This window comes from Mustela lutreola, chromosome 2 (assembly GCF_030435805.1).
Source record: "Mustela lutreola isolate mMusLut2 chromosome 2, mMusLut2.pri, whole genome shotgun sequence".
NCBI classification, from domain to species: Eukaryota; Metazoa; Chordata; class Mammalia; order Carnivora; family Mustelidae; genus Mustela; species Mustela lutreola.
The window spans coordinates 91,149,512-91,383,188 of record NC_081291.1 but is presented as its reverse complement, the minus strand read 5'-3'; the positions used below and the strand labels follow the sequence as shown (position 1 = coordinate 91,383,188).

General features: G+C 36.5%; 1 protein-coding gene and 1 long non-coding RNA gene across 14 annotated transcripts; one reads left to right on the top strand and one right to left on the bottom strand.

Moving 5' to 3' along the window:
* Positions 1-3,275: 3,275 nt before the first annotated feature.
* Positions 3,276-206,075, bottom strand: ANKRD28 (ankyrin repeat domain 28). 11 transcript variants are annotated; one of them, XM_059162552.1, is made up of 30 exons: positions 205,658-206,075; positions 194,658-194,765; positions 148,081-148,153; positions 122,231-122,314; positions 86,372-86,450; positions 66,877-66,947; positions 59,269-59,469; positions 57,858-57,945; positions 53,539-53,681; positions 50,013-50,225; positions 45,174-45,252; positions 43,911-44,025; positions 42,596-42,678; positions 40,640-40,703; positions 38,921-38,989; positions 36,524-36,664; positions 30,909-31,020; positions 29,724-29,750; positions 29,239-29,313; positions 26,232-26,433; positions 22,461-22,548; positions 21,886-22,003; positions 21,122-21,341; positions 15,220-15,307; positions 15,047-15,130; positions 14,220-14,365; positions 13,503-13,585; positions 12,972-13,054; positions 12,133-12,224; positions 3,276-6,550 (listed from the first exon to the last, which is right to left on the bottom strand). In XM_059162552.1, coding segments are annotated over exons 2-30 (3,210 nt in total). In that variant the 5' UTR covers positions 194,660-194,765; positions 205,658-206,075; the 3' UTR covers positions 3,276-6,263. The 11 variants fall into 11 exon arrangements, with proteins under 11 accessions (XP_059018535.1, XP_059018537.1, XP_059018538.1 ...); XM_059162554.1 differs by lacking the exon at positions 194,658-194,765; XM_059162555.1 differs by lacking the exons at positions 194,658-194,765; positions 205,658-206,075 and adding an exon at positions 205,330-205,528.
* A 250-nt stretch (positions 206,076-206,325) lies between these two features.
* Positions 206,326-226,929, top strand: LOC131824520 (uncharacterized). Of its 3 annotated transcripts, none has more exons than XR_009350889.1 (6): positions 206,326-206,424; positions 210,307-210,690; positions 217,499-217,616; positions 225,240-225,349; positions 225,910-225,995; positions 226,086-226,929. It is a non-coding gene; the product is annotated as an uncharacterized LOC131824520 (long non-coding RNA). The 3 variants fall into 3 exon arrangements; XR_009350888.1 differs by having other exon boundaries at positions 225,572-225,995; XR_009350887.1 differs by having other exon boundaries at positions 225,240-225,995.
* Positions 226,930-233,677: the final 6,748 nt, after the last annotated feature.

The window sequence follows — 233,677 nt, the reverse complement described above, 5'->3', positions numbered from 1 at the left end:
CTTGAATTCTCTTCATTCATTTTCTTGATTTTGGCATTTCTTAAAATGAGTATCATAACCACAGGCAACTCTTCTCTCATGTGTGCTAGGGCCTGACATCTTTGTGGTATACATAAGGGCTCAAAAGCAGGTTAACAAGAAGCAGGTCATCAAGTAAAAACTGCATTTTTATTATTTCTACTAGGTCTCAAACGTTACTCACAGCACTGCTGTTATTTTGGGTACCAGGAATGAACCAACTTCCTATTTTTGAGGGAGAGGAGCTTGGCCAGCTATTACATTGGCATGAAGCTCAAGTCTTGGAGCTTAGTGCTAAACTGTCCAATCCTAAGCATTGTACCACCTTCATTCCTAGTTGAAGGTGAAGAGATACATGCCATGGACTGGGGATGGCTGACCCAGCAGGCATCTAATAAACACTTTCAATCAATCCAGATCAAATGACAACCTCTCTCTATTCAAATGACAATCGATCCCTAGGTTGGCCCATGCCATGCTTTTGGGTTAGGTAACCTCAGCAGAATCCTAAGGTTTGCTTTTGTGGATTAGCTCACCCTCTCAATCTACTTTTTCCTCTTTTATTAGTTTGTTACTTTAACATTCCTCCACTTCTCAGCAAAATCTGTATTTCATGTCAGGATTTTTGTGTAATTCCCTAGTGTACAAACAGGCAAGGCAGTCTTTATCCTCAAGGATCTCCCCCAAATACCAATATCTCGAATAGTTATCCAGTTATTCTCACAAATCTTTCTTTGCAGAGTAATTACCATTATCTTTCTTGTCTGTCTCCTCAACTAAGACATAAGCTTCCTGATGGCAGGTACCTTACCAAGTTCACTGCTCTATCCCTGGTGTAGTTCCAGTATTTATATGGAACTTATCACAGGATATGTACTCAAGAAGTGTTTGCTAAAGGGCTAAATAGGTCTTACAAGTGAAAATGCAACTTTTCTTAAAGTTTAGAGAAGGATAAAAGAGGAAAAAATATGTTAAGATTAAATTACTGGCTTTTCTAATTAAGGAAATACTATTTCAGCCTGTACTTAGTCCTAAGTTAAGAAGAAGACCAATAAAAATCCTGTGAAGGGCAAGAGGAGAAAAAAACCACAAAGAAAATGAGGACATAAAAATGAGGAATGAAGCAGAGAAATGGAGACTTCTACAGATGCTGGAGCGGGAGCGCCTGGCTGGCTCAGTCAGTGGAGTGTGCAACTCTTGATTTTGATTGTGGTTTGAGTCCCACGTTAGAGAGATTACTTAAAAATAAGATATTAAAAAAAAAAAACAAAACAAAAAATAAGCGCTGGAGATGGGGAGATGGAGAAATGATCTAGACCAAGTGGAGTGCTTTATGGACCAGTGTTTTTTTTGTTTGTTTAGAAGTAGTCACTAGTCAAGCTTTACTTTCTATCTTACATTAGACTGGGCTCTGGTTTGGAACGGATGTCACAGTAAGACATAAGAGGACTGGTGCTACATGGTGCTACATTCTTGTGGAATTTTAGGTAAGGGAAAGGGTAGATTCTTCACCTTTGGAAAAGAGTAAATCCAATACCTTCTAATCAGTTCTGCACTGTCAAAGAACTTTCCAAGTCAAGATATATTTTTGCTACCCAGTTTCATATCTTAACTACCTACATGAGAAGGGATCCACAAGAAAGAATGAACTGGCAAAAAGCAAAGACTATCAAGAATGCCTACGGACAAACTAAAAACAATGACTGGTTGGCTCATCATTTCAGGGCTAAGTGAAATGTGGAAACTGAGCTCAAACTATCCTTCCCCAACATGCAGTGTCAAAATGGCCCCATCCAATTGAGGTTGGGCTTGGCCATAGGATTTGCTCTGGCCAGGGGAGTATTAGCAGATGTGATGCATGCAGAAGGATAAACTGTGTTTGTGTGATAAGGCTTGCCTTCTTGTGCTTTTGTCATCATCACGTAGAAGTTCTGGACAACTTCTGCAGTCTAGTCCAAGTCTGAAGAACAACACAGAGGGAGCAGACCCAAGCCTACCAGCCAACCTGCAAAAGCATGAGTGAGAATAAAGTTGAGATTTGGGGCAGCAATAGCAACTGAAACGTAAGTACACATTTTTCTCTTAGACTCATCCTAAGGGCAAATCTTGTTACCTCTTCCTTTACTGCTACATGTCCAGAATCTAGCACACTTTCTGGTAATTAGCAGATATGCAATAAACATCTGTTGTAGTCACATTTACGTTTCTTCTAATATTAGTGACTTAGGAGATCAAAACAGAAAGGAACTTACATAGTTTAGTTGTAAAGCAACTTCAAACTTCAAAAGTATCAATTTCAAAAAGGACCAGAAAACATGTTAGAGGTTGTTAGGTGGTTAAGAGTGTGGACTATGGAAATGACTGCCCAGATTTAAATCCAGGCTTTACAATTACTGGCCAAGTGATCTTGGGCAAATTACTTCACCTTTCTGCCTCATTCCTTATCTGTTAAATGGTACTATTAATAGTACCTATCTTCCCAGATAGTTGTGTGGATTAAGAGATGTATTTCAATTACTTACAACCTCACCCAGTACATGATAAACACTTAGAGGCATTCTGAGTTATTACCAGCATAAGATGATTTTGAGCAAGGTTATTAAAGTCCTCTTTGCCTGCTCTTCCAGTCACCTATTTATATCTTTTTGTTCTCACTTTTGTTATCTCATCTCTGTACATGTGTATAATTAGCTCTTTTGTAGGTTGGCATGGTCTTTTTGTGCTCTGAAGTGTTAAATGCTGACACCTATTCCATCCTCTCTCTTCCACCAACCCATTTTGCAAACTACTGATTTTGTTCTTTTCACCTAAGATGGTATTTGCCCCTTTCTCCACCTGCTCAAAGCATAGCTGACATTCCTCAGTGCCCAGCCTAAATGTCATCTTTTCCAGGAAGGCCATTCTGATCTTTTCCAAAGTCATCTTTCTCTGATCTTCCTTAGCAGTTCATCTCTACCTCAATTACAATTTTATACTTTAAATTTTCAGGTGTATGTCTTTCCATGAGAAGACTATAACTCCTAGAGGACACCACAATTTCTAGGCTCACTTTCTGCCCACTCCCACCCTCTAGTATATGGCAGGCAAGCAATAAGTATTTGTTGAATGAATGTATTTGAGAAGCCCACGTAGATTCATCTAAATTTTAAGTTTTTTATTGAGAAGCCATCAAGTTTTCAAAGAAAGGTTAAAAACTCATTGGAATACTACACATTAAAAGAGAAAGAAGTTTACATATAAAAAAGAAAGACACTTGATTTATTGCATTAAAAAACTTTATTTCATTTAAAAGGTCCAATATAAGCCAAATTAAACCCCAAATTGACGGCTATACTTAGAGCTCCTGAACTAAATGGCACTGTTTGAGTTGAGTGTCTTGTTAAAGGAGGTCATTTGCTATTACCACCATTTCCCCCAAAGTAGTTCTAGAACAGAAGCTGGTATTATTATAATACACATCAGATATTTCAGATGTCATCTTTCATGCAGAGGTTAAAAAAGCAAACAGGCTTTTCTGTTCTGTTTGAGTATAAAAACCACTATAGAGCAGGGCCTGAATGCTTTTGACATACAAGGTGTAACTATAAAGGAACTTACTGTGCTGCTGTGTTCATTCACTGAAGTTGTCCAAGTACGTACTCCAACAATATTAGGGCTGTTCAAATACTATTTGGACCAGTAGCTTGGGATTTCCCTTCATTAGGTGCAGACCAAAGGAAGTGGCTGATCAAGCTGGGGATAGACTATCACAAAATGCGATCACAAAGCAAAGAAACAGACTTCCTAGTGGGCAAGCGATTGAAAGAGCCACCTCACAAATATTTTCAGTAATAGCATCATTTACATAAAGTGATGCAAGATTTAAGTTCTGCCATGTGTGAGGACAAGTTAAAAACAGCTTATTACTTTATAGCTACACCTTGGATTTTATTAGATGGGTAAATCTGTGTTTAATGAGTCCTTCTGGAAATCACTTCAGCAGGTAAGTCAAACAGCCTATAAAAGAGAAGACATGGCAGAAGGCGTGAGATTCATCCTTCCAACATTTTCGTGTTCTCTTGGAGGACAGAGACCCGGGCCCAAGGACAGAAGTTACCAGGAGGGAGGCTTCAACTCCATCTAAGGAAGACCTTTCTAACAGTTAGAGCTGCTCAACAACTGAATGGACTGCTTGGTGAGGTAGAGTCACTGGAAGTGTTCAAGGTGGAAAAATCACCCTTGTAGAAGGGACTCCTGCATTTGTTAAGAGGTTAGACTGGATGAACCTCAGGTCTCTTTCAATTCTGAGATTCTAGAAAATTCCCTCAGGGAATTCAGAAGAGAATTCCTAAAAGGAAAGAGAAAGCACACATATGTATACTTTTAGAATCCTCGAGTTTTTTTTGTTTTTTTGTTTTTGTTTTTTTTTCAAAAGGTACAATAGAAAATGTAGTCCACTGTCTTTAAAATGCAAATTCACCTTCCTACCACTAATAATTAGGAAGGGTCCATTATGACTTCTTTATATTATAAAGAAAAGATGGAGGATTACATTTATAATTTCTGTAAATATTTTAGAAAAAATGCTTAAAATCTAGTAGTCAATGCCCTAGAAACTTTATAGATTTTTAGGTAATATGCACAGATACAAATACATTATTCATTAAATACAACTCACATCTGTGTTTTATTATACTCTAAAATATACAGGAATCTTGATGTACTGAAAGAGTGCAAGTAAATACAGTATTCAAGCAGTCACTATTTCTATGTACATGCTCATTAATTCTTCAAAAACCCCACAAAATTATCAAATAGATCAAAATACTGTTCTGTGTTTTCACACTTTATATTCAGAAAAACCAGCTGAAATTTACAATGTCATAAGGTTTCCAGTTTCACAATACAAAAAGGATAAAATGAAATTGGGTATCATTTTGTGAAAATTTATGGAACTTTATCCAGATCTGTAAGACCCCCTAAATATGTGAAATCATTCTTACTGGGAAAGTGACAGTTACAGTAAAAGCAGAACCTTATCAATTGTCATTTAAAAGCCTAAATGTCAGCCTTTCTCTATTATTTGAAAGGCAATTTTCCAATTCAGCAGGCAATTGCTTCTTTCCCCAAGTAGTAGCTTGTTTAAATCTGAATAGGACCCAATACAGAAATGCCTTCCAAGAGACTGATAATGTTAACTTATCAATAACAAGGGATTTTTTTTTCCTTTTTGATTATTCACTAATCAATGAAAACAAAAATCCCCCAATCCATTGTGGAGGCACAAAAGTTAACATAAGTGATGAAGGTGTACCATCCAAAGTAGCAAGGTCAAAAACTCCATTCCCAGGACCACTTAAGCTGCAACAGGGTGAAAATAATCTATTTTTTGATTTCATGAAATTTTCTTCTAGGAAATTCTTTACATTTTCAAACAAAAATAGTTCAATTTTAAATCTAAACCATTCAAAACTGGGCAACGATGGCCTGACCTCAATATATCTCATGCCTACATCACAAGTATTTTCACCCTGACTGCACTCAGTCAGCTGGTTTTTAATTCTAATATTATAAAAGTTGGAATTTTTAAATTTTTATGTAAAAGAAAAAATGTAAAAATACATCTGCTTTCTCTCATGGTTTAATACAGTATTCGAAGGCTTTCAGATGTTTTCTTTAAAAAAAAAATCAAAATTTAAAACCAAATCTCAGCTTCATTTTTCAGAAATATTAAAGTTTGGTTTAGATAATGTCTCATTTCACCTATTCTGGTTTCCACAAAATGGCATTCTATTAAAAACTTTTAAGTTACTTGGTCCTTTGGCAATTTGCTGTGCACATAATGCCTACTGTATCAAACTTTTATTGCCCTTAAATTTAGTTGTAGTTTTACTGGTAAAATTTAAATCTAGTGTTCTTATCTCTTCTTTAACAATAGTGTTGCTTGTGTAAGCAGGTTAGGGTGCACAGTGTCCCAAATTATTCCTGGCACTGCAAAACCAAATTAAACAATTCCACAAAGTAACTTGACATCAAAGTGTTTTCCTCTGGTCAAGTCTATTTCAAGATTCTAGAAGTTCCTTTTGCAAAACTTGCCTTTAAAATTCTTCTTCCTAATGTCATCACATTTCTCTTATTTGCTCACTCTGCGATCTTCCCTCTTAGGTTGCATTTATAACTTGAATCAGAAAGTGCCTTTTTCCTGAAAAAGCACAGTCTGAAGCGTTAGTGTCCGAACTCCTCACTCAAACCTCTGGCTCGGCCTCTTAGTAGGTCTCGGAATCAGAGTCATTGAGCTCGTCCACATCGGTGTATAAGTACTCCTGTTCCCCACCAATGTTGTTGAAACTGCAATAGGAGCTAGGTTCATTCCTCATGATGGGCAAGGCTTCAAAGCTGACTGTTTTTGAGGTGTTGGTGTAACGATTAATGGCGTTGAAAGTCAGGGATGATAAAGGGCTACTTGATGAGACAGGCATCATGGTGGCCAAAATGAGAGCGAGGCAATCAGCCACATCCTTGTTGGGGGCACAGGCCAAAGCTGGGGTATAGCCTAGAATTAGAGATAAATTTCAGTAATTAAAAATCAGGAGATAAGATAATAAGCCCAATGGCCTGTAGTTCTAGACAGTTTAAATTACTTGGCTTATGATAAATTGGTTTAATAGAATGATTCAGAAATTTCCAATCAGTAGAAAAGAGTAAAGTCCTAGAAATTTAGGGTGGGAGGAGGATATGTGTGTGTGTGTGTGTGTGTGTGTGTGTGTGTGATGTTACAGAAAAGGAAACTGAGGCCCAGAGATGGATGATTTCTCCAAGATCTCAAAACTTATCCATAACCACCTAAATTCACAGAAGATACAGAACTAAAATTAAAACAAACAAACAAACAAACAAATAAAAACCCTTAGATTGATCAAGCTTGCTTCAGAGTGGTGAAAGAGTCTTAGCAATTTGTAGTTATATTTAGTGCTACATACTGAGAAACCTAAATGTGTACAGATTCATGAAGAAGCACTGAACAGGTGCTCAAAGATGTGTGTTCAATGAATAGAATGACACTTGGCCATTGATCAACTTTTCTCTTAGGGACACAGAACACTGAAGAAAAACAGGAGATAAACAGGTAAACTTTAAAAACTCCTAAGTCAAGGGGCGCCTGGGTGGCTCAGTGGGTTAAGCCTCTGCCTTCAGCTCAGGTCATGATCCCAGGGTCCTGGGATCGAGCCCCTCATCGGGCTCTCTGCTCAGCAGGGAGTCTGCTTCTGCCTCTCTCTCTCTGCCTGCCTTTCTGCCTACTTGTGATCTCTATCAAATACATAAAATCTTAAAAAAATAAATAAATAAACATGAATGTAACCACTATCCAGATTAAGAAAGAGAGTATTTCCAGCAAACCAGGAGCTCCACATGTCCCTTCACTATCCCTTTTCTCTTCCATAAAGGTAACTACTATCCTCAATTATATGGTAATCTTGGCTGTCCTTTTTGTTTTAGTTATATTCAAAAATGCTATAGTTTAGTTCTGACTTTTCCTGAACTGAATATAAATGGAATCCTATAGTATATATTATTTTATATCTGACCTCTCTCACTTAACATTATGTCTGTGAGATTTATCCATGTTGTTGTATATAACTATAGTCAATTCATTTTCATTGTTTATACATTCCATTGTTGTGATTATACCATAGTTTAGTTATCCATTCTAGCTACTGGACATTTGGCTGTTTCCTGTTCTCTTATATATTTTTATCCATGCTTTATTAGCCTTGAGAAGGAAGAAATATTTTTTTCCCTTCAAAACTCTCCCCCTTTTTAAGGGTCAAAGGGAACAACTGATGTTCCTGCAAACTTGGCAGGAGTGACTGAAGGGTGTGCATTTATTTTATTTTTTTTAATTTTTTAAACATTTTATTTATTTGACAGACAGAGATCACAAGTAGGCAGAGAGGCAGGCAGAGAGAGGGAGGAAGCAGGATCCCCGCCCAGCAGAGAGGCCAATGCGGAGCTTGATCCCAGGACCCCGGGATCATGACCCGAGCGGAAGGCCGAGGCCCAACCCACTGAGCCCCCCAGGCGCCGCGGGTGTGCATTTTTAAATTAAACCCTGTTTACTCAAAATGGAAGAGCTCTTTCAAGAGTTCTTCTCTAAGTCTGAGGGTGCCTGCTGGACTACAGAACAGGCAGGCAGAACAACCCTTTAGATACGCCATGATGCCTTGGATCAGAGTTAAGGGTGGAGGGGGAGAAGAGTATCTCAGAAGTGTTCTACAGTTGGAATATGACAAAAAGCAGGCTCCTCTCCTCTGCATGGAGTTGACAGGGTCAGCTAAAGAGAAAAGTAAGAGAAGCAAATTGCCTCAGGATGAGGGTCTAATCTATCCCATGCAGGTATAAAATATTTTGTTCCTCCAGAAAATCCATGGAAATATATTGCTATGACTTGTCAACTCTGGGTCCTGATTACTATTTCACATTGCGAAGTGTGTTAGAAGATACCCAGGTGGTCACAGATGACCTTCATTATCATGTTATATTATCCCTTTTATTTATAAGGAAAAAATATAAAAAATATTGAAAATTATCAACAAAGATCTGAATACTAGCTAATGATTCCGAGTCTCATTATGTGGCCAAATATATAAAGTTAGCATTTTAGGCTGCTCATTTTACTCTCTATATAGAGAGTATTTCCAGAGTAGCTGTATTTCCAGAAATTGATTTACTGAAAATGAAAATTTCTTTTAAAACTCTGTAGTCTGAACTTACAGATGTTATCATTCACTTCTTTGGATCTCATGACTATACATACTTATGATTCCCAAATCTTTATGTCCAACCTAGATTTTGCTTTTGGTTTCTAGATCCGTATGTCCCATTATCCACTTGGGAGCTTCCAGTGAAATTTTCTCGTGCCCCTGTATGAATCTAGCTCTTACTCCTACTTTCCAGTCTTAAACAATGGCACTCCCATCCACACAGCACTCCAAGCCAGGAGGTATTAGACTTCTTCTCTCACAAAGTACCAATGATTCCCTCCATAAGATCTCTAGAAACATTTATATCTTTTCATCTCCAGTGTCTCTACCTTAATTCTGGTTACCACCTTCTCTCACCTGCAAACATTAATTTGTTTTCCCATTCTAATCTTGCTCTCTCCTTCAGACTAACTGCTAACTTCCCAGTGCACAGATCCTTTGCCACTTAATCTAAGAGGCTCTGGCACAACTCCAATTTTTACTGGTCCTGTGCTCTATCTCTAAATATGCCACTCTCTCTGCTTAGAAAGCTCTCTCCCCACTCTCTTACTTGTCCTTTAAATTTCGGCTTACAGGCCCCCCTTTTTTGGGGTTGGGGGATGCCTTCCCTGATCCTGTAAGAAAGACTTCAAACACTCTCTTACTTGTTCTCACAGCATTTTAAGTTTACTCCAAATGAACCACTTTCAGTGCATTGTAACAGCCTGTTTATACTCTGCATTTAAAGAAGTAGCCAGTCTTACTCTATACATCCTATCTTCAAACGGAGCATAGTGCCTGGCACAATCACTCACCCAGTAAATAATCACTCATCATGTCCAGGAACTCTCCTAAGCACTTAGAATATAACAGTAATGCAACTGATACAGACTCCCTGGCACTGTGGAGCTTCTATTCATTCTAGTGGGGGAGACACACAATTGACATAATAAAAAATTAAATTATATATAAATAGATATATAAATGATATAAAATGTATATATATATTATATATAAAATATATAAATTATATATAATTATATAGATATATAAATATATCTATTTGAAGATAAGCTTTATGGAAAAAAAGAAAGCAGAAAAGAGCAGGATGATAAGGACTGAGAATGCTGTGGCAGAGGTCTATAACAGGTGTAGTATAAATCGGTTCACCACAGGCTTTACTAAGAAGATAAAACTTGAGTAAAGATTTGAAACAGTTAAGGAATTTACTCAAAGACTTGCTTGAGGACAGAGTGTTCCAGGCAGAGAAAGTAGCCAGGATAAAGATCACAACGCACATAGATCCCTGGTGTGTAGGGGCTGGCATGACAGAATGGAGAGAAGAAAGAGTAGGAGATGAGGTTAGAGAGGAAATAGGGCAGTGGACTAATCATGAAGGGCCTTGAAGATTACTGTGAGTCAAGTGAGATTCAAATGAGTAGTATCTTGTCACATATTTTGAAAGGATCCAGGCCAGGGTGGTAAGCATAGAAAAGGTGGAACTACTGGAGGTAGATCAGTAGTATATGAAGGATTGTACACTGGATATGAGAAAGAAAAGTCAAGAACTCCAGGTTTTTGTCCTGAACAATTACAAGGATGGGATCATTACAACTGAGATCAGGAAGCTGTGGGGAGAACAGGGTTGGCAGGGAAAGAAGAGTCAGTTCAATTCTGGAGGAGTTAGGTTTGAGCTGTTTATTAGATACCCACATAGTACTGTCAATTAGGCAGCTGGATCTGCAAAGATCACATCTCTATAGAGACTGAGAGGTCTGGGCGGGAGATATAAATCCAGAAATTCTCAGCATGTACATTGTATCAAAGAACCAAAGGACTGGATATAGATAGGGGAAGCAAAAAGAACCAAGGACCAAGTCCCAGAGCCCTCAAATATTAAGAAGTTAGGAAGAAATTTCACAAAAGAAACTGAGAAGGAATAATGAGTAACACCGGGTGAAAAACAAAAAAAAGTGTTAAATCCTAAAAGCCAAGTAAACAAAGTTTAACAAAGAAAAAAGTATATACCTGAAACTCTAATGTTGCATGTTAATTATGCCTCAATTAAAAAATTATAAAAAAAAAATTTCAGTCCCAGGGAATCTGGCTACTTAATCCAACCATCAAAACAGCAAAGTTACAAACCCTCACCCAGTTATCAATTGAAGGAACCAGGCATTTATGAATGAAGGCAGACTGTGTTCACCTACAGAAGGATACCGTAATCAAACCAAATGACTCTCCCTCTTACCCCAACCTAAAGTGATCTGTACCTATTTATCCATGTAATAGTGTGCAGTATAAAAGAAAATATGGAGATTATTTGGGAGAAATATTAGACACTTGCTATGGCAGACTGCAACCTGCACATCCCTAGGTACTCCCTTATATCCTGTATATTTTAAATTCTATATTAAAACCCTTATTCATGTAAAAAAAAAAAAAAGAAAAAAAAAAAAAGAAAAAGGAATAATCAATTGTGCCAAATTCTGAAAAGTCAGGTACAACGAGAATTTAAGAAATGACTCAATATTGTGGAGATTACTGGTGATCTTAAGGACAGTGTACCAGTGTGGTGGGGGCAAAGAAGTGGTGGCAGCAAAGATCTGACTTGGTGAGGGGTCTCAGAAGAGAGTAAGAGAGGGGAAGGTGGCAGCACAGCCACCTCAAGTCAACACTTGAGTAACTGTGCTGCAAAGGGGTACAGTTTTGCACACTTGAGTAACTGTACTGCAAAGGGGTACAGTTTTGCAGTACTTGTACTTGTGGAATAGTTAGATTAATGGGATTTTTTTTTTTTTTTAAAGATTTTAAGAGAGAGTGCATAAGCCAAAGGGAGGGGCAGAAGGAGAAGCAGACTCCCCAATGAACAGGAAACTTGATCCCAGGTCCCCAAGAACATGACCTGAGCCGACAGCCCCTGACTGAGCCATCCAGGTGCCCCTTATATAGAAGATATTTTAAGATGAGGGAAATAATGTTTATACACATGGGAATAATCTAGGAAGGATCCTACAAAAAGTCCTGACCTGAATCCAAGGCAGATGCTTAACCAACTGAGCCACACAGGCATCCTTGAAGATTAACTTTAGATAAGAACCTGGCTCTTAAGGGCCTTGATAAGTATTTGCTGACCGAACAAATTATCTGAATACTAAGATGAATGAAGGTGGTAACATTAAACCAGGTAGTAAAATTCAGAAGTTTATCTCTTATACAGACTCTTCTTATTTTTCTTGCCCTATTCCCTTTGCCACATGGTATTATTCAATATTAATTTCAGCTCTCCTCTTTAACCAACACAAAATATCCACATTTATTTCACTTCAAATATGAATAGGAAAATAAAACCTTCAGTAAAATATAGGTTAAGGAAAAATACATAACTACTTACCATTTTCATCTACTGCAAGCACACTTGCTCCTTTCCCCAAAAGTTCCTGAACCACCATTGTCAGCCCATTTCGGGCAGCAACATGCAGAGGTCTGTGAGAAAAAAAAATACATGTGTACACACACACACACACACACACACACACACACACACTTTCTTTTGCAACTCTGGTTGTTGAAGGGCATTTTTGCTAAGTTGTGATGACCCAGAAATATAAAATTGAGGAACCCAATCCTAACAGCAATATAGATGGGAATGGGGGATAAAATCAAAGTGCAGAGTGCGCTGCCAAACCCTCCAACGTGCATAAACATAGCAATATCCCCTGACCCCAGAGCCATCTATCTTTACCAATACCTTTTGTTTGCTTCCTTCTAAGACTCAATGGTTAAAAAGGTTTTACTAAATAAACTGCATTCTTAAGTTGTTTTAAAAAATAATGTTGGCAAATACATAGAATATACAATAAAACACACTAATTGAAATAGTACAAATTTCAATAGGCTTTGAAAAAATTTACAGGTTCTGTGGCTAGTTTTTGGACCCTCAAGAGATCTGACATGTGAATGGGAACCAGTACTATAATTTATTTATTTTTAAACCAAGACTTAACATAAAACAGCAAATGGAAAATGCAAGAGAAAAATGGGAGACTCTGATCTAAGATCTAAGGGGTCACTTGAAAGACAGCTGTTCACATTAAGAACTTCATTCTTTCTGAAATCTCTCTAGTTTATAGATACATGTCAAGTTTTTTACCTCATTTATTGCTGGGATCAAATAACATTATTCTAGTCGACTTTCATAAAACAGGTTTACACCAGACTGAAAATACTCACGTTTGCAAGGCTGCATTGGTTGCATTGATGAGGTTTCTATCTGTTATCTTTTCCAGTATTAACAAGGCACTAGTTTCATGACCCTAAAATTATGGCAAATAACTCTTAAAAACTTAATTATCATTAAAGATAAATATACAAAATCAATAAACCTCAACTGTTGTTCATACAATATGTACATGACCATATACATGCCACAGATATTTTTGGCTAACAATGCCTTGAATATTTGTCTGAATGTGTTGGTGGAATAGGGTTGGGGAGAGGACAGGAATATTTAAGTTTGGAGAGATTACATTTAGACTTACACTCCAAAACTTACTTGGCCCACTGGAGACTTTGATATATCATGGTGCCTAACAGGACAGTTAATTTTTCCCCCCCTCAAGAAATCTGATGCCAGTGATCAGTAGAGAGGTTTCAATCTCTAGCTTTGTTCACTTCAGTGCAGTAGGAAAGCTTTACTAAGTTTGGGGGAAAGGCCACTATTAATATAAACAATGAAAACATACCCTTAAAATGTGTACCTACCTTGCTGCAAGCCAAATGGAGGGCGGTGTTTTTACTGTTATCTTGTAAAGTCAGATCTGCACTAGCACTGCTAACCAGCATCTCTGGCAGGAAAAATTACATCAAGTCTTATATTTACGAACACATATCTTAGATTACTAATAAACTCACTGTAGAGAAATATAAAGATACAAAACAACAATATCCCTCTAGTGAAAGTTTAAGAAAAATACTGTAACCTAAAATATACACACTGTATCATCAGGTTATCCTGTAAGTCACAGACACAATGGCAACATTTATGCTGCGAGAGTTTACTAAATTTCAAATAATGCCTTAAACACTCTGGATTCATACTCTCACAATAACCCCACAAAGTAGGCACTGTTACTTTCCTAAACTTCAAAAATGAAAAAATTGAGTCATAAGGTCACTTAATTGGTAGAACTAGGACTCATATGCTGTCCATCTAACTCCAGAGACAGGGTCTTTACCATTATCCTACACTGCCTTGCTATAGTAAGACTGTTTAATCAGCAAGGGCAAATGAAAACATTTTGGCTCTAGATAAAAATGTGGGTTGAAAGCATGCTAGAGGTTTTAAATCTCAGGAGATAACTGTGGCAAATTTGACAGAGTCAGAAGGCTTGGGATCTAAGTTTTCCATAAGTTAAACACATATAAGCAATATAGTATTTATAGCATTAGAATAATACAAGCCTTAACCAGTGTCTTTACCAACTGTATTTGTCTGTCCATTTTCTGCTGCCATCATGAGAGGGGTTTTCCCAGAAGAGTCTATAGAATTAACTTGAGCATTATGGCTGAGAAGCAGCTGTAAACACTCTACATGGTCTGTGAAGGCGGCTGCATGGAGAGGGGTTCTGTAATACAAAGAAAAAGGGAGATTTCACTAAATCTGTTGGTCTCATAGTCTAGAAAAAATTATTCCTGAATTTATGACAAGTAATTTCCAAGGGTTTACATATTAGGCTATAAAATCATTGCCTCGATACAAATAGGCTTAATGGAGCTTAATAATTTCTGCCAGAGTAATTGGTATTTGATAATATAAAAGGCCCTTAATTAAACTAGTACAACATAAAATTGCTAAACAAAATTACATCACCAAGGAAATTTGAGAAGAAATAAATCCTGACCCAATATTGCCACCTGTTACAACTGGTGGACTCTTTTCCAGCTTTGTTTATATTTAGAAAACTATTAAATTTATTAATAATCATCTTCGGTAACAAACATACCTTTAAGGAGAGGGAATCTTACATTTTACAAATTTTAAAGAGGAAGACTGGCTAAAAATCGTAATAAAAAAGCCTTTTATAATGAGAATTATATATATTGCATATCAATATTAATTACATATATAATTATGTAATTTATAATACATTATAAACATTAAGATTTTATGACAATTTATACTTCCAAATATAAAAATCAACTTTTACTTAATAATGGGTTCTCTGTTAATTCTTCCACATAATCTAGTAGTTAAATTTTTTTTCCTATTGCAAGTCAAGCTATTTCCTAGGTAGTTGAATTCCTACCTTCCTTTTGAATCTGTGGCGTTCACGATGCTGGCACCTAAAGTATCAATTAACATTTCAGCAGCACCTTCGTTGTCATTTATCCTGTGTAAGGTAACAAAGTGATCACTCTCACAGCAATGGTGTATTTCTTATATGGTCAAAGCAAATCTGATTCACCTGCCTTTACTTACACAGCACAATGCAAAGGACTGAAAGCATTTCCTTCCATTTTTTGGAAAACTTCCTGTTCTAAAAGAAGTTCTACACATGTCTCATGACCTAAACAAGTAAATGAGAATCAGATATTAAAATCCAAAAAAGGTAATTGCCCAAATGTACCCACATATCCCTAACACAAATAAGAAAAAACTTCACGTGGATTAAAACTAACTGAGCTCACTGAACGCACTAAACAACACATCTCTAGCAGTTTTAAAATCCAAATTACTACCTCAAGACCTGAAATTCAGAAGCTTCTTGTAATTTTATAGCAGTTTATTACTGATACAACAAATATTCGTTTTGTGGGGAAAAAATTTACTCTCACTATTCTTTTTATGATGACCAGTTAAAGATATTCAGTCATTTTTTAAAAAAGATTTTATTTATTTATTTGACAGACAGTGATCCCAAGTAGGCAGAGAAGCACGCAGAGAGAGAGGAGGAAGCAGGCTCCTTGCTGATCAGAGACCCTGATGTGGGGCTCGATCCCAGGACTCTGGGATCATGACCTGAGCTGAAAGCAGAGGCTTTAACCCACTGAGCCACCCAGACGCCCCTATTTAGTCATTTTTTAAAAATGTCCTATATAGCCTAATATAACTTTAAAATTAATATATATTTATATAGCATAATTAACTTCAAAATGTAAGTATTTTGATTTTAGTAATGAGCTAATGATAAAATCTCAAATACTAGAGTAGTGTCTAGAGGGAAGAAGTACAAGTCTCTGTCCCCACCGCCATCTCCAGTTCCACTTTGTAGATTGTAACCACTATTACCTAAACAGTTTCAAGAAATTTCTAGGCATATAAAACTGCATGTACATACACATGTACTACTTGCTTTTAAAATTTTTATGAAAAATTTTAATTCTGCAACTTGCTTTTCACTTAATAAATAGTACATATCCTTCTATAGTAACATATAGAAATCTTATTTTTGAATCTTTGGAAAAACTTCACAGCATTAAAGTATATCATAAATTATTTTAATTTCTAATTATGTATTTTGAGGTGATTGCTAGTTTGCATCTGTTATATAACCAAACAAGCTGTAATGAAATCTTCCAGTACTTTATTTAAAAAAGTTTTTTTAGATTTTACTTATTTATTTTTGTGAGTGTACCCAAGCGGTAGGGGGAGCCCGAGGGACAGACAGACCCCCCTCCCCACTCTGAGCCTGCTGGGATCATGACCTGAAGGTAGGCACTTAACCCACTGAACCACCCAGGCTCCCTGCAGTATTTTTTTTTTTTTTTTAATATTTTTGTAGGATAATTTCCTAGAAATGGTATTACTGGGTTGAAGGACAAGTACAGATTACTGATAGATAGGCCCATAGTTTTTATTTATTTATTTTTAAAGATTTTATTTATCTGGCGGGGGCAGTGTGGGGGGGGGGGCGGGGAGGAGAGCACTCGTGCACATGCGAATAACTCAGGTGGAGAAGCAGAGGGAGAGGGGAAGAAAGATCTCAAGCAAACTCCGGACTGAGCATGGAGCCGGATACAGGGCTGATCCCACAGCCTTGACACCATGACCTGAGTCGAAATCAAGAGTCACTCAACCAACTGAACCAGTCAGATTCCCTGGCCCACAGTTTTTGAAGACAGGGAAAAACCTAAACCTCAGATTTTCTTTACTTAATTTTTAAAGCAAGGATTTTAGTTAAAATCCAACTGCTATAATAATTGTTGCAAATGAAATGTTGCATCATTTACTTCATTAGTAACTTGGAACCTGTTTTAGGAATAGCCCTTCAACGGACGAGTAGATAAGGAAGATGTGTTCCATATACACTATGGAGTATTATGCCTCCATCAGAAAGGATGCATACCCAACTTTTGTAGCACCATGGACCGGACTGGAAGAGATTATGCTGAGTGAAATAAGTCAAGCAGAGAGAGTCAAACTATCATTATGGTTTCACTTATTTGTGGAGCATAACAAATATCATGGAGGACAAGGGGTGTTAGAGAGGAGAAGGGAGTTGGGGTAAATTGGAAGGGGAGGTGAATCATGAGAAACTATGGACTCTGAAAAACAATCTGAGGGGTTTGAAGTGGCTGGGGGGTGGGAGGTTGGGGTACCAGGTGGTGGGTATTATAGAGGGCACGGATTGCATAGAGCACTGGGTGTGGTGAAAAAATAATGAATACTGTTTTTCTGAAAATAAATAAATTAATTAAAAAAAGGAATAAATTAGATTCTTATACAGGCTATTTATTTATTTCTATGACTCAGTATTTGTCTAACAAAGTGATGCTAGATTTATTTTCTTTTTAGTTACTCTATCATTCTCAAATAATAGCTCAACTTAATTTTTATCCTATAATTGTTTTTACCAGGAAAAAAGTAAGTTTTAGGTAACCTATAACTGTTTCATCTTATGTTAGTTATTTTCTCTAATTCAATGGTTCCCAACTGGAGCAATTTTGCCTTTCAGAAGACATTCAGCCATGTCTGGAGGAATGTTTGCTCATCACAACTGGGCATGGGGTAAGAGGGTGCTACTCTCATTTAGTGGGTTCGAGGTTAGCGAAGTTGCTAAACATCTTCCATCCATCGGCAGTCCCTCACAACAAAGAATTTTTGCCAAAATGGCAATAGTGCTGAGGTTGAGAAGACTTGCTTTAACTCTTTCTCCAAATATCAACTCATTATAAAGAAGGAACCATGGAAAGTTTCCATGATTTAAGAGTTTCCTATCACCCTAGAATAGCAGTTCTCAAGGTGTGAGTCTGGGGAACCCCGGGGTATGGTTGCAAACTAGTCTTTTCTTAAACTAGGCAGTAAAGAAATTTACCACCCTTCTCACTAAAATTGTTTTTTGTTTTGAAAAGAAGTTATTTTTTATAAAAATGTTATTTATATTAATTAATGAATTTATTATTTTAAAGTAAATTAATAAATATCCTCAAATTTTTCATTTCTCATTTCCAATATAGTAAGTATTGATGCCTCTAACTCCCAGATCATGAGACTGAAAGGTCTGAGAATTACGGAGTAGACTGTATACTGCAAAAAGAGAGTTCTGGGCTACTGATTACCTCCAGCAATCATATCAAGCTGAAAACTTTGTGTTCTCATTTATGAAAGGATGACACAACTGGTCTCTTCATGTTTCAGAGGGATATTCCAAGGACATTTAGAGCTTCAAAAACATTTATCAATTTTTACTAGACAGGCGCTTTAACCAGCTAAGCCACGGAGCCAGCACCATTTATCAATTTTTAAAATTGATAATACAAGTACTCTTTAAGTTCTGTGATTGAATGACTATATAAACTGAAAATCTGGACTTTAAATGTAGTATGTATAACCAATTCTTTTCTAAAACTTTGTCATCATTTCATTTTAATTTTGAGACAAAGGTTGTTTTCTGGTTTGTGAGAGTGCTTCCAATTTTGTTTTTAGCCATGGAATAATTACTAGTGGAAGTAAAACCATTTTACATTTTCTACTCTCAGAATGCCAAATTACGAAACAGACTTCTGACTATAAATATGGTATTAATTTTAGACCGCTTGTATAGCCAACACACATCTAATTCCTTTCAGCTCAATTCAGAATGCACAAATTTGCTACAGTCTGAAAATTAAGACACATCTGCTATCATCTTTAAATGGCAACCAAGCATGTAGTTCATGCAAAATTTTGTCTGTTTTGTCTCTTGTACACAAGGTGCTTAGAGAATCTAAATTTAGCAGTAATGGAGTAGGAATTCACTTTAGGGAAACAGTGCTCTCCATAAAGACCTGAAAAGAAATGTCATAATAGTAACTCTCCAAAGGGCAGTTACAAGAGCAGTTTATTTACAATTAAATGCCCTGCCCGAGTAAAGACCGCTTGTTTTGTGATTTTTCCAATGGTTAATTCTCATTGATATATTAAAAAAGAAAAAAAGAACCAAGCAATAAAAATCTGCTTCAAAAAAGTTTCATTTCTTGGGATGCCTGGGTGGCTTAGTCAGCTAAGCATCCAACTCTTGATTTCAGCTCAGGTCATGATCTGAGGGTTGTGAGACTGAGCCCCACAAAGGCTCTGCGATGGGCATAGAGCCAGCTCAAGATTCTCTCTCCCTCTGCTACTCTCCAGCCCTCTCTAAAAACAAAACCAAAAAACCGAAACAAAAAAAACCTAGTTTCATTTCTTAAATAAAACTCACATCTGTAGTATGGTAAAACTCACATCTGTATTGTTTCCTTATAATATTAGATGGTTTTGGTTTTCCTCATACTTGCAAAATATCGTTATATTATTAAAAAAATCAAACTCCAATGGCAAAATATAGTTATCTTTTTAAGTTCAGGACTAGTCTTTGGCCATTTCACTATATTCATTAAATACCAATTTTACTGAGTATAAAAGAAAAAAGAGAAGTTGAAATCCAAAGGTTTTAATCTTCAAAACTGTTCTGGCTTGGGATCTAAGGCAGTAAAAATGAAACAGACTAAACTGAGCTTGTGAATTAGCAATACATTTAACTATTCAAGTTTTGATGATACCAACAAATGGTGCCAGAGAAGGTACTCAGAGATGATGGATGCCCAATAGTCATCACAGAACAAAACTCAAGAAGAGACAAAAACTTTCTAACAGCAAAAGATTAGAACTCTCAATTCTGGCACAAGGATTAATACGAAAATTCAAATACTGCATTTTAGAAAATACTTATAAAATATTTAACTATAATTTTGCAAGATTCAGGTTTCTCCCCTTTCACTGTGACTCAACATTATCTGTCAAGATTTCTCTAGTAAAAGAACCATGAAGGAGCACATTACAGAAAGGGAGAAACCTCAACTCTCTGGTGAGGCAGTCAGCTGGATTTTAAAACAGATACTATACTTATTTTTTAAGTAAGTCAATATTTATATCAAGAGGTAATTCATATTTTCTTAATATTTTGAGGGAAAGTTATTAGAATTGTGAATTAGTCTTTCAGGTATGCTCTCAAAACTAAGAGTTATCTAAACGCTACAATGAAATTCAAAACAAATTAAAAATCCCCTCTTATCCCTGCTAAAGCCCTAAGCCCAAACTTTTGATAGAGTTGATGTTTACAATGTACATAATGTACCCTAGCATTTTCTAACATGATCAAATCTGTGGCCCTATGCAAGGAAAAAAAATCATTATTTCTCAACATGCCTCTTCACTTATATTACCTTAATTAGTGACATTTCATAAGCCAAACTTCACTTTGAACATTTAAACCTTAAACAGCTTTATACTTCTGAGTGATTGTCAGTGAGCCCACCTATAAAAGGACTGACTGGCTGTGAGCTTCTAGGAAGCCAAAGGTCAGTATGTTCCGATCGTGTAGCAAAGTTAACTTAACCATAAAAGCTTCTAAGTTTCTAGGTCTGTGATCTGCTAAGATTTTAGTCCCTTAAAATGTGGAACATACATGTTACTGTTGCTAGAAGGATCTATCTTGCAATGTACTCAGAAAACATATACAGATTTCAGTTTAGAATGTGATAATTTTTATTTTTTGCTACCTTTTCCCCCCAATACAAGTACACTTAGAAAGAAAAAGAACAAAATCAAACTATGAACATATTATATATATAAAGGACATTGTAAATATTAATAGAAGTATGTTAAAAATGCAAAAATACCTGTTGAAGCAAAGATCTAAGAAAAATTTCAAACTTAATGATGAGTTTATATCAAAAGATCTTTGGCTTTACCGTGACAAGTGGTAGGAGTAAGCTTACAACTACATAGGTATAGTATTTCTATGTTCCTACTGATCTCACAGTTGCCTAATAAATATTCATAATATCATAGTGTGTTATAGTTTGTTGTCTCTGTTTGGTACATTAACAGGCATTTAATGTAGATTTATAACTGTATACTCAACCATTGTAGCAGGCCCAGTGAAGTGCTGTATATCCATGATTGTCTGCTATGGCTGGGTTTGCATCTACAGATGCTGCTGACTGCAAAAGGGCTCCGAGAACACCAATGTGTCCACAGGCAGCTGACAAGTGTATAGGTGTCCGGCCCCTGCTATCTCGAAATAAGCACTTAGCACCATGTTGAAGTAATGCATCTACACATTCTTCATGGCCTGTAACTGCCTGAAAGAAAAAGTATTTGTAGGTATTTGAATATATTATCTTGGGTACTATGTGCCAACTTAAAAAAATTTTTAAAGTCTGTATTCCCCATATTTGTCCATCAATTAAAGCATTTATCTTTTTTTTTAGTAATTAAGTGTTTTTATTGGAAAAGGCTTAAAAATTCATGTAAAGCAGTAACTTTGTCAAAACACAAGTATTATGAGAAACAGGAATAAAGGAACTTATAAATCAGTAAAAACAATGAAGGCAAAAAAGGTGAATGGTTGCAAAGGGAAAAAGACAAAAATGTCTAAGAAAATAGTTGTAATAATGAGAAAAAGTAAAATGGACATTAAGTCTACTCAAGGTTTTGGGGTTTTAAAATTTTCTTCCAACACTGTTTCCTAAATTAAGTTGTGTTTTGTAGCTATTTAAAATTAGTGATCCAAAACTACTTAGTAAAAATCTGATGAAGAAAAATAAACACAGCCAAGTTTAGTTTTAGGGAAAATGAGATCCTAAGAAATTTTTGATTAAAGGCAATGGGAACATTTTTGCTTACCCCTCTATGCAATGCTGTCCTTCCCCATTTATCTTTGGCATCTACATTTGCTCCTTTGTTCAGCAGTGAGTAAACACAGTCCGTGTGCCCATTGAGAACAGACAGCATCAGAGGAGTCCTGGGCAACAACAGGAATAGGTTCAGTGTTAAGAACCTAAGACTCCACTCCATGAAAAACAATTAAACAGTGTGTTGGCCTGTTTTCTAAACATGTCTTTTTGTGATGCAAATTTAAAGTATACTTAGATGAGAAAACTACACTTGATGCTATTCAGTTAACATATTATGATAGATTTACTAAAATAGGGGCAAAAGCATGAAGATCAACACACATATTATTATTATTTTTTAAAGATTTTATTTATTTATTTGACAGGCAGAGATTACAAGCAGGCAGGGTGGGGGGGATGGGGGAGAAGCAGGCTCCCTGCTGAGCAGAGAGTCTGATGCGGGGGCTCAATCCCAGGACTCTGAGACCATGACCTGAGCCAAAGGCAGAGGCTTTAACCAACTGAGCCACCCAGGCGCCCCTCAACACACATCTTAAAAATAATTTAAAAATCATTAGAACTTACTGTCCATTTCCATCTTGAATGTCTACTGCATTCTGTGGTTCTGCATTTCCTATTAGTAGCCGCAAGCACTCTGAATGACCATTTGTTGCTGTAGAGTGATATTTTAAAATTTCAGTAATTACAATGGTAAAACAGAGAATTTCCATCTTAGGGCATATTTTCTAGATGTACCTGTGAGATCCTATCACTGAATTTACTAGTCAAAGTATAGATACAAAGAAGGTTTCTATTGCCTTTCTTGGTGAAACTGAATAGATTTAAATCCCCCATGGTAAAATGCGGCCATAGCCATCCCTCACCAACTGTCCTGCCAACAAAATACTCATTTTATTTGGTGCTTTGATGGTAGCAACTGTGATCAAGGGGAGGCACCCTACCTTTAGCCAAGGGATGAAACTGTGATTAGATCAAGTTCATTGCAACTACATTTTTTGCCAATGACTGGCTTCAAGATGAGTCTTGGTCTAGTCTGACCACTGAGATTCTAAGAAGTCTGAGGGCTTCTGGGATTTTTATCTTGATAATGACAAGTTCTTCTTTTCCTGATTTTTTATGTGAATCCTGTAAAGAAGCAGTAGCTATTCTGTGCCATGACTGCAAAGGCAAGAGAATAGAGAGCTCTGACACCACTGCTGAATCAATCAATTCTGGAGCTGACTCTACCTCTGAACATTTTGTGAGAGGATAAACACTTGTCACTTAAGCCACCTTTTAGTTGGGTACTATGAAAGTATGCCAATGGATACATATATAATCAAAGAAGAAACCATCTATTTAAAGACTGTATTTAAATGTCTAAACATAAAATGGGCAATGGTATAAAACAGAAGTAGCCTAGAGAAAACAGCAATCTTTTTGGGGGGGAGTGGGTTTATTTATTTATTTGAGAGAAGAGAGACAAACAGAGATAGTGAGAGATAGCCCGAGTGGAGAGAGGGAGAAGCAGGCTCCCCAGTGAGCAGGGAGCCCAATGCAAGGCTCAATCCTAGGACCCTGGGATCATGCCTGGAGCTGAAGGCAGATGTTTAACCAACTGAGCCATCCAGGCACTCCAAAACAGTAAGCTTTTAAGGTAAGCAAAATTCAGGTCCTTCCCATAATACAGTAAAATTTGAAGTTTAAATATGTAAGTCACATAATGTTGCAAAAAGGAATATCTATCACTGTTCTTCCTAATTAAAAGACAAATTAATGAAAGAAAGCTAGGTGCCCTAATATTCTACAGTACCTTCTAATAGCTATATTAAATTCTAATAGTTATTAATTAAGACTTATGGTACAAAATCATTCCATATCTATATGCTACACTCTGCCAGCAGCTCTCAATGTAATCAATAACAGCTGACACTAAAGGATCTCACTTGGGGATGCATCAAGGAAATTGTTTGGCCTGCCACTTCTTTAATGGACTCACTTACACTCAGTTCACAGTAGCTCCTGAGGGTTTGTTTTTTAAGTTCAATACTTAAAACATCAAGCATAACATCACTGTAGGAGAAAACTGGTTCCCTTTTGGAAAAAAAATTGCAATGTCCTCCTCATTACTTATGACTAAGGTGCTCTTTAACAATCTCCACATTTGAAAGGTATCTACAGAACTAGGTGTGCATTTATTAATTAGGCAGGCACAAACAATAGCCTGTAGCTTTTTCAGGGGATAGGATATATAGACTATCTGACATTGGTTAGCCACTTCTAAGGGACTGGCTAGTGTCTTGTTTCAATATTTTTCAATTAAGAGTGCAAACCACTCCATGAAAGCTTTAAATCAGCTCTGCAAATGATCTGCGCTTACAACACAAAAATTATTAAGTTGTAGAATGGTATATAAACTTCATTTTTTTTCCCAGAATAAGATAATAGAAAAGGATGGCATTTTGACTTAATTCTTACCATTTAGCAGTTTATAGATACATGTTTATTTTTTTTAAATTTTTTTTAAAGATTTTATTTATTTATTTGACAGACAGAGATTACAAGTAGGCAGAGAGGCAGGCAGAGAGAGAGGGGCAAGCAGGCTCCCCGCTGAAGGGCTCGATCCCAGGACCCTGAGATCATGACCTGAGCTGAAAGCAGAGTCCTAACCCACTGAGTCACCCAGGCACCCCATATATACACATGTATTAGGAATTTTAATCCACTTAAAAATTTTTCCATTTTTGAGCCCTGCTTGAATATCTGATAATTTCTGAAAGACTGCTATGGAGCACTAGTGGGTTTTACTGAGAGTCTTCAAAAATGCAAGTGTCCTAAAGGACTAGAAGTAAAGTCCAAGACCCATGTTAAAATGTGTCCTTAAAAATCACTCTGTAGGGGTGCCTGGGTGGCTCAGTGGGTTAAGCCTCTGCCTTCAGCTCAGGTCATGATTCCAAGGTCCTGGGATTGAGCCCTGCATCGGGCTCTGTGCTTAGCAGGGAGCCTGCTTCCCTTCCTCTCTCTCTGCCTGCCTCTCTGCCTACTTGTGATCTCTGTCAAATAAACAAAATCTTAAAAAAAAGTCACTCTGTAAAAACAGACTAACTGAAATGAATCTAATCATATAAAGGAGGCCTAATGGGGGTGAAAAAAAAACTTGGTTAGGATTTCTTTCAGTGTACCAGTCTTAGCTATTTAAAATGAATACAGGGGTGCCTGGGTGGCTCAGTCATTACATGTCCACCTTTGGCTCAGGTCATGATCCCAGTGTTCTGGGATTGAGCCCTACGTAAGGAAGCTTCTACTTCTCCCACTCCCCCTGCTTGTGTTCCCTCTCTTGCTGTCTCTCTGTCAAATAAATAAATAAAATCTTAAACATAAAATATAATATAATATAATATAATAAATAATAACTTGTAGTAATTCTTGTAGAGAGCTGTGAATTTAAATCTGCTAGTGGTATACAGCAGTACCAAGTCACAGAACAACAAAATTACATAATTTTGCAATTTCACACATTTGTAACATCACAAAATCACACCATGGAGTAGATCTTGCATGAAGTAGGTGCTCTATAACTCCTGCCTTTGTATGTATTTAATGCATCACTCTGGTACAAGAATCCAAAATGTTCACCAACTGTTAAATGAAAGCATGTACCAATCCAAAATAACTTCCATCAAAAAGAAGTAAAAAATATTTCACTGTTTTACTGAAGAAGTACTTCCGAAGTTAGACTACTACATAAATCCAATTTCTTCTTTTTTTTTTTTTTAAAGATTTTATTTATTTATTTGACAGAGAAATCACAAGTAGGCAGAGAGGCACAGGCAGAGAGACAGAGAGGGAAGCAGGCTCCCCGCTGAGCAGAGAGCCCGTTGCAGAGCTCGATCCCAGGACCCTGAGATCATGACCTGAGCCCAAAGCAGAGAGGCTTAACCCACTGAGCCACCCAGGCGCCCCTAAATCCAATTTCTAAGGTAGATAATGTTTTAAAGCAATCATAATCTTGCTTCTGGCTTTTCCTTGAAAGAATCACCTGACCTTTTATTTTTTTAAGATTTATTTATTTGAGAGAGCAGGCGAGTGCATGTGCACAAGAGGAGGGAGGAGCAGAGGAAGAAGGACAAGCAGAGTCCATGCAGAGCAGAGCCTGACATACGGCTTGATCCCAGGATTCTGAGATTATGACCTGAGCCAAAGTCAAGAGTCAGATGCTTAACCAGGCACATTCCTCATTCAACTGTTTAAAGTCAACGTTATTAAAATAATTACCAGTAGTATAACACACAAAAAATTTAAAAAGAGTATTAGACACAAAGTGGTAACTAAAATCATGCATAATTTTTAACATACCTGCAGCATGTATAGGTGTTCTCTTCAAAATATAATCTTTTACTAAAATTGAGGCTCCCTGATTAATGAGTACATCCACACATTCAACATGGCCCTTAAATGCTGCAAGATCTAAGGGTGTTCTTCCACTACTATTTCTCACATCAAGATCTAATAAAGACTGTACCAACACTTCTAGTGCTTGATGGTGACCATGATAGGCCTAGGAATAAATAAAAAAATATAAATTAAAAAAGAATATACTTCGACCTTAGAAAACAAAGTAACAAGCAAACTTGTTTTCACATTATTACACCTGAGATAATCTAAAACGTGCATACTGAGAGTTGAGAAAAGTTAAGTATAAATTTTTCTAATAACCAAATAGTAAACTACAGTGTTAGAGAATGGGTATTAAGCAGAGAATAAATGTTCAAATGACAGGTGATTTTATCACTAACATACAATGGTCTGGTTCCTGGCATTCAATGAGTGTATAATACAGATTCAGTTAAACCTTTCATTCTAAGTCCATGATTGCAAAGCCTATGCTATTAATCACAGTTTAGTGCTCCACTTAACTCTGATAAAATTTTACTATATTTAAATTATAGAGATAGCCAGCAACTGAAGTTAATTAGTATTCGAGTATTCTGATTTCTTAAACTGAAATGACTATCCTCACACTTCATAACATGCTGTATATGAAAAACAAACACTTCTTTTAGTGCAAAAATACTTAACACTGAGCCCCGCTTGAAATAACCGCCATGTGCCAGGTACTAGCTATATAATTAAGAGGATAAAAATGTAAAGGTTTGTCAGACTGAAGTCCCTTTCTTTACCACAGTCTGATGAAGAGGCTTTCCATGTAATTCATATCAAAACCAACATGTCAACTGAACATCTATTACTTTCGTTGGGATAGATGCTGAGCAAGACATAAAGCAATTAACAAGACCTAGTTGTGGCACGCAAACAATGTTTTCTTTAGTTCACTCGTATTACCATTTTGTAGCTAAAGGACTTTCATATGCCAGTGCTAATGCCATTCAGAACTAAAGCTTAGTAGTTTGTTAATCACATGTGAATATTTCACTGGAAATTGAAATATGTAAAATTCTACCATACTTGAACTAAATCTGAAAAAAGATATATAGCTAGAAGAAAGCCCCAAACAGCAACAAAGGACTGCAAAGTTATTTCTTGCAGAAAATGTCAGAAAGTACCAGGAAGACGTATAGTTGCTCTGGGCCTTACTGATCTCTTTGCTGTTTCTGACTACCTACAGAGATTCTCAACCACCTCAAAGATTTAAATAATTCTATTTTAGGAACTCTACTGCCCTAGGATTATATTTAATCTTGTTCTTCAATACTGGGTCAATGAAACTTGCTACTAGCAGAAAGAACTTTTGAGAAACACCATATATGCAGAAGACAGTATACAACAACAAGAGACAAATAAGGATGATAAGAAGCCATGATGGATTTGCCAGAGGGGCGTTCCCCTCAAGATGTCCCTGTATAAGATGGAAACAAGGAATCTGAACAGGTACTATATGCAAAGACAAGAACCAAGACCTCAATCTAGTGTGTTTTCACAGCATCAAGGTGTCCTGGATTGGGAAAGTTTGGAAGGGAAAGAAAAATCACTTCAAGTTAATTTCTGAAAACCTCCTGGGAACAGATACAAAATGTGAAAAGTGGTGGTATCATCACAGTTCACTGAGTCTAATTACTAAATTAAAAATTGTTTCCATTTCAGCTTAAAAACACTACTGAGCACAAATAGCCATGTTCATATATAACACTACTACACATAACAGCCACGAAGTAAACAAAAACTAGTTAAAAAAAAGAAAAAGTTTCAGATAACATATTCAAAAACTTGGCAAAGTGCTTGGTCTGGCATCTAGTAAGTGCTTAGGAAATGGCAGTGCTAGTTTAAGAATGATGATGATGATGTAAGAACTGCCTAGTCATCTGCTCAGACTTCATTTCTTGCCATCAACAGTAAAATAGCTATCTTCTCCATGCTGGCTTTGCCCTTCGGGATGACTTATTTACTCTGCAAGTCTGGGAGAGCAGACAGTATTTCTAAAGACCCAAAGGGCAAGGAAGCAAGACATTGCAGCATACCTCCTTAGTCATTCAGAAAATGGTAGGAAGTACTAAGCAGGGAGAAAGGGGTAGAAAATTCAATGCAGATGCACTGGTGTTAGAAAATATGCAGGAGAATCTTATAAAAAAAAAAAAACCCCAGCATATGTGAGAAGAAAACAAAGGGATCAGTGAACTTGTAGTGATCCTCATTAGCGTAGGTATAAACCCTTATAAACACTTTACCTACATGTAAATCCAGCAATCTCCCAAATAGCTAGTGACTATATCCAAATCTCCTGATTCTCAATCTTCATCTCACCCCAAACAACTGCTAACATTCTGTTTCAAAAACAGATTCTTCTTTCAGCACAAAACGAACAAGATTGGCCCTTGCTTGAAATTTCCTAAAGTAATTTATTCCCACATCTGAGTTAAAGAACTGTTTTATTTCACTAACCTTCTCCTCGTAGTGACTGACATTATGAGAAAAAAATCAAAGGCATCTCAAGCTAAAACAGAAATTACAAATCATAGAGCCAAATTCTATGGTATGAGCAAATGAAGGACCAGTGAACACACACTTAGTGCTCCAAAATCAAAAAAGTTGTAGAAATGCAGCAGAAAATACAGTTCTGCTCAGCTAGTTAGAAGTCATTCCATTAGGGCAGTGCATTTTAAAATTCACATCACAGGTATATTCTCTCCCTTAGAGTGGGCTTTGGGAGAAACCCAAAGATCACTGTTTATTTTTTAAATAAATCATAACAGGTACACTCAAGAAGCCTCTGACTTTAAAAAGTTGTTGAAGATTTAATTTCATGATCATCATACATGGCCCAAAAGTACTAGTTTGAGTCAAACAACCAGATGGGAGATATTTTCAATAAACCAGGCATCAAGTTGGCTGTAAAGGCAGTACTCACGGCCAAATGTAAAGGGCTTATTGTTGCTCTGTTGTCTGAATCATTCAGCATGTCTGTCCCAGAGGTTTCCATTAACTGAAAGAAAAAGTATTTGAAATGTCAGAAATGGTACTTTTAGATATATTGCAGCAGTTATTCCTGCCTCCTTCCTCAAGTTTAAATACATTTTAGAGTAAAAATTGATACTTAAATATGAATTTTAAAATCTCAGACCATTATACTGTGAAGATTCCACTCAGCAAGCTTATACAATAGATCATCATAAAAGGGTGGTGAGGACCACAGAATAAGAGCTCTAAGGTAGGGCTATATACTAGCTTGAGGGAAATGCTATTTACTCACCACCAAGTAAGAACCACCTCCCCCAGCCCCATACCCTAAATGTACTTGTCTTTTTGTTCCCAGGAATGTGTAGAATGGGCTTCAGCTCTAGTGAGAGCAAATAAACTAATTACAACACTCCAAATGGGGGGCGGATTACTTACAACATCTAAAGGAGTTTCACTTGCAATCTGAAATAAAATTCAAAATAAGAATATTTAGCTTAGAAAATATTCATATATATTAGAGCTATATGTTACAGGTCTCTATTTACACAAAGCTTTGTTAAATCCTATTCTGAGCTTGTGTTCCCTTTGCCTCAAACAAATTAAATTTCTTTTTCTTTAAAAGATTTTATTTATTTATTTGACAGAGAGAGATCACAAGTAGACAGAGAGGCAGGCAGAGAGAGAGAGAGAGAGGGAAGCAGGCTCCCTGCTGAGCAGAGAGCCCGATGCGGGACTCGATCCCAGGACCCTGAGATCATGACCCGAGCCGAAGGCAGCAGCTTAACCCACTGAGCCACCCAGGCGCCCCCAAAATTAAATTTTTTAAATAAATAAGTATGCAGTATAATATACCACATATCTCTATTCATGGGTCTAAGACTTTAGTGTACAAGATACCATAATAACCCAAGGAAATATTTGTTATTTCTGATAGCAGGGTTTTAAGTACTGCATTAAACAGACAACCTGTTTCTATCTTTAATATCCACTCTCTGTTGAAGAGAAGCAAAGTTTAATATAATTTATAAGTCAGTCTAAATAAAGAAACTTTTAACTTGAAGTATCTGTTACACACTTGATAATCTTTTAAATTGTCTCTTGCTTTCTCTTTGGTTTGGCAAAGTATGGTGAATGGCGTATATATTCAAGAATGAGATCACAGTTGAAATAAAAAGCTCCTTTGCAGATGTACTGTCTCCCCTATCAGGAGGGACTGTAAAAAGAATGGGCCTTTCAGAAATCTCTAAATAATTTATATGGGAAAAAACCCTCCTCTTACAGGGACATTTCTCACACAACACATAGTTACAGTTCTTTAGAAATTTCTGGAAAACATTTATTTAAAGGAAAAGGGAAAAGAAATGCTACATCAACACAGGGTAGTAAGGGAAGGACACAAGAAGCCCTTTCCAGAGATCTAATTTTCTCCGTTCTCTTCTTTTTGAAAGGCAAAGGGAATGAGAGATATCTTACTGAGGCAAGCAAGTATGAATTTTAGAGGTATATAATGGATCTAAAAATATTAAAAAGAGAGTTTGTTTGGTTCATTTATTCTCATTCTCATTATGTTATTAGAATATAAATCACATTAGTCTTTCCACAACAATTCACAAATCTTACCAGCTGAAGACAAAGACGGTGACCATAAGCAGCTGAATAATGAACTGCATTGTATCCTTGCTTGTCACGGATCCCTGGATTTGCATCATTTCGCAATAAGTATTCCAGGCACCTATATATAGTAATGTTCAAAATTCTAAATTTTGCATTTTAACCAATGATAAAGACAATCTGAAACTAAAAACTGACAATTTTTCTTATAATTTCTTGCAATTTTTCTTTTTCTTGAGAAAAGTAAAAATTACAAATACATCTACACCATATAAATGTCATTTAAATGACATTAACTGTAACTATCCTAAGAATACAAACGAAATGTTCATTAGAGAATATCCTTCATTCAAAATGAGTATCTCCAAATTCTGTCAACAAGCTCAGTATACCTGAGGGCTGGCTGTCTTTTACACAGTCACTATGTATGGCACCACCTATTCCACTCAAACAATATCTGACAGGATTAAACTTAGTGGTGGTGAGCATCCAATGTTGGCAATATTACTGTTGACGTATCTGGAACACATAGTGGGTGTAGTATCTCATTAGGAAGCTGAAGAAAGGATATAAAAAAAATCTCAGGATAACAAGGTCAGAATTCAATGATCTTGAATCAGAGGACTGAGAAGACTGTAAATGGTGTAAAGTCATATGCAGGTAACAAGAAAGATTCTCCCATGGCAGATTTATCTGATTCCTGTGCTATCAAAGCATTAGAAAAATAATTTTAAAAGGTACAATTCACGATCTGTTATAATTTTAGTACATTTTATTGTTAATGTAGCAAAAAAGGAGCACTGAATTAGAAATTAGAAGATTGTATATAGAACTAGTCTCTTACCAATGATCTTGAGCAAATCAAATCATTTCACCTTTGTGGTAAAATGGCCTCTGTTCCTTTTATACATGGGGTGGGGAGCAGAAATCCAACTAAGAATGCTAAACTCCATTTATGCTCAAATTTCACATCCATAATTATTTGTTGATAATTTGTCTAATATTATAGTATGTCTAACTAAATATTAATTCAAATACCGAGGGAAAATTCATAATCAAATTACTTGTTAAAAATTCAAGTTTCCTTAAGGAGTGCACTTGCTAAGATGAGCACTGGGTGATGTATGGAATTGCTGAATCACTATATTGTATACCTAAACTAATATCACACTGTATGATTAACTATACTAGAATTAAAAAAAAAAAGTGTAAAAAATTTCAAGTTTCTAATAGCATACTTAAATTATATAAAAACAAAAAAGAACTCCAAAGCAATGTAACTTGATCTTTTAGTAACTGTATCACATATAGATATATATAGAATGTATTACACATATACATAACTATCATTATGTATTACACATATATGTATTATGTATATGTATTACACATATACAGAACTATCATATATGTTATCTATGCATCAATCATCTATCTACCCATAAGGGCCTTTCTTTTCAGTGCCAACACATTTCTTTAATACTGAATTGCTTAAAATCCTTTAGATCTCTTAGTAATTACTTGCAGACTCTATATTTACTATCCTCAATAGTAGCAAATGTCTATCCATTCAAGTGGAATTTTAACATTTATGTATAGTTAAAATTATTAGTCAAATATGGTGAACTGGGTATCATCATGATCAAAAAAACCCAAATCTGAATCTAAAGTAACAAGATTGGTGTTTTTTGGTGTTCATAAACTAGCTTCGAGGGTTTGGCAGAAAGTGTTCCAGACAGTGTATAAACTGTGTCTAGTTTTCTTTCCTAGGTGTCCAAGTCAGAGGTCAGTGCTCACTGGAATGGATAAAAGACCTGCAGGCCTGGAGGACAGTCCTATTGCTTTGTAGGCACAAACATTTCACCCAAGGGCATATCTTTTTATCTTTAACCAAATTCTCTAGATGAGAGAGATGAAACAGAAATAGTTCTCCAACTGAGACCTGAGTACAAAGCAGATTCTATCAGTGGAAAAAACTATTTTAAGATAACTTCCTGATACATGAGTACTGAAAAAAAAAATTTATTTAAGGAAAGCAAAACAAGTAGGTAAGTTCGTGTTTAGGTTCTAAAGTAAGAGAGCACATCTCAATATATTTACAATGACTGGTCCATGGATACAGCATTAAATGGCTTCAAATAATTTGTTATACATTAATTCTTATCAAATCATATGATTTATTTTTTTTACATTCATATTATTCATTTAATTGGTTTCCTATAACAAAACAATGACTAAGTTACTTTGAAATAAAATTCCTTCTACTGGCCTGCCTTTTACATTTTGCTAAGCAGTATCAACTTTCATTAACTACTTTGTGAGATAAAGCATTATCTTCAACAAATGGAAAAAATTACTGACACTCAGGAAAATCAAATCATATTCAAGATCTTTTGGCTAGCATATAGCAAAGCAAGGACCAGACCTCAGGTCTTCTCTTCATCCAGTGTCCTCTTCATGCTACCAAATACTTCAGCACAGGGGTTAATGAGTTAGAGTGGCACTTTAACCTGGGTGCTTATAAAATACTGAACCACAAAATTCCTTGGTCTTGAATATGTGGACCTCACATCTAATTTGCAAATAAGATGGAGGGGAGAGAGTGTATTCTTTTTTCCTGATTGTAAGTTAACACACTGATTTTATCAAAGCCAGAAAATCAAGATATAAACAACCTTCCCTGGGGATGCTGACAGGGGATTAGCAAAGGATCATAAAAAAAAAAACACAAATACACATTACTGAATAGTAGTAATTTGAGGTTATGGGGATTTTGTGTCCTTTTTAAGAAAATATTTCACACTTGTAAGTATGAATTAATTGTTCCAGATTATTTTATGAGAAATAAAAAAATAAAAATAAAATTCTTTTATTCCTTTATTCCCAGTTTATATACCTGGGAAAAATAAGACAACATTTGATTTAGAAAAATAAGACAACATTTCTGTTTTTGGTTTTTTTGGGACGGGGAGAGGGCAGAGGGACAGGAGAGACTATCTTAAGCGGGCTCCATGCCCAGGCTGAAGCCCCACACAAAGTTTGGGTATCACAACCCTGAGATCATGACCTGAACTGAAATCAAGAGTTAGATGCTTAACCACTGAGCCACCCAGGTGCCCCAATATTTTATCAATGTTACAGTGCTACTAATTGAGTCTCCAAAACAATCATTTATTGAAAGGATGCCTCTGGTATCCTAAAATGGTTACTGTAGCTTATAGCTTCCAGAAAGTCCTCAAGACCAAATCACTGAGATAATAAATGATGGCATTAGACAGGACCTCTAGGATTCTGATACTTTAAAGAAACAGAGGCTCTAAGAAATGGTGTGAGAGGGGCACCTGGGTGGCTCAGTCAGTTAAGAGACCAACTCCTGGTTTAGACTCTGGTCATGATCTCATGAGATTCAGCCCTGTGTTGGACTCCATGTTCAGTGGGGAATCTGCTTGAAGATTATCTCCCTTTGTCCCTCCCCCATTCTCTCAAGTAAATCTTAAAGAAAAAAAAAACCCAAAAAACAAAAAAACAAAAAAACAGTGCTAGATGATTTTATATACATAATCTCAGTTTTCCCCACAATTCTAAGTAAGTTTCTTTTCAATTTTACAGATAAAGATTTTGCTTGGCAATTACCTGCTCAGGCTCAAAGGGGTATAATATAGAAACCCCAAGATTTAAACTGGGTCTTTTGGATCCCAAAGTTCATGTTCATGTTCTTTCTAGCACATTAGGCTGCTTTGTGTAGATACTGAGAATTAAATGTTTAAGTAGTAAGTATCACTAGGCTGTTGCTCAAGACAGTTTATATTAGGTGAAAGAACTGATTTATATCACTTTAGTACTGATACACTTCTACAAAAAAAAGTAGATTGGTTTAAAACAAAACCACAAATCCCAAACAGTATGGGTTGAACATTGTTATTCTCTTGGTTTCTGAATAAGAATTCAGGTTTAAGGTAACTGTCTAAGGGCAAGAGGACCTTGGGTAATCTCTACGTGTGTGTGTGTGTGTGTGTGAGAGAGAGAGAGAGAGAGAGAGAGAAAGAGAAAGAGAGAGAGACATCTCAGTGGAATTTATGTACATCCCATTGAGTGACACCTAATAACTAGTGTGTGGGAACAGTGGTAAAGGATCATTGGTGGTGATATGCTCATTTTAGGTAAAATCTATTTTAAGAAAATCTAGAAATTAAAACCTGAAGTTACAGAATTTATACATCAGAGGATGATCTACTTACCCAAGTTTACCAACATTTTTTTAAAGTAAGATTTTACTTATTTATTTGACACAGGGGGGTGGGGCAGAGAGAGAGAGAGCGCGCACAGGCAGAGGGAGTGGCAGGCAGAGAAGGGAGACTGATGCAATGCAGGGCTTGATCCCAGGACTCTGGGATCATGACTTGAGCCAAAGGCCAATGCTTAATTGACTGTGCCACCCAAGTGCCCCATCAAAATATTTTCTTATTTACAAAGTCTTTACCACAGATTTTCTTTAAAGAGCTACTATCTATAAAAACATACTTCAACTAATTTAACTTCTTCCAAAATCTATCTACACCTAACTACTCTAGGTTTATGTGAAATTATACAAATTATTTACATTCTTGTAAACAAAAGTAAGATTTTACTAGTGCTTTTGAGATTACAGAGCTTCAGCTTCGAATCCAAGATAACAAAGTGCTACTGATAGAAATGGCTTTGATATTAGTTACAGAATTTATAATAAACATTTGTGAATAATATCTTCAAGTTATGCTTTTTATTTTAAGGGTAAAAAGCAAATATTAAAAACCACAGAAATAGTTCTATGTTAATTAAAACTTCCTTGAAGTATATTTTATAAAATCCCCTTTACAAATCACTCTTTGTTTTTCCCTTTGGGTATTTTTACTCTTAATTGATCCACACACAATTGTGAATACCACAAACTGAAGATCCTCTCTCTCCAATGAATTTATTTTCTTCCAAGAAGGCAATATATATTAAGGTACTATGAACGGTTCTGATCAGCTTTAGGTGAATATTAATTATAAAAAATAATTTACACATCTCTTGTTCTTTGGTTATTCAGGCATTCTTGGCCAATATTTGGTTATTCCGTTATCTCATTTACTTATTTAAGCAATATTTAGAACCAACAAGTGCCAGATTTTGCCATACTGGCTACTCCCTTTTTGGATAGATACCCATTTCTAAGGATTTCTTAAAAATACAAACTCTCTACCTCTGACTGATACTGGTGTTCCAATCTCTGCCCCATCTTCCGCTGGCATTGTCCACATCTCTTCTCTGTCCCTTTCCCTATGATAAACTCAAAACCGCTGCCTCTGAGAAGTCAGAGGGAAAAAACATGGAGATGATATTAAGATGTGCTTTGGCAGGGAGGACAAGAAGAGGCCTTTATCTTTCTTCTACCAGATGAGTCAATAAAGCAGGTTGCTGAGTAGAAACAGGTAATAAACTATGATTCAGGAATAATTATGAAACCAATTTATTTCCACACAAGAGACTCAAGAATATACCACAAAAAGTATAAAAATATGAACCTGCAATATAAACAGCCATCCACATGGAAAATGTTTGTTTACAGAAATAATCCTTCATTCTCACCACATGATACTTACTTGCCATCTGTGTCTGACGTGGCTGCATAGTGCAGGGGTGTGCATCCTCTTTCATCAAGGTCATTCACACTTGCTCCTGATCCCACAAGAGCAAACAGGCACTGGTAATTGCAGTTGGCAGCAGCATAGTGCAGCGGAGATCTTTTGTGCCCAAGTTAATATAAGAAAAATAAAAGCCAGGGACATATACCAGTAAATAAGTGCACAGCTGACTCTTACTCGACCCAGTTACAAATGCTGAATTTATAGTGAGTCTGAGATTGATTTCTACCATATACTAAGTCTTTTGGAGGTCGGGACAAAAGAAGCTAGTATGAGAAAGTAAGGTAGCAAAGAACCTCTAAGAATAGGAAATTACGACAGAAACACAGTAAAATTATTTCATGGTCCCCACAGTAACGATTCTAGTTTTTTGAGTGAATTACAGACACCTTCATATTCTGCTCAGAAACTTTTGAACACTTTCATTTTAACAAAACTTCCCTTATACTAACAAAAATGTTTCACAGTACAGGAGTAGAAGCTATTGTTCATGTCTCAGGAGGAATAAAGAATAAGAGAAATATAGAAGCATTAAATAGAATGCCCTACTCTACCAACCATACAGTAAAGCTGTACAGTAGTATCAGGTTTCTCAAGCAAGAACTGCATAGTTTTGAAGACTCTTTTTTATTCAGAACAGTTAGAGTACGGTTTTTAATTTCTTAAGACTGAGTATTTGTAGCCGGTTTCCTCCCAGTTACTGAAATGCAACAGAATGTTACTAAAATTCCCTGTCTTTGAATTGCAACTCTATAATGATTCCATGACTTTTCATTAAAAAAAAAAAAAAAAAGGACAGAAGAAAAAAACAAAAAATGAAGGTTAACAGTAGTAAAACAGTACTACTAAACAGTAGTAAAACATTATTTTACTTTATTGGATAACAACATAGTATAGTAATAGCATTTTTTTTTCGGTCTTGGTGGCTCCCCCCTTTATTTTTATTTATTTATTTTAAAAATTATTTTTATTAACGTATAATGTATTGTTTCAGGAGTACAGGTCTGTGAATCATCAGTCTTACACATTTCACAGCATTCACCATAGCACATACCCTCCCCAGTGTCCATAACCCAGCCACTCTATCCCTACCTCCCCCAACCCCCAGCAACCTTCAGTTTGTTTTATGAGATTAAAAGAGTCTCTTATGGTTTGTTTCCCTCTTAATTAAGAAATACAATTAACCCTGAATTACTTCCAAGGTTCTAAACTCAGAATATGCTTCAGTAGCCCTTGCTGCCATTTGTAATAAAAAAATGCTTCAAGTGCTACAAATTAACTAATGTAAGATGGATTAAAGTAGAATTGTAAAAGTCAATTTACTGTAAAAATATTGCATTGCAAAGCCAAACAAAATGATTTTGGTTTCATAGGTCATTAGTTCCTTTTATTAGTTAGGCTTATGAAGCTGTCTATTCCTCAAAGTAATTATGGGGTCAAACAGTTTTTTTTTTTTAAATATGCATTTCTGATTCCCTACCATACATAATTATTTACTTCTGCACTGACCGCATGCCATACACTGAATGTACATCCACACATTTCCTTCTGGCACACACACCCTTTCTAGTCATACGCTTTGATATAATTCTCAAACTCATGACCCACAATTTTGCTCACACTGCCTGCCACCTCTTTTTTTTAACCAATTCAAACCACCTTCAATCCTTTCCTGGATGGTTTTAGCACATGCTAGGTCAACTCCTACTCTAAGTAACTTAGTAGATACTGGTGACTTTAAGTACCGTTACCATCAATGCTAGTCACAGTAAGAATGAGGACTGGCTAAAAAACTACAAAGGGGTTCTGTTACTTCAGTTATTTTCCTACCAGTCATATGAAGGATGTGCTATTATGTGTATAGGTAATGTGGGGAGTTATATGAGGGGAGAACAAAAGTTTCATATATATTTATTACCTATTTCATTCCGGTTTCTAGTGGTCTGTAACCAAATATGGGCACCAAAGTCTCTGACAATGAAATGACTTAGGGGTAAGGAGAATTGTACTACTAAGTTCTAGGTCTTGTGAATTCCTTGAAGGAACACAGGCACCATGGGGTTTTACATTTCTAAGTATAATTATGGGAGGAGGAAGAATGATATCGAGAGATTCAGAGGTGCTTATAAGGTAAAGCTGAGGCTGACAGCCTGGGGCTGTGGCAGGGGGCCAAGTGGAAGAAGACTGTGGGTAAAAATGAATTATTTCAAAGCTACTGACTTATTCGGGCCTCTCAGTGAATCATGATCACAATGCAAAAGATGCTCAACTGTTAATTCTCAGAAGACAGAAGGTCATGCAAGTCATTTAGTAAACATTAATTAGGTTCTACAGAGGAATGTCATCCCAGCCTACCTCCCAAATTTGTCCTTTTTGTTGAAGTCTGCACCAGTATTCAGCAGAAGGTTTAGGCACTCCAAATTCCTATTAGGGAAAATACAGTTAGAAGACTTAACTGTCAGTAATTTCATAACAAAATTGGTAGTTTAAGTACCAAAACATGTTTTCAAATGAAGACAAAGTGAAAAAAATGACACGATATATATTTAATAAAAAATAAAACATTGAAAAATAAAATAAAATAAAACATTAAAATTCATTGTATCTAGAATTTTAAGAAGTTATATATATATATATACATATTGGCATGTTGATAGGAAATAACAGTGAGTCATGTTGTCACTGTTTAAAAGAAAGCTCACATTTAAGTTCCTGAGAGTTGGTTAAGTGGCTGCCTTAGGTTCAGGTCATGAGCTCATTGGTCCTGGGATGCAGCCCGAGTCCTTGGACTCCCTGCTCAGTGGGGAGTCTGCTTTTTCTTCTGCCTTCCCACTCCTTGGCACCCCTGGTACCTCACACTCTATCTAAATAAAATCTTAAAAACTTCCTGAGAGTTTTTAGGAACCTTTAAAACAAACTTCAAACAACATGCTTTTAACAGAATGGTTTAAATTTAAATGGTTTTTAATACTAAATTAAAAGAAAATGGGTTAAAAAAAAAAATCAAACCTGAAAATGCTCCAATTTGTTTTCCCTTATCTTCTCCTATATTATAATTGCTTAAATGTATCTTTAATTAAAATTGTAGGAGCATATGGTACATGCATGGGTCTTTCTGTAGTTTAACTTTCAAAACCCTGAACATCATTACTATGTTACACTAGAAACTGAGATTAGCACCTAATCAGACAGTCGTGTTGTCTTTTGTCCCTCCCTTTGGAGGCCAGTAATATGGAAGCTAGGTTTTAACTGGAAAGTCCTTTGGTGACCTTGGAAGAACAAGAGGACCCAGTCATATGTTCACAATCCATCTTTGCATCTGTGACTGGCCTAGTAGTAGTCTTGGTTCAGTATACTTGTCCTCTGAAACCTCTGGGAACTTTTAAAGAATGATTATTAGTAATAAAATTCTTGTAAATAATGTTTTTGATAAGTCACCATGAATTAAATGTCTTACTGCAGATTTAGGATCTAACTGATCAGAAACAATAGATTAGAGCATGCTTCAAAGATGATGAGTTTTAATTGAAGGTGGTTGTTCATTCAAACCAAGAGCCTAGTTACCCCTAGCAGCAATATTTAAAACTTTGTCAAACATTTTTTAATCTCAAAAATTTTCTTTTTCCTATTAGGGTAGAGGAAAGACATAAACAAGCCACAGACATTTTTTTCTCCTAAAATTATGATTAAAAAAACCCTACACAGCTTTTAGTATTACTCAGAACATCTCTAATGTTTCATTGCTCTCTATTCCTTTCATTTACCCACAAATAATTTTCTCTCACAAAAAGCAATACTTCCTTTTACAGTTTTGCTCCACCTCCCCCACATTACTGTATCCTTTTACAGTTTTGTTCCAACTTTCTTCCCACTCATAATTTAGGACTTAGATGGAAGAGGATTTAGAAAAAGTAATTTCTACTACTCTGGACTTTCTTCTTCCAAACCATTCCTTTTATGGTTTGTTTTCCATTTTGACACAGCCCATAACTATTAAAGAGAAACAAAGATAAGAGAAAAACTGACATGACCAGCTACCTTCTTCTTAAAAAAGTAAAAATTTTGTTAACATACCCTCCAGCTGCAGCTGCGTGTAGACAGGTCCTGCCAAAATCATCTGGGGTATCTATATCAAATCCTGTTAAGAATGAATACATCTTACATAGTATCATAGATAAGTTATTTCATATTAAAGTACTATGTCAAGAAATGTCATGTATCATATGACCCCCAATCTCAAACAAAACTAAATTACAAATAGGCACAAAATTATTGAAAGTAGATAATAATATATAATATTACCCAAAAAAACTGCCTCTAAGGACTGAGACTACTTTTAGGATAAGTGCTGGAGAACTTGTTTAAAAACCACAGGATATAACGGAATATTATTCAACAATAAAAAGAAGTGAAGTACTGATACATGTTATAATATGAATAATCCTTGAGAACACTTGGCTAAGTGAAAGAAAAGACCACATCTTGGGTGATTCCATTTCTATGAACTGTCCAGAACAGGCAAATTTAGAGACAGAAAGCAGAGTAATGGTTGCTTAGAGAGGTGAGGGAGGAAATGAGGACTGACTGCTAATAGGAGGATGAGAATGTTCTAAAACTGACTATAGGGGTGCATGGATGGTTCAGTTGGGTTAAGCATCTGACTTCAGCTCAGGTCATGATCTCGGGGTCCTAGGATCAAACTCCGTGTGTGGCTCCCCGCTGAGCAGGGAGTCTGCTTGTCCCTCTGCCACCCCCCCCGCCCCCACGCTGCGCACGCTCTCTCTCTCAAATACGTAAGATCTTAAAAAAAAAACAAAAACTAACTGTAATGATGGACACATACCTCTGAATATACTAACAGACACTGAACTATATGCTTTAAATGGGTGAATTGCATGTTATGTGAATTATGTTTTTAGGGGTGCCCAGGTGGCTCAGTTGGTTAAGCATCTGCCTTCAGCTTAGGTCATGATCTTGGGGTCCTGGGATGGAACCTGTGTCAGGCTCCCTACTTAGCAGGGAGTCTGTTTCTCCCTCTGCCACTTGTGCTCTCTTCCTCTCTCAAATAAATAAAAATCTTAAAAAACAAACAAACAAACAAAAAACTGTTTTTAAAAGAAGCCATAGATGCTTTGCTACCTGTGGATTATTACTAACACTGAGGAGAAATTTTAGACTTCTCTTTCATAGACAAATGGGTTTGTGAATACTTGTGGGCATACACATACTTTTAAAAACTTAAAGCATACTTTTAAAAACTTTATGTTTTTATGTATGTGGGCATACACATACTTTTAAAAACTTTAAAACTTAAAAAAAAACTTGAGTTTTTTTTTAAAAAACTTAAAAAAAAATCACTAAGAAAAACTCAGAAGTGTCTGTCTCACAGAGTATGTTAATTTTCACCAAAACTTTCCTATAATTCTTTCAGCAATCGTATTAATATGTAAAATGTGCTCAACTTTTTTTAACACTGAGAAACAGATTATCATTTAAAATCAACTGAATTATATATACTCAGTAATTCTATGCATTTAATAAGGACCACAGTTTTAGAATATTTGTAGAAAGCTATAGATCCTGTTTTGTTTCAAACAGACTATTATTATGGTATTATAAGACAGTAATTAGATATGGTATAAATAATTTCACAAACCTGGAAGATACTATAGCATGGCTATCAGCTCCTAAAAAGGAAGCATGCAAATGATATTCTGTTTCTAGACATATGGAGATGATCCAAGAAAACTACCATTCAATGAATAGAAACTACTCTAGAAATACTCCATATCCCATTCCCCAGCTAACAGAAGGAAATCCTGGAAAAATAAAACTTTTCCCAGATTTGAAGATAAAACTGAATTTTAAAGTTAAAAAAGACCCAACATCTTCTAAGAGAGTTTAATAAATGATTCACACTTGTATATATCTACAAGTAATTTTGGAAAAGCAGGATAAAGAGACTGTATTGAAATATGAAGGGCTTTGGGGGGGGAAAAAAAAGACTCAGTTTACAATGGTTCCACTTACCAGAAGAAAGAAGTTTTCTGCAGCAATCTGAAAAACCACTTAAGGCTGCCAAATGGAGGGGGAACATTCCATGTATGCCACGCCTGAAGTATAAGTAGGATAGTAACCTCATTACAATCAAGAATAACACAATCATTTAAATAAATTACAAAGAAACTAGTTAAAGTGGAAAGATAATTAGATGAGTCCAAACCTTTAATATTTTAAATAGCAATTTGGCAAAAGGCTGAAGGTGGGCATAGCTTATTTATTATCCAGCAATTTTCCTCCAGAAGTAGAATTTTTCAACCTTAGTACTATTGCCATGATGGACTTTGTTGGGGGGCTGTGGAGGGGCAGCTTCCCTGTGCATACAGGATGTTCAGAGGTGCCCCAGAGCTCTATCCAAACAAGATGCGAGTAACACCCTCCTCCCAAAGTATGACAACCAAAATTGTCTTTGGACATTTGCCTAGGGTATGAAATTCACTCCTTCCGCCTTGCCAATGAGAATCATTACCACGACACAAAATGTTCAAGAATGCTCACTGTAGTAATTTTTGTAAAACTGGAAGCAATTTAAATTTGCAAATAAGTAGAATGAATAAACTATGAAATCTTTATATAATAATTACATTTTATAAAATGGATGACTATAGGTTATTTGTAGAGATTATGAAAGAAGTCCAAATTTTCTACATGGCTAAATAAGAGACTGCAAAAATGTGTAGAGTTCCATCACATTTACAGAAAGCTTAAAAGAAGGTTTAAAACATGTTAATGAATATATGTAATAAATGTAATAAGATGTAATAAAAACATAAAGACACACCTAAGAATGATAAACATCAATTTAAGTAGGGTGTTTACTTCTACATAGCATGCAAGAGAATCCATCTTTTCAAAAAAAACCTTTAAAGAGAAACTTCAATATATAAAATTGACCAAAGTGGAGGGGGGAGGGGGCAAAAAATCTACAGATAGTATTATCTGAATGAAAAAGAAAAGCATTCAGTACATAAATACTTTCAGGTCTTTTATTTACTTTTAGATTAAAAATAAATAGATCACAACAATGAAAAGCTCTGACTAAAACTGAGCATTATTCATAATCTAGAATTCACTGGGGTAAAAAAAAAATGCACTATGCTGGCTTACCAAAGAAATCACATTAAATATTCTAGCACAACATCCTAGAACTTAAAAGCTCAAGCAATTATTACCATATTGGGTACAGAAATCCATACTTCTACTTGAAATCTCTAGAAAACTGCAATTCACTTCCATCTGTGTTTCCCTTTCAGCACAGCTATCAACACTGTGGTTAAGTACTTACTTTGCAGTGTCAGCACCACTTGTAATAAGAGTGTTGATTAGCAGCTCATGGCCGTACCTTGCTGCTATGTGCAAAGGGGTGTTTCCATTCTTATCCTCACAGTCAATTACAGCTCCTGCAATAAATAATGTACAATCAGATGCTGGACTATATTAAGATCAAGTCAAAATTATTACACAGAAAGTAACATAAAAACTCTATTCAGGCATAAACTAATGGATATAGTGATTTGACTAGGTTTCACTCATAGGACAATAATGGACCAGGCACTGAGGTTACAGATTTTTACATTTAAAAACAATTTTGTGAACTAAGCATAAGCTTTTAATATATTTTATTTGTTAAGATTTTATTTATTTATTTGACACACAGAGAGAGAAAGAGAGAGAGAGAGAGATCACAAGGAGGCAGAGAGGCAGGCAGAGAGGGGGAAGCAGGCTCCCAGATAAGCAGAGAGCCCAAAGCAGGGCTTGATCTCAGGACCCTGAGATCATGACCTGAGCTGAAGGCAGAGGCTTTAACCCACTGAGCCAGGTGCTCAGCTTTTAATATATTTTAAAATGATGAAAGGGTTCTGGGGTCCTATAAGTTTGGAAACCACTATATTAAAACAAAGTTAAATACATTTCTTTAGAGCAAGATTTCAGAGCTTTAATGCACACATGCTAAGTATCATCAAAATTGCAGGCAATGCTTCAGGAATTATTTGATCACAAAACTACTACTTTTTCCTTGCAAAACTGTAACAACTATTATCTTGAGGACTATTAACAAACAGTTCCTTGGAATATGGCTTGGGAAACACTAAAGTAATGTACCTAAGAACTTTTATTTAAAGGTTTAGCCTGCTTAGTACTAATTCAAATGCAAAAGAATACAAGTTCTGAAAGTAAAGTCCTAAAAATAGTTCAGAATACCCAAAAGGGGAAAAAAGATAAATGCAACAGAATTTTGTTAATGTATAATACAAATACCAACTGCGGTGGAAAGGCAAAGTTTTCTATTTAGCAATGCTTTAAAAAAGCCCATACCAACTGCTAGAGAAACTGTACTTCTAATTCAGGTGAAACAAAAAATAAATGAAAAACAAATTATGAAAGATACATATATATGGCATTTTATACTCTTTATTATTTGATTTTCATAAGATCTGAAATCAAATATTAAAAATATATAGACAGCTACAATAATTTCTCAATACCATTCATTTTGTGGATGTTTTTACTACATTTAAGAAAAAAAACAAACAGAAATACTTTTTACCACTCTGGATAATGGTTTGTGATCTGGAGAATCTACCGTGGAGGGCAGTCATGTGCAGTGGAGTTTTCCCATCCTTGCTCTGAAATAATCAAATATGAAAGATTTAAAATTATTGTTATATCTGTCATATGTAACCCTTAGTTTTATTTTGAATATCCTCCTGCATCTTTATCTTGTAAAACTACTATTCAAGCATTAAGTTTAGCTCAAACTTACGGAGGTAAAAGAGCTGTTCAGAATTAGGAACTTTTTTTTTTTAAGTACAGATATTATAAAGCACAAATATACAAAACAAAACAAAACAACCAACCCTCAATGCCTACAGTTTACCAAAAGCTCTGCACGGTAGTGTAATCCTAGTATCATTCCTATTACAAAGGTGGAAAAACTGGAGCACAAGGATATTAATGATTCAACCAAGGTCACATAGTCAGTAGTGGTACAACTGGGATGTTTCCCACCTTTCCAAAATTTGACCTTGCTACAGATCTTTCATTCTAAGAAATGCTGAATCCCTCCCTCAACCAAGGAAAAGTGAAAGTCAGAATTAACTTCAACCACTATAATTCACTTTAAAAACTTAATACATTAATTTGTTTACAATTATTTGTAATCAATACTGTTAGCTTTTTTCTCAAATTACTTAAAAAAATAATCATACTGGCTGGGTATGTGCATTTTAATGTACAAACTCTGAAATTCTAGAGGACTTTATCAGAACATACAATGTGACCATTACAAAGAAAGAATCTATTTTGCAATTTCTAATCCCTCAGCAATATTCAGCCTATCTTCTGTGTGTATATATACTTAAAAACGAAATGCAACAAGTGTCCTAAGTTCACACTAAAACTGTATAATGCAGATCTCAAGAAATTCTGTCATTATACTAGAATGTTAGATGAACATAATTACCTAATCAATGTGTTTGATTCCATAATTTTACATTAATTTTTTCAAGCAAACTACCCAATAGGCAATTTATCTCAAGGAATTCTCAAACCTTTGGAAGCAGTGTGTACACAAGAGGGAAAACAAAGCAAAGCAAACCAAAACAAACCCAAGCAAACAAATAAGGTAGGCTCTGGAGTCAGAAAGACCTGAGCTGAATCCTGGTTCTGCCAGTTACCAGAGCAAGAATTAGGAGAAGCTGTCTATCTTCTTGGGCCTTCACTTCTCAACTGGAAATGGATATACTACCTGGACCTCACAGTCCTGCTATACAGAATATACTATCTTCTGTAAACCAACCATATGATATATGGGTGTTTTCATCTATGTACCAGTTATTCTTTCAACCAGAAAACAAAACAAAACAAAACAAAAAGCACAAAAACATTTTAATAATGGGATTCCAGTTTGGAATGTTTTTTCAAAATGTTCCCTATCATATCTTGATTCTTTAATCTTTTACCTTACAGACATAAAAAAAGTAAAAATAAAAATTAAACGGTAATATAAATTTAAGTTCATAAAATGATGAAATGTGAAATATAATTATAGCTAACATTTATATACATAGTAAGCACTATGTTCCAAGCAGTTTTACAACACTTTACATATATATATATCAGTCATCTGTGTCTTAAAACCCTATGACTTATATGTTATTGACCGTATCTTACAGGCCAAGGTGTTAAGAAATGTAACCAGATCTCACAGCTAATCCAGGTGGCACTGGATTAACACTTTTACTTTCTACTACATACTTACTGATCACAAAAGTATTCCAAATATACTAAAACAAACAAACAAAAAACCCCCAAAAGATTCAGGTTACCAACTGCAAAGTCCACCTTAAAGATATGTTATATGGAGGAGAGCGCATTTATTTCTCTTTGAATTGGGGAGACAATGGGTAGATTTTTTTTTTAAAGTCACCTTAATTAATTTTAGAACAAATTAGAAGTTTAAACAGGAAATAAAGATCCACCAAAATTCTAAGAGTTGAGTTCACAAGTGACCATAAATAGCAACAAAAAATAAGCCACACACATTACTTTTTATGTTTAAATTTTAAATCAAATTATTTGAGGTACTTTACCTGACCAAAATTTATTCTTAAGAATAAGGTGAAGTGGGAAAAATGTGCATTTAAGGGATGCAATCAATGCAGTAGGGCTCAAGTCAGTAAGAAAGGTTATAAAAATCCAGACCTGGATTGTTCTTTAAACTTCACTCATTTTATTTCTATGTAGTACTTTGTGAAACAGCCAATTAATAAACCTATAAACAAATAATTGAGTAATTTCAAGCTTAAATTCATAATTCAATTTCTAGTCATCCACAACTTGATCAGGGACAGAAACACCAAAATGGAGAATGGCGTAAAAGAAAAAAGATGAAGCAGGGAGTAAGAGGTGACATGATAAGGAGAAAACAAGGGTTACAATTTTTTTTTACAATGTAAGGCAAATGTCAAAGCCTTATTAGCTCCTTAATAAAACAACAATTTGATAGGCACTGATTTGATAATACAGGAAATACAGGTGTCAGGAATGAAGATATATTCTTGAGTGAATATATATTCTTACTGGTTGAAAATACATAGTTATTAATAATTTTTATATAATTTCAGAGCTGGAAGGTACCTTAGAAGTCATTAACATCATGACCTGTGTTCCAAAGGAACATGGCTATATGAAAACTGGACAGCTGCATATAAATGGGATGTCATACATCCCCAAGCAAGATTCAGGCAACTTTTTAGGAAATCGATTTCTAAACCAGTATCATTGGCTTGCTCCCTTCAAATCTATTTAGCTACTAGAGTCAGCTGTGTAGGCACTCACATATGAATCAAATGATCTACCAGCAAGTTATATTAAATATTCATGTCTAAATGGCACTGTATAAAATACATAAAAAGGCTAATTTTTACCCCTTAAAGACAGCACTACAGAAACTAAAAGGTGTGTCACAGCTAATGATATAGGTAAGCCATGATACTTAATATTTAATACTCAACAATGATTTAACTGTAGTCACCTGATCATAAACAGGTCTCAGAGGCTAAAAAAACTGGTTATGATATTTTGAAAAATGTTAAAATCTAATCTTCATTAAAAAATATTACTAGGCCTTTAAGGAAACAAGTAACAAATGTCTCTCCTTCACAAGAGTTTAGATACTGCTCTACTCCCCGATTATTCAAACAGCAGGAATTCTTCAAATTTAACTAAGGAGTTCAACTTTATTATCAGTAAATTTTTAGTAATTATTTAAACTATTAAAAAAACTTTAGTAGGTGACTTGACTGGGAACTGGAAGCTTTAAATGTATATTCTTAGAAAAGGCATTTTAAACATAATCATAACAGGAGTTCTTTATAATACCTCATGCCCATTCCTTCCTTGGGTGTGATGACTATAAATTCTTCCTATAGCTGAGAGAGGAAAATTTAGAGCAATGATTATTATAGATGGATTTGCTGCTACTGTAGCTATCAGACAGGGTCAGCAGTGTCACTAAAGGTCTCTCTAAAGTGAAGAAATATAAGAAAATGTACTCCTTTCTTTACCAATCTGAAGACTGGCTCATGATACCCACAAAAGCAGCTGAAATCTTAAGTAATTAAAGTTCTGAAAAACACATTTTAAGGTTAAATGTTTTTACTAATCCTAAACAGTTCAATTTTATTTGTAGTTTTCTTTTCTATATAACACAAGATATAGACTGGCGAATACTCTAAGAATGAACTGATGTATAAATATAGAAACAATCAGTGAAAGCATCTTGGAGAAATCAAAACAATGATTACACATTATAAACTAGTGTTCAAAACTGTGGCTGCATGTGCTTTTTCACAGAATTATACAGAGAAAGTACATTTATTTTGGTTCCAGAATTTTCACGTCATTTCTAAAATTCAAATGCCCATTCCTAAAAGTGAATGCAACAACAAAAAAACCCCACAACTATTCCTTATATGTAACACATTGTGGTCTTTTAATTTTTATAAAATTGAAAAGAGCTTCGAAACAAAAGTTAAAAGATTACCATGAACACCCATATATATACCAGCTGGATTCTATCACTAACATTTTACTATACACACATCATCATATATCAATCTCTCCAACCAGCCATCCACCTAATTATTTGATGTTTTTCAAAAGTTGAAGATATGACTACATATTATCTCTAAGCACTTTGGTATGCTTATCATTAACAAGGGTTCAACATCACTTTGGTTTGTTACCTCCTAAGCGAAAATTTACATGCAATGAAGTGTACAAACCTTAAATGTACCACTTTATGAGTTTTGTTAAATGTTTATTTACATTAAAAAAAGCCTGTCAAAATACAAAATATTATCATCACCCCAAAAAGTTCTCCTAGACCTATTTTTCATCAATCCCTCCCCACAGAGGCAACTTTTTTTTTTTTCAACTACAGAATCTAGAACCCCAAATAAGTGGAATTTCATCTTTTCTAGAACCTTATACAAATGGGACTAATACGTATATTCTTGTGTAAGACTTTTTTGTGTGTGTAAGACTTTTTAAAGATTCACCTGTGTTCTTGTCTATAAATAATTTGTTCCTTTTTATTCCTGAATGGTATTTGTTACTGATACTATTTTATTTTTTTTTTTAATATTTAATTTATTTGACAGAGAGAGATCACAAGTAGGCAGAGAGGCAGAGAGAGAGAGAGGAGGAAGCAGGCTCTCCGTGGAACAGAGAGCCTGATGTGGGGCTCCAACCCAGGACCCTGGGATCATGACCTGAGCCAAAGGTGGAGGCTTTAACCCACTGAGCCACCCAGGCACCCTGATACTATTTTAAACAGCAAAGTCCTAAATACTACAGTATGGATTCTGATTTTATTTCATACCTTCATATTGACGTCAGCCCCATTGCCCACTAGAAGCTCTAAACACAACGCTCCATGTGTTGATGCAGCAGCAAAGTGCAAAGGGGTAAATCCTTTCTCATTCTTTTGATTTACATTAGCACCACAGTCTATAAGTTCATTTACTACAACATCTTGTCCATTATAGCAGGCTACATGAAGAGGTGTATTTCCATAGGCATTTGGTTCATTCATCTATTGGAAGAAAAAAAAAATCTCAGTGTTAAAGTAGTCTTATTACTACAAGAATGAGAGCTCTTTTAGAGATGTTATGGTTGTAAGCATGTTAATGGAGTCAGAAACGGGTAAATACACAGGTAAGACTTTGAATTCTAAAGTTCTTTTAAAATAATGAACATTAACAATAGCATTTTGGTGTCAAATAGACTTTTCACATTCAGGGAATATAATTTACACTTGCAATGTCTACTTCAGACAAAACTGAATGATTGCAAGAGTGAAATTTTAGGAAAATGAAAACAACATTTTTTTTTTCAAAGATTGTATTTAATTATTTGATAGACAAAGATCACAAGTAGGCAGAAAGGCAGGCGGGGGGTGGGGGGGGAAGCAGGCTCCCAGCCGAGCAGGGAGCCTGATGCAGAACTCGATCCCAGGACCCCGAGATCATGACCTGAGCCAAAGGTAGAGGCTTCAACCACTGAGCCACCCAGGTACCCTGAAAACAACATATTTTTAAAGGTCTTTAAAGTAAGGTACAGTCATAAGAATTAACTCTAAGAATCATGATAAATGAACACAAACTAAAAATTCTGAGAGACATTGAATAACATGCTTATTTTCAGCCTTTACACTTGCAGTGACAAAAGATTGAAGTTGGTAACGAAGTAAAGGTCAGGATTTAAAAAACTGAGTGGTACCTTTTTCTATCTATTTCATTTTTCCAACAAAGTTGAGCTCTAGATATTTTCCAGCCTTAACATGTTAACATTTTACCAGAATGAATGTGCTCTCCATGCTGAGAAATAATTCTTGAGCCAAGTTTCTCTTTTAGTTCTGTTTCTAATAAATAAAATGGGTGAATACTTTAAAGCTTACATAATAAATGTGACCTTTGCCCAAAGAGATGTCTAGCCCTCACCCTTGTCTTCTGGGCGGTAATCTACGGTATATCCAATAGGAGTGTCCTCGTTTAGGGTGGGAGCTGGCTACACTGGATCTCAGAGTAGGACTGGCCATAGTCAATGTTCTGAGGATAGGATATGCCAATGCCACCTAAACCAACCATGTGATTTAGGATGCAGGATTTGGAGCCCTCAGTTATCAATGGACTTGGAAACTGAAATCAACCATGGGGGCAAGTGGTCAATCAATCATACCTATAGGGCGCCTGGGTGGTTCAGTTAGTTAAGCATCTTTCCTTGGCTCAGACCATGATCCCAGGGTCCTGGGACTGAAACCCATAACAGGCTCCCTGCTCAGTGGGGAGTCTGCTTCTCCTTTTCCCTCTGCCCCTGCTCATGTGCTCTCTCTCTCGTTCACTTTCTCAAATAAATAAAATTTAAAAAAAAAATTTTTTTTTTAAATAAAAATGTAAAGGAACCCCAATAAAAACTCTGAAAACAAAGCTCAGATGAGCTTTCCAGTTTGGCAATACTATGTGTATACTTTCACACGCTGATGCTAGGGGAGTAAGGAGTCCTAACACCATGGGGAAAGAATGAATGCTTTCTGTTTAGAATACTTCTGGACACTGCCCTATGTGTCTCTTCCTTTGGCTGATCTTAATTCACATCTTTTTTTGTATAATAAACTATGAATATAATAGTTGTCAGTGAGGTTTTTTGTTTTTTGTTTTTGTTTTCTTTTAAGTAGGCTCCATGCCCTGCATGGGGACAATATGGGGCTTGAACTCACAACCCTGAGATCAAGACCTGAGCCAAAATAAAGAGCTGGAGACTTAACTGAATGAACCACCCAGTGCTCCTTCAGTGAATTTTTTTTAATCCTTCTAGTGACTTAATGCCCCAATCCTGTAATTCATCAGAAGTAAGAGGAGCCTTATTTGGAAGTGCTCTCTTACTCTGAAGTTGGCCTCAACTTATCACAACTGTATATAACACTTTCTCTTCTGAAATCCCTGATAACAGAAATTGAAGAAAGTGAAAAAATAACACTTAACTTTAGTCAAAGTACCTACATTTCATCACTAAAAAGTAGGAGACACGGAACAGACTCTCCCTCAGAGTCTTCAGAACTTTGAAAGATTAAATTTGTTGTTTTAAGTCACTCACTTTATAGTAATTTGTTATGGAAGCCCTGGGAAACTAATAAATCACGCAATTAGAGGCCACATGTCAGTAAACAGCTCTAAGTCTCATCATTTATTCCAAAGAACTCTCTGTCACTAGAGTTTACAAATGTTTATTTTACTGTCAATAACACAAATTTAAAAAACTGCATCAGAATGGACATGAAACAGCAGTCAGAAATAAGATGCTCATTTATCTAGATCAAGGGTACTGTAAGACATTATGCTACTCTGATGAAATAGAGCTAGAAGAGCTGCTGAAAAATAAAACTTCTATCTATTTGCAATCTACAAGACCCTACCTAACAGTATGTTTAGATTTCTGCAACATCTCACAATCCTGACATTTTCAGTTCCTACTTGTTTGCTTTAGGCAAAGAGCTTCATATTATCCTTAAAGCTTCAGCTCTACAATTCTGCCTTGTGTTCTTTATCAAACTAGACTAGTACATTTTTTGGTTTGTTTTTGCAGTTGATCTAAAGTCTTCCCTCTAGCAGAGCCTAACCCTCTCTCCTAATTTGTTCTTTTTAATCCGTTCTGAAGAACCAGACAAGTCTGTCAGAACGTACCTAAAATAAGAGTAAATATACAAAGAGGGGCATAAAAGTCAAGTGCTTAAAGGATGGCCTGTGAAAGTGACAGGTATTGTTAGCTATCGTTGCAGGAATCAAATATAAAGCAGCAATTCTCCTAACTAAAAATATTTATTTTTAGGTATTGTTAGCTATTGTTGCAAGAATCAAATATAAAGCAGCAATTCTCCTAACTAAAAATATTTATACAGTAAGGAACACTTACAGTTTATGGGCAAGAAGCCTCTGGTTTTCCTGCCTAGCTCTTGCCAATATCCTGTAATGTGAACTGCTACAGTCAATTAAAGGGATTATTAGACTGAGCAAATAAGACTAACAGTAAACTAGCCACTTAGAAAAAATAATCCAAGTGTGTCTGATCAGCTAGTATGGAGCTATTAATCCTGGATAGTGATGAAGAAGAAAAACCTGTATCATTCATTCACCTTTGAAATATCCTTTACCTCTTAATATACTTTGACTAATTACATGATCAGATATTAACATACTATATATTATGTAAAGGACGACAAATATCTAATTAAAAGACAAAAATATTATTCTATAAAATTATCTTAAAATTTGAAATAACTTCTGCCAGCAATGAAATCATAAACACATAAATTGCCTCCTTCATTTATACTGTTCAATCTATACACCTACATCAACTCCAAGATCCAGAAGGTACTTGACTACGCTGATCATTCCACTAGAGGCTGCTGCATGAAGAGGTGTGTAAGACTTCTTATCCTTGCATGTCACTTCAGCTCCATGTGCCACAAGTAATTTCACTACTTCAATGTGACCTGAAAATGTGTTTATGAGAGGGAAAAAAAAAAAAGATGAGTATAGGAAAATATAAAATATAATCCTGGATATCTTTTTTTAAAAAAAGTAAAAATGCAAATTAACTAAATAATGCATAAGTCACCAATAAATCAAGGGTAAATTTTTTTTAAAAGATTTTATTTATTTGACAGAGAGAGATACACAGAGAGAGAGAGCACAAGTGCATAGAGTGGTAGGCAGAGGGAGAGGGAAAAGCAGGCTCCCAGCCAAGCAGGGAGCCTGATGTGGGGCTTGATTCCAGAACTCTGGGATCATGACCTGAGCCAAAGGCAGACATTAAAACCCACTGATGCACCCAGGTGCCCCAGAACTCAGGTAATTTTAATAAATGTTGACAGAGGTAACTAATTGAAAACATCATATTTGCTTATTTTATCCAGTGACAACCTTTTCTCTAGATAACCCTCTTTTTGTCTAGATCTTACTGTTTTCAAGATTGTTTAATACATTCTCAAGTTCTGAAATTTGCATTTTATGTCAGTGTAACACATTAGTTTACTTTTCTCTGCCTTAGTGGAATCTTCTACTTGAAAACCTGGGAGTGACTCTGTCTTGTTTCTTAAAAACGTTCAGCTTTTAGAACATGTGGTTAAAAACTTCTCTTCCCCTATTATTTCTACCAGATGTCCTTAACGAACTTCAGTTTGCTACTCACCTTTATATCAATCAGGACAGGGTTATATATGTTGTGGTTAACAATCAATTACTAGCATTTTATTTCTCATCAACACTATGATAGTTTGGCAAGAGGGGTCTGCTAAGTCATTCAAAGACACAGACTCATACAGCTGACATCATCTTGAATGTGGCCAGTCACTGTGCCAAATAGAGAACAGACTTTCTGTATACAAATACAGAACAGACTGTAGAATCTCAAATCAGCAATTAAATGCTTAAATTACTGCTCTGGCTGAGAGGTGATGTTGCTTTTAATTCACTAGTCAGAACTAGTCCCAGGCCCCAATATACCATACAAGGAGGCCAGGAAGGGAGACAGATATCCAGAAGGTGGGAGAACCACTATGCTCCTTTTATTAATCTCCCCGGTCTTTATCAGATTAGATTATACACTGCTTTCTTCCTCTATGAGTGATAATGCTTCCTACCTCTGTGCCTTTGTTAATGAGATTCCTTTACTGCATGGAATGTTTTGCTTGGATGCCTCTTTGCAAGCACTGTACTGATTGATCCCTGAAGGCCCACATGAGTACTCATTTTCCCTGATCAACTCTGTCATTTCTCTTTCCTAGAAGTCTTAAAAGCCAAAAGCACCATATACCTGTAAATACTATCTAATAAGTATGTAATACCTTCTGATAGTTCCTTAACTTGAGTCATTACTTAATTGCCCCAAATTACTTTTATGCACTGCTTTAAGAGCATGAGTTAACATGAGGTGGTAATCAAGGTAAACAGTATTTATTCAGCACCTTCTATGTCAAAATCATCACCTTAAGGTGACTGGAGGTAGAACTTGGCTGAATACTGCTAGAAGTACTGAAAGTGAGAGGAAAGATGAATGTGTAAAAAGGATCTTACAGAGGTTCATGGTAAGAGCAAACAAGGGGTAGGGAGGAGAAAATGATCAATTCTTTGGGGAAAGAGATGTCGCTCTGACCTAATAACAGATAATTCAGTAATAGCATAAGGATAAAGTATACAGCCTAACAGAAAAGGGGAACTTCAACCAGGGGACAGAGGGCCAGGGCAAATAACGAAGTCTGTGAGAAATACAGTATAAGACCACATGTAATTTTAATGTCTCTTGCACTAATATTGACCAACTCCCTGAATATAACACCTAGAGAGAACAATGACTTGGACTTCTGGTCTATGAGACCAGTCAATTGCTCCCTACTTTTACTTGTTTAGTTCTCTTTAATCCTGAATGCTTCGGATAGCTGAACAATTTTAGAAGCTATGTGTCAATACTCCTCTTTTTCCATGCTGAAAGAGGTAGGGAAAGAATTATAAATCCCTCAATGTTTATGCTCAAAAATTAAATAAGACCCAAGAAACAGGGAACATCTTTTTAAATCTACTACTGGCCTGAAAAGCAACACCTAGTGCATCAAGGAAAACAAAGCCATCTGAGGAGGGCTCCTGATATATACACACCCAGCTATTCTGAGAGCTCAATTAGAGGCAACCCACAAAATCTTCTGGGCTTCAATTTCATGAAAATAGCTGTTTAGTTAAGTCTTAATTCTTTGGAGGTAAAAGGCCTGATGCATTCTGCTTTGAGTTTAAACCCCTTAATATAAGGTATGCAGTTTTAAATGATGCAGATCAGCTGCTCCCAGAAGGATAAGGTACACTAGAATATTCAGAAAAGTCCCCAAAGACTTAAAATATGAAAAATGTACAGGCTGTGAGGAGGGGACTTTAGGATGCTATAGGAGACTTGTTTCTGGATGTTTACCTCCAAGTAACAGAAGAAAGTTGCCCATGATGTAACCAGAGGCACGAATCTTTGGTGTGAGAGAAACATCAGATGCCCAAAATGTTCAGCTTTTGGCTTTCAAAAGAGGGACATCTGATAAGGATGTTAACTTCCAGGAACTTTCATTTTTGATACTCCTTTACACTCATGCTAAAGGACAGACTTGCAATTCAATATGGATTCTGCTCTTTTTGTTTTTCTACTATAGGCAAAAAATTTTCCTGGACCTTGGGTTATCTACATAATAGGTTTGAGTGCATTTATTTTCTTCCACTATAATATTTTACAATTTTATATAGTTTTAAAAATTAACAGTCTTCCATCAAATTTTCCTTTAATCTTTTATTTTTAATGTGAGAGACAGGAAAAGACAAAACCAAGACCAGGAAGTACTGAGGTTAAGTTATGCCTATAAGAAGGGTAGCTGGCTAAATGTGTTTGTAATCAGGCAGTATGAGTGGTAAATCAAGGAATAACTCCAGTATTACACAGGTCAGTCCATATGCAGTTTTTCTTAAGCCACAGGAGCCAGAAGAGCAGAAGCAGAATTACACCTTTGTCAGGGAAGAGAAAAAAACTCTGAGACTCCATGGCTGCAAAAAGGAGGAGCTGTTTTTTCAGTTTTATTTTGGAAAACTTGAAAAATTAATGTCTATATTCATATCTTTCAGAGGTACAACGCTGGACCTGTAGGACTTGCAAGGTTCATGGCAGGTTATACTTCCTCCATGCTTAGAGATGTACTTCTATATGCATGGTCTTGGCGCCCACGAGTCAGTATTTCTACTCTGCTCTTTTTCTGCACTTAAAAATATATTGAGGTAAGCTCAAGATCTGCCTGCTCTCTGGCTGTCCAAGTTACCTCCAGAACCAGCTAATGTTTTTGGTAGTGCCCTGGACACAATGTTGCATGATTTGGGGTGGTCTACCGCAAGTCTGTTTTCCCATGAGCTTTGCTAGTTTTAGAGTGCAATTTTGCAAATCCTGAGATTTTTGAAGAACATATATATCATGTTACTACAGAAAAACCTATATACTCTAAGCCTTAGTTCCCTTCTATGAAATTACTGTTGTAGAAATCAAACACAATGATGCCTATTCAACACAGTGGTAGCCCAAAATAATAGGATTCCTAAAGCATCTTCCTAACTTCTACCTTAATATTCCCATAAAAACAAGGATGGATGTAAGAATGGGCTTTCAGTAAACACCAACTTAGAAAAATTATGTTTCCCAGACCTGTGTCTAGTGTCTCTCCCTTTAAAGGTAAAAATTATTACTATTATTTTTAAAAATTTCATTTATTTATTTGACAGAGATCACAAGTAGTCAGAGAGGCAGGCAGAGAGGCGGAAGCTGGCTCTCTGCTGAGCAGAGAGTCCGATGTGGGGCTTGATCCCAAGACCCTGAGATCATGACCTGAGCCGAAGACAGAGGCTTAACCCACTGAGCCACCCAGGTGCCCCAACAGAATTATTTTTAATCAGCTTTTAGGAGAAGAGGACCCAATACATTCTTGTTCTGGCAAACCCCTCCCACTACCAGGCTGGTTCCACTTGGGCAGCAAATTTAGATATGGTGTAACTTCCCACTATCCTAAAAAACAGATGTCATACCAAATGCAGGAACTAAAACGTACAAATTTTCCTGAGTACATAATGTCAGAAAATGAAATTCAAAATGTACATACCCATATATGCTGCCCAATGAATAGCCCGTCTATCTTTCTTGTCAAAAGCATTAATATTGGCACCTCTAGACAAGAGTAGTTTGACCATCTGTAATAAAAATAAATTTTCATTAAATTCAGAAGTAGAATTATTCATGAATGTCCCTCATGATGACTACTCATCTCAATCTCTCTGAATTTCTGCATTTGTAGAAAGGAAGAAGCTAGACTAAATATTAAAGATTCTTTAACGTAATTTAATAAATAGTAAAACAAAATATGAAAAAAAGGATTTGCAATGGGTGTTATTGAGCAGGTATCAGTATCTTTTAAAGATGCTACTTTGTGTCCTGATATTTTATGAACAATGAAGTACAAATCTGGAAGGTCTAAAGGCGGAATAGTTAACAACAGGTTTATTTCTTTTAAAAGCCCAAGGTGTTTTTAAAATATAAAGTGTATTCTTATCCCAGAAATGTCTTGAATTCAAACACAAATGCACTATATATAATATGATTAGACCTGAGGGTCACTCCACACAGTCTGCTTACCTCATAATGTTTCAAGAACAGTATTTCTATTCCATCTAACCATATTTACAATGGATTCCCCCATGGAAAAGGGCACTCCATGTTTCAAAAAAGGGACACAACTGTGACCTAAATTGCAGTGAAGGCAAGGATTCTTTATGTTGCAAAAAACAGAGAAACAGTGAAAACAACACTGTAGCCACTAGCTCTCAACCATGGAATCTTGGCAATGTCACTTTACCTCTTTGAGTCTCTGTGTCTACAACAAAAACAAAGGACTGGACAAGCTGTCCTCCAAGGTTCTTGTAATTCTGGTGTTTTCTTCTTTCCTAAGCCTTCTATGGACACATAAACCCCACTCTTTGCCACTGTCAACACCTAACATTAGGCAATGTTTGTTGTGTAAGATAACTAAATACTAATTTTCTTAATTTTTTTCTTTTGAGGGTCTGTTATCAAAAAATTTCTGACTAAATGTTGATAATAAACTACAAGAACATCTTTTCCAAACTCTTTTTTCCTTTGCTACTATCCTTCTGGGAACCCTATGAAACTGCTCTTCCTTTATTATTTTTTCCACAACAGGACATACTTTTCACATTGTGTATTCTTGACAGTGTTCTCTGTTGTCTTTTCAGGTTGACCAGGAAATTCAAAAGCATGGGTTCTATCTGAGAAGTAAACTTCTCAATTTGAGAAATTTATATCATGAACAGAAGTCTGAGGATTTACTGAAGGCAAAATTAGATAAAAACAAACAAGAAAGTTTGTTTTTTTGTTTTTGTTTTTTTTTGCTATTCCCATGGACTGAATCACTAAAAAGGGTAAGTTCATTAACTATTGGGGTGGGGAGTGGCAGGATGAAAGGAGAGAGAATGACTGTCTAATCGAACACCACCTACCTCACCATGTCCACTAAAAGCTGCATGATGTAATGCAGTCCTCCCCGCTCTATCAGACACGTTTACATTACTCAGAAGAGGTACCAAAGCTTCAGCACACTTTACAGCTTTATTAGCAGCAGCTATGTGTAAAGGGGTTTGCCAATTTTTGTCTCGAGCATTAACATCTGCAGAATGCTTCAAAAGTACCTGCACTGCTTCCTGAAACATAAGAAGATAAAAGTTACAAAACACAAATGATTTAATAGTTTTATTTTATTTTTAAGATTTTATTTATTTGTGAGAGAGAGAGAGAGAAAGAATACAAGCAAGGAGGGTGGCAGGCAGAGGGAGAAGCAGGCTCCCTGGCTGAGCCAAGGAGCCCAATGGGGGACTCAATTCCACGACCCTGGGATCATGACCTAAGCTGAAGGCAGACACTTAACTGACTTGAGCTACCCAGGTGCGCCGAGTTAACAATTTTAGAAACTGTATATATATTAAGTAACTAATATTTCCAGAGGAAATAAAAAGTCTGGTAGAACCTGCTATAAAAAGTAGGAATTTACCCAAGAAAACAAAATATTTTGGACTAAAGGCAGTACTACTCAGAGCTGTTAAAAGATGCACTGAGATAAAACATTCCCCTTTTCTGTCCTCCTATAAAAGGCATAACAATATCAAAATGTGCAAAAACAGATACTGATAAATATTCTTTAAAAATATTCATTATAGGGGTGCCTGGGTAGGTCAGTTGGTTAAATGTCCCAACTCTTGATTTTGGCTCAGGTCATGATCTCAGGGTTGGGAGATAGAGTCCCATGTCAGGCTCTGTGCTCAGCAGGGAGTCTGCATGAGTATTTTCTCTCTCCCCCCACTTTTGCCCATGCTCTCAAAAAAAAAAAAAAAAAGGAAAAAGAAAAAATGTTCATTACTTCTCTTGTTTTTCTAGATAATAAGATACAATTAATTTATACTTTCAACAGTTTTAAGGAATTGTTTGTTTTGCAATAAAATATATAAAAATTTAAAGCATACTATCTCCCAAATTAGTATACATTATATTTTACAAATGGAAAAATCACTAGTATCTAGTTTATTAGAGACAGAGGGAGAGAGAAAGATAGAGAAATAGATGCTGTGATAAAGTTATTGTTAAGAAGTTTATTTAGGGCGCCTGGATGGCTCAGTTGGTTAAGCAACTGCCTTCGGCTCAGGTCATGGTCCCGGAGTCCCTGGATCGAGTCCTGCATCGGGCTCCCAGCTCCATGGGGAGTCCGCTTCTCCCTCTGACCTTCTCGCCTCTCATGCTCTCTCTCAAATAAATACATAAAAATCTTTTTAAAAAAAAAAAGAAGAAGAAGTCTATTTAAAAGCTTAGTATCCAAAGGGATTTATCTCCCAGAAGCACAAGGAAAACTTCACAATACATCTATAAATTGGGACTCATGGCTAGATACTAAGGAATCCAGTATGCTATCTACATTAAGCACTACAGTCAGAACTAAACTTAGCAATAATTTCTCCTTGCAGTGATAATCCTATCTTTGGCAGATGAATGACAAAGTACACATGAACTGAAAAAGACCAGAATCAGAGCTAAGCCCACTAATACTGACTTTTGGTTTTCTTTCTTGTCCTTTTTTCTTTTTTCCCCCAAGATTTTTTTAATTTATGGATGCCTGGGTGGCTCAGTGTGTTAAGCCTCTGCCTTTGGCTCAGGTCATGATCTCAGGGTCCTGGAATCGAGCCCCACATTGGGCTCTCTGCTCAGCAGGGAGTCTTCCCCCGCTCCCAACCTGCCTCTCTGCCTACTAGCGATCTCTCTCTCTCTGTCAAATAAATAAATAAAATATTTTTTAAAAGTTTTTGTTTATTTATTTGACAGACAGAGATCACAATTAGGCAGAGAGGCAGGCAGAGAGAGAGGGAGGGAAGCAGGCTCCCTGCTGAGCAGAGAGCCCGATGCGGGGCTTGATCCCAGAACCCTGGGATCATGACTTGAGCCGAAGGCAGGGGCTTTAACCCACTGAGCTGCCCAGGCGCCCCAATAAATAAAATATTTTTTAAAAAAGATTTTTTATTTATTTGAGAGAGAGAGACAGACAGAGAGAACATGTGCAAGCTAGCAGGAGAAGGGGTAAAGGGAGAGGGAGAGAGAATCCCCAAGCCAACTTGGGGCTCCATCCCAGGACCCTGAGATCATAACCTAAGCTGAAACCAAGAGATGGGCTCTTAACCAACTGAGCCACCCAGGCCCCCCGCTGACCACTGATTTTTCTTAAAAAAACAAAATAAACAAAATTAAAAAGTGTTCCCAAGCATTAAGCAACTATCAGTATGTCAAGTAGGAAGGAAGACAACTAAAAATACTATTATCTGTGATTCACAAATAGTTTTTTGCACCTTTCAAATAAAAAGTAATCAGAACTATTTGAAATATGGGAAAGAGTGTAAGTATTTAACAAGACTGATAAAAGATTAGAGAGATCCCTAGTAGTCTATCAATCTCCTAAGGAAATCAGCCAGCAAAGAAAGATATATATGGAGACATACTCTAGGCCCCCAAATTCTACTCTAGCTATCTGCTCCAGAGAAATTTTCTTTTTTAAAGATTTTATTTATTTATTTGACAGGCGGAGATTACAAGCAGGTGGAGGGGGTGGGGGCAGGGAAGCAGGCTTCATGCTGAGCAGAGAGCCCGATGTGGGGCTTGATCCCATGACTCTGGGATCATGACCTGAGCCGAAGGCAGAAGCTTTAACCCACTGAGCCACCCACCCAGGCGCCCCTGGCCCAGAGAAATTTAAAAAGACCCACCCACTCAAGAATAGCCACAGCAGGTTTATTCATAAGAACCAAAAAGCAGATATGCAAACTGTTGTGTATCATATAATAAAATACTCCTCAGCAACAAATGTATACAATATGAAGGAGTCTCAAAAATATTAAGTAGAACAAAAAATTCACAGCACAAGAATACATAGTGTATGATTACATTTTTATAAAGTTCTAGAATAAGTCAAATTATCCTATGGTAGAAGATATCAGAACAGTGGTTGCCTCTGGGGACAAGGAAGACTGACTGGAAATGGACATGAGGTAACTTGCTGGACTGAAGGAAATTTTCCATATTTTATTGGGAAAAAACTTACAAGAGTGGGTACATGGATGGATACCTGTGTCAAAACTCAACACTATATACAGCATCTCTGCATTTACTTTAAGTTATACTGCAATTAAAAAAAAGGAATATGGAAAAAATGATACAGAAAGGAAATGGTACAAACACACCATCAGGATTCTCCATCTCAAGAAGGGCATCCTGTGACTTAGAGGATTAAAACTAACACTATACTGGAAAATGTTAGTTAGTGTGCTAATGGATATACCAGAAAATAATTAAAAACAAAACGAACAATTTGTAATTGGATAAATTAGGCAAACAGCATACTACAGATGCCAGGCTTGCCTTATTCATTCCCACTCTGGAATTCACAGTGCATACATTAAATCCTCTGAAAAGTTTGGAGAATACTTATGTTCCATTAGCAAGAAATAGAAAAATCAAAACTATTCTTCTGTTTCACTGAAAAGCAGAAATAAATACAGTAGGTAAAGGAAGGTAGATGGTACCTAAGAAAGGCTATAAACACAATTACTAAGATCCTAGAATCAACAGAGAGCAAAGTTTGAACCATGGGTTCACTGCTATAGACCAATGGCGGTGTTCTCCTGCCACTCATATGCTGAAGCCCTAAACTCCCAGTGTAACTGTATTTGGATATAGGGTCTTTAGGAACTAATTAAACATAAATGAGATGGAATGGAGGCAACCTAATCTGATAAGACTGGCCGCTTTTTAAGAGGAGGAAGAGAAAGATACCCCCAAACACACAGTAAGAAGTAGCAGTTTGCAAGCCCAGAAGATAGCCCTCATCAGAAATGGACTCTGTTGGATCTTGATCTAGGACTTCTAGCCTCCAGGCTATGAGAAAATCAGTTTCTGTTGTTTAAGCCAGCCAGTCTGTAATATTTTGTTATGGCAACCAAAACTATTATCACTCAGAATAGTATGTCAGATCACAGTAACAGTGATCTTTGAAAATTCAGAAAAATCATATCTACAGATGGGATGGGAGACATTAAACCAAATCAAACAGGCAAATTTCTTTATCTCTCTCTTTTTAGAGAGAGCATGCAAGAGTCAGGGGAGGGGGAGGTGGAGAGGATCTTATGCTGCTCCATGCCCAATGTGGAGCCCAATCCACAGCTCAATCTCACAACCCTGAGGATCATGACCTGAGCCAAAATCAAGAGCGGACACCAACAGACTGAGCCTTCTAAAAGGGCAAATTTCTGGAAATTACAAATCAATGAGCCTGATGTCATAACCTAATTTCTAGATCACATTATTACATTATAAGCTTTTAGAAAATGATATAGGGATAATAAAGGGTACACTTGGTTTTACGAATGGCAAATACCATAGTAACCTCAATCCCAATTTTTCCATTATCAGACACTGTCTATGTGTAAGAAATGCTGCACATGTGCCTTGACTTTGGAAAAACATCTAAGAAAAGATCCTAGGATACTTCTAATAAGATTATGAAATACGGGGTGATGACCTAGGTTTAAATAATTTTACCTAAAGAGTATTTATTCATCACTTGGGTCAATCTAGAAGAGTCTATGGAGCACTAGCCATCTGTGGCTCCTTTTAGGAATTCTTCCCATTGATTTGAAGTCATGCACAGGAAAAAGGGCTAACACATTTGCAAATAAACTTTAATAGCTGGATGGGCTGTTAATATCTCATGTGATAATATAAACTCAGTTTCTTGATAAAACTAAGATGTAATTTCTCGAGCTAAGTTAAAAAAAGTGTATGTGTGTATATCTTCCAGAGGATCTAGCAGTGTAATGGGCTTCTTAAAAAACAAGCAAACAAAACCCAAACACAGACACATACACAAAATCCTAATACTCAGAAATCAATTTATTCAGAAGAATACTCTGCATTTACAGAGAGCAGAACTGTACAGTCCACTAGAAGAGTGGAAGCCACAAACCACTGGTGGAGATGAAACAAATCAGCTAGCCAATAAGAAGTGTGTGGAAGCCATGTCACTGAGGGAGAGTGAGGAGCTCAGGATATAAAACCAGAAGCAGCCATTCTCAACCTAGGTACCATGAGGGGATTAGCCCTAAGGCATCCTCTGTGTGATGAATTAATTTCTCCACTATGCTCTATAATGGTGTTAGCTTCCAGAGGCGTTGGAGGATTGAGAAAATAGTCACTGATAACCCTGTCGTAGGGTTTACTTCTCTCGTGGTATCTCAAAAACATAAACCAAAGCTGTCTAAAATTTGTCTTTTCCATACCCCTCTGTGGCTATACTTATTATTAAATGAAACTAATCAAATTATTGATCTATTATAATTTAATTAATTAATCAATTAATAAATTTATTAATAATCACCAATATTATTAACAAATATATAGTATGTATTATATAATTATAAAATATATAAATATATAATGTAATACATATAAAATATTAATAATTGATATAACTATTAATAATTATCAAATTATTAAAGTAAATAAACTCTCTTGGGTGCCTGGGTGGCTCATGACCTCTGGCTCAGGTCATGATCTCTGGGTCAGGGGATCAAGCCCCGCATCGGGCTCTCTGATCAGCAGGGAGCTTGCTTCCCCTACCCTCTCTGCCTACCTCTGCCTACTTTGTGATCTCTGTCAAACAAATAAATAAAATCTAAAAAAAAAAAAAAAAGTATAACTCTGTTTTGCACCCAGGATGTAACTGAAGAAATTAAAAGAAGCTGGGTGAAACTGATAATCTTGACTAGGTTTCCTGCAAAAGAGCAATATACTGCAAAGCCCAGTAAGTTTTAGGCTGAAAGCAGACTTAAGAAACTTCTTAGGATCACTGCTTTCCGGCCTATAGCCTGCCTTCAAGCTCAGGCTAAGCACACAGTTTTAAAAAATCAGCTGTCAAGTCTTTGGGAAGAACCTGTCATCTTCCTCTAATATTATTTTCTTTAAGAATTTTTGGCCTGTTTTACAATCTCTACAAATATACCAAAGTGTTCCTTCTTATGACTTAAGTTGGCAAAACACCAATTTTAGAAATCATATTTCCAAGAGTCATACTAAAAAATGGATAGGTCTAACTTATTAATAGGTTCCAAAGATAGTATGTTTATCTTCCTTAACTGCCCTTGTTTACAGAAACTCTTTACAAGAGGGGTAACCACAAACTTAATTAACATTCCCATGGAATTTCATTGTTCAAAGTATTTTGGTTAATGTCTTAGATTTCATGATAATCCCCAGTTCTGCCCAAGATCCCACAGCTAGTACAGCCAGTTTCTCCAGATGCAAGTTCCACATTTCAACAGCTCCCAGATCCACAGTAAGATGTGTGCTACAGCATACCACTTACTACTATTCCCTCTCTCCTCCTTCCAACTAGGAGGCTACATCTAACACTGCCTCTGTCACATCGCAGGGTTTGAAATCCTTCCAAGCCACTGTGCCCCTACTTCTCTTCACTTGTTCTGGGCTCAACACATAGTTCCCAATGAGGAATACAAAGAAGAATGAAGAGATACGAGTTCTCTGGGAACAATGCTTTTTAAAAATGCACCTAATATAAAATGCATCTAATAATTTTAGAAAGAGAGTAAGATGACAGAAAAAAGAGGGTCCAGGTTTTCATCCCATCTCTGCTACTGAAAAGTTGAGTGGTTTCTGGCAAACCATTAGCTACAATCCCCTCAAAACACCTATCCTATATGGATATCAAGAGGACTAGAAGATATGAAAAACATAAAAATGAACGTTCTCCAAAATGTCAGTTATCTTGAAGAACAAATCATACACAGTGTTATAAATAAGAAGAAACTGTTCTTCCCCATAAGATACCTAACATTTTTAGGTTGTATATTTAGAACTGGTAAAATGTGAGACCATGTCATGTTTTTGACGCTAATTTTGGTGTTTAAACAGTATTTCTTTCCTTTTTTAAAGACTTATTTATTTATTTATTTATTTTGACAGAGAGAGAGATCACAAGTAGGCAGAGAGGCAGGCAGAGAGAGGAGAAGCAGGCTCCCCACAGAGCAGAGAGCCTGATGCAGGGCTCGATTCCAGGACCCTGAGACCATGACCCGAGCTGAAGGCAGAGGCTTTAAGCCACTGAGCCATGCAGGTGCCCCCCGTGTTAAAACAATATTTCAATGAACTGTTATATACTGCTGAGATTACTTCTTGATCATGGTGAGGAGAACCCTTGTAGCATGTTCAGGAGAGAAAAGACTGAGGAGGATTTTATAGGTATAGAAAGTAATCTCTCTTGTAGGACATATATGACAGAGAGTTTTCTACTCTCTGCAGTTCAGACTCTCCAAGAGAACTTGTCACAAAAGAGATGGGAGAACAGTTAACTTGGTCTGTACAAATTCTAAAGTAAAATAACCAGTCTAGGTATTTTTAGTTGCTTTTTCCTTTTTTTGAAAACAATGAACTTGAATATGGGCTCAAAGGCAAGCCTACTTAATGCTTTTATTACAATATATTTACTAAGAGAAATTTCATACCTCACTACAAGATGCAACTGCTCTGTGTAAAGGTGTCAACCATTTGCTGTCTTTGGCATTAACTCTAGCTCCTGCAACAAGAAGAAAAAAATAAATTGAAATATTTTGCATAAATATTTTAAATAAATCTCCTGAAATATTAGTTATATATTATAGTCCAAATTGGATAAGTAACAACTGAAAAAGTGGTACTTTATTTTTTATACTTTCTGCAAATAAATTACTAAGTTATAAAAACAAAACTAGCCAAAAAAGTATTCTTTTTATTAAAAATAAAAGAAACATCACTTTATATATAAACTAGAAAAGCACCTTTATACAGAGCATATTAAAGTAAAATAAGTCCCCATTTTAGAATGTGTCTTAAAAACTCAAAATAAGAATATTCCTATGTAAAAGGCAGACCATTACAAAGTCTTCATTACATTTCTTTACTAATGAATGTATCATGTTATAAAGCAATATAATATCAAAATATTTCTCCAATGAGGATTAAAAATGCATTCGTACTATAAAGTTATTTTGTAAAATGGATACAGTAGCTATATAGACTTAGGAAAAAAACTGAGAAAGAACTGAACAAACCCACACGTCTTTCTGGGTTATACCTAAAGCTTTAAAGAATTTTTAAAAAATCAACTACATACAGTTATTTAAAAATCATTGAGTCAATAGACAAAAATTATCCTTTACAGAATATAAATGCACTTCGTAAGACAAAAAAATGTATTATGTAATTGGGGTGGGGAGGTGGAATCTATTGCTTATATAAAATCCACTGATTTGGTACCTATACCCCAAACAGAAGGAGCAAGCAAACTATAGGACAGGTATATATCGAACTAGACAGAAATAGCCCTGGCTCTTAAAAGTATAGAGAAACTGGTGACAGGTCCTACACTGTAAGCAACCTTAGATTTATATCCAGGATCACAGCTAGCAAGTAAGAAAGGGCTTTAGAAATCTACCTCCTCATTTTCTAGATAACAAAACACAGGTACAGAGAATAGTTTAACATCAAAGTCCAGTACAGTAGAATCAAGGCTAGAATTCAGATGTCCTAATGTTTGCATTCCATGTTTTGAGAGTGAGGTTCCAGGGAATAATCAAATGCAGTGACTCTGAGTCATAGCTCTAATTACTACCTATGGGTTCCTAACTAGTTGTGTGATCCCTCTGAACAAAAGTTTCTTCATCTATAGAGCAGATCCTCTAATGCCTTGTAACTAAAGTTTGACATAATAAACACAAATTCATTAGATGCATTAGATACAGATGTTAAAAATAGATTTAAAAGTCCTGAAAATAAGAGAAAAAAAGAAATGAAATACAAGTGTATAAAATCATTCACAAATGAAACAGTTGAAATTCTGAGAGTAACTGAACTCCTGAGTAGAGACAAGTGAGGACACTGGAAGAATTAAGAACCAATATGATAGCTTTCGCGACTGCTCAACTAGGCTTTAGAAGAAAGGGACTCAGCAGAATAAAGAAACAGCTAGAGCGAATGGTATATTTATGTAATAAATGTGAACAACTATCTGCTATGCTTTTAGGAGACCAAGATGGTTAAAACATAGACTGTGAGACCACAACGAAGTCAGCATTTGTTCTGGATAAAAGGCAGAATGTAGATATTGCAAACATTTAAAATGCACATAGGTTAAAAGGTTGGAGTCTGCAGAGATGGTAAAGGGGTAATATAGAAGCTAGGCTCTGGCTCTTTCATTCTCCCATTTATCTGGTTGGAACTTCAAAGATTCTCCATAATCCTTGTACCTCTTTCTACAATTTTCTGTTATGTGCATAGTAAAAGGGCAAATCCTGGCATTAAGGCCTGAAAGGTAGTGACTCGCTCAGAAAAGATAGGTACTCTGGAAAGACAAGGGTAGAAAAGAATGAGGCCTGATAATGGGTCTTCAGCAAATGGGAAGGATCATTAAGTCTGATTCTAGGCATTAATTAACAAGGAAATTGAATGTGGCTATCACAAAAAATGGGAAGAATCTCCATGTACTCATAAAGAGCTGAGAAATAAAAAGTGAACAAAACAGTGAGAACTGGATGAGTAATGTTCTTTAATTTTATGTAGAAAATAGAATACGTAAGTATAAATATCTATACTCATATTTACTTTATATACATAAGGAAAGCGTGAAGGAACACTAAGACATTAATAACAGTGGCTGCCTATGCATTTGTATAGGTAGTGAGGTACAATGAGAACTGGGTGATAGGGGACTGAGGTAGAAAGGCAACTTTACTGTATACCACATAACTTTATATAAATTTCAAAATTTTAGAATAAAACTGAAATACTATTTATTAAAAAAAAAAGAAAGAAGAGAAAAATGTATTTGAGAAGGAATAAAAGAGAGGCCATAAAAAAATTCCAAGAATTTGGCTTCAAGTGCAAAGAAAAAAATTAGGAAGTAACTAGGTAGAGGGTAAAGATAGTTCTTTCTTTTGAACATGGGTTATAAGATACACAGTTAAAGAAAGAAAATCTAATTTTGATGCCCACTTAGCAGCCCAAAGTAAAAGACACTGCTGGTTTCATTCTTCCATTTTAAGTTATGATAATTAATTAATTAGTCTTCACTTTTCATAACAACTTTAGTAACAAATTCAAAGTTAATTTATCAAAAAACCTAAGTGACTACAACAAAGAATCTACTAATGGTTTACTGAGGATACAAAATACTACTAGTTGGTACTAATATAACAGATGATGTGACCAAAAAATGTGACTTGTCCTTTTTAAATTCTAAAAACACTTATCCCCAGGAAGATCAGCACCATAGCATTCTAGACCTCTGATCATAATCTTTCCAGAAGGCACTCATTTTGTTAAGTCATGTGTTTCTTTTAATAGCACTAATCAAATGTTTTAATTCCTTGTAGATTAAAGGTCAAGTATACAAGAAATGGTTAACTATTTCTAAGGACACCAAAAGAACAAATATCTCCCCTGCACACATCCACTAATTAGTATACACTTTACATATTAACAAACAAATATGGCATAGCAATATACATTACAAAGTGGCAACTATCTGTAAAATGAAAAATGGAGTAAGAAAAACAAACATGATGGCTCACTTCAGATGTCCAGGTTCCTAGAGCTCATCTCATGTGAATTCTGAAGGTAACCAGGCTTTTGTTCTACACAGACAGCTCCAAAATTAACCAAATATTCATAAACACAAGCTACAAAGTCATTCCAGTAATGAAAAATACTTCCAGAGTAAAGTTTCTCAGTCTAAAAGCTGAAAACCAGCCACAAAGGCTAACAATGAAGATGGAGAAAGGGGAAAAAAAAAATCATACTGACTCAAAACATAAAAGTCTTTGATAATCAAATGTAACAGCTCTGGTGGAAACATCACATACTCTGAACATGGCAGAGTATAATGTTTGTAGTTTATAAGGATAATCTTGAGTCACCAAGGAAAGATTAATTACTTTACTATTTCCTAGTCATTAAAAATGAAGAGCATATAAAATAGCAGCCCCATCCCAAATGTTGAAGTTAGATTACTGGGAGACCCTCAGATAAGAGGAAGCACTGTTAAGAAACTGAAGACAGTAAAGATAGCAATTTAAAGATGATAACTGATAACTACTGCAAACCAACATTTCCAGAAAACCTCCCAAGTGCTAGGAGCACATCTCATTAAATCCAAGGTAGTTATGCCCAATTGTGTATCAAATACTTTCTTTACCAGTCTTCCATTCCCCCCCGCCCCACAAAATTCACATATAAGGGAAATCCATGAGCTCTCCCTTAAGATGATAAATAAGCAGCCAGGACGTATGCCACATCAAGTATCTGAATTTAGAATCATCTTCCAGAGTAGAGATGTGATTAGATTTCTGTAATGTTAAAAGCAAAAAGAAAAAAAAAGCAAGCAAAAAACTGTAGGGTAGGGGCGCCTGGGTGGCTCAGTGGGTTAAAGCCTCTGCCTTCCGCTCGGGTCATGATCACAGGGTCCTGGGATGGAGCCCCACATCAGGCTCTCTGCTCAGCAGGCAACCTGCTTCCCTCTCTCTCTCTGCCTGCCTCTCTGCTTGCTTGTGATCTCTGTCAAATAAATAAATAAAATCTTTAAAAAACAAAAACAAAAACTGTAGGGTAACCCAAACAGGTTGTATCCATTTGATACCACCATTAGATTATATAGAAAAATTCAGATAACCAATTTCCTCTCACCCAGTCTTTTCACTTAATAATTCATACATATAAAAATGTACTGACAGTTTTTGAAAGAAAAAAATTAAGATTTTCCAGAATTGGGTCAATGTCTAGTTCATCTGAAGATAAAAAATCTGGGGCATCCAGGTGGCACAGTCAGTTAAGCATCTGACTCCTGGTTTCAGCTCAGGTAGTGATCTCAGGGTTGTGAGATCAAGCCCCACGTCCAGCTCCATGCTCAAGGCAGAGTCTGCTTACAACTCTTTCTCCTGTGTTCTCTCCCTCTCTCAAATAAATAAATAAATAAATAATCTGATTTACTTACATCAGTCTATTCTGAGCTCTAGACAACAATGCAGCTGAAGAGAAGTCTGGACTTGTGAGGACATACTCAGGCATTAGAGGAAGGAGCCCAGAGGCAGGACCTATGATCTAATAATGGCTCTGTAACAACATGTCGTGTGACCTGGGGCTGTTCCCCAGAGCCTAGACCTTCATGTTGTTAATCATAATCTCTGCCTCCTCTGCCTTCTGTGTATATTGGTAGTGACGGCGGAGGGTGAGGGAGGATGGACCCCAGGTTGAAACAACATAGGGAACTCCTGTTTCTGCAAAGTGGGTTCCACAAGTCAGGAATTGAAATCAGGAGCATCTCATTTAACTCTAGGTCTCAACTCATCTGTTTTTTTCTTAATCTAAACAATGAATAAGATCTGCCAATTCTTCGAGTTTTGAAACTAAGTTATCAGTAAAATAAGGTTGTGCTAAGTGATCTCTATGATCCATTTCCTATTATAACGTTCTATCCTATTTTGAAATAGGGACCCAGAATAAATTATTTCATACTTATTAAATACCCTGCCCTTCCTTAAAATTAAGTAGATAAGGTAGCAACTTTTATAATCTATACCAAGGTGTCTTCAATCACAGTCCGCAGACTGCCAGCCACCTATTTTGTAAATAAAGTTTTAGTGTAATACGGCACACCTATTCACTGAAAGTGTTAACTATATAGCTTTTACATTACAGAAGGAGAATTAAGTAGTTGCCAGATGTTTGTCTGGCCCTTTACATAAAATGTCTTTTGACCTCTGATCTAGGCTAAGTACTTGATACTAGATACTATTAAAGCTATTTCTACTTCCACAGGTGTTTATAATAATTATTAGTCCCACTAATAATTTTCTAAAACTTCTCCTTGCAAAGAATAGTTCTCTTTTTTAATATTAAGATTTTATTTATTTATATGACAGAGAGATCACAAGTAGGCAGAGCAGCAGGCAGAGAGAGAGGAGAAACAGGCTTCCTGCTGAGCAAAGAGCCCCATGCAGGGCTCGATCCCAGAACCCCGAGATCATGACCTGAGGCGAAGACAGAGGCTTAACCCACTGAACCACCCAGGTGCCCCTAGTTCTCTACTTCTAAACCTTGGAGGAGACAGTCTATGTCCAGTGAGCTGGGCTAGGAGCCAAATACTTTGAATACTCTTCTCAAACTGGAAATAATGCTTTCCTTTGGCTGTCTACCAAAAGTAATGGCAAAGGGCGCCTGGGTGGCTCAGTCGTTGGGCGTCTGCCTTCGGCTCAGGTCATAACCCCAGGGTCCTGGGATAGAGCGCCACATTAGGCTCCCTGCTCTGTGGGAAGCCTGCTTCTCTTTCTTCCACTCCCCCTGCTTGCGTTCCCTCTCTCTCTCTATCTCTTTGTCAAATAAACAAATAATATCTTTAAAAAAAAAAAAAAAGGCAAAAGCTTCAGATTTTGTTTTCAGGTCGGAGTGGAATAAGCAAAAAAGCAACTACATTTCCACTTTTCCACCTGCAATGCCGGGGGGTAACAGCTGCTGCACTGTATCATTTAAGATAGTGTTATGGACCCCAGATATAGTGGGTTGAAGAGTGTCCCCCACCACCCTTCCCCAATCCTAACTCTAAAAACTCAGAATGCTATCTTACTTGGAAATTGGGTCTTTACAGAGGTAATTAAGTTAAAAGGAGGTAATTAAGGTGGACCTTAATCCAATATGACTGATATCCTTGTAAGCATAAGAAATTTGGACACAGACAAGTACAGATAAAACACAAAAAGAATGCAGTCTCTATAAGGCAAGGAGAGAGGCCTAGAACAGATCCTTCCCTAACAGCCCTCAGGAGCTGATGCGGCAACACCTTGATCTCACACTTCCAACCTCCAAATTGTGAAAAAATAAATTCCTGTTGTTATAGTCACTCAAGTTGTGATACTTTGTTATGGCTGCCCTAGCAAACCAATATACCAGCACTGCAGGCTTTCAAGGGTCACATACTTAAGATTTAATTCCTAATACATAACATTCATATTTCCTTATTAACAGTCTATTATTTTCTATAATAAACTGATCAGATGAATTTTTGACTAATGCCTTAAACTACAAAGCCAAAGCCATTTAACCACTTAACCACATGTTGCAACAGTCTGAGATACTGCTAAAACCTATGATTTTTAAATACAAACATTAAATGAATAGCTCCCTGAAAGTATCTATACTTATGTAGCCAGAAAATTCAGTCTTTAAAACAGAAGTTCTTCAATAAAAGTAATTGTCTACCCAAATCTTGATAAGGAAGAACCACTGAGGAATCTTTACTGTTTTTGACCCAGCTGAAGATAGAGGGAAAGGGCCAAACACCAGCAGATCATTACTAAGACTGTGATCTAAAGAGCTGCCACATGACTCCAACAACATATAGTACACAAAGAACTTAAAAAACAAAACAAAACAAAAAAAACACCTCTTGTAGACTGAGAGAAAGCCCATTTAGTTTGAGAGCTACTGGAACAGACAAACCTAACTGACGCTCACTTTTTAGCCCCTCCCTACTCTATTCATTAGCAAATAACTATTCTGGAAGGATTCGGCATAACAGAAAAAATATATGGGAGCAGAGTAAACTGAGTAAAATACAATTAATAGGTGTATCTGAGAGAAATTACCCCAGGAAAGGAGAGGATGAACTTGCAAACTACTCTTTATACACAAATTCAGAGAGAGTTAAGTGCTGAAGAGAGCTCTCAAAGGGTTCCAAGACAGAGGCAGGACAGACAAGGCAAAGAGATGAGAGCTAGCAGAGATAGGAAAGAAAAAAAGAAAAAGAAAACAATTACAGATAAAAGCCCAGAAGTAACAAAAACAAAATAAACACAATTTAGAACACAGCTAAGAATTTGAACCACAGCCAGCGTGAATCTTTAAAAACCCAAGTCAGACCATGTCACTCCACTCAAAACTCACCTTTGGTCTTCCACATCATTTTAAGGGCCAAGACAAGTCTTTGTCAAAGCCTACAAGGCCACACATGATTTGCAACCTTGCTACCTCCTCTACTTCATCTCCTACTGTTCTTTTCACTTGCCTCCAAACATACTACCATCTCATGGTGTTTGTTATTCTCTCAGTTTGCAAGGCTTGCTTCAGTTATCTGCTCAAATGTCATGTATCACTGAACCCTTTCCTGATAATCTAACATAAAACCGCAACTGACCCCCACCCAACATTTATTCCTTTAATGTTCCCACAGCAATTATCACAAGATAAACTATGTATATTAACTTGTTACTATCTCCCCCACCAAAACATAAACTCCACTAAGGCAGGAACCTGCATCTGTTTTATTCGTTGTTTTACCTGCAGCACCTAGAATAGTGCCTGATACAGACAGAAAAACATGGAAATAAAATATTCAAAGGCTTAACAGAAAATATACATGAAATAAAAATCTAAATTTCAGAACTAAAAATGCACACTCACATTATGTCCCAGCAAGAATAATCAATAAATTTAGCCTAAGTTAGTAGTGAATTTTAAGGATAAAGAATTGAATCCTACAGGCATCCAGGCAGAAAAAAAGTGACCATGGTGGTAGAAGGTGGTATAGGGGACGGAAATGGTGAGGAGAGAAAAGCCTGATCCAAGACTTCCACTCAATGCTAGAAGAATTCCTCACATCTATTAAGTTGTGAGGAAAGAGCATGAATCAAGAATTTTAAGAGTAATCAATCTACCCTTCATTTAAATAAAAAAGGCAAGTCTCAAATACATAAGACTATGACATCCATGAGGTCTTACTAAACATTAAAAGAAAAAAAACCTAACCCTCCAAAAACTTGAGGATGATGATGTCTATTCAACCAAGAGATAAATAAAAATAAAAAACTTGGAGCTAGAGAAGCTATGAATTAGGATTAGGGTATGTGTGAAAACAGTGAGAATTCTGATTACAAAATATAATGTGAAATCATAATTTTTAAGAATGAAAACACAGACTGGAACAAATTAGGGAACACGGTTTCCTAATTTCTCATCAACAATAAAAATCTGAAATGTGAACATGGAAGAACATGGCTCTATAGGCTGGTATCAACCTTTTTATCTTCTTCGTTTTTCATTTTAGAGAAATACTGTAGCAACAAATAACCTTGCCACTGATACCAAAATAGTTTTTATAATACAAAACTAGAATATTTATTGCGTTTTTTTTTTTTTTTTTTGAAGCATATCATGACTTTGGTATAATGCAAGAGCTCAATGGAGATTATTTCATATTGCTTAATTTTCTTAAGATGATAGCAGTTAAGGTTAACCTAATTACTATTGTAAAATGTCACTAATAATTAATATAAAAGGCAGGAGCAATCTATCCTGAACTTTCTACACCACCAATTTTTGCTGATAGCACAAACAAATTAGCCTAATTTTGTTGCCTACTTTCCTCTCAATGTATTTCATTCTCTTCTCGATCTAGAGACTCGATCAGATCAAAAACCTAGATGAAATTCTAATTTCCAACCAAACTTATTTAAAAATTCATTCAATATGATTATAAGGTTGGTGGTGGAGGCAGAATTTGCAATAAGTCTCAAACCTGGGCCTCAACAACCACAGCATTTACACCAAATTTAAGGACAGCCCTTGAAGCACCACTACCCAAACTTAAAGTCTACTTTTGTAAACTTCAAGTACACTGCAAGAAGACTACTGTTCTGAGTAATATTTATTCTTTTTCTTACAGTTTGAGATATAATTGACATAACACTATTAGTTTAAAAGGCACATGATTCGATGCGTATATATTATGAAAAGTTATGTTTAGTTAATATCCAACACCTCACAGAGTTAAAATTTTTTTGTGTGAGAAGAACTTTGATGATCTACTCTCCTAGTAACTTTCAAATACACAATATTGTTTACTATAGCTACCATGCTGCACATTACATCCCCAGAATTTCCTTATCTTATAAACTAGAAGTCTGTACCTTTTGATTGCCTTTACGCATTTCCCCCACTCCTGGCAACCACTAACCTCTTTTGTTTTTAGGAGTTCAGGTTTTTTTTAGATTCCACCATAAATGTGAGATCATGGATTACTTATCTTTTCCTAACTTATTTCACTCAGCATAGTGTTCTCGAGGTCCAGACTGACAAGATATTGTTTTTATGGCTGAATAATATTCCATTATACGTATATATGTGTGTGGATGTGCACGCATACACACACACACACACACACACACACACACACACACACACACACACACATATATATATATATATATAAATAAAATAAAACTTCTTTTTCCATTCATTGACAGACACTTAGGTTGTTTCCATGCCTTGGCTACTGTGAATAATGCTACCACTAATATGGGAGTGCAGATATCTCTTTGAGGAAGTGATTTCATCTCCTTTGGATACAAAGTCAGAATTAGAGTTGCTGGATTCCACGGTAGTTCTGTTTTTAATTTTCTGAGGAACTTTATCCATTGGTAGCTATACCAATTTACATTCTTTCCAACAGTATACAAGGGTTCCCTTTTCTTCACATACTCTCTAGTACTTTTTATCCTTGTATTTTTCATAAAAACCATTCTACCAAGGGTGAGATGGTATTTCATTGTGGTTTTGCTTTGCATTTCCCTGATGAATGGTGATCCTGAGCATCTTTGTATACCTGTTGGCCATATGTATGTCTCCTTTGAAAAAATGTCTCTTCAGTTCCTTTGCCCAAGTTTTAATTAGATTGTTTGTTATTGATTTGTATGAGTTTTCTATATTTTGGATATCAATCTCTTATCAGCTATATGATTTGCATATATTTTCTCCCATTCTGTAGGTTGCTCTTTCATTTTGTTAGTTTCCTTTGCTGTACTGAAGAAGCCTTTTAGTTCAATGTAGTCCTGCTTATTATTTCTGCTTCTGTTGTCAAATGCAAAAAAAAAAAAGAAAAGAAAAGAAAAAAAGAAAAAGAAAAAGAAAGAGAAAGGAAAAAGAGAAAAATGGCAAAAGAAAAAAAGAAATCACTGTAAAGACTGATATTAAGGAACTTATCCCTTTTGTTTTCTTCTAGAAATTTTATGGTTTCAGGTCTTTTATTTTTTTATTTCTTTACTTATTTGACAGAGACATAGCAAGAGAGGGAGCACAAGCAGGGGAAGTGGGAGAGGGAGAGCAGGCTTCCCATGGAGCAGGAAGTCTGATGCGGGGCTCAATCCCAAGACCCTGTGATCATAACCTGAGCTGAAGGTAGCTGCTTAACCGACTGAGCTATCCAGGCGCCCCTGGTTTCAGGTCTTACATTCAAGTCTTTAATCCATTCCGAGTTGATTTTTGTGTATGGTGTAAGACTGGTGTGGTTTCATTTTCCACATGTGACTGTTCAGTGTTCCCAACACCAATGATGAAAGAGAATGTCCTTAACCCATTGCATATTTTTGGCTTCATCACAAATGAACATATATACATAGGTTTATTTCTGGGGTCTCTTTTTGTTCCACTAATGTGTCTATTTTTATATCAATACTATGCTGGTGTGATTATTACAGCTTTGTGATTTAGTTTGAAATCTGCTGTTTCTAGCCTTGTTCTTTTTCAAGACTGTTTGGATTGTTTGGGGTCTTTGTGGTCCCATACAAATTTCAGGACTGTTTTTTCTACTTCTGTTAAAATGCCATTGGAATTTTGATAAGGACTGCACTGAATCTGTAGACTACTTTGGGTAGTACAGACATTTAACAATATCAATTCTTCCAATCCATGAGCATGGAGTATCTTCCCATTTATTTTTATCTTCTTCAATTTCTTTCATTATGTCTTACAAGTTTTCAGTGTACAGACCTTTTACCTGCTTAACTACATCTGTTGCTAGCTATTTTACCTTTTCTGATGCAACTATAAATAGGATTTTCTTAATTTCTCTTTCGGATAGTGCATTATCAATGTATAGAAAGAAATGCAACACACTTATGTATATCAATTCTGTATCCTGAAACTTTACTCAATTTATTTATTAGTTCTAAGAGTTTTTTGGTGAAGACTACAGTTTCTGTATGTAATATTATATCATCTAGAAGTAGAGACAGTTTCACTTCTTTTCAATTTGGATTGCCTTTAATTTCTTTTTCTTGCCAAATTGCTGGCTAGAGTAAAAGCGATGAGAATGGTATCTACATCTTGCTCCTGATTTTAGCGGAAAAGTTTTCAGCTCTTCACCACTGAGTATGGTGATAGCTGTGGACTTGTCATATATGGCATTATTCTATTGAGGTATGTTCCCTCTATGTGCAGTTTATTAAGTGTTTTTATCGTGAATGGATGTTGAATTTTGTCAAATGTTTTTTCTGCATCTGAGATGACCATATAATTTTTAGCCTTTATTTTGTAAATTGGTACATCTCACTGATTCACAGATGTTGAACCATTCCTGCATCCCTGCAGTAAATACCACTTGAAAATGGTATATAATCCTTTTAATGTACTGTTGAATTTGGTTTGCTAATACTGTGTTGAGGATTTCTGCATCTCTGTTCATCCAGAATACTGACCTATAATTTTCATTTCTTACAGTATTCTTGTCTGGTTTTGTTATCTGGACAATATTTGCCTCATAAAAAAAAAGTTTGGAAGTGTTCTTTCCTCTTTAAAATTTGGTAGAATTAACCAGTGAAGACATCTGTCCTAACTTGTCTTTGTTGGGAGGTTTTTAATTACAGACTCTATCACCTTACTAGTAATCGGTCTGTTCAGATTTCCTATTCATGATGCAATCTTGGTAGTTTGCAGGCTTCTACAAATTTATCCATTTTCCTTGACTGTCCAATTTGTTGGTATATAACTATTCATTGTCTCTTAAAATATTTTATATTTCTATGGTATCAGCTGGAATGTCTCCTGATCTTATTTAACTTGAGTACTCTCCTTTTTCTTGGTAAGTCTAGTTAAAGGTTTGTCTGTTTTTTTAAAGATTTTTTTTATCTTTATATTTTTTAAAGATTTTATTTATCTATCTGACAGAGAGAGTGAGCAATCACAAATAGGCAGAGAGAGAGGGGAAGCAGGCTCCCTGCTGAGCAGAGAGCCTGACGCGGGCCTTGATCCCTGGACCCTGAGATCATGACCCGAGCGGAGGGCAAAGGCTTAACCCACTGAGCCACACAGGCACCCCTTGTTTATTTTTGTTTTTAAATAAGCTCTTAGTTTCACTGATTTTTCTTTTGTTTCAAAAATTTCACTTATTTCCTCAGAAAACTATAGGATACTCATGAAGGAAATTGAGGAAGACACAAAGAAATGAAAAAATTTTTCATGTTCATGAACTAGAAGAACAGATACTGTGAAAATGTCTATGCTACCTAGAGCAATCCACACATTTAATGCAATCCATATCAAAATACCATCAATTTTTTTCACAGAATGAAACAAATAATACTAAAATTTGTATGGAACCAGAAAAGACCCCAAATAGCCAGAGGAACATTGAAAAAGAAAACCAAAGCTAATGGTATTACAATTCCAGACTTCAAGCTCTAATCATCAAGACAGTATGGCACTGGCACAAAAACAGACGCACAAATCAATGGAAAAGAATAGAGAACCCAGAAATGGGACTCTCAACTCTACAGTCAACTAATCTTCGACAGAGTAGAAAGAACTGTCCAGTGGAAAAAAGACCGTCTCCTCTTCAACAAATGGTGTTGGGAAAATTGGACAGCCACATGCAGAAGAATGAAACTGGACCATTTCCTTACACCACACATAAAAATAGACTCAAAGTGGATGAAAGACCTCAATATGAGACAGGAATCCATCAAAATCCTTGAGGAGAACACAGGCACCAACCTCTGTGACCTCAGCCACAGCAACTTCTTGCTAGACATGTCTCCAAAGGCAAGGGAAACAAAGGCAAAAATGAACTACTGGGACTTCATCAAGATTAAAAGATTCTGCTCAGCAAAGGAAACGGTCAACAAAACCGAAGACATTTGACAGAATGGGAGAAGATATTTGCAAATGACATATCAGATAAAGGGCTAATATCCAAAATCTATAAAGAACTTATCAAACTCAACACCCAAAGAACAAATAATCCAATCAAGAAATGGGCAGAAGATATGAACAGACATTTCTACAAAGGAGACATCCAAATGGACAAGAGACACATAAAAAGCTCAACATCACTCAGCATCAGGGAAATACAAATCAAAACCCTAGTGAGATACCACCTCACACCAGTCAGAATGGCTAAAATGAACAAGTCAGGAAACGACAGGTGCTAGCAAGGATACAGAGAAAGGGGAGCCCTCCCCTACACTGCTGGTGGGAATGCAAGCTGATACAGCCACTCTGGAAAACAGTATGGAGATTCCTCAAAAAGTTGAAAACAGAGTTACCCTATGACCCAACAACTGTACTATGGTTTTTGCCCCAAAGACACAAATGCAGTGACCTGAAGGGGTACCTGCACTCCAATGTTTATAGCAGCAATGTCCACAATAGCCAAACTATGGGAAGAGCCTAGATGTCCACTGACAGATGAATGGATAAAGAAGATGTGGTCTATATATCTATTATCTATCTATCTACCTATCTATCCATCCATACATAAATACAATGGACTATTATGCAGCCATCAGAGAAAAAAATGAAATCTTGCCATTTGCAATGATGATGGAACTAGAGGGTATTATGCTATGTGAAGTAAGTCAATCAGAGAAAGACAATTATCACATGATCTCATTGATATGAAGAATCTGAGAAATAAGACAGAGGATCACTGATATGAGGAATCTGAGAAATAAGACAAAGGGGAAGGGAGGGAAAAATGAAACGAGATTAAGAGACTCCTAATCTCAGGAAAGAAACTGAGGGTTGTTGGAGGGGAGAAGGGTAAGAGGGATTGGGTGGCTGGGTGATGGACATTGGTGAGGGTTATGTGCTATGGTGAACATTGTGAATTGTGTAAGACTGATGAATCACAGACCTGTACCTCTGGAACAAATAATACATTATATGTTAATTTAAAAAAAAACATTATATAGGAAAAAAATTGTTCACTTATTTCTACTCTGATCTTTGTTATTCTCTTCTTTCCAGTAACTTTGGGCTTGTTTTTTTCTTATTCCTTGAGGTGAAAAGCCAGGCTGAGTTCTTTCTTTTTTCTATTAATGCAGGCATTTATTGCTATGAACTTCTCTCATAGAATTGCTTTTGCCATATCCCATTATGTTTTAAGTATGCTGTACTTTCATTTTCATTGGTCTCAAGATATTTTTTGCTCTTTCTTTTTTGACCTACTGGTTGTTCAGAAATGTTTAACCCCCCACATATTTGTGAATTTTCAGCTTCATTCTTTTGATTTCTAGTTTCAGATCACTATGGTTGAAAAAATGCTAGATGGAATTTCAGTCTTAATTATGAAAGGCTGTTTTGTGGCCTAACATGATCCTGGAGAATCTTCCACATATGCTTGAGAAGAATGTATATTCTGATGCTTTTGGATGGAATATTCTGTAAACACCTGCTAAATCCACTTGCTCTCATGTGTACTTTAAGCCCAATGTCTTATTTATTTACTATCTGAAAATTCTTTGAATATAATTAGGTTTTTATTTAATGAATATTTATTTAATGAATATCTAATGAATACTTAGAATTCAGTAGCTAGCTTACACATTTTGATTTCTAAGTTATCTACTACATCCTCCATAAAACTATTCTAATCAACTGTCAAAGAGTTAATGGGAATTTTAAATTGATATAACATGAAAGAATAATTATTTTAAAAGTTATTAATTTTATACATATTAGCATGAACCTTCAAATACATAAAATTATGGCAAATGTTAAAACCCATCAAACTAAAATTTCTTCTGACTCAGATTTCAGTCTTCAACTATGTAAAAAAGTATATATTTTTTAAGATTTTATTTATTTATTTGACAGACAGAGATCACGGTAAGCAGAGAGGCAGGCAGAGAGAGGAGGAAGCAGGCTCCCTGCTGAGCAGAGAGCCCGATGTGGGGCTCGATCCCAGGACCCTGGTATCATGACCTGAGCCGAAGGCAGAGGCTTTAACCTGCTGAGCCACCTAGGCGCCCCTGTAAAAAGGTATTTTTTTTTTTAAAGATTTTATTTATTTATTTGACAGAAAGAAATTACAAGTACACTGAGAGGCAGGCAGAGAGAGAGAGAAGGAAGCAGGCTCCCTGCTGAGCAGAGAGCCCGATGCGGGACTCGATCCCAGGACCCTGAGATCATGACCTGAGCCGAAGGCAGCGGCTTAACCCACTGAGCCACCCAGGCGCCCCTAAAAAGATATTTTTATAGAAGGTCATGACAGTCAGTCTATACAGCACGAACTTTAAAAGTTAGAAACACATTTCTAATTACTTCCTAATCTTTTGACTTGTTAGAGCTCTATCTTCTACAAATTATAAGAGCCTTTTCACTCATTATTTGCTGAGCTACTGGGGCTGAGTTCAGTAAGACACTTACGTACTTACCTATAGTTTTAAAGGCCTTTTTTAAATTCTAGAATTTGTTGAGTAAGAATATTCTATACAGAGTCTATTTTGTTTCATTGTCTCTCTGGACTGTGGAAATAAACTCTCATCCGTACTTCCCTCACAGTTAAATAACTCTTTCCAGTTTATCATTTCAGACTGTGACTGGATTTCACAATGGGGAGGAGAGAATTTTTAAGAGACTATATCTAAAAATCACTAAAAAAAAAAAAAAAAAAAAAAAAAAAAAAAAAAAAAAAAAAAGGTAATTCCTGACACCAGGAATTTACTTATTTGGCAGGACCAAATAAAGTTGAGTAAAGAAAGAAGGGCTGCTAAAAAAAAAAAAAAAATATTAATAACCAAATTTTGAGTATCTATGATGTACCAGCGGCTTTTCTAGGTATCTTAACTGCAACATCTCATTTGCTTTAAACCTATAAAATCTGTATTATTTCCACTTTTTGGAAAAGGAAGTTGAGCCTGAGAGATTAAATAACTTCCCAAAGATCACAGAGGTGCTACTAGGTGGGACCAAGATTTGCACCTAAATCTGTCTGGACACTATCTGCAGGGCCTCTCATGGCAACATATGGACATATTTATTGATTTTTCATCTGTAAGTTGAAAATGAAGGTTCTGGTTTAGTAGATACTTGGCCTTAGATTTCATTCCAGATCCAAGTAAGTTTTTATTTATTTATTTTTTCTTAGAGCCTAGGTGGCAGTCTGAAGAAAAACAAATCATTTGTTTTCTTTCCTTTTCACCTACCTGAACCCTGCAACCCCACATTCCCACATTTCCACCTCTCCCATTCTCACTTCAACTAAAGACTTAAGAAACTGAGATCAAAATGTAAAGCCTAAACTTGTATTACTGGGGAGTCTGAGTGGCTCTGTCAGTTAAGCATCTGACTCTTGATTTGGGCTCAGGTCATGACCTCAGGGTCATGAGATGGAGTGTCCTGGCCCCGCAACCCACCCACCCCTTGTGCTGGGTGAGGAGCCTGCTTAAGATTCTCTCTCTCCCTCTCCTTTTGCCCCTCCCCTCCCTACCCCACCATGGGAGTTTACATTCTAGTAAGGAGAGAATGATAGGAAATGACTAAGTAAAATTTTAGAAGGATATCAGATAATAATAAGTACTAGAAAAAAATAGATAACATGGAGAGGAAAAGGATGGTGGCAGTGGTGGCAGTGATCAGGGACAACTTCATCCCAAAGGTAACATTTCAGGAAGGACATTAAAAAGGCAAGTAAAGGAACAAGTCATGTAGTTACCTGATAAAAGAGAATTTGAGACTAAAGAAGGAACATTTCAAATACCCAGAGATGGTAAGCCAGTGCCATTAGAGTAGAATGTGCAAAAGGGAGAGCAGTAGAAATTGAAGTCAAAAGAAATTTGGAGCAAGGAAAATACAGTATGAGACCAATGCAAAAACTTAGTTTTATTCTGAAAACTATAAATTAATTAGTGACTTTATTTTTCCAGCCAAAAACAGCTACATGAGCTATTACCTCATGAAACTGGTAAAACACAATATAATACTAAAAGTAGTTTTCCAAGACAAGTTGAAAAAGCATTTATACATATATAGTGGTTAATTTTATATATTATTTCTCTTTGAATTATTTAAAAGAAATTAGGCATTCTTTCAAATGCTTATTTCAAAGCTGATATCTGATATTACCATATTCATAAAGCTGATCTGACTACTGTACTTACAAATATCAAGAAGTCAACCTTCTGTAAGTAGTTCAAAATCCCTGATGCAAAAATTTACTTTAAAAGCCAGGTAGTGAGTCAAATGGAACATCTGAAGTTTCTCCTAGGTTATAAACTAAAAATTGGAAGAAGAACCCTTTACTTTAAGTCATAAAATTTTTGTTAAAATGGAAGTAAATGAACAGAAATCTGTGTTAAAATAAAAAATGAAGTAGAGTTCTTATCCAAAGTCCAAGACATTAAACTAACTAGAATGTACTGTTTCTAACATAGCTATGTCTTAAAGAAAAAAGAAACTGTTTCTTAGACAATGTTTATAAAGAAAACTGCATATATAAACCTATATCCCATCAATTCATATTATTATAATAGAAGCCTCAATTAAGAGGAAATACGATTTTTTTCTTATATCTCCTCAGTTCTCATTTCTAGTAAATTTAAGCTGCTAACTAGTGAGCTAGCATCCATAGAGGAACAGATACTTTCAAGAAAGTGCTTCTATGATGAAGTTACTCATGAAGAAGCTAACAGAAGAATACCAGCTGGGGAGCACTAAGTAATGTATATGTTGTACCCCTGAAACTAACAGTTCAACAAAAAAAAGTACTAGCTGCGTCAATATTCAGCTATATCTAATTCTATATGATCACGCAATCTGTTATAAAACCCAGATTTTAAAATTTTTATATATTTATGAAATGACAAAATTCTGTTTAGGTGGGTTTTTTTTGTTTTTTTTTTTTGTTTGTTTGTTTTCCCCCAGAGAGAGAGAAGAGAGCACAAGCAGAGGGAGAGAGAGAAGCTCAAACAGGTTCCATGTCTAGAACGATGCCTGATGCAGGGTTCAATCTCATGATCCTGAGATCAGAACTGAGCCTAAATCAAGAGTAAGACATGTAAGTGACCAAGCTACCCAGGCACCCCTCTATTTAGGCTACCGAATGAGATCTTCATTCAAAACTTCTCTCAGTGCTCCTACTCCCAAATATGAAATGAGAGGATACTATTTCTCCAATTGCATTATGTGTCAATCTATAATCTGGCAACATAAGCACAATACAAAAATGTGCCTCCTCTTCCAATAAATAAAATAATCTGGCTACAACAAAAATATTTCTAAGCTCTGTCTGACTGCAGGCAGTCTGATCACAATAGGAGCTATTCCGTAAGAAACAGTTCCACCATTACTGCATACTGCAAAGTCTTAAAAAGTTTAGGAGAAATTAAAAGATAAAGTACAGGTTTCTATTTTACAGGCCCTCAAAAAGAGTCAGATAAAAGCTATTTAAAGACAGGCACCTTGCTGGCATCGCTTTCAAAATATATCCCAATCACCCCATTCCTCACTCCTTCCACTCCTGCACTTGGTCCAAGCCATATCACCTCCTTCTAGCAGAACTGTAATTGTCTCCCAGTCACTCTGTGGTTAATCAGGCCTACTATGAATATTCTATATAACGCCTGAGCTTAGATATTGTTCATCTCACTTTATTATCCTGACCTACTTTTTCATTTTTCTATAGCACTTAATCATCTTCTAACATGCTCTAACATTTACTTGTATTTACAGCCTGTTTTCCTTATTGGAGTATATACCTGCCAAAGGCAGTCATCTTTGTTTTGCTCTTCGACATACTCGAAGCACGAGAACAGTACCTGGCACTTTGAAACAAATATACAGAAACAGTCAACCAGGTTTCATAAATATTAATTTGACAAAAATATGCATGATGTGCTCTTATTAACCAGAGCTTTACCATACCAGATAAAATAAGCAGTTCAATGATTTCTGCATCTCCAAGATAGGCAGCAGCGTGCAGTGGAGTTCTCTTTTCATTGTCCTATAAGAAGAGGAAAGGTGAAATATAAGTTTTAATCTAAAATCAATTTCATTTGAAAACCATTAACTACCAACTTACTGATTCCATAACCCTAGTCTAAGCAACATTAACAGATTTTTTCTGTGCTAGGAGAAGAAAGGCAAAAAAAAAAAAAAAAAAAAAAAAACTGGTCTTAAAGGAACGGCTTTATTAAGTAGAGCAAAAATAATATCTAAGGTGATAGAAAAATAGCTTCTTAGGCTTTCTTTGAATAAAAATGCCTATGCAGCTGAGATACAAAGGCAAATTTCCTTTATTTCATCCTATTTTTCCCCTCAATATACTTCCACAGTTTTACACAGGTTGGAACTGTTGACCTAACTAAATAAAACAAACTTTAAGAAAAGGTTTGAGTATCAAAAAATGTTTCCACAGGTACCCCAAAATTTTTCTCTGAGGATATGAAACTATCCCTTAAAACAATCTTAAGGATTTCTTAAAATCCCTGCCAATTTTATTTGTGGCTTTAAAATATATTCCTATCTTTGGAAATATGAAAAATACATAGTCTTCTATTTTGCCCAGTGAAGGAAACCATCAACAAAACAAAAAGGCAATCTACTGAACGGGAATGATAAATCCCACAAGAGGTTAATGCCCAAAATACATCAAGAATCTAACTGACTCAAGACCAAAAAAACAAGCAATCCAATTTAAAAATGGGCAGAAGACCTGAATAGACATTTTTCCGAAGACATACATATAGTCAACAGACACATTAAACTAACGACCATCACTCATCATCAGTAAATCAAATTAAAACCATAATGAGATATCATTTTACACCTGTCAGAATGGCTGAAGTCAAAAGGACAAGAAATAACAAGAGTTGGCAAGGATATGGAGAGAAAGGAATCCTGTGCACTGTTGGTGGGCATGCAGCGTAGCCACTGTGCAAAACACTATGAAGCTTCCGTGAAAAATTAAATATAGAATTACCATAGGACCCAGTAATTCCACAACTGGCTATTTACCCAAAGGAAACAAAAGCACTAATTCGAAGGGATACACGTGCACCCCTATGTTTACTGTAGCATTGTATATAATAGCTAAACTATGAAAGCAGCTCAAATGTCCACCCACAGATAACTGGATAAAGAAGACGTGTATACATACACAATGGACTATTATTTAGCCATAAAAAAGAACAAAATCTTGCCATTTCCAACAATATGGATGGACTTAAGGGGTACCTAAGTGAAATAAGTCATTTGGAGAAAGACAAATACCATATGAATTTATGACGAACTTATGAAACAAAACAAATGAAAAAGAAAAAAAGAGACAAAAAAAAAAAAAAAAACCCCCACACACAAAAAAACCAAACCCACTCTAAAATACAGAGAATAAATTGGTAGTTGCCAGAGGGGAGATGAGTTGAGGGAATCGGTAAAATATATAAAGGGGTTTCAGAGTACACCTATCTCGACAAGCACTGAGAAATGTATGAAACTGTTCAATCATTACACCGTACACCTGAAACTAATATAATAATAATGTATTTAATTATATTCAATTTAAAAAAAAACAACACTTAAAAAAAAAAAAAGATTTCATTTATTTATTTATTTGAAGAGAGAAATCACAAGTGGGCAGAGAAGGCAGCCAGAGAGAGAGGGGGAAGCAGGCTCCCCACTGAGCAGAGAGCCCAATGCGGGGCTCGATCCCAGGACCCCGAGATCATAACCCAAGCCGAAGGCAGAGGCCCAACCCACTGAGCCACCCAGGTGCCCCATTAAAAAAAAACATACTCTTTCAAATCTTCCTTCAAGAAAGAAGATACACCCAATCCAAGTCTTGATGTACCTCCTTTCCCCTCCCCCGCAAACATCAATGATATCCAGTTTGAGAAGCAAAATCTTGAGGCAGAATCACATTCAGGGATTTTTAATTCATATTTACACTTCATGTAAAGTTACAAAAATGTTGTTTCTTTTTCTTTTTTTAAAGATTTAATTTATTTGAGAGAGAGAGAGAATGAGAGGAAGAGCAAATGCCAGGGGAGAGGGAGAAGCTGACTCTCCACCGAGCAGAAAGCCCAATATGGGGCTCAATCCCAGGAGCCTGGGATCATGACCTGGGCCGAATGAACCACCCCAGAGCCCCAAAAGTGCTATTTCTGAGAAAGCTATTTATTTAGATTTATGTTGAAATTTACACCTATTTTTTGGATAGAGAATTTGAGATAGACTGTTAATTGTTTTCCATTATTTATTTTCTGTTTGTCCATAGGAATAAAGTTGCATCTGGTAATTCACCCACGCAGTGAGAGAATATACTCCTAAGCCTGCCTTTAAATTTTGTTATTTAATGTGGACCAGTATGGTATGTGAAATGGAAGTAAAGACACAACTTTCAGGTCATCCTTAAGTTAAAAGACAGTTCACATTACATCTGGTTTAATACTTTCCCACTTCCCACAGGCTGGAAGGCAAATGTGAAACTGAGCTGGCTTTTAACCCTACAGAGGTAGGCCAATATCCTGGAAGACGGTCATGACTTTGAATGATCTTATAGAACAGACTTGCTCCACAAACCTGAACCACTAACTCCTATAACAACTAGGAGAAATAAATTTCTCTTTTTAAAATATATTTGTGTGTGAGAGCCCAGAGAGAGCGAGCAGAGGGAGAGGGAGGCAGAGAAGCAGTTTCCCTGCTGAGCAAGGAGTCTGATACGGGACTTGATCCCAGAACCCTGGGATCATGACCTGAGCTGAAGGCAGATGCTTAACAGACTGACCCACCTAGGCATCCCTAAATTTCTCATTTAAATAGGTATCGTATTGGGTGCTATTTTACCATATTAGCTTTCAAAATTTAAGAAAATGAGTAAGTTTATTTCACATCATAATAATTTTCTAGTTTGGTAATACCCCACTTACTCTAAAAAAGAATAGTCAGAAAATTGAGAATAAATTAGGGGGAAAAAAGCTGCTAGTCAAAAGAGGGGTTAAAAAATATTAATAGGCAATCCAAAAAAGGTTTAACAGTAGCATATAAAGGTATTATAAATATGTGTATAAAACAATTATTACTGGCTCTTCACTGGCTTCTTTATATAATTTTAATATATTTGTAACATTGTTTTTGTCCTTATAATAGTAACAGGTATCAGTAAAAGGAGGTTGGCATAGTGACCATCAATGTTATTTAACAAGCTAAAAGCTTGTCTCTCTAACCGCAATTAATTTCCATAAGAGCATGTTTTTTTATTCCAATATATACTTAGGCAAACAGAATGCTTTGCACAAAAAAATCACTGAATAGTTGTTGAAAAGGCTAACATAGAACCACCAAACTCTCAGGCTTTATTCAAAGCTGAACCCTAATTTAGTCATTTTAATAAAAGATCCTTGGTTTAAGGCTTTTCAATGTTAATCATTAAGACAGTAAACTTCTCTAGAATGTTTAAGTATGATCACTTACTCAAATTGAGAAACATATCTATTACAAAGGATAAACCACACACACAGTGCACACACAAAGTGAGTCATTTATGTGTAAGAGATGTCTGCAATTCTATGACTCAATGCCTTGAATACTACTCATGTTTTTTTATGACTCATGAGCATAGTTTTCCTCTCTACAAATCAAATTGAAGGAAAAAAAGAACACGGTCAATTTAAAAAAAAATAAATTTATGAATCATATTTAATTTACAATTAAATACTGAAAATTACACAATAAAATATTTAAGGTCTCTTCAGCAAAATTTATTAAAATAAAACAATGACTATCCCCTTGTATATACTAATTTTATTTCAAAGAATCTTTTTAAGATAAAGATAATCTAATGTATATGCAAACAAAATAATTAAGTATATTTATAGATTATTGCAGGAAGGAAAATAATGGAAACAACTTAAATGCCCACCAAAGGGGAATGATTAAAATGAAACACAAGAAGTTCCTGATCAACCTTCATTTAACCAATTCATAGGATTAATCAATAGTCTCTGTTTCCTGAGTAAAACTAAAGGTGGCTTTGGCACACCATGTATTTTGACTATTAGGGTACCACTAGTAAGCCCTTACACTTTCGTTCCCACCACTGGGTATCTATTTATCAAGGGTAGGATATGTTTGTTACCACAACAGTTTGTGCAAATTGCGCCTGCAATTCTAACTATGTGATTTAATTAAATATTATTTAAACTGATAAAACAGGAATGAAAAAAGCAAATTGTTTCTATGATCATTAGGTTGAACATCGCATGAAGACTCAATAAAGGTAGGCTACTACAAAAGGGGCTACTGAATTGGGTGTGGTTGAAAATTGAATCACTAAGGCAAATAGCAAACAAATGAAGATATTTGATTCTTCAAATCTAAATTCTCCCAGCACTTAGAGAAACCCAAAATGGGTTAAAGATAACGCACTGGGGGTAGATCTGTACAAGGAAGATAGAAATGAACAATGGTGTCAACAAAATGCCCTGGCTCAATTATAAAACAAATGGCTGGCAAATACACATTTTTGCAGTAAAATGCTTAAAGATCACTTTTTATTGCTCCCTCTGTTAGACTGATTTAACTTCTTAACTCCCAATTATGAAATTTACCAGGTAAGAAAACTTCTAGATGAATGTCCATAACATGAGACACTATGTAAGCATTGTACATCCAATCCCGTTGTGTGGGTTATTTTCCCTCCACACATCCAGGCAGTGCTCTAATACCAGGTGGTCTTGCCATTCAACTCAATTCTGATACTATCAACTAGGAGAGCATCAGGTCCCACAGGCTATAGGTTCTGTCCTATAAAACTCTGCTTCCCCTGGCCCCCACTTCAAATGCTGATAGCAAGTCCAGCCTGCGTACACCTGTGCTTCTAACCCAACAGCTATTAATCAGAGGTTCCCCTGGCTCCCACCTTGCTGTGGTGTTCACAATGTTCAGGAAAACAGTTTTCTCACTAGATTTCCAGTTTATTACAAGGATATTAGAAGATACAAATCAGCCAGATGTCAGAGAAACAGAGTGAGATGCTGAACAAAGAACTTCCATCCTGGTTATACCAGGTGTCCAGCACAGTGGTAAGTATTAAGTGTTTCTGGTTAACCAACTCAGAAGCTCTCCAAACTCCCTCCTTCAGGGTTTTTATGGAGGTTTCATTCATTACATAGGCACAACTGATTAAATTGCCATCCACTGGCAAATGAGCTTAGTTCCTCCACTCCCTAAAGGTAATGGCAGGCGGGTGGGAGAGAAAAGTCCCCATTCTCTAACCACAAGGTTGGCTCCACAGGCAACTAGCTTCCATTCTAAGCTTTCTAAAAGTCACATCATTAACACAAAAAAGACATCTTTCATTGCTCTCTCACAGGAAATTCCAAGGTTTTTTAGGACCCGAGTGCCAGAAATAGGATTATAAATCACAGCATCACACTATGCTCTCAATTTAAAATAACAAGCAGGCCCCAATGTTCCTTATCAATGGAAAAGTCTCTAAAGCACAGTGATAAATGAAAAAATGCAGGCTCAGAAAAACTGTTATGATAAAAGCATTTAATATACCCACTTAGGCCTTAATATGGGTAAAATAAGTATCCTTTGGTAGGAAGGATACTCTAGACACTAATATAGTGATTACTTGTGGGTGAACTGGCGGACTAGGGTTTAAAGTGTGAGAAAGAGTTATTTTTCACTATTTGTGGCCTTTGGTATTGTTTGGAGGTATTACCATGTGCAGGTTTCAAAAGTAAATGAAAAAAGAAAAAAAAATTAAAAATAACATTAAAAACAACTGAAAAGCTACTTGCTACAAATTCTTAAAAATAATTTACCATGCCAGACATTTCACAAGTATCAGGTACCCATTTGAAAAAAAAAAAAAAAAAAAAAGTTTCTTAGATATCAAGTCAGTTTTTTTTTAAAGAAACTATTGCATCTCAATGTAGTATTCCTAAAAAAAATCTCAACTAGAATTATTCAAAACACATACTGGACTCAAACAACAAAGGTTAACCCATTCAATCACATGGTTTTCATCATTTGATCATCTGAACTACACATTTCTTAAAGTTCTTATGTAAGTAATCAGAAAAGATATTTTGTGCATATGATTAGCACAACAAAAAAATTAAATCCCCACCCTCCCCAAATAAAAACATAGCTGTAACTTTTATAAGCAATTATCCTGAAAGAAGATGATATACATTAGATAGGTTAGGAAGATCAGTGATTGCTAACCACCTGGGGGTTTGGGCCACAGGCATATGCTGGTCTGGTACTTCACAGAAGAGCTACACAAGTGATTAGAACATGAAGGAGCTCTTTACGGTGATACAACAGTTCTGTAGCTTAAACATGTTGGTAGTTACATGAATCTACACATGTGACAAAATGTCATAAAATTACTTACACGGACATTACTACCACATCTAATCCTCCTCCAAATGGGTGAATGCAAAAAAACCTAGTAAATTCCAAAAGAAGTCTCCACTTTAATTAGTTGTATGTGCCAATATCAGTTTCCTGGTTTTGGTAATGTACAGTATGATGTCACCATTTGAAGAACCTAGTTGATGGAAACAAAGGATCTCTCTGTACCACTTCTGCAATTTCTGGCATATCTATAATTCCTTCAAAATAAAGTTTTTAAAGAAGTATTCAGAAAAATCATGAACTATATTTTGATTTATATGTTGTGTTACAGTGAGCTCCAGAGGCAGTTTACGAAACACACGTCAACAAGGTGGGGTAACGTATGGAACGAGGTTGTGAGAAAAAAGGGAATTCATGGTGGGTCCCAAGCACAGGCCAGGAAAAGGGTTAGATGCAAGGGAGGTAGCTTAAGTAAAACCTAGGAACTGGGGTGCCTGGGTGGCTCAGTGGGTTAAAGCCTCTGCCTTCTGCTCAGGTCATGATCCCAGGGTCCTGGGATCAAGCTCCACATCGAGCTCTCTGCGCAGCGGGGAGCCTGCTTCCCTTCCTCTCTCTCTGCCTACGTGTGATCTCTGTCAGATAAATAAATAAAATCCTAAAACAAACAAACAACCCCCCCAAAAAAAAACCCCAAGCAAACTAGGAACTAAAAACTCCACTTGTATACTCTCAATATTTTGTATAGAAGCTTTTTTTTTCTTTTTTTAAGATTTTTTATTTATTTGAAGGAGAGAGAAATCACAAGCAGGCAGAAGTAGGCAGAGAGGCAGGCAGATAGAGAGGGAGAAGCAGGCTTCCCACTGAGCACGGAGCCTGATGTGGGGCTCCATCCCAGGACCCTGGGATCATGACCAGAGCCACAGGCAGAGGCTTAACCCACTGAGCCACCCAGGCACCCCTGTGTAGAAGCTTTAATGTAAAGCAAATTTCAGGATCAGGCTAGAATAAGAGGAAACTATACAGGATGGGAAAGTAGAAAGGTGAAAAGTTAGAAATGATTAAGTGAAAGAAAGTGAAACAGAACATTTGTACAAGGAGAAATATTTAGAGACTGTGAGAATCCATCCACTTACATGGATTCAACCACAACTTTCAGAGCAAGAAGTCAATTCTGTAATTTTGCCCTTGACAGGGTACTGAAAGTGTTCCTGTATATGAGCTATAATTTAAGAATAGTAATCCTAGCAATCACAACAATTAACACTTATGTAGTGCTTACTTTATGCTAAGGACTGCTCTAAGCCCTTTACTCTGCAGGATTTAAGAACTGAATGTGTTTCCTTATTTAACATATAAATCAAAGCACAAAGATTTTAGGAACTTATTAATCAAGATCATATGGCAGTGGCAGAATCAGTATTCAAGCACAGGTAGCTGGGCTCCAAGGTATGTGCCATTTGTTAATCTACCATGTAGCCTCTATTTGTAATGCTCCACTACCCATTTAACCACAGTCTGCTTAAAACTAATCATTCTCCTTCAAAACATTCTGTGACTGGCTTCATTTTTCTTGTCAATTTTTTATCATAATTTTCTCAGTAATTCTTTCCCTCTCTTTTATTTGCACTGCTGTCAGATGGAAACTCCCGTATTTAGTATTTGGATATTATCCTCCAATGCTCAGTTTCCAGTCCACAGAGCTCCACTGGACTTAACTAGGCCTTATCAGATCCAAACTTGTCTTACCCCTTCATAAATAAGTTATGATGCCTAGCTGTTCTCAAAACTGCACTCAAGGAATCTCCATGGTGAACCTTAGCCTTGGGGATGTGGTTCTGCAGGGAGCTGGTGGATGTCTGTAGCTGCTTCAAATAAGAGAACTCTAGCTTACTTTGGTACATGCTTTGTATACTTACAGTGATTCGGAAAAATTATTAGATTATGTTTTAATTAACTTGATTTTTAAATTCACTACTACCCACCAACATTATTCTCTCATCCGCAAGCATGTTAGAGATCTAACTGGTTTACCTGCCAGCAGATCAAGCTTAGAAGGCCATTTCACATTTACCAAAACCAGTAGCTACTCCGCTCAATCAACTTTAGTGGCTATCATCACCACAAATCACTTCTACTGCCATAACTTGATATTCAAAAGCCACTAACCTGTAGCTGGAACCACAACAGTTAATCTCTACTAACAGAATTAGTAATGCACATTACAAATGTTCCATTTGCCCAGAATGACTTTCTCCTGCCCAAATCCCTTCTACTCTTCACAGTCCAGGTCAAGTTCTATCTCCTACCATGTTAGTATACTCAGATATCTCTATCCTGATGCTATCATCTGTACCATACAGTAGACATTTTAGTAACAGCTCAATTTTAGGTTTATGCCATGGCTTCATAATTAATTAATAAATATCTAGAGAAAGCAAACTGTCTTAATTTTATGCCCATATAGCATCTGGCTTAAAGAGGTGTATCTCACAGGCACTAGAGAAGTTTAAACAAAACGTTAATGAAGAAAACTTGCTATGAATCATGATATTCTAATGTGTTGAAGTTAGTAGAAGACTTCTATAATTGATTTTGGGGTCCTAGAACAAAGCACATTCTAGAACTGCCTCTAACAGACAGTTACCCAAATTCCTAGGTAAAGACAATTTTCCACAAATTAATTAAAAACCAGTTTTAAGATGTATGCTACGATTCTTTCTCAAGAAATACTTTGAAAACTTCTATGGAACCTTAAAGTTTCAGATTATAAGATGAAAAGTCATCAGTATTTTTCAGAGCAAAGTAACTTGAAGTAAAAAGTGTTTTAACTAAGTACATTAGTTTAGTTCTCATATTGTCCTTAATAGTTACTATTAAATACATATATTACAGGGGCAACCCTACAGATTTTTATTTTGTGGTAAGCATTGCATAAAGCACTTGAAATAGCTGTTTTAGTCTGCAAAATTACTGTATAGTTTAACATTATTTTTAAAGACGAGGAAACTGCCTCCAAAGTTATGCTCTTCATCAAAATGTTGTACTGATGACTTCAATTAAATGTACGCAATCAGTTCAATCCCTATTTATTCAAGCTGTGGCTTCTCTTGAGACTCTTGAGAGCAGCAAAACTGCTACAAGTAAACTGCTCAGCAATTTGGGCTGGAGGCTGAGTTTCCACATACCTAAGAAAGCTGAAATCCAGCTTAATACTTCCACAGAACAGAACTATTAATAGCCTATAAATGATGCATTTCTCTATTCCCTTTCTACAGTTGCACAGAAAGGAAAAGAAATGGCTAAGGAATAATTAGGTAACAAAGCATGCCGTCTTTCTTTCCATCCCTTTAGAAAAGCTGCAATAGCTAGAGATCCAGGATTGTATATATTCATTTTTTTTTTAAGATTTATTTATTTATTTATTTGACAGAGAGAAATCACAAGTAGTCGGAGAAGCAGGCAGAGAGAGAGAGAGAGAGAGAGGGAAGCAGGCTCCCTGCTGAGCAGAGAGCCCGATGCGGGACTCGATCCCAGGACCCTGAGATCATGACCTGAGCCGAAGGCAGCGGCTTAACCCACTGAGCCACCCAGGTGCCCTGTATATATTCATTTTTTTAAACTTTTTATTTTATTTACCCAGTGCTCATCACAAGTGTTCTTAATCCCCATCACCTATTTCCCCCATCCCCCCCCCCAACACCTCCCCTTTGGTGACCATCTGTGTGTGCTCTGTAGTTAAGAGTCTGTGTCTTGACTTATTTCTCTCTCTCTTTTCCCTTTCCTCCTCTGTTTTGCTTCTTAAATTCTACATAAGAGTGAAATCAAATGGCATTTGTCTTGCTCCAACTGATTTACTTCCCTCAGCATTATACTCTCCAGCTCCAACCATGCTGTTCCAAGTGGCAAGATTTCATGCTTTATCACTCAATAATATTCATTAGAATATACATATACATATACATAGACCACATCCTGTTTATCCATTCATCACTTGATGGATACTTGGTTGTTTCCCTATTTTGGCTATTACAAATAATGCTGCTACAAACATAGAGGGGCATGTATCCCTTCTGAATTAACATTCTTACATTCTTTGAATAAATACCAGTAAATTGATTGCTGGATCATAAGGCAGCTCTATTTTTAACTCCTTGAGGAGCCTCCACACTGTTTTCCACAGTGGCTGTACCAGTCTGCATCCCCACCAACAGTACACAAGGGTTCCTTTTTCTCTGCAACCTCTTTAACACCTGTTGTTTCTCATGTTGTTGGTTTTAGCCATTCCAACAGGTATGAGGTGGTAACTCATGCAGTTTTGGTTTGCATTTCCCTGATGATCAGTGATGTTGAGCATCTTTTCATGTGTCTGTTGGTCATTTGTAGGTCTTCTTCAGAGAAATGTCTGTCCATGTCTTCTACCCATCTTTAACTTGGATTATTTGTTTTTTGGGTGTTGGGTTGTGTAAGTTCTCTCTGTATTTTGGATACTAAGCCCTTATCAGATGCCTTTGGCTTTCCTTTTCACAACTTCTTCTCCTGCCTTGCCAGAGAGGACCCCTGATGGAATGAAGTAGGTTCCCAAAAGAAACCCTAGGGACTATTTATTTTCCCACTATCTTCAGGTTTTTAAATCCACAAACAAGGTCTTCCTCAACATTTGGAAATTTTACATTTTTCCCTTTTTCTCCTTAAGTTCATGTTTCCATGCCACATATTTGTGTATCTTTGCCATAAGGGGATATATTTTTAGGCTTTAAAGTCTTTTGTCAATCACTTTATCATATTTAGCTTTTTTCGTCATCTCCAGGTTTAAGACATCGGTCTGTGCTGTACTTAACCTCATTCTGTCCGACTGTGAACACGTCACTGTTTCCACTGGTCCATAACTGAATAGACTCCACGAAGGCAGGTTATCCCCTACAGTGAAATCTAAGAGGAGGCGGCGAGGTTCTGGGGGGTGATGGACCCAACGTGCCTCTTTGGGAGCTGCCAAGTGGGCTGGAGAAGCCAGAAGAAGGAGGAGCAGAGTGGGCAGGGCGCCCTCCGGAGATGTTGACATGTCCACGGCACAGGGTGAGAGGAGCCTCTGCAGACCTGGGGGGAATCTGCACAGGGTGCAGCCAGAAGGGGTCTCAAGAGCCTCAGCCGCATGGCGCCTCAGCTGGTCGCGGCTGGACTCCAGGACTGTATGTATTTAAATACTAGAGACATTGCCTAAGTCTCATTAACTGAAAATATATAGGAGGAATAATTCTACCAGACAACTCACCAATGAATACATAATAACTTATAATCAGCTATATTTTAAATAAAATAATTAGTTAATTCTTGCTGCTTAAACTAAAAAACTGAAACATTTCATTTCAAATAATGTATCTTCCAAGTGGCAAGGTTACAAAACCTATTCTCTTCACTACAAAAAATGCAATCCAAACTTTGAGAAGTCCAGAACAATACAAAGGATGGATGCTCAATATTTGCTGGCTTGAATGTACCCATAAGACAGGTAAAAATTAAAGTCAAACAGAAGCACAATTCACAATGTAAAGTAACTAAAAATGTTTAGTTTTTGAGAACCACCATCACTTTGGATGACAGCAGGCAAAGAGATTTTACATGCCCCTCAATCATCTTTGTAAAAGGAAACAGTAATGAACATACTCTAAGGAAGCTGGAGAAAAGTGGGGAGTGGTGGGTAGGTAATGAGAGACAGGGAAGGGGGAAAGACAGTCAGAAGAGGGAGAAAAGTTATTCTCCTAACTCAATACGGTACTGAGATTTTTAAAGCAGCACTCTCTTTCAGGACACAAAATTAATGTTTATGGTTAGTTCTTTAATTGTATCCTTTGTAGATTTCAAGTGCAGAAGAACACCAATTAAAAATGGTTTTAAAAAAATGACTTATTCTTACATAGGATGGGGACAAAGCTGCTTGATTGAGCAACTCAAAGACATCATCTAGTTCTTTCTCAAAAATTCCACCTGCCAACCACAACTATACAACCACAGTATACAGGCTGATCTCAAGCTAGTTCACCACAAACAACAGCCAGTAGCAGGAAAGAAGCCATCTCTTCCTCTCACTCCTATTTTTAATATTTAATCTTTTTTTTTAAGTTAAGACAATTGTTTTAGAGCAGTTTTAGGTTCACAGCAAAATTGAGGACAAAGCACAGAAATTTCCAAGCATACGTATCTTCCATATGTATCCTCCATGCAAGCACAGCCTGCCTTCACCATTATCAATAGTCCCTAACAGAGTGATACATTTGTTACAAGTGATGAAACGGTATATACCAACACTATCATGATCATCCAAAGTCCAAAATTTACCTTGAGTTTCACTCTTGGGTGATGTAAATTCTACAGATTTGGACAGACGTATAATGTACACGTATCCATCATTATGGCATTAGAGTATTCTCACTGCCCTAAAAATCCTGTTTTTTACTCATCTCTACCCCCACAACCCTTCATCTTTATACTAGTCTCCATAGTTTTGATGTTTCCATAATGTCATAAAGTTGGAATTATAAAGTATATAGCTTTTTTGGATTGGCATCTTTCACTTAGCAATATCCATTTAAGGTTTCTCTGTATCTTTTTATGGTTTGATAGTTCATTTCTTTTTAGTGTTAAACAATAGTCCATCGTCTGGGTGTACCATAATATGTTTATCCACTCACCTACTGAAGGATAATTTGGTTGCTTCTAAGTTTTTGAAATTATGAATAAGGTGGCTATATGAACATCTGTGTGCAGGTTTTTGATGGAGATAAGTTTTTGACATATTTGGATAAATATGATGGCTGGATTATATAAATATGTTTAGTTTTTTAACAAACTGCCAAACTGTTTTCCAGAGTGGCTGTACCCGCTGTGCATGAATGAGTTCCCTGTTTTTTTATATCCTGGTATGGTATTGTCAGTATTTCCAATTTTGGCCATTCTATTCAGTATGCAGTGGTCATCTCTCTCTTGTTTAATCTGCATTTCCCCAATGACAGATGATGTGGAGCAGCTCTTCGCATGCTTATTTATCTCTTTATCTTCTTTAGATAAGTGTCTGTTAAGGACTTTGGCCATTTTAAAAATCAGACTGATTGTCTTATTTTTTAGTTTTAAGAGCCCCTTATCAGATGGATCTTTGCAAATATATTCTCCCATTCTGGGGCTTGTTTTCTCATTTTATTAACACTGTCTTTCCCAGAAGTTTTTTAAATTTTAATGAAGTCCAGCTTATCAATTCTTTCACTGATCATGCCTTTGGTGTGTCTCTAAAAAGACAGAAGATCATCTAGGTTTTCTCTGGTATTATGTGCCAAGAACTTTACAGTTTTGCATCTAACATTTAGGTCTGTGATCCATTTTGAGCTAAATTTGTGAATGGTGAAATATTAATCTATTTAGATTATTATTTAGAATATTAATATTATATTACATATATTATTTAGAATATTAACCTGAACAGATTGGTATTTTTCCATGTGGTTATCCACTTGTTCCAGTACTTTCTGTTTATATAGCTATCCCTACTTGATAAGTGTTATTAGCATGGTATGTTTTCATTATCCAATTACTTTTACTCTGTAAGTTTCTTTTTATTTAAAATTTTTTTTTCATTGATCCACTATGACAATCTCTGGCTTTTAACTGGTATATTTAGAGCATTATTGATACAACTGGGTTAATATATACTATATTTGTTACACTTTTGTTTCCCTCATTTTTTTGTCCCTATTTTTATCTTCCACTTTTTCTGCCTTCTGTGGCTTTAACTGAACATACAGTATGAATCCATCTTCTCTCTATTCTTAGCATATTGGTTATACTTTAGAAACAATTTTTAATGGTTGCCCTAGAGTTTACAGTATATATAACTAACCCAAACCTATTTTCAAATATCACACACCACTTAGTAACTAGTATAAACTTTTTAATATCAAATTAATCCTAATTCTGTTTCCTCTCCCTTGCATCACTGCTTTCATCCATTTCATTTACACAGAAGCATAAGTACATATATATGAAAGATACTATGTATTCATAATACTAATATGAATATATACTACATATTCATAATATATATTCACACATTAGCACACATAATGGAATACTTGATTTTTTAAAAATATTTTGTTTATTTGACAGAGAGAGAGGGAGGGAGAGAGAGCTCACACAAGCAGGGGGAGCTGCAGGGAGAAGCAGGAACCATGCCCAGCATGGAACCCGATTCAGGGTTGATCCCAGCACCCTGGGGACATGACCCAAGCCAAAGGCAGACGCTTAACCCTCTGAACCACCCAGGTGCCCCTACATTGTTAAACAAGCTTTGTATTACATCAGCTAGAAATTAGAAAACTATTTTCATTCTGCTTGGGACATATTCCTTCTTTCTTATGTAGATCTAAATTTCTGATATCTATTATTTTCTTTCCATATTAAGAATTTCTTTTAATATTTCTTACAAAGCAGGTCTACCAATAACAAATTCTTTTAATTTTTATTTGCTTGAGAAAGTTTTAATTTTCCTTTGCCTTTTTAAATATTTCCCTCCACTCTCTTCGTATTTGCATGGTTTCTGAGAAACTGAATACCTCTAGGCATTTTATATCTTTGATTTTCTGCAGTTTACAAAATGATATACCTGTTTTTTGCTGTTGTAGGTTTTGTTTACATTTATCTTGCTTAGTGTTTGCTGAGCTTCTTGATTTGTGGTTTAGTGTCTTGACAGCTGGAAAATTCTCAGTCTTGATTGTTTCAAATGTTTCTTCTGTTCCTTTCTCTTTCTTCTCCTTTGGCATTTCTATTACCAAAAAATGTGCATCTTTTGTAGTTGTTCATATTCTGTTAAGTCTTTGTTCTCTTTGCTTTTTCAGTTTAATGAGGATTCTAATGCTATATCCTCTAGCTCAGAGATTTTTCTTAGCTATGTCCAGCCTATTAAGAAGTTCATCAAAAGCATTTTTAAAAATCTTTTACAGTGTTTTTTTAATCCCTAGTATTTCCTTTTAGTTCTTAGGATTTCCATCTCTTCTCAAATTGTGCTTTTGCCTTCTGGTATATCTCACAGTTTTTTCTTGATAACTAGATATGATGTATTGGATAAAAGTAAGCACTGTAAGTAAATAGGTCCTTTAGTAATTAATGTGTTGTGAAGTGTGGGGGAGAGGCAGTGCTTCTTGATTAGGTCTGTCTTTTAGTGAGCCTATGCCCCTGGTCTGTGAACTTCACAAGTGTTTCCCAGTTTACCCTCTCCTGCCTCCAGGTGGGAAAAAATGACTAGAGGGAGCTGGAATTGGGTATCTGTCTTCCCTTGGGTCAGTTAGGCCCTGGTAAACTAGTTTCCCTTGAGGGCAGGCCTTGTTAAGAAGAGGAGGATACTATGACGTACTTCAAAATGGTTCCCTTTCCCTCCACCCCTGCTAGAACCATGAGGGGTCTTCTCCAATATTTACTGTGAGAACCCAGTCCAGCTCCTGGAGTAAACCTTGTAATATTCTGGGAGCCTGTGACTGGGTCCTCTAGTGTTTTTAACTCTTGAGTTATCCATACTGAACCTCTTAACAATTTTGTCAACTAAAGTTCAGTTTTTCCTTCCCAGCACTAATTCCTAAGCAGTTTCTGCTCATGAGTCACTCTTGAGTCTTCAAGCCTCAGCTTTCTCCATTCATTTGTGTCTTTCCAATCTTGGGAGCAATGGTTTGCCCTTGGGTCCTCTCCCTTACAGACCCAGGAAAAGCTGTTAATTTTTCAGTCTGTTCAGATTTGTACCTGCTGGGCCAGACTGGTGACTTCCAAGTTTCTTACATGTGGAACTAGAAACCGGAAGTCTCCTTTGTGTCTATTTTTATCTTTTTACTTTTTTAAAGATTTTATTTATTTGAGTGAGGGAGGCAGAGAGAGAGGGCGAGAGAGAGAGAAAGCACAAGCAGGGCAGGGGGAGGAAAGGATGAAGCACACTAACCGCTGAGCAGGTAGCCCATGCAGCATGCAGGGACTGGATCCCAGAACCCTGAGATCATGACCTGGGTCAAAGGCAGATGCTTAACTGACTGAGCTACCCAGCAACCCCCCACCCTTGTGTCTATTTTTAATCAGTGAGGAAACTGCCCAGAAGGCATTCACATACTTCCTTTCACTTCTCAGTGGCAAGTCTTGTGTCATCTGCTATGCCTAAATCAACCACTTGATTATGACACCACCAGAGGTGGGAAAGGGGTCCTTTTCCAGTGAGATGGGGGATAAAATGCCCAAACAAAATGGGAGTACTGTGCATTAGAGGAATTTGGAGAATAAATGGACACTAAATAGCCAAAGTTTCTTCCACTTTGTGATTTTTTATACTGCCTCTGATGTGGTAACAGGGAAATATCAGAATAAGAAGGATACCCAGAGAAAATATTCCAATCAATGTGTACTATCCACTGACATGAAAAAGGTGACAGAAGAAAAAAGGATCATTTAGCTGATTCTAAGCTAAAATCTGCTTCCATCCAAAATTAATATGAAATAACCCAGGCTTAAGTGATATAATTCATAAAGCAAATATAATAGTTTACAGAACTGTCAAAGTAATACATTAGGAACAGAAATCGCCTTAGAAATCAAGTACAATTACCTCATTTTACAAATGAGAGAAGAGTCTAATTTGCCTAACCTAGATCAAGGTCCCTGAGGACCTCTTCATTTCCTTACAGTTTAAATAAGTTAATAGCAACAGTGATGTAGCAGTCATTCTTGATGTCCACATGTTTACCTCTAAATATCCAGGCATATGTTAAGATTCTGGAAAAGAATAGATTTTTAAAAATCATACCAGTAACAAGGGTTTCCTCACCCTTCTATAACTGTAGAAGTATGGTCCCACTCTAGAAAATTTTTCCACAAATGTTATTTTTTATAGCTCTCTATTTTGGTTAGTTACAAGTAGGCGACACTTAAAAAGTACAAAGTCTGGGAAGAAGAGTGAGAGATTTTCATTTCTTAGGAAAGAATCACAGAAAAAAGGTGAACCTATTATAAGACAAATCACTTGAGCATCAAAATATCACAATCTTGTCTACGAGACTATATAAGTAACTGAAAGATTTATACATTTAAACCAATTATTAACAGTTTTGCTTTATGGCTAGTAAACAAGGAAGATACATCTAACAAATCTAACAAATCAATTTCACTACTCACACTTCTTGATCAAGCTTTTTTTTTTTGAAACTAAATCAGTGCCTTGAAGTAACAGGATAGTCCACTCCATTTATAAACAAAGACAAGGCTACCCAAAGATGCCCCACTCAACTTTCAGTATTAATCTGCAGCACAAGGTAATATTTTAAACAGCAATAACTTGAAAAAAAGAAATCTAGATTGTCACAAATACATGCACATATACTACCCATAGCTATGATATTTGACCTTTAAATTAAGCATATATTCCAAGTTAATAAAGGTAATCTGAATATGCACTATTAGAAAATTACATATTTTATAGCCTTTAACTTAGAGTAGACCTACTATCAAAGAAAAAAAAAACAACAACAAAAACTCTTGAACTTGAAATATACCAGGTAAATCACTAGATTTACTAGAAAGATCTATTTCAATTCTAAAACTCTATGCACAAACTCCAATACAGTGGGCATATGCAAACATGGCTATCTGCGGTTGATCAATACCAGTAAAATCAATGTAAATATTCAACACAGAGAAACCTTTTTTGGGGGGACAAGAAACAAAATGGTCGATTTTACTAAATAATAAAAATGTTTCAAAATCAAGTCTGAATGGGGATTTCTTATAATTTTACATATTAAGTGATTTATATGCTGCTTTTTATTTAGCAGCTAAATTAAAAGCATGTTTTGTCCCCCTTAGTTACCTATCAAACAGAGTTTTCAACACCTTTTAAAAAAATTATGCTTTTATTCTGGAGATCCTCAGTATGAATTTGTATTTAATACAGTACCAACTAGGACAACATCAAAGGTCTTCAAATTTGTGTCAACGGAGTCCCAGAAGGAAAAAAGAAAGGGTTGCAGAAAAAAATGTTTTGAAGAAATAATGGCTGGAAATTTCCCAAATTTGGTAAAAGACATAAATTTACAGGTTCAAGAAGTTTAGTGAATCACAAGTAGGATAAACACAAAGATCATGCCAAGACACACAATCAAATTGTTAAAACCCAAATAAAGACAAAAATCATTTTTCTTAGGCTGCTTTAAAAACTATTTACTTGTAAAAGAAAGATTTTAAGGACTATGTATTTCTCACCAGAAACCATGGAGGCCAGAAGACTCAAAAACAAAAACAAAAACAAAAACAAACCCCCTGTCAAACAAGAATTCTGCATCACTTGAAAACATCCTTTAGAAATGAAGGAAAGCTAAGAACACTCTCAAATGAAGGAAAACTAAAGAAAATTCATTTCCAGCAATCTTGGTCTTGGTCTAAAAAGAAATGCTAAAGGAAGGCGAAGGGAAATGATACCGGAGAGAAACATAGATCTTTAAGTATGAAGGAAACACAGCTGACTGAAAGCAAAAATTTTAATGTTTTCTGGGAAAGAATTCAATGTATTACATATATTACATGGCAACTCTAATATAAAGTGGGGAGAGTAGGGACTTTGGGTTTTTAAAACTTGAAGTGGTACAATCCTTGTGCATCTTTGGTTAGGTTTATTCCTAAGTATATGTACTTATAAGAAATCATATTAAATGTAATGACACAGATTCGCTTAACGTTAGTAAGATGTTAAGAGATACACCATTAAACAGTAAAGACAGCTAACGTGGCTACATCAATAACATCACTTAGAATGCAGAATTAAAAAAATAAATTACCAGAGATAAAGAAGGACATGGTAAAGGATTAATTTATCTAAAAGACATCACAATCTTAACATAATATACAACTAATAACAGAGTTTCAAAATATATGCAAGCAAAAACTGGTAAAAATGATGGGAGAGTACACAAAGATAAACTCAAAATGGATAAAAGACCTCAATGTGAGATAAGAATCCATCAGAATCCTAGAGGAGAACATAGGCAGTAACCTCTTCGATATCAGTCACAGCAACTTCAAGATATGTCTCCAAAGGCAAAGGAAACAAAAGCGAAAATGAATTTTGGGGACTTCATCAAGATCAAAAGCTTCTGCACAGCAAAGGAAACAGTCAACAAAACAAAGAGGCAACCCATGGAATGGGAGAAGATATTTGCAAATGACAGTACAGACAAAAGGTTGATATCTAGGATCTATAAAGAACTCCTCAAACTCAACACACACAAAACAGACAATCATATAAAAAAATGGGCAGAAGACATGAACAGACACTTCTCCAATGAAGACATACAAATGGCTATCAGACACATAAAAAAATGTTCATCATCACTAGCCATCAGGGAAATTCAAATTAAAACCACATTGAGATACCACCTTACACCAGTTAGAATGGCCAAAATTAGCAAGACAGGAAACAACATGTGTTGGAGGGGATGTGGAGAAAGGGGAACCCTCTTACACTGTTGGTGGGAATGCAAATTGGTGCAGCCACTTTGGAAAACAGTGTGGAGATTCCTCAAGAAATTAAAAATAGAGCTTCCCTATGACCCTGCAATTGCACTACTGGGTATTTACCCCAAAGATACAGATGTAGTGAAAAGAAGGGCCATCTGTACCCCGATGTTTATAGCAGCAATGGCCACGGTTGCCAAACTGTGGAAAGAAACAAGATGCCCTTCAACGGACGAATGGATAAGGAAGATGTGGTCCATAGACACTATGGAGTATTATGCCTCCATCAGAAAGGATAAATACCCATCTTTTGTAGCAACATGGACAGGACTGGAAGAGATTATGCTGAGTGAAATAAATCAAGCAGAGAGAGTCAATCATCATATGGTTTCACTTATTTGTGGAGCATAACAAATAACATGGAGAACAAGGGGAGATGGAGAGGAGAAGGGAGTTGAGGGAAATTGGAAGGGGAGGTGAACCATGAGAGACTATGGACTCTGAAAAACAATCTGAGGGTTTTGAACGGGCAGGGGGTGGGAGGCTGGGGGAACCAGGTGGTGGGTAATAGGGCATGGATTGCATGGAGCACTGGGTGTGGTGCAAAAATCAATGAATACTGTTATGCTGAAAAGAAATTTAAAAAAGAAAAGAAAAAAAATGATGGGAGAAGCAGATAATTACAATTATAAGAAATCTCACATATCTCTCCTAATAACCAACAGAACCAAGTAAATACATAAATGCATCAAAGCTACAGATAACCTGGACAATACTACCAACTAAGGCCTGAGTGATATATAAAGAACACTCCACCTAACAACAAAATAATACATTTTGTTTTCAACTGCACTTGAAATATTCAACAAGACAGACCAAATTCTGAGCCCCAAACCTACACCTTAACATACTAAAATAAACTGAAAACATCTAAGTATATTCTCTGGACATAAAAGAATTGAACTAGAAATCAGTAACAGTAAGATACTTGGGAAATCCCTAAGTATATGGAAATCAATGTTGATACTCTACTAGTAGGGAAAAAAAGAAAACTAATTCTAAATAATCCATGTAAAGAGGAAATCTCACAGGACATCAGAAAATATTCTGAATTTTACTGAATGAAAATTAAAATACAGTATGCCAAAATTTTGAGGATGAAGTTATAAGCAGTATTTAAAGGGTAATTTACCTATTAAATGTTTCTGTCACAAAAGAAATTCTCAAATTAATAACTTAAGGTTTCATTTAAGAAACCAGAAAAAGAATAAAATAACCATACAACAAGCAGAAAGATAGAAAGAATAAGGGACAGAAATCAACAAAGGTGAGAACAGAAAAACTACAAAAATTTAATGAATCCCAAAGCTAGTTCTTGGGAAAAAGACAATAAAACTGATAATCCTCTAACCAAAATAACAAAAGAAAAAAGAACCAGTATCAGGAATGAAAGAGGGAATTATTGGTAAAAACCATGAAGACATTAAAAAGATTAAGGGAATATTATGAACAACGTTAGGTATATAAATTCTACAATTTGAATGAAAAGACCAGTCCTTCAAAGACATAAATGTTACTCAAGGGTGTGGGAGGGGGAGGAAAGTAACCCCAGTAGTCCTACAGCTTTTAACGAAATTAAACTCATAGGTAAAACATTCTACGAAAGAAAATTCCAGACCCAGAGAGTTTCAATGGCCAATTCTATCAAATATTTAAAAATTAACACCAAACTGCACATCTAGAAAGCAGAAGAGAGAACACATCCAACTTTATGAGGCCAAAATGTTGTAATTCTAATATTAAAACCAGGCATAGACATTACAAGAAAACTACAGACAGTATTGTTCATCAACAAAGACAATAAATATCCTTAACTAAATATTAGCAAATTGGATCCAACAATAAATGAATAATGTATCACAATCAAGTGGGGTTTATTCTGAGATCACAACTCTAGAATCAACTAATGTAATTAAACATATTAATGGACTAAATAAAAAAACACATCATCAGTACATTTAACAAAACAACAGTTTCATTATGGGGGCGGGAACCTCTCAGCAGACAAGGAATTTAGAAGGTAACACCTTTAACATGATCAAGGGTATTTATAAAAGTTACAGACAATATCCTATTTAATGGTTCAAGATTTCTAAGATCAGACACAAAGCAAGGATGTCTATTTTTGTCACTTCTATTCATTCTCAGACTGGTAGTCCTAGTCAATAAAAAGAAAAAGAAACAAAAGACATATAGATTGGGAAAAAAAAACATAAAACAGTCTCTACTCATAGATGGCATTATTGTTTACTAAGAAAATCTATTTTAAAAAAAAATCCAAGAATGAGTTTAGAAAAGTTGCTGGATGCAAGGTCAACATACAAAAAAACCAACTGTATTTCCACATACTAGCAATTAATTGGAAATAAAAATTTTAAAGACTGTACATTTACAATACAAAAGAATGGAAGAGAGATAGTGAAAACAACATCAGAAAAATGCTTGGGTATAAACCTAAAAAAAAAATGCAGGATTTGTATGCTGAAAACTGTAAGACACTCATGAAGAACTTAAAGAAAACCTACACAAGTAGGAATAAGATGTTTATGAACTAAAGACTCATTATTGCTAAAATGTCAATTTGATCTATAGATTCAAAGTAATCCCTGGAATCAAAATCACAGCAGGATTCCTTGTATATATTAAGGGTCTAAAATTTACATGTAAAGGTAGAGATATTAGAACAGCCAGAGTAATTCTGGGTGGAGAGAATATAGTTGGGGATCTCCCACAGTGTAATTTCAAGAATTACTATAAAGCTGCAGTAATCAAGGCAGTGCAATATAAGAAAAAAAAAAGATATATCTAGAATAAAGAATCCAGAAATAAACGCATGCAAATTTGATCAATTGATTTTTAACAAAAGTACAAAAGCAATTAAAAGGAAATATTACCTTTCCAACAAATGGTCCCAGATATCCACATGCCAAAAAACGAACGCCAATCTATACTTAACACTGAATACAAAAATTAACTCAAAAAGGATCACAGATCTAATGGCCAAATCAAAGGTTTTTAAATGTCTAGAGGAAAAGATATGAGAAAATGTGTAGGTTGGGCAAGAAGTTCTTGCATGGGACACCAAAAGAATAATTCACAAAGTTGATAAATTAAACTTCATAAAATGAAAAACTCTTGCTTTGAGGAAAACACATGAGGAAGATAAAACAGCAAGATACACACTGGAAGAAAACATTTGCAAATCATACACCTGACAGAGAACAACTCAACAAAATACGAGTAATTACACTGTGTTGGAACAACTTAGCACCCATTTGGGAAAGGGAAAAAACAAAAACCAAAAAACACTACCTCCCATTATAGGTCTAATTTAGCTGCAATTATATTGTAAAGATGAATGTAAAGAGTAAAATGATAAAGCTCTCAGAAACAAATATAGGATATTATCTTTATGACTCAGGTTAGGGAAAGTGTTCTTAAGATATCAAAAGCTCAAAAGTTTTAACCTTGAAGGAAAAGACTGAAAAATTTGACTACATTAAGACCCCATGTTCAATGTCACAAGAAAGGGTGAAAAGTCAAGTTGGGATGGGAGAAGACACCTACAACACACACAGCTCTCAAGAGGTCAGATCTAGGATATATAAAAAACTGTAAATTAGTAAGAGAAAATTCGAAAGAAAAATGGGCAAGAGATTTAACAGACACTTTATAAAATAAGCTATGTGAATGTCTAACAAGCATATAGTACTTGACGCTGTCATCAAAAAAATTCAAACTTTATAGATAATGAGATACTACATAATAAATAGGCTAAATAAAGAAGTCTGACAAAAACCAAAAACCAAGAATGTATCCAAAAATGTGGAGCAATAAGAAATCTCATAGTTTTCCTGGGAGTATAAATTGTTTAATAATATGGTATTCTCTATTAATCTGTATAGCCTATATGCCAGAAATTCTACGCTGAGGTATATATCCTAGAGAAATGCTCATGTGCAACAGAGGCATGCTCATGAATAGCTGCACTGTTCATAATGGGCAAAAACTGGAAACAACCCAACTATCCATCAATAGCAGATTATGCATAAACTGTGGTGCCTGCATTTGATGGATTATGAATAATCTTAGATACACATAACACAGGTAAATTTCTGAAATAAGATAGTGTCGTGCAGAAGAACCCAGACATGAAAGAATACATGTTGTAAGATTATTTAGTTAAAAACATGCAGAATTAAATTGTACTGGTTAGAGAGGAATAATTAGGTGGCAAAGTTACAAAAGAAAATGGAAAGAGAGACACTATTATAAAAGTCAGATTAATGGCCACATTGCAGGGTGGGAATAGATGGTTCTGATCATAAGGTGGGCACCAAGGGCACTTTTGTTGGCAACAGTAATGTTCTGTTTCTTGATCTGGGAAGAAGTTACATTTAAATAACTCATAATAGTCTACATTTGTTTTACATATTTTGAGTGTGTTATACTTCACAATTTTTAAAAAGATTAAAAGAAAGAAGGAGAAAAACACTGGACATGAGTGTTCTAAAACATTCTTCTAAACCATTCTTCTAAAACATCAATTAAAATAAAGCTGAACTAAAAGGAAAAGCATATTTAAAAAACTGGCAGAAGACACAGGCTCTGACATAGTATTTCAGCTTAAGAACAACAACAGTAGACTCCCTTGTTTGTTTGGCAAGTTTTATTCTCCTGAACTAATAATGTTCAAAATGAAAATGAAAAAGTCACATCAGTTTAAAATATTTGTGTAACTGGGCTCCTGGGGGGCTCAGTCAGTTAAGCACCTGCCTTTGGCACAGGTCATGAGGTCCTAGGATTAAGACCCATATTGGGCTCCCTGCTCAGCAGGGAGTCTGCTTTTCCCTTTCCCTCTGCTGTGCTCTTTCTCTGTCAAGTAAAAAACTAAAATCTTTAAAATAAGATAAAATATTTATGTAACTGACATGTTTTACTCAATAATTCTAAGACTGGAGAAAATGTATCTCAAGGTTTTGTCAATGTAATTTTATCGAAAACATTCATTTACTAATTAATCTATTATTAAATCACTCATTTTTATACTAGATAATTTATAATTATGTAATTCAAATAAATTATATTTTTTTGTGAATACATGATTTGGGGTGGGATGGGACAAGAAGTTTCCTTTCCCAAATCTGACTGGCTATTTTACAAGTGCTTTAGTTTACATACATACATACAGTTACATAACATAGTTTACATATACATAGTTTACACAGTTTACATATACATAGTTTACATACAAGTGCTTTAGTTTACCAATGTATCAGCTATTTAGACTTGCTTATAATTTATATGTGCCACCATTCTGGCAGTATGAAAAGTGAACCCCACTTTATCAAAAACTATATACACTTGGCTTATAGGCAGTTCTTAATGAATGGCAACTCCCAGCATGCCCTCTTCACCTGTGAAGTTTCCATTTTCCTGTGTTTCTTTGTGCTATGTATTCAGCAATCCTACAAACTTTACTTTAATTACTGATAATGATTTAAATGTTAATATTAACAGTAAAGTTGTTTTCTAGTCTGTCGGGGAAACTCGCTGGTACATCCCACACACAAACAAAAACAAGAATACCCACATACGACATAGCCAAACACCTTTTAGATTAAAAATTTGGATTAGTTAAAGTCCAGATCTATGTCTTATTTTTATTCATTCACTTCTAACACTTTTTAAATGGCTACTATTTACTGCAGACTGGGTTTAAATACAGGGAATAATTCAAACCAGGTCCCTAATACACTGAGAGTTAAAGGTGCTAAACAGGAAACAGGTTAACTAGTATGAGTGCTACAAACATCTAGAGAGCTGCGGACATCTATTAGGCTGCCATAATAGCACCTGGAGGACCAAGAAAGGTGTTCCAGAAAAGGGATATTACAGTCTTCTGTTGGTTCTCTATTGTTGCATAACAAATTACCACAAACTTAGCAGCTCACAATTGCAGTCATTTATTAATGCATAGTTCTGCAGGGCAGAAGTCCAGGCATAGTGTGGCTGAGTCCTCTACTCAGGATCTCTCTCCTCTGCTCAGTGTTCTCACCAGAAGACCTAAGGAAGAATCTACCTTGAGGTTCACTTATTTATGGTATAGAAGATTATATAGGAGATGTACATGGGGTGGGGGGATCGCAAGATTCCTATGGGCCATCTTGGGAATTCTGACTACTGTCAAGGGCAACCTAAAGAAACTGAAGATGAGGCAAAGGGAGCTGGAGACAATGAGGGCAAAACTGATATCATGAGTCAGGAAAGAGCACGTAAGAGTAGGGGGGGAAAGTATGTATGACTGGACTTGTCTTCCTAGTCCCCAGCAAAGTAATCAGGACTAATTTGCCAAGGAATGAACTTACCAAGTTACACCAAATTGAGCTAGCAAGTATTTACTAAGGGCTTATTTACTTAGAGCTGCAAGAAAAAAGCTAAGAAATTTCTTGTACTTGTACTAAACCACAAGGCAGAACTGAGGAGTGACAAACTACAGGAGACACATGGACAAAAAATGAACTGGACATTAAGAAAATGGGCTCTTATCCTGTATCTCTTCTAAATATAAATGACCAAATCAAACAAACTCCAAGGGCTTCAGTTTTGCCTCACCCTCAACAGAGATGATTTAATTACTTGATTTCTAAGACCCCTTTCTAGTACTAACTATCCTACAAAATGGAAGGCATGGTTCTTGCCCTGAGGCAAATTCTATTTAGCAAGTTTAGAATGTAGTATTAATTCATGTTGTAATCTAGACATTGCTCTATCAGCAGTAATATTAAAAAGAAAAATCAACAAAGAAACCTATTCTAAACAAGGAATTTACTCTCTTTTACAAATTTAATGGTGATCAGACACCCTTATGCTAAGGTTTACTTGCTTTTCACAATAAAAAAAATAAAACACCAAAACTACATATCTTTTAATATTTCTTTAAAGTAGGCTCCATGACCAAAGTGGAGCTTGACCTCAGGACTCTGAGATCAAGACATGCATGCTCTACTGACTGAGCCAGACAGACACCCCCAAATTATGTATCAATACCAACTCCTGTTAAAGTAAGAGGAGGTATTGCCATCTATGATGGGCAATTTAATTATCAAATATAATACTATTGTTCAGAAAACTAATGTCCAGAATGCCTATTTCAAAAATACTACTGGACTAAAACAGAAAACTTCATTTCAGAAAATATGTAAAGTATAAATCTGAAAACATCCAGCGGAATGTCAGTCAGTTGTTTAAATCAAAAAAATTATTTTTAATGGCTTTTACAGAGCTACGTATGTTTTAATAGGCATATTTGCCTGAGTTAAAGAGACAGAGCTGACAGTCTGGGGAGAAAGGGGTGAGAATTCTCAGAACAGAGTTAACAGAGAGAGAAGTTGGTACTGCTAGAAAATCCCACAGGTCTGTAGATTATCCCCTTGGGTACTCAGCTAAGTACAAAACAGCACATGTATATAAAAATACTACCTAGTCTAGCGAAAAGAAGCATCCAAAGTAATTAAAGCAATGTTTCTCAACTCTTTTCTCCTTATCACCATGACCCAGGAGGTTTTTTGAGACTTTTTCTTTTTCTTCCCTAACTGTCCCCATGAAATTTTACTACTACTGTGTACCTAACCTCTAAAGTTTGGCCCTTTGGAGGGCCATAAATCATTGTAACAATATGGTTGATCTTTCTCTCACACATACACACATACATATTCACAGCAAAAAAATAAATTTTGCCACGTTGGAGGTGATATTATCCCCAGTGAAAATGGATTTTGAAGGAACAGTGCTTGAGTTGCATATTGGGAAGTGTCCTGTTCCACAAGCTAGGGTGAAAAACTCAAATTTCCTGGAGCACTGGACAGAATACTCAAGAAAAACTCACTTCTATACAGCAGGTTTAGCATTTTTTGAAATTAAGTAACATTTATTAAATTTATAAAGTATAAATTTAACACCATATACAAAAGGCCATCCTCGGCAAAATTTCAAAATTTGCTGAGAGAAATTAAAAATGACCTAAATAGAAGGAGAGCTGTAACTTGTTCATGGTTCAGAAGACTCAGCACTGTTAATATGTTAATTTTTGCCAAGCTGACCTACAAATCAACATAATCCAATTCTGCTCCTAGAAACTGACAAGCTGATTCTAAAATTTATATAAAAACACAAATGACAGGGGCGCCTGGGTGGCTCAGTGGGTTAAAGCCTCTGCCTTTCGGCTCGGGTCATGATCCCAGGGTCCTGGGATCGAGCCCCACAGCCAGGAGCCTGCTTCTTCCTCTCTCTTTCTCTGCCTGCTTCTCTGCCTACTTGTGGTGTCTGTCAAATAAATAAATAAATAAATAAACTTTAAAAAAAAAAAAAAAAAACACAAATGACCTACCCAAAACAATTCTGAAAAAGGTAGTAGTTGGTGATCAAGACTTATAAAGCTATACCATCACAACAGTATGGTACTGGCCTTAACAACACACTTTTAATAAAGATATAAAGACAATTCAGTGAAAAAACACTCTTTTCAACAAATATTTTAATAACTGTATATATCCACATATTAAAAAAGTGAACTTTGGCATATATTGTGCATAATACAGATTTTTTTTTTGAAGATTTGTTTATTTGGGAGAGTAAAAGAGACAGCACATACAGACAGAAGGAAAAGCAAACTCCCCGCTGACCAGGAGGCCCAACACAGGTCTCGATCCCAGGACCCTGGGATCATGACTTGAGCTGAAGGCAGACACATAACTGAATGAGCCAACCAGGCGTCCCTAAATAATATACAAACATTAACTCAAAACAGATTATAGATCTAAATGTGAAATTTAAAACAGAAAAACTACATGACACTGAAATAGATAGCTTTATAGATACAACACCAAAACCAAGATTCATAAAAGAATGAATAAACTGGGCTTCACAAAATTTAAAACTTCTGCTCTTCAAATAAACTCTTAAGAGAATGAAAACACAGCCACAGCATGAGTCTCTGTATCCAGAACATATAAAGAACTCTTAAAACTCAAGAGCAAGAAAACGATCCAATTAAGAAAAAAAAAAAAAACTAGCAAAAACACTCGAAAAGACATTTCACCAATGAGAATACACAGATTGCCAAGAGGTACATGAAAAGATGTTTAATACCATTAGTCATCACTGCAGTGCAAATTAAAACTACAATGAGATACACTGTCGGATGGATACAGTGCATCCATTCTATTAGAATTTTTAAGATGAGAAAAGACTGATTGTACCAAACATTGGTAAGAATGTGGAAAAACAGATTTTCGTATCTTGCTGGTGGGAATGTATAATGACACAACAAATTTGGACACAGTTGGCAATTTCTTAAAAAGTTAAACTACCATATGGACTGACCTTATAACTAGATATTTACCCAAGAGAAAGGAAAGACTATGTTCATATAAAGACTTACACAGAAAGGTTCATACTAGCTTTATTTGTAATAGATGAAAAAGGGAAGCAACTCAAATGTCTATCAACAGCTCAGTGGATAAACTGTATTCATAGATACAATGGAACACTAAGCAGAAAAGATACTACTACACAGAAAAGAATAAACTGTTAATATGTGCCACAGCATGGATGAAATTCAAAATAATTATGCTGAATGAAAAAAAAGCTAGACAAAAGGAGGATATATTGTATCATTTCATTTATATAAACTTCTAGAAAACATAAAATTAGCCTAGAGTGACCAAACAGATCAGAGGTTAGGGGCAAAAGGCATCTTTTGGTAGTGATGGAAATGTGAACTACCTGGATTAAGGTGATGGTTTTATAGGTATATGCACATGTCAAAACTTATGAAATAGTACAATTTAAATATATGCAATTTATTGTATGTCAATTATACCTCACTAAAACTTAAAAAAAAAAAAAAAAGCTGAGGTAGTAGCTAAGACCCAACAGATCAATTAGCAAATTCAGTTCTGTCTAAAATTTAGGACAGAATTTATGACATTTTGCTATACTATGTTAATATAATTATATTACTATATTCATATGTAGTAAGTATAAAAAAATCATCAGCATTATTGCTGAGTTTACAAGTAAAGATACTTTACTAAAAATATCGTTTACCCAACACCTATTTATATATACATGTCCAGTAAAATTACTCCAAAGAACTTAGACTACACTTAGTCTATTTGGAAAGATGATAATTTGTTTAATAATTCAAAATAAATACAAACATTCTAAAATTTTTGCATGTCCACTGAAGCAGAATTTTTGTTTTCTTGGATCCCAATTTTTTTCCAATTAGCAAAATTGAAAATGATCCAAATGCTCTCTAAAAGGGGGACTGCTAAAATAAATTACATTATAAACAATGCAAAACTATGTGGCTACCAAGACAAATGAGGAAGCTCTTATTACTAACAAGGACTACTGATATACCACATTCCCAATATATACTCTCCAAATATACTGGGGATGAAAAATAAAAGATGCAGAATGTGTATATGCTAAATAAAAAGCAATACATGACTGGAATATAAAACTAAGCCACCATCAGTTTCTAGCTGCAAAAGCTGCTGGTTTCATTTAGACAATGCCTTCTTTGTTTCAGTACCACCCAAAAGCCTTTTAGTCGCCATGACATTTAGTATTACAAACACTCATTTATAGATCTTTGGGGAAAACTGAACACTGGTCATGAAAACTTAAAAATCTGAGGCTGGAATCTAGAGGCACTGGCAAGAATAGAGGAGAGGTACCACTTCTAGGCATGGAGAAACTATTGGAAAATTCTCTCCTGGGTGTTAATGGAGTTGGTTCTTCTCTCCTCTTCACTCCCTCCTTTTAACTCCATGTCCCGTGGAAGTCAGCTGGAAGTTGGGTGGGCACACCTGAGATGGGGCTGAGAGTTATGGGTTCCAATACTAGCAACTGTGAGTAGCTACAGAAGACCATGTATATGTGTACAGTGTGTACATGTATACAGCTTTAGAACAGAGAATACGTATGACCTCAAATCCTTGAGTAAAGACGTTAGGTGCTTAGGAACATCAACAGCTTAGTCTACTGGCAGCCACCAGAAGTGACATATGACCACAAGAAAGACTGGCTGAAGATTAAAGCACTTCTTGCTCATTTCTAGAAAAGACTAGAGAACATGGTGAAGGGTGGGGGTGTGTGGAATTCCAGGCAATCTGTGTAAACGGAGAGTTCACTACTTTGTGTTAACTGCCAACAATATTATTACAATAATAATGAAAACTAATGATCTGCTTCTGCGATATGTGTGTATGTATGTGTACTTGCTAAGCACTTCATCTGACAAAGTAAAATCAACATCATTTCAATGATCCCAAAAGGTATTTTTGAAAGCTTAAAAGATGTTAATAATTTGAAAGGCTATTTTGACAAATCAATCCCCAAATATTTTGAATGACAAAGCTAAATTCAGGAGTGAGTAAAATATACAAGACAACATTTTCAAAAATATTAAGTTATATGATAGATATAGGCGAGATCTACTTATTGACTAGCTTTTAGATCAACTCCTTTGTGTTTAAAAAGGGTCACTTATCATCTAAGCCTTCCTCTGATTTAAACACTAAAAACAGCACTGGCTAGATTATGATTACTCCTAGTTTGATATTATTTTGAATAACGCTTTTGTCTAATAAAAATTTGGCACCAGGGAGTCTTATGTATTCATTGATTCACAATGCTGACATTTAATAGCCCTTGGTATCATGAAAATTAGGATCAGGCTTATATTATAGTTAAAAGGTAGGAATCCATAGAACATGGCCATAACTTCTAGGGGGAAAAAAATCTACTTTTGAACCATTACAGCTTTATGGCACTATTCAACAAAAGAAAATATTTCTCTTTCTCCAATTTACTTTATTTCCCCAGTCACTATCAAGTCTGACACACATTCAAATTCCTGTTCTGCTATACTTACTGATCCTGGAGATCCTGATCCTGGAGATGTTCAACTTTTCTGAATTTTAGTTTTGTTAACTACTGGTGGAATGGAAATGTTAACCTACCAACTTTATGAGATTGTTGTATGAACTGAATCACGTAAAATAAGAACGCTTAGGCATATCACTATCTCTGAAATAAAATTCTGTAATTAACACCGATTTTTACCACTCTGGATAGAAGAAAATTTCTATGTGTAGAAAATAATTTTCTTTCAAAGTCAGACCTTTCCTCTGAAATGTGTTATTAGTATTTCAGACTAAATCATTTAGACTCCACAACATGGCATTAAATCCTAGTAAATCCTAGGGCAATGATATATATAATTATTATTATTTAATTTAATAATAAATAATATAATAAATAATAAATAAATATAATTATTACTTTGACTTTATTTATTTATAAAGACTTTTATTTATTAATTTGAAAGAGAGAGAGAGATCATGAGAAGGGGGAGGGAAAGAAGTAGACTGCCCTGCTGAATAGGGAGCCTGATGTGGGGCTTGATCCCAGGACCCTGGAATCATGACCTGAACTAAAGGCAGTTAACCAACTGAACCACTCAGGTACCCTTGACTATGTATACTTAGAAATATGAAACCTTCTGGGCAAAAGCAGATCATTCAAGGTCATTCAGAATTTTTAAATTTGGAGTGGGAAAAAAAGCAATGAAGTCCATTATTATAACCCCACACATTTACAAAAGAAAAGTGAGTCACAAAGAACTTAAATGGATTTGGTCAACTGGTGTATACAGGTAATAAGTTAAGAAAATATGAGTACTTAGGTCTAATAACTTATATTCCAATTGTTCTTTTACACTATGTAATACTACTCTGCCTTTATAAATTTTGACTGTTTTGCCTTTTTAATTAACAGTGCTTCTTCCATGTCCAAGTGACTTTAATTTTTTGAAAAGTTTGCTATTTCAACTGCTTCTAGGCAATCAAAAATCTTCTATCAGGTTACCTATCCAAACAACTACTTTATGCCTTCCTATGAAAATGCTGATTTTCTGCATATATGTAATGGCCAAAAATGGCCAGACAACCATTGATGGTAAGCCTCAATTCCTGCCCCAGGAAATAAAGCAGGTAATAAACAATGATTGATCTAAGCAGGAAGTTAACCACATTCTACCTTTGTTGGTAGATCAAGGTTTAGAGTAAGCTAGTAACCAAAGGAACCTGAGGAGGGAGTTTTGAGGGGATTTTGGAAAAGATGATTTTGCTTGATTAAAAAAGGAAACAAAGAAAAAAGGAAACTTACAGTAAAGGTCCCCTTTCCACTTTCTTTGGTTGTTTTTCGTAAGCATATAATGCAGCAGTCTTATCTACTATGAGGAGAAAGCTAAAAGTCTCATAGAAAAGCTCATCCAGAGCTCTGAAATTACTGTCTTAACCAACCCCAAAATCACCTTGCTCTAGATTAAATTATATGAGCAATAAACCTGTATTTAGTTAGGCATTCAATTATTTGTGGTCCAACTTTAGTATTTCTAGCGAAATCATCTTACCTATAGCTTCTACAACAAGTCTTCTTTCTCAGACCAAATAATATAAATGCATTTTAAATTAAGAGTTTTGTTAAAAATCAATTAGGTGCATTAGTAAAAAAAAAGATGCTATTTGGTGGTCCACAGTATCCAAAACTTCAGGACATGACTGAAGAAACTAAAATAATATATCTAAAATAATACAATGTTTATTCAGCATAGAAAGAAATCTGAATTTGCATATCCACTCTAAAAATTTATAAAAATAACTTCAAAACCTATAAGTTTCAAAAAGATATTATTCTCAGTTACTTAAATTAACTTTTGGAAAACACTACTGTCATATTGACATGAAGCTTAAATATTTTTATTACCTATCAAGAGTTATTTTATATGACAAAACACTGTTTTACCAAATATATACATTGCCTCTTAAAAGAAAAAATTTACTATCTTGAATTAGAAAAATGGCCACAGATTTAACAAATTGTAAAATATATGACAATACTCTCAACTACTAAGTCACATGAGAAAAGACCAAAAAGTAGTCATAAAAAAAAAAAAAAAAAAAAAAACCCTTGTCAAAAACCCATGAATCACTGAAGACCACTGAAGAGTCACCCACCCTCAAGAAGGACCAGCTGAGTTGAAATACTAAGTTTCAGAGTAAGGGCCCAAGCGAGGAGATGTTAAGAAATGATGGTTAAAAGTAAGTTAAGGGAGGAACCTATAAGTAGAGGATAAAAATCACAAATGTTTGGGGGTCACATGCTAGTGACACATAAACAACAGTTCCCAAGGATATCACACCAAAATAAACTGATGCTCAAGATGATTGAGTCATTTTTTTTTAATTTAAAATAATTTGATAGTACAGCAAAAGACAGTGCTGGCTATAATGAGACTTTGTAGTGATGGAGACATTAATCATGGTAAAGAGCAATACAGAACAAACTTCCTCACCAAGATAAGATTTGTTAGCACTATTAACACTATTAAGAAAACAAGCAAACAAAGAAACCCAAGACTAGAGTTAAACAGAACAGAAAGCCATTTTCTTCCTTTTCATAGGTCTATACCACTAAAATTATTTTCTGTCCTAAGAAAAATAGATTTCTTTAGGACACCCCAATTATGTAAAGTAACCAGGCACTCCATTTAAAATATGTACATCATGAATTAGGTGCATGTATCCAATAAATATCAACTTGAAGTCAATTCACTTAGAAAAGTTAAAAAAAATATATAGCATTTCTTTGATCACTTCCTAATGTAATAATGAACCATTTTAACTGAAGATCAAATTTATTTGGATAATCCAACTTTAAAAAGATAAATACTTTTTCTATCTACTTAATATGACCACAGTAGAACTGTGAAGAACTGTGAAAGAGTGTGAAGGAAAAGATGAGATGAACTTGCAGGCTTTCGTAGAATTAACAATCATTTCAGGTCATCTGTTTTGGTGTTCCTATAGCAACTTTCTGACTCATGACCCCCTCACCCCAATAATTCAGAGGACTGACTTACGTATGAAAAATGTATTGTCAATGTGTTTCCAGTGTCAATAACACATATTAATAAATCTGATCTTATTACAGTAAATTACATTATTTTTAGCCTCAATTTAGTAAATTAAAGAAACTATTGGCAACTAGACAAACACAGAGGAAATTATACATATACCCAATGTGTCTCATGTCAGTCCCGCACATTAAATGCACTGTACCTTTCAGTTTGGAGACTTTAAATACGTCTTTCTTTATTGAAAGACTCAAACAGATGAGTCTGTATATAATGCTTACAATGCTTATTTACAGAAAACAAATTTGATCTCATAGTTAAATTAGATATATTATAAACTTAATAGAAATGTCTTTTATTTAAAGTCCACAAAAAAGAAGCCTCATCTAAAATGCATACAAGTATTTAACAGTGAAGTCTCATATTTACAACTTATTTCAAATGGGATTTGGAAAAAGAAAAAGAAAAACCACATGAGTGTGTATATACAGTATGCGTAAATATAAGAGGGAAAGCAAATGTGGCAAAATGTTATCAATGCTGAATCTACAGGGAAGGTATATGGATATTCAGGGTATTTTTTCAGCTTTTCTGTGGAAAAATTTCCAAGTAAAAAGCTGGCAAATAAAGAACCCTCACTGGCTCCTAGTTCTCATGTGTTACATTCTTTATCCTGAATGTATGTCTAGCCCCTTTCTTTTGAGGCAATTACGTTAAGATCCTTCTGCCTTCATTTAAAACAACTGTTACAGAACTGTGTTATGTCTTTTTAATGGAATCACAACTCTAAGAAACAGTTTTTATACATAGATTTAAAGGCTAGTGTCAGTGAATTGTTTTACCTGAAAGTTAACATCTTCTTTCTTAAATATTAGTGCCCGAACTTCATCAGGATCTCCATTAAATATAGCTTGCACCAGTGATGGCTAAAATACAAGAAAGCAATAAAAATATTAATCACACTGTATGGGTGATTCTAAAGGTATTTACACATAACTTTTAAACCTAAAATTTTTCTTCTCTTTAGGAACAATAATCAATTTGGTTTCTGACATTAACCAAAACTTTCATGAAGTCAAATCATATGAAAATACAGGATTCCCCCCTGAATTAAAAAGCCTAATTTTTAAAAATGAATTCAGTATGACCAAAATTAGGTAGATAATAAGCCCAACCAAACTTTATTTTTTGTGAGAAGTCTTTTGTTTATATATGTGTGTATACATATGGTAAAAACAAAGTCTCTTCCAAATACAAGTGTGACATCTCAACATCTACTTCTGGAACATAAGTTGTCAAACAAGCTATTCCTAGGCCACACTGAGGCCCATGAAGGTAGGCCTCTTTGGAAAGTTCCATTTGGGGCATTAAGTAACTTGCATGGCTTAGCATTACATGTTATACAGATAAAAATCCAAGAAAGAAAATCTAGCAGTTGATTAAAATCACAACAATCCAAAGACCAAAAAATATCATCTACCTAAAAAACACGAAGAGGCAAACACGTGTGTATCTAAATATAACAATTTCTTAACAACGGTTTCTCTCCCATAAGGTATCATATTATACGAGTCAAAAAGAAACCAACTGACAACATTAAAAGTAAGGTTAAGGATGAAGTCTGATTCTTTTTCATATAAAAGTGCTAAATGTAAATACATAAAATTCATTACAGAAAAGGCTGTGCCTCGGTACTGCTAGCAGGAGCTTTCCTAAAACATACAGTTCCTCATTCTTGTTACAACAGTTTTGAAACCACAAAATGAAAACAGAAACGTGGTTGCCAGAACAAGCCCCAAGTTTTCTTAAAAAAAAAAAAAGTCTTTTCAAGAGAGTAAGAGATAGTAAAGTCTGAAATGTTATCTAAACATCTGAACAAGTAAAAATCAGAAATGTGTGCATTTTATACCCAAGTAATATGTATATTTACATACTTATATTGCTTTATTTGGGTTTTTAATGAAACTAGCGGAAACCAACTTGTTTATTCTTAAAAGATAAAATTTATCCTACTAATTCAGTAGAAGACAGTAAACATAAATTCTCATATCTTACCAATACACTTCCGGAAGGTGGTGAATGTAGGGATTTATTTTCCTGTGGCAACTTAGAAATGAATGCAGGAGATTCATCTTCTACCTCCTCCAAAACAACAATACACACTCGACTCATTCGCTCTTTTAAAATACTAAATCCCAAGCTATGTGATAAAAGTCACAGTTGGAAGAGCACAAGTAGTTTTTCCTCCTCTTCTGTACAACACTTAGGATCATTCTCTGAATAGCGCAGCTGGTTTTTTAAAGTTAATAAGTACTATCAGAAAAACTGAGGTTTAAAAGTATGACTACATAACATAACTTCCTAAAAACAACAAAACTCTATTATTTTCTGCTGGGTTACTGTAATACTTAAAAGAAATTTCACATCAACATGTCAGTAACGAAAACGAAGTCCAGTACAAGCTCATTTAAAAATATTTTTCCCCTACCAAAATAGTCATAATGCTCTCTGTCTCACAGAAATTTACTTGCTTAAAAAGATCATTGTTTGGGGTGACAACACCACACAATACAAAATGAAATGAGAAACAATTACTGTGACAGAGATGATTACAGTTATACCCACTCTTGTCTGCAAGGTCATATAGTTACAAGTAGCTGATTTGCTTGTAATTGGGAAAAAAAAAATCCCACTATTCTGTTTCCACTTCTAACTTATATTCATTTCTTCAGCTTCTAGTTATTGCAGATGCTATCCAGAAAAAAAAAAATCTACAGCTCAGCACAAATTCTTAAAATGAAGCTCAGAGGTTGACAATTTTTTCTGTGTTTGGGAAAGAAAAAACAACAACACTCTGCATTAATAGCGAAGCTGCAGTACATTTACATGCGATGAGTCAGACTACAAGAGACAATAGGGCTCTTGGTACTAGAATACAGCTTGATTAATCCAGATATCCCATATAATAGAAGAAACACAGATAGCTTTATTCCCATCGATAGCAAAAGCAAGGCAGAGCGTTCATTCTTTCTCCATCAGGCAGTTGTCTGTGGCTGCTCCAGCAAAAGGGCACAGCACCAGGCAGAAATAGTGTTAGCAGAAGATCCTAATGGAACAGGCAGGCTGTGAAGGAATTAGAAGGCATCTGAGCTCAAATTACTGCTTCAGGCTTTTCATTTAAAAAATAAAAAAGAGAGAGAGAGAGAGAGAGAGAGAAAAGCCCAGTAGTTTATCATTCCAGTGTTTCCTTTGATCTCCACATGAATACAGCTTCCATTAAATAGTCTTCATTCACAGGAAAAAACAGCAGACTGTGCATCTTCTTTGAGCCAACTATTTTATTCAGTCATCTGCTCTGTGCCAATATAGTTTCCTTCCACTATAAAAACTGCTACAGTTATCCTTTTCAGTACATTTCAGATGCTTTCCGTTCCTTAGATGATCTTGCAAGACGCCACTGATACCTCCAATGAGTAGGTCCTTAAAAAATATCTACGGAACCTCAGGATCGGCCCCACAGAAGCATTCCAACTGAGCAACAGTCTGAATAGCAAAGACTGCAGAACCGCAGGATGAAATGCCTAGTAATGCTCACATGTTACACTTACCAGAGATCTGAGCTACTGCTCGGGATGTAACTTCCTCTAGCAGGAGAAAAAAAAAAAAAGTGCATTTGGACAGCCTTCACAATTAGAAGGTTCATGCCAGTTCTGTGACTAATCCAGATCAAACCGAAAAATTCTATAACTGAAAAATGAGTGCGCTTTTAACATTTTCCACTAAAAGCCACAAGGAAATCTGGTGTACTGCCTCTGCTGACTAACACTGGTTTTAGCAAGTAAACAATTCCAAACAGCTTAACTGCTTTCGTATGTTACAATACAGCAAGATGTTTAACCCTATAATGACAGCTGCAATAAGAATGTCTGCAGTGAGCCAATAAAAGGGAGATGAAGGAGTATTTAAGAGACTATAAAAACACAAATCTAAGATTTTATTCTTATTTTTTAACAAGATCATTTTTTAATAAAGCAGATGTATTTATTTTCAAAAATGCAAAGAAGTTCGAACAAAGAAATTTAAGATTTACTAACAATTTCTAGGTTGTTAAATTTAATCTATCAGGTCATATATTTAAAGGGAAAAAATAAATATTTCAAAATGCAAAAATCCTAGCTCAAAACTTCTATGGATCATTTTCATTGAAGAAATTAAATAATTCTACCTTCCCATCTGGAAATGGAATAAGCTCAAAATCTGTTAAAATAGCTGCATAAAACTATTGTTTAAAGTCCTTAGCATTAAATTTCTATGTCAAAAAAGCACAGGGTAACATAAAGAAAGCAAAGATTCTCCTTCCTCTATAAAATTAATTTCCCTAAAGCTACAAATCAGGTGTCAAAAACAACCAATTTATAGTTGTGTTTCCCCTTCTTTCCCTATTTACTAAACAAGTCTGATATTTCCCAACAAAAAATTACATAAACATACCATGGTTTCCCTTCAAGCTTTGTTCTTTCTCCTATCAACTAGCACTTTTATTCATAAATGAAATATTTTTGAACATTTATGACAAGCTGTTGTATACTCTCATTTAATAAAATAACCTTATGGTTACATGTAATTAAGAAAGAATTAAGTATTTTATCCAAAGGCATATAAATTAGTAAAGTTGTGCCTAATTCCAAACTTATTGCTCTTTTAAATCTATTCTGCTTCCAGTGAGTGTACATACTTGTACATGTACCACCCCAACTTTCCACTCTCAAGATCTTTGCAACCTGTAATACTAAATACTAGACTGTAAAAGTAATCTTAAAGGACCAGTAACCTATAATGGCTGTGAGAAGTTCAGGTAACAAAGGAATATACTATTTATGACAATAATATTCCTAAATGAGTTATTTTAAAATGGGTTATTTCAGGACTAGTGTTATCATACGTGTGTAAGCAAATTTACCTACCAAAACATTAAAAAAAAAAAAAAAAACCCAGCATGAAATAGTTAAGAATGCCAGAATTGAAGAACAAAAACCATTAAATGTCAATCTATGAAAAAACCTATAATCCTAATATAACTGTATCAAGATACTAAAATATGCTAACAATTCACAGAGCTGTATTTTAAAACCAAATTAAATATGTGAAAATATTTTGACATACAAAATGATGTTAACCATCTCCACATGGCTAAATCAAAAATATCATCTTGATATGTGAAACATGTGAAAATAAAACCACTATGGTAATAGTATCCTCTATTCTATCTTCAGCATTGTTGGGGTTTTTTCCCCCATCCCAAACAGAATCTCTTTTTATATAGGCAATTTTAACTTGTTTCAAAGTATCTAGTATATAAATTCACCTACTTCGAAACAGGTACATCCTGTCTCTTGTTCTACATCAACTTCCACACATAGGTTTTTCCTGGCCAGAGCACAAGCTCCTTGAAGGCAGGGACTACATTTTTATATACACCATGCACACATAAACATTTCCCTTCCACTTTCTTCCACTTACAAACAATTTCATTGAAAAGAATTCCAGTATGTCACAAGACTCTGGAACTGAGTGGCAAAAGTATAAAACACAACAGGGAATTCTTATGTATACATGAATACATATATATTAAGAGTATACACAGGGGTGCCTGGGAGGTGTAGTCACTTAGCTTCTGACTCTTGGTTTCAGCTCAGATAATTATCTCAGGGTCCTGAGATCAAGTCTCACAACAGCTCACACTCGGCCTGGAGTTTGCTTGAGAGTCTCTCTCCCTCTTCCTCTGCCCCTCTTGCTCATGTTCTCTCTTTCTAAAATAAATAAATTTTTTTAAAAAAGAGTATATATATTATGCACACACATACACACACACTTTAATCGGAAAACACATGAGGCACTAAAGTGCAGTAAAGTGAGTTTTGTACTTTTAATAGGTAAGCAACTTAACATGCAGAAGTTGACATGGTCAATATGAAACATGGTCAATATGAAACAATGATAGAGGATGACAGCTAAAATTAAGGCCTCAGGAGTCAGCCTACCCTGGAATTCAAATTCTGATTCCATTATTGATTAGCTGGGTCCTTAGGCAAGGCAAATTCCTGGAGCCTAAATTGTTTCACAGTTATAAGAATAGTAATCTCCAGAGATTTTTATCCAGAAGTAATACAGTAATAGCACTGTGACTGATTGAGAACATAGGCTTTGTAGTCACACTGACTGTGTTCTAATCTGCCTTCCCACTAACCTAACTATAACCTTGAACAAGTTACTTAACCTCTCTGTGTCTTATTTCAACATTTATTAAAGGACATTTACAAAATCTAGTTTGAAATAAAATGAAGATAGTCGTCTTATGATGGATATTTAGGATAACAGAATGATATCCCCTGTGAGGGCAGCGGTAAATGGAGGACTACTGATGATTTCTCTCCCCAGTGGTGAGGTAATTCAGACTGGTGTTGAGACTGCAATTCAGTTGCTAACTACAGTACCCCTCCCCAACCCCACCCCCAGTTTTCAGGCCTCTTAATGGACTGCTAAAAATTTGTCATAACACTCCAATAACCAAATTAAGCATCACTGAAGTTACCAAGGGGAGGAAGCAGTAAACTTAGGCAAGAAGTAGGACTAGGGGTTTTACCATACTTCTGCATTCACTATATTTTACAGTCTAAGGGAAGAGAAAGGGTAAAGATTACTGGCCCAAGATAGCCTATATAACCAAGAACAGATGAAAAAAAAAAAAGATAAATACTTCATTATTTTTTATTATTTAAGCTAACAATACCATATAGCACTGTTTTATACCTTCTCCTGAATAAGAACAGGCCCCTAATTTATATCTTAAAGGCCCCTAAGAACTTATATCTTAAAGGAAAAGGAGATGGTCAATAACTACTTAAATTAAGAATGTACAAAGTATATATGATGAAAAATTATTGATAAAGATTGGGCAAACTTACGTTCAGAACAATTTTTTTTTCCAGTTGAACAATGGCAAAGGGATGTGATTTTTTTTTCTTGAGGCACTTACTTTTTAGGACAAATTAGACTTAATTTTTAATAAGCCAACAAATTTAAACTCTGACAACTTCATAATCCTTCTATTCTCCGTGCTAAAACATATCCCAACAACAGCTTACTCCTATTCTTCACAGAATCATGTAACAGTAAAGCTGGTCTAGACCTTTAATGATAAGATATTAAACGTCCTGAAAGATTTTTTTTTTAGGTTCCTAATTTTGTTACACCAGAATTTCTTTTCCTGACACAAATCATTTTTTCTTTTTTACAGATTCAATCCAAAGCTCATCTTATCTGTGCTCCTCCATATTGATCTGTGACCTTCATACTGATTATCACAGAAAAGGAATTTTACTCAGGCTGTATAAAGTGGCTACTCTCTGAGTATTAAAAAATGAAAAGCTTGTGGTGAAAGATGGTAAGGAAGTGGGTTTAAATAATGTTTTGAAACATTTCTCATAGTTCAAGAATCCTGAACAATCTTCTTGAGCTAGGTTTCATCTGCCCATATATTTTAGAAAAAGTCCTATGAACAGATTTAAAAGAAAATGGGGTGGAAGAATAGAGAAGGAAAAAATTTTTTAAATAGCTATTCTTTAAGGTTATTGGTCAGGTTTCCCTGTTCTTAGTACATACAGCCACCGAAAAATGACATTACGTATTTTTAAAATGTTGAATTCAAAATCCTTATAACACATGCAAATTAATTCTCTGAACATAATGTATTTACAAACTAGGCTATTTTTTAAAATGTTTACCCACCCATACTTCCAAAATGGCTGACAACCACGGTTATCCAATGATCTCAAGCAGTCTGATCCCACTGGTATGTTATAATGGTAATAACAAATTGTTCACCCTTTATAACAATATAACTAATATACATTATTAATGTATATTATTAACATATATTAACATATATTAATATTACCTATTATACTACCTATTATACCTATTATTACTCTGAAGTGTTCTTTACAAAGACCTATCCATATTCTGCATCCATTCTTCCCACCTTCCATTCAACTAGAACATTTAATTTTTAGGTAAGTTCAGAGCCTCAAAGAACAAAGTCTCCGCTTCTCAGCCTCCCTTGTAACGGGAAGCCACAAGACAAAGTTCTGACCAGCATTTTTAAGTAGAGGTGTTAGTGGTTTCCTATTCCTACAAGGACAAATGGTATATCCACCCTGCTTCCTAGAACATGGATGACTCGCCACCATCCTAATGCAAACGAGGACCAGAATCTAGGGTGGTAGAAGAGTATGCTAGAGGGGATCTGGGTCCCTTCAGGACTCTGTGGGACAGAACTGCCATAAAACCCCTAAACTGCCCACTTCCCAACACTTGTATTACAGAGAAACAGAAATTCTACCTTAAGTCAATCTGCTTTTGAGTCTCTTAACTTTTACTCAGACTTCAAGCTAACACTAAATGATAACCTTACTCCTCCTTCAGGCATCAATCAGTGATCCATCCACATTTTAGTACAGTATACTTAAATTTTCAAGAAATAAAATGGATTATAAACATTAACTGTAACAAACTACAATAGAAACAATAAGCAGAAAACAGCTTAAGGAACAACTCTGCTATATTACTGGGTAAGCAAAGAAAAGTAAGTGGAGGGAGAAGGAAACAAATATTTATTACAAATATTCTCACCGTGGGGTGCGACTCTTGATTTTGGCTCAGGGTTGTGGGATTGGGACCTGTGTCGGCTCCATGCCCTTGCCTGCTGCTCTCTCTCGATAAATAAAATCTTATAAAAATATATTCTCACTGAATCCTCCTCATCACTGTTTATGGGTACTACTACCCAAATTGTATATGAGATGTGGAGGCTCAATAACATCTAGTCAGTCAATGACTCATCTGTTCATCTACACTTATTCATCATCGACTATGTCCCAAGCTCTGTTATGCTAAGGAAACAAAATTATGAATAAACAGTTAATCCTTATTCTAAAAGAGCTTACACAGTAATAAATATTACAAAATTGCAAACTGTAATATACTGTAGAAGAAAAAAATTTCTTGGGGAGAAAAACCCAGAAGAAGGTCCATGTGGCTGCAGCAAACAACCATGAGGAACAGTAACAGATGTAGTGGGGAGAAATAACTCAAAAGACTATAAAGGGCTTTGTAAGCCAAATTATAAAGTTGGTATTTTCTAAGTGACTCAAAAGTCGCTAGAAACTTTTAAGCAAGACAATCATCATAATGTGCTTTACAAAGATTATGGGGCTTCAGTGTAGTAAACAGAAGCCAAAGGACTAGTTAGGAGACTGTTGCAATAATCCCAAAATTAAGAAATTTGAACTAGGATGTTAGATATGTAAATGCAGAGACTGAGATATATTTTAGGAAAGCAATTTACAGGATATGCTATTAGATGGGCCATAGGGAAGAAGATGGTAATCACAAGCAACTCCCAGCTTTTTTACATAAGCAACTAGTGCTTACAAGAGCTTAAGAAATCTAGGCTTTCTTCAGTTTCCAAATAAACTAAAATGAGGTAATATGAGTTGCTGTATCATACCCAAGGACCCTTCAGGCTCTACATCCTTTCTAAATCTTAAACCTGTATCTAAATAAAAAATCTGTATCCTGACATCTAATCTCATGATTTGAAAATGAAGTGTTAAGAATCCTAAACTTGTCTAATTCTAAGATGACTATTAAAAAATTCCTACAGGATGGTGAGATTTGGTTCCATCCCACTCAAAATTCACTACACTGAAATAAAAGAATACCTGATTTTTAAAACATTTAAAATTTTACCAGCAACTGATTCAACAAATATTTCATATTAATATTTCCACTCTACTATTTACACATCAAGAGATTATGAAATGTCATATATCATCTCCACCTTCAAAGACCTTATGCAACCCAATGATTTCTTGGATATTACACCAAAAACAGAGGCAACAAAGGCAAACAGAAACACATGGGACTACATCAAACAAAAAAGCTTCTGCACAGGAAAGGAGAGTATCAACAAAATGAAAAGACAACCAGTGGAATGGGAAAAAATGTCTGTAATCTATATATATCCAATAACAGATTAATACCCAAAATCTATAAGGAACTCATATGACTCAATAAAAACAAACAAAAACCCAATCAACCAATGACACAAATACCCAAACAAATAAATAACCTTATTTTTAAAAATAGGCAAAGGACCTAAATAAATATTTTTCTAGAAAAGACATACAATTGGCCACAGGTACATGAAAAGGTGTTCTACTCACTAATCATTGGGAAAATGCAAAGGAAAATCACAATGAGTCTTCACCTCACACCTGATAGGACGACTAGGATCAAAAAGACAAGAGAAAACATGTTGGCAAAGATGTTGAGAAAAGAGAATGCTTATACACTCCTTGTTGAACGTAAACTAGTAGAGCCACCATGGAAAAATCTATGAAGGTTCCTTAAGAAGTTAAATATCTGGGTATATATCCAAAGAAAATGAAATCAGTATCTTAAAGAGCCGTCTATACCCCCAAGTTCATTGTGACATTAACTAAGACAAGAAACAGAAACAACCTGTTTGTCAACAGATGAATGGATCAAAAAAAATATGCTATGTGTATATACAATGGAGTATTATTCAGTCATAAAAATGAAGGATCCTACCATTGCCAACAACATGGATGAACCTGGAGGATATTTATGTTAATAAAATAAGCATAAATAAACCAGACACAAAAAGACAAATACTGTATTATTCCAGTTATATGTGGAATCTAAAAAATTGAACTCAAAGAAACAGAGTAGAATGGGGATTGCCAAGGGCATGGAGGTAAGGGGAATGAGAAGACTTAGTCAGAGGGTACAAACTTTCAGTTTAAAGAACAGTAACTTTGGGGGAGCTATACACACACAGGATGGCTGTAGTTAAGAGTACTGAGCTATGTACTTTAAATCTGCTGAGACTAGACATTATGTTCTTACCGCCAAAAAAAAGGTAACTATGAGAGGTGACAGATGTGCTAATTGACACACTTTTAGCTTGATAGCAGTAATCATTTCACAATGGCTATGTACTTCAAATCATCACATTGTACACCTTAAATAATACAATTTTTACTAGTCTATTATACCTCAGTAAAGCGGGGGGAAGAAGACCTTATGCAGCCTAAATGAGGCACACAAGAAAAACTATCCAATACAAGGTAAGAACAAAAAAGACAGTAAAAGGCAGTATATACGGAAGACCTAAATTAGAGGTACAAGACAAACCTCCTACTAATTAGAGGCAAGAGTACAGCATATAAATTTATTAATTCTAAGTGGTATATAAAGATATCTTGTAACTGTCCATTCTCTTAAAAAATGATGGCTTTTATAAAGTTATACATAATCTTCCCTGTTGCTACTCTTTCCTCTAATTTATTCAAAGAGTGCTTTCTCAAACCAATGGTCAACTAGTTAGAACATCTAATATCAAAACATTCTCTTGATGATCACATTTCTCAGAAAATGGCTGAAACCATTTTATTAGGTTTATTTAACATTAAAACTATTTATAATAACAGAGTAATAGTTTAGCTACCCAAAGTGTAGACAAGTGCCATACATTAGAAATGAAAAACTAGCCACGTAAGTAATTTAACATTTTCTAGGTATAAACACTTTAAAATGGTGAAACAAAAGGTAAAAATTATAACAATATTTTATGTAATCAAATATATCACAAATATTATTTCAGCTTATAGCCAATATAGAATTAATGGATATTTTACATTCTTTTATTGTCTTCAAATTTTGTTTGTATTTTATACTTAAGCATATCTCAATGTGAACATTAAATTTTCATTAGAAATAATAGATTTGTATTTAGATCTCAAGAAATTTACAACTGAGGATGTAAATATGTGTGCTTGAGTTGTTGCAAATATATTTTAAAGTTCCAATAACTAAATCAAGTATTTTTAGAATTTAGATAAAACTAAATCAAGAATTCGGTTCCTCAGTTATATTAGCTAGCCATATGTATCTGGCTAGTGACAACCATTACACAACACTGGTTTAGACCTATAAATACTAACTTTTTAAAAGTTTAACTGTTCACCTAAAACATGCTACCTACATTACTGTCTAAAGGAAAAGAACAAAGTTTAGATTTTTATGATGGTTCCGAGCAAGTAATATGAATATACAATGTTCCACAGTAAAATAGTCAAAACAGGAGCTATCAGCCTTACCTGACTTTTCCTATTTTTTTTAAAAGATTTATTTACTTGGTAGAGAGAGAGAGAGAAGAGAGAGAGCGGGAACACAAGCAGGGGGAGCAGAAGGGAGAAGCAGGCTTCCCGTTGAGCAGGAGGCCTGATGTAGGCCTCAATCCCAGGACCCTGGGATCATGACCTGAGCTGAAGGCAGGCGCTTAACAACTGAGCCACCCAGGCACCCTAAATATTTCTATCATAACTTGAAAGGCTCACTGTCTTTCTTTTACCTTTTGTCTCTTCCCTGAAAACACACAAATATCTAACTTAATCACAATATTAACCCTGGTTTGAGGGCAATATTATTTTTGTATGAAGCAAAGCACATCAATTTTATAGGTGCCATTTTCTTCCGTATTCAGAGGCTTCTTCACATATATTAAGGTCCATACAGAATTCCTTAAATTGACATTAACCAAAATTGACTTAGCCGTCAGCACATTACTTCATTTCTCTTGGCACCTTCATTTTACTGTTGAAACAAGTTAAAGAGATTAAATGATTTTTATAGTTGCTTTCAGTTCTAGCGTTTTATGACTTACTGTCCTGTTTCTGAGAAAAATAGGTTGACTCATGAAAAGAAGGTACCAAAAGTAGTGGTAGCGACCATAGATTAGATTTCTTTAATAAATGCAATCCTGAGAAAAGAATAAACTAGGCAGTATTTAACCCAAAAAAGGTTACAGAAGAAAAGGCAATGATCAAGATAAACATGTTGAAGGCTAAAGACTCTATTTTCAAAAGAACACTAACCAATAGAAAGAGAATGTCTGAATAGATTCAAAAGAACAAAAACAAAAACAAACAAAACAAAAACCAAGATCCAACTATATCCTGTCTCCAAGAGATGCACTTTAAGATTTTATTTATTTATTTGTCAGAGAGAGAGAGAGAGAGAGAGAAAGCACAGCAGGGAGAGCAGCAGGCAGAGGGAGATGTAGGCTCCCTGCTGAGCAAGGAGCTGGATGTGGAACTGGATCCCAGAACCCTGAGATCATGACCTAAGCTGAAGGCTCTTAACCAACTGAGCCACTGAGGTGTCCCAACAAGAGACTCACTTTAGACTTAAGGGCACATGCAGGCTGAAAGTGAAGGGATGGAAAAGATATGCTGGATGGAAAAGATATGCTATGCAAATGTTAACCAAAAAGGAGCAGGGCAGCTGAACGAGTATCAGATAAAATAGACCTTAAGTCAAAAACTGTCATGAGAGGCAAAGGACATTATATAAGGACAAAACTAGGGAGATGTAACAATTATAAATATACACACACCCAACATCAGAGCATCTAAATATATGAAGCAAACACTGACAAACTGAAAGGAGAACTTGACAGCAATATAATAATAACAGTAGCAGATTTCAATATCCTACTTTTAGTAATGGATAGAATTTGAAACAGCTAATTAACAAGGAAACAGTGACTTGAACAATATAGACCAAATAGACCTAACAGAAACATACAGAACATCCCACCCAACAGTAGCAGAATATACACTGTCCTCAAGCACACCCAGGACATTCTCCAGGATAGATGACATCTTAGGTCACAAAACAAATTTTGACAAATTTAAGAGTGAAATCATACCAAATATCTTTTCTGACCAAAACAGAATGAAACTAGTAATCCACAGCAAAAGGAATATTGGAAAAGTAATAAATATATGGAAATTAAACAACACACTCTTGAACAACCAACAGATCAAAGAAAGAATCAAAAGGGAAGTCAGAAGTATCTCAGTATCTTGAGACAAAACTGAAAAGACAATATACCAAAACTTACGGGATGTAGCAAAAGCAGCACTGAGGAAAGCTTACTAGGATAAACACCTACATTAAAAACGCAATATCTCAAATAACCTAACTTTACACCTCAAGGAGTTAGAAAAAGAACAAGCTAAGCCCAGTTAGCATAAGGAAGAAAATAATACAGATTAAAGCAGAACTAAAGAAAAGAGAATAGAAAAAAAAAATCAACAAAACTTAGTCAGCTGTTCGAAAATGTTAAACTGATAAAACTTTAGCTAGACTAAGAAAAAGAACTCAAATGAAATAAAAAATGAAAGAGGAGATATTATAACCGATGTCATGGGAAGGGGGGAGGATAAGAGACTACTGTGAACAATTACAATGCAAAGCAACTGAGCAATCTAAAATAAACAGATAAATTCCTAGAAACATACAAACTACCAAAGACTAAATCATGAATAGAAAAAGATTGAATCAGTAATCAAAAATCTCCAACAAAGAAAAGCCCAGGACCAAATGGCTTTACTGGTAAATTCTAGCAAAATTTAAAAAAGTAATGCCAATCCTCAAACTCTTCCAAAAAAGACCGAAAAGGAAGGAACACGTCTGAACTAATTTTATGGACCAGCACTACCCTGATATCAAAACCAAACAAAAACAAAACAAAAAAATAAAATTTCAGGTGAACATAGAATTCCTGACAAACATAAACACAAAAATTGTCAACAAAGTACCAGCAAATCAAATTCAACAGTACATTGAAAGTATCACACATGGGGTGCCTGGGTAGCTCAGTGGGTTAAGGATCTGCCTTTGCTCAGGTCGGCTGAGTCCCAGGGTCCTGGGATTGAGTCCCACAGCAAGCTCCCTGCTCAGCAAGGAGTCCCACAGCAGCTCCCTGCCCCTCCCTTGCTCAGGGCTCTTGCTCTCTGTCAAATAGTAAAATTTTAAAAAATAAATAGGTAAGTAAAAGATCATACATTATGGCAAAATGGGACTTATGCCTGACATACACCATAGATCATTACACAAAAATCAATTAATGTAATAAAACATACAAACACACACACACAGAAGATGATCATCTCAATAGATAGAGGAAAAAAAATCTGAAAAAATTCAACACCCTTTCAGGATAAAAACTTGTAACAAACTAGAAGTAGAAGGAAATTATACAGGCCATATATGAAAAGCCTACACATTCAGTGATGAAAAACTGAAAGCTTTTCCTCTGCAGTTAGGAACATGGCCAAGATGTTCACTTTCACTACTTCCATTTAATGAAGTACTAGATTTCCTAGCTAGATGAGGCAAGAAAAAGAAATAAATGACACACAAATCAGAAAAAAGTAAAAAAACAAAAAAGTGAAGACATGATCTCATTATGTACAAAACCCTCAAGACTCCACAAAGAAATCTTATAATTAATTCAGTAAAGTTGCAGGATATAAAATCAACCAAATCACTTGCATTTCTATACACTAAGAATGAACTATGTGAAAAGGAAATTCAAAAAATAACCTCATTTACAATAGCATCATAAACAATAAAATACTTAGTAATAAACTTAACTAAGGAGGTAAAAGACTTGTGCATTAAAAAAATTGCAAAACATCGGGGCACCTGGGTGGTTCAGTGGGTTAAAGCCTCTGCCTTCAGCTCAGGTCATGATCCCAGGATTCTGGGATGGAGCCCCGCACTGGGCTTTCTGCTCAGCAGGGAGCCTTCTTCTCTTACTGTCTCTGCCTGCCTCTCTGTCTATTCGTAATCTCTGTCAAATAAATAAATAAATTCTTTAAAAAAAAAATAAATAAAACACTGATGAAAGAAATAAAAATGACATAAATAAATGGAAACATATTCTGTGTTCATGAATTAGAAGACTCGGTATCACCAAAAAGGGGTAACTGCATGATGGACATTAAGGAGGGTACACAATGTATTGAGCACTGGATATTATGTAAGACTGACAAATCATTGAACTCTGCCTCTGAAACTAATAATACATTATATGTTAATTAACTGAATTTAAATTTTAAAAAAAATTTAGAAAATAAAACCTAATGCTGAAAAAATATTTTAAAAAGATTAAAAAGGAATAACTGAAAAATAAAAGAGGAAATTTCACAGATGCAGAAAAAGGGAAATTCTAGTATGGAGGTGGAAAATTACCTTGAGTTATGAAGAGAAGATCTCTGTCTTCTGAAAAAGGAAGGAAGGGTTGATGTAGGTAAGTCAAGTGGAAGAGAAAGCATGAAGTTGAAAAGTTGAAAAGTGTGAGTGTGTAGCAGTTGAAAGTAATGGGTCATGGGGTCTAGACTGGATAACAAAAATACAGACGTGAAGGTAGTACAAGAAACAAACTGTGGGATATGGATATTGGAGTATGTGGTTAGAGCCAAGTGGAAAGGATTACTAGTGTGGAAGCTGTGACATTGTGAAATATGATACATAAAATGTCATCTACAAAGAAATGAAACATGTAGATGACTGATAGAACTCTGATCCAGATGTAGAAGGTTGGAGTGAGATTTGCCATACAACAGCAACAAACAACCAGAAAAGTCACCTAGCCAGAGGACATGTGCCTCAAAAGAAGGAAGATTTTTTTATAGTTAGGTAGACAAGTAACATTTTAATAGCTATAGTGGATGACTAGAAGAATGCTGACTCTATTCCTCTCCTTCCTTTATACACATGCGCACGCGCAGACACACACACACACACACACACACACACACACACAGGCATTCCCAAGATACATATGACCTCTGGAGAATCATGTACTTATGAAAACATAGAATTTCAGTCAAGATAGGAAATGGAATGGGCTTCCTGGAAAGAGTATATATTCAAGAGTTACATGTGAGAACTTAAGGTGTAAATCAACATTAAAATGACTTTTTAGATTTGAGTTTTAAAAAGAAATAATTATTTCCTTCAAAAGTATACAAGCAAAAAAAATTTAATAAGCCAAATATAACAATGTAGATAGTTTTCTAGAATACACCCAATACGCCAAAACTAAGGGAAAAGGGGGAGGAAAACATTCTGTTGTCAAGCATGTAGTACTACATTTATGCAATATTTTAAAAATTTGGATTATTTTCTTCAAATTATTGACTGCCTCAAGAAGTAGTTTAAAATTAAGCAAAAGTACTCATCATTTAGACAGAATTGAAGGCCAGACTGAACTAGCTATTTAAGCTGTATTATTTTTAAATATCCTACATGATCTGTCTCTTATTAGTGTAATTTTTGTTGGGATTTATGTTAATTAGCAGAATCTCTGGCATATGACTTATGTGCTGCCAGACCCAGAATAAATACATTCTCTGAAATATAATTTTACATTATTATTTATGTAATTATCTCTAAGCAACTGCGTCAAAGACAACTTAGGTCCAGTGTTACAAATTAGAATGTAAAATTTTTAAACAGGCTGAACTTTTGTCTTTCTTTAAAAAAAAAAACTGAGGAGAGGTTATTTACAAATCATTCTGGTTTCTACAACGTGGTAACACTGGGATAAATGGAGTATCAAGTTACTGCACTTTAAAAACTGGGGGAAATTTTCAATTTAAAAATAAGTTGCTATGGTTACCCAATGTTTACCTTTATAAACAGTAATTACATGAGACATCCAAGGGAATCCCACAAAGTGCAGTAAAATCAGTAACTGAAGTGTACACTAGGTATTTCACATACAAATTAGGACCACATACATCACTTCCCTTTCAAAGCAGCTATCATTTGGGAAATACTAAAGAAAATGATTCACATCTTTCTAAACTATAGAAGATGGAGACAAAAATACTGAAACTGGTAACTATTTTAAAGTCCAAGTAATGACTCAGATAATTAGAACATTTTTCATATTCTTCAGCTCCCTTTATTAAAGCGTGCTATCTAAAATTTTAGAGAACAGCTTCTATTGTTAAAAAAAGGAAAGGGTGTTTCTAATGTGTATCAGGCATGGAAATTTTTTGCATAAATAAATTTTCATGCCCTTGTTAAACCTATAAAAAATCCATGCTTATAACTTCATGTTACTTCAGAGTAAAACAAGGTCAATTCCTTTAGATGTAGTCAATATTGAACTTCTTTTTTTTTTTTTTTTAAGATTTTATTTATTTATTTGACAGAGAGAGATCACAAGTAGGCAGAGAGGCAGGCAGAGAGAGAGAGAGAGGAGGAAACAGGCTCCCTGCTGAGCAGAGAGCCCGATGCGGGACTCGATCCCAGGACCCTGAGATCATGACCTGAGCCGAAGGCAGCGGCTTAACCCACTGAGCCACCCAGGCGCCCGTCAATATTGAACTTCTTAAATAGAAAGAAGGGGCCCCTGTCAAAACTGATAATTGGCTCATTCTTCACTAACTGGGTAATTAAATCTTTATCAGTTATTGCAGTACAGAAATGTTTTTATCTGTTTTGTTCACAATCAGAACATTTAGTATATGAGAATACTCATGAAGCTTTGGACCTGAGTATGATTCTAATGTGATCTTAAAATTATGAGACTCATCATTATGGCTTAATGGGCCTCCCAAAAAGTGTCTCCTGTTCTGTACAGCAGACTTTCAAGTATGTTTGTTCTTTAACATTAGGGCTATCCTAATGTTAGACTAAAATAAAACAGCACATTACACTCAACTGGCTTATACAATAAAGAGACTTATCATAAACAAGAAGTGAAATTAATGTAGCTCTAAGGTACCTGACTGACCCTAAGCTCCAGCTGAGTCTTCTCTGTCAGACTCAGAATGGACCTTAGGGATAATTCCGGTCATAGTCACAGAGATCTGCCATACTTCAAGGCATCCAATCAGACACATATTGTTGCCCAGCAGAAAGAGAAGTTTCTTGCTGCATCTCCCTTTTTAGGTAGGAAAAGGACTTTTCTAGAAACTACCTAAACTGACGTTTCCTGACATATGACCAGTTTCGGCTCTTATGTTCCTTCTTAAATCACTACAAGGCAGAGTAGAATTACTTTGCTTAGCTTACACTAATAAGGACTTCCCCAAGTCAAGTAGGAGAGGACTGAGCCTCCAAATAAAACTGGGGACCTCAAGGAAGGAAGTGGGTAATGACTGGTGAGTAGGCAACCAAAAGTACACTATGATTTACATGGAAAACTGAATCTTGGCATTTTATTTCAATAGTTCACTTTTTCCACTTTTATTAATGCCAGAATGATACTGAAGGCTCTAGAGATTTATTTTTAAAAGAGGAAAAAACCAGGGGCACCTGGGTGGCTCAGTGGGTTAAGACTGCCTTTGGCTCTGGTCATGATCCCAGGGTTCTGGGATCGAGCCCCACATCAGGCTCTCTGCTCTGCTGGGAGCCTGCTTCCTCCTCTCTCTCTGCCTGCCTCTCTGCCTACTTGTGAGCTCTGTCTGTCAAATAAATAAATAAAATCTTTAAAAGAAAAAAAAAGGATGGGGGGGGGGGATCAGTTATCAGTACCTTATCTTAAAAGAGACTGAAGGTAATCACTTTATAAGTGTCACTGACGAAACAGTATACTTTAGAATATGAAACAGTAAAATTACACTTTAGTTTTGACCAATTAAAATGGACTTTTTATTTCAAAAAATGCTTCCTATTCATCTCACTTTTCTCCTCTAGAAAAAGTACATTATTTCCTAGACATAGGTCAAACCACATCTAAAGTAATGAGACTAGAATATAACTCAAAGCCAGAACGATAGTGGATCTAAAAACCACATAAGTGTCAATGAAGGGCCACCTGGGTTGGGTCTCCGTTACTTAAGCATGTGCCTTTGGCTCAGATCATGATCCCAGGGTCCTGGGACCAAGTCCCGCATCAGGTTCCCTGCTCAGTGAGGAACCTGCTTCTCCCTCTGCCTGCCACTCCCCCTGCTTGTCTCTCTCTCTGACAAATAAATAAAATCTTAAGGAAAAAAAGGTGTCAATGAAGTTGCACGTATTCTGTCTGAAAAGGAGTCAGAGAGACTATGACAGCTTTAAAATATTTGAAGTGATATCATTATAAAGAGATACCAAGTTGTATAGGTCTAGAGATAAGAACTAGATCAATGAATAACAACAAGTAGCAGCATCAAATCAATTTCAATATAAGATGGCAGTTTTATCTAGCAATATTATATTATGTGAAGATGGAACAAGATTGGCTACTCATACAGGGCTGGGATAAACATCCCAGGTAATGTGAATACCCACAATGATTCTATGTACTTTATGTGTACTCAGTTATAACAATATGACTGCAAGGTATTTCTACTCCGAATTTCACAGATAAAAATCTGAGCTGGAGAAGTTAAACACTGGAAATCACCTGGCTGACAAGTGGAGAAAAATCCTAACCCAGGACCATCTGCCTCCAAAGCCTAGCTCTTCCTACAAATCACATAACTAAGAGAAGTTAAATTAGCTGTTAAAGCAAATGGGATTTCTGAGCTGGTGAGAACCAAATAGGTGATTTGAAGTCCCTGATTTCTAAGATGCCAGAAATGAAAAGTATTATTCCCTTCTATTTGTATCAGTATTTCCTAGTTTGAGAATGCTCTCACATCTATTCTCACACTGCTTTCTCACAGCTGTGCTTTGAGGTAAGCAAGTTGGGGAGGCACTATTTCTTGGCATTTTACCTCAGAGAGAAAGAGAACAAGGATGAATTCTTCCAACTTCCTTCTGGTTTACCTTTAAACATGTATGTATCTTCAGGTTTCCTCTCTGAACCTTCATTCACTCAGCAGTCACTTATTAAACACTTCTTACATGCCAGGTACCATACCTCAGTGACTCTGCAGTCACTGGGAAGGGGCTTATAGTCACAGAAGAAACAGTAAGTTTCAAAATTATTTCCATCTTTTTATAAACTTTATCAATCCTAATTCCATTATCACTTTGATTTATCCCTATTGCTGTCTTTATCCCTTCGTCTTCACCTACACCAAACTTCTCTGCTTCCTTAACGAGCTACCCTTCCATTTTCTACTTGTTTCAAAATTACTTCCATCTTTTTATAAACTTTATCAATCCTAATTCCATTATCACTTTGATTTATCCCTTATTGCTGTCTTTATCCCTTCATCTTCACCTACACCAAACTTCTCTGCTTCCTTAATGAGCTATCCTTCCATTTTCTACTTGTTTCACCCTGACTTCCATACTCACCATTCAACTGAAACTGGTCTAAGGTCACCAATGGTAATTATTGCAAAATCTTCATTTTTCTCAAATTACAATACTGGATACCAATGATCTTTATTAAAACTCTCTTCCATAAAATTTTCATCTATATTTCTAAACCTTCTCTTTTGGTCCCTTCTACATGGCTTTTCTTCCACCATTCATACTTACATATGGGCTTTTCTTTCAGCCCACTTTTCTGTCTACAAGCTCTTCCTGGACAATCTCATCTATATCTATAGTGTCAGCCATCACATGTGATAACTTACAAGTCTTTATTTCCAGTCTTAACCTTCAGATACAACTTTCAAATGCACAATGAGCCATTTAACCTGCATATTCCAGATTATCTTTGACTCAGTATGTCAAAAATCAACTTACCATCTCTAGTCCACTGCCTCAGAGTATTCTTTTTCTAAACCTCCCAGGTTGATTAATAGTAAGAGCATCACCATATATACAAAAGCCCAGAACATAAAGAATTATCTAGAAGCCTACCCTTACTTCATCTCCCACTTCTCATTAGTCACCTAATTGTAGGCATTTTACCTAAAACCTCCTGAACTTCCTTTCTTCATAGCAATCTACTTCAGATCCACTTCAGTCCCTACCCAAGTTAACAAAACCACCTCTTAACTTATCTCTCAATTCTTGTTCTCCTTTTTCACCAATTCTATCTATCCCTGTAGTAAACATATATTCTTTCACAAGAATCCCTTCCTTTCAGGAGTTCAGCTAGTCCCAAGATATATAGGAGACTCAGGATTGGCCAGAGTACCATTTCCTCCTAGTCACATGTTTAATTCAGGGATGAACAAATGATCAAGTCAGACAGGGTCTTCCTCAGGACTTTGCTTTCCTGCCAAGGCTATCAGGAAAAAGATACTTTCTTTTCTTTCAGGATTATACGTAAGGACAATGTAAGCTAAACTGCCTATATGAGAGGTAAAAAAGGGGCAAAATTTTAAAAGGGTGGGGGGTTGGTGGGAAATCTATTGTCACCAAATCCTAGATCTAGTTCTGCCTGACAACCCTGCTACTGCTGGCCAACACATTTCCTTTTGCATTTAAGTCATTTTGAGTTGGGATTTCTGACATTGTAACCAAGACTCTTCATTAATAATTCTCTTTATCACCAGTTACTTTCTAAATCATAGATAAAATTTTATTTGCCTGCTTTTATTTAGTCAACTAAGTTTTATTAATGTACACTCTATTAAAGACCACCACTACCTTGTCTTTAAGTTTCACATCTATAAATGTACTTGTCACAATTTAAATGTACCATGCTGTTTCCTGCAGCTGTGCCTCTAAATATGATGCTGCCCCTGCCTAGAACATTCCATTCCTACTTATCAACAAAATATATAATAGGGCTGCATTAAAATAAGGGTGGGAAATCAGACAGGGGCTAAATCATGAAGGGCCTCGAATGCCACATTAAAGTATAAACATTTTAACCTGCAGAAAAATGAAGAAACCACTAAAAAGTTTTAAGTCAAAGAGTGACATAATCAGATTTGCATCTTCAAAGCCTCATTGTGGATGCAATATAAAAGATGGCCTAAAAATGAGTTGATACTAAAGACAGAAAACAATAGCAGGCTACTCTACTGGATGCAACTGTCCAAGCCAGAGACCACAAGGGATGATAAAATGAGTAAACTGGAACTTTTCTAGGGAAAAAAGGTTGCCAACTGCTGTCAGTAGCATTCATTGGTAAGTCTTCCAAGTTTTTAAGCTAGCATTTCTTACAAGAATGTAGATAGAATGGAAAGTGAGGCCTACAAAACTCTGCATATCATGATTTTACTCAAGCATCATTTATAACAAAACATTAAAAAAACTAAATGTTGAACAATAAAATGATTTAAAATATAGCATATATTACAATAAAATTGGATGATACTTGAAGTTTATTTATTTATTTCAAAGAAATCGGGAGAGAGACAAAGAGAGAGCACAAGTGGGAGAGGGGGGAGCAGAGGGAGAAAGACAAGCAGACTCCCTGCAAGGAGGCAGGTGCAGGGCTCGATCCCAGGACCTTGGGACTATGACCCAAGCCAAAGGCAGCCACTTAAAATACTAAGCTGCCAAGGGGCCCCAAATGAATATTTAGAAACAAAATTTTTACAGAACTTCCAAAAACTGGGACAAATAATACTTACAAAAGTATTAAATGGAAACCTACAATATATAAAATAGGATTCTAATTATGTTAAATAATGATCAGAAGGATCTTTCTTTTTTTTTTTTTTAAAGCAACGACAGATTAGTTAACTCATGGCAGGATTATGAGTATTGTATTCTTTCCCTGCAATGTGTACATATATATTTTTTCTGAGTAATACTACCACTTAGTCATGATGCTTACTTGCTGAACTCAAGCACTACTTTAGAGGTAAGAAAAATAAGTTCTATGAGGGTTAAATGACAGAAGTTCACATCCCAATAAATAATAAAATTTATTTTTTTGAAGATTTTATTTATTTGTCAAGAGAGAAAGAAAGTGAACACAAGCAGGGAGGCAGGGCAGAGGGAGAAGCAGATCCCCTGCTGAGCAGGGAGCCCAACAAGGAGCCCCATCACAGGACCTGAGACTACAACCTGAGCCAAAGGCAGATGCCCCAGTAATAAAATTTAGGACCAAAATCTGCATACTGTCTAGGTGAAGCTTCACTGTTAAGAAACAAGCCTATCAACCAAAGCCATTTAGCAGTTCCATACCCACAGCTCCAAAGACTAGAACAGCCGGGCACTGAATCCAGAGCAAAGAAATGGAGACTTGAAACTTGCTCTGGTATACATGCCTTCCAATTCACTCCTCAAAAGCTATCTATCATATAGCTACTGAAGAGCAGAATACAAGAAGGGGTAATTTCAGATACCTGTTTTTATAACTTTGTTTTCATATAAATAATCCTTTAAATAACAGAAAAGGAAACAACAGACTGAATTGGACAAAAAAGGTCTCAGAGTAAGGTTTAGAGACACTCATGTTCTAGAGTTGGTGCTTATTTTGCTTTTTAAATATCTTAAAATATAAGTGAATGCTTCATTACTTAAGATTATTATTTCCTTGAATTGCGATCTCCTTATGGCCTTGTTACAATCCCAATAAACTCAAGTTTTGTTCATTACAATCCTAAATAAACCCAAATTGCCCAAGCAGGGTAACCATAAGAAAGTCCCTGGTCAACTAACAAAAGAAAGTTTGAATATAGTATTCGTGAAATAAAAGGCTTTGATAGATGGCTACTAGGTAGAAGAAAGATGATCATCAAAAACAATTTTAAAAGCCTGAGCTATCTGTATGTGTGTGTGTGTGTTGTGTGTGTGTGTGTGTATATTACAAATCAAGAAATGGGTTTATTTAGATGCCATTTAAATTATAGAACTGCATAAAAAAAATCAAAACATCTAAAATGTTTCTAAGGTGGTGAACTGAAGACTATCAGAAAACACGGTCAGGTATAGCTCTTACCTTTCTTTCATATGAAAGAATTTCTTTTTTGAAAATAATTACAGTATATATTATGTCACAAATAATGGTTATGTTTAACTATATGTTTAACCTACTGTATCACTATCAAATTTTAATTTCATTGTTCTTTATTACAAATTTTAAAATGTTCCTTATGTAAGTAAATTTAGACAGTCTGCAGAAACCAATGCAAAGGCACCATCCAGTGGTGAAAGATAAAAATTACAATTTATAAAACGATCACATAGCAAAACTAGTTAAATTTGACCTTGCGTTACCAGGAAAGAAAAAATATATGATACTGATGGTGTCTGCTATTTGTTACCATTTTTCCAATCAAATCTTACCCTTACTATATTAAGTCTGACATTTTCTTTTTCTATTTGGCATACCCATTATTCAAATCTGATTGAATTAGAGTATTGCAAGACTCATCCAAAGCTTTTATTGAACCAATGGTTAAAAAAAGATTGATTGATTGATTGATTGATTGATTTAAAAAATTTTTTTTAAAGATCTTATTGATTTTTTGGGAGATTTTATTTATTTGACAGACAGAGATCAGAAGTAGGGCAGACAGAGAGAGAGAGGGAAACAGGATCCCCACTGAGCAGAGAGCCCAATGTGGAGCTCGATCCCAGGACCCTAGGATCATGACCCAAGCCGAAGGCAGATGCTTAACCCACTGAGCTAGCCACCCAGGCACCTGCTTTTTATTTGAAAGAGAGAGCACATGCATGAGCAGGAGTGCATGAAGGTTGGAGGGGGGAGAGGAGAAAGCAGACTCCCAGGACCTTGAAGTCAGACCACACATTTAGAAAATGACTTCTAAGGAACAAAAATAAGGTTGTATGAGGGGAAGAATTTCCAGTGGGATTCTAGTCAGCAAAAGCCATCCTGTGTGAGTTGTTTCTTTAGTGGTAATTTAGTAGACAATTTTGAAAGGTCAGGTGAAGAGTCACAACTGGTTAATTCACACAGAATTCAAAATGTCTCAAGTATGAATCTTAAATGTCAACCAAAATTATTCCAATCAACAACACAATCTAATAAATGTTTTCCCAATAATCTCTTCCCCTTGTACCAGAATACAGATAGACAGAATCTTTCAGCTTTCAGCATAATAGAGCTCTAATCATCTTCTCTTCTTTAAAAAAAAAAAAAAAAAAGTTTAACTAACAAATTACAATGAATCCCAGTAAGGGTGATTTTTTGTTGTGGTAAAACAACTTTGCATCAAGTCTACTTAATCTCAAATGGTATTTAGGATTAAAAATATTTAACAAAATGTATAGCAAGTTGAAACCTGATAATGGTAAAGAAGCCAATTACTGAGCCACATGTTTTTCCTTTCTACACAACCTTTCAATGTTTGAATTTCAAATAAGAGCCTAGAAAACAATGCCAATGGTATCAAACCTAGCTTATGTTGTCTTCACAAGTGCCTTCAGTCTAACATCTCCAAATTTTATGAGATTTTTATACCACTTTCACTAAAAACACAGGAATCACCACCACATAACTGAGGTTCACCAGTGATACTGAATGGCTGATAATGTTTACAAAGTGCTCCACAAACATATTACATATAAGTATGAACAAAGTGATGTATGAACAAGAATGAAAACATCCAGTAATACCAGTTTAAAAAAGAAAAAAACAGAAAACACTAATTGCGGTACCATTAATATTCAACTGTTTCATTCTTCTCTTCTCCAAACTATACACAAAGATCAAAGAGCTCTTAAATTGGGTTTTTCAGCTCCTCCACTAAATACCTATTTGAATTCATTTGTTATAATTAAATTTTCCAGGAATACATGCACCACCACACTTAAACAAAATGTCTACAACAAAAGATTTTGACTGACAGGAAGGATTTACATACAGTTATATAGAATGTAGAAAAGCTATGCTTAATTTATGAGGAGGCATAAATACCAACAAACCAATGAATGACAAGAGCTGCCTATATCATTGCAGAGAGACTACTAGAAAATAACCTACCATAATAGGAATCCCCATACTATTTTCCTCTGGTAGAGGCAGTAGTTGTATTGCTTCAATTTCAATCTCAGGCCTGTAGCAGAAAACAGATATCAAAAGCAAGAATATGCTGACCCTAGAAACGAAGGGCTAGGTTATAAACATAACGAGCACCTTAACGAAGCACTGAATTATTAGGTAATATTCAAAATCTTACTAATTCAGATGTTTTAAGAAAGAAAACTGTTAATCTGTGTAACAAGACAGAGTTTTTACAAAGCTTCTCTTTAAATATGAACCAATCAGAAGAGACTCAAAAAGTGAAGTCCGAATCGGAACTGCCTGCAGTAAGACATTTTCATTATTCAACAAAATCCCCCCAAAATTGTTTGAATATATTCACTATAATATAGTTGAATGATGTGTCTATAAAGCGTAATATTCGATCTACATAATTTCTGAATATTTAAAAACATGTTCATTTTAGAAATGCATAAATTTAAGAAACCATAGTATCTCCCAAAGATAAACACTGATAGTTATTTTCAGTAAATGCACTTTAAAAAAAAAAAAACTATGAAAATACACTGTTCAGTAACTTACTTCTCCTCATCTCCCTCATTTACTAATATGGGCCTTTATCCATCTCCTTACATATTTCTCTACTACATGCTCGGTTACTATGTAACATTAAGTTAAAAAGTAAGACCTTATTGTATTTAACCAATTTTCCTAAGACTGAAAATTTGGGTTGCTTCTATTTTTTTTTTTTTACACTCTTATATAATACTTTTTCCAGGATAATATCCCAATAATTTCAGGAAAATGCTTATCTGCAAATAAATAAAATTAGGCCTAAAATATTTGGGAGTCATCATTCTCAAGCACAATAATCTAGACAGAATAAACGTAAGAATTAAATTCCTTGTATAAAAGTATATTGTCAAATATATTTCTTATTAGGTATGAGTTATCAAGTTTTTATCATCTTTGTCATAGTGATTTCCGCTGTTCTAATATACCTTTCTGTATGTTAAAGAAGACTGAAATCAGTCTATATACTCTGGTAGAAGATCAACTACAGTTCTAAATGGATTAAAATTTGTTTTTTCTTCTCTTGTCCCAACTCTTTATGAACAAATTAACTCTGTCAGAATACTACTAAAGGGGCATTACCTTTAGTATGTCTTCCACAGTATTAATATAACAGACATAGTAATACTATTAATTTGTCATTTGGTGGCAGTAAATACAAAAGAAAGTAAATTTTCTGGGTACTTCTATCTACTGATTATTACTAACACAAAGGTAGTCTTCTCTGAGTCATGTATTTTAAACAAGAGTTAAAATGAAACAAAATGGTGCTTTAAAGATTTTAATGTTACATTTTAATTTTGTTAATAGTCAAGCCCAAAACAATATCATAAGCAAATTCCTGAACAACTGATTAAAAAGTCTTGTTACTATATATTTACAGTACAATTTAACTGCCTCAAAAACTGTAACTATCTTGATACTTATCAAACATGTGATTACAGTAACTTTTATCTGTACTAAAGTTAACATGTTTCATGTATAAATTATATTTTCTTACTGTTTCAAGTGCTTGCTTGCTTCAGCAGCACATATACTTACTGTAATCAAGTCCAGCTAGTTTAGCCTCCCCCCACCACAAATACTTATTCAATAATCATTTGTTAATAACTATGTAATGTGCTAAGTGCAAGGAATGTAAGTGAACAAAAGAAACAGTCTCTGACTTCATGAAGCTTACAGAAAGTCTCTCATATATATTCCTTTTTCCAGACTTGCAATAGAGTAGTGAAAGACCACTGAGAGCCTAAGTATTACACAAATATATATAGTACAAAATATTATAGTTTCCCCATATATGATTTACAATCTAAAAAATTACACAAAAAATTGGAGTAGGGAAATGCAACAGTTTTATTTGTATTATGACTTCCTTAATGTCTTTCTCCTTTTAAAATATCAAGTTACTTCAAAAGGAAATTTACAGGGCGCCTGGGTGGCTCAGTGGGTTAGGCCGCTGCCTTCGGCTCAGGTCATGATCTCAGGGTCCTGGGATCGATTCCCGCATCGGGCTCTCTGCTCAGCAGGGAGCCTGCTTCCTTCTCTCTCTGCCTGCCTCTCAGTGTACTTGTAATTTCTCTCTGTCAAATAAATAAATAAAATCTTTAAAAAAAAAAAAAAAAAGGAAATTTACAAGATACTTAGTGATTAAAAAAAAGTCACATCAAACTGAACAATGTACAGAGTATATTTTCACATAAAGTTATCACATATAAAAGTATGTCAAGCTTCTCAGTAAGTTATAGAAATCACTGCCCAAGTGTTTTATAGTCCAAGATACTGAGAAGTATGAAGCTAAGATCACAGGAGATTCCAACTGAGATTAAATTTGTGCATATACTGACAGACCCACCACAGAATTAAACATATCTGAATGTTGTAAAGACCCTGTCTTCCACAGAGAGAGTATCTCCTTCAAGGGTAGTGGCTGTATTCCATTTATATCAGTATTTCCAGGCTTCATGGCTTTGCTTATGAGCACACAATAGTGATGAACAATTTCTCATGCACAAACATTTCTCACACTGATAATTAGACCTTGTAAGCAGAAAAAATGAATACTGGCAATTTCATATGGTCAAACCTAATATCAATTATCCCAAACATTAGCACCATTTCTTAATTCCCCCCAAAATGCTCATCTTCTATTAAAAGAGAAAGATAAGTAAAAAGCAAACAGCAAAACAATGCAGTAAGTGCTCTGACTGAAGTCCATGTATGGGGGACACAGACATACATACATATGGAATGATATCAGGAAAAATGGAAGCCATATGGAAAAAAAAAATCATAGGATTCCTTTGCTAAGTGATCACGGTACTGAACTGTTTGTGTTAAAAGAACTATAAAAGTACTCAGAAACTACTGACTGATTTCTCCCTAAGGGGAGAGAAAGCACAGGTGCCGGGGCGCCTGGGTGGCTCAGTGGGTTAAGGCCTCTGCCTTCAGTTCGGGTCTTGATCCCAGGATCCTGGGATGGAGCCCCACATCGGGCTCTCTGCTCAGCAGGGAGCCTGCTTCCCTTCCTCTCTCTGCCTACTTCTCTGCCTACTTGTGATCTCTGTCAAATAAATAAATAAAATCTTAAAAAAAAAAAAAAAGAAAGAAAGAAAAGAGAAAGAAAGCACGGATGCCTGCCCCTCACCAATTCTATTCTATATTCAAAGTCCTTGCCACTGCAATAGGGCTACAAGAAGAAATAAAAGGCATATAATTTAGAAAGAAAGAAACTACCTATATTACCACACACCATGTTTATCTATGTGGAAAATGCCACAGAATCTCTGAAAACGTTTTCCTATCTAGTAAGTTTAGCGAAGTCGTGGAATACAATTGTATTTGCACATACTACCAATGAACTGGAAATAAATTTAAAAGCACAACATTTGTAGCAGCACCCCAGAAACTGACATACTGAGATAATTTGACAAAATAGACGCAGAATCTGTAAGCTAAACTGCTGAAGGAAATCAAAGACCTAAAAAAATGAAGAGATACCACATTCACGGATTAAAAGATTGAATATTGTTAAGATATCACTTTTTCCACATTTTATCTGCAAATTCAATACAATCTCAAAGTATCTTTGTTATCGGTAGAAATGAATAAAATGATTCAAAAATTCAAATGGAAAGGCAAAATTTATACAGAAGACCAAAGCAATATTTAAAAAGAAGAATAAATTTGGAGAATTCATACTCCTCCTAGAAAGCTACAGCAACCAAGACAGTACAATATTGCAAGAGACATACAGCTAACGAAATGGAACAGGAGAGTCCAGAAATATATGCACACATACATGGTCAAGTAATTTTTGACAGAGACACAAAAGCAAGTCAAAGGAGAAAGAGTAATCTTCCCCAAAAATGGTCTGGAACAACTGAAGAATCAATTGGCAAGGAAAACAACAACAATAACAACAAACTTACACCTCCAGCTAATATCAAACACAATTAATGACTGAAAATGGATCACAGATCTAAACATACAATCTGAAACTGTAAGACTTTTAAAAAAAAAAACACAGGATGAAATCTTTGTGGCCTGGAACAAGCAAAGATGCCTTAGAGACAAGATCAAAAGTACAATCCAGAGATAAAAATATTGATTTATTAAAATTCATAAAAGTAAAGAATTTCTGCTCTTTGAAAAAGATCATTAAAAGAATGAAAATACAAGTCACAATGAGAAAATCCTTACAAATCAGATATATAAAAAGGATTTATATACAAAATAAAGAACTCCTATAATCAAGTAATAGAAAAGCCCAATTTTTAAAATGGGCAAAAGATGTAAACAGTTTGACACTTCACAAAAGACAATAAACAGACATTAATCACTAAGAAAATGCAAATTAAAGCACAATGGAATACTATTACACACCTAGTACAATGACTTAAAAAAAAAAAAACATGGACAATATTGAATACTGGAAAGGATACAGAGCAATTACAATTCTCATACACTATGGTGGGAATGCAAAATAATACAGCCATTACGGAAAATGTTTGGGCAGTTGCTTATAGTCATATATATAATTAACATATAACTTAACAATTCTATTCCTAGGTATGAATCCAATAAAGAATTTATGCTCAAAAAAAATCTTGTATATGAACATTATTATTGGCTTTATTCATAACCTCCAAAACTTGGAAATAAAGCAAACACTCCTCAGGTAGAGAATGGATAAATAAGCTGTGGTAAATTCATATACTACAAAATGATTCAGTAACAGAAAAGGAATGAATCAATGACTTGAACACACCAACAACATGGGTAAATCTTAAATGCATTATGCTAAATGAAAGGCTGCATACTGAATGATTCAGTTTCTTATACTCTGCAAAAGGCAAAACCTTAAAGACAGAGAAGAGGTAAGTAGTTGCCAGGACTCCAAGAGGGGATGAATACAAAAGGGCACAAATGAATTTTTAGGGATAATGGAAGTCATTAAATGCATTTGTAAGGTATCACAAAACTGTATACCAAAAAGGATAAATTTTACTACAGCTAAATTACACCTTTTTTTAAATTAAGATTTTATGTACTTGAGAGAGAGCACGTGTGAGCTTTAAGATTTTAATTTACTTGAGAGAATGTTTGTGCGTACCCAAGAGCACAAGCAGGTGGGAGGATCAGAGGGCGAGGTACAAGCAGACTCCCTGTTGAGCCCAGACCTCTATCCTAGGACCCTGGGATCATGACCTAAGCTGAAGGCAGGTACTTAGCCAACTAAGCCACCCAGGTGCCCTGCTAAATTACACCTTAATAAACAAAGTATAAAAGTATTAGAAAAAGCCACACAGTATTTTTATTAAAATAATCTAATAGGAAAGACACAAGCATTTAGAAAGTCATAAAAATTCATGTTTCTAACTATTGCAAGTTAAATTTCTACACTTTTCAGTGTAGAATGTACCCAAAAAGTACAACAAATATTGTACCGAAGTACAACAAATTTGTTGTACAACAAATGTAGATGTAACCACAAAGTACAACAAATGACAAACATAAGAAAAAGTAAAAAAAAAATTCCACTAAAAAACAGGTTAAGAATAGAAATGAACAATTCACACAAAAGGAAGCACAAATGTGCAAACATATACAGATGCCTGACTTCATAAGATAAATTCATATTAAAACTATAGGTATAAACCACTGTTCATCTCTCAAACTGGCAAAGATCAAGAAGTCTGAAACTATTTGAGTTCTAGACTGAAATAACTTTATTAATATAATCTCCTGTGGGAGAACAATTTGTCAGTATCTAACCAAACTGTGAATGCATATTCAACTGATATATCCTGGATATGTATTTCCATATATATATATTTTAAGATTTTATTTATTTATTTGACAGAGAAAGATCACAAGTAGGCAGAGAGGCAGGTAGAGAGAGAGAAAGGGAAGCAGGCTCCCCGCTGAGCAGAGAGTCCGATGCGGAACTAGATCCCAAGACCCTGAGATCATGACCTGAGCCGAAGGCAGCGACTTACCCCACTGAGCCACCCAGGTGCCCCAGTATTTCCAGATTTTTAAGTGAAAAAAGCAGGTTACACTGGAATCTATACAGTGTAGACTGTATAGAAAGAAAAAGATATATGTTTGCTTTTATTTGCACATAGAAATATGAAGGTACAAAAGAAAACATGCTGATTCAAGTTTGTTTTGTTTTTTTAAAGATTTTATTTGACACACAGAGAGAGAGATCACAAGTAGGCAGGCAGGCAGAGAAAGAGGGAAGCAGGCTCCCCACCAAGCAAAGAGCTCAATATGGGGCTCGATCCCAGGACCCTGAGATCACAAGCTGAGCCGAAGGCAGAGGCTCAATCCACTGAGCCACCCAAGTGCCCCATCGCACAAGTTTTTATTCATAGGTCTCAAAGTGGAAGAAAGATTTCTCCAGGATAGCTCTCTTTGGTTTTGATTATTAAATCATGTAAAGGTAGGAAAACAAAGGGGGGGGGAGAAATTTACTCTTTATAGTTGACACATCTGCATATGAACAAAGTAATATATGTAAAATGTTAAATAAAAAAAAAATTTGTCTTGTCTTTGTCCTGGATGCCTGAGAGTTTCTAAAGACCTAACAATTTCCTGAGTGATACACGTGTCTTTGTTACTCACAGTGAGCCCCTAGGATGATATCTAGGGCTCTGGGATATACTAAGGAGGTAACTCATGGTAGGCCCCTGGATTGTTCCAGATTGAGGCTGGTCATGCTGGAAAGAACAATCATGTGATAAGAGGGTTGAGGCTGTGAGCCATGTCCTATTAACCTGACCAGCTGACCTCCAGGAAGAGGAACACGGCTAAAGATGAATTTAACCATATAACCACCAATTCAACCTATCATACCTATAAATTGAATCCTTGATAAAAAGTCTTGACACTGAAACTCGGCTGAGCATCAACATTCTAGGAGGGTGACAGATCCTGAGGACACAGAAAGTTTTGAGTTTGGTACCCTCTCAGACCTCATCTTATGAGTCTCCCCCTTTTACAGGTTCAGATCTCTGTAAGAAAATTATAAAATAAGTAGAGCACTTTCCTGAGTTCTGGATCATATGGTTCTTGTCTTTGATTTATGTAGTGTATCACAGTGATTGATTTGTAGATGCTGAACCACCCTTGCAGCCCTGGAATAAATCCCACTTGGTCATGATGAATAATCCTTTTAATTAACTGTAGGATCTTATTGCCTAATATTTTGGTGAGAATTTCTGCATCCATATTCATTAGGGATATTGGTCTGTAATTCTCCTTTTTGATGGGGTCTTTGGTTTTGGGATCAAGGTAATACTGGTCTCAGAGAGTTTGTAAGTTTTCCTACCATTTCCATTTTTTAAAAATAGCTTCCCAAGAATAGGTATTATTTCTTCTCTAAATGTTTGGTAGAATTGCCCTGGGAAGCCATCTGGCCTTGGGATCTTGTTTGTTGGGAGATTTCTGATTACTGCTTCAATTTCCTTGATGGTTCTGGGTCTATTCAGGTTTTCTATTTCTTCCTGCCTCAGTTTTGGTAGTTTATACATCTCTAGGAATATATCCATTTCTTCCAGATTGCCTTATTTGCTGGCATATAAATTGTTCATAATATGTTCTTATAATTGTTTGTAGTGATCTCTCCTTTTTCATTCATGATTTTATTTGGGTCCTTTCTCTTTTAGGTAAGCCTGGCCAGCGGTTTATTGATCTTATTAATTCTTTTGAAGAACCAGCTCCTCGTTTTGCTGATCTGTTCTACTGTTCTTTTGGTTTTCTATTTCATTGATTTCTGCTTGATATTTATGATTTCTCTTCTCCTGCTGGGTTTAGGCTTTCTTTGCTGTTCTTTCTCTGGCTGCTTTTAGGTGTAGGGTTAGTTTGTGTATTTGAGACCTTTCTTGTTTCTTGAGAAAGGCCTGTAGTGCTATCTATATACTTCCCTCTTAGGAGTGCCTTTGCTGCTTCCCAAAAATTTTGAACAGTTGTGTTTTCATTTTTATTTGCTTCCATTAATTTTTTTTTAGATTCTTCTTTAATTTCTTGGTTGACCCATACATTCTTTAGTAAGATGCTCTTAAACCTCTATGTATTTGAGTTCTTTCCAACTTTCCTCTTGTGATTGAGCTCTAGTTTCAAAGCAGAGTGGTCTGAGAATATACAGGGAATGATCCCAATCTTTTGGTACCACTGAGACCTGATTTGTGACCCAGGATGTGATCTATTCTGGAGAATGTTCCATGTACACATGAGAAGAATGTGCATTCTGTTGCTTTAGCATAGAATGTTCTGAATGTATCTGTGAAGTCCATTTGGTCTAGCATGTCATTTAAAGCCCTTGCTTCCTTGTTCGATGATCTACCTGCTGCAGTAAGGGGGGTGCTAAAGTCCCCTACTGTTATTGTATTATTACAATGTGTTTCTTTGATTTTATTATTAATTGGCTGATATAATTGGCTGCTCCCATGTTAGGGGATAAATACTTAAAATTGTTAGATCTTCTTGTTGGATAAACCCTTTAATTATATAGAGTGTCCTTCCTCATCTCTTATTACAGTTTTTGGTTTAAAATCTAATTTGTATGATATAAGAATTGCACACCAGCTTTCTTTTGATGTCCACTGGCCTGATGAATGATTTCCTAACCCCTCACTTTCAATTTGGAGGTGTCTTTGGACCTAAACGGAGCCTCTTAGAGATACCATATCAATGGGTCTTGCTTTTTATCCAATCTGATACCCTGTGTCTTTTGGGGCATTTAACCTATTTACATTCAGAGTGACTACTGAAAGATATGAATTTAGTGTCATTGCATTGCCTGTAAACTGACTGTTACTATATATTGTCTCTATTCCTTTCTGGTCTATGTTATTTTTGGGCTCTCTCTTTGCTTAGAGGACCCCTTTCAGTATTTCTAGTAGCACTGGTTTGGTGATTACAAATTCTTCTAGTCTTTGTTTGTCCTGGAAGTTTTTATCACTCCTATTTTGAATGACATTCTAGCTGGATAAAGTATTCCTGACTGTGCTTTCTTCTCACTTAGACCTGAATATACCATGCCAATTCTTTCTGGCCTGCCAGGTCTCTGTAGTTAGGTTTCCTGCCAATCTAATGTTTCTAACCTTGTAGGTTATAGACCTCTTGTCCTGAGCTGCTTTGAGGATTTTCTCTTTGTCTCTGAGATTTGCAAGTTTCACTATTACACACTGGGCTATTGGCCTACTTTTGGGGGGGGTTCTCTGTGCCTCCTGGATGTTGATGCCTGTTTCTTTCCCCAGATTAGTAAAGTTCTCCACTATAATCTGCTCCAATATACCTTCTGCCTCTCTCTCTCTTTCCTCTTCTGAGATCCCAATTATTCTAATATTGTTCCGCTTTACAGTATCACTTATCTCTCGAATTCTCCCCTCATGACCCAGAAGTTGTTTATCTCTCTTTTTATCAGCTTCTTTGTTCTCCATCATTTAGTGTTCTATATTACAAACTCTTCCTTTCTGTTTCATTTATCACAGTTAGAGCTTCCAGTTTTAACTGCATCTCATTAATAACCTTTGGATTCTGACTTGGTTAGATTTTAGTTCTTTTATTTCCCCAGAAAGGGACTCTCCAGTGACTTCTATGTTGTTTTTAAGACTGGCTACTATCTTTACAATTGTGATTCTGAACTCTAATTCTGACATCTTACTTATTTCCATATTCTCTGGCAGTTAGTACTGCCTCTTCTCTTTTTTGAGGTGAGTTTTTCTGTCTTGTCATTCTTGCAGAAAGTGGTTGCTTTTCTATTTGCAGAGTTGCAGTTATTCTTTTCTTAGATAGCTAGCTGGTTGAGTTCACAGGTGTTCAGAATGATTTGATAGCTAGCTAGCTAGTTGAATTCCTGGGACCAGACAAAACTAAGGTCTCCTACTTCCCCGCCATCTTGGACTCTCCTAACATGCTTTCATGATAAAATTACTCAACAAACTAGAAGGGACCTTCCCTGACATAATAAAGAATGCTTATGAAAAACCCACAGCTAACATCATAGTTAATCTTGAATGATTCAATGCTTTCCTCTTAAGGAAATAAGACAAGGATATAGGAATAAGACAGGATATCCACTTTTGCCACTTATATTTAACACTGTACTGAAATTTCTAGCCAGACTAACTCAGCAAGAAAAAGTAATAAGAGGCATCCAAATTGAAAAGGTAGAAGTAAAACTATTTCTTATTCGATCTTATATATAGAAAATCCTGAAGAATCTCTAAAGGGAAAAAAAAGTCTGTCAAAACTGATGAACAAATTCAGCTAAGTTACAGAATATAAGATCAATTCACAAAAATCACCTCTTTCCATACATTAGAAATGAACAATCCAAAATTAAAAAACATAATTCCATTTACAATAGCATCAAAAAGAATGAAATACTTTCAAATAAATTTAACCAAGGAGGTACATGCAAGACTTATACTTTTAAACAGTGAAGAAAGAATAAAGAAATGTTAAATAAATGGGAATACTGCCTGTGTTCACGGATTGAAAGACTTAATATTGTTAAGATGGAAATATTTCCCAAAATGTTCTTCAGATTCAATGCCATTACTATTAAAATCACAACAGCTTTTCTTTTCTTTTTTTTTTTTTCTTCAGAAATGGAAACGCTGATCTTAAAATTCATATGGAAACAAAAGAACCCAGAGTAGTCCAAACATTCCTGGAAAACAAGAACACAGAAAACTCACACTTCATGGTTTCAAATCTTATTACAAAGTTACAGTAATCAAAACCACAATGTGGTACTAACGTAAGGACAGATAGATACTAGGTCAACAGACTGTAACTGAGGGTCTGAAAATAAACCCATATTATGTGTGGTTAATTAGTCTGGATAAGACCACTCAATGGGAAAGAATGGTTTCTTCAAAACTCAGTGCTAGGACAACTGGATATTCACACGCAAAGGAAACTAGAACCTCACCTCACGACATTCAAAAAAGATCAAAGACCCAAATGTATGAGCTAACACTGTAAAATTCTTAGAAAAATATTTATTTTTTAAAACTTTTATTTAAATTCTAGTTAGTTAGCATAGGGTGCAATATTGGTTTTAGGAGAATTCAGTGATTCATCACTTAGATACAACACTCAGTGCTCATCACAAGTGCCCTGCAGAATATGCATCAACCAACAAGCCCATCCCCTACCACATCCCTCCATCAACCTTCAGTTTGTTTGTTCCCTTTCATTAAGAGTCTCTTACGGGGGACACCTGGGTGGCTCACTTGGTAAAGCAGCTACCTTCAGCTCAAGTCATAATCCCAGGGTCCTGGGATCGAGTCCCACAATAGGCTCCTTGCTCAGCGGGAAGCCTACTTCTCCCTTTGTCTGCCTCTCTCCCTTCTTGTGCTGTCTGTCTGTCTCTCTCTGACAAATAAAAAATAAAACCCTTTAAAAAATAAATCAATTTTAAAAATTAAAAAAATAACTTAAAAATTTTTAAAGTCTTATGATTTGTTTCCCTCTCCCATTTTATCTTTCTCCCCTTTTTGTATGTTCATGTTTTGTTTCTTAAATTCCACATGAGTGAGATCATACAATATTTGTCTTTCTCTGACTGACATATTTCACTTAGCATAATACACTCTAGCTCCATCCACATCATTGCAAATGGCAAGATTTCACTCTTTGATGGCTGAGTAATATTCGTGAGTGTGTGTGTGTAAACATTTCTTTATCCATTCATCAGTCAATGGATATTTGGGCTCTCTTCATAGTTTTGCTACTGTTGATAATGCTGTTATAAACATCAGGGTGTGTGTACCCATTCAAATCTGTATTACTATTATTTTTTTTTATCCTTAGCGTAAAATACCTAGTAGTACAATTGCTGGATCATAAGATAGTTCTATTTTCAATTTTTGAGGAACCTCCATACTATTCTCTGGAGTGGCTGCACCAGTTTGCATTCCCATCAACAGTTCAAGAGAGTTCCACTTTCTCTGCATCCTCACCAACACCTGTTGTTTCTTGTGTTAACTGTAGCCATTCTGACATAGGTGAGCTGGTATCTCACTGTGATTTTGATTTGCACTTCCCTGATGATCAGTGATGTTGAGCATCTTTTCATGGGTCTGTTAGCCATCTGGATGTCTTCTTTGGAAAAGAGTTTTTCCATGTCTTCTGCCCATTTCTTAGCTGGATTATTTGCTTTTTGGGTGTTGAGTTTGGTAAGTTCTTTATAGATTTTGGATACTAACCATTTACCAGATATGTCATTTGCAAGTATCTCCTCCCATTCTGTAGGATGCCTTTTATTCTTGCTGTTTCCTTTGTTGTGCAGAAGCTTTTTATCTGGATGAAGTCCTAAAAGTTCATTTTTGCTTTTGTTTCCTTTGCCTCCGGTAACGTGTCTAGTAAGAGGCTGCTACAGCTGAGGTCAAAGAAGTTGCCGCCTTTGCTCTCCTATAGGATTTTGATGGTTTCCTATTTCACATTTAGGTCTTTCATCCATTTTGAATTTACATTTGTGTATGGTATAAGAAAAGAGGTCCAGCTTCATTCTTCTGTATGTTGCTGTTCAGTTTTCCCAACATCATTTCTTGAGCAGACTGCCTTTTTTCCATTGGATATTCCTTCCCGCTGACTTGAAGATTAATTGACCATAGAACTGTGGGTCAATTTCTGGGTTTTCCAATCTGTTTAATTGATCTAGGTGTCTATTCTCGTATCATATTTGTCTGGATGACTACAGCTTATAATACAACTTGAAATCCAGAATTGTGATGTCTCTAGCTTTGCTTTTCTTCTTCAGGATTGCTTTGGCTACTTGGGATCTTTTGTGGTTCTATACAAACTTTAGGATTGTTTGTTCTAGCTCTGTGACAAATGCTGGTGGTATTTGGATAGCAATTCCATTAAATGTATAGATTGCTTTCGGCAGTAAAGACATTTTAACCACGTTTTTCTTCCAATTCATGAGTATGAACTGTTTTCCATTTCTTTGGGTCCTTTTGAATTTCTTTCATTAAGTGTTCTATAGTTCCCAAGGTACATATCTTTTACCTCTTTGGGTAGGCTTATTCCTAGGTATCTTAGGGGGTTTGGTACAATTGCAAATGGAACTGATTCCTTGATTTCTTTTTCTGCTGCTTTGTTATTGGTGTATAGAAATGCAACAGATTTCTCTACATTGATTTTATAGCCTGCGGCTATTGAATTCATGTTATTAGTTCTAGCAATTTTTTGGTGGAGTCTTCCAGGTTTTCTACAGAGTATCATGTTACCTGCAAACAGTGAAAGTTTTACTTCCTTGTTGATTTGGATGCCCTTTATTTCTTTTTGTAGTCTGACTGCTGAGGCTAAGACTTCCAATACTATATTAAATAGTAATGGTGAAAGTGGACATCACTGTCTCATTCTTGACAACAGGGGAAAGGCTCTCAGTTTTTCCCCACTGAGGATATTAGCTGTGGGTCTTTCAGATATGGCCTTTAGGCCATATCCATCTATCTCTACTTTGTTGAGAGTTTTTTTTTTTTAAAAGATTTTATTTATTTATTTGACAGAAGAGAGAGCAGGAGAGCACAAGCAGGGGGAGTGTCAGAGGGAGTGGAAGAAGCAGTTCTCTGCCAAGCAGGGAGCCTGATGAGGGGCTTGATCCCAGGACCTGAGATCATGAACTGAGCTGAAGGCAGTCACCCAACCCCCAACCAACTGAGCCACCCAGGGGCCCTTGTTCAGGTTTTTATCAAGAATGAATGCTTTATTTTGTTAAATGCTTTTCTTGTATCTATTGAGAGGATAATGTGCTTCTTAGCCTTTCTTTTATTAATGTTGTGTATCATGTTGATTGATTTGCAAATACTGAACCAACCATGCAGCCCAGAAATAAATACCATTTGGTTGTGGTAATTCTTTTAATGAACTATTGGATTTGATTTGCTACTATCTTGTCAAGAATTTTTTACATCCATGTTCATCAGGAATACTGACCTGTAATTCTCCTTTTTAGTGGGGTCTGGTGTATAGAAATGTTTCTGGTTTGTCTGGATTTTGAATCAAGATAATGCTGGTCTTGTAGGATTTGGGAAGTTTTCCTTCCGTTTCCAGCTTTTGGAAGAGTCTGAGAAGAACATATATTAACTCTTCTTTAATGTCTGGTAAAATTCCCCTGGGAAACCATATGGCCCTAGACTTTGGTTTGTTGGGAGATTTTTGATTCAATTTCTTTGCTGGTTCCATATTTTCTCTATCTTCTATCTATCTATCTGTTCAAATTTTCTCTATCTTCCCCTGTTTCAGTTTTGGTAGTCTGTATGTTTCGAGGAATTTGTCCATTTCCTCCAGATTGTCCAGCTTGTTAGCATATAATTTTTCATATTTTCTTAAAATTGTTTGTATTTCTGTGATGTTGGTGTGATCTCGCCTCTTTCATTCATGATTATATCTATTTTGGTCCTTTCTTCTTTTCTTTTTGGTAAGTCTGGCTAGGGGTTTATCAATTGTATTAATTATTTCAAAGAACCAACTCCTCGTTTCATTGATGTGTTCTACTGTTTTGTTTCTGTTATCATTTATTTCTACTTTAATCTTTATTACCTTCCTTTTTCTACGGGCTTTAGGTTTTATTTGCTGTTCTTCTTCTAGCTTCTTTAGGTGTAAGGTTAGGTTGTGTATTTGGGACTTTTCTTGCTTTTTAAGGTAGGCCTATATTGCAATATAGTTCCCTCCTAGGACTGTGTTTGCTGCATCTCAAAAGGTTTTGGACTGTGGTGTTTTCACTTTTATTGCTTCCATGTACTTTAAAAATTTCTTCTTTAATTTCCTAGTTAACCCATCCATTCTTTTGTAGAATGTTCTGTAACCTCCGTGTATTTGTAGTCTTTCTAAAATTTTTCTTTTGGTTGACTTCAAGTTTAATAGCATTGTGGTCTGAAAATACGCATGGTATAATTTCAATCTTTTTGTACTTGTTGAGGGCTGATCTGTGACCCAGTATGTGATCTAGTCTGGAGAATGTTTCATGTGCACTTAGACAAAATCTTAGAGTAAATTTCATTACACTGAATTTGGCAAGGTTTCTTGGATATGACACCAAAAGCATAGGTAACAATCAAAAATTGACAAACTGGACTTTACCAAACTTAAAATTTTTGTGCAAAGGATACTATTTTTAAAAGTAGGAAAATGGGGGCGCCTGGGTGGCTCAGTGGTTTGGGCTGCTGCCTTCGGCTTGGGTCATGATCTCAGGGTCCTGGGATCGAGCCCCGCATCGGGCTCTCTGCTCCGCAGGAAGCCTGCTTCCCTCTCTCTCTCTCTCTCTCTGCCTGCCTCTCTGCCTACTTGTGATCTCTGTGTGTCAAATAAATAAATAAAATCTTAAAAAAAAAAGGTAGGAAAATGCCCCCCTGAGAATGAAAAACTATTTGCAACTGATCAGAGTCTAGTATCCAGAATATAAAAAAATATTCATACAACTCAACAGCAAAGACTAAATAATGGTTTTAATGAATCATACTCATTCATATATGTAAAACACCTAGAGTAATACACTGTGCTAAATTCACAAAGGTCATAAAGTTGCATAAACCCTCTACTTAGAATTATGTATTTTTCATTCCAACAGTTACTGAGTTGTTACTATGTTCTAGGTGCTGCCAACAAAGGAATAGCACAACACTGTTCTAAAGGATTACAGTTTAGTAAAGGAGACAAACACATACCCAATGTGTTTATGATAGAAGGATATACAGTCACAACTAAAAAAAGCCCATGTCTACAAAGGGGCAGAGAGAAAATGTTTCTAATTAATTAATGAAACGTCATATAATCACAGAGAAAGCACAACTATCTTAATATAGTAGAGTAAGATGAACTGAGTATGTGTACATCCATCCATACTGTCAGATTACCATTTCTGTCAGGAAGAACTTTTTAAACAAAACAATTTGAAAACAAAAAAGAGTTTACCAAATGAAGGTAAAATATTTTTACTGGGGGAGCAGAATGCAGTTAGCCAGGATGCAAAACAATAGAAAGTGACACACTATGGGTGGAAATATAAATGGAGATAACCTCAGCAGAGGGCAGCTGACAATAGTGAGCAAAATTATAAATGTATATCCCACTGAAAAAAATCTCCTAAAGAAATCAGTTGGGGGGGACAGGTAAAGTACACATCAATCAAGCCCCCCTGTATGTAAAAGAGGGAGGGAAATAAGACCATATTTGTTTACGCTTGCTTGGCCTGTATATTGTAAAATCTACATCATCATCAATACCCCCTTCTATAGTCTTCTCTGCATCACAGGACAGAAGTCTGGAACTACATTTCCCAGTATTCCTTTCCCCCAAATGATTCAAGGATAGCATCTGCCAATGAGGAACACTCATGCAAGATTTAATGAAAACAAGGGAGAGCTATTTTTGTTTGATGGCAACTGTGGGAAAATGCACAGGTAGGCAACAGGCATAGGTTTGGAGTAGCTGCTGCTTGATAATCATCTATTTTCCAGACTCGTTATTGTACAATGTCAATTTTCCAAATTAAATCTATAATTTCAACGGAATACTGGTTAAGCTCAATAATTTTCATGGGGATGTGAAGCTTTTTAAGAAGTATATAGAAAACCAAAGGGTAAGGAAAAGTCAATCTTGAAAAAAAGAATTGATTCTCACACCATATACATAAATAAAATTCCAGGTGGGTCAGAAAACTATATGGGTAAAAAAAACTGCAAATTTTAAGAAGAAACTGAATATTTTTAAAAACTTGATGGGTTTCTTACACAAGAAAAGAAAGGACATAAAACACTGATAAGTCTAATTATACCACAAATTAAAAGTCCTGAACAAGACCCTGTAAGCAAAGTGAAAACACTAGCAATATATCCAGATGTTTATATAGCAAAACCAATAAAATTCATAATGACCACACACACACATATATAACTGTGTGGCAAGAAAAAAACAAAATGGGCAATTCATATAAAAAATTTCAACTGGCCAAAGCAAGTGAAAATGAATTCAATCTCACTAGGAACCTGGGAAATACAAATTCAAACAAGATATTACTTCATACACATCAAACTGAAAAAACTGAAGTCAAACTAAAACAACTATTAACAAGTTTGAGGGGCACTTGGATGGCTCAGTCACTTAAGCATCTGCCTTCAGCTCAGGTCATTATCCCAGAGCCTGCTTCTCCTTCTACCCACCCCACCTGCCACCCCCCAACTCATGCTCATGCTCTCAAATAAATAAAATCTTAAGAAAAAAAGGGGGGGGGTTGAGAGTAAAGAGACAATGTAACTGGTACAACCACTTGGAAGAATATAAAAACCACACAGTAAAGGTGAACATGTATATATGCTATGACCCAATAAGTCTACTTCTCCACATCAACCTCAGAAAAACTTTGATATGTACACAAGGAGACATACCAGAACATCTACAGCAGCACTATTTGTAATAGCTCAAAACTGGAAACTGCCCAACTGCAGTATTAAGGAAAAAAACTGCTTAGTAGTATGAAAAATACAGTGATTATAACAAATGTATCCACACACATAAATTTTTAAAACAGCGTTGCAAAGGACACATCATTTAAAAGCTTAGAAAACATAAAAATGATAGCATATATTGTTTATGGATATGTAAACACAATCTAAATGTTTAAAAAACTTTCAAAGCAATTACCCAGGGAAAAATGGGAATGGGGCTCCAGCTGTATATATAACGATACATATATAAAACTGTTTCTAAAGAGGCACAAAGGAAATATGGTAAAGTATTAATATCTGTTTATTCCTGGTGGTAGGTATTTAGATTTTTTTTAAAAAGATTTCACCCATTTATTTGAGAGACAGAGATCACAAGTAGGCAGAGAGGCAGGCAGAGGGAGGGGGTATGGGAAGCAGGCTCCCCACTAAGCAGAGAGCCCGATGTGGGGTTTGATCCCAGGACCCCAGGATCATGACCCAAGCTGAAGGCAAAGGCCTTAACCCACTGAGCCACCCAGGCACCCGGTATTTAGATCTCTATTGAATTTTATTTTATCCAGTGTGTCTGAAAATTACATTCAAATTGAAAAATACAGTCTAGTTTTAAAATCTAATTAAAAAACTATCAAGATATGGGACGCCTGGGTCACACAGTTGGTTAATCGTCTGCCTTCAGCTCAGGTCATGATCCCAGGGTCCTAGGATTGATTCCCACATCCAGCTCCTTGCTCAGCGGGGAGCCTGTTTCTCCCTCTGCCTGCTGCTCTCCCTGCTTGGGCACTCTTTCTCTGACAAATAAGTAAAAAATAATCTTAAAAAAAAACTATCAAGATGTGGTGGTCTGAGGGGGCACCTGCACCCCAATGTTTGTGGCAGCAATGTCCACATGGCCGAGCTGTGGGGGGAGCCCCAGAGATGTATGAATAAAGAAGATGTGGTTATATATATGCAATGGAATACTGTGCAGCCATCAAGGAGAATAAGGTCTTACCATTTTTATCTATGTGGATGGAACTAAAGAGTATTATGCTAAATGAAATGAAGACAACTGTCACGTGATCTCACTGACATGTGGAATTTGAGAGGTAGGGAAGAGGACCATGGAGGAAGAGGGGAAAGGATGGATGGGATGACTGGATGACACCAGAGTGGGAGACAAACCATGGGAGACTCCTGATCTTAGGTAACAAACTGAGGGTTGCTGAAGGGGAGGGAGGTGCAAGGAATGGGGTGGCTAGATAGACACTGGAGAGGATATGTGTGGTGGTGAGTGCTGTGTGTTGTGCAGGACTGATGAATCACAGACCTATACCTCTGAAACAAATAATATACTTTATGTTAGTAATACAAAAAATAAATAAAAAAAAATCCAGAAAGATCATTCTTACAGATCAATGAAACCAGGAGCTGGGTCACTGAAAAGACCAACAAAATGGATAAACCATTAGTCAGACACATCAAAAAGGGGGGGGGGGGTGGATAAGGACTCAAATAAACAAAATCGGAAGGGAAACAACTGACATCACAGAAATATCAAGGATTACAAGAGAATATTATGAAAAATTATATGCCAACAAACTGGACAACCTATATGAAATGGATAAATTCCTAGAAACATATAAACTTTCCAAAACTGAATCCAATATAGAAAATTTGAAAATCATAAGCAATGAAATTGAATCACTAATCAAAAAACTCACAACAAACAAAGGTCTAGGACCAGATGGTTTCACAGGTGAATTCTACCAAACATTTAAAGAAGACTCAATACTTATTCTTCACAAACTTTTTATTCAAAAATAGAAGAGGGAGAAAAGCTTCCAAACTTATTCTGTGAAGGCAGCATTACTCTGATACCAAAACCAGATAGACATTACAAAAGAAAGAGAACTACAGGCCAATATCTCTGATGAACACATATGCAAAAACCCCCAATAAAATATTAGCTAACATAACCCCACAATACATTAAAAAAAATCATTTCCCATGATTAAGTAGGATTTATTTCTGGAATGCAAGGGTGGTTCAATATTCAGAAATCAATCAGTGTGATGCATCACATCAAGAGAAAGGATAAAAACCATATGATCATTTCAAAAGATGCACAGAAAGCATTTGACAGAGTACAACATCCATTCATGACAGAAACTCTCAACGAAGTAGGTTTAGAGGAAACATGCCTCAACATAATAAAGTCCATACATGGAAAACCCCACAATTAACATCATCCTGAATGGTGATGAACCGAGAGCTTTCCCCCGAAGATCAGAATAAGACAAGGATGGCTGTTCTCACCACTTTTATCCAACACAGTACTGGAAGTTCTAACCAAAGCAATCAGACAAAAACAAAAAAATAAAAGGCATCCAAACTGGTAAGGAAGAAGTAAAACTTTCACTATATGCAGATGACATCTGCAAACCCTAAATTCCACCAAAAAACTACCATAACTGATCAAAGAATTCATTAAGTTGCAGGACACAAAGTCAATATTCAGAAATCCACTGCATTCTGTACACTAACAATGAAGTAGCAGAAAGAGAAATTAAGAAAACAAACCCACTTACATTTGCACCAAAAATAACAAAAGACCTAGGAACTATACTTATCCACGGAGGTGAAAGACCTATATTCTGGAAACCATAAAACAATGATGAAAGAAAATTAAGGCAACACAAACAGAAAGATATTTCATGCTCATGGACTGAAAGACAAATACCGCTAAAAATGTCCATATGATCCAAAGCAATCTGCAGACTGAACGCAATGGTAAAAATACCAACAGGATTTTTCACAGATCTAGAACAAATAATCCTAAAATCCATATGGAACCAGAGAAGAACCCAAACAGCCAAAGAAATTTTGAAAAAGAAGAACAAAGCTAGAGATGTCATGATCCCAGACTTCAAGACATATTACAAACCTACAGTAATCAAAACAGTATGTACAGTACCAGCACAAAAATAGATCAATGGAGGGCTCCTGGGTGGCTCAGTCCATGATCCCAGGGTCCTGGGACCAAGCCCCACATCAGGCTTCCTGCTCAGCAGGAAGCCTGCTTCTCCCTCTCCCATTCCCCCTGCTTCTATTCACTCTCTCAGTGTGTCTCTCTCTGTCAAATAAATAAATAAAATCTTAAAAAAAAAAATAGATCAATGGAACAAAAAGCCCAAAAATAAACCCATGATTATAATGGTCAATTCATCTTCAACAAAGGAGACAATAATATGCAATAGGGAAAAGACAGTCTCTTCAGCAAATGGTGTTGAGAAAACTAGACAGCTCCATGTAAAAAAATGAAACTTGTTACCCTACACTGGATAGACACTGGAGAGGATATGTGTGGTGGTGAGTGCTGTGTGTTGTGTTTATAAAAATAAACTCAAAGTGGATTAAAGACACTAGTCGGAGAAAGACAAATACCATATGATTTCACTCACATGGAATTTAAGAAACAAAACAAATGAACAAGGAAAAAACTAAACTGAAATGGGGGCAAGACTGAAAAAAGGTATACTGGTCAGAGAACTACTAGATCAATCCAAGTAAGATACCACAGCAGCATGAACTGAGACCACGACGACAGTGGAAGGAGAGAAATCTATAGTACATATACATATGAATTAGGACCAGAGAGTTCTTCACACAGTTATGAAATACTGGTATGCCTATGGGTCATTTTCTTGGATCTTCTATATTGCTGAAATGTTCGTGCATATACACTAAACAAAAAAAAAAAAATAGTTCCCCAATATGAGCTTGATTTTTAGACTGTCTTATAAATTTAAGTCCAATTATACCACCTTCTAGGTCAGGAACCTAAAAGGAACTTAGGCTGCCTTCTATAAAATTATTTAGTAAATATCAAAACGTGAAGGGCCTCTATCCAGAAGGTCTACACTTCTGTTATTAAATCTGAGTCACAGTATTAGTAGGTCTGTGTTAGTAACCCAGTGTACCAAAGACACATCCTTGTTAACCTACACCAAACTTGTCACTTTCACTATTTGTGTATCACACAAAAGATGACAGCTTATAAACAAAAATTCATTCTCAGGGCACCTGGGTGGCTCAGTGGGTTGGGTGTCTACATTTGGCGCAGATCATAGTCCTGGAGTCTCGGGATCAAGCCCCACATAGGGCTCCCTCCTAGGCAGCGGGGAGTTTGCTTCTCCCTCTCCCTCTGCTCCTCCCTCCCACTGGTACTCTCCCTCACTCCCTTGCTCACTCTCTCAAATAAGTAAATAAAATTTTTTAAATAAATTTTTTTTAAAAGTTTATCATCTCTAATCATCACCTGAAAATAATTCCACAGACACAGGCTTAAATAGTCATTAACACTGAATCCAAACAGAATTATAGGCAAAACACTGCAAATTCCAAAAAGACATGTAAGAACACTTAAGAGTTAACCCCACTGAACAGTAATGTCCTAATATATATAATTTGAATCTGAGCGTATCCTTTTATCAAAACTAAGACTTCAGACTATTTCATCTAATGGATGTGTATATGCCTATGTATTCACACACATTCATGAGAATGTAGAGATAGAAGACAACCCGAACAGACCCAACCCTGACTAAGAAAGAGAATGCAGCCCAGAGGTCCACTAGGTCACCACTCTAATTCCAGTCACAAAGCACTGCAGCAAGACCATAGGACCCTGAAGAAACACCGTGTGAAATGCACTGCTCTCATTACCAAATATGCTAAGCCCCAAAAGCCATATATATACGCACGGCGTTTTTGTTGTTGTTTAAATAGCAGCCATACACACACACACACACACACACAAATGGGGTTTTTTGTTACTGTTTAAATAGTAAGATAATGCAAGTTTTAGAACTGAACACTAGTTTCTTTCAAGATTATCTACTTATAAGCATAAATTGCCTGAGAGACTTTACTCAAAATAAAAAAATTAAGAAAAAAAAAATGTACTTTCTTTTACCCTCAGCTCTAGTTAATGCTTATAAAGAGCTGCTTTTCAGTTTGTAATGCCAAGACCATTGCCCTTCAGAAACTCCATACACATGTCTTAATTCCACTTGGAAAAGGAAAAAGTTTGTTCCTGCTAAATCTGTACTACAGAAAAATTCTCATCTTTTGAGAATCATTCATGTTTAGAGGCAAAGATGTGTTAAAACTTTGGCTGTTTGGCTAATACAGCATTTTGTTCAGTAGTGTGATGGAGACATATCTTTCTGGGTGCTACTGAGCTTAATCCCGTTAGTTATTAACACTATCATCATTTTTGTGTTTTTCTCTCTTTAGTCCTTTAGAGAACCATTTTTCCTCTTTTGTTCTTCCTGCAAACCTTTCCCCGTCTTTGTCTTTTATTGGATGAAGTCAGATGCAACTAAAGTCTTATCTTCGACTTATATGAACGACCGCACAGTTACTCACACTCTAGCAGTTATATGAAATGATCACGTTTTGAAATTAGAACAGATCTAGGGTTAGCCCTGTGACTTTGGTAAAGCCATTTAATTTAATCTCTTTAAGCCTAAATCCCTTTAACTGTAATAGGAATAATATCACCTACCTCAAATTCATATAAAGTATTCACTATACTCTAAGTACTTAATAAACATAAATCCCCTCCCCATCTTCTTTCCTCCACCAATCCACAGAGTAGCTGCTAGGTCTCTTTAAGAACCAATACAAAAAAGTAGACTCTGGGGGCGTCTGGGTGACTCAGTTAAGGGGAGTCTGCTTCTGCTTCTCCCTCTGCCCCTCCTTCCCCAATTCTTCCTCCCGCTAATGCTCTCCCCATCCCCCCAAATAAAGAGAATCTTAAAAAGAAAAAGGAAAAAAAAAAAGAAGGAAAGAAAAGTAGACTTCAGGAACTTAAAAAAACAAAATAAAATAAAAAACTTTCTAGATCCTATTAAGCATATTAAGGTGTCTCAGGTAGTAGCCAAAAAGGGGACAGAAAAGGGGTAAGAGGAGGCGGCCAGGGCTCCAAACACTATTCAACTAGGAGAGCTTTGCCTTTGTCTTAAGATTTCGGTATACCACAGGCTGCATTTGGTTAAATGGATCCAGGAGCTTTTAACAAATTAACTCTGAAAAATCACCACCTTTCCCCAACTCATACATATACATAAAAACTGCACCTTAAAGAGCCACTGATGTGGCTTTCTTCTTCTATGGTTATTTTCTTTCCTGTCAGAGGGTTTCCCCAACACATAGCCCCCAGAGCCACAGCTCATTTGTTAAAAAGCAACCAGTACTGCTCAAGGCCCTGCTCGATCCTTTCTGCTCCTGTGAAAAGGGTAATTTTTAAACACTACTAGGGATATCTCACATAGGAGAAGGATGGAATAACTAAACCACAGCAAGGAAAGGAATGCAGACGGGCATCAGGAACAATTGGAACCACACAGTCACACAGCCAAGACACCAGCTTTTCAGATAGTAGACATCACGCTCTCTCAGTGCGGTCCAGCTTCCTTCAAAGAACACTGACACATCTTTCACAGAAGAATGATTCCCCCTCCCGGTTTCAGTTAAAAACACCCAGGGAATTCTGACCGGCCTATGTGAAGGGAAGCAGGGGGTGACCAAGTAGTGAGGAACTCTGGGAAGTCCCATTAGAACCATGTAGTGAGATAAAAAAGATGGATAGATAGAATCCAAAAGTAAAGGGGCATTGTTCCCCCAAAACACAAACATGGTAGAGCAAAAACAACATAACTACTGCAGAGGGACAATAGAAAAAACAGTTTCTGCAATCGAAGAGATCTTGGTTTAAAATTCTTATTTGATCAACCAGCCAGCAATGAATCTGAGCAAATTATAATCTCTGAATGAGTTTCCTCATCTATAAAATGAGACTAAAGTAAGATTTAGGAAAAAAAAATTCACAAAGTCCCTAGTACTGTTCCAGTATATAATAAGGCTTAAGATAGTAGTATTTTTATTAGCTCACTAGTTCACTAAATCTTACTTTTTCACCAGTAAAGTTACAAATAATTACTAAAATGTTTACATACTCACTGTATTAAAGTGTTTATGAAAGTTCTTGGCATATAACAGGTATTGTCATTAAGCATTACGGAATTTAAGGGGTATCAATTTGATGCTTGATTTTCTCCAGGAAGAAGTATTCTAGGCCATCTTTAAACTAGGAAAATTCTTCTTTACACTGAGCAGAAATCTCTTCCTGTAGCTTTCATCCACTATTTCTTAGTCTGACATATGATAAAAGTTCATTTCTATTTCTCCATGGCAGACCTCCAGATATTTGAGGAAGCACTGATGCTCCCTATTCCCCTGCTTAGGATAATTTTCCCAGCTATACTTTCCTACTTGCCTTATTCACTTCGTATATTCAATTTTAAGTGTATTTCCCCTCTGATCATGCACCTATAACCAGAAATGTGATAATCAGGTGCAGAGGGTAAGAATTGAGACTTCCTTGTCGTTTTCCTTACACCAACCACTACACTTTTTGTCACATGTGTTGATAAGCTAGCTACATATATCCACCACATCCCACCCTCCATCAACAATTTGTTATTGGAATTCATTTTTGGATGCAAAGACATCATCTTACTTTCTTCCCATTCAATTTCTTTTTAATTCAGCTGATCAAATCAGCCTATCAAGATCAATCCTCTTAGTTCCTTAATCTGTCATCAAAAATCTTATTCAGTCAATATTGATGTTCAGTGATATTTCTGGGCCTCTTCCTTTCAAGTTATGGCAGAATTACACTTCGTACAACCCAAATTGCATGTAGTAATATAATTTGCTCTGATCAATTAAATGTGAGTTGAAGCGATGTGACAGAAGGCTTTGAGAGCTAAGTAACTCATCAAGTTCCCTTTCTCCTACCACAAATACAAGCAATGTTCCAGAAGTTTAAAAACTCCAGCCTGGGTTCCTAATTGAAGAAAACACAAGGCAGAGTACCGTACTAAACTGAGAATGGACATGTACTGTAAGCAATAAATAAATTTCTTATTTTTAAGCTACTAAGATCTGGGTATTATTACTACAGCAAAATCTAGCCCATCCCTGCAAATGCACTATTCCTCCCATAACCATGCTATCAGCAAATCTGAGAAGCATAGTTCTAAATCTCTTGTAATCCATTTAAGATAGCAGGCTTCACAAACAAAATGAGTTAGGCTCCACTGATTAGGGCTTCAATTCTCCTGAAAACAAGTAACTCTTTAAATAATTTATTAGAGTCTCACATGAAAGTCACATCAAGCTCTGTAATTTTCCTTCTTCCCCTTAGTGAAAAATGGAGTAACCTTGTCTGTAGTTTTTATGCACTTCTCCCCCTAACTCCACAAGACCCGAAAACATTAAGTCAGAGAATTCAATTTTCAAATTCTTATTATCTAATGATATAAATTCATGTTAGAACAAATAATTGCTATTTTAAGATATTATTCATTTATTTGAGAGAGAGCATGCACACATGCACCAGTGGGGGAAGGGGCAGAGACAGAGAGAGAGAAGCAGAATCCCACTGAGCAAGGGAGCCCAACACAAGGGCTCAATTCAAAGACCTGGGGACCATGAACTGAGCTAAAGGCAGACACTTAATTGAGCCACCCAGGTGCTCCAACTTGCTATTTTCATCATTTCCCTGGATTTCAATTCCCTCATTCTATCATTGCTATTTTGCTTTAACCCCAAGACTGACCTTTGATTCACATGGCCAATCAGAGGAATCTTTTCTTTTCACTGTAATATTCATGTCTTCCCACATTAGGTTGTTTTCACTATGCTGTGCTATTCACTCACTGCTTAAAATCTATTCAACATTTACCAAGTACCTACTATGTACTATGCAATTGCTGTGTCAGGAACATAATCAAGGAACTTACAGTGAAAACTTTTACCAAGTTACAAGGAACTTACAGTTAAAAAGATCAACCAAACACTAGAGAAGTGGTTAAGAATAACAATACAAGGTGTCTTTTTTTTTTTTTTTAAGGTGTCTTGAATATCCTACTTAAATAGTATAACATAGTACCCAGGAATATAAACTTTGAAATCAGACAACCCTGCATTTAGGTCCTAGTCTCAGCTTCCTCATCTATAAAACTGGGATAATAGCAAAGGACTGTTTAAAGAATTAAATAAAACAACACATGTAATGGACTTAGATATATTTAATGCTAATATTATCCTGAACATAATGGCTAGTAAATGAAAAACTGTCACATTGATAATAGTCATATTTATATTTTAGAAACATGCTTTGGAGCCAGTAGCCAAAATAAATTAAAGGATGAGTCTAAAGTGCAGAAAGACAAGTTAGAGGCTGTTGCAGTAATCAAAGGTTCAGGTGGACAGAAAGAGAGAAAAATCACCAAAAACGTTTTAGTCCTAGCGCTGATAATAGCGGTATAATATTGTGCAAGCTAACATATCTCCAGGCCTCAGTTCTCTTAGCTAAGATTTTACATACATTGATTAAAATTTCTCATGTAGGGACACCTAAGTGGCTCAGTCAGCTAAGTATCTGCCTTTGGCTCAGGTCATGATCCCAGTGCCCTGGGATCCTCATGGGGCTCCTTGTCTGGCAGGGAGCCCACTTCTCCCTCTGCATGCCTGCCACTACCCCTGCTTGTGCTCTCTCTCTAACAAGTAAATAAAATTTTTGAAAATAAAATAAAATGAAATGAAATTTCCAGTTCCATGTGTCTTTAATGACTTCACATTTTACCTATAGATAAGATTACTTATTATTCTATAATGTCAGTTACAAGTATCTGTTATACAAGTATTTTTAACAATAACAAAAACTCCAAAGTATTATTCGATGCTAATTAGTTACCTTTAAAAACAAGCAGATAAACAAAAAGTGTGCACAAGGTCAAGGACTAAAAGAAAACTACATCTGTGATTAGGCTTTCTCAGAGAGAGCAAAACAAAACAAAAACAAAACAAACTCTGTTTTAAATCTACAAACTGAGGTAAATTTTCTTGGCAATTAGGTGGTCTTTATCATTTATAAATAAAAACTCCACAGCTTTCCATGGAACATTTAAAACTTTTAAGATATATTTTCCATAGTAAGTCTTTGTATAAACAAATTTCTAAATCACCTAACACCATTTCCCATTTAATTTCTCCATCAGTGATACTAACAGATGAGAAAAAGAAAAGGCATCCCAGTTGTAAAAGTAGTAGTAAAATCAGCTCTGGTCATAGACAATATGACCATACAGGTAGAAACACCCAAAGAGTACACGCACAGTATATATACATATACCTATACATACATACATATATATATAATTATATATATAATTCAAGGTTACAGTATGCAAAATCAACACACAAAAATCAGTTGTTTTTTTATACACTAAAAACAAGCAATCCAAAAAGGAAATTAAGAAAACAATTCCATTTACAGCAGTATTGAAAAGAATGAAATACTTAAGAATAAACTTAACCAATGAGGCAAAAGATCTATACACTGAAAACTACCTTTAATACTGCTGAAAAAAATGAAAGACGATACAAATAAACAGAAAGCTATTCTGTGTTCATGGAGTGGAATATTTAATATTGTTAAAATATACTTTTCTGAGTAGAGCAATCTACAGATTCAATATAATGCCTATCAAATTCAAATTCCCAACACTGTTATTTATAAATTAAAAAAAAAAAAATCCATCCTAAAATCCACACGGAATCTCAAGGAACTCCGAACAGCCAAAACAATTAGGTGGGGGGAGGGTACAAATTCGGAGGTTTCACATTTCCTGACTTCAAAACTTACTATAAAAAACAGTAATCAGGGCGCCTGGGTGGCTCAGTGGGTTAAGCCGCTGCCTTCTGCTCAGGTCATGATCTCAGGGTCCTGGGATCAAGTCCCACATCGGGCTCTCTGCTCAGCAGGGAGCCTGCTTCCTCCTCTCTCTCTCTCTCTCTGCCTGCCTCTCCGACTACTTGTAATTTCTCTCTGTCAAATATATAAATAAAATCTTTAAAAAATAAAAATAAAAAATAAAAATAAAAATAAAAAACAGTAATCAAAACAGTGTGGAAGTGTCCATAAAGATGGCCATACAGACCAACAGAATACAACAGAGCCCAGAAATAAACCTTTCCATACCTAGGTGATAAAATGATCTTAGCAAGGTGACAAGACCATTCCATGGAGTATTTTCAACAAATGGTATTGGGAAAACTGCATAACTGCAGGCAGAAGAATGAAGTTGGACCCTCACACCTTACACAAAAATTAATTCAAAATGGATCAAAGACCTGAACACAAGAACTAAAATTATAAAAAACTTAGAACAAGGGAAAACCTTCATGACACTGGATTCCACAATGAGAAAAGTACAGGCAACAAAAGAAAAAAACCACATAAACCCAACTTTATCAAAATTTAAAACTTTTGTGCATGAAAAGACACTATCAATGGAGGGAAAAATCAATGTACTGAATGGGAGAACTTATTTGCAAACCATGTTTCTAATGAGGAGTTAATATCCAGAATATATAAAGAACACAACTCAAAAACAATGAGGAAAGAACCCAATTAAAAAATGGGCAAAAAACCTCAACAAACATTTCCCCAAAGACAAGTGGCAATAAGCACATGAAAAATGTTCAGGATCACTAATAATTAGGGAAATACAAATCAAAACCACAAAACACCACTTCATACACATCAGAATTGCAATTATTTTTAAAAAAAATATGTTGGCAACAATGCAGAAAAATGGAAACTCTTGTGCATTGCTGGTGAGAATGTTAAATGATAGGGATACCCGGGTGGCTCAGTGAGTTAAACATCTGCCTTTGGCTCAGATCATCACCCCAAAGTCCCCGGACTGAGCCCTGCATCAGGCTCCCTGCTCAAGGGAGAGCCTGCTTTTCTCTCTGCCCTTCACCCTTCTCGTGCTCTCTCTCTCAAATGAAAGGAAAAAAAAAAAAAAAAGGGCATGTTAAATGATACAGCCATTAATGCATAGATTACAGTATGGTTTTCCTCAAATATTAAACAGAATTTCCATATGATCCAGCAATTACAAACCTGTGGATATATCCAGAAGAACTGAAAGCAGGAACTGAAACACCCTCATATGCACAAATTTCAACCAGCATTATTCACATGAACCAAAGGACACTTGGGAAGCAAACCGTGTCCATAGATGGATTAACTAATAAACAAAATGTGGCACATACATACACTGAAATATTGTTCAGCCTTAAAAAGTAAAGATATTTTGACACATTCTAAACATGTAGACCTTGAAAACATTATACTAATAAGTAAAATAAATCAATTACAAAAGGATGTGGGATTTTTTGACAAACCCCTATTTGGGTTAGGGGATGAAGGGAATGAAAAGTTCAATGTGCCTGGGTTTCATTTTGTGAAGATTAAAAAAAGGTGTGGAGATAGATGGTGATGATGGTTGCACAACAATGTGAACGTATTTAACGTCAATGGATTGTACAGCTTAAAATAGTCAAAATGACAAATTTTTAGTACATTTCACCACAATAAAAAACTAATAATTTTTTGTTTTTATGTAAATGAATTTAGACATTATAATACACACATACACACATTTTTAGAAGAGTGAGAGGGCCCGTGCATGCACAGGGGAGGGGCAGAGGGAGAGAGAGAATCCCAAGAAGGCTTTCCCTACCCCCTCCCCCCAGAGCCTGAGGTGGGGCTTAATCCCATGACCTGAGCCAAAATCTAGAGGTGGATGCACAACTGCCTGAGCCACCCAGGCATACCAGCATACTATATATTTTTGTTTAATTTTAGAGTAGCTTTTTTTAAATACCTGAGGTAAAACAGTATTCTAATGGATTCTATCATACACACAAAAGATTTACGAAGACCTGTAACCCTAAATATCTCATGTCTCTGTTTAGATAGGGTAGAAAATATAAGTACAAATCACTTGATCTAAAATGAACAGTGGAGAGTAGAAAAGAAAAACAGTTAACATGGAATTTAAAAAGATAACTGTAGGGGGCGCCTGGGTGGCTCAGTGGGTTTAAAGCCTTTGCCTTCAGCTCGGGTCATGATCCAAGGGTCCTCAGATCGAGCCCCGAGTTAGGCTCTCTGCTCAGAGGGGAGCCTGCTTCCCCTTCTCTCTCTGCCTGCCTTTCTCCCTACTTGTGACCTCTGTCTGCCAAATAAATAAATAAATAAGTCTTTAAAAAAAAAAAAAAAAAAAGATAACTGTATCTATTTAAATGTTTCCCAAAAAGTATACGGATTAGAAAAATCTTTTCTCAAGGCAAGATTTTTTTTAAAGGTAGAACTTCCTCACATTTTGCTAGTGAAAAACATCCAAGTATACAAATATCAATGCTCAGTATTATTTGACTAGGACTTGAGCAAAAAACAAATTACTATCTTTCCCTAATATTCTAGTTCTTAATCTCTGCTATGTAGTGACTACGGGTCATAAACCCAGGATGGACTAAAGCCACATACAAAAAATTGTATATGCAAAATCAGCTTAACAAAAATATTTATAACTAGGGAGAAAAATCATTGCCCTTAAGTTTTTAATATGATCCCTGACAAATTTTCCTCCCTGATTTCTTCTGAATCTTGTACAGCTTTGCAGACCACACTGTACTTACTCACTGACTTTGCAGATACTTCTCAAAGCCTTACTTAAACATAAGCCAAACCTACCCTCTAACGAAGGTTTAACCAAGACAGGATCCTAAATCAAAGTAATCCTGATTAACGCTGTATAGGTTAAAAAATATCTGTGGCAAGTCTCTTCCTCTAAATCCATTTAGTTGGGGCACCTGGGTGGCTCAGTGGGTTCAAGCCTCTGCCTTCAGCTCAGGTCATGATCCCAGGGCCCTGGGATGAAGCCCTATGTCGGGCTCCAAATCGGGCTCTCTGGTCAGCAGGGAGCCTGCTTCCCCCCTCTCTCTCTGCCTGCCTCTCTGCCTACTTGTGATCTCTGTCTGTCAAATAAATAAATAAAATCTTAAAAAAAAAAAAAAATCTGTTTAAATCCATTTAGTTAAAGTTCTCCTAAATGTTGCCTGAAATTACACCCCTAGTAACTACCAACAATTAACTCAACCCACAGAGCTTACTTTCAGTGTTTATAGAAACAGAAAACCTATTATTTCTTCAGGATTAGATAAAGCTATAGTACATGTCAATAATTAAAATGATCCTATCATAACCCCTTTTTATGGGTATGTAAAGTGTTTGCTAACCCTGATCTTCTTTCTCTAAGACTTTCATACAATATTGTTTTTTCTACAATCACTGCCTAGAAACTTTCAGAAAATAATTTATCATTTCTCCACAATTTTTTTGGTCATTCTTCCAGATATAATTCTCTACTCATGTGATCTTGAAAAATACATTTTTAGCCATATACAAAATTCCGCTATGTATTTTATACATTAAAAATATATTCAGATTGAAATAAAAAGCCAGAACTTTCAACTGAAGCCCAAGGAATTTAAGTCTTCCAGCCGTCTTATAAGAGATAAAAACTTAGGTTCAACAGTATCTGCAGGATGAATCTCAGGAAGCCATGTGCTCAAAAAAATTTTGGTCTCAGGACCCCTTTACACATTTAAATTGTTGAGGTCCCCAAAGAGTTTCTTTTTATTTGTGCTATTTATGATGTCTACTCTACTCAAAATTAAAACTGAGAAATTGTTAAAATATTTATTTTAATGCACTTAATATATTACATATCAATATAAATAATTTTATGAAAACAAGTTTTAAAAATTAGTGGGAGGAGTGGCACTGCTTTACATTTTTACAAATCACTTTCATGACTAACAACACAAAATGGCCGGACTCTCACAGCTGCTTCTGCATTCAATCTATGATAAATTACCCTGATTCAAGTATATGAAAAAAATCTGTACTTACAACTAGACAGAAAATAGCGTATTTTAAAACCCTTTTCAGATAATTGTGGGTATCTTCCTTTGATACTACAAAAACTTCTCAAAGACTAGTTAAAATGTGAAATATAAAACTGCATCAATAAACTTTTCATACTTTTTCACATTGAAGTCCATGCACTCTGAATACATATTTTACCCCTGAGTTTTTATAACATCATGAATCAGTCCTTTAAAAATACTACTTCATGGAGTTATTCAGGTCTTCCACACCTTGACACATTTCATTATACACAATATCAAAAAAGTCACACTTATTAATATCATTCCCAATATTTTAAGAAGTCTTTTAAGTACTGTGATGTTGCTAAACTTAAGGTAAAGAACACAGATTTTCTCAAAATCTTATTTCTTTCTGGAAAGCTCAAATTTTATCAAGAGTAACAAATACTGACAGCTGCTTTCCTCAAAATGACAAGTTTGCTTTGTTTCTTTTCAAAAAAATATGTGCCAAATATCCAAGTCTGGAAAACCATAGTTTGTCAGTTGCTCTTTCAAGTAAGAAGTTCTTCATGGAAAAAAATGCCTAGTTCAGATGGCATCTCCATCCCAAGAGTGCTTTTCCTGTGCAATACATACCCATTTTATCATATGGATTCAAAAGTCAGCATAATAAAATTTATACTTAAAAACATTAAGGGAAATGGGCACCTTTTTTTTTTTTAACTACAAGTGCATGGCAGTAGAGGATACAGACTACTAGAAAGTCTAATGCCACTGCTGAGATTCCTAAAACGGTATCACTAGTTTTACTTACCATCACTTCTGTACCATTAGTGCAAATGTTAACAAAGTAAAGGGTCATAGAATATTTTACTCTAATTATGAGAATAATTTTGTTCTCACAGATTCCCAGGGGTTCATGAAGCACAGTTAGAGAACCACTGATTTACGTGCACCAACAGGTCTCTAATACAAAATTGGGTATAAACTATCAGTAACAGAACATCCTAAGCTAGCCTCTAAGAATCACTCAGACAGCAGTTTTCAAAGAAAGAAAGAAAGAAAAAAGCAGGCCCGATGTGTACAGTAAAGGCTTAACCTTGCAAAGAAAGATCTGGCTTTTCCCCAGCTTCTAGAAGGCAACCTCTAAGCCCCTGAAATGTCCTGTTTGGAAAAACTGTCTTTGTTTACCTGGGAACCTAGAGCCACAACAAATAGTCTAAAAATGTAATTTATTGTAAAGGCTTTAAGCCATGCAGTATCAACTTTCCTCTCAAGGGTTTGGAGACTACATGACTGACCGCCAATAAAATCCCTGGACCGCAAGGCTCAGATGGAGTGGCAATACTCAACATAGGTTGTCATACACTGTTGATGGGAGAAATAAGCACTGTCCACATAACTCCACTGAGAGAGAACAACTGCAAGTTTTTATCTGGAACTTTCCTGGACTCTGCTCTATGGGCCTTTTCCCATTCCTGGTTTAATCTATATCCTTTCACTGTAATAAACCATTACCATAAATATAAAATCTTTGCCGAGTCCTGAGTCCTAGTAAATTACTGAACCTGAGTGTGGTCTTAGGGACCTCCCAAACTAGGTTACTTACAATCAAACTCCTATATATATATAAAAGCCAATTCCACACCTACAGTTTTCTCTACACAAAGCATTCAGTTTTGCCCAGGGCCAAAACCTGCTGTGTATGTGCAGGTGTACGAACATGCAGACTCCATAGATCTGTAAGTGCCAAACTCCAAGTTAACTACCAATGCTTTCTCCAAGCAGCCTGTTAAGAGAACGGCTTCTCAACCTCTGTAGTGTAGTACTGACATTTCAGAACAGATGATTCTTTGTTGGGGGTGGATGTCCTGTTCCTTATAGGACATTTAGCAGTACCCTGGCCTCTATCCAACAGATGCCAGATCCTTTCCCCCTCTCCAGTTATAACAATCAAAAATGTCTTCAGTCATTGTAAATTACCCCCACCATGCCACTGAGAATCACTGTTTTAGAGAAAAATCATCTAGGAAACCTGTCCTTGCCTTCTTTTTTCCCATTTTTAAAAAAGGGAATAAATTCCATTTTAGCTCTATGTTCTCACCTTCCTAAACTTAACCATTTGGTGATGGAAAGGAACTGTCCATTCTGAGTCTTACTTGCAAACAATATTTGGAAATTAGTACTGAACTAAATTCTTCCTCCTAGGGGACTCAGTCGCAGGTTTCCAATTTCAAGAATGAAGGAAGCTTCTAACAATGATCTTTCAATAAAGATACACATGTATTTTCTGTATTTTATGCACATTATTGCACATCAGGGAAGGAAGATACTCAGCTTTGGGAGTATACTTCAAAATAACTGGAGATGCTGCTCTTTAAAAATATACTACCAGCATTCTATTTCACATACACCTAATCAGAATTTTTTATTCATCTAGCAATTATCTGAATGCCATCAGATGCAAAGTATTATTATAGGTGATGGGATACCACGTTAAATAAGATATGATTCCTACCCTCTCAGAGCTCACATTCCAGTAGAGAGAGACACACCATGAAATATAAACAAATATAATTACTTCAGAGAGTGCTATAGGGAAATCAAACAGTATAATGGGACCAATTTCCTGCATTCTCACCAACATTAGTAGAGATATTATCAAAGTATCGAATGTGCTAGGTAAAAATGTTATTTTTGCATGCTAGTATTTGAAAAGCTTGTGACATAATTAAATGCCTAAACTCCTTGTTATGTGACGGCGCTGGATAAAACTATGTGGCCCTTACTCTTTGGGAAATTTTAAGCTCAAGACTAAATAGGCAGGTTTCCTTACAGTTTAAATTCTAACTTCCATTAGTTAAATGAAAACACGATGTTAAACTCTTGAAAATTGTAGAGTTGAATGACTTTATGAGGAAAATCATTTAATGATTTAATGAGGAAAAAAAGAGCTCCTGCATTCATACAACCAACAGCAGAAACTTAGAATAGTCCAGAAACAAGGTCATCTCCAACAGAAATTACTCAAAGGTGAAAACATTGACAGGCTGACAATAACATGCACTGTTTCCAACAGAATCTGACAAGACTAGAGATGGGGATATACTTTTCTTTTCACTTTATTCTTCTGTAAAGAACTCATAGCCTAAACCTAGAATAAATAAGTCTTCTGCTGTTTAACTTTTCCTAACAAGTACAAATGAAAACCACAAAACACATGGGTTGTGTGTGTGTATATCCTTTGTATGGTTAAAAAACAGTCTGTGAGTACCAAATAAGAAAATAATCAAACACTTCTGTCATACCAAAACAAGTAAAACGTATATACACCCAGCCTTTAAGACTAAAAAGAAAAAAAAAGGTCAGATGCCCCAAGATGTTTGAATGTTTCAATATACACTCCATTCCATATACAAAAATGGTAAGCAGTCTGTTCATCCTGTAACAGTGGTTCTCAAACTGTTGTTTCACAAACTTCACAGGCCACTGGCATGGTTTCCACTCTATATAACTAATGATCACTCTGACACAACTCCGTAAATATTTTATGCCTGCAAGGAAGTAGCTACATGGATCTAAACAACTTTTAATTGCTCAAAATAATGAAGAAGGGATTCCAGAGAAAAGAGCAAATTTACCTTCCTTTAAAAAAGCATTCAGAAACCAGTCTTTGCAAAATCCTTTCCTCAAAGCTCAAATCTGATCAAAGAACTCTATATAAAAATCTTCCAATGATTGCTCCCCACAGTTATAAGCTTCAAATCCCATAGTTGAGAACATAAGATACTCTAGGAATTGCCCCCTACATACTTTCCCCCGGCCTGATCTCCCGCCAACCCTTCTCAATCCTCACTCAACTAATACCAATGTAAAAGATCATACGGCATATGAATTCCCAATTGAAAAGATGGGAGGGGGCTCACTAATCTTGGCATGTATTATTTGAAAGATAGAGATGTCAGCCAAATACTAAAGGAAGTTATTCAGGATGAAAAGAAGTAATAATACCAGATAGCAACTGGAATCCAAATGAAAAAATTAACACTGACAAAGATAATTATAGATAACAGAAAAACAACAAAGAGATAATTTTTTTACTCTTCCCTTGGCTTGGAAAGGTACTTGCATAAAACAATTATAAAATTGTACTGTTAAGTTTATAACATATAAAGATGTAATATATATGACAATAATAGCACAAAAAGGAAAAAGGGAATGAAGCTACACTGGAGGAAGGAAATGATACTGGAAGGTAACTCAAATCCACGAGAAGAGACTGGAAATGGTAAACACATTGGTTAACACAAAAAACTATAAATATCCTTCTCCTTTCTTCTCTTCTTTAAAAGATATACATCACTGGGGCACCTGGTGGCTCAGTCAATTTAGCATCAACTCTTGATTTCAGTTCAGGTCATGATATCAAGGTTGTGAGACTGAGCCCTGAGTCGACTCTGAGCTGGGCATGGAGCCTGCTTAAGATTCTCTCTCTCCCTCTCCCTCTCCCTCTCCCTCTGCCTCTCCCTCCTGAACCCCACCCCACATACACAGACACTCTCTCTCAAAAAAAAAAAAAAAAAAAAAAGACATACATTATTTAAAGCAACTAAAACACTGTACTGTTCAGTTTATTACATAAATGAACATAATATATATAAAAACAGCACAAAGGAGAGAAAAGGAAATGGAGCTATACTGGAGGATTATTAGTATCAATCTGAAGTAGACTGTGATAAATTCTCATGGATACTGTATTCTCCAGAAAAAAACACTAGGAAATGTATAATTTTAAAAAGTCAAAATATGGCAAATGGTAAAAAGAAAATACAAAAGGTAATAAAAGAGGAACAGAGGAACAAAAAAGACATGAGATGTACAAAAACCAAAAAGTAAATGGGAGATGGAAACCCATTTCAAAACAGTGTCAAACAGGAGAGGATTAAAAAGTCCATTAGAGAGACATATTTCTTGGACTGAATAAAAAGGCAATACCCAGCTATACGTTACCCACAAGGGAGACTTTAAATTTAAAGGCACAAATAGGTAGAAAGTACAGAAAAAGATGTAACAGGTAAACAGTAACAACAGAGAATTGAAGTACCTCTATAAATGTCTGACAAAACAGACCATTAAGTAAAAAAAAAAAAAAAAAAATTACTCAAGACAAAAAGGGGCATTAAAAGCATCAATTCAACAAGAAGATATAATGAATATAAACATACTCACCTAAAAAAACAACCCAAAGTAAGGGAAGCAATAAATGAAAGAAATGAAAGGGGGAAAAGACAATTAAACAGACAATTAAGAGACTTCAATACCCCACCCTCAATGATGGAGAGAACAAAGTAAACAGGAAATCAGCAACAATACTGAATTTAAACAACACTATTAACTAACTTAACCTCACTGACACATGTGGAAGACTCTACCCAGCAACAACAGAATTCACATTCTTTTCAAGCATGCACAGAATATTCTCTACAATACACTATATGCTAGGCCTTAAAACAAATCTCAAATTAAAAGAACTAAAGTGAAAATCAAAAACACATTGAGATATGATCTCATACCAGTCAGAATGGCTACTATCAAAAAGACAATAAATAGCAAGTGTTGGCAAGGATGTGGAAAAAAAAGGGAACCCTGATGCACTACCTGTAGAAATGCAAATTGGGGGGTGCCTGGGTGGCTCAGTGGGTTAAAGCCTCTGCCTTCAGCTCAGGTCATGATCCCAGGGTCCTGGGATCCAGCCCCGCATTGGGCTCTCTGCTCAGCAGAGAGCCTGCTTCCTCCTCTCTCTCTGCCTGCCTCTCTGCCTACTTATGATCTCTGTCTGTCAAATAAATAAATAAAATCTTTTTTAAAAAATGCAAATTGGTAGAGCCACTGTGGAAAAGAGGATGGAGGTTCCTCAAAAAATTAAACTAGAAATACCACAGGATTCAATTACTGGTTATTTACTCCCCCAAAATGAAAGCACAAATCTGAAAAGAAATATGCACCTCGGTGTTTACTGCGGCATTATTTATAACAGCCAAGATATAGAAATAACCTAGCTGTCTACTGACAGAATGGATAAAAAAGATGGCATATATATACACAAAATGGAATATTACTTGGCCATAAAAAGGAATGAGATCTTGTCATTTGGAACAACACAGACTGGACCTAGAGTGTGTTATGCTAAATGAAACAAGTCAAACAGAGAAAGACAAATACTATAATTTCATTATATGTGGAATCTCAAACAAACAAAAAACAGAAACAGATTCAGGAACACAGAGAATTGGTGAATGACAAAGGTAAAGAGAATGGGGGGATGGACAAAATCAGTGAAGAGGATTAAGAGGTAAAAACTTCCAGTTATAAAAGAAGTCAAAGAGATGAAAAATACATATAGGGAATACAGTCAATAATACCGTAATAATGTTGTATGGTGACAGATGATAACCACACTTAACATGCTGAGCACTCAGTTACTTATAGAACTGTTAAATCACAAAGCTGTATACCTGAAACTAGTAAAACACTGTATATCAACTATACTTCAATAATAAAAAAATTTTTAAATAAAAATATGTAACATATCTTACTCATTATTCTGGTGTGGATTATAATTCAAATAACAATGTTGAATTTCTTGAGTTGAACTGTTATAAAAATGAAGGGAAGGGGTGCCTGGGTAGCTCAGTAGGTTAAGCATCTGACTGGCTCAGGTCATGATCTCAGGGACCTGGTATCCCATGTCAGGCTCTATGCTCAGTGGGGAATCTGCTTCTTCCTCTACCCCTCCCCCTGCTCATGGGCTTGCAAACTGTCTCCCTCTCATTCTCTATCATATAAATGAAATCTTTTTAAAAAAAAATACAGGAGGGGCACCAGGGTGGCTCAGTCAGTTAAGCGTCTGCCTTGGGCTCAGGTTATGATCCCAGGGTCCTGGGACAGAGCCCTGCACTGGGCTCCCTGCTCAGCAGAGAGTCTGCTTCTCCCCTTCCCTCTGACTCTGCCATCGCTAGCACACACTTTCTCTGTGTCTAATTATCTAATAATAATTTTTTTTAAAACTTAAAAAACATGTGGGGGGAGAAAAAAATGAAATGATATAAAGAATACAAAAAATGTTCCTCAATCACAATGAAATTAAATTAGAAAGAAAAAAAAGGTGGGAAATCCACAAATGTCTGGATATCAAAGACCCTTCTAAATAACCTATGGGTCAAAGACAAAAATCTCAAGAGAACTTAGAATATTCTAGGATGAATGAAAACAAAAACAAAACCCATCAAAACTTATAGGATATCTAATACAGTGCTTAAATGGAAATTCATAGCTGCACACAACAATATTCTAGATCTTAAGTAAGCTTCCATCTTAATTTAGTAATAAAGCAAACTAAACCCAAAGCAAGCAGAAGGAAATAAATTATAACTATAAGGGGGGAATCAATACCACAGAAAAAAGAAAAATTGAGAAAAATCAAAACCAAAAATTGTTTTTTTGAAAAGACCAATAAAATTGAGCTAGATTCACCAGGAAAAAAGAATGAAGACAAATTGGCAAAATCAAGAATGAAAAGGGATACAGCATTATTAACCTCAGAGAAATTAACAGTTTTATAAAGAAACTCTATGAACATCTTTATGCCAACAAGTTAGGTAAAATGAACAAATTCCCTAAAAGACACAAATTATCAAGTCAAAAGAAAATAAAAAATCTGAATAGACTTATAACAAGTGAAGAAACTGAATTAGAAATTTAACATCTTACCACAAAGAAAAAGTCCTTGCCTACATAGCTTCACAGCCAAATTCTATCAAATATTTAAAGAAGAAATAATACCAATCCCTCACAAACTCTTCTAAAAAAGAGAGAGCACATCTTAATTCATTTTATGAAGTCAACAACTCCAAAGAATAAAGATAAAAAAACTCTCAACAAAGTATGAGCAAGCCAAATCCAGCAATACACAATAGGGATTATATAGTTTAAAGACTGTTCTTAACACATTAAACATGACCTTACAATATGACCAGCAATTCTAGTTCTACGAATCTTCCCAAAAGAAGCTGAAACATATGTGTATACAAAGATTTATGTATGAATAGTCATCACAACTTTATTCATGATAGCCAAAAATCAGAAACAATTCAAATTTCTAACAACTTGTGAATGGATAAACAAAACATTGTGGTATAGCCATACAATGGCTTACTAGTGAACAATGAAGAATTAATATACATGCTACAACATGGATGAACCCCAAAATGAAAGATGCCAAACAAAAATGAACATATGATTCCACTTATATAAAATGTTTTAAAATGCCATAGCATGGAAACAGACTACTAGTCAGTTACTGCCTGGGGCTGAAGGTGGAAAAAAAGTGACTGCAAAACGGGTATGAAGTATTGAAATACTGTGATTTTTAATAAGAAATATATATTTGGTGTTCATCCTCCTCTTCTGGCAGAGAACTGGACTTTCCTATGATGTGAGCCATAGGTGTCTTTCATTATGTTAATAAGGCAACTTTGGGAAACTGCCTAAAAATAACCAACTAGAGTGATCACAGGGTTGAAACTTTCAGTCCCACCCTCATCCCCACTCCTAGGCCTGATTTCTGGGGAGTAAAGAGGGGCTGGGGTTCAATCAGCAACAATCAATGATTTAATCAATCATGCCTATATAATGAAGCCTCCACAAAAACCCAAAAGGAAGGGGTTCAGACAGCTTAGCTTCTAGGCTGGTGAACACATGAAGATCTGGGGAAAGTGGCACACCCACAGAGCACAGAGGCTCAATGTCCCATCCTACATACCTTGCCCTATGTATCTCTTCCATTTGGCCATTCCTTAGTTGTAGCCTTTTGTACTAAACCAGTAATCTAGTTAACAGAAAGTTTCTTTGCGTTCTATGAATTATTTGGGAACTTCTCATTTATAGCCAGTCAGTCAAAAGCACCTGGACCTGCAAGGGTAGGGAAAGGAGGGAGGACAGTCTCCTAGGACTAAGCCCTTAACCTGTGGGATCTGATGCTATTGCCAGGTCAACTGTGTCAAAATTAAGTTGAACTGTAGAACAGCTGTTAGGTGTAGAAGTATGATGAGTGTGGTAGGAATGTGTCAATAAGAGAGCAACACATAGGAGGAGAATCGAGGTTTTTCCAAAATAGGTTATCTTTTTGGGTAACAGAAATGTTCTAAAACTGGAGGGTGGTGCTGAGTATAAAATTCCTTAAATTTACTAAAATAATTGGCTTGTGCTCTTAAAACAGAGTAATTTTATAATGTGTAAATTACACCTTAATAAACTGTTAAAGAAAAAAAAGGAGCTACTTGTCTAACCAATTGAAAGCTCCCTGAATCCAACTTGAAAGGTGTATACAGGATCCTTATTGTAGATAATACAATGGAAAATGACTAAATTATAGCTGGAGAGAACTGAACTGGGTAAAAAGGAAGATTTTCTGACAGGGTGGCATAGGAATGTGGAACCAATGAAAACTATACAGACTGAGCACATTTTAGAATCAATGTGGTTCAGAAAGATGACTACCTGAAGGGTGGGTTAGATTTCTGTCTCCCAGGATAATAAAAAAAGGATACATTTTTTAGAAAATTTTACATATAGGGGCACCTGGGTGGCTCAGGCAGTTAAGCAGCTGCCTTAGGCTCAAGTCATGATCCTGGGCTTCTGGGGATTGAGCCCTGCATGGGGGCTCCCTGCTCAGTGGGGAGTATGCTTCTCCCTCTCCCTCTGCCTGCTGCTCCCCCTGTTGTGCTCTTGATCGAAGAAATAAATAAATGAAATCTTTAAAAAAATATATTACATATACCTAGCCTTAACACAGAACAATGAAAAGGAAAATGTTTTCACTATCGTAATAAAAAAATTCAACTCAAACAACCCTGATTTAGTACTTCACACTGAAGTAAGCAGTATTTTAAAAGTTACATTGCAATATATGGCATACCCAAACAGAAATAAGCTTTGTTAAGGTTGAATCCTGCAGTGGGTGTTGCTTACCTGGTTTTTGCCCACTATGAGTATTAGAATCTTGATTAATAGGTAGTGTTCCTCCAGGCACCAATATATAACAATATATGAGATAAGTGTAACAATATGAAAAAATAAAAATAAGAAATAATACATCTAAATCTCAGATGAAGGTATGATTAGGATTACAGCAGAAAAATGCTCTAAGAAAAAAAGTATATTCATTTCTCTCAGTCAAAATAAGAAAGAAAATATAACAGGAATAAAGCAAAGTGTACAATATATAATTTGCAGTAAGGAAGGAGATCAATAAGAAAGATTACATGGGTAGGCAGACTTCTCTTTTCTTAGTAAATTAGGAGACACAACTACATGTTAAAATGGAGAAGGTAGAAATTAAATATTAATGGGTATAGAAAAGGAATGGTAAGGATGAAACAGACTTGAAGGTGCAGCTGAAGTTAGACATCAGAAAACTGGAATATATTCAACTTGGTTTCATTACTTCCTTAACCAATTTTTTAGTGGTCCCAGAGCTGAAACAAGAGAATAAATATTATAGAAGTAATCTATAGGTTGACTGAAAAGTCAAGGGAATACAGGAGTTTAAATTGTTTGGATAAGTGAGCATTTATTGAGCAACTACTACATACTAGACACTTTTTTCAACATTCTCACAATTCCCACAATTCAATGAAGATATCCCCAAGCCCATTTTATTTTATTCAGAAAGTAGAAACAACCCAATATAGCAATAAAAAGAAATGAAGTTCTGACACGTAACTACAGTATGAATAAAACTCTAAAACCTTTTAAATGAAAGAAGTCAGTCATAAGAGATTACATATTTTATGATTCCATTTACATGAAGTGTCCAGAATAAGCAAATGCACAGAAACAGAAAGCAGATTAGTGGATGCCTAGATTAGGCTGAGGGAAAGGTGGGCCAGGGGAGACTAAAAAGGAATAGGGTGACTGCTGGTTATAGGGCTTCTTTCTGAAGTGACAAAAAAAACTAATGAGCCAGAATTAAAAGTACATACTCCACCATTTCAGACATTTAATTATCATAATTGTTTGCCATATCCATGTTTGGTGACATTCACTATTATTTACTTCACATTTTTATTTAAGTCATTTGCTACTCTTGCCTGACAAAGCTGCAAGAAAGAATGGAGCTATAAGGAGCTATAAGCTGAAAGGGTAGTGTTAGAGGTAAAGACAAGAGTAGAAAACAGATAGGATATAAAACTGACATAATGGCACTAAGGGAAGGAACAGCAGGGAAAGTTCCCACTGAGAAACAAAGCTTGCTGAAAAAAGGGTCCAGCCTAAGAAAGATGTGGGAGTGGAAAAATGGACAAGTTTCAAGAGGCAGAACACTAAGATGAAAGGGAAGAAACTGTGTGTAAGATAGGCATTGAGGCTCAAGAGATTGGGTCAAAAGGAGTAAAAAAAAAAAAAAAAGGTGACGGCAGAAAACACATGAAAGAAAGTTGAAAGACGGTAGAGATGGGTGATGGTTGAGGGGAAGAGAGAGGGTGTTAAATAGGACAAAATGAAACCCACAGAATGGTAAAAAGGAAAGGTTGCAATGAAGTGAGCCAGGAGACTCCTGAATAGGCCAGAGGAAAGTGAGAATGAAGCAGGATACAGGTCTATACTCAGGAGTCGGGACCGGAAGCAAGGAAATATCAGTCAACATCCAGTAATCAAAGTAGACAGGTCACCCACAAAAAAAAATCTCAAGAAAAATACCAGGAGTAAAAGTTGTCCCATGTTTCAGAAAACACTACCCTAGCCAGTATTGCCCAAATCAGAAAGTCAGGCTTCTCAAGAGGCCAGTTTGTGGCCAAACTATACCTAGCAGACTAGGTAAAGTAGATTCCAACACAGCAAAGCTCAGGTTCACTGTGGCTGAGGAAGTGGGAGAACCAGTAATGAAAGAAGCTGGGGTCAGAGAAAAGAAATTCCATGTTCAAAACTGTAGCTGCAAGATGCTGAAGAAACTACAAGATGAGCAGGTAAAAAGCTCGTTTGACTTCATAATAGAATCTTACAGTCCAAAAGAAGTCTTAGGAGGTAGAAATTGCTAGTGAGGAAAAGAAAATACAAATAGTTTAATTAGTGACATTTCTTTTTTTTTTTTTTTAATATTTTATTTGTTTATTTGACAGAGATCACAAGTAAGCAGAGAGGCAGGCAAAGAGAGGAGGAAGCAGGCTCCCCGCGGAAGCAGAGAGCCCCATGCAGGGCTAGATCCCAGGACCAAAGGAAGAGGCTTTAAACCACGGAGCCACCCAGGCGCCCCGATTAGTGACATTTCAAAAGCAATAATTCTATAGCTAAAACATTCAGAGCTTCTAAAACCAAGAACACACCAAGACATCCAAAATAATCCATGTGTTACTAAGCATCTGTAATAGTTAAGCAGTCTGTATATCTAAGCTTAAATGAAGGTGATATAAAGAAATTCAGCTTTATGGTAAAAGATAAGCTGAAGGATAATTTGTTTTACTAATAAATTCTGTATTTAAAACAATTTACCATAAGCTTCATTAAAACAGAGAAGTTGCTCATTATTAAATGAGTGCATTAACCATTATTTAACATATATACAATCTTCCAGGACATTTCTATAGTACATCTATACTGTATTTCATTTACACCTCTTGACTAGATTCTAAATTGGGAAATACTCCAAACAGGTTCCTTCTCACTGTCCCTGCCACAGTACCAAATGAGAAGGTCTAAAAGGTTATAGTCCCTTGGCCTCATCTATTGAAATTTCTTGATTCCAGATATCTTCACTATATGAATCATTCAAGCTCTCACGGACATGCCAGTTTCTAACTACCTGCCTACACCCTGGATTAGGCTACTTATTGGATCAAACACTATACTATACTTGCTATTCTGATCTATTCATCTGGTTTCAACTCCACTGCTCATTCCTGGATGCTGCAGTTTACTTTTTAGATCCCATAAAAGCCAGCTGTTTTTAATCATCAAGTTCAACTCCCTTTCTTCAGGATGTGGCTGTCACTTGCCTGGTTGTTTTTAGTTCTCCCGGGGACACTCTCCTCACTCTCGGCATGACCCAATGCAACAGTCTGGAACTCCACACTGACTAGCATGTAAGCTTTCAAGAAGTGGAGGAAGCCTCTCACCATTCAGAGAACTAGTCAAAACAGAAGGCTCTTGTTTACCTGTTTACACAGACACACACACACAAAATCTTTCAAAGTCCTGTGTGAATTATCTGACTTTTCCCCAATTTACACTAATAAGAATACAATACTAACAGCAGATAGGTTCTTTCTGACTTTCACCATTTCTAATCCAAAAGTTCCCTCAAAAGGAAAAATGAAAACATGTAATATTTATTTAAAAATAAAACAAAACAAAAAACAACAAAAAACCTTAGTTAACAAAAGGAAAAGTTTAACAATATGATCTGTATCAGGACTAAGATCTGCAGTTTCCCTACATAAAGCATTCTCTTCTGTCTTGGTGGTAGATGTTAAGAAAAAATACGCACTAAAACAAAATACCCACATGTAACACAAATCTACCAAAAACGCACTTGTATTTTTTGCTCCTCTAAAAGGATATTTTACACAGGCTGTATACAGCTCTTATCCACCGAGGAGGAGAGAGCACAAGATTACAAATGAAGATGGGTTAAAAAAAAATCCCATTAAAATAAACTTCAAGGATCCCCAACTCCACCATTGGGTTCAATCAGCCATTTCTCTCCTCATGCTTTCAAAGCATATGTAAGATACTTGCCTTATCTAATTCCATCTTATCCCATACTAGAAGACAGAGGCAATGTTTTATACACATGTGTATCCCTAGTATCAAGAACCAGCAGGTATCAGGCATACAAATGTTTGTATTATAATAATTAGGATGTTAATTATAATAATTTCCATGAAAATTTTTACAAAGAAAACACAATATTTATGTATAAGGCCTGAAGTTAACAGCTAAAGACTAACTTACCATATAAATGAGTTTTAAAATATAAAATAGTACAAACCAAGGACAATGGATCCCAAAACAGATTCTGGATAATAAACTAAGGAGTTATATAGATTAAGGTAACAATGGATGTTATAATAGATAAATCCCAAAGTGTGACATAATAGTTTATTTTTATTTCATGCTTACATGAAGTCCAAAAATCCATGTTAATGATCAGCTGTGGGCATGAAGAGGCTGGAGATGACCCAGGCTGACAGAAGTTCAGCTCTCTTGGACCCATCATTTCCAAAGTTGCTTTGGCAGACAACACCCAGCCAGCAGGAGAGAGGAGAAGAAAGAAGAGAGGATTGTTCAAGGAAAGTTTGCATTTGCCAGGGGTGAAGAAACACTCAACACTTCTGCTTAATTTCCTATGGCCAGATCTCAATCATATGGCCATCCCCAAATCCAAGAGAGGCTGGAATATATAAGTCAGTTGGGATCCAAGAAAAAAGGAAACAGGCTTGGTGAAGAGCAAACCACTCTTTACCTTAAAAGGTATTAAAATACAGATTCTGGGACACTACCCCAGGTGATCCTCATCCATCATGTCTAACAGGACTCCAAAATCCTATATTAAAGCCGGCCATCGGATATCGATGTATGCCCAACTTGGGAATTACTGGCAAAGGAAGTAAAGAAATTGGGGCAAATAGGAAAAACATCTCCATGGGAAGTTTACAACAATGTGCTAGAGAAAAAGAAAGCTAAAAGGTGATGAAAAAACTGAGCCTTTGTGTCTAGGAGAACATAACATAGGTACAACTTGGGAAATTCTTCCCTCCTCTGGTCTATGAATAGTCTACCCTGACTCTCTTCCTAACTCTGGTAGCTTCACAGGCTTCCTTTCCTCCACTCACTCCATATTCTCCACTATATTCTCCTTAGCCATGAACTTTTCTCATTAAAGACCTCATTCACCTCAATTACCAGCAAAAACACTTTTCTCTGAACCCAGCCTCTCATTTAACTGCCTCCTATAACTGTCCCACTAGGACTGCAATATATCCAAAACTGAATTCATCTCACCCTCATGCCAACTGCTTGCATGCCCTATCCACACAGGCCCCTAGTCAAAACCCTATAAATCAATGACAAATTGTACTCCATAATTAAAAGTTTTGCCCTTCAAAAATAACTAGCAAGAAAGAAGAAATGGGAGATATATATTTGTAAAACACGTATCTGATAAGGAACTGGTAGCTAAAATATCTAAAGCACTACAACCCAATAATAAAAAGACAAATAGCCCAACTTTTTTAAATGGGCAAAAGATCTGATGAAAAGATGCCCAACATTATTAGCCATTGGGAAATGCAAATCAAAACCACAAGCAGATACCACTTCACACATACTAGGATGACAGTAATGGAAAAAAAGATAATAGTAAGTGTTATTGAGGATGTGGAGAAACAAACTCTCATGTACTGCTGGTGGGATATGAAGTGGTACAGCCACTCTGGAAAATGGACTAACAGTTTGTTAAAATTAAGGCTAAATACAGAGTTTCTCTATGACCCAACTAGTCCACTCCTAAGTACCCAAGAGAAATGAAAACTTATGCCTACACAAAAACTTGTACACAAATGTTCGTAGCAGTATTATTCCTACTAGCCAAAAAGCGAAAATAATCCAAACACCTATCAACTGTTGAATGGACAGATAAAATGTGGTATGATTCAATGTAATACTACATTATCCGGCAGTAAGAATATTGATACATGCTACAGTACAGATGAGCCTTTCAAACATGCTACATAAAATATGTGACAAATATATAGAAACAAAAAATAATTAGTACTTGTTTAGGGCTAGGAATGATGGGGGTTTGAGGGAATAATGGCTTAGGAGTAAGAAGTTTCTTTTCAGCATTATAAAATGATCTAAAATTGACTGAGGTGATACTTACACAGCTCTGTGAATATACTAAAAATCACTGAACTGTAGAATTTAAATTGATATGTGAATTATATTACAGCAAAGCTATTTAAAAAAGAAAAAGCTATCAAACTTTTTAATACAGAAACTGATACAAGAGAAAAGGCTGCCACTCCAGACTAATTTACACTTATAAGATACAAAAGTTTGGGGGCAGGGGTTTGGTACCTCAGGTAAAAAGAAATAAAGCTAAATGTAGTACTGAAGCATAATAACTCTCTAGGTGCTGGAACAAGTATATGTTTCATAAGCAACTGCTTCCTGATTTTCCTCAACTGTCCCATACTGTATGTTTTAACATTATCTATGGCCGCAAATCCTTAAGAGTAGAAAAGATATACCTTTAAGCTTATAATAAATAAATTTAAATAAACCATCACCAATTAAGAATTTGAACTTAAATTTACTAGGCAAAAGTGAACTTTCCACTAAAGCTGTGGGAGTAGTAATTCTATTCAGACTTAGTTTTGCATGGCAATCAGTATACACACAGAAGAATCCTTTTTGAAAAATCAGTAGCACAGGGGCACCTGGGTGGCTCAGTGGGTTAAAGCCTCTGCCTTCAGCTCAGGTCATGATCTCAGGGTCCTGGGATCGAGCCCCTCATCAGGCTCTCTGCTCAGCGGGGAGCCTGCTTCCCCTCTCCCTCTCTGCCTGCCTCTCTGCCTACTTGTGATCTCTCTCTGTCAATAAATAAATAAAATCTTAAAAAAAAAAATCAGTAGCACATAAGGAAGGTGGATAAATCACTTAACTAAGAACTGGGACTAGGGAGTAGCAGCAGAAATTAAATTTAAAGTATTTGAGAACTTTAATCATCATATGTGCGATGTACTGTTACACTTTAAAACATTACTAGTTTAAGTAATTGAATATTTCATTAATTTTTGCTTTGAAATGAAAAGTACTGTATAACTCTGTGATTCAGTATCACTGTGTGTGTTTAATGTGAATTATCCATAGACTACATTGTCCAGAACAAAAAGACTTAACCCTCAACTATTCTCTCCAGGCACAAAACTTTCTCCAGGAGCAACTCACTTTAACCCAGGTAGAGTGCATTCACTGAATATAAATTTTACACTAGACTGGAAAATAAAAAGGGAAAAAGATAAAATGCTGGAAAACCTAATATAATCCAAGTCTAACTACTTGAATTATCAATGTTTAACTATTTTTTCATTTTTAATTTACCCTAGTGGGACTATGCAGCAAAAAAAAATTGTCAACTGCCATATAAATAAAGGACACTCTCAGTTGTACACTTAAGTGAGCCATTAATACAGCTATGAGGATCCTTTAAAGATGCACTCATTTCCATTCAAACTCCTGCTTAGTACTTAACGTACTTGACTTGCACTAAAATGTTTTACATCTGTTCTGAATTATAGCAGTAGCCCCCTAACTGGTCTCTGGTGTTCCTGTTGTTTGTCTTCTGTAATTCACTCTTCTAAAACCTATAATATAGCAGTTATTTAACTTTTGGGTGTCATGGACTCCTCAGAAGATCTAACAGATGTTACGAAGTCTCTTAAGTAGATGTATGCACATTCCTCCAAAAAAGCACTTCACAGACCCTAGATCAAGTAACCCATCTGTAACAACTTCCCAACACCTTCCAGTCAAGTACAAACTTCCTAGCCTTATATTCAAAGTACTTCATAATGTAGTCACTGTTAATTGAGCTAATCTATCTCCTATACTTTCCAACTACACATACCAATAAGGTTTATCTCCTCACTGCAGCACAGATATACCATTCTCTTTTTTTTGGCTTCCTTTTTATTTCTCTCTTGTTGCTTTCCTACACAACTGTTTGCTTTCAACAAATCCTTCCTGTGAACCTCCAACTATCTCCCCTGCCATGAAGTTTCCCTCTGCCTACAATCATATCATCTATTCCTTTCTGAATTGTGAAGTATGTTATACACATTTTTTATGTTCTACATCTTTACATGTTCTACACTGTATTATACAAGGCACACAAAAAAATCAGTAAACACAAGACACACTTATTTTTTAACTATGTTAGATACATTTCTAAATAATACACTCCATATGTTTTTCTTCAACCTCTATAAACCTTTTCAGGTGAGTGTATCAGATACTGTGCCTTTATGTATCTTTTGTCTTTTTCTAGCCAATAAGATTTTTAAGGACAGAGATAGTGACTACTGTACCCTTGTGTGCCCCACAGCCTCCAACACAAAGCAAGGCAATACTCAATATAGAATACCTGAATATCCGAGCATAAATGTTTTTCAGGCATTTTGTATATTCTGTATTCCTAATTATAAGATTTTTCAAGGATCACTTATTGTTTTTCTACTGAAAAGTCAAATAATGCTCTAACCTTAATGGATACTTGATCAAGTGAGAGCTAACTATCCAAAATAGCAGTCAAATTATTCTCATTCATTCAATAATTACTTACTGATATATGCCAAGACTGTTCCAAAAAAAAAAAAAAAAAAAAAAAATCAACCTTCAACTTATCAAAACCTTTACCTAATAACCATTAACCCAGAAGAGAACACAAAGACAGCTCCTACACACACAAAAAGTAACCTAGATGTAAAAACTACTATCCTTGGGGTGCCTGGGTGACTCAGTGGTTTGAAGCCTTTGCCTTCGGCTCAGGTCATGATCTCTGGGTCCTGGGATTGAGCCCCGCATCAGGCTCTCTGCTCAGCGGAGAGCCTACTTCCTCCTCCTCTCTCTGCCTGCCTCTCTGCCTACTTGTGATCTGTCAAATAAATAAATAAAATATTAAAAAAAAAAAAACTACTATCCTCTAGTACTACTGCAAACAAAGTCTAGCTCCAGTTTTAAAACCAACTCAGAAAATAGAAACAGACATCCCAGATTATAGATTTGCATATAAAAAGCAATAAAAACAGCATAAAAGTATAGGAACTTTCTTTAGAAGAAACAAACATGATATAAAGTTTATAAATTAACTGATTCATGCTACATGAATCGATGAACCTTAAGATTACATTAAGTGAAAGAAGACACAAAAAGTCACATACTGTAGAATTACATTTATATCATTATCCAGAATAGGCAAATTCACAGAGACAGAGATTAGTGCTCATCAGGGACTTGGAGGGGGAAAGGGTGGGGACTGGGGGAAATGGGCAGTGATGGCCAATTGCTTTGTGAAAGGACAGAAATGTTTTGGAATCACATAGCGGTAATGGTTGTACAACTTTGTGAATATACCAAAAACTACTGAATTGCACACATTTCTGGAGATGTTATTTATTGAATTTTTTTTTAATTGAAGTGTCGATGACACACAATGTTACACTGGTTTCAGGTATACAACATAGCAATTCAACAACTCATTATGCTACTATCACAAGTGTAGCTACCATCTGTCACCATATACTGCTATTATACTACCACTGTCTATATTCCTTATGCTGAAACAAAATCCCTATAATTTATTCCATAACTGGAAGCTTGTACCCTTTCTTCATCCCTGTTTGCCCATTCCCCCCACATCTCCCCTCAGGCAACAACCAGTTACTTATGGGACTGTCTCAGCTCTTTTTGTTTGTTTTTTTCTTAAGAAGTCACATGTAAATGAAATCATACGGTAAAAAAATTTGTCTTTTGCTGACTTATTTTACTTAGCATAGTGACCTCTAAGATATAACCATGTTGCAGTAAATGGCAAGATCATCTTTTTCGTGACTAATATTCCTCTCTGTGTGCAACATCTTTATCCATCTACTGATAAATACTTGCATTGCTTCCAAATCTTGGCTACTGTAAATAATGCTTCAATAAATATGGAGGTGCAGATCCCCTTTTGAATTACCGTTTTCTTCTTTAGGTAAACATCCAATAGCATTACCAGATGCTATGGTTTTTCTATTTTTAATTTTTTGATGAACCTCTATATTGTTTCCCAAGTTGCTGCACCCATTTGCATTCCCACCAACAGTGCACCAGGGTTCCTTTCCTTCCACATCCTCACCAATAACTGTTATTTCTTCTCCTTTTGATTTTAGCCACTCTGACAGGTGTTAGCTGATAGCTCACATGTTTTTTTATTTGTATTTCCCTGATGATAAGTGTTGTTGAGCATCTTTCCATGTCTGCTGGCCATCTTATTTGGAAAAATGTATTATTTGGAAAACTGTCCTCTGTCCATTTTTTAATCAGATTATTATCCCCCCCACCAGTGCCGAGTTCTATAAATTCTTCATATATTTTAGATATTAACTCCTTACCAGATATATCACTTGAAAATATCTTCTCCCACTCAGTAGGTTGCTTCTTTGTTTTGTCCATAGACTTCCTTCACAGTGCAAAGCTTTCTATTTTGGTGTAATCCTTATTGTTTACTTTTTGTAAACAATTTTTACTTTTTTTTGTTTTTTAAATTTTTACTTTTTTTGTTTCTCCTGCTTGCGGAACACATTTAGAAAAATGCTGCCAAGGTCAATGTCAAAGATACTACTGCCTATATTTTCTTCTAGTTTTATGGTTTCAGGTCTTACATTTAGGTCTTTAATCTACTGAGTTTATTTGGTGTATTGTGTTAGAAAGTGGTCCAGTTTACTCTTTTGCATGTAGTTATCTAGTTTTTCCAGCACTATTTACTATATTGCATGTAGTTATCTAGTTTTCCAGTACCATTTAATTACTAAAGACTGTCTTTTCCCCATTGTATATTCCTTCCTCCTTTGTCATAGATTAACTGACCAAATAAACATGTATTTGTTTTCTTTTTTCTGGGCTCTTTATTCTATTCCATTAATCTATATATCTACTTTTGTGCCCGTACTATACTGTTTTGATTATTTACAGCTTTGTAGTATATCTTGAAATCTGGGATTGTGATACCTCTAGCTTTGTTCTTTCTCACATTAGCTTTGACTTGAATTGTACACTTTTACAGTATATAAATTGTATCTCAATTTTTTATATCTCAATTTTCCTAACTTTAAAACCATTTTTGACTACTTTATATGAAAGAAAACTGTTCTTTTAAGATAGGAATCTTGGGGCACCTAGGTGGCTCAGTCAGGCGCCTAACTTTGGCTCAGGATCGTGAGATCAAGCCCTCTTTTGAGCTCAGCTGGGAGTCTGGTTGAGATTCTTTCCCTCTGTGCCTCCTCCCACTCAAGTGTGAGTTCTCACTCTCTCTCTCAAATAAATAAATCTCTTAAAAAATAAATAAAATAGAAATCTTATTTTGTAGTTCATTTTCTGAAGATAAACTAAACTTGTGATTACAAACCGGTCCTCTACTCACCCCTATGTAAAACTACAGCTTTAAATTTTTATCAATGGTTAACTACCAACTTGCCAACATTTATAGAGAGATTTCTCATAAATATCTGGATCTCTAACTACCTAAAGAAAACTGGAGTTCTAAAAATACTAGGCACACCTGCAGAGCACCATATCCTGGAGCTAAGCAGTAACTAACATACCTGCTCCTATCAGCATGATCTCCATCTCTCCCTACTGTCTTCTAGATACTAAAGCCAAGTACCAATTGCCATTTAGCTTTCCAGTTGTGAGTTTGTTACCTTACACATCCTGAACAGTCTTTTCTTTCTTATCAGGGTATACTATGAATCACTGCTGATAAATTAAAATATAATTATGCAATTGGCCAAAAGGTACAAATTTCCAACTATAAATAAGTTCCAGGGATCTAATGTACAGCATGGTAACAATAATTAATAATACTGTGTTTCATATATGTGTGTGTGTGTGTATATTTCAAAGTTGTTAAAGTAGATCTTAAATGTTATCTACACACACACACATATACACACACACAGTAACTGTGTGAAGGGATGGTAGTGTCAACTAGCCTATTTTTTTTTTTTAAGATTTATTTATTTTAGAGTTAGAGAGAGAGCAAGCCTGCATGCAGGTGAGCAGGGGAAGGAGCTGAGGGAGAGGGATAAGAAGACTATGCACTGAGCACAGAGACTGATGTGAGGCTCAATCCCACGAGCCTGAGATCATGACCTGACCAAAATCAAGAGTCAGACACTTAACCAACTAAACCAACCTGACTAAACCACCCACGCACCCCTGGTAGTGTCAACTAATCTTATTGTGGTAATCATTTTGCTTTATATACATGTATGATATCATCACACTGTATACTTTATATATCAATAATCTCAATAAAACTAAAAATAGAATTTTTAAAATTTAAATGTGATCATACAATTACATTTTTACTAACTGTAAAGATAAAAATCTGCATGTGATACCTATTGAATAAAATCCTCCAACTGTCAGAGATTCAGGCTGTATAAACACTGTAATGGGAGGGGCCGAAATCAAGGGAAAGGTTCATGTTTCTAGTCCTACAAACAGAAAAATAATTTTCACCTCAATTACAATTAAAAGTTATTTTCACCTATTAACAAAAGTAAGGGAGCCTGGGTGGCTCAGTCGTTAAGCATCTGCCTTCGGCTCAGGTCACAATCCCAGGGTCCTGGGTTTGATCCCCGCATCGGACTCCCTGCTCAGCAGGAAGCCTGCTTCTCCCTCTCCCACTCCTCCTGCTTGTGTTCTCTCTTTGGCTGTGTCTCTGTCAAATAAATAAAATCTTTAAAAAAAAAAAAAAAAAGTAGTGCACTAGTCTGAGTCCTTGTCCATGTATCCTCAAGTTTACAGGTGACATTTCACATACCACATAAAACCAGAGAAGCATCACAATTACTTCATAATTCCGATTCATGAATGCAAAGGTGCAATTAGATTTTATGTTCAACTGAAAACTCAATCCTATTCTTACCCCAGTATTAGGTGTTGTCACAGAAAGGGGGAAAGCTGTATTATCCAGATTACTTGTTGGATATGAAATCAAATTGGTTTACTCACTGATTTTATATTTTATCTAGAACCCACCTGACACATAGACAAAGACCAACTCCTACCCATTAATAGGTTCTACATATTAGGCTGCATTTACAGAGCTATAAAGAAAACAAAACACAAGATGAATATGGCAATAACAGAAAAAAAGTAGCTTGAACTATAACCTATTCCAAGTGTAAATGCAGACTGAGTTAAATGCTACATTAAGAACCTTCCAGCTTTAAAATTCTGTGTATTTATCCACATTTTCTCTTCCTTTCTGCCAGATAAAATAACTCACCTCGCAGAACTGCTTTTCCTATAGATAGGAAAGGTTAAAATACTATTTGTATTGCATTTCATTTTTATCATCATTTCCAATAGTCAATAAAATATCAACATACAAGATAACATCTAAAAGCAGCTATTCCCTTTGAAATAGACAAACCAAACTCATTTCTCAAAGTCTTCCAAAAGAGAGACCAGATGAGTCCATTACTTAGTAGTTCAGAAGTAAACTTCAATGTTCCTCCCTCTCTGAGCCATGCCTCTCAACTTGCCCAAGTATCCTTCAGTTTACAGGTGACATTTTACATTATCAACGCAACCACTGAGTATCAATAGATATTATATAAAATTGGAGTAGCCTCACAATTCCTTTATAATTGCAATTCCTAAATACACAAATGCAAAAGTGCAATTGGATTTTATGTCCAATTGAAACCATAATCTTGCTTCTGCTTAAACTTGATGGTGAATAAAAAGGGATGGTCTCCAAAAAGTTCACCAAATTCCTAATGCACACTATGATCCAAATTGCAAAAATAACTTTTTCAAAAGTGTAGGACTAGAAACAAAACAAAAATCAATCATTACCTCAACTATTACTAATGGAAGCACAAAGTGCCATTAGACTGATAAAGATTAAAGAATCCAGATCTTGAGTTTTACACCTTTAAAAATATGTGAGTTGACTATATAGAAATTAGCAGGAATTAGTTGTGTTACATGTTGTTTTTTTAACAGTCCTGTCCCATAGAACTTTCTGATGATAAAAATGTTCCGTATTTGTGCTGTCCAATTCCATAGTCAATAACCACATGTGGCTACTGAGCACTTTTATTTGATTTTAATTATTAAAATTTAAGTTGCCACATGTAGGCTAGTGGCTATGATTTTGAACAATGCGGTTCTATTATCTGAAATACAATGTACAAACTTCACTGAACAGTAGAGATTTTCAAAGTATCATGCCTGAGGATGTTTAACACCAGCTAAAACCTTCCTGATAACTAATGATACATAAATTAAGCCAACGGCCTAAACAGAAAATGAAATTCACTTATGAAATAAGAACTGATGATACCAAGATTCAGAATTTAAGGCACAACAGTCACTAAGAGACGATATTAAAGATATCTCAATTTTCCCCCATTGTTTTCACAAAAGGAGTACTCACTTTAAGAATAGTTTCCCAATGTATGCAAGTTACTTCCCCTTCAAAGCTGCCTAATATCTTATGTACAAAACAAAACAAATGGCAAAAATAAATTATCAGCACTATTACGTCTACTGCCACTCGGCAAATTTCACACGTTCATTTCCCTTTCCTTAAAGAAGAGATACAAATGTTTAGAAGCCTCTGAACCGCCTGAAAGTCTTTTTATCCATCTTTCCACATATTCAGAGGTACAAATCATTCTGATACAGCTGTGATTTCGTCCCTAGACAAAATTATTTTCCGTCCAAATCAGTCACTACTCTTTTCAGCACTTCAGGTATTCTTTGACCAGCTCTTGCTAAGTCAAGAAAAGTAACCAAGATGGTGCACAAGACGTCAAAAGAAAACAAGTCTGGGAACTTGCAAGCTGAATAACTAGTCTCGAAGCAGAATCTGCCGCCTTTTACCCCAAGACAGTGTGCCTGCAACTAACCAGGGAAGCAAACAGGCGCGCAAGGTCGTGACCTAAGGTCACGGCCGCCAGCACCGCTCCCGCCCCGCAGCGAGAAGCCACCTGTTAGGCCCGAGCCTCACCTGGTAAGAAAGGAGGCGCATACCCGGCAGTGAGACGGACGCCGACGCCGAGGCGGCCAGCAAGGGACCCGCCCCTCACGCGGCGGCGACCGGAGACCGCGGCGAGCCCCCCAGCTGCACGTGGGCTTCACACGGCCGGTGCTCAGCTGACAGGCGGGTCGGCCGCAGTCCCCGGCCCGGTCTCCGCGCGCCAGTCCCCGGGGCGGCACCCCGCCTCCCTCGCACCCATCCAGCCGGGCAGGAGTCCAGGCGGCCCACACCGCTGGCCCGCCGCCCTCCCTTCCTTCCTCCTCCGTAGCGCGATCCCGCCCCGCCGCTCCTCACCTACCTGGTCACGGAGTTTGAGGAACGCCATGGCGGTCGCCTCGACCGCCACCCCGGCCCACCGCGTCCGCCCCCGTCGCTTCGGCCGCTGCCCGGGGTCCGCAGGTCGGCGGCCGACTGCGTTGAAGAGTCCGCGGGCAGGGGGCGGTGCCGCCTCCCGAGCCGCCCGCCGCCGCTACCGAGAGGTGAGGAGCCCGGTCGGTCCCGCCTCCTCCTCTGAGTACTCCCCCGCCCTCTTCTTTCCTTTCTTTCTCTTTCTCTCCGCTGCCTACATACGCTGCTGCTGCCACAGCCGCCGCCGCCGCCGCCTCCTCACGCCCCCTTCCCGAAATACCCTGGCAGCCCCCGCGGCCGCGCCGTTCCAACCCGCGGCAGCGGCGGCATCCAAACTCCACTCCACAATATTACCACCACCGCCTGCCGCGATTGGCGGCCGCGCGGGGGAGAGGCCAGAGTAAGCCAAGCGCCCATTGGCCACGCCACCGCGCTCGTTCGTGCCCCCCCCATCTCCTGGGGAGGGAGGGGGCGGAGGGAAGGAAGCTGCGAGGGGTGGGCTGCGAGCTGCTGCGTGTGGGGCGGGGGAGGCAGGAGGGGAGCGGAGCCGAGCAGGGGGAGGGGTGGCCAGGTACTCCTGGGCGCGTGCCCGGGGCGCCGTGGGCGGAGCCTGGGCTGGAGGTGGGGGGCATGTGCAAGCCGGGTAACGGCCCAGGGTTCGCACGTGGAGGTGGAGTGTGGACTCTCCCCAAAGCTAGAGGAGGATGAAGGAACTGGGTGAGGGGCCGGAAGGGGCGTGAGAGGTGGGCACCTGGTGGCTGCTGCCTTCCTGGGAGCGGCGAAAGGAGAGGGGCGAACCCGACGCGCACGTGGAGGGACAGTGAGAATGCGCTTCTGGGCTTGTGGAGGATGAAGAGGCGGTCAAAGGGAGGCTACTGCTCTCCCGGGGGCTGTGGGCAAGGCCAGAAGGAGGGGACTGTGCGGGAGCGTGAACTGCCCGGGTCTCGCGCGTCGAAGGAGAATGAGCGCTCCTCCCCAGCACACGCCCCTCCGGACTTGGGTGGACTAGTCACCGCAGGGTGTGAGAGGTGACGCGAGGGGACTGCTGCCGTCCCGGGGGCAGCAACCGGGCCGAGGGCCGGGGCAGAGGGGAGGGGAGGGGGGCGATGCTGCACTCGGGGCGGAACGGCGGCATCTTTGCAGCCAAACAGGTTGTGGACGCCAGAGTCTTTCTCTGCCTGTAGTCCCAATCCGAAGCAAGGCTGCAATTCTCCAAAATCCTCCTGCCGACTTGCATTTTTTCCCTTTTCTTCCTTCGCATCTAAAGGATTTTGCCTCCCACTCGAGAGAAATTAATTTAAAAAATAAAAGATGTGCTGGATTTCCAATAAATAGCATCCTTGGATGGAGAAGAAGAGGAAAAAAAAAAAAATGATTCCCTCACCCTGCCACACACACCCCCATGCCACCCCGGAGTTCTGAAACGGCTTTTCTTTCTAAGGCAGCCGCACACTGTTGCCATTCCAGGCTTGTGTGGGAGAAGGCTGTTGTGCGCCTATGTCTGTCCGCCTGGGCGGCTCCAGCCCCTGGTTAATAAAAGGTACAGATGGTTAGAGCACAAATGTGTGACGTCAGGCTCGGCTTAAAAAAGTCCCCTTTTCCCTACATCAATTGTGTCTCTTGGGACAGACTTTATTTAGAGGATCGATTTTAGTCTAATGGCAGTCAGGAGAAAAGGGGAGCTACGCCAGGACTGTCAGTTTATTATAATACTGTGCTTAAAACAAAAGGCTTATCTTTAGAGTGCAAAATGAAAAACACTGCTGATTAACTAATAGTATGATCCTTCCAGTATTTGACACATTTATGCCTTGATTCCATAGAAACAATTTATCTAAAATTGAAACAATCCTCCTCATAAATTGTGTTTTCTACGTGAAATGGAAAGATTCTCATAACAGGTACAATCATGCTGAGGCTAAAAAGGAAGCTAAACCATGCTTGCTTTGCATTATCTTTAGTAACTACTTCAAAAACTTCAGCAAATACTTGTCATCTAGCCTCTCCTTGTGGATTCAGTGAGGGTAAAATGAGTTAAGTTGTGAAAGCATTTGAGTTCTCCAAAACAAGGGTGTTGTGATAATATTGCTCCAGTACTTTGTGATTACTTTGTAAATAATTAGCCATGTGCTATAGCCAATATAGAGTTCTATCTTAGTCAAGGGGTGCAGGAATTTATGCTCATTTATATCTGAACCTGTTAAGCACTGGATGTCTAGCCAGGAATAATACACCCCCTTCTCTCCCACTCCACCCCCAATAATATCTTCTCAAGGTTGAAGTTCTAGAGTTTAAAAGCACAATAGGAACTTGATTCAGAACATGGCAAAGATTAACTTTTGGGGAAAGATAAGTGCGTTGGGAAGAATGATTTTAAATTGTGGACTTGAGTGCATTTTAATAGGTCTTATGATTGAGCTAATGAAACTTTTCAGGGCTCTTCTGAAAATCCTAATTAACAATAATTAATGAAAATGTTTTATAATGTACCATCTCTCACAACCGTCCAAATAGTAAGCTCTGAGCTCTCTTGGTAAGGAATGCTTAATACCTATTTCAGTTCTCACCTTCTCCATCCTGAACAACATGTAACTTGGGTCGTAATATCATGATTTGTAAAAACTAAGCTTAACATTACCTGGCCCACTCACCTCACTATAAGATAATGACATGAAATAAGATAATGACAATCAAATAAGATAATGACATGAAAGGCTGTGGGAACTCTGAAGGACTGTTCAAATATAATGTACTACAGCTACATTTCCATAGCTGGAGAAAGAATAACAATCATTCTGGAAAGCGGGAATAAAAATCTATGTAACTGAGCAGTAAAATGAAGTTAAGATTCTTGTTCAAAATCTGATAAAAATCTTTCAAAATCTTTATTATAAATTATTTTTCCCTATTATAAAATATTCAAATATTAAAGGAATCTGTGGTATTGAAAAGTCCCATATTATCAAAGCTAATGAGACCAAGAGCTTGAGTGGTGTCTGTAAATCTCTCTCCCATCTATCCCCGTCTCCTGTACTCCCTTTTCTAAATGTCATTTTCATTTTCTCTTACTACAGCCAGCAGCTCTACTTAAATTTAAGTACTCTGCTGTCATAAAGGAAATAAAATTTTAAGTCTCAAGGAATGACTAATCAGTTGGTTTAGACTCATCTGACCATGCCTTGGCCAGTCATTTCCACCAAAGAAGCAAGGTCTTAGAACTGGTAACAGCTTCCATTCAGAATTCATATCTAAAAATGGGAGGAGGAAAGATGTTATACAGATGTGAACACTGGGGAAATTGCTATGAGCTATGCAACCACACTAAGTTTTATTTAGTATGCTGCTATGTGTTGGGCCTTTGTCAGCACCTTAAATGCTTTACCTTATTTGAGTTTTTCAATAATCTCAGTAATCACTATGTTGGGAAATTGGGACCCAGAAAAGTTGTGTGCCCATAGTTACCTAACTAATGCCAGGGCCTGGATGCATGAGAGCCTTGAAAGCCAGGAGAGTAACTAATGTGGTAGGAAATACACTACTGATCACTTTTGAGCCAGATAATCTTTATATTATAAAAATGATTTTTATAAAGAGACTGAATTACATGGAAAATGCATATAATAAACTGCTAAAGCAGCAAAGATAAGTTCAGAAACCTGGAAGATAGAAATGGAAGGCCCAATGTACATCTAAAAGAGTTTCTAGAGGAGAGAAAATAGAATATGGTGAGGCAATATCCAAAGAGAAAATATGTGAAAATTGTTCAGACCTGAAGAAAACCATGAGTTATCAAACCAAAGGAAAATGGCAAGGCTCAAGCAGAAGAAATTTTTAAAACTAAGGCCTGTACCTACTAGTGAAATTACAGAATACCAAATGCAATAGGAAAATGTTAAAAGTTACCACTGAGAAAAATCAAAGTATCCTAAAAGGAGTGATAGTCTTTTTGACAGGAAATGAGTCATGTTGACAGGAATGACCTGTCAGCAGATTTATAACCAACAATAAGTGACAGAAGACAATGGAAAATATCTTCAAAGTATTGAGAGTCCATAACAGAGAAACTAGAATTCTATACCTAGCTAAACTATCTTTCAGGAGGAAGAACAAAATAAACACATTTTTAAATTTAATAGTCAGAGGTGTTCATTGAAAGGTACTAAAGAATTTGCTCCAATAACAAAAAGGCTGAACCCAAAAAGAATAAGTAAGATGGGAAAAGAAAGGATAAACAAATGAGCAAATATCTCAACTAACCTAAATCAGTAATATTTTATTACATATCAGTATTTGGGAGTTTAAAACCAGGTAATATTAAAATATTAGCCCCTAATGGGGAGCATCGGTGACTCAGTCAATTGAGCATCCAACTCTTGATTTTGGCTCCAGTCATGATCTCAGGGTGGTGAGATTGAGCTCTGCATCAGGCCCCACACTGGGCATGAAGCCTGCCTAAGATTCTCTCTCTCCCTCTTCCCCTCCTATCTTTCTCTCTCTCTCTCCCTCTCTTAAACATAAAATAATGTATTAACCCTTAAAAATATGGTAAATGATGGTAGAAGAGAATTCTGAATTAAAGACTTGATTTCTTTTCCTCAGGAGTGAAATATACCTTAAGTTTAGACTTTGACAAGTTATGATATTGGTTAAAATTCCTTGTTGCAAACAACACACTGCAAGCAAGAATTTCTTAAATTGATGTTCAGCAGCTCCAGGGTCATTGGGTAAGCTAAACAAACAAACAAACAAACGGGAAGGCTTGGATTAAAGTGCCAGAAAAAAAATACCCTAAACCGTGCAACAGAACTGACATGATAAAGAAACTGCTGCTATTCCCATCAACACCAAATGCCATGAACTCAGCTTTCCTTCATCTGTTCCTGCTATCAGCCAATTCTGTGTCAGAACTTTGATCTTACAACCGATGCCACCTTTACAGTCTGGATGCCTCTTCTACCTTTACCTGTACCAGGAAAATGGAAGGTGTGTATAGAGCTTGTATTCTCATAATCTTCACATTTCCACAGGTGCTTCTGCTTAGCAGAGCCTATGTCATAGGTCTGGATCCTGGTTGCAATGGAGACAGGAAATCTGAGTTCCAAAATTTATACCGGGAAAGTGAGATTTTTAACCAGAGAACTATCCTAAAAATAGAAGGGCTATTTAAAAGATTATGGGAGGTATGCCTGGGTGGCTCAGACTGTTAAGTGTCTGCCTTCAACTCAGGTCATGATCCCAGGGTTCTGGGATCCAGCCCCACATCAGGGTCCTTGCTCAGTGGGAAGCCTGCTTCTCCCTCTGCCTGCCACTCCCCCTGCTTGTGCTCTCTTTCTCTCTCTCCCTGTCAAATAAATAAGTAAAAATCTTAAAAAATAAAAAAAAGATTGTGGCAGCCTTGAAAATGACAGTTTGTTACTGATATACACATTAAACATTGAAGGGTATTCATCAAAATTAGAAAAATAGGTTGCCTAACTTCCAAATTGTTTGAGGGGGAAAAAATACCTAGAGAAAACTTACTTACTGAATTAGCAGGCAAAAAAGAAGAAAAAGAAAAAGAAAAGGATACATAGGAAATGAGATTCTAGAGAGAAGTCCAAGTGTTATTAGTCACAATAAAAAAAAAAATGGTTTATATCATTAAAAAAAAAAAAAAACAGTGAAAAACCACATTTAGGTTGGGTTTTTAAAGAAGAAACCAAACCATGTGCTATTTGCAAACCATGGTTGGAATATATCACGAAAACATTTGGAGAAAGGCAATTTTTTTTAAAAGAACTACCAAGAAAATACTAACCAAAAAATGATTCATCTAATAACATTAATATCCAACATAACAATTTTAAACAAGAAGGATTGATAGAGATAAAGAGGTAACGTGTAGTAATATTATCTGATTATCTTTGAACCTCCGACTTTCATACATGTAGTAATTTTTAAAAGGAACTATCCTACAGTTGTGATACAATCATGAACCTATGTCCACTTAACTAAATAGAGCAAAGTTTAATGGAACTACACAGAAAAATTGACAAGTGCATCATCAAAAACTAATAAACAAGTAGAAAAAAGGTTAGAATACCAAGGAATCAATAAGCTTAATATTATGTGAGATTATATGTACACACACATACAACCCATAATCAATAGTAAAAAATAGATACCATTCCTCCAAGAAAATTAGTCCAGCCATTTTACAGGGTTTTACCAAGTGTACAGGAGAAAATGCCTTTCCTTTGTTTTGTGTCAGAAAGTAGGAAGCTAAAAACCAAATGTACAACCAGGACTTGATGCACCAGGTGCTTCTCGGACACCTTGTCTTCCAAACCAAGCCTCTGACATACGCAGTTTTTGCAAGTGTGGTTATTTTAATAAGGCCATTCAGAATGACTTCATTTGGTCAAAAGCTCTTACAAAGGGATCTCTGCTTCATTGCTTCAGATATCTCTCTGTTGGTGATGGCTGCTCCATGGCTGAAATACATAGGAAATTGATATAATAGACTGCATAAACTATAGATATACAATTGTGTGCATAAATAAACTATGTAAAGAAAAAAACAAAAATCTGAATAGAAAAAGGTTTAAAAGACTGGAAAAAAATATACCACAATATTAAATAAAGTTGTGGTTGAATGACAGAAGTACAAGTCATTTCTTCTATTTTTCTATGCTCTGCATATTTTGTTTAGTGAGAAATTGTTTAAGTTATTTTCAAATATATTAGTGCTTCATGACTCCATTACTTCAGTGGAATAAAAAAGATATGAGAAACATCCAGGCATCTGGGTGGCTCGGTTGGTTGAGGGACCAACTCTTGGCTTCAGCTCAGGTCATGATCTCAGGGTCATGAGATGGATTGCCCAGTTGAGCTCTGCACTGGTGTGAAGCCTGCTTAAGATTCTCTCTCTCTCCCTCTCCCTCTGGCCCTCCTTCCCCAACTTGTGGATGCTCATGGTCTCTCTCTCTCTCTAATAAAAAAAGAGACATACAGAAAATAACTAACCAGCAAAGAGAAATTCTGAGTGTACAATAAGTACATTAAGTATGACTGCACAAAACATGCTACTCAAAAGGCAGATACTATCAGACAGAATAAAACAGCAAGACCCAACTCTGTCACAGACCTACAAGAGACATACCTGAGTTCAAAGATAGGAGTAGATTGAAAGCAAAGTATAAAAGGTACAGTATGTAAACAGTAATAATAAGAAGCCTAGAGTGGCTATGTTAATATCATACAAACTTTAAGGTGTATTACTGGAAACATTTTTGATAAGTGGTCAACACATCTAGAAGATATAACAGATATATATATATATATCTCAAAGAACCAACTCCCCAAAATGTATGACACAAAAACTGGCAAAAATGAAAGGAGAACTAGACAATAGAGATTTCAATATACCACTTTCAATAGTTGATAGAACAACTATAGAAGGCTTTAAGAACACTACCAACCAGGAGTGCCTGGGTGGCTCAGTGGGTTAAGCCTCTGCCTTCAGCTCAGGACATAGTCTTAGGGTCCTGGGATCGAACCCTGCTCTGGACTCTGCTCAGCAGGGAGCCTGCTTCTCCTCTCTCCCTGCCTACCTCTCTGACTACTTGTAATTTCTATCAAATAAGTAAATAAAATCTTTTAAAAAAAAGAACACTACCAACCAACTTGTCTTAATATTTATAAAACACTCCACCCAAGAACTATAGAATACACATTTCTTTTCAAGTGTGTATGGAACATTCTCCAGGATAAACCATATACTATAGCCCAAAACAAGTCCCAGTAAAATACAGAAAATTGAATATTGAAATTACACAAAGTAGGTCCTGTAACCACAGTGGAATTAGATATCTGTAACAGAAAGATACCTGAGAAAACAACAAATAGTTGGAAATTAAGAAACATACTTCTAAATAACCGATGAATCAAAGAAGAAATCATGAGGGAAGTTAATCAAAATTCATGGCATATATCTAAAGCAGTGCTTACAGGCACCTGGATGGCTCAGTCAGTTGTGCAACTGACTCCTGGTTTCAGCTGGGGTCCTGATCTCATAGACTGTGGGATCATGCCCACGTGGGGCTCCAGACTCAGTGGGGCATCTTCATGAAGATTCTTTCCCTCTGCCCCTCCCCCCACTTGCACACATATGCACACACTCTCTCTTTCTTAAAAAAATAAAGCAGTGCTTAAAGAGAAATGCATAACTTAAGATGCCTATATAAGATTTTGAAAAATTAAAAACCAAAGATTCCCCATTAAGAAATGGGATAGCAAAGAGCAAGCTAAACACAAAGCAAGCAGAAGGAATGAGCTAATAAATATTCTAGCGGAAAAATGATAGAGAAACTTTTTTAAAAAGTTGATTCTTTGAAAAGATCGATAAAATTGACAAACCTTTAACTAGACTAACCAAGAAAATAAGAGAAAAGACACTAATTACTAAAATCATGAAAGAAAGGGTATCACTACCAACTCTACAGGAATTAAAAGGATTATAAAGGAATGCCATTCAACAGCTGAATGCCAATAAATTAAACAACTTAGATAAAATGGAACAATTTCTAGAAGTACACAAGTAACCGAAACTGACTCAAGAAGAAACAAAATATCTGCATAAACCTTTGACAAGTAAAGATATTGAATTAGTAATTTTTTTTCTTAAAGACTTGTATTTATTTGACACAGTATGAAAGCAAGAGAGAGAGTATGAAATTTAAAATCTCACTAACAGGGACAACTAGGTGACTCAGTCAGCTGAGCATCTGCCTTAGGCTCCAGTCATGATCCCAGGGTCTTAGGATCAAGTCCCACATGAGGCTCCTTGCTCAGTGGGGAGCCTGCTTCTCCCTCTGCCTGCTGCCCTCCCTGCTTGTGTGCTCTCTCTCTGACAAATAAATAAATAAAATCGTGTAAAAGATTAAAATAAGATAAAATAATAAAATTTTGCTAACAAAAGCCAGACCCAGATGGTGTCCCTGGTGAATCTATCAAGTGTTTAAATGAGATATAAGACCAATCCTTCACAAATTCTTTGAGAAAAAGAACACTTCCCAACTTATTTTATGAGACCTGTACTACCCTGTACTACCCTGTACTACCAAAGCCAGGCAGACATCACAAGAAAAGACTTCAGACCAATATCCCTTGTGAAGAAAGATGCAAAAAGCCTTAATAAGATATTACCAAATCGAATCAAACAACTTTAAAAAAAAAGAGAGAGAAGAAGAAGAAGAAGAATATACCATTCTCAAGTTGGATTTATTCCAGGAATGCAAAGTTAGTTTAACATCTGAAAATCAATTAATGTATGCTATTAATGGAATAAAGGCAAAACCCACATAGTCTTTCTGTAGAGTAGGAAGAGTCAGCAACTGATATTAAATGGAGTAAGAAAAACCAGAAACTGAGAATGTATTTCAAGAAAGAGAAAGTGGTTAACTGGTTGGTGGCTGCTAAAGTCCAATAAAAAGAGAAATTGGATTTTTTAGAAAAATTGGATTAAACCCCATGAAGGTTGTGGACAACTTTTGGAAGTGTTCTGGAAAATGGTATAATTAAAAATCTGATTGGAGTGAGAAGGGAATGAAAAGTGAAGAGGTGGAGAAAGGGAATAAAGGGGACTTTTTGAAGGAGTCTTGTTCTAAAAGGCAGCAGAGAAATGGAACAGTAGATGAAGAGAAATGAGAAGCCTAAGGGGAGCTGTTTTTGTCTTTTAAGGTGGTAGATATTACATCACCTGTATAGGCTGGGGAATGATACAGTGAAAAGGGAAAAATTAACAATGCAAAAGAGGGAGCAGATAACCCATAGGAGCAAAATCCTTGAAAAGGCAAGAGGAAATGAGATGCAATTCAGAAGTAGAAAGTGCCAGGAACTCTGAAATGTCTGAGATTTTTATCCAACTTGCATACTAACAAGTTAGCCTCTCATAATTTCATGGATGCAAAAAAAAATGAGACTCCTGGGTCAGAGACAAAGGATTTCATTTCTCACAGCAATAGCAGTAGCCAGAGATCAGAGTTTTATTGCATCAATTTCCTGAACCTCAATTCCCACAGAGCAGTGTAGGAAGAGGGCCAGGTAATGCCTGCACATGGAGTGGGTTGTACAAGTAAGAAAATCTGAGTTTAGTGAACCTGAGTCTTTTACATTGGGCAGTAAACATGCCTGCCTGTCTTTTGCTTCAGAAAAAGACATTATTTTTATTATAAATGGACAGTAAGCATCCCTACTGTTTGCTCCAAAGGAAGACACTATCTATCTTCCAAGGCTATTCACTCTACAAATATCCTTGATAAGACAATCTGAATCAAAACAGATGTGAGAGACACATGAAGAACTATATCTTAACAGAGTTTAGCCTTAATAGCATGGACAATTCATTCATTTTAGGGCATGGATGTTGGGGAAGTGGAGAAGCTAAGATTACTGGAAAAGAGCCAGTCTCTCTTTTGCTTAATTTAATTTTTTTTCCCAGTGTATCAGTGGGTGAGAATATCAGGTAAGAGTGAGGACTGGACATTTGAGAATGTGGAATTTAAGTAAACAAAGTCTAGAAGAATGAGAGTGGATTATTAACCAAGGAAATGAATAATTACTGGGCTCTACTGAGGGCCCTCCTCTAATTTATAATCCTAAATTTAAATACTGCAAGTTATGACTATTTTAACCAGGTTCATTCCACTGCTTGGGTGTAGGGACAAGATGGATAGAGAGATGACTTGAAGCAGGTTTGGAGTTTTTCCGAGCAAGTGGTGGAGAAAGAAAATGGCAGTGGAGTTGTGGATATACACAAAAGACTGATTACAGTGATGGACCAGGGATTCTGGGCTGGATGAAGAAGAGAGGGCGGACAGGAAGAACCATGAAACATGAATAGAGCCAAAGGATCAGAGCTTGATGGGGTCAAAGAATGGTTGGAGTCAGGGTATTAGAATAAGTGAACTAGAAAACATGAGGGGAACAAATATCTGAGCATGAAAACGGATGGCTGGGGTGGGGTAGAGAAAAATCTCATGAAAGGTGAGTTCAGTAAATGAAGTGGTCAGAATATCATGTAGTTCATTTAGGAGATTGTTGAAATCACCAAGAATAAATGGAGTCACATGGAAAAAACGACAGCGAGCAAAGGGCTGAAGTTTTCAATGAATCAGGGGAAACAACTGGAAAGTTCGAGATGATCACATCAGGGAGGGGGTAGCAAGTGTTATGGACAGACTCTTCTTTATTTTTAAGAACATATTTTTATATGATCAAGTAAGCACTGTGAGAGAAACAAGTTATCATGATCCTGGAGAATTGTGTAAGCTAACTTGAAGATAATACAGACGCCCATGGAAAGCTAAATAGTGGATATTGCAGTATGGTAAGGTCAAAACAACCTCACTGGTCTAAGAGTCAGAAGATCTGAGTTCTAATTCCAGGCATGCCAATAGTTAGCTGTGGGCTTAGGTAAACTGCTTACCCTCCCCAGGCTTCAGTTTCTGCATTTGGATACTGATTAGATGATTCCCAAGATGCCCAAGGGCCTAACATTCCATAGTTCTATGATATAAAACAATGCACATTTCACAAGGAAGTTTGGAAGAATAAGCACTATTATTCAGATGTTACAGAAAGCGGACATTGAACCATGAGTGACTATATAATTTGTTCAGCATCAGACTATTAAGTCAGGTTCATTGTTGTTAGTGTTAGATCTTATGGGGTACAGAGTAGATGTCCCAATCTATGTTTGTTTCCTTCACTTACATAAAGTTCTGTTTGTCTTTTCATTATCTCTATTTAGTTCTGGCTAGATCATGATTGTGTATGTCAAAGAACAAAGAAAGGACTCAGAAACCATAACTGGAGCACCAATGTTTAACACAGCCCTGAAAGAACACGTTTTTACAGGAAGCAAAGAGGTATGTTGCCCTCTAGGAAATGTATGTCACTCTGGAGTAATTAGGCTGACATGCATTTCACTGGTGGCAGATGTAATGAATGGGTCCAATAACCCTTGACATCCACATAATGCTGGGGTGGGATTAGAAATCAAGATTTAGAAGGATGTAATTAGAATAAAGGGGCTATAAACAGGTTTTCCTCTCTAACCAATTCTTCCTTTATAACTGTAATGTTACTTTTATAATTTTTAATAGGTGCAAACACATTCAGTCATATAGTTAACAAATGCTCCTTGAGAACCACTATATGGTAAGCACCTTTATAAGAGCTGGAAATACTGTGGAGAGCAAGACAGCCAAGGGCCCTATCCTATCTCCCTTTGCCAATGTATACTGAATGGAGTGAGGGATGGACATAAATAGGAAGATGAATAAGGTATTTTTCAGTGTATGATCAATGCTATGGAGAATATAAAATAGTATATCCCTGAATATAAAACAGTATGTCCCTTACCATGTTCTGCATTCTCTCCATTTAGAATGAAAGTTTTATAAGAGCTAGTACTTTATTATTCATCATTGTACCCTCTGTGCCTTGATTAGTGAATTTTTAAAAAAAAGATTTTATTTATTTGATAGCACAAACAGGGGAGAGGCGAAGGAAAAGCAGACTCCCCACTGAGCAGGGAGCCTGATTCAGGGCTCGATCCCAGGGCTCTGGGATCATGAAGTGAGCTGAAGGCAGATTCCTAAACGACTGAGATACCCAGGCACCCCTTGATCAGTGAAATTTAACTGTGGGTTCCTTTAAATAGGAGAGGTATCTCTATGGAGGTGCCATCTGAACTGAGACCTAAAAAATGAAGCATTTTCAGCCGTCCAAAAAAGAGGGCAGGGAAAGAGCAATGTAAAGTTCCCAAGAAAGCCACAAGTTCCTCATGTTTAAGAAACATAAAAGGGCCATTGTGGCTGGAGAGCTGTAAGGGTGGGTCAGTGTGACAGGAGGTGAGGCTGAAGCAAGAGTCAGGGCTAGAATAATGTAGGACCTTGTAAGCCAAGGCTAGGAGTCTGAATTTTAATTTAATTGCTGTGGTAACCCCTTGGAGGGTTTTAGTCAGAGATATTATATGACCTGACTTTCACTTTGAAAAGTTTGCTCTGGTATCTGTGTGGGTAATAGACTGAGGGGAACATGAGAGGAGGCAGGTGATGGGTTAGGACATGAGACGTGATGGTGGCTTGGCATCAGAGAAGAGGCATAGAGTAGTTGAATTTGAGATCCATCCTGAAGGTAGAACCGCAGGACAAGGTGAGGGGTTGGATGTGGAGTGTAAGAAAGAGAGAAAGAAGTCAAGACAGACTCCAGTATTTTGGCTTAAGTAACTTGGTCCTGGTGATGCCACTAACAGATAGGGAAAACAGGGGAGGAGCAGCATTTTTCCAGGGAAAAATCAAGCATTCCATTTTGGCCATGTGAAGCTTATCAGACTTCCAAATGAGTATGTAGATTAAACGGTTGGTATGTGAGTATGGCAAGATGTCAGAGCTGAAGATATCCTTTTGTGAGTCATTGGCATTTAGATACTATGTAAAGCCACGTAGCTGAGTGAGATCACCAAGGGAGAACATGCAGATCTGACAGCGAGAACTATGCCTTGAATATCTGTCATAGGACTCCAGTTCTGGCCTTTGAATAATATGATATTTTATATAGAACTGCATTACCTACCAGATCAATCAGTTTTAAAACCCCATTTTGCCTTTCTCTTAGCAAGTAGTAGGAGGCCATCATGGAGGGAAGCCATTTTGGTGAGAACTGGGACTTGCCAGTATGTCATATTTAGACACCATGCTTAAGAAGCTTGGAATTCTGGGATTCTGGATAATGTGAGACCTGGAGAAAGAGAGAAACCCAGCCAGTGTCCAACCATCCCAGTCATTACACAGAAGAGGACTCTGGTCCCCACCGTGCCTCCCTCCCACTGTACAGTGTTCCCTGACTTCCCCACACCACAGTGATCCCTCCTTTCCTCCAGTTTCCTCCAAACCTCCTCCTTTCCTCCAAATTGTCTGTACCTCTTTGTTGTATTTGTCTTCCATTATCTCTGTGTGGTTCTAGCTAGGTCACAATTACTTATCATCCCCACTTTCAACTACTGGACACTGTAACTTCTTCAAGGGTAGGATATTCTCTTACCTTTCTATCCTTTACCCTGTTCTGCATTTCCCAATCTAGAAAGTTAAGTACTCCAAGAGCTAGGACATTGTCTCTTATGTTCACCACTGTAGTCTTTGAACCTGAAACAGTGTCCTTGAATAAACACAAAAAGAATGAATGAATACAATAGCTATTGACTATTTATGTTCTAGATAGGTGATCAAGCACCTCAAAGCAAGACTTTCTCCCTTTTCCTTAATAGATGTTTTTTCCTCTTTGGGTTCCCTTGAGTTTTACCATCACCCCCACTTAACACTGCAACATAAAGAGGTGTTTCATTTCTCACCACCTTTATGGACTCTTTCCACAGATTCTGCTGATACTGAAGTAGATAAGAATAGGGCATGAGTTTTTGGTTTATATAACGCATATATGCAGTTGGGATCTGTGGTAGATTGCCTGAAAGATGGTCATTAACAGTTCTTTCATCTCTATTTATTTATGTTGTTCCTCCCACAGGATGTGGGGTTTGTTTCCCTTCCCTTTGAATCTGGTTGACCATGAGATTTGCCTTGGCCTGTAGATTATGGAAGTAATGTTATATGAGTCTGGGACTACACCTTAAGAGACCTTGCAATTTCCAGTTTTACTATCTCAGGATTTAGACACCATGTTTAAGAAGCTTGGAATCCTGGGATTCTGGATAATGTGAGACCTGGAGAAAGAGAGAAACCCAGCCAGTGTCCAACCATCCCACTCACTACAGCTGAGGCACAGAACATGAATAAAATCATATGGATTCTCCAGTGCCAGCCAAACTGTCCCAGCCAACCAAATGGAGCAGAGATAAACCATCCTTGAGGAGCCCCACCCAAACTGCACAATCATGAGAAATAATAAATGCTATTGTTTTAAGCCACTACTTGTGGAAGTTATTCGTTATGTAGAAAGAGATAACTAAAATAGGATCTGTGTCAGTATCCATTTGGTAACAAAACTTCTAGAAACACATTGCATTTAAAAGCAGAGCTTCTGTAATTTCTAGAAATTTACAGATATAGTTATTCTTTGTTTTAGCAGTTTCCCTTCTAGAAATCTATTCCAAAAATACCCTAGCAAAAATAGAGAAAGAGGTATTAGCTATTTATTGCAGCACTGTTTGTAGAAGCAACAAATTTCAAACAGATCAATCATCTAGCAGTAGGGGACTGGCTGAATAAGATATGTAACATCCACATGGGGGAGTAATATGCAGCCATAAAAAAGGAATGAGGGATTCCTCTGCAAAGTATGGTGGAGTAATCAACAGCATGTAACATTGAGCTAAAAAAAAAAAAAAAAAAAAGGAAGGCAGAGAAAAAGTGTGTAAGGTATGCTACTTTTTAACTTTTTTTAATGAAAGGATAAAATATAAAATTTGCAAAAGAAATTATTACCTACAGAGGGAGAGAAGGAATAAGGTAAATGGTACAATAAGAATATAATCTTCTAACTCCAATCTGTGGGAAACCTTATAAAACAACCAACCCACTTTCTTCAACCAAAATCTTTTTTTAAATCCCAAACCGTAAGAGACTCCTAATCTTACAAAACATACTAAGGGATGCTGGGGGGTTGGGTGGGGGGTGTAGGGAGAGGGTGATGGGGTTATGGACATTGGGGAGGGTATGTGCTATGGTGAGTGCTGTGAAGTGTGTAAGCCTGACGATTCACAGACCTGTACCGCTGGGGCAAATAATATATTATATGTTAATAAAAATAATTTTTTAGGGTGCCTGGGTGGCTCAGTGGGTTAAGCCGGTGCTTTCAGCTCAGGTCATGATCTCAGGGTCCTGGGATCGAGTCCCGCATCAGGCTCTCTGCTCAGCAGGGAGCCTGCTTCCCTCTCTCTCTCTCTGCCTGCCTCTCCGTCTACTTGTGATCTCTCTCTGTCAAATAAATAAATAAATAAAATCTTTAAATAATTTTTTTAAAAACCCAAAAAGGAAAGAATGAGAACCTAGCAATTAAAAAGAGGGACTTAAGTGCTTATCAACCAATGACAATTTATGAACCTATTTGTATTCTGAATACAACAATACAACTTGACTACAAGTTGTCTGAGTAAACTGAAGAAGTTTATGAGACAATGGAAAATTTAAACACTGGTAAATACTTGATGTTAAAGATTTATTATTTAAATGTGATAATGATAGTGTTGCTATGTCCTTCAAATAATCTTTGTATATTAGAGATGCACACTGAAACTTTTCATGTATGAACTGATATGACACTGGGTTTTCCTTCAAAAAACTACATGTATTGTTGAAATGGGTGAAGTTATAGATTAAACAAGATTGGCCAAGAGTTAATATTACTGAATCTAGACGATTGGTTCACGAAGTTTCATTGTATTGTCCTCTTTGTCTTTATAAATATTTGAAGTTCCAAAATAAAAAGTTTTTTTTTTTTAAAAGCCCTCTGAGAACCCAGTGTTTAAGGGCAATGAATCCATTTTCTTCAAAATAACACACCTTAGGTCCATCACTCCGAGTAACAGCATCTAAGTTAATTAGAAGTCATTCTATAAAGCAATGCTAGGTATTTAGAACTCTTTGTGAGAGACACCATGTGATACTAAAAACATAATGAGTTCTCAGAAGTGTTTCTGTTGTTTTGGTTTAGGTTTTTAACAATTCCTTGTGTCATTGTTATCTATGATGCTTAGGAAAATTTTAAGTAACATGTGACTAGTTCTCTTCTTGTTCTCCAAATATGTATCCTTCATTCACTCAATCATTCAGTACTCTTCGGCCGGGAGAGTTTTATGAGAGGTCCTGGTGTTAGGGAGAGGGTGCAGCTTGTCAGAAGAAGTGTCCAGCCCTGCTGCCCATGAGTGTCTGTCGACATGCATGCCCAGATGCTGACCACACCAGGGAACAATAGAGGGCTGTAGCAGAGGTCTGCGAAAGGGAGAAGCCCAGTTGCTTTGCCTCTAGTGGGATACTGGGGGAGAAATCTCAGAAGAGGAGGTGTTAGATCACTCTAAGATGCTGCTTCAGGGAAATAACAGAATTGGGGTTGACTTATTTTGGAGGAAAGTTGTAACCTGATGCTTTTCACTTTCCAAAAATTCTTTCACTTTCAAATACCCAAAGCTTCTCAGCTCCTTCCTCCACTGACATGAAAGATACAGATCAGTGGTTCTCAAAGTGTGGTTCCCAAAGTGTGGTTCCTGGACCAGTTGCATTGCCATCCCCTGGGAGCTGTTAGCAATGCAAATGCTCCAGCCCCACCTTGGACCTACTGAATCCGAAACTCTTGAGCTGGGCCAGTAATTTAACAAACCCTCCTGGTGATGCTGATGCTCACTCAAGTATGGAGCCACTGGTTTAGAGAAGAGCAGTAAGGGATTCCAGAAACGCAGTTTAAAGAAGGAAAAGGAGCCTGCTCTTTTCTCCAAGTTAAAAAAAATTATGGGGGCACCTGGGTGGCTCAGTGGGTTAAAGCCTCTGCCTTCAGCTCAGGTCATGATCCCAGGGTCCTGGGATCGTCGGGTTCTCTGCTCAGCAGGGAGCCTGCTTCCTCCTCTCTCTCTCTGCCTGCCTCTCTGCCTATTTATGATCTCTGTCTGTCAAATAAATAAATAAAATCTTAAAAAAATTATGATTATAGGAGAAATTTGAAAGAATCCAAGGTAGAAAAATAGTTTAGCTTGGCTGAGGGCCTGACAGTGGTGGTTGTGGAGAGACCAGTGCTCCACAGAGAGAACCACAAATGTCAGGCTGGGCAGCTGCCATCTACCATCCAGCAGGAAGTGCAGACTAGAGAAGTCTAAGGCCCCCAGTCTCCTCTAAGATAACAGTCCTCAACTAGAGATGCCACAATAAATGTAAAAACTATCCTCTGAAATTGAGGGTGTGGAACACAAGGTATATGGGTAATAAAACTGGTAGAATTTTTGTAAAAGCAAGTTTGTTTCTCTTCTTCTTTTTCATATGGCTATTAGAAAATTTAAAATAACCTATGTAGTTCACATGGATGGCTTGCATTCTATTTCTATCAGTCAGTACTGATCTCTAAGGTGTATATAAAATGGAGAATGGCTATGTGACCATTTTTTCTCCAGCTCTGAGCAGGAGAGTGGGTGTCCAGAACCACAAGCTGTCATTTCTTATTTATGTGTCATTTGTGTTTATACTGTGAAGATGGCTCAATGTAGCAATGTAGCAATAGCCGTACAAATCATGTAGCAAACATTTTTTATATCCTCGTTCACAAAGCAGGTTTTTAATTCTAGAAAATAGACTTTATTATTGGGAGAACATGCATTCATTGTAAAAAAAATAGAACGTATAACAATATATGCCAATAATAGCCACTCCCACTTTCCTGATCTTGACTGTTTCAGACGTAGTCAATTAACCAGGACATTTTTTTTTCCTACTAACTCCAGACACAGCATCAGTGTCCTTATCAACAGAACGCTATAAAGGAGCTATGTAGCAATGGAGAATTGCAGCCATGGTACAAAACTAGGTCTGCCTGACTCCAAAGGTCAAGTTCCTTCATTATAACATTCAAGTTCCCATTTAATAACATGTGCACATTCATGATTGTCTTCCTAAATCTAGCCAATAAATGGTCTTTCTGATTTATGTATCAGTTTCTTATGAATTTGGTTGGCACAAGTTCATTCCTCAGGTATCAAATACATTTTCATATGCTGGCAAACTTGAATCTCTGACCTTACTAAGAGGCAGCCCCTAGAGCAGGAATGGCCTGTACAGAGCATGTGCCCTCAACTCTCTTCTCTCTTAACCATGATAGACATTGCTAGTCAATTGCAATACTCTTTTCTATTGAGCCTAGACATAGTCTCAAAGTCCTTTTTGACACAGTGACCCAGGGAGGTCCTGCCACTCGACCCATAAGACTCCAATGATTGCTAGCCTGGATGGATAATGAGTTCACAAAATGAATTTTCTTTGTGTCCTGCTGGCTTTCCTCATGTAAAAACTTGGCTTCACACCCTTCTTTTCTTTTTTCCAGAAGAGTAGATAGGTTCTAACCAAAACAATCCCTTGTGGTGGCCCTGGGAAAGCCCTGGGAAAGAGGGCTTTCAGGAATTCAATACTCATTAGGATGGGAGAATTCATAGAACATGTTTTGTTTGGTTGTTTGCTTTGTTTTGTTTTGGTGTTTTTTGCTTTTCCAGAGACAAACTCCCAAGGTTTATAGATAGTTCTCTTGAAGTTCTACTACTATAACTGATTTAGATCTCACCAGGAAGTTTCTGTATGGACTTCACAACAATAATAGTAATAATAGTTCCTAGATCACAATTATTTGGGTTGCAAATAACACATATATTTCTATAGTGAGAATGTTGATACTGCAGCTAATTCAAGAAACTTAGATACGTAACCAGAAGGCAAGTTTATCATCAATGAGTGGCATGACAAAAAGAAGGAAGTGACACTGGCAATATTTTCATATTAAAGGAACTCTCAAGGGTATTTCACCATAAGCTTAAAGGATAAAATGTTGGAAGCAGACCTAAAGTTAGAATGGATATGACAATTTGCCAAGGCAGACGAAAGACACTCTGAAGGTAAGTGCAGTTCTAACTACTCTTGATAGAATTCTTCAAAGAAATAAAACATTTAATGTTTCTAATGTTTTAAGTAACACTCTTTGTAAATGTAAGTTTTCCTATTTTTAAAATGTCCCTATGTGTTTGTAAGTGAAAGTCTTCAATATTTTGGAAAAAAGATATTATGGGGCAGTTGTCATTTTTCCTGTTAATTATCAAGATTGCTTTGTACACTTTCAGCTTGCCTGGTCATTTTTGTGCTCCTGCACTAGCATGCAAAGTGAGGACAGCCTGTATACAGGTAGAATAAGAACAAATTCAAAACGATGGATTGTACTAATGCCTTGGCAGTGTAAGTCTATTTTAAAGTATAACTAGAGTCTGAAAAAAAAAAGGTGCAGTAATATTGTAGACACATCTGCCAGGGCAAACCAATAATCCAGGTACGTATTTCAAAGGTGTGTGATGCATTTGAGACAGAGATCACCTGGGTATTCATTTGTTTGGTGTGGAGGAAGACTGTAAGAAGAAAGGGATGAAAAACAGGTGTGAATCTCCATGTAATGTCTCATCCTCAGAAAACATGGCATCTGCTGTCAAACGATCTTAACATTTGCTTCCTTCAAGAAGAAGTCTGCACCAATTAGAAAACCATCAGCTGCAGGTGCGTTGGGGCTTCAGCGCGCCCCCCCCCCCCCCGCCACTGGACATTTCTCTTGGCTCTCCTTTTACTTGCATATTGGCTCTATTTCAGGCTGGCAACAAATGGTGACAGCTGTACCAGGCATCACATCCAAATGCCATGTTGTCCAGAGGCAGATAGGGGCTGTCTCTTCTACAGTCTGCTTCTCAGGAGGAAAGAAATGCCCTCCATCCTGTCAGCCACAACGGATCCCTGGCCACGGTATCAGTCAGGGTTCAAGATAGAAAACTAAAGCCACTCTACGTATTCTGGATTGGAGGGGCTTAACATAGAATTTGGGGGCATATGCAACTCCTGGGAAAGCCGGGGAAGCAGACTTCAGAAACTCTCTCCTTAAAGATCAGAGGAGTTGACCCCGAATAACCTTAGCCTCAAACACCTAAGTGTGTAATTCCTCAAATTTGTGCTAGGAAGCTGCTGGGACTCTCTCATCTACCCACCTATACAGCTACAATCATCTCTAGAGGAAGAACAGCACCCTCTTTGCAAATCCTGAGCCTAGTTCCTCTTGTGAGCAATGACCCGGAACAGGACAGAAACTGATTCTGGAGAGCATGCATGGGTCCTAGACTTAGAGGGGAATAGTGGACCACATTGAAAGCAGACAATCCAGCATACCCACCCTAAAGTAGCTCCAGCAAAGGGGAATGGTCCACTGAGATTGATTGAGGACCATTAGGCTTTCCCTTTGATCCTGCAGGTAGGGTAAAGTCACTCTCAACATGTTGCTTGAGGGAGGATTGAAACCCACCCTCCTCCCTCGCAAATCATGTTTGACGAGCAAGGAAAGTAAGGAAAAACTGTTGGTTAGACAACCAGTGGTGCCTGTTCCATGCTGGGTCTCAGCATAATCATAATTTTCTTTGCAAATAAACATATTTGTTACCAAAGTAGCTCGCCAGATATATATATATATATATATTTTTAATGCTGTATAACATTCACTATACATACCTATTATTACCCACAAGGTACAATCTCCTACGAGCAGTTCAAATTCCAGGCTAAATTATAAAATTATAGTCAGCTAAACATTGATAATGTATAGTGCTACTGCATTCAGTAAGAACTTGAAGTTCCTTCTAGAAAATGCCTCCATTAGCTCTCTCTTTCAGATAACTGGCCAGATTCATTTGTCTGCTGCTTCTTTATATGGCTTACCAGCAATGCCCTGAGCATCTCCTAGATTTAATGAATGTTATTTGCATGGTTCAAATTTACAAAATTACAAGCTCTCCCCCCCCACCCCCTTCACACACCTTCCTGCTGCCCTTCTTCCTACTTCTTCCTAATCCCCATTTGGCTGTTGCTTCACATCCCATTTAACGCCATTCCAGTTTCCTCAGAGACTGTGGGACCCATTTTCCCCTGGGAGAAGAGAAGCTGGATGCTGTGAATCCATTTGGGGGCCGAGGAAAGAATGCAAATGTCAAGGATGCTAATTTCTGATCTTCTCACCAGGGTTCTTTACAGTAAATCCTTTTTATAAGAAAGCCCTGAAGATGAGCCTTGGTGGGGTGGGGTGGGGGGTGATGTATCAGCAAAGTTATGTATGTGCAGGTTCCAGGGAGTGGCTTCTGTTCTAGAAGGGCCCCACAGCTCAGCGTTTCCTCCCACATGCCTCCTCGAATATGCAAGCTGCATATGTATTTATAACTCTGCAGTAAAAAAGTGAACTTTATTAGCAGAGATAACTGTCATAATTCAAGCAACTGTACTCTGCAGAGCAACCAGAGACTATAGGCACCAGGATTATATATGTTCAGTCAAGTCATGTGCAAGTGCAGGGGAATTATGAGTCACTAATTGGGCATAAACCAGGAAGGAGGAAGGGCTAGAATTGATTGTCCTTGTAATGGGGGTCCAGAGAACATGCCCAAAAGGCTTCTTCTAGGGAATTATTAGGTCCCAGGGAGATACCGAGTGAGGGTAGTGACTTTACCATGCATTTTGGCATCTACCCATTCTAGTAGCAGCCCTCAATAAATGTTTGTTGACTGAATGAGTGAATGCAGTGTTGTCCCTGGCAATGAACAACAGCTCCTGAATTGTTCTATGTGTGTGTATGTCTTCCCCCCCTTCCTAGTCAAACATTTATTCTAACCCAGTGGAGCCACAGCTGTGCCATTGAAGAGCAGTATCCACAATCACTATTAGCCAAGTGAGGCTCTCAGCCAGTGGTTCTCAGCCTTGGCCGCACGTTAGAATCACTTGGGGGATGTTTGAAAAGCCCAATGCTCAGGCCTAACCTCAGACCAGTTAAAATCAGAATTTCTGGAACCGAGGCATTAGACTTCTGAGACTGAGAACCACTGCTCTAAGGTAACATGGAAACAGCTCTGGCTTAGGTATCAGGAGACCTAGAAGCTGTCCCTCAGCATAAAAATGTGCCAGTGCCACTCTCCCTGAGGCCCAGAGTGCAGATAGAAGAGAAAGAATTCTCTCCTGCAACTTAGGAATTCGAGGAGGGGAGGGTGCGTCCCCTGTCTTGGGAATACATAACACTTCAAACAAAATGATGCCATGCTGGGAAGCTATCCGAGGGCTCCGACCACCCTGCTTACTGACCTTTCTCCAGCCTTCCCAGAAGCTCTGGCCCTCTGCCCAGGGGTCCCAGCGTCCTCTTTGGCAACCTCATCCGGAGAGGAGAGGTAGGTAGCTGTTGTTTGGGTTTGTAGACTCGTTGGGGGAGGGGCGGCTGAGCTGGCACCAAGGTAGAGGAGCTGTGACTCAGGGGAAATTCGAAGTTGCTACAAGCTGCAGAAGTGTGTGTCAGTGGGAGGTGAGAAAGGCAAACAGAGGGCTGAAAACCGTGCCAGGAACCTGCCTAGTGGATAATCAAAACTTGACTATAAATAACTAATGAAAGGATCAACGCATTAGGGAAGTTACTTGGTAAAGCAGCACACAGGCAAACCAAGTGCTTCCCTTGAGCAAAAGGTCAAGCTGCTTCAGAAGACCAAGCAAAAATGCAGAACACCTGTCTGGTGGTCAAGCTTCTACATCAACAATTGGTTCAGAGAACTGAATGCTACCTCACAGACGTCAAAAAAAAAAAAAAGAAAGAAAGAAAAGAAAAACAAAACAAAACAAAAAACTCCCAACATCTTAACCGTGTAAGGAAAGTCTTTCTAAAATGGATTGTATTCTCCCCAGAGATGGTGAACAGAGTGTGTAGTCATATATTAGCTTTCAGTGGTCCAGGAAACCAGGCCCCAATTTCCTTCTAAAGATTTATTTATTTGTTTGTTTGTTTGTTTATTTGAGGGAGTAGATAGGAGCGGAGGAAGAGAGAGGGAGAGAGAATCCTCAAGCAGGCTCCCTGCTGAGCACAGAGCCCGACATGATCTCAATTGCAGGACCCTGAGATCCTGACACGGGCTGAAATCAAGACTCAGACACTTCACTGACTAAGCCACCCAGGCGCCCCTCAGAGTTCCTTCTGAACCACCCTTCTCACGTACCCTCAGTCTGGGCTGAGGAGTAGAGCATGAGACATAGGCTTAACGCCATCAGAGTGTTTTGTTTCTCTTGGCTAGAGGTCAGGGGCTCTAGTGCATGGGCTTTGTGACAACTATTCTCTTTGCTTTGAGCCCTTTCTGGCACTCATGCTCTCAGCTATGTTTTGAATAGATGCAATTACTGCAAGTCTGGCCCCTGTCTAAGGAGAGAATATGGAAATGAATGTATTATTATTTCTTTTAGTATTCTTAGAATTCACTTTGGTTTTTGAATATTTTCAAAAGGTTTATAGAACTGTTATTATCCCACGACCTGAAAATACACTATGGAAAAAGAGCTCAGGAAAATCATCTAAAATAATCCACCCCTAGTTCTAGTCTCAGTCCTTGAAATATTTTGTGCACAAACCTATCCTGCTTTAGTCCCCTAAACATGGCAATATTGACATATCCAGAGTGGCATAGTCAAAGTAAAACAAAACAGCGTACCATTTATCGCGCCAGTAGTTTTGTGAGACTCATGTCATTATACACCTTTAAGAGGAAAAGTGTGCATTGGGGAAGATTTTGTATAAAACCCTGTGTACCTGACTCAGCTGTGAAACTCTCCCAGGCCTGATGGTTTAGAATCGTAGGTGAAATAAATCTCACTAATGGATCAAGTTCCTGTACTTGGTTCATTGCTGAGCTAGTAAAGGGAGGTGGGATCCTGTCAGAAGCTACCACATCAAGATGTGACAAGGCGAGAGGAAACAGCCAAATCATTCCCAGCTGCAGAGACATTAAGTGTGGGGAAGACAGCCCTGTAAGCCTCACTAGGCCCTGTTCTGAGGGCCTCATTCTTATTATCCAGAACGACAACTGAGGTTCACGCTTTGTGTTCTTAAGAAAAGTCTACAATTACGGCCACGTGGCTTTTTTCCAAGGCAGGAAACTGCGCAGTACACCTCAGAAAGCTTTACATCAAAGAATGGTTAAGTATGGACATTGAAAATGGCAAATTTGAATTATCTGGGAAAATATGCAGATTCCTCAATTACGAGGAAGAGGATGGAAACATTTAAAGGAGGAGAGCAAGCTTTCACTCCCAGTTGTGTTAATAACTAACTCTTTGGTCAGGAACTCAATTTCCTTATTTTTTATTTTATTTTATTTTATTTTATTTTATTTTATTTTATTTATTTGACAGAGATCACAAGTAGGCAGAGAGGCAGACAGAGAGGGGGAAGCAGGCTCCCTGCTGAGCAGAGAGCCACCCAGGAGCCCCAGCTTCCTTATTTTTTTAAACTATACTGCCTCGTATGGTAGCCACTTGCTCTATATAGCTATTTAACTTTAAATAAAAAATAAATAAGATAAAACATTCAGGGGGCGCCTGGGTGGCTCAGTGGGTTAAAGCCTCTGCCTTCGGCTCAGGTCATGATCCCAGGGTCCTGGGATCAAGTCCCACATCCGGCTCTCTGCTCAGCAGGAAGCCTGCTTCCTCCTCTCTCTCTCTCTGACTGCCTCTCTGCCTACTTGTAATCTCTGTCTGTCAAATAAATAAATAAATAAATCTTTAAAAAAATTTTTAAAGATAAAACATTCAGTTCCTCAGACACATTTCAAGTACCCAACAGCACAGTGCGATGAGTGTCTATCTTATCTGACAGCGTGGATACAGAACATGTCCATTATCAACAAACGTTTCGTCGGTCTACCCTCATCTAGACCCCAAGGATAAAATACGTTTCATCTCTTAATGCCCCTATTGATTGATAATAGTAATAGAACACATCTCTGTAGAAGAGATGTTTCTAGTAATAGAAACACCTCTGAGTTTCCGCTCAGGTGGTGAGCCATCCCTACCCTCTCTGAGAACTGCTCCCCTTTCCAAAGGAGCGGGCACTGTCACTTCCTTTTAGATTCGGGCTGATGGGACAAGGTGGGGTCACCTGACCCAAGCACAGTAAGTTAGAGTTTCTCCTTCCAGAATTCAATGCCAAGATTCAGATACAGTCAATGTTGGAGGCTGGTAATTGGAAGAAGTAAACATGGTGCTAGGAGTGGCCGCATGACCTCAAGGAGACTGGAGAGGCCAAGAAAGCCTGACTGCAGAGAGCAAAAGTCAAACAAGCAGGCACAAACATGCAGAGATAAGGGACAGAGTCCTGCTGCATTTCTGGTTCCTGGTTCCTGAGGCCTCGTTGCATTCTTGAGCTTGACTATTTATGATAGCCAGTATATTTCTATAAATTTCCTCCTTATTTGCTCATGGTGGCTCAAGTTGGTTTCTATTACTTGTGACTGAAAAGCCTTATCTAAAGCAGTAGTAGTTTCCGAAAACAGAGAATTCCAAAGCTCCATTCACACCCAGCAGAAGAATGTAGTGATGGATTGATGATGTCTGCCACGGGCACAAGCCAGGGAAGTTGAGACATCTATGCTAAATGTTTGCCACTCCTGATCACTCAGTCTCCGAAATGATCTTCAGTTCTCAAATTCATTTGTTCTTCTGGTGACTCTTAGTTGTTGTTGTTTTTTTTTCCTGATAATGCTTGATGAGTAACATGTTTTTGTTTCATTCACTGATGTTTACTATTAACTGTTTTCACTGGTGAAATAAAGTATCATGACATTTTAAGACCTTAGAGAGATAATAAATTGGAGCTACTAAGCATCAAAGTCTTCAAGTTTTACATAAAATGTGTGCTCTAAATTCAGTAAGCTTTCAGCAAAATGTGACTTTTAGTAATGCTGGCCAAATCCCCTAAAGCTGGTATCCTCTGGATGTTCTTTGAAAATTACTACAAGGCTAGAATAAAAATCTAAATGATGTCAAATTTATCAAGGTAGTCACGTACAGTCCATCTAAAATAGCTCCTTATCGGAAGAAATTTAACCAAGATTTGCTTATGTAATAATTATAATGTTCTTTGTTTGATCCTGTGAGCTGTAACTTTTCCCCATGTGACAGTTTTGATCAAATATATGAAAACTGAGGCAGGAGATTAACTGAAAAAAGACTATTAGGTGTGGGGCCACAGGCAACAGCTGTAAGAATACAGAGACAGGATTATGTAACTAGCCAGGGGGAACTCAAGACTGGAACCAGTGGTCCAGAGGTACCAGCTGAAAATGTGTTGTCAAAATGCACACAGATATGAGAGGTCAGAAAGCAAGGGAATAGATCAAAATCACTTAGGGTCTGCATGGGAAAGACCTTGTTTGCTTGCTTAAGACCAGGTTGGTGTGAATGGAAGAATTAGAAATGTAGCAATGCTTTCTTCTACACAGCAAGACTTTACCAAGAGGCCTCCAATGAAACATTTTTTTAAAATAGTATTTATTTATTTATTTGACAGAGCAGAGAGCATGATGTGGGGCTCCATTCCAGGACCTGGGATCATGACCTGAGCTGAAGGCAGAGGCTTAACCCACTGAGCCACCCTGGTGCCCCTGTGGCTCCATTCTTATGCCCTGTATAATCCCTTCCCTTTGAGTGTGGGTGGGACTAGTAACTCACCCTAGAATATGGCAAGTGTATCACTCTTATATTATTATATGTCACTCTTGTGATTAAGTTAATATGTACATATATAGCTCTGTCTTGCTAGCACGTACTACAGAGACTCCAATAGGCCTTGGAGGAGTAAGATGCCATGCCACAAAAGGGCCTAGGAAGGCGGCCACATGGCAAGAAACTTTGAGTGGCCAATATTTGCTGACAGCAGCCAGCACTGACAGTCTGAAAACAGTCCCTAGTCCTACAACTACAAGGAGATCAATTCTACCAACCGCCTGAAGGATCTTGGAAGCAGATCTTTCCTCAGTCAAGCCTCTGATGAACACAGCCTCTGCCAACACCTGGATGACAGCTTTATAAGACTCTGAGCTTAGCTGTGCTTGGACTTCTGACCTACAGAGACTGTGAGAAAAAAAAGTGTATATTATATTAAGCTGCTAAGTTTTGGGTGATTTGTTATGCACTGACAAAAAACTAATACACTTATTTTTTTAAGATTTTATTTATTTATTTGACAGACAGAGATCACAAGTAGACAGAGAGGCAGGCAGAGGGAGAGGAGGAAGCAGGAGCCTGATGTGGGACTGGATCCCAGGACCCTTGGATCATGACCTGAGCTGAAGGCAGAGGCTTTAACCCACTGAGCCACCCAGGCACCCCACTAACACACTCATTTT

What these genes read in the sequence shown, in the direction of transcription:
- ANKRD28 (XM_059162551.1), bottom strand. Translation starts at nt 123,560, where the DNA reads ATGAGTCGAGTGTGTATTGTTGTTTTGGAGGAGGTAGAAGATGAATCT. An exon ending in TTCTGGATCTTGGAGTTGAT is followed by an intron (nt 50,226 to 53,538) that starts GTAGGTGTATAG and finishes TTCTTCCAATAG; the next exon opens with ATGAATGAACCAAATGCCTA. An exon ending in TCCATTTGGCTTGCAGCAAG is followed by an intron (nt 13,055 to 13,502) that starts GTAGGTACACAT and finishes CCATAATTTTAG; the next exon opens with GGTCATGAAACTAGTGCCTT.